At 46.0% G+C, this 226,956-nt stretch overlaps 1 protein-coding gene across 2 annotated transcripts; it reads left to right on the plus strand.

The window, feature by feature from the left end:
• The first annotated feature begins 13,181 nt into the window (after positions 1-13,181).
• On the plus strand, positions 13,182-183,150 carry ROR1 (receptor tyrosine kinase like orphan receptor 1). 2 transcript variants are annotated; one of them, XM_064720214.1, is made up of 9 exons: positions 13,182-13,350; positions 132,597-132,668; positions 144,835-145,122; positions 146,528-146,558; positions 169,259-169,386; positions 170,434-170,751; positions 172,242-172,487; positions 176,640-176,851; positions 180,150-183,150. In XM_064720214.1, exons 1-9 carry the CDS (start codon positions 13,248-13,250, stop codon positions 181,572-181,574), a joined length of 2,823 nt encoding a protein of 940 aa, XP_064576284.1. In that variant the 5' UTR covers positions 13,182-13,247; the 3' UTR covers positions 181,575-183,150. The 2 variants fall into 2 exon arrangements, with proteins under 2 accessions (XP_064576284.1, XP_064576285.1); XM_064720215.1 differs by lacking the exon at positions 13,182-13,350 and adding an exon at positions 128,314-128,367.
• The last annotated feature ends 43,806 nt before the right edge of the window (positions 183,151-226,956 follow it).

The raw sequence follows: 226,956 nt of genomic DNA on the forward strand, positions 1-226,956 counted from the left end.
CGATGGTCTGAGAGGTTTTCCAGCCTAAATGATTGTGTGGCTCTGTGGCTGCTGGGGAGGCCTGGCTGGGTTTGCCTGCTGGGTCACTGGGCAGGATGCAGCTCTTGGCAGTGCCCCAGTGCCAGCACAGCCTGAGGGCACAGCACACGCAGGGAAAGGGGCTCTGGCTCAGGGCAGTGGGGCAGCTCCAGCTGTGGGACACTCCTGAGGCTCAGCTAGTGCTGATTTTCTCAGGAAATCCACTTTTCCCCCTGGGCTGGATCCTGGTGGAGCCCTTCCAGGTCAGGGACAGAGCAGGAGCAGGGGAGCAGGGTCAGTCTGTGCAGCATTGCTGGTCTTTGCCAAAGCTGTGCCCATGGAGGGGTTTGCAGAGACCCAGCCCCTGTGCAGATGGAGATTTGCATGAAAAATGACTCCTGCTCTTTCTCTGCCTCTCTCCAGGCCAGAGCTCAGGACTCCTGTCCCAGAGGAGCCCGATGGGATCCAGATGTGTCAGCTGTAACCTTTATGTAAGGCAGGATCTCATTTCTGGGCGCAGTTTGTGCTGCACAGAGATGGAAACACAACCCAAGAACTTCCTGGGAAGAGCAGAGCCCAGCCCAGAGCAGAGCTCAGCCCAGCCCCAAACTGTGCTCAGCAATTCCCTGTCCCAGCCTGGCTGCTCGAGCAGAGGTGCCATGGCCAGGAGCTGGCAGGAACCAGTGTCCAGGGTGATCCCCAGTGTCCAGGGTGATCCCCAGTGTCCAGGGTGGTCCCCAGTGTCCAGGGTGGTCCAAAGTGTCCAGGGTGGTCCCCAGTGTCCAGGGTGATCCAAAGTGTCCAGGGTGGTCCCCAGTGTCCAGGGTGGTCCCCCAGTGTCCAGGGTGGTCCCCCAGTGTCCAGGGTGATCCCCCAGTGTCCAGGGTGGTCCCCAGTGTCCAGGGTGGTCCCCCAGTGTCCAGGGTGGTCCCCAGTGTCCAGGTGGTCCAAGTGTCCAGGGTGATCCCAGTGTCCAGGGGGATCCCCCAGTGTCCAGGGTGGTCCCCAGTGTCCAGGGTGATCCCCCAGTGTCCAGGATGATCCCCCAGTGTCCAGGGTGGTCCCCCAGTGTCCAGGGTGATCCAAAGTGTCCAGGGTGATCCCCAGTGTCCAGGATGGTCCCCAGTGTCCAGGGTGATCCCCAGTGTCCAGGGTGATCCAAAGTGTCCAGGGTGGTCCCCAGTGTCCAGGGTGATCCCCAGTGTCCAGGGTGGTCCCCAGTGTCCAGGGTGGTCCCCAGTGTCCAGAGTGGTCCCCCAGTGTCCAGAGTGGTCCCCAGTGTCCAGGGTGATCCCCAGTGTCCAGGGTGGTCCCCAGTGTCCAGGGTGGTCCCCCAGTGTCCAGGGTGATCCAAAGTGTCCAGGGTGGTCCCCAGTGTCCAGGGTGGTCCCATGTCCAGGGTGGTCAAAGTGTCCAGGGTGGTCCCCAGTGTCCAGGGGTCCCCAGTGTCCAGGGTGATCCCCCAGTGTCCAGAGTGGTCCCCAGTGTCCAGGGTGGTCCCAGTGTCCAGGGTGATCCCCAGTGTCCAGGGTGGTCCCCAGTGTCCAGGGTGGTCCCAAGTGTCCAGGGTGTCCCCAGTGTCCAGGGTGGTCCCCAGTGTCCAGGGTGATCCAAAGTGTCAGGTGTCCCCAGTGTCCAGGGTGGTCCCCAGTGTCCAGGGTGATCCCCAGTGTCCAGGGTGATCCAAAATGTCCAGGGTGATCCCCAGTGTCCTGAGTGGTCCCCAGTGTCCAGAGTGGTCCCAAGTGTCCAGAGTGGTCCCCAGTGTCCAGGGTGGTCCCCAGTGTCCAGAGTGGTCCCCCAGTGTCCAGGGTGGTCCCCAGTGTCCAGGGTGGTCCCCCAGTGTCCAGGGTGGTCCCCAGTGTCCAGGGTGACTCCCAGCACAAAGGAGATGGTTGAATCCCTGTGCTTGAGGCACAAAAGCCCTGAAATCCTGGTTTTCTGGAGGATTTTCCACTCTGGAGATGGAGTGTCTCTCTCTAGGTGGCAGCATTGGTAAAGAGTCTCTGGGCCGCCTCCATCCGAGGCAGGGTCTTGCCACACCTCACCCTGTTGGGACTTTATCAATAATCCTGGGATTCAGCCCCAGTTCCTGTGTTTCTGCAGCCTTGGTGAGTGCACAGGCTGCCCAGCTGGCCCCTAAGGATGGGCTCCCACTCAGAAATATTGGCACAAACCACAGGTTGGGCACTACCTAAAACAGTTCAGGAAAACACTGCAAGTGCTGCTATTGATGGGGTAATTCCATGTGATAAATCCAAAATCTGATCCCCAGATCTTCAGCATGTAGAGTTTTGGGCAAAATTTCCAGGTACCACTGAAAATAATGTGTTCTTTGTCATGTTCCCATCACAGCACTGACAGCTGTGCCCAGGCTCGGGTGGAGAAAGTGGCAGCAGATGAACTAAAACAATTATTAAATGAAATCAAATCCCATTTGTTCCCTCAGTTTTCAGACACTGGCCAGGGATGTGGGACCAGAAGAGCTTTTCTCATCCCTTCCCTTGGTATTCCCTCACATTTACCCCTGTGGAGGCTCTGGGAAGATCCCAGAAATGCTGAACTGGGAGCAGAAAAGAGCAGGGCCAGGCTGGGGCCAAAGAGGTGAAGGACCAGGTGAGGGAGGGATGGCAAGGATGGGACAGGATCAGGATGCAGTGCTGGGGTGGAATATAGGCAGAGTAGAAGGGATAAAACAGAGAAGGATTTGGTTTTACTGCCTTTATTTTCACAGGCTGTGATTATGAGCCAGAATCCACAGGGATAAGAGCCCTATTCCCCATTTTGGGAAAAGGCTTCCTCAGAGCCCCCAGCACCCCAGTGCCCCTCAGCTCTGAACTCCCCCTCTCCTGTGGGCCCAACGCTCAGCTCCACACCTACAGCTTGATTGCAGGCAACAAAGGAAGTTTTAATTAGCATGAGGAATCCTGGTGAGGAGCAGCAGCCCAGGTTTGAAATGCATCCAGGCCCCTCGTGTGAGAGCAGCCAAGGGCACAGCTGCTGGGATGGATCTGAGAGATGATGGGGATCCGATGCTCCAGGGCTGCTCTGAGATTTAAAGAAGATTCCATCTGGTGGAATCATGCAGGTGGATGATTCCTGGGGGTGCTCACCTGGAGAGGAGAAGGATCCAGGGAGAGCTCAGAGCCCTGGCAGGGCCCAAAGGGGCTCCAGGAGAGCTGAGAGGGGCTGGGGACAGGGATGGAGGGACAGCACACAGGGAATGGCTTCCAGAGGGATGGATGGGAGATTGGGAATTGGGAATTGTTCCCTGTGAGGGTGGGCAGGCCCTGGCACAGGTGCCCAGAGCAGCTGTGGCTGCCCCTGCATCCCTGGCAGTGCCCAAGGCCAGGCTGGACAGGGCTTGGAGCACCTGGGACAGTGGAAAGTATCCCTGCCCATGGAACTCAGTGAGCTTTAAGGTCCTTTTTATCACAGCAAGGCAAAAGTCCTGCCTGTGGCACAGATAATTTGCCATAATTTTGACCTTTCTAGAAGAAACCAGGATGAGCTGAACACTGGGGGAGTTTGGCTGCACTTCATGGCTACATTTGATATCATGACATGGCTCAGAAAGACTTTGGATGAACTCAGATGGATCCAGCTCCCTCCCCTGCTCTGTGACAGCCACCTGGAAGGACCCTCCATGCCCTGCTCCCTCCAGGTGCCCGTTTGGGTGCCCAGGGTGATGCTCAGATGCAGCTCCCATGCTGGGGAATCCCCACAGTCCCTCCCCTGCTGTTTCCAGTCCCTGCTTGCATCCAGAGCACAAGGAAGGGGAAAAAGGTGAGTTTTGGAAGGCCAAGCAAGCCCTGTGAGCGTGCAAAGCTTTGAGTCAGCTGTGTCTGCCCAGCACTCCTGGGAGAGAGGAGGGAGCTGCAGGCAAGGGGAGCACTGAGGGAGTTCACAAGCAGAGTGTGCTGGTGTTGTTCTGGCTCAGAACTGCCAGTCCTGAGTGTCCCTCCAGTGTGCCATGAACCTCCTGTGGTGGGGCTGGGAGACCCTCAGGGATCCCCAGGGAGCACTGGGGGACACTCAGGGATCCCCAGGGAGCACTGGGAGACCCTCAGGGATCCCAAGGGAGCACTGGGAGACCCTCAGGGATCCCCAGGGAGCACTGGGGGACACTCAGGGATCCCCAGGGAGCACTGGGGGACCCTCAGGTGTCCCCAGGGAGCACTGGGAGACCCTCAGGGATCCCCAGGGAGCACTGGGGGACACTCAGGGATCCCCAGGGAGCACTGGGGGACCCTCAGGGATCCCCAGGGAGCACTGGGGGACACTCAGGAATCCCCTCAGGGGTCCCCAGGGAGCACTGGGGGACACTCAGGGATCCCCAGAGAGCACTGGGAGACTCTCCGGGATCCCCAGGGAGCACTGGGGGACACTCAGGGATCCCCAGGGAGCACTGGGGGACACTCAGGTGTCCCCAGGGAGCACTGGGAGACCCTCAGGGATCCCCAGCTCCTGCAGGGAGCACTGGGGGACACTCAGGGATCCCCAGAGAGCACTGGGGGACACTCAGGAATCCCCTCAGGGATCCCCAGCTCCAGGAGGGAGCACTGGGAGACCCTCAGGGATCCCCAGGGAGCACTGGGGTGGCTGTTCCTGGCAGCAGCACTGGGGGCTTTGCCTTCTCCTCCAGGGTCACCTGTCTGCAAAGAGGGTAAAGAACCAGAGACAGACACTACAAATCCATCCTGTGCCAGCGCAGCCCGAAGAGAGAAGTGTTGTAATGCTCTGTAATTACAGTCAGCCTCAAAGAAGATGCTTTGTGAGGGCATTAATCAGCTGCTCAGCTCCTACAAAACGAAATAATGGGATTTTTAAACAGTGCTGGGGTTTAATTTGACTCAGCAGCAGTTTAGAGGTGTTGCTCCCTTTGCAAGAAGTTCCAGCTGTTTGAGAGTTTGACCACTTGGATGACAAAGGAAAAAATACATAAATATGAATTTAAACGAGGTCCTGCCTAGTTTCAGATACCTACAGCTTTTCCAAAGCCAAATGACAGCCTCAGTAATGTGCAGCTTAGGCTGGAGAAGTTAATTAGTGTGTAGGTGTTATTTAAATAGCTACATGGACTTTATTGGAATGCTAAAATGCATTTGGCCCAGTTCAGGAGTACCTGAGCTCCCTCTGCTTTCAAAAGATCAGAGCTTCCCCCACACTTACTGGCTTTTAGCTTTCAGTGACCTCCTGCTTAAACTGTTGCTATTGTGAAAGTTGAATATTTAGGTTGTATGGAGAGTAGAGAAATTGAATGCAAAATGAAGCAATTTGTTTTTTAATTTCTTGCCAAGCAAAAACGTGCAACATGTGCAGGGCTGTTAATTAGTGTCTCACTCCCAGCAGCAGGTGAGACAGGGCAGCTCCTGGCAGCATTTCAGGCGTTCACTGTTGATAATATTTATGGCAGAATGAGCAAGGTAAGACATTTTATTTTGCTGCTTTCTTAAATTAAAAAAAAAGAAAAAGAAAAAGAGGAAGATGGGATAGATCAATTCAAATTAACCAGCAGCAAAAGTGAAATGAGACATTTGTGCTTTCAGCTCCCTGGCTGCACTGGTGAGCTCTCTATCAAGGGAATCCCAGGAAGTTTTTAAGCAGCTCTTGTATGTTCTGCTTTGAAGTGACTGCTGTAGATGTCTTATAAAAAGCAGCTGAGCTGCGTTTCTCAATTTCAGATAGAGGGACTGAAAAGCCACCAAGTAACTGAATGTCCTGATGTGTGTGTGTGAAGTTTGTGTGTGTAGAAGGAGGTACAGAACACACCTCAGCTCCTCCTGACTTCTGCTGTGCCAGCTGGGCTGATGTAAACAGCAAATACATCTGGGCCTTCCCAGGAATTGGCTTTTACATCCAGGGAAGTGCAACAGGTTCCTGTCTCTGTGCACTAATTCCTCACAAACTGGATTTCATCTTACATTTACAAGTTTCTTCTCCTCTCCTTCTCCCCTTCTTTGTTTCCAGCTTTTCCTCCTTTTTGGCCTCCTTCACCCTTTTCCACACTCCCACCTCTCCATGCACAGTATTTCTCCCCTCTAGGTTTAATTTCTTCTCTGCAGTTCTGTGTGGGAACACAAGACTTCACAAGCTCCAGCACGGATGTCTGAGGAGTTACTGAATGATCAGGTGAAAAAGAAACCACATCAACCCCTATTTTCAGAGCTGGTAAAGACAATTTATAAATTAATTGCATTGGGAAATACAGGAAAAGAAGCTCCATCCTGAGTTTAATGATTAAACCTCAGCTTGTCCAGTTGCAAGGCATGGCCATCACCCCATGCACACCCCAAAGATCTTCTTAAAAGTTACTCCTGTGGGACTGAACTCCCTCAAAACAATATTTAAAATGTTTTTCAAAACCAAGTTGTCTTTGTTTAGGCACCATTTTTTCCCCTTTTAATAATAACTCCTGTTTGTTCCTTTGGCACTGCAAAACCACCCCAAAACAGAGGCCAACTGTTAACAGAGGCAAAGCCAACTTCATCTTTTGCAGGCTGACAAATGGTCATGTAAGTTACCAAATAACCCAAGACCTCGGGATTAAACTTCTCCAATTGTTTTCACATGATGCAACTTTAAATCTTTCTTTTGAACAGTATTAAATTTCCTTTCATTCCCATAAACTTCAGAAAAAGTTGACTGCTCTCACATTTCAGACTGTGACCCAGCTAACTTGCACTTTTCCCCTCTGCTAGTCTGGAGAATGGAATAATGAAATTCAGACAACAGTGACCAAATGTTGTTCTGTAGAACTTTCCTTTTACAAAACAGATGAATACTCCTGGGCTCCAAAACACTGCAGGGAACAAAACTTTCAAACCTTATGGAAATAAAATAGTAAGGCTGTGCAGTGACTTCATCTCCTTTATCAGATCAGCGCCATTTTCACTGGAATTGAAATGGATTTAAAAAAATAATCAACTCTATTTAGAGGAAAAGAATTAAAGAATCCCACTGAAGCCATTATTGAAATACTACTTCATTTAAAACCTCCACACCACCATGAGAGAGAGCTAAATTTCACAGAGCTTTAGAGGGAGATATCTTCATCATAATGAAGATATAATTGACATGATTCTTTGTTGCAGATAGAAGTGAGCTTTCATAAGACAGGAAAATAAACATTTTAGTGTTTGTGATTCACGAGGAGATAAGCAGCTGCATTGTGAGCTGGGACAAAGGGCCACAGAGAGGCACCACAGACACTCTTGGGGCTGGAATTTCTCCCTGGAGGTGCTGAGCCCTCCGGGATCTCACTGCAACCCCAGCAGGGCCGGTGCCCTCAGCATCCTGCCAGACAAACCCTGTATTTACACAAGGAGAAATCCCCACTGTGCTGCAGCTCTGCTGCTGCTGCCACTGCGACTGCAGTCACTTAAACCCAGCCCAAATTCAGCCACCAGAGTCACAAGAAAAGGAGCCAAAAGATATAAATCCAGCAGATGAGGTTTATGGGGGAGCTAAACCAAACATCCACCACAAAGATTTAGTGCAGCCAAATTGTTCTGAGTGAATGGGGCACCTCAGCTCACGTTGGGGCACATCTCTGGGTTAGCTCTGTGCTAAACTCATGCTGATAGCAATAAAAGTTTTACATGCAAAATGAGTGGAAAATACGAGATGTTAGATAGGACAATACAAGTCTATAAAGCTGATACCTAAACCCTGCTATCAGGGCTTTGCCAACCCCCTGCTAACTTCCATGCAAATTCCAGCCCTGGATCCCCCGTGTTTGTCTTAATTGGAAGTCTTAAAGGTGAATTGAAATGTTGTTGGAGTAAAAACCTGTTTAAGATGCCAAATCCCTGCGTAGACTTGCAAGTAAATAAATTATAAAGGCTGACTAGGGGCCTTCCTATTAACCTGTCAAACCACCAGCCCTGGAATCTCTTTTTCTCCTGCAAAAATGGTGATGTTCTCCTTCCTCTTGCCATTGAAGTGTTTTACTGCCTCACGTGCCTGGCCACAGAGATGAGGATGTTTGGGAAGGTGATGAAATCTCCTCGTTCATCCTGAAGATTCCGTGGCCCTTCCTGGCAGGGAGGGCTGGGGCTCCCTGCAAGTGGTGGGAAGTGATGGATTATGACTGTTGGGTGTAATATTGGTTCAGTTTTTCCAAACTACTGCCCTAATAATCTTCTCTCTGAATCAGATTTTGGTTGATTCCTTTTAGAAGCAAACAAACTCTGCATGAGGAACTTGGAAGCTATGGAGCAATTTCACCTGAAACTACCTGAGGTGTTTTGCAAAAGGACAACTTGGTCATGTCCAAACTGAGCTGTAAATCCATGTCCTTCTTTTCCTGGCTCCTTTCTGGAGCTAATGAGAATGCCATCAAATAATTGTAGTTTCCTTTAAGGATAATTACAAAGCTCAGCACCTGAGGTGTGAATGCCCAGCCTGGGTGTTTGGAATTGCTGCTGTCACACACTTCTCCCACTGACTGCACCATGTCCTTAAATGAACCACTCCAAAGTGCCCAGCACAATGGATGCCAGCTGCCCTGAAAGGCTGGGGTGCCAGTTCAGAAAATAAAGCCACAATAACAACAAAACTAATGTGTAATAAGTGTGCCAATATTTGCATGTGTTATTAAATAGTTGCTGGTGTTTGTGTCCCATTGTCACCCTCCTTTTCCCAGAAGGGTGACACTTCATGTTATGGAGTTATGGAATTCAGGGATGTAAAGAACAGAGTCCTCCTGAGACATAAATATATGTATATTTATTTATATATATAAAATTCCAGTGTAATCCACACATGAAAGAATTGTGGTCTATTTCAAGGCTTTTCCTTTCATCTTTTCTGCAGTTTTCTGCCAATTCTCAAAGTGCTCCCAGACCACAGACTGAACGAAATGATCTGAACAGGGCTGACCTGCTGCTCCTGATGTCCCTGTGCCATTCCCCAGGGCCACCCCTGTCCCCACAGTCCCCCTGTGCCACCTTCCCTGTGGCTGCTGAGCCTTTGCTTTCCTCTCCCAGCAAAGGAAACATCCCACCTGAGGAGATGGAGCTGTTGCAAAGACTGGCACAAATGCACTTCCTCCTCCTGCTGCCTTCAGGACAGAAGAACAGAATAGAAAAAGATAAAATAAAATATAACAAATAGAAAACCATTTATTCTCATATCTCCCATCCCTTTTAAAGAAACACATTATTTATGCTGTACTTGCTCCTGAAACTCCACTGGAAAATAAAGCTGGCACTAAGTGGGCAATGATTTCACCTGAGTTAGAATTCCTTTCCTAAAGAACTCAGTGTAAGTTATATCTAAATCTTGCACCTTTAAACATAACAGAAACTGGTTTTTTCCACCTTATAATTGAAAAATCCATGGTGAAATCAGATTTACACTGGGTCTTTCCATGGATGCACAGATTCTGGGAATCCAGGGAAGTTCTGCCCTCCCTTCCAGCTTCCACTCTGGAGGCCTGAACATGCTGGTGTAATTCCAGTTGAATTTCAAGGGGAAAAGGATGATTGATATGGCCTCAAATGGTGGAATCAAAAAATCTGGTACAGATTAATAGGAATATTAGTGAAAGCTGGAAAGGAAAACAAGGATTCTTTTCTAATGTGACATGATACTTAAGAACACACATTGTCAGTAACTACAAATGTGTAATGTTTCTCTTTTCTTTTGCTGTACTTCTGACACGATTCTCTTACAATGCTTTGCTTATCATCCTCTTGTGAGGTTTATTGTACTTACAAATCATTCCCAGACAGCTTCTTTGCTATCTTTTCATTAAAAAAAAAAAAAAAAAAAAAGAAGAAGAATAAGAAAGTTTTGTGGATAATACATTTTCCCTGCGGGAACTAATTCCACAAAGATATTGACTACAAGCCTGTCGTTGTTTTAAAATATGTGGCCATGTATCAAATGGTTGATTCTTTCCCCAGAGTCACCTTCTGAAGCTTTATGTGTGCACTTCATCACCCAAGCATCCTGAGACCATGAGGAGAAACTCCAATCTGTCCTCCCAAGCCAGGGCTGACCCCTACCTGGAATTCTTTTTGCCACCAGATCACTGTGGACACTCCCTGCTATCCATTTTGGGTCTTTAGGGCTGTGTCCACTCCAGTCCCTTTGTTTCATATATTTTTAGCCCTTGCACTGTGGGATGACAGACTGCAGCATGTTAAAGCAGGGAGAATATTTGTATTGATTTCCAAATGCTGCAGATTGAGAGCAGATGTACCACGTATTCCCCAAACGTATGTTTTAACTTTCATTTATGTGCTGTGCTGAGCAGCCTGCGAGCCAGGAAATGATTTATATCTGCTAATTGCATACACTTTGGTAGATTTGCAGCTAAAAATAAGTGGTTTGTTTTTTAATTATAAATGATTTATCCTCTCACGCTGCATGGAGCTAAAACTTCGAAGCTAAAAGAGAACTTGGAGAATCTGCATTTAGTTTCTGCAGCTGCCACGGACTTTTTTTTGTGTCTTTAGTGGGTTATCCATGTGCCCAGCTCAGAGGAATCTGGATCTCATGGACATCTTACTTCAGAGGGATGAAGGAAACACTCCTGTGTTGGAGCTGAGGAGGTGGAGCAGCAGTTGCTGCCAAGAGCAGCGGCTCAGTGGAGACCCTGCAGAAGGGTCCCCCTCACCTCTGCTGGATCCAACACTCCTGCAGCTGTGAGGAATCAGACCCAGCTGCTGATCCCGGGGAACACAGCTCCCATTCCCTCTCACCACAGGCTTCATGGAATGGCCTGGCCTGGGGGAACGCAAGGAAACACACGAGGGGTTTTCTTGCTGTTAGATCAGTCAGAAGTAACCTGAAATGTCACCTCAGGGGGGCAGGCAAGCCTGGGCTGGTGGGCAGCACTGCAATCCCAGCTGCACGGCCTGACCTTCCTGCTGGCACAGCTCTGCTATTCCCGCTACTCCCTGTCTCCAGGACAAGTGTCAGAGCCCTGAGGGCACGCAGAGCTCTTCATGAGTCCCACCCCACCTTGATGGGGCTCTCTTTAAGCTCAGCCCTGGTCCCCTCAGAGTCTGTCCCTGCAGCATCCCTGTGCTGGGCTATGGACCCTCCTGATGCACGGACTGACCTCAGACCTGGCTCATTCTGAGCTTCACCTCAGACCTGTCACATTCCCTGCTCCATTTCAGACCGGTCTCATTCCCTGCTCCACCTCAGATCTGTCTCATTCCCTGTTCTCTCTCAGACCTGTCTCATTCCCAGCTTCACCTCAGACCTGTCTCACTCTGAGCTTCACCTCAGATCTGTCTCATTCCCTGTTCTCTCTCAGATCTGTCTCATTCCCTGTTCTCTCTCAGATCTGTCTCATTCCCTGTTCTCTCTCAGACCTGTCTCATTCCCAGCTTCACCTCAGACCTGTCTCATCCCTACAGACCTGTCAGCAGCCCCAGTGTCTAGAATGTCCCATGTTGCTGGAATGGCCCTTGAGGAATGGCTCTGAGGAACGGTCCCTGAGGAACGGCCCTGGAGCTGCTGTTGGTTCTCAGCCTGATCTCAGACCCGCCACCATGAGCCAGCCTGATGGTCTTGCCTGGAGCTGGGCCTGCCTTGTTCACCTGGATTGGACGTGGAACTTCAAGGACCTAAAGCAGCAGAAACTCCACTCAGGTGCCAGCAGCTGACAGTCCCTTCCATGTGTCACACCAGATCCTAAAACACATCAACCTTAGCTCACATCGTCCGTTTCACCCATGTTTGTTTATTGGCCAGTTTTCCTGAGAAAGTGGATAATCTCTTGTCCTTTTCCTGGCTGCTGAGAGGAGGTACATGGGCATGTTAGTATCTGTGAGAAGAAGGAGGTTCCAGACCTCAATCTCCTTCCCTAACACGCTGCCAGATGTTTATCTGGGTTTCTTCCTCCTCTTGAAACTCTGTTAGTGTCTGACAAGAAATACAAGATTCATATGGCAGAAGAAAAGCCTAAGGGATCTGATCTAGCAGGAAGCGAGGGGGAAATTCCTTTAATCTTGTCCTTGTTTCCACTCTGCTTATGAGCTTTTTATTAAACAGTTGCTGACTTTTGAAACCCTAAACCTAATCTAAGCATCCCAGAAATGTGATCATTCTCCTGGATGGAAAGTAGTTATCACTCCTAGGAGCTTCAACCAGCTTTGGCAACGTCCTCCAACTCCAGCAAAAATGTTATCCACTGTTGGCAGGAGGGAACTCCAACCCTCCTGCCCAAAATCTTGCTTTCCAGTCACCAGAGAGAGGGAAAAGCATATTTAAGGTCTGGGTTGGTTGAAAAGGCGGGGATGGATCACAGGTTGGACTTGATGGTCTTGAAGGGCTTTTCTAACTTCAACACTTGTGTGATTCTGTGAAAAGCGTGTCCTTCAGAGCGCAGTAATCCCACAGACTGCAGTTACAGGATGCAGGGCAGACCCTGGGGAAGGGATTGAAACCATTCCAGTGTGGATGACCACGCACTGGAACGGAATGTCCGGAGAAGAGTGTGGAGTCTCCCTCACTAGAGACATTCTGGAACCTTCTGGACACAACCCCATGCCATGGGCTCCGGGCCATTGGAGAAGGTAGGCTGGACCACATCACCCCCACTCCTCCATTCTGTGGTTGTGTCTGCTCGCAGGCTGGACTCGATAATCCCGCAGGCGATTCTGTGGAAAGCGACAATCTGGACTCGACAATCTGCAGGGACTGTCCCTCAGAAGGGAACGCGACATCCCCGCAGGGACCGACCCTGAGGAAGGGAACGCGACCATCCCGCAGGGACGGTCCCTCAGAAGGGAACGTGACATCTCCGCAGGGATTGTCCCTCAGAAGGGAACGCGACATCTCGGCAGGGACGGTCCCTCAGAAGGGAACGCGACATCTCGGCAGGGACTGTCCTTCAGAAGGAAACGCGACCATCCCGCAGGGACGGTCCCTCAGAAGGGAACGCGACATCTCGGCAGGGACTGTCCCTCAGAAGGGAACGCGACATCCCCACACCACCGCCTCCCTCACAGCTCTGAGGGGCGGCTCTGAGGGCTCTGAGGGCGGGCGGCTCCTCCGCGCGGGGACAAAATGGCGGCGGCGCGAGCAGCCGCGCGGGGGCGCTGCGGGGCCGGGCAGCGCTGACAGCGGGCCGGGCTGAGGGCGGCGGGCCCGGCCCCGCTCCCTCCCCGCCCGCGCCGCCTTCCCCGCCCGCCCGCCCGCCGGCACAGCGCGGGACGGAGCAGCGGCGGCCCCGCGGTGGATGCGGGAGCAGCGCCGGCTCAGGAATGCAGCAGCCGGGCGGCGCGGACGGGAGCCTCCCGCTGCTGCTGCCGCTGCTGCTGCTGCTGCGAGCGGGGAGCCGCGCCGAGCCCGGGGACGCCACGCAAGGTAAGGGGGACGGGACAGGGCGGGCGGCGGTCCCGGCCGGGATGAGGGAAAGCAGCCGGGCCGGCACCGAGGGGAGCCCCGCTGGCCCCGCGCCGCCTCCCGTTAACCAGCGCGGGGTTTTATGCTCGGTCCGTGTTTAATTGCTTCGTAAAAAAGCTCTTTCCAAGTGTTGGGGCCGGTGAGCGTTCCCAGCGTAAGCACTGCCAGGCGGTCCCGCTTTGCGGTCCGTGATTGATGGTGCCCGAGGTGTGTTACCGCACTGGGGACTCGGCCCTTGGATCCGCTCTCAGTGCCTGTTTCGCCATCCCACCCCCCTTGCACCCCTCAAAAATGTTTGTTTATTTATTTATGTGTTTATTTATTTGCAACCAGAAGAAAGCGTCTCCGTTTTGCTTTTAGCGAGTGATACTTATCCCGCGATCGTTCTGCTCTGTCAGGGTTCTGACTCCAGCCTTTTTGCGAGGGATTTCTGTGTAAAACATAGCGTAGCCCAGGCATAAAGGGACCTTGGAGCTGGGAAAGCTGGAGTTGGAAAAAGACTGATTCCTTCAGGCCAAGTCAGTAAAAAGTGAGCAGTGTTTTTGGACGCCTGCATGAGAATTTCACTGCGAGTTGGATGTACGTGAGCTCCGGCTCCTCCAAAGCGGTTTGTGGTGGGTGCTTCAATCACAACCCACCTCGGAGCAGTGCTGCTTGATAATATGCCTGCATTTAATAGCTAAAGAAGTGAAAAAAGTGAACGCTAAAGAGCGAAAGTTGGTGGAAAAAGCTAAAATGATAAATGAAGTGGGATAACTGCCTTTAAAATGTGCTTGTAGCTAGCAGATAAAAGTCTTGTGGTGTCGCTGAGCCGGGGTTGGTGCCGCTGTCCCTGAGGATGCTGTTCCCGGCACTGAGAGGGGGAGTGGAGCTCTTGGAATGACTTCCCCACATTCAATGGCTGGATGAGCTCTAGCTAGGGGTGGGAATTCTTCATGACATCTCAATGGGAAAATTTTCAAAAGTCGTTTTCTAGTGTCTCCAGGGAGTGCTGTCTATGCTTAACAAATGGATGTATTTTTTAAAGGGGCAAAAAAGGCTACTTCCCCCCTGGTTTTTCAGATAGTTTCAAATCTTTAGGGCAATGCAAGTTGTTGGTTTTTTTTGGTTTTTTTTTTCATGTTTCAAAGAGCCTGGAAGGAAAAAATAAAACCTCATTAGCATAAAGCAATTGATCACATTGAGTCTGAAATGAATAATTTCTTATTTTCTGTGCATTCTGCTGGGAAGTACCTAACAAAGAATGAATTTACCTGTATGTGAATATATTAATATTGTTATTATTAGTCCTTATATATTAATGTAGTCATTACAGCACAGCTCATGTAGTACTTACACCAAGAAGGGTTTCAGCTCAATATAAGAAAGTGTTTTTTTATAGTGAGAACAATAATTTACTGGAATTAGCACCCCAGGGATGTGGTGGAATCCTCGTGGCTGGAGGTTTCCAAGATGGGAGTGGATAATCTCCCTTTCCCACAAAAGGCTGGACCAGGTGATCCTTCCAGTTCCCTTCCAGCCTGGACTGTGATCTGTGATTATGTACAGTTACTCTCCACAGAGAAGTATTTCCTGTATTTTGAATAATATCTTTGGCAAATGCTTACAGCGTGGATTCATGGGCAGATCAAGTGATTTATTTATTTTTTTATAGATAGACATCTATTACATGTTCAACCACATACTAGGTTTTGTGGAAGAATAAGGGAACCTGAACGTCCAACACCAATTAAAAAAGCCAAACAAAGAAAAAGCCTGTTCTAAAAAGTTTTACAGGTTTCTTTAAGGTGGCTGTAGTGGTTGGGTAAATAGAATTTGCTCTATCAGAAGCCCAGCCCAGATGGAATCTTCAGTCCCCACCCTTTAACCCTGACACGTTCAGAAAGAGAATGTGGACCACTGTCTCCTGCTGCTGCCTTTTTGTCCATGACCTTTCCTTGCAGGGAGCAAAAAAACCCCAAAATCTTTGTCCATTCACTGCCTTTTGGGTGCTCAGGGGCTGGCCCGAGCGTTCCAAATAAAACCACCAAGTTAATGTCAATTTAAGGAACAGCACCTCTCCAGCCTGGACGTTTTCTGCAGCATGTGGCTCTGGATATTCCCAGTTCAGCTCCATTATTGTTCTTCCAGATCGTGGAACTTTGTGAGGAGTCACAATGAAAAGACGTGTGAGTAATAGAAAAACATTTTAAAAGCTTGGAGTAAACCCACAGATCTCCAGATTGTGTTTTAGATTGTGGGGGTGCTGCTGATTCCCTTGAAAGTTGTGAGATAAAGTTGCACAGCTCTTGATTAGTCCCTGTGGTTAATTGTTCCATCCCTGGGTCACAGGCTGCTGCTTCAGCCCATCCAGGAATGAGTTTAAAAACAAACAAAATGCTTTTGTTGCCTTAAGCCTCTAAGAGGATGAGGGTAGATGTCACTGTTTGAGGTTGCAGCCTTGTATTTCTTGACAAAAGTGGCTTGAAGTAGCAGCAAATTATCTTCAGGACATCGTTCCTTTGTTTCCATAATTAACTTCTGCCGAAACTGCTGTGTTAATTATGTCCTCGCCGGGATTTAAAGTGTTGCAAATGAGTGTTAGGAGGGGAGTATTTTAAAGCTTGTGCATGGATTTAAGTAGGCAAAGAGAGGAGGAAAAAAGAGTTTCCCTGAGGTGTGACACTGGATCCTGCTCTTTAGAAACAGATGTAGAAATCCAGCGGTCTGCTGGGACTCCAAAGAGCACCTCAGAGCTGAAAACTCTTTTAAAAAATCTCTAACTAAATGCAGCTGCTTTACACACAGCGATTGTCTTGCGAGCCAGGAGCATGTAGAAAGCTAACTCAGACAAAAGAAAAAGTGTAAACCTTTCCTTCCCCAAGCCCTGGAAACAAAAACCCAAAAACCCCCTCAGTCATCCTCAGCTGCAGATTGGATGTGTGCAATGTTGTGTCTCCAGAAGCAGGAATTGTTTGTCCGAGGTGTTTTCTGCTGCCTGGTGTGCTCTCACCTTGGGTGGGTATCCCGGGAAAAATCACAGCTGGCACAGCTGGAGCAGAGGTGGGGCTCTCACACCCAGCCTGCATCTGACACACTCCTCCCTGTCCAGCTACTTAAACCAGTACAAATCCAGTTGTTTTGCTGTTAAGGTGCTGCCTTTGATCCAGGTTCCTGCTTTAAAAATCAGCAAACCCCTGTGCTGTGTCTTGAAATCAGCTCCCCAAAGCTGAGCTCAAAGCAATTCTGGGTTTGCCCCCAAAGAGTTGAATAATGAAGTGAATTTGCAGGGCTTTTCTTGTTTCTTTTTCATTGACTTTCAACATCTCCTTGATGACAACGAATCTGCACATGTATAATTGGAACAGCAGTGCAATGAGTAAATGACAGCAGTTGTCAATGATTCTTTGTAAATAAAAACAAAATGCTGGTGTTAGCTGAGGGATGCTTCTGTGGGGGTGGTGATTGCACTTTTACATCCTTTATGATGAAGTGCTTTAAAATTCCTGGAATTCTACATTTGGTGTAAAGTTTCATTTGGTCAGGTGCTGCAGAGGAAATTCCAGATTTTTGGTTGTTTTTTTTTTTTCCTGTCTGTTTACAAGCAGAGTCACTGCTGTCCTTGCCAGGAGTGTGGCATGTGAGAGGCTTGGACATGTTTAATGTCATTTAATTGGGCTGGAACAACAGGAGAGCCAGGGGGGGCTACACTGTGAAGTTTGCCAAGGTGGAAAAACTGAATAATTTCAGCTTAAATATATATCTATATTATACTAGTGTGTGATGTGATGATAAAGCTCTAAATATTGCTATTATTTAATAGTAAAGTTCTTTGAAGTCCTCCAAGGAATATAATGTTAAAGAAAAGAATTTGCCTATATTTGGACTCTGATGCAGTGCAATATTGAAAATGGTGCTCTGCCAAAGTCAGGCACCTTGGGGAAAAGAAGAAGCTTGAGAAAGGAACCCTTTGGTGAGGAAAGCAATAAGCTCAGCCTGTTCCCTGCCAGCATCCCAGCGTGAGGGAGATTGCTTTCCAGGACCCCCTCCTCAAGTGCAGACACTCAGTGCCACTGTTCCAAGGAAATCTGCAGGGCAGCAGATGAAAGGAAGAGCTTGTGGGAAGAATGCCATGGTTCGTGTAGGTGGGATGGATGCAGATTTGGAGGATGATTGCCAGGTAGGATTCCTGAAAAAATGATGGTGCAGAGTGGTCAGCAAGAGGAGCAGAGGGCATGGAGGAGGGAGTGGCAGGGATAAATGGGCTGTGGGGCCAGGGCTGTGTGTGCAGAGCTGCCCTTTCCCTGCTGGTTCACCCCGTGGAGCTCACACACACCCAGGGCAGGAGCAGGACAAGGCTCAGCTCGGGGCTGCTTTGCTGCTTCACCGAGTTCTGTGGGGTTTTTGGCCTTGATATCCTGTTCTAACAAACCCCTCTGGAGAGCTGAGTGGGTCAGGTTGATCAGAGAGGGTAAAGAACAGCACAGAATGGTCCTGCAGGACATGTCCTGGGTCGTGGTGCTGGTGGGGCTGGCTGCTGTGTCCCTCCTGGCTGGAATGTGCCAGTCTGGGGGTGCTGGTCCAGGCCTGGCTTAACCCAGCTGAGATTTTCTGACCTCTTTGCTCTTGTTACCAGCGGCTCTGGGAAATGGCTGAGGCTGTCAGGGGAGGTTTGGGCTGGCTCTCAGGAAAAAGGCTCTTCCCCCAGAGGGTATTTAGGCACCAGCCAGGCTCCCAGGGAATGGGCACAGCCCCAGAGCTCCAGGAGCGTTTGGGCAATGCTCCCAGGGACAGGGTGGGGTTGTTGGGGTGTCTGTGCAGGGCCAGCAGCTGGACTGGATGAACCTTTGGGGTCCCTTCCAGCTCAGGATTCTGTGATGTCACACTGGAGACAGGAATCCTGGGTGTTTTTATCATGCCCTGGGAATGTTGAAGGCAAAGAAAATCTGTCTGCTTTTTGTGTCAGAGAAAGCTAAAAAAAACAACAAACAAGGCAAGTCCCTGTGTGTACAGGCAGCCACTGTCCCCAGGAGCTGGAGGAGAAGTGCTGGGGACTTTGTGCAGATGTTCATGGTCTCTGTAAGCCCTGAGCTGTGCAGAGATGTGCTTTCACTCACTCTCAGATGTTTGGGACTAGCTTTAAGTTAGGACTTTGCCATCCCAATATGCACTGGGAAAGTTTCATAACTGGGTGAGTTCTTGAGAAAAGTTCCTGCAGGCTCTGGGGGAAGCCTGCATTTTATTAAAAGCTCTCTTTCAAGCTGCTCAGGTCATATGCTGAAACTGATAGGGCACAAGGGCTTCCTGTGACCTTCTGCTCCTTCCCTCCCAGGGCTGTCCCCCTGTCCCGTTCCCAGATGCTCTGTCTGTCTGCAGCACAGCCCTGAACATCTGCTCCAGGCAGATCCAGGAAGGAGCTGGAGTGGTGGGGCTGGGAGCTGGAGCAGCAGCAGCCATGGGAAGTGCAGAGATCAGAGATAAGCCAGGGAAAAATGCTTTGTAACCTCCTCACACGTTCCCTCCAGAGGCTGGGAATGGAGCAGGGGATGCTTCTGCTACCCTGGGAACTCCAGGCTGCCTCTGGAAGGATGTGCTCTTCCACAGCCACAGTGTGGATGCTCCTCTGCAGAGCTGCTCTGGTGGCTCCGTCCCTCCTGAAGATGCTGAAGCATCTTAAAGCATGGAGGGTGTGAATGTAATGAGGCTGTCCATGCTGTGGCTGGTCCATACAGAACACCATGGCTGGTCCATACAGAGCTGGTCCATACAGAGCACCGTGGCTGGTCCATACAGAACACCATGGCTGGTCCATACAGAACACCGTGGCTGCTCCTGCAGAGCAGGAACACGTGCTGGACAAGGAGGGAATGGGATCTGGGTGACCTTAAATTCAAAATTCTTGAGGGCCTTTAGCTCTGACCATGTTGCCATCCGCTCCTGAGGAACATTTAAGGTGTAGAGGGGGTTTGTTCTCTCTCTGAATTCAGCTCCAGTCATTCTGTCCTCAGAGATAAATGTGGCTGTGAGCACACAGAGGTCTCAGGAAGACACAGGCTTGGTCAGAGAATAAAACCACAAAATCAGTGTTAGAACTGAGACTAGACCTGGTTTTCCTCAAGTGAGGTGCTCTTTGCAGAACCTCTGCCAAGCTTTCTGCTCATGGAGAGGGATGATGCTGCTGCACAGGGAACATCTCACCTGGGGCACTCTGTGCAGTCAGTGTGCATCTGAGCCCTGTGCAGTCTGCACTGGATTTACAACAGCTCTTGCCTCTCCCAGTTTTTCCTGTAAGGGGTCAGTTATCATGGGTGAGCATCTCCTCTCCAAAATGAACTTGGCTGCCAATGAAAGGAAGTGTCTTTATAATTGTTTTGTTTACTCTGAAGTCCTTGATGTGCTGTATAAGTAACAAGCGTTCTGCGCGTTTTCATTTTCAATTCTTTTTTGTGTATGCTAATTATTCATTCCATATGTTTGGGTTTTTCTTTATAAAACACATTATCTCTCTGTGCATTTAATGAAAATCTGGAGCACGATGGAGACATCTCTTTTTCTCCAGAACGTGCTGAGTGGAGAGAGCACCACGTTGAGCTCTGCTTTCAGTGAGTTTCACCTCCAGTGACAAGAGGTCATTTAATTCCCAGCTGATTGTCAGGAAGATGGATTTATATCATTAAATGCTTTCAGGAGGCCAGGGAAGAGCTCGTGGTGCACCTTTGCTTCTGCCTGCTGGCATCTCTGAGGCTGAGACACTTCATGCTCACCAGAGGATGTTTCTGAACCGAGGGCCCCTGACTTTTACATTCACTTTTCTTGGCAGCCTGACAGAGCCCAAGTCTGGCAACCTTTGCAAGTGAGATGCAACAAGCCTCGCTCATTTCTGCTATTGCTCTGTCACTGTGTTTTTAATTTACTGTAATTCAATAACTGACACAATGCTGCAGTAAATAAATGGGCTGTGAACGTTCTCATAGACCTTGGGCGTCCAGCTCAGGGCAAGATTTAGCTTTTAATTAACACTGTCCATGAGATTTATTGTTAAAATTGCATCCTTTTAAAGAAGTCAATCTGAAGTTGATTAAGAGATGAATAATTGAAACCTGCTGTGGGATAACAGAATGCATTCTAGTGGATGCAGCAGTGGAGCACCATTGGAGCTCCAGACCCCTTTTCTCCCAAGTTTTGGGTCATTCCCATAAGCTGGATGTTGTCATTATCTTCTCAGTGCAGGATTTGTTGCTCTGTGTTGGGGGAAAAAAAAGTATTTTTCAATATATTAAGAACAGCAGCATTTTACCTGTGTATAAACTGCATTTTTAGCACAGCAATGAGCTTTAGGAAGGCCTTGGGACACCCTGGTAAAAACCCTTATAGAGTTTTTGCTCCTTTCACTCCCCTCTGCTACACAAATTCTCCAAAAAAGAGGCCCAGGCAAGGGAAGAAGCTGCAAAGGCATCCTCTCACTGTAGGGGAATCTTGTTAGCAAAATTATATTTCATCAGGGATTAAAAGAAAATGCTGACCTGATTTTCTTGTGTTCTATTGGGAGAGTTGCTATCTGATTTGCTCTTTTGCTTTGGAGAGCCTGTTTGTAGGATGTGATTTATGTTCTTGCATTCTGTTTGTGATTGATCTTTCTTTAAATCCTAATGAGTATTTCTGACTCCTAAGCAGCAGTAGAATATTCGCAAACTTGAGAGTATTTTATGTGCAGAACTTAGACAATTTTCTCTTAAAAATCTGTTGTCTCTTACTTTTCCCAGCAGCAAATGTGGTCCTGATGTGAGGAGTGTGTGCCCAACCCCTCTCATTTCAAGCTGAAAGCCTCCAGGGAATGTCAACATCAATATTTTGTTGGTTGAGCTGTTCAGGGTGAGACAAATTAGGTTGGGCATTGGGTGAACTGGGCCATTCCTTCCTTCCTGAACTGGTTTCACTGGGGAGCCACATTTGGCACTGATCACACTTTGAACATTTCTGTAGGTCCCAATGGTTCTGGGGAGGTTCTTTGATCTGTCTTGAAAACTTCAGAAGTTGAGAGTTGGTACTGGGGGAGAGAGGAAAAGGTGGTCTTGGTGTCGATAGCAGGGACATTGAATTTTCAGGGAATTCATGCAATAAAGAAGGAGAGACCACCTGCAAACTGACAGCTTTTCCTTTGGTAGGGTAACAATATCTCATGGTATAACTGCTGTAAGCAGGGCACCTTTACAAGGATTTTTGGGAATCTGAACATTTAAGGTTGCTCTGTTGAGTTTATGGTTGTGTTTGGTTCCCTCACCCAAGAGAGGAGACTCAGTCCTGTTCAGTTCTCTCACCCAAGGTCATTCTGAAGGCTCTGGGCTTGGAGCTCTGAAGCACTGGGGGAAGTTTTTTGTCTCATATTTATTGTGGAGCGCCTCTGGTACATCCAACTTTAAAAATCCATGGTTAGCTCTAAGAGCAATCCTGCTTTTCAGAAAGTTTGGACAGAATGCAGCAGCAAAGTCTAAACTGGAGTTTTCTGTGTCAGTAAATGAGTGAAGCTGTGGCCTCAGGCAGCACAGCCCATGCAGCAGGGTCACAGCAGGGACACTTTGGGACAGTCAGAGTTCAGGCTCCTGCACAGGTCTGTACATCAGATGCTGTTTATTTTGTTGTCAGCTCTGCAGAAATCCCCTACCCAAAGCCTGTAATTGTCGGATGTTCTGTTATCCTATTCCTGCTGCCAGGTATTATCTCCTGAGATTATCAAGGGTAACTTCAGCTGGACTAATTGTAATAACTGCCAGGGCCCGAGGGCAGGAGTTGTGTCTCAGCAGGGCAAGGGGGATTAGGTGTGTGTATATCCCATGTCATTTGCTGAGAGGTGTCTATGTACAGAGCTGTCAGGAGAACTGTAAAATCATTTGAAATGTTGCAAGGGATGGATGTGTGGTGATGAGAGGCTCAACTTTCTTCAGCTTTTGTTGCATTATCCCACTGAAGTGAATTTTATTGGCTTTTTTCTGCCCTTCCTGTATAAGCTGGTGTCAGGCTCCTTGAGGAGGCACTTATGTTCTTGAAGGATTATTGTGCTAATTTAGCTTTCATTTCATCAAGTATCAAGGCTTGATTTTATCCTGCTGTTTGTTGCTCTGTTCTTGCTGGGAATTACTGACACCAGAGATGTTGGGGATTACACTGAAGATGACTGAGGTGCAGCAGGGAAATAGTTTTTGATCTCTACCTGCTTTGTTATCCTAAAGATCCTGGTTATGGCTGAGTCACTGAGCAGTGCTGATTATTCAGTCAATCCGAGCAGCAGAGCCTGACAGATTTTCTGCCAGGATCCTTTAGAGGATGCATGTCATGAATCTTTTAATAACTTCAGTGGGCAGTTGCTTTCAGCCAGCTGAAATATTTCCTGTGTAAAGGAAGACAGACAGAATTTCCACGTGAGAGTCACGATGTGCCCACCCCTGGTGTGGGATATTATTGCCTTAAAAGAGCTCCAGAGAATGAACTCAGGCCTGCTAATGATGGCACTTGTCACCAGTACACAAACAAAGTACACTCAACATTTATTTTGATATATTTCTCTTATTTTTAGACTGAAATCCACTTTTTTTTCTCCTTTGCTGCTTTGTTTCCAGACACTTCAAACGTAGAGTGTCCTGGAATATTTTATCCTGTAAAACAGAGAAGTGCAGTTCCTCTCAGGGACTTTGTTGGACTCAAAATACACGTGGTGCTTAAAGGAATGGGAGAAATATTTTGTACTGCTACAACTCCTGAATGTTCCCAGCATCTCTGGTATCTAAATGGACCATCCTAAACTGGGATGGTTTTTGCCCTGTGGGATTTTTGCCCTGTGGGGTTTTGTCCACTGGGATGGTTTTTGTCCTGTGGATTTTTGTCCTGTAGGTTTTTGCCCACTGGGATGGTTTTATCCTGTGGGTTTTTGCCCACTGGGATGGTTTTTGTCCACTGGGATGATTTTTATTCTGTGGGGTTTTACCCACTGGGATGCTTTTTGTCCTGTGGGTTTTTGTCATTGGGTTTTTGTCCACTGGGATGGTTTTTGTCCACTGGGATGGTTTTTATCCTGGGGTTTGCATGGTGTTTTGTCCAATTGGATGGTTTTTGTCTTATGGGTATTTCCCCACTGGGATGGTTTTTATCCTATGGGTTTTTCCCCACTGGGATGGTTTTTGTCCTGTGGGTTTTTCCCCACTGGGATGGTTTTTATCCTGTGGGGTTTTTGCCCACTGGGATGTTTTTTGTCCAATGGGATGGTTTTTGTCCATGGGTTGTTATGGTTTTTGTCCTACTGGATGGTTTTGCCCAATGGGATGGTTTTTGTCCTGTAGAGTTTTTGTCCACTGGGATGGTTTTTATCCTGTGGGTTTTTGCCCACTGGGATGGTTTTTGTCCAATGGGATGGTTTTTGTCCTATGGGTTTTTGCCCACTGGGATGGTTTTTATCCTGTGGGTTTTTGCCCACTGGGATGGTTTTTGTCCTGTGGGTTTTTGCCCACTGGGATGGTTTTTATCCTGTGGAGTTTTTGCCCACTGGGATGGTTTTTGCCCACTGGGATGGTTTTATCCTGTGGATTTTTATCCTGTGGGTTTTTGCCCACTGGGATGGTTTTTGTCTTGGGTTTTTGTCCTGGGATGGTTTTTATCCTGTGAGTTTTTGCCCACTGGGATGTTTTAGTCCATTTGATGGTTTTTGTCCTTGGATTTCCCCTGGATTTTTTGTCCAATGGGATGGTTTTTGTCCTGTGGATTTCTGTCCTATGGGTTTTTGCCCACTGGGATGGTTTTATCCTGTGGGTTTTTATCCTGTGGTTTTTTGCCCACTGAGGTGGTTTTTGCCCACTGGGATTGCTCTTGCCTACTGGGATGGTTTTTATCCTGTGGGTTTTTGCCCACTGGGATGGTTTTTGCCCACTGGGATGGTTTTGTCCAATGGGATGGTTTTTGCCCACTGGGATGGTTTTTGTCCTGTGGGTCTTTGCCCACTGGGATGGTTTTATCCTGTGGGTTTTTATCCTGTGGGTTTTTATCCTGTGGGTTTTTGCCCACTGGGATGGTTTTTGTCCTGTAGGGTTTTTGCCCACTGGGATGGTTCTTGCCATGGGATGGTTTTTGCCCACTGGGATGGTTTTTATCCTGTGGGGTTTTTGCCCACTGGGATGGTTTTTGCCCACTGGGATGGTTTTATCCTGGGGTTGTGGCCCTTCCCAGGGCTGGGCAATGTGCAGAGGTGTGAAGCTGGAATCCTGGGATCAGTCCTGGGGCAGGATGCAGCGCTCCCTTTGCTCCTGCTCCTCGTGCAGGGCAGCAGGGATGGCTGGATGTGGGTGAGATGTGCTGGGAGATTCGTGTCCCCTCAGCCCTGGGGACACACAGGGCTGCCCCACAGGGACACACCAGGGCTCTCTCTGCAGACAGGAAAACCCTGCTCAGGGGGGGATTGGATTTCTCCAAACAAAATATTATCCAAAAAGGTTCAAATGAGCAGCCAAATGCAAATGGTTGCACTTTTTGTTCCATAGATGTTCTCATGCTCTCCAGCAACCCTAAGGATAATATCCCAGTTTTTCCTCCAAAAATGTGCACAAAAGGTATCTCATTTGGCTGCTGATAAATCAGTTAAATCCTAATGAAAACACACCTCTTCTGTGAGGAATATTTCTCAGACTGAACGTGGAACTTGAAATAATTTCCAAATTTTAACTCCATTTGTGTGTCAGGAAAATATTTGCAGTACTTGGTGAAAGCTGCTGCAACTTGAGACAGAATTTGTTCTTGGAACCTATATTTAATAATTTCTTGTGCAGTTCAAGGAGAGCAATACCTCTCTGAGAAGGAACTTTTCGCATTTTGGAGGAATATAAAGATAAAAAAGGAAATGTTTAATGCTGTGCTTTTAAATTTTGACTGGGAAGCAACTCCCATTTCAGTCTCTCACGTGGCTTTTTTGGCTTTTATTACTTTTTCATCACTGCATAGAGTTATGAAATGAGTGATTTTTGTATATGTAGAGAAAGGATTTTATAATCTTCAGGATTTTTCCGTTTTGCTGAATTTATCAAACATTTGTTAGATGAAGTGAAAGGGGAGGCAGCTTCAAGTGTCTCTTTCCTGTTGCACAGAGCTTGATCCTTTCTGAGCTCTGCAGAATTTCCCACTCTGAGCCAAACTAGGAAACATTTCAGATACTTTGTGCTCGTTCATCTTTGATGTTTGGGATTTGGGACTTGGGTGGTTTATTTTGGCCCCCAGCCCAGGTGGAAATGTGCTGGAAAAGGGGGGCACCTGGCAGGGCAGGCTCTGGCAGCCCTTTCCTGGCCTGCACCAGCACTTTCTGCCCTGGGCCACTGTTAATCCAAGTTATTGCTGGGGCTCCCAGCTCATTCCTGGGTCCTGGGATGTCTGAAGATGCAGGAGGATCACCTCTGCACTAAACATTTGGAAATTCACTTTTACTGCCTGCTTGGCAGGGTGGATTTTTAAATTTTTGTTATTTTCTTGTGTTTTAATGACAAGCTTGCCCTCTGTGGGAGCGAGCTGGTGGAGCTTTGGAGGGGGAACGTTGTGCACTGAATTTGGGATGTGCTGTGCCTGTGGGGAAAGGCTGCCTCAGGAATGCTGGGGTTTGAGGGCACATGCAGAGGGGGGCATATGTGGCCCGAAGTTTGGAGTCCGGCTAGCTGAGGGCGAAAGGCCGACGCCCCTCTGCAATTCCTGGCCAGCGCCCTTCGGCGTCTGAGGGCCTCGGGCTGTGCTGGCTGCGGACTGGCTCACACCGCTGGTATAGGGGAGGAACGGAGCTGACCATTTCCCGGGGGTTAAACATCGGTTTATTGAAGGTGTTGCGGGATCAAAGCGGGAAACCAACCGGGAAAAGTTTTCCATAGGGGGTGAAACAGGATTATAAAGGAGGGTGCAGAGGGGGCATATGTGGCCCGAAGTTTAGAGTCTGGCTAGCTGAGGGCGAAAGGCCGACGCCCCTCTGCAATTCCTGGCCAGCGCCTTCGGCGTCTGAGGGCCTCGGGCTGTGCTGGCTGCGGGCTGGCTCACACCGCTGGTATAGGGGAGAAACGGAGCTGACCATTTCCCGGGGGTTAAACATCGGTTTATTGAAGGTGTTGCGGGATCCAAACGCGGGGAAACCAACCAGGAAAAGTTTTCCAATAGGGAGTGCAACAGGATTATAAAGGAGGGGGGTGGGTACAGGCGGAACCAATCGGGAAAGGTGAGGGGATGAACTTCACAGAACTGACACTCCATGGAGACCAATAATCAAAAGGTAAAGGAGGTGTCCTGGGACCCCAGCCAGCCACCATCTCCAGAGAGGAGAAGGTTCTCGAAACCTGGGAGGAGAAAGGGAGTGATTGACTGGACCCAGGGAGGAAACAACTTTCACTGATAAGGGAAACCAGGGGAGGAGCAATTACATATCGGCAACTATGAATAGCGGTTACCATAGCAACTTAGCTGACAGGGTAGCAGTGGCGGGAAAAACTGGGGGAACGAAACCATTTTACACCTAATAGGGGAGAACAATACATAAATTGGGGGAATAACACAAGAAACTTAACAACACACTACAACAGGCACATCCCACAGAGCAGCTGCTGTTCCACTCCCACTCCTGGGGAGCAGCAGGGCCCACTCGGGACTGCGCCTCTGAGCTGCCCTGCTGGATCATTTCCATTGGCAATTCAGGGTCCTGGGGGTTCTTTGGGTTTCTGAGGATTCTTGTGTCAGCCAAGAACTGCTTCCATGCTTTCTATTAGCATCTCTTTCATTTGGGGAATGTGCTTTGCTTAATTGGATCTTTAAAGCCACAGGAAGATATTTTGACCAAACCTGTTCCTCTTTACACTCCAGTAAATTCAGAATAAATGCATCCTGTACCCATTGCTGGTAATGAATTGTTAGTGAGTCCATGATAAATGCTCCATCACATACTTTGCTTGGATTTTATTTTTAAGAAAATCACTTTAAATGGATTTTTTGAACAGATGGAGCAGTTAGAGGTTTACCTGAAGGCCCTGATGTGGTGTCAGAGATGTGCTGCAGCTCACATGGTGAAGAGCAGAGAACACAAGCCATGAAGTGCTGCAGCAGTGCCAGCTCCTCAGTTGGTTTGTGTTTATAAGCAGATGCTTCTTCTTTAATCTGGGCAGAGAGAGATTGGTGCATTCTCCACAGAGGGGCTGATTTACCAAGAGATGCAATCAATTTGTTTCCAGGCACAGACATGTCTGGGCTAATACAACACAGGCACACCAATAACAATGCAGTTTTTAATGCTTTCTACTTATTTTCCATTTTTTACTGACTAGGGTTATTAAAAAAATCCTCTGTACCACTTTAATTTTCAGGGGAGAAGGTACTGGGGAGCAGGGTTACAGATGTTCACATGCCTAGACCTTGTAGGGGTATTAAGAAATAAAAAATCTGTAATATTATTCGCCATGGCAGCTGCAATGATTGACCAGTTTTTTCTTTCAGAAACTTTGTTTATATTAGAAGCTTTATATCTCAAATAAAATTAGTTTTATGTGAAGGGGAACTACACTGGTGATGATTTTGTTTAGGAAATAATGTCAACACCCCAAAGGATTTCTGGTCTTTGATTTTTCCAGTGTCCAATGGAAGCCTTGGGTAGGGGCTGAATAATGTCTGCTTCTGACTCCTGTTGCAGCACACAGAGAATGTCCTGACAGCTTCCAAACCAATAATATCTTACTTATGTTTCAATATATGAATAACAGCCCAGGCTTTGCAGAGATTACCTTGCTGTTGGGCAGTTCTGTAACATGCTGCAGCCAGATGAATGGAAGAGCAGGAATATTTCCCTTCAATAAATGTGTGCTGTAGCAGGGATGTGCAGGCACATTGTTCCACTGAGCCACACTTGTGTTCTTTTAATTAGGAGGTGCAGTTAGCAGAGCACATGATACCCCTTCCTCCTCATGCTGTTTCTTTCCTCTTTTCTAATCTCTGCTCTCCAGTGTGGTTTTTCTTCTTCACGGTCCTTGGGAGTCTTGTTTTTCCAAAGGGATCCCCTGCTGACTGTGCTGAGGTCTGTTAAAGCAGTTTCTTCTGCTCTGCTTTGAAGAAAGCTGTTCCTTTGATTGCTGGAACGATTCCTGTGCTGGCTGTGGGTGCCTTTGTGGGGCAGGGATGGGGAGGAGGCCCGGGAGCTGCTGCTGCTTCCCTGTCCCTCTGCCCTGGGGATGTCCTTGGGGCTGGGACAGTGACAGCAAGGGGAGGCTGCTCTGGGCCAGCCTGGGAAAGGGCCCTGCTGCAAATCCTGTGGCAGGGCCTGGTGTTTGATCAGCCACGGCCAGAAGGGAGAACTGCTCCTGCTGATCTTCCTCCCCAGGCAGGGGCTGTGGGGAGGGAAAACACCTCATGTGTCACCTCCTCTGGAGCTGCTCACTGCAGAGGGGGGCATATGTGGCCCGAAGTTTGGAGTCCGACTAGCTGAGGGCGAAAGGCCGACGCCCCTCTGCAATTCCTGGCCAGCGCCCTTCGGCGTCTGAGGGCCTCGGGCTGTGCTGGCTGCGGACTGGCTCACACCGCTGGTATAGGGGAGGAACGGAGCTGACCATTTCCCGGGGGTTAAACATCGGTTTATTGAAGGTGTTGTGGGATCCAAACGCGGGGAAACCAACCGGGAAGAAGTTTTTCCATAGGGGGTGAAACAGGATTATAAAGGAGGGGGGTGGGTACAGGCGGAACCAATCGGGAAAGGTGAGGGGATGAACTTCACAGAACTGACACTCCATGGAGACCAATAATCAAAAGGTAAAGGAGGTGTCCTGGGACCCCAGCCAGCCACCATCTCCAGAGAGGAGAAGGTTCTCGAAACCTGGGAGGAGAAAGGGAGTGATTGACTGGGCCCAGGGAGGAAACAACTTTCACTGATAAGGGAAACCAGGGGAGGAGCAATTACATATCGGCAACTATGAATAGCGGTTACTATGGCAACTTAGCTGACAGGCTAGCAGTGGCGGGAAAAACTGGGGGAACGAAACCATTTTACACATAATAGGGGAGAACAATACATAAATTGGGGGAATAACACAAGAAACTTAACAACACACTACAACAGCTCACTTACTCATTTGTTGAGAGTATTTAAATTTTTTAAGAGGTTATTGGTTTATTGAAATGGGTTGATTGGTTTTCTATGATAACTTTAGAGTGGTAGGTGATGTTGTGGTTTCTATCAAAAACTTACTCCTATCTTTGTTCCCCTCTGAGACAACACATCTCTCTTATACTGGGATGGGCTTTTTTACTATGAAGGGATGGATGTTGTTGTTTAGTTGATTTCCCCTTTCCTGTGTTGTTTTGTTGATTTCCCATTTATTATGTTGTTTCATTGATTTCCCCTTTCCTACGTTGTTCCATTGATTTCCCCCTTCCTATCATCTCCCTTTGCCCCACTTTGCCTTTTTTCACTTTGCCAGTGAATGGTGCTGATTTTACTCCTGTCTAGAGGAAATCTCTGAAAACAGCAGGTCCCCTTTGCATGTAGTATCTGCCGGTTCCTACATGGCTGTGGTGGCAGAATGTCAGTGCTCAAACTGGGGACATCTGTGTTTGTTCAAGGAGCACCAGGGGATGCAGCGGATGGGAAAGAGATGGAGTTTGCTGAGGCACCAGGAACTGGCAGGATAACTCAAAGAAAGTGTTCAATAACAATCCCTGCTCAAGGCCCCAGTCCAGCAGAGCACTTACCCCTAGGCTGGGGCTGTAAACAGAGCAGGGATTTAGGCGGGCCCAGCTCTGTGTTTAAAGTTAGATCCCGCCTGAGTGCCTTGCTGGAGCAGCGCCTGAGACTTGGCCTTGTTTTCATTTACACCACTGAGGCTTGAGAGTGAGACCTGGCTGCTGCTTGGTGCTGTGCTGGGCACCCAGGAGCTCACGGAGCCTTTTTAGGGCTCTGCTCCTGTCCGGTTTTCGGCTGTTTGGATGGCCTGGAAAGGCCCGGGGTGGCCTTGGGGCAGCCCGCGTTTCAAAGGATGAGAAGAGGCTTCAGTTCTTTTCTCGGTCTCGGTGTTTATTAATTGTTTATCTAAAAGATTTTCTCTCGGCCCGACAGAGCTCTGCTCAGCAGCCAGCCATGAGCACACTGTGCTGCCCTCCGGGCGGTCACCTATCTTTATACCCATGGTTACGTGTACAATATTTATCATTTTTCCCCAATACCTTTCACCTTTATTGCCCAGTGCACTTTTAGTAATGACCAATCCCAAAGTGCCACCATCACCACAGAAGATGGAGGAGAAGAAGAAGAAGAAGAAGGACAGGACACGCCCCAATTCCTCCATCTTACTTCTCTAAACCCCCCTGTACAGAAATCCTAAACCCTGTGTTTCACTCTCTAATTAACCAATCCCTTCACCATTCACCCCGGTGAAACCCTCCTGTCCTCATACAGGTGTCGTCTCCTGTGTAGGATCAAAGTGCAGCCACCAGACACTTCTGGAACATTCCAGGACTCCCGAGCCCCCCAAGGGTGCTCTCGGTGACACCTCAGTCCTGAGGTGCTGAGATCCCACATGCTCCTGCTGCTTTTTCCTGGCCTGTGTTCCTGCTCCAAGCCCAATGGCTTCTGCAGAATGGCAGTCTGAAAGATGCAAATCACTGCATGCCAGGGCAGTGCTGTCACTGGTCATGTTTTCCAAGGGCCTCAACCCAGCCTGAGTGGTGGAAGAGCAGAAGGAGAAGGAGCAAAAAAAGCAGTGATGCAGAGGTGTCTTTCTATTTCACTGGCATTAAATGCATGCACAACTTTATGGACATACACACAAAACTCGAGGTGAGGCTTGAAAACACAAACATAGCTAATCTCTTCTTGTGACTCTTCCATCCATTTTTGAAGAGTTTCTTAAGGAAATAGGATTTTTTTCAAGCAATTCTTTGCATATGACTTTGATTAGTGGGAGGAACTTTCTTAGTGGGTTGGTCCCACAAACTCTTTCTTTTGCAAGTTGTCTTTACTGCAGAGGGCTGGGTGCTGGCTCCAGGGAAATCAATCTGCCCTGCAGGGAATGACTCTGCTGCAGCTTTGCCATGGACTCTCAACAATCCAACTGAAGCTGGATAATCATGTTCACCCACCTGTGTAATGCAGGTTCAGATCCTTGAATGAAAGGCCCTGCTGTGCAGAAATACAAGGTGGCACTATGGGGCACAGGGGGCATTCTGTACCTGCAACTTCAGACTATTTACAGTGAATGTGGGGAAATTTCATTAATAAAAAGGTGTAGCTGGTTTGCATTTGTGGGGTGCAAAGGATTCATATTAAAGAACAACAAAGAAAGAACAACACTACAGTCATCACTATCTTAGTGCTTGCAAAAATGTGAAGGATGGTTTTTTAATCCTTTAAGTGTGGAAATTCTATTGCTGCTGTTCCTGCAGTATTATATTCAATATAGATATTAAATATTCTGCCTGCCTCTACTCTCCTGGACTGTGTCTAAGTGTCAGCAGCAGGGAGATGAAGGGGAGGTAGCAGAGGAAAAAGTTTCAACAGTTGGATGATGAAGAGGAGCGAAGATGAGAGTCAAATTTGCTAATCAGTAATGCTTCCAGAATATAATATTTATTGTGGGCTGTACCTGTGGGGCCTGGACAAGGTTTATGGCACAGCCCAGGCTGTTCAAACTGCTGGGAAGGAGCTGGAAATCCTTTCCCTGGGACTTTCACAGTGTAGATCCCAGTGGTGGTGATGGCAGTGGTGAAACTCCAGTGGCTAAAAAGGAGTTTGCCTCTCCCTTCAATAAATATTCAATAAAGATGAAGAGGAACTTTTTTACAAGGATGTTTAGTGACAGGGGAAGGGAGAATGGCTTCAAACTGAAGACAGGAGGTTTGGGTTGGATATTAGGAATAAATTGCTGGCTGGGAGGGTGGGCAGGCCCTGGCACAGGTGCCCAGAGCAGCTGTGGCCGCCCATGGATCCCTGGCAGTGCCAAGGCCGGGCTGGAGCAGCCTGGGACAGTGGGAGGTGGCAGGGTTGAAACAGGATGAGCCTCAAGGTTCCTCCCAACCCAAACCATTCCAGGATTCCATGAATCTGAGAGGAGGAAGGGTAGCCTGCAGCAGAGATTTGACCAAAAGTCACCAAAGAGGTTAAAAATCAAGCCCAGGCTCTCCCAAGCCTGCAGCAGCACTTTATGTACGCTCCCCAAAACAATTCTTGAGGAGTAAATGAAAGAATACAGCAAATGATGGAATAAGCAGGAGCTCTGTTACTCTCCAGCCATGGGGGGCTGTGTGTGTGCAGCACTCACTGAAGGGCCCAGAATTGTTCCTCCAGAAGCCTCAGGGCAGGAAATACACCTGACAAAGCTCTGACTTGGAGACCTGGTGAAACACCTTTCCATCAGGCTTTGTTTCATATTCGCTTGGCTGAATCTTCTGACAAATTTTCCTCGAGCTTTACGTGCACAAACTGTGTCGTTGTTTTGGAAAATGCAAGCCTGACCACTGTAAATGGGTTTATATTTCCAACAGGGCAGTTATTTAATTTCCTGTTGGAAGTCTGCAAATGTTGGCACTGTTCACTCTCTGGCAGGGAGCCAGAGGAGAGCACGGTATCATTAACAGCCTGCAGCCCAGTGGAGGTTTCTTTTGGTTTCATCCAAACTTTTAAGACTGGGCTATAACAAAATATAATTTTTGATTGAATGTCATAAAGGCAGGCAGGGAGATCAGGGAAAAGGGGGTGACAGGATGTTTTCTGGGATAGAAACAGCTTTTGTCCTTCCTTACCTCCTCTTGGGCAGAACTAATCCTGGTTTTGCTGCAGATTTAATCTTGATGTGCAGCTCAGAATGAAGGCTGAGGGCAAATTTGCTCTTTGGGTACAAAGCCATTCCTGGTGCTGTTATCTTCCTTGGGATCCGTGGCACAGCCCCTGAGGAAGGGCTGGGGCTCTGACAGTGACACAACTCCAAGTCCTGGAGCCACCCAGGTGCATTCCCAAAGGATCCCTCACAGCATCCAGAGGCCTGAGCTGGCTGGAAAATGCCATCTTCAGAGACAACCACTTGGAGAGCAGAGTCTTGTAAACAAAAAAGGTATTTTTGTTCAGAGTTTGTTTTAAATACCCCGCCTTCAGTCAGCAGAGATGAATCAGGCTGGTTGGCTGTGAAGACACATCATTTATTTTGAGTATTTTGGATCTGGCACAGGCTCTCTGTAGCTGATGATGCTCCAGGCAAGGCCCTTTCCCCACGTGGATCTTCTGGTGCCCCAGTTCTGCATCCCAGCTTTGCTCCTGCAATTCCCCATCTCAGTGTGGTTTGCAGTGGGGACAAACTCTGAAATCTCCAGCTTGAACTCAAGGGAGCCAACTTCATTTTCTTCTGTGAGTTTTCCACTTTGAAAGGAGCTATTTGTGGAAAACAAGCAGTCAAATGATGTGGGAGGCTCCTCATCACTTGGGAGCCTTTAAATCAGGCCTGGCTTGGGGAACAGTGTGCTCCCAGCAGCACTGGGATGTGTGCAGAACCACTGGAAATAGGGAATTGTGGCGTGTGTCATGCAGGGGATCAGATTTAGGATTATTGTGGTCTCTCCTAAATCTCCCATAAAGCAGCACTTGAGTGTAATCTGTTTGGATTTCCCCTGCTCTGGGCTGCAGCAGCTGCTTTTTCTCAGGGATCCAGGGATGGAAGAGGAGCTGCTCGTGCAGAAATGTGCACAATTTCTGTATTAGAGTCAATATTTGCACTCACTTTGCCTGGATTAGGGGGAAGAGCTGGATGATGGAAAGCAGAAAAAGGATAAAAAGCAGGTTTTGACCACCTGTCATCCTTTGGTGCTGTTTCTTGAATGGTTTTCTTGAGGCTGATAATATGTAGCTTAGGCCATTGATATGTGTGGGATCAGAATGGGAAATACCCAAATAAATTTTGTGTGTCAGATATATTCAGTTGTTTTTTCCCCTGAGTCCTGAGAAACATGAAGTGCAGCTAAAGGAAAAGGCACATAAACCCCAAACATATAAAACATGTGAAAAATGATGTGCCTGGACTGATGCACTGCAAAGATGTACTTTCATATTTTTGTGATAACTTATTTAATAAAATCTGGAGGTTTTCTTTTCTTTTGACTCATTTTTAAACAGATGAATGCACTTATCTGTATTTACATCATCTCCAGGCAACCCAGAGTGTTCTTTCCATATGCTCATGGAGCTCACAGCAGTAATAAGTGTAGAGGGACAGGAGACCCTCTGCTCCTTTACAGTTTCTTCTGGGTGTTAAATTTCATGCAGAAAATATGGTTCTTATTGCAGCTTGGCAAGCGTCAGAAAAAAGCAAATCTTCTCAATGTTCCATCGAAAAGAAATACTGAGCACTCAGTTTTTATTTCTCTGGTGATAGTATCCAGAAGTTACTGATTTTTTTAGCAGCAGTTTTGATCAAGGATGTTCAGAACTGTTTACAAACAATTTTGATTTTTTTTTTTTTTTTGCTGTGCGTTATGTATTTTTTTTTCCTTTTGTTGAGGAGTATAAGTTAAATCTTGTATGAGCTTCCAAAAAAACCCCATATAAGGTCTAGGAATAAAAGCTGGGGATCTGCTCTTCCACATGTCTCTTTTACTGAAATTCCAAGATCAAAGCATTTTGATTTATTTCTTTATTTGGAAGTAGTGTGGGACCTATCTAGGTGTGCCATATGGAGCCATCTCACGTACATAAATCCTTGTTCCTGAGCCCAAATTCTCAACCACTGCCTCCTGGGCAGGTCCTTCCCAATCCTGCAAAAGCCATTCCCAGCTTGGTGGGTTTGGGGAGGGGAGTGGGATGTTGTCAGGAAAAAATCATTATCAGTTTGCTTTTGGAAGTGGTAATTATTTCGAAATAATTCTCACCTTCATAAAATAAATGCATTTTGTGGTATTTCTTGAAATTGCCCAGTGTGGGGTTGAAATGCTCTTGTCTCAATTATAAAATAAGAAAAATGCTTATAAATTTGCTGTTGTGGCTTTGGGAAGTATTTTAATGAACAATTTTGAATTATAGAGTTCAAAGTTTTTAAGAAATAGAGATGATATAAAAATATCATGTGGTAATATGAGATTTTTATATCATCCCTAATATGATAAATCCCTAATATGATAAATATGTGATTTGTTAGACTAAAGTTCATTTCTTATGGGAAGTAAATCTAAGCAAAGTATTGAAGGGACTCTATAGTTACTTATGGAGAACACTTTTATACTTTTGATTTGGGAATTCTGAGGGTGAATAAAAGAGAGAGAGAGGCCCTGGATAGGAGAGGAAGGTATTTTAAAGAGAGATCAGAATAAAAATTTAGGATAAACACAGCAACAAAGTCAGGAAAGCTGAGGCACAGAACGGGATTGAAGCTCCAAGTGATGATGAGGGGAGCAGGAGAAGAGAAAGCCAGGAGAAAATGCTGACTTGTGACTCAGAGCACAGGAAATGTTCTGGAGAGTGAAACCAAAGGCTGAAATCTTTAATGCTCTTTTTTTTTTGCACTGCTTTTGACCCTGCCCTGAAAAACCCAGCAGACACCAGGAATGCAGAGACATCAGCGCTGCAATCTCAGCCTAGAATGAGAAAAAACTGCTAGGGAATGCTTGGATAAATTAGATGTTTTGGGATTTCTCCCGTCAGCTCCTCAAGCTCTGAGGAAGTTGCTCAGCCCAGGTCAGACTGAGGAGTGAGAGACCCTAAAAAATTGGGAAGGAAGCAAAAAATGAGTGTGAGGATTTCAACATCAATCTGCTTAACAGCAGATAAAGCATTTGCAAGCAGCTGGGAGATAACAAGGAGATAAATAGCGAGCTCAGATGGTTTTGTCAGGGCCGAATGCTGTCCCGGCAGCCTCGTTTCCCCTGAGGGCAGCTTGTCAGGCCCTGTGGGGGACACGGGACGAGTCTGGAGCTGCTGTGAATTGTGATGGCGGGGACACACACAGGGGCTGAGTGAAGCTCTGTGAGGGCAGCACTGGAGTGGTTTCCATGCAGGGAAAACAGAGAACTTCCAAATATCTGGGAAGGCTTGGGCTTGGTTTGGTTCTGGTGGGCAAACTGGGAATGGGAGCAGCAGCGGTGCTGGAGGACGCTGGGCGGGAGGGATGGGAGGCAGCTCAAAATGATCTTGCTGTGAAAGCACATTCGCTGTCCGGTGAAAATGTAAACAGTTTAATAAAGGACAATGAGGAGACAAAGTAAAGCAAAGATTACAGCTCACACTGTCACCTTCGGGGATACCCCTGAAATTCCTTTTAATGGCATCAGCCTGCTGTATATTCATAGAGGAGGCAGCTCAAAATGATCTTGCTGTGAAAGCACATTCGCTGTCCAGTGAAAATGTAAACAGTTTAATAAAGGACAATGAGGAGACAAAGTAAAGCAAAGATTACAGCTCACACTGTCACCTTCGGGGATACCCCTTAAATTCCTTTTAATGGCATCAGCCTGCTGCATATTCATAGAGGAGGCAGCTCAAAATGATCTTGCTGTGAAAGCACATTCACTGTTCTGTGAAAATGTAAACAGTTTAATAAAGGACAATGAGGAGACAAAGTAAAGCAAAGATTACAGCTCACACTGTCACCTTCGGGGATACCCCTTAAATTGCTTTTAATAGCATCAGCCTGCTGCATATTCATAGCCCCTCATGCATATCCATAAAGTAGTTTACATTTTCCATCACTATTTTACATGGCCCCTCCTTGGCCTGCCTTTTCAGAGCACGCGTGTTTCCTGGCTGTGGTTTTGGCTCCTCCTTATCACTTCCACTTTTTGGGCCTTGGTTTACTCTGCCTACAGAGGGTGAGTGCTGATAGCTGGGATATCTGTCCAGGTGTCCTCATCCTGTGTGCACTGGGTGTTATCCCATCCAAACAGGCACTTTAACACAAACACACTGATATCAGCTATTGCACTACTATGGCTAAGCTTAAATAACAGCAGAAATACAAACTATATCTTTATAACAAAGTTAACTTTAACATCACGCATATAAAATCCATTTTAATATTTGCAAAAAGCCAATATTATGATATATGTATCTATTACATTGCTAAACTAGAGAAATAGAATAAAGATGGACTAAGTGCAATGTGTAAAACTCCTGAAGGAGAAGCCAGCTGTGTAAATGAAAAAAAGGAAAAAAAGGATATTGATTGCATCACCAAAAAGGAAAAAAAAAGGATATTGATTGCATCACCAAAAAGGAGGAAAAAGGAAAAAAAAAGGATATTGATTGCATCACCAAAAAGGAGGAAAAAGGAAGAAAAGGGATATTGATTTCATCACCAAAAAGGAAAAAAAAAGATATTGTTTACATCATCAAAAAGGAGGAAAAAGGAAAAAAAAGGATATTGATTGCATCACCACAAAGGAAACAAAAAAAGGATATTGTTTACATCACCAAAAAGGAGGAAAAAGGAAAAAAAAAGTATATTGATTGCATCACCAAAAAGAGAAAAAAGCAAAAGGACATATGCATCACCACAAGGAAAAAAAAGGATATTGATTGCATCACCAAAAAGGGAAAGGAAAAAAAGGATATTGATACATCACCACAAAGGAAAAAAGCTATTGATTACATCACCAAGAAGGAGGAAAAAGGAAGAAAACTATATTCATTGCAGCACCACAAGAGGAAAAGGAAAAAAAGGACATTGATTGCATCACCACAAAGGAGGAAAAAAAGGATATTGATTGCATCACCAAAAAGGAGGAAAAAGGAAAAAAAGGATATTGACTGCATCACCAAAAAGGAAAAAAAAGGATATTGATTGCATCACCACAAAGGAAACAAAAAAAGGATATTGTTTACATCACCAAAAAGGAGGAAAAAGGAAAAAAAAAGTATATTGATTGCATCACCAAAAAGGAGAAAAAAGAAAAAAAAGGATATTGATTGCATCACCAAAAAAAAGGAAAAAGAAAATTAAAAAGGATATTGATTGCATCACCAAAAAGGAGCGAAAGTGGAAAAAACAGGATATATTGTGAGTTGTTACTGCATCAGCTCTTACAAGGAAGGACAGAACAGCTTATTCCCAATGGCAGTGATTGCTAAGACAAAAGATATTTGACTTAATTTAAAGCAGAATGGGCTTAATTTAGATATGAGAGAGAAAACTTGCCAGGGTGAGGAGAATAAAGCCTTTCATGGTCCTGGGAGGCTGTGAGGGCTGTGTTTTAACAAGAAATTAGATTTACATCTGTTAGGACACAGTCTGGGAGGAGCACGGCCCCATCTCTTTCACCCTGGATATCTTGGTGACTCTGAAGGGATCCCGGAGAAACCAAAGCTTCCATTTAGTCTTTGTCAATATTTCCCTCACCTGTTTATGCAGACCTTTACAAATACACTCCTTAATTAAAGCAATAACGGTATCATAGCTAAGTTTTTCTCCTGCTGGAGTATGAAATGCTTTTTGATATGAACATTCACAAACAAGCATGATTCAGACCTAAACTGTGTTCCATGATGCTGAGAGCTCCTGCTGTCCTTGCTCCTGGGAATTCCCATAAAAAAGGGAGTTCCTGCACATCCCTGCTGCTGTGGGTGGGATTCGCTCACCTGAGCTGTTTCTCTCAAAGCCTGTTTGGTTTTGCTCCGAGCAAAGTACATCTCTAGCTCTGTCCAAGGAGATGACAAATATATCTCCTTTATTAATCACATGAGTCACTGGAGAACAGCAGAAGATCAAACATTCTGAAGGGATTGAGCATGTCAGAATCTCTCTCATGTTTTTGCTCTATCTGTGTAATAGTCTTTGATTCACTTCTGCCTTCCCAAGTAGTTCAGGTCTGCCAAGAAGCCTCATCACTCCACACCAGCCCACAGAACTGAACAGACTTGGGTTCACTGTCGTTTTGAGTTAATGCACCAGTGATGAGCCCAGTCCAAGAGCAGAAAAAAATCTGTTTTTCAGGGTTGTGTGAGCCATTAAGAGGGGTAGCTCTGCTGGGACTAGTTTACATCTAAGTTAAATACCAGATAGGAGGGGTTGTCTGTACTGAAAAATAAGTAGTCTGTTGTTCTACAGAAAACAGAGGCCTGTTTCTCTCTGGACATGTGTCTAACTCACAATTCAGGCCCCAAAGGATGTGTCTGTTGAAAAGAGAAGGCAGAGATTGCCAAGAAAAAAGGCATGGCCTGCTCAAATAACCAGTGCTGCTTTCCCCTTTCCCCTTCCTCCTTCCCCCCAAAATACATGGAGACACACACAGCCCACCCCTTCTTTAATACTCAATTTTTTATTCAAATGGGCTGACCTGTAATCTCAGGAGTCTTGGGCTGTGTTTAGTTTTTCTTCCTTCCATTGCAGTTTTTTTTTTTTTGCCCCAGTAATCTCCATCTGACATCACCCTGTTTATGAAGTCTGCTGCTGTTCTGGAGAGATCAAACTCAGCCTTTTAATATTTACTAATCAGACTTTAGGTAAGGAGGTTTGTGTGCTGTGCAATGGTGTCAGTCAGTTGTGCCAGGGTCCTGCTGTTTTCCACGATGCAGAATGCCTGAATTTTATAAATTGTGGAATCCTTGTAATGCTGCCCCAGGGAACCTGGGGTCACCTATTCCAACCTCTGCCTTGCAACCCAACCCCTGCCTGTTTTCCCTTCTCTGTCACAGAGGAAGGAAGAGGGATTTAGGCAGCAATAAATAGATAGTTGTTCCTAAAAACATCCCCCAAACCTGATTTCTGCTGAAAGGAACGTGAAGAGGAGGGGACACAGGAGCAGCAAAGTCAGGGGCTGGCACTGCACTGCCCTGGGAGCACATCTCTAATATCCAAGAAAAGATTTCAACCAACTGGGCTGAAGCCTGGAGGAAAAAGTTCAAAATCAATTCTGTGTTTTTATTTTGGGGAAATGAAGCCCTGTTGCAGTGAAGGGATGATGTTTTGTGCACATCTTTGTGCTACCAGCAGGGACAGGGCTGTTATTTAGAGCAAGGCATGGCTGTAAATAGGGGGGAGCCAATGCAGACAAGGAAACCTCAGCTAAATTCCAGAGTTTCCTACGAGTGAAATCCCTGGGAGTGAATAATCCTGCAAGGGAGGTTATTGAAGCTGCAGTGCTGGAGATGTTTAAATTGGACAGGGCAGAGCTGGGGGATCACATTCCTGGCACTGGGCTGGGGGCACAGGTTGCTGCAGCCCTTGGGAAGTCAATGGGAGCTTTGAGCTCGCCCTGAGCAGCCTTGGCTGGCTGGAGATGGCTCTGCTGTTGCTGGGATCCCTGTCAGCTTTAAATGGCACTGCAGATTGCCAGGTTTCCTCAGCTGGAGGGGGGGTGAGTGATAGGAGCACATTTGCTGTCACTATAATGATCTGAGTCTGCTGCATGGGTATTTTATTGTGGGATCTCAGCCCCTCAGGACTGAGGTGTCACCGAGAGCACCCTTGGGGGGCTCGGGAGTCCTGGAACGTTCCAGAAGTGTCTGGTGGCTGGACTTTGATCCTACACAGGAGACGACACCTGTATGAGGACAGGAGGGTTTCACCGGGGTGAATGGTGAAGGGATTGGTTAATTAGAGAGTGAGACACAGGGTTTAGGATTTCTGTACAGGGGGGTTTAGAGAAGTAAGATGGAGGAATTGGGGCGTGTCCTGTCCTTCTTCTTCTTCTTCTTCTCCTCCATCTTCTGTGATGATGGTGGCACTTTGGGATTGGTCATTACTGAAAGTACACCGGACTATAAGAATAAAAAGGACTGGGGAGAAATGATAAATATTGTACACGTAACCATGGGTATAAAGAGAGGTGACCGCCCGGAGGGCAGCACAGTGTGCTCATGGCTGGCTGCTGAGCAGAGCTCTGTCGGGCCGAGAGAAAATCTTTTAGATAAACAATTAATAAACACCGAGACCGAGAAAAGAACTGAAGCCTCTTCTCGTCCTTTGATACGCGGGCTGCCCCAAGGCCACCCCGGGCCTTTCCAGGCCATCCAAACAGCCGAAAACTGGACATTTTATAATATATGGATAATAGACATTCCCCTTTGGAGATGGTAATGTGTGTTTCCCACCCCTGGATTTTCATAAACATATTCTTACCCTGCATCTATTTCATTCTGAAATGACAAGATTTTTCTGTTTTTTTGTTTCTCTGCTCAGTGCAAAGTCCCTGTAACGAGAGCCTTGGTGGTCTGGAAAGAACCCCAAATATAGATTTGCTCGATAATGTGTAATGTAAATAAAATTAGTAGCATGTGCTTGCCTGTTTGTTTGTTTGTTTTACCGAGGGGAAAAGGTCTGCAGTAACATAATGCACACCAAACCCAGGGCACAGGGAGGAACTGTGGCACATCCTCAGCTTTGTTACCTCACATTGTGGAACTGCTCTTGGCCTTCACATTCCAGAGCAATAAAGAGCTGTATTTTTAGTCTCCCAGATTTAAATAACCCAGTGTGATCCCCTGATATTGCTCAGTCTCTGTGGGAAAGAGCTGTGGCATATTGTGTTTTTCCTCCCTCATTTCCCTGCCATCTGTAGTTAATCGAGTAGGAGTGGGTGGGATGCCTGGGCCTGGATGCAGCCACCACCACTGCAGGGAAGTTTCAGGCCCTTTGGCTTTTCCAGTGCCCATATCTTAGCAAATCAGTTCTCAAACAATGGAGCAAGTTCCTCCTGGATCCATGAATTCCTCCTGCTGGCATGTGGCAGCCGCCTGCCACTTGGCTTCTTGGCAAAAATTCTGGTCCTTAGGTGGTTAAAGCTTTCCTCTTAATAACCAGCTTTTGTTGGAGCTTATATAACTTTTTGGGTATTACAGCTCTCTTTTATTTTTTGTTTCCATTAAGAAAAAATTTACTTAAATCTATAAAACCATATTTGTGTTCCTAGAATTGTTCGGGAAAATAGCAATTGGTTTTTTTTTTCTTTTGGTTTTGTTGGGTTTTGTTGGTTTCTTTGTCATCCTCTGAGCTTTGGCACCGCTGACACTTTCCTAGTTCTTTCTGTGGTAAGTGGGAAGAGATTTTTCAGTCCTTGCACAGCACGGGGCAGCTGCAGAGAAAAGGAGACAGCCTGGACCCTTCTTTCTGCCTTGCCCAAAATCCACAGGGCACATTTGTGGCCACCCTTTTGGATCCTCTCCTGAACATGAATTCTTTCCCACAGCCACTTAAGCATTTCTAAATGTGTTTTTTTTTTCCATTGGAAAGACACATTTGGATATTTATTAAACATGTGCTTGGAGTGTCATCCTCACTGAGGAGAGGAGGGATTTGAGCTGGGCACAGCAGACTCATTTCAGATTTTCCTGAGGTTCTGGAGCTTGGGATGCCAAAAGCTCTGCACCTCTGAGCACTGGGCTGCCAGAATTTCACTCAGATGGGCCCAGTGAGGGCTTGTTCAGAGTCTCAGCCCAGAAAGGGAGCATTGCTCAGGGCAGCTCTCTCTCTGTGCAGGTATTTGGCTGCTGACACCACCAGGAGGGATGGACTTGGTTTATTATCCATCCATTTTATTCAATATTGCTGCTGAGCTGAACTTCAAAGCACTGTGGAGTGGTTTCCATCCTGATTTTTGGCTAACCCTCCATTTTCTCCTGTTTTCTGGCCCTCACAGTTCTCATCACTGTAAATACCCCAAAACCTCATCACACTGAAATAATTTTCCTTGTTCTGTTTCTCCTTAGGCAGGCAAAAAGTGCTATTCCCCTTGCACAGCTGGGAATGGATCCCTGCACAGGTGAAATAACTCTGTTAAAAATATATAAAAATATATAAAAATAACGGAGTTCAAGGCTGGCACCTGGAACTCAGCAATGAGCAGAGCTTTTCCAGCCTGGCCAGTGGTGGATGCAGGGCAGGAGGATGAAGGAATGGTTTTGCCTCCTCCTGCTCTCCCCTTATTCCAAACTCTGCAAGGCACAAAGAGCTCAAACCCTCTCCCTTCCAGAGTGGCTTCAAACTCCAGTTAGGAAATCTTCTTTCACTTGTTTAGTTATTGCCTTTTTTTCCCCATAAAATAAATCTGATTTTAGTTGCAAACCTTGAATTTACAGCAATATATTTTTTTCAGTACTTTCAGCAGGTACCTGCCCTGATGCTGTTGTTAAAATGCCAGGTTTGTGATTCAGCTTTTAAATCTGACATGGCAAAAAATGTTATGTTAGATCTGAGTTGGTGTTTATCAAATAATTTTCCATGGAGTGTGCTTGAGGCAGGTTTTTTTCACGTATTTTGTGTTAAATGTCTCTGTTTTGAGCACTTTGCAGAAAAGGCATGTAAAGCACAATGAATTTTTCCAGGGAGCTTTCAGCTGCTGCCACTCTGGAAATCCAGGTTGTGTTTGATGCCAAAACTGCCACACTTTGTCCCTGTAAGTGCCCTGATAATGGGCAGATCTCAGCCTGAGAAGCTGCAGATTATCCCAGAATTTAGAATAACTGGCCAGTCCATGCTGCAGATTTGGAGCTGAGCTTTGGAAAGCCATGCAGATTATCCCAGAATTTAGAATAACTGGCCAGTCCATGCTGCAGAGTTTGGAGCTGAGCTTTGGAAAGCCATGCAGATTATCCCAGAATTTAGAATAACTGGCCAGTCCATGCTGCAGAGTTTGTATCCCAGAATTTAGAATAACTGGCCAGTCCATGCTGCAGATTTGGAGCTGAGCTTTGGAAGGCCATGCAGATTATCCCAGAATTTAGAATAACTGGCCAGTCCATGCTGCAGATTTGGAGCTGAGCTTTGGAAGGCCATGCAGATTATCCCAGAATTTAGAATAACTGGCCAGTCCATGTTGCAGATTTGGAGCTGAGCTTTGGAAAGCCACTCAGATTATCCCAGAATTTAGAATAACTGGCCAGTCCACTCTGCTGAGCTTTGGAAAGCCATGCAGATTATGCCAGAATTTAGAATAACTGGCCAGTCCATGCTGCAGAGTTTGGAGCTGAGCTTTGGAAAGCCACACAGATTATCCCAGAATTTAGAATAACTGGCCAGTCCATGCTGCAGATTTGGAGCTGAGCTTTGGAAAGCCACACAGATTATGCCAGAATTTAGAATAACTGGCCAGTCCATGTTGCAGATTTGGAGCTGAGCTTTGGAAGGCACGCAGATTATCCCAGAATTTAGAATAACTGGCCAGTCCATGTTGCAGATTTGGAGCTGAGCTTTGGAAAGGCACACAGATTATCCCAGAATTTAGAATAACTGGCCAGTCCACATTGCAGAGTTTGGAGCTGAGCTTTGGAAAGCCACTCAGATTATCCCAGAATTTAGAATAACTGGCCAGTCCATGCTGCAGATTTGGAGCTGAGCTTTGGAAAGCCACACAGATTATCCCAGAATTTAGAATAACTGGCCAGTCCATGCTGCAGATTTAGAGCTGAGCTTTGGAAAGCCACACAAATTATCCCAGAATTTAGAATAACTGGCCAGTCTGTGCTGCAGATTTGGAGCTGAGCTTTGGAAAGCCATGCAGATTATCCCAGAATTTAGAATAACTGGCCAGTCCATGCTGCAGATTTGGAGCTGAGCTTTGGAAAGCCACACAGATTATCCCAGAATTTAGAATAACTGGCCAGTCCATGCTGCAGATTTGGAGCTGAGCTTTGGAAAGCCATGCAGATTATCCCAGAATTTAGAATAACTGGCCAGTCCATGTTGCAGATTTGGAGCTGAGCTTTGGAAAGCCACACAGATTATCCCAGAATTTAGAATAACTGGCCAGTCCATGCTGCAGATTTGGAGCTGAGCTTTGGAAAGCCATGCAGATTATCCCAGAATTTAGAATAACTGGCCAGTCCATGCTGCAGAGTTTGGAGCTGAGCTTTGGAAAGGCACACAGATTATGCCAGAATTTAGAATAACTGGCCAGTCCATGCTGCAGATTTGGAGCTGAGCTTTGGAAAGCCATGCAGATTATCCCAGAATTTAGAATAACTGGCCAGTCCATGCTGCAGAGTTTGTATCCCAGAATTTAGAATAACTGGCCAGTCCATGCTGCAGAGTTTGTATCCCAGAATTTAGAATAACTGGCCAGTCTGTGCTGCAGAGTTTGGAGCTGAGCTTTGGAAAGCCATGCAGATTATCCCAGAATTTAGAATAACTGGCCAGTCCATGTTGCAGAGTTTGTATCCCAGAATTTAGAATAACTGGCCAGTCCATGCTGCAGATTTGGAGCTGAGCTTTGGAAAGCCATGCAGATTATCCCAGAATTTAGAATAACTGGCCAGTCCATGCTGCAGATTTGGAGCTGAGCTTTGGAAAGGCACGCAGATTATCCCAGAATTTAGAATAACTGGCCAGTCCATGTTGCAGATTTGGAGCTGAGCTTTGGAAAGCCACGCTGCTGCCTGGATCAGCACGAACAGGGTTAATCCAGCCCTGCTGGAAAAGTCTCCAGGCTGGGGCTGAGGGAATTGACCTGCCCTGCCTGGAACAGCAGGGAATTAATGGAAGTTTTCTGCTCTATTCAGAGCAGGGTAGTGAAGCAGCTGAACTTCCCACCAAACTCTATTTTCTATTGTACTTTTGATGGCAGATTTCTGTAGCGCTCAGCTCCACAAGACAAATATCCTTCCAATTCCAACTACCCTGCATTTAGGCTTAAAAAATTAAAATAATCTGTAACAATACCAGTTTTATTTAAATTAGGCTGAGGGAAAGGAGCTTTGCTGCTTGCAACTAGGAGCATTCAATATGGTTCAGAATAAAGTGTGTAAATAAATAGGGCACACTTACAATTGTGTGCTGAGATAATCTTATCTCACTTTTCTTGAGAAGGGAAGTTTGGAGTGGGGTGAATGTCATTTTTATCTCTTTAAAGCACCTCTGTGGTGTTCTGTGCAAACAGCAAAGGCACAGGACCTGATTTCTGCTGTCAGCTTCTTGCTGCTGCTGTTCACTGAATTCAAGTATTTTACATGAACCTCCCAATAAAACACAAAATATTTGACTTTCATAGTAATGGAGCCCCACACTCATTTTCCTTTGTGGTGTTTCCCCTGTTTTTTTTCTCAGTAAGCTCACTGCTTTTGAACATTTTTTAAAAACATAAGTGCCCAAAGAAATCTGCTGTAAATTTTACATACACACAGAGATGAGGATGAATTGTATGAATATTGGTAATACACTTGCAAAACTTTATATATTGCAAGAATTTTGCACATTTGTGCCTGGATCCAGAGCAGTGTGTGGAGCATGGAGGCTCAGGAGACAGAGACTGCAAAACCCTGGATTGCATCTGGAGCTGGGAATAACTCTTGACCCAGCCCAGACAAGTGATTGACACAATGAACGGGGGGATCTGAGCTCAAATCCTTGGCAGCAACAAAACTGCCTTGTCCTGACTTTCTGTGATCCCTCAGCTGGAGTCTTTTGGAAAGCCATAAGGATGGAGACCCTGCGTTGAAAGAGTGTCTGGTAAGATATTGTTGAAAAGAGGCAGGGGGAAGACAAGTTTGTGAAGAATTTAGAGCCTTGTTGATCTACTCACCCCATTGAAGAAAGCAGCTGAAGCAGAAAGTCCCCAAAGGGTTAAGTGGAGGCAGGTGTTCGGTGGACATGATAAACTCTCTGCAGAAATATCCCGTTTCTGCTGGGGAAGGGGAGAGCACTCACTCTGTGCACCTCTTTATCCCTAAATGCTTTCCAAGGGCTGATTAAGTTTCCCTATTACCTGTTGTAAATATTCTCATTTAAAAAGGAAAAAAAAAAAGAAAGAAAAGGAAAAGCTTTCTTCTGAGGGCTAAGTGCTCACTGATGAGAGGGTGGGGAATATTGTTTTTAGTGTAAGGAGAAGTGGATTTGTTGGATAGCAGTGACCTTACATCCAGGACAAGCCTGTGTCCCTTCCACATGACACTATCAGACTGATTTGAATGTACTACAACAGGAGGGCTTATTTTAGGCTACAGAAAGTTTATCTTGAAGTGAGCATGATAAAAAATATCCTTTTTTCCCCTTTCCCCTCTAGACAAGCTCAGAGTCCTGATCTTTTCTCCTGGATCAACCTGCAGGGTCTGTGCTGCCTCACCCATCTGGGCTGCATTCGCTCTTTTTGTGTCTTTATTTTACATCCAGCCTGGTTTTCTTTGGCTCCTTGTTCTCCTGCCTCTCTTCAGGCATGGAAAGCTGATGGAGCTGAATTCAGCTTCTCCCTTGTCCCCCTCTGCCCACGTGTGCCTGAGTTTTATGACAACTCTGCCACATGGCACGGGAGGAAATCTTGGTGAGCTTAATGGCACGTCAGGAGCAATATTAAAAATCCTGATTTATATTGGGACATCTGGCAAATCTTATTTCCACAACTTCTTTTGGTCTGTAGGTGAACCCTGAAAAGGCTTTAAACTTCCTAGGCCTGCTCTGTTCCCCTGCTCACAGCAGGTATTTGGTGCTGGGTACTTGGATTTTGGACAGGTTTGTTTGGACTTTGTCTGGCAAGTCACATTATTTCTGTTGTTTTCCTCTCCAGCATTTTTAGGGCTGGTTGCATTTAGTTTTCCTTTCTTATAAAAAAGAAATAGAACATTTTAAACTTAAAAAAAAAAAAAAAGAGAGGGAAGGACTGACTCATTTTTTTAAAAGCTGTTTTTAGTGTAATTTATATAAACTTGAAATATGACTGCACATGTTAACATGAAGGAAAGATCCCAGGAATTTTTCATTTACCAGAATGAATTAGAATTTATCAAAAGCTCCTGACATCTCGAGGCAAGCACGATGCCTCCTTTGTGTCTCAGCCTCCTGCTGGCTCCGGGCCACGGGGCTGTGAAGGATCGTTTTCACCCGAGGCCTCTTGTACTTGGAGGAAATCAATCTTGTGTGATACAGAATTTCTCAGTGTCGGGGGCTTGTCCATCCTCAAAACTTCCAACTCATTCTCTTCCTTTCAGGGCTTTGGCTTGGAGGCAAAGGCTGAGCTCTGCTCTTATCCAAGAAAAATGAAGGAGCCTTGTAAAGATGCTTTCCCCTCTGCCCGGCTGTCTATTGAGCTGGAAGATGCTGACTTCTCCCTGGAGTGGGGAAGATGTGGGTGGCCCTGGGCAGAGATGAGGCCGCAGAACAATGGGCCCATTGTTGGGGCTGCTCCGGGAGGGAGCTCAGTGGGGCTGTACCGGGGTGGTTCTGCTGCTGGTGGGCTTTTTGTCTTGTAATTAGAGCGCTCGGAGCTGCGGCTCTGCCCCTGCCTGCTGCTGATCAGCGACGGCCGTGGCGCTGTGAGGGACAGTGCAGCAATGGGGCGGCCGTGGCGCTGTGAGGGACAGTGCAGCAATGGGGCGGCCGTGGCGCTGTGAGGGACAGTGCAGCAATGGGGCGGCCGTGGCGCTGTGAGGGACAGTGCAGCAATGGGGCGGCCGTGGCGCTGTGAGGGACAGAGCAGCAATGGGGCGGCCGTGGCGCTGTGAGGGACAGTGCAGCAATGGGGCGGCCGTGGCGCTGTGAGGGACAGTGCAGCAATGGGGAATGGCTTGGAGGCGGCGGCTTCTGAACCCAGCTCTCTGGGTTATGACTGGAAAGGAGCAAGAAGAACAAAAATCCAGCAGATTCCTTGAGGCTGGCACGGTGTGAGTGCTCCTCAGGGCACCCACCCACCTCAGGGACTGCAGCTGATCCCAGTGCCCTCTGCAGGGTGGATGGGCTCAGGCCTTATTCCTCTGGGCCTATTCCTCTGGGCTTATTCCCTTTCCTCCTTTTTTAATAATTATACGTTTCATTTGGGCTTATTCCCTTTCCTCCTTTCCTAATAATTATACATGTTTCATTTGGGCTTATTCCCTTTCCTCCTTTTTTAATAATTATACATGTTTCATTTGGGAAATGCTTTAATGCAGACTTGTGATTTCTAGTCGTGATTCCTCTGTGCTGTTCTTTGCTGCGTTCTCTGCTCAGGGTGGGATTCTTGCAGTGTCCAGGGCAGGGACAGGAGCTGGACTCTGATCCTGATGGGTTCCTTCCAGCTCAGCCTGTTCTCTGATAAGACACCCCCATGGTGGAAGCCTTTGGGGTTTTTTGTGAGAAAATCTGCACTTTGTTCTATTTCCCCACAGCTGCTTTTGGTAAAAACTGCAATTCCTTCGAGTTGCTGTTAAAAAGAGCAAATAAGAAGCTGTTTTCTTCTTGCTGGCTTACATGGCATTTTACCTTCTAAATCTGTTTGAAACATGTGGAATCTGGACTGGTACCCACACACTGCACAGCTGTAAATCCATGAGAGGGCAGATCTAGATGCCACTGAATGTGGACAGCACCCAGGAATCCAGCAGCTCTGAGATTTCACACATCCTCTCCCAAAATCTGCTGGATGAACTGCTCAGTGCTGAGTTTTTGGGGTGTTGGGGTGAGCTGCTTTTGGATTAAATTAAATATTTTAAAATAATTGCAATTTGATCAAGAAAAACACAAGTGATTTGATTCAGGTAGGCAGCAGAAAGATAAGGATTCTCTTCTCCACGTTTGTCCTGCTCATTTTTTGTTGGATGTGCTGTTGGACACCATATCTGCAGGACAACTGGGGCTTTTCCCAATCACTCAGCTGCCACACTCATTTCTCTGCCTGCCCACTGAAGCGATCTCTGAATTGTGCAGCAGAGTTTGTGTTGTAATATCTGCTCACCACAGCGTTTTCCTCTGCTGTTTATTTTCCAAAGAAAGCAGTGGATATTGACCCAACAAGAGCATGAACATCAGCACTGAGATTCTTTTTCTTTGCTGTGCTTGTGTCAGGGAAGTTGGGCAAAATGTCACAGCCCTGGAATCTGTTCTTTTCTTCTGCTCATTTCATTGCCTGAGTGCAGTGCTGGTGTCAGAGCAATAAATCCAAGGCTTGCCTGATGAGTTGCAGTTTCTAAAGCCTGTTGCACACAGAAATTGAAGCCCACACGACCTCTGAATGGTGGCTGAGTGTTGGCCTTCTCTCCACAGCAGAAGCCGAGCAAGGACTTGGCCAAACAACAAAATCTGGGCAACAAAAGAAATGATTGTGAGCGGCAGCTCCAGCCACTGGAGCTCCTGGTGCAGGGCAGTGCCAGAGCCAGGCACAGGGCAGGATTCCCAAGCACTTCCAGTGGCAGCCATAGATCATCATCAGTCTCACCCCAGCAGCCTATGGAGCTGCTTCCCTTTATTTGCTGCCTGAAAGCTGCAAGGGGCTGCAGTAATTGCTGAGAATAAATCTGATTTTATCCAAGTGAGTGCCTGGGCAGCCCTGCCTGGGCTTTAACCCTTGCAGGGAGCCAGGAGGGGCCGATCTGTGCTCCCTGCCCAGCTGGGATGAGCCACTCTTGGAGCTCTGGGTTCAAACTTAAAAGTTTGGGGTTTTAGAAAATAAAGCAATATCTATCAGGCTAGAATACAGGGGCAAGATGGAGGTTTTAGCGTGGAGGCTGGTTGTTCTTCTTTATCTTCTTTATCTTCTTCTTTATCTTCTTTATCTCCTCCTTCTCCTCCTTCTCCTCCACCTTCTTCTTCACCTTCTTCTTCTTCTTCACTTTTTTTTTCTTCTTCTTCTTCTTCTTCTTCTTCTTCTTCTTCTTCTTCTTCTTCTTCTTCACCTTCTTCACCTCCTTCTTCACCTCCTTCTTCACCTTCTTCTTCACCTTCTTCACCTTCTTCTTCTTCACCTTCTTCTTCACCTTCTTCACCTCCTCCTTCTTCTTCTTCTTCTTCTTCTTCTTCTTCTTCTTCACCTTCTTCTTCTTCTTCTTCTTCTTCTTCACCTTCTTCAACTTCTTCACCTCCTTCTTCTTCTTCTTCTTCTTCTTCTTCTTCTTCTTCGCCTTCTTCACCTCCTTCTTCACCTTCTTCACCTTCTTCTTCTTCTTCTTCTTCTTCTTCTTCACCTTCTCTTCTTCTTCTTCTTCTTCTTCTTCTTCTTCTTCACCTTCTTCTTCTTCTTCTTCTTCACCTTCTTCTTCACCTTCTTCTTCTCCTTCTTCTTCTTTCTTCTTCTTCTTCTTCTTTCTTTTTCTTCACCTTCTTCTTCTTCACCTTCTTCACCTTCTTCTTCTTCTTCTTCTTCTTTCTTCTTCTTCTTCTTTCTTCTTCTTCACCTTCTTCTTTCTTCTTCTTCTTCTTCTTCTTCTTCTTCTTCTTCTTCTTCTTCTTCTTCACCTTCTTCACCTTCTTCTTCTTTCTTCTTCACCTTCTTCTTCACCTTCTTCTTCTTCTTCTTCTTCTTCACCTTCTTCACCTTCTTCTCCATAGGTTTGGGATGATGTTTTGTAATTGGACAGAAAAGTCCACACTGCAGGCTGCAAGTGATCAGTTATTGGGTTAAAAGTGAAAATAATTTAGGTGTCTTTCCTTAATTGGATATTTTAGCCTTAAAAAGCTTTGTAACAAAAGATAGTTGGTCATTTTGTGCCTTGTTGGTGAAGAACTGCAGAGCTCACTGCTGTGAGACTGCAACATAGGTAAGAAATAATGAACACCTGAGTCTGACCTGACCCATCCTGCAGAGTGACAGAAAAAGGAGGCTGCAGAGCAGCAAGCCACATTCCAGGCGTGATTTCCCAGTGATAAGATCTGTGAAGCTGCTGGGCCAGTGGCTGTTTGTGGCTTGGTTCATAACTCCATTCATTGCCAGCAGCTCACTGAGCTGATCTGGCCTGCCAGGAGCTGTGGAAGGAACTCGTGGAATGGAGTTTTTTGGTTTTTTTTTTTTTTTTTTTTTTTAAATTTTTTTTTAAATTCTCAAAACCTGAGAAGAAAAAAAAAATGATTAACTGAACCCAAAGAAAAAACACTTTCACTTTATAAGAGAAACCAGGGGAGGAGCAGTTTCATTTCCATAGCAACCTAACTGACAGGGTCCTGGGAAAGGAAGAAACCATTTAATACAGAAAATGAAGAAAACAAACTAACAAACTTAAAAACACACCACAACAGGAGTTCACATGGAATTCAAGTGGCTTTCCAGAAAAATCCAACCATGTGCCTCCTCAGGGATTCTCCCCGTGCTTTTTCCAAAGCTGAACTGGGAATTTCTAAGGGATAGAAAAGCTGTAGTGCCCTGCTCGTCTATATGAATTTGTAGATAAATGATATTAAATTAAATTATATTAAATGTCACACACTGTGGCTTTTGCTGAGGTTGTGTCAATGGGAAAAAATAATCTTAAAGTTTTCAAAGACAGCATTTTAAAATGATACTTCCAATTAAAGTAATAACATGGTTCAGAACCTTTCACCCTAATATTGCTACAAATAGTGCTGAATTTGGTAGTACACTTATTACCTGTGCTTTCCCTAATTCTTTTCAATTAGGTAAATTTAAGAATGATGAAGTCCACAGAATGATTTGGACATGCCTCTCTTTCTTAGCATAAATTAATTTGATGTTTTCAGACAGAGAAATTTTCCTTACATTATTCAGATGGAGTTTTCAATTTATAATGATGTGATTTTGTTCTATCAATTTGTTGTTCCAGATGCTTGTAATTAATTATTAACCATTACCTCTGGTTTGCTTGGAGGCTGTTTGTGTCAATAAGCATAACCCAATCCAGGGCTGATATTAATTACAGATAAGGGCTGAGTAACACACAGAGCTTTGTGTGAGCCTGCAGTCCCCAAATCTGAATTTGTAATTCAGCTGCATGGGGTTTTCCTCACTCAGAGGCTGTTTCCTTTCATTTATTTACAGAGAAAGGAAGATGGCTAAAGTCAGTTAATGCCCAGCTTTTATGTTCAGGTTGAGTGACTTGCTGGAGGTATTTTAAAGGGAATGTTAAATTCTGAGGGGTTTTTGATGCCAGGAAAGTACCTCTTTATTGGAAAATAAGACACAATGGGAAGGAATGCTGCTGGACTTTTTTATCATTTGCACAATGGTGCAGAAATCGTTGTTTAGGTTTCCTTTGAGGTCAGACAGTGGCGAGATCTTATTACTGATGGCAAAGAAATATTTTCCTAAAAATAAAGATAAACTAAATGAATCCCTGCTTTTGTGTTGCCTTTTAAAAGAGCACAGCAATGGAAATGTCAAGGTCATGGTTTCCATTAGTGTCATTTAGAGAGGATAAACTGAAATGTTGTGTTGCTTGGGTGCTTGTCTTTGCCATCAGGAGACATCCCAGCTCAGCTGGAGGTTTCTGTCTAGAAATTTCTTTTTCCTTCTCTCTGCTGTTTTGAAATAGTGATGATGTTCATTGTCCTGATCCTGCTCTCAGAGCCAGCAATCTCACAGTCATCAACTTGGCAGAATTTATTTAAGGTACAAGAGAGAAAAATTTGGAGGTGGTGGAGGATCTTTAAAAAATATTTCTGCATTTCATTGTTGGATTTTTTTTCATTGTCTCTTAAGTATTTCTGGGTTTAAAACCGGAGTTAATAATCTCCCATGACTCGCAGTGCACAGCTGGCAGCTCTGGGCCTTGCAGCACAAATTCCCTTCAGGAAGGATTGGCAGAATTCACCTTTTCACCATGAGCAGCAGAGTGGCTGGAATAAAACTCCAGCTGAGCTCCTGGATGGGCTCATCCCGAATTTCCCTGCTGCTGAATCCCAGCAGGAGCCTCTCAGGAATGTGCAATCCTGAGCTCAGGCTGAGTGAAACAGTTAAATGCTTTTTCCTGAGTTTGTGGGAGTCTCTTGGGCACAACAATGGAATAAATATTTGACCTACCCTGGGGGGGTTTATTGTAGCTTAGACTGTCTTAACTCTGGGGCTCAGGAGAGGCCAATCCAACAAGCTGCTGATATTTTTAATTTAACCTTTCGAATTTCTATGGACGTGCTGAATGAAGCCAGCCCGAGTGCTGCCTGCCTCCTCCCTGGGCAGAGCCCTTAATTGGGGTCAGTTCTGGATAGTTACAATTTATGATCTGCTGCTTGTGTTCATGAATGCTTTGGGAATGTGCTCTTTCTTTGCGCTGAGTTTGTCCAGATGTGTCAATATTTTGGTTTGGATGATATAAAATAAATGGTGGAGATTAACTGCCTGCGACATTGTCTTTTAACAATGAAGTAGAGCCATTTTTCACCTCGGGAGATGTCTGTAAAACAAATATTGAGCTTTGCAGAATGGCTACAGCGGCTCGTGCACCAGGGGATTCCAGTAGCCTTTGCCACATCCCTTTGGGACTGAGAATCCCCGAGGGAATCTGCTCTGATGAAGGCTTCAGTGTGTCAGGTGTGCTGATAGCTCAGGTTTGGCTTTTGTATTTTCACATTCTGCTTTAGTGTGTGGGGCTGGGCTCACATCAGGGATGCTGAGCTCTGTGCACAGAGCAGGAGACAAAACAATTCCTGCTCCAGCTGGGCACCAAGGACAAATGACCCAAATCTCAGCCCAGAGCACAAACCCCGTGGGCTGGAGAGAGAAAAACAAGCAGGGTGGGACTGCCTGGGCTAAAGCTGGGATGGGACAATGAACTGCAAGGTGCAAATGGAGCAGAGCTGATCCCAGGGACAGAGCCCGTGCCCCTCGTGCATTTTGGGGCCATTTTGGTTCATCTTGGGTGCAGCCCTGGCTGGGCTCTGCTGCTGCCCAAGGTGGATCCATGGAGGAGATCCTGTGAATAAATCCCTGCTTTATTCTGGAACTCTGCACAAGGCATCAGTGGAAAGATGGGAAGGATCTCCCCAGCAGGGAATTGTGCACAGGAGATGAGCTGGGAGCCAGCTTGGGGAACTTCTGCTGAAATCAGGAAAGCCATAATGTCACTTTAATTCCTTAGCTGTGATCCAGGGAGCAGGTGAGGTCTGCAAAGGCCCCTGGAGCCCCTCACAGGCTCCTCTGTTGTGTTCTGTGAATCCCCAGGTGTTCCATGACAAAGGCAGGAGGTGTTAATGGCAATGAAGAGCCCATTTCCCCTCAGTGCCTTGGTCCTTCCCAGAGGTGTGAGCGGCACAAAGGGGCCTCCAGCTGCTCGGAAAAGAGGTGAAAACCCCTCTGGGACAATGGCAGACACCCAGATCCACATCAGGGAATGCCAAAGGCCATTCCCTGCTAAAGACCTGCTCTTCCCTGGGCTTGGGTGGAATGGAGAGCCCCAGAGTGTCCCTTGGCTCAGGTCACCCCAGCTGGGACACAGGCACTGAGCTCCTGGAGCTGGAGCCAGGTTATTAATTCCAGGATTTGATGGAAGAGATCCCACAATGAGCCCATTGTAGCAGAGTTGGGGTGAAGGGGGGAATGGCTGCACTGGGGACTGCAGGAGCCGCTGGCTGCCCCATCCATTAATTCAAAACGATCCAAGCAGGTAGGAAGGATTTTGCAGAAGGCATTCCATGGCTGGGGCTGGGTTCCAGAGAGAGCCTGGCTGGGGATGCTGGGAATGAGGTGATGTGAGTGTGAGTCAGCCTGACCCAGCGGGGCCTTACCAATGTACCCGAAATCGGCTCCTCGAGGGCTGGAAACACTTGGATTTCTCAAAGACAGAGCTGTTTCCACAGGATTAAGCCTTTGATATTTCTCAGTTGTTCTGTTTTTCTAAGCTGGAGAGCTTTGAGCGTGTAATACCTGCAGAGCTGTGTTCTTGCAGAGCCATAAACCAGAAATGCTGCACGGGGAACGCTTCAGATCCGTGGGCAAGCAATATGAAATATCCTACTATTTTAATTTCTATCATTAATACTTCTATTATTTTAATTTCTATTAGTAATACAATAATATTCTATTATTTCTATCGTATTGTGCACCTCCAGTAGGATGGAGGGAGTTCTGGATCAAACTCTCACCCTCCCTCTTCCCTATTAATCAACAGTGATAAATAAACTCCTAAATTGGAGGGCAAAAAGGAGTTTTTGGTGAGAAATATCCATATCTTGCTCTGAACTCTGAGCTAGAGAAGGAATTTCCTTCTAAAGTTCAGATTTATCTCTTTTATTACCCACACCCTTGGTGTTTTGCAATCTCTTGGTGGCAATGTCGTGTCTAAATCAGGAATATTTTATGGCTTATTTAAAAAAAGTGTTGCTTGAGTTACTAAAGGTATGGCTGCAGTGAGAAGTCGTGTATTTCATTTGAAACTGGTTACTTTAACTTGAAAAATATTTGTGTAAGCTTTCATTTGGCTTCTCGCTTATTCTATAGAAGTGACAGTAGTTTAATTGGAAACCCCAGTTTGTATTTATGGAAAGTTTTCACATGCTGTCTTTTCTGAAAGCTGAAGAATCCAAGAAGGAACACAATGTTTCCCACAAACTATACATCTCCACAATTCCACAGGCTCTCAGCAGCTGCATTAAAAAGGTTTTTAATCCCAGTTATGTGTTTAATTAGGGAAGGGAGCCTTGGCACATCTTCTGACTTACAGTTCATTTTAAAGTCTTCCAAAAAAAAAAAAAAAAAAAAAGGAGAAAAAGAAGAAATCAATCCAATTTGGTTTAATTGTCATATATAAATTAAGAACTCGTTTTTTTCCACTTCACAAAGCTGTGTGCTGTGGGCCCTCCTGATGGATGGCAGGGGGCAATTGCTTCCAAATGAGGAGCTGGAATTTGGGGCTGGAATCTGCGTGGTTCTCACCAGCTCCAGCCCAAACCTCTCCCACAGCACTGCCCAGCCCTCACAGGGGGAATTTCTTCCCAAATCTCCATCCCTCTGCAGAGTGGGGAAGGAAGAGCCCATGGGGAGATTCCTGCCTGGAATATCCTCCAGACAAACCTCCCCAAGTCCTGGGAATTCTTCTATTTGAATTTAAAAAAATAGGAATCAGACAGAAGATTTGAGTTGTTACATGGCAAACTGGACTTTAAAAATCTGTATTTCTGTATTTATCTGCCAGCAGCCTGCATTGCCAGGATATAGGGTTGGAAGCAGTGGGGTCTCACCTTCAGCAAGGCCCGGCTCCCTCTGGGGATCTCCCACCACCCTCTCTGCCCTTCCCTGATCATTTTGGGGCACAGAAATCATTCCCTTTGTGTGTGTGGGACAGGATCAGTGTGACAAGATCCCACTGAGTGGCTTTAAACCACAACAATTTAATGCAAGAATACAAATTGCCTACCAGCTCCTTTTGGGGACTTTGAGTAACAAATCTGAGGCAAACGGGGAGGAGAGGAATTGCTTCAAGCTGCCTGAAATGTTTTGGTGTCTTCATCAGGAAACACAGAGAGTTTGAGCTCCAGTCCATGGCAAACTGGACTGAAAAATATCTGTATTTCTGTCCTAGCAGCCTGCATTCCCAGAATATAGGGTTGGAAACACAGAGGGTTTGAGCTCCAGCATTGTTACATGGCAAACTGGAATCTGATACTAATAATTCTAATACTGAAAAATATCTGTATTTCTGTATCTATCTCCTAGCAGCCTGCATTCCCAGGATATAGGGTAGGAAACACACAGGGTTTGAGCTCCAGGGCTGTTACATGGCAAATTGGACTGAAAAATATCTGTATTTCTGTATCTCTGTCCTAGCAGCCTGCATTCCCAGGATATAGGGTTGGAAACACAGAGGGTCTCCAGGATTGTTACATGGCAAACTGGATTGAAAAATATCTGTATTTCTGTATTTATCCCCTAGCAGCCTGCATTCCCAGGATATGGGGTAGGAAACACAGAGGGTTTGAGCTGTTACATGGCAAACTGGACTGAAAAATATCTGTATTTCTGTATCTCTGTCCTAGCAGCCTGCATTCCCAGGATATAGGGTTGGAAACACAGAGGGTCTCCAGGGTTGTTACATGGCAAACTGGACTGAAAAATATCTGTATTTCTGTATCTCTGTCCTAGCAGCCTGCATTCCCAGGATATAGGGTTGGAAACACAGAGGGTTTGAGCTCCAGGGTTGTTACATGGCAAACTGGACTGAAAAATATCTGTATTTCTGTATTTATGTCCTAGCAGCCTGCATTCCCAGGATATAGGGTAGGAAACACAGAGGGTTTGAGCTGTTACATGGCAAACTGGACTTTAAAAATCTGTATTTCTGTATTTATCTGCCAGCAGCCTGCATTCCCAGGATATAGGGTAGGAAACACAGAGGGTTTGAGCTCCAGGGTTGTTACATGGCAAACTGGACTGAAAAATATCTGTATTTCTGTATTTATCCCCTAGCAGCCTGCATTCCCAGGATATAGGGTTGGAAACACAGAGGGTTTGAGCTGTTACATGGCAAACTGGATTGAAAAATATCTGTATTTCTGTATTTATCTGCTAGCAGCCTGCATTCCCAGGATATAGGGTAGGAAACACAGAGGGTTTGAGCTTTAGGGTTGTTACATGGCAAACTGGACTGAAAAATATCTGTATTTCTGTATTTATCTCCTAGCAGCCTGCATTCCCAGGATATAGGGTAGGAAACACAGAGGGTTTGAGCTGTTACATGGCAAACTGGACTGAAAAATATCTGTATTTCTGTATCTCTGTCCTAGCAGCCTGCATTCCCAGGATATAGGGTAGGAAACACAGAGGGTTTGAGCTGTTACATGGCAAACTGGACTGAAAAATATCTGTATTTCTGTATTTATCTCCTAGCAGCCTGCATTCCCAGGATATAGGGTAGGAAACAAAGATGGATGATTATTTTTTTTGAATTAAAACAGGAATTTCCCAGGACTTGAGGAGGTTTGTAGCCATAATTATGAACTTTTAAGCAGCCTCACCGTCCCCTCCTCCCCCTCCAGAAACCAAATTGTTCAGCTGGTGGAATTGAGTGGATCTGCAGAGAAATCCTCCACGTCTGCCTGAATTCGGTGCGGATCCTGTGGGCTGGGGCAAGTGCTGGAAGCGATTAAAGGGCTGAACAAAAAGCTCCATTCAGGGCCCATCGCCTTCCTGCTGGGGTAATCCAAGTCCCCAAAATTCAAAAATATGGGCTGCCACACAGCACAGCTTCTGAAGGTGTCCACAACATCCACTCACTTGAAAATGTTCCTTCAGTGGTGGAGGATTGGTTTGAAAAACCCAATAGAAAATATCCATATATATCCAATTAAATCAAATTGAGCACTTTTAATAAAGCGGAGTTTCAAGCTGGGAAAAATTTTCTCCTGTCACTCAAAGTTAGGCCAGGAAAGCATTTTTCTTTTGCCTTGAAATAGCTGTATTTATTATATCTGACCTGCTCAACATTGCTGGTTTTACTTAAGAACTAGAAAGAAACAAATGCTTTTCATTGCTCGCTGCCTTTTTTTGTAGCGTGAAATTGTTTTCCCAAGAAAAACAAGGTAGAAATGATTTCCAAAACACAGCCCAGAATAACCAAACAGTCCTTTTTACAGAAAGAATCAAAACCAAGCTGCTTAATCCTAATTGTTTGAATCTATTCTAAATTATTTACTTTCTGCCCGGCAGCTTGTTCTCATTTTTAAGCTTTCAAACAGCTCTATTGGGTATTTAGTTTTCAGTAGTTCCTTCCTCAAAGGTGAAAATGCAGAGGGGATTCTTGAGGGCTCAGAAAAACCCAGAAAATATAAACTGATTCAACTTCCAATGGGAGTTATTCTGGATTTTAGTTGCTTCCTAATGGAAAATGTCTGGACAGCAGGTGAGCCCTGGAAGTCCAGCCCAGGCTGGGTTTACTTTTAGCAGATATTTTGGCCATAGTTTTGTTAAATACAGAATTTTTAGAACATATTTTAGTTAAATACAGATTTTTTTTAGAATATATTTTCGTTAAATACAGAATTTTTTGGGGGGTTGTGCTGTAATGGATTTGCAGATCTGCTCCACTCACACTGGGCTGAACATCTCCAGCCATTCCCTAGGTTTATTGATATTACTAATTATTTATTTATATTATTTATATCATTTAAATGATATTATTCATATGATCTAAATTATATTATTTACATTCTTTTGTTATTGATTATATTAATATTATTTATCTTTCATTTGGCTTTAACCATCTCACATTGGGGTGTGCACTGTGCAGGTGGGGTGGGTGGAAAGCAGATTTTTCTCTCCTGCCTAAATGTGGAAAAATATTTTTGGTTTTCTTGTACTTTTTAGCTCCCAGGTGGTCACTGTGAGAGGTTGTTGAGCTTCAGAGGTGATTCCCATATTATTAAATCTGTGCTGGCAAACTTCCATTTTGTCAAAACTTTTATTTCCTGCTTCTGTGACAGCAGTGGAAGTGGGAAGATTCAAATTCTGATTTGATCCCAGGAATTTTTAAGTTGGAAATTGTAAGGAATTTACTTTTTAAGTTGAAAATTGTAAGGATTCATTTGCAAACTATAGGCTAAAAAGCAGAATGCTTTAATTGAAAATTACAATAAATGAGCAACCATTATAATAAATGAGCAGTATGTTAAAAATGGTGAAAATTAAAATGAAAATTATATGAAATTAATTATTTTATTAAGATTTTTCAATGAACATTATAATAAATGAGCAACCATTATAATAAATGAGCAGTATGTTAAAAATGGTGAAAATTAAAGTGAAAATTATATGAAATTAATTATTTTATTAAGATTTTTCAATGAACATTATAATAAATGAGCAGTAATCATGATAATTCAGTGTGAATGATTTTCCCCCATGGGATGAGCAGCATGATTTCCAGGAATGTGACCCAGTCACTGGCTCCTTTGTATGTGAACAATGGTAATTGATTTAAATTGATTTTCTTCTTGTAATTCTTGTTTTTGCCAGTGATTGCTTTGATAGGCCACGTTTGCTGTAGGTGTTAATTAGTGAATCTTTATGGCCTCCAGTAATCAGCACCTGCCTCCTGTGTTTCTGTACAACACACAGAACATTCTGGCAATTTTCCTTATTTCAGTGTAGTGCTGAGGCAGCACTGGGGTTTGTGTTGTGTTACTTTTTGTTACTTTTCACTGCCATCTTTTGCAGAAATAATGAAAAAATAGGCTGTCCTGCTCAAGAGAGAGGCGATTTTAATTTCTCAGCCAGTTAATCATTGATTGCTTTGTTTGGCTGCAGCGCTGGGAGTGCAATGTGCAGTGAGGATGCACCTGAGTGCCCAGCGAGAGCTGAGCTCTGAAACCCTGCCTGCCCCTAAACTGCAGCCCAGGCACTCAAAAATGGGCTTAAAGTGCAGCTCTGGGGGCTGCTGATCACCCAGAGCTCCAGCAAATGTCAGATTCTGCTTCTCGTGGCAAAATGAAAACGGCATCCTTTGTCCATTTGGAAAGAAATGTGTTTTCCTTGCTGGTTCCGGTCTCAGCTTTGATAATTTATAAATTTGAAATCTGTAATGTGACTGGAAATCACAGAATCATGGAATGGTTGATCCAGTGCCACCCTGTCATGGCAGGGACCTTCCCCTGTCCCAGGGTGTCCAACCTGGCCTGGGGCACTGCAGGGATCCAGGGGCAGCCACAGCAAATCTGGGAATTCTATTCCTGGGCCTGCCCACCCTCCCAGCCAGGAATTCCTTCCCAATATCCATCTAAATCTCCCCATTTTCATCTTAAATCCATTCCCTGTGTGCTGTCCCTCCATCCCTGTCCCCAGCCCCTCTCAGCTCTCCTGGAGCCCCTGCAGGCCCTGAGCTCTCCCTGGATCCTTCTCCTCTCCAGGTGAACATTCCTCAGCCAAACAGAGATGCCAGCAAACATCAGAAATTTGGTTATTTTCCTATTGAAATGCAGGCACTCCAAATGCCAGCACTGAAATTAAGTGTGGGTTTATAATCTTTGACCCAAAGTCTGTTGGGTGAGCACGAGGCTGGCATTGATTGCAGAGGGTTTTGATCAGTAACACTCAATTTATCAAGTGATTTCCCTGCTGTTCTCCTTCTCTCCTGTAAAGTTCCCAGAGGAACTCCCAGACTGGAATCCCCTGCCAAAGTCATGGGCAGGTTGTGGCATAAATGAGAATATTCCAGTGGAAATGTGGCTGCACCCTGAGCAAAACCAGGGGAAAGAGCTCCTGTCCTTGATCTGCCTGTGCTTTCATGGAGACACCATTCCTGTGCTGCTCCTTCAGAACTTGCCTCCTAAAAATGTCTTGCTGCAAAAAAAATATAAAAGAAAATCTTGGTTGGGAAGTGTGGAAAGTCTTATTAATGCCTGGTAAAGTCACATGGATTATGTGTCATGTTTCAGAGTAACTTCCTGTAACTCTATTGAAACTGAAAATAATTAAATCCCTTAAAATCTATTTGCTCCTGGAAGTAATAATAATAATAATAATAATAATAATAATAATAATAATAATAATAGCATTATCATCTTTTGGGGTGTTCAGGGAAGAGCTGCAATGTGGGGGTGTCATACAGGGCAGGTGTGAGCTGGATGTCCATTTACACAGGGATCAATTAATATGTACATGAGTTATAGATTTACATATATATAAAACATTAAAATATAAGCACCTCTGCCTGCAGAGTTCCTCATGGGAAGGATCCACAGGAGCTGTGCTGGCACACAAGGCAAAGGTGTTTTGTGTTTTTCCTCTTTCCAGGCTGGCAGCCTTTAGTCACTCACTTCAAAGGGAAAAGCAGCTCTTTATTCCTGTATCCCAGTGCCTGCTAATCCATAGGTTTGGGAGACTTATCCCATGGCTAAACCACAGGAACTGGGAAATCACAGAAAAATGTAAAGGGTGGGGTGGTGAGAAACCCAACAAAAGAAGAGCTTGAAGGGCACAGTGCTTTAGGAGGATTTGATTTTATTTCTGCCCTGCCAAAGCTTTTCCTCGTTTTGATTGAAGAGTGGAGATGGAAACCATCAGGGAAACTTCCTCAGTGCAGACAGCAGAGCCTTTGATCCAGGCTGTGCCTGGAGCTCACCCCAGAGGGATGAGGCACAGGGAAGGAATTCCTCATCATCTGGGCATCAGGATATGGGCAGGTGTCGCAGACATTTTTTCATAGAAATCCTTTCTTTCACATTTGTTCATCTTCTAAGAAGCAGAGCCCCAGAAGAAGAATGTAAACAATTGTTATCAGCTGCTGTGAAATGTAGCAGTGTCTCTGTGATTAACTCATCTTCCTTGTGTACCATTGAAGGCCAATCACAGGAGCAGCTCAGGGACAGATTCCCTGCACACAGAACTTTGTTATTCATTCTTTCTATTCTATTCTTAGTTTAGCAGCTCTCTGCAACTTCTCTTCTTATTCTTTTTAGTATAGTTATAATGTATTATATATCATATATCAATAAATCCAGCCTTCTGATTAAGAAACAAGATTCTCGTCCTTCTCTCACCACAGTGACCGTCTAAGGTCGCTGTAATAGCTCCATGGAAAAAGCAAATCCACGGAGAGTGAGGGACTTGGGTGCCTCTGCAGCCAGGGCTCAACCACCTGTGGCTATTCCAGAAGCCAGGAGGGAGCTCTGAACTCAGGGAAATGGAGCCTTTCCCTCACCAAACAAACCCAAGGCAAAACAAACATATTAGAAGGTGCTAAACATAATTGATATACCTAAATAACCAACTAATATAAAGCAAAGGAGGGACCCCAGGATGGCAGCCAACCATAACTCCCAGAGAAAAGAATGTTCTGGAAACCTGGGAGGAGAAGGGGGTGATTGACTGGGCCCAGGGAGGAGACAACTTTCACTGATAAGGGAAACCAGGGGAGGAGCAATTACATATCTGGAACTACAAAATAGCAAGGTTTCCATAGCAACTTAACTGACAGGGTAGCAGTGGCGGGAAGTACTGGGAAAGGAAGGAACCATTTATAGAAAACAGGGGGATACAATACAGAAAATGGGGGAGCAAGCTAAAAACTTTTAGAACACACTACAGCAGGGGTCTCCATCAGCATTTCCTGGGGCATCCTGAGCTCTGCTGTGCCCTGGCCTGACCCCATCACTCCTCTGAGCCCACCCAGCCCCAGGTGGTGTCGAAGGAAGGGGACCAGGACACCAGTTGGTTCATCACAGGCCCTCAGGTCCGGTCCGCTCCCGGTCCCTCAGGTCCTTCTGGTCCAGTTTATTGAAGAAAGTATCAAACACTTATACAGCAAATAATAAGCTTATGAATATTCTGTAAGCCAAGCAATCTATTGGTTAAACTATAGCATGAACTCATCCACATTCCTTTGAGACTACGTTCTCTATCTCTCCTGCCTCACTGTCCATTTCTTTATCATGTTTTGAGAGAATCAAGGACACATTATCTCACACCTGCAAGATTTGGACCTAACCATGGTCTTGTACTTTTCCATTCTCTATCCTGCTACAGACACAAAAAGGCCTCTGCCTGTCTCTGCCCTAGTTAGGACATCTTTCCCAAATTAATTCGGCTGTGTCCCCTCTCCTCAAGCCACTCTTTGACAAAACTCTCCACAGTGGTGCTGTTGCAGGAACACCTGGGCCATGATTTTGCTTTTCCTACTGGCAAAAAACACCCACTTGGCTTCTTTTTCCACACTAATTCCATCTAAGCACCAGAATTTCATCATTTCACAGGCAATAATCGGAAATTCATTTTGCTTCCAAGGGTAGCAATCAGGATTTAATAAAGATTCACTTGACAGAATTTGCTGCCTCATCTCCCAGGATTTTTGGGATATTTTTGTAAGTCCCTGGGTACTCAGAGAGGCACAAGACTTGTACCTGGGTAAGGTCATGGCATGTTTTATCCTTGTTCCAGCTTGTTAGGGAACTCAGGATTTTAATGCCTCCTTGGAAGTTGTTCTTATTGTTCTTGCCTCTGATGTTTGCTGGCCAGTGGGAGATCATTATACTTAATAGAATATATTTTATATACATATATATGGATGCAAGGCATAATTGCAAGGCATTATTAATTTTGACACCTTATTTATAGCTCCACTACTTTTTTCCTGTATGAAACCAAGCCAAACTGATGAGCAATATTTGGAAAGTTTATTATTAAAGGCCTGTGTTTTGCCTGTATTGAATATCTCATATATTTAATGCCTTTAAAGGTTTCTGATGAATAAACATAAAATCACAGTGCAGCTGAGGCTGAATCCCTGAATGATTTGGGTTGGAAGGGACCTGAAATTCATCCAGTTCCACCTTCCAGTGTCCCAGGCTGCTCCAGGCCCTGTCCAACCCAGCCCTGGACACTTCCAGGGGTGAGGATCCACTTTGGGATGCTCATAAATGGAACATTTTCAGTCTCTGAGCTGAAATCCATTCGATAGGTGCCAACACTCGAGGTTAATAATATTTCCTGACCCCTTGGCAGCCTGGAGCAAACCTTGTGGATGTGCCCCCATGTTCCACTTGGGCTCCATATTGTGCCTAATCAGCTTTCCATAATGCAGCTTTTGCTGCTGACAATGGATCAGGCAGAAAAGGCAGCTCCCCAGTGATTAAATGTCACTTTTGCTGTGCTCTGTATTCAGCCCTTCCCCAGCTGCTGACAAAAGGAGCTTTCTCTGAGTGCAGAGCTGAGCTGAACTACTGTACATTCCTCATGGCTGGCAGATAAACTTGCCTGGAGCATTGCATTCAGGGAAAGCATCTACTTCTTCATTAAAAAGCAGAGTTTTGTAGGAAATTATACATTTTAAAGTGGTTTTTTGGCCATTTTTCCTTTCAAGTTTGTAATTTTGATTCTGAATTTTAACAGAGCAAAGAAAACTACTTGGAAATATTTCCATTTTTTGTATATTTTACATGGGAAGGAAAGCATTTCCTGCCTAGTTATGATTTAAACCTGCACTTCCCCAATTCCCAAAGCTTGTGTTCCCTGTTCCCTGAGGATTTCCCCAAAGGACTGATGGATTTAATGAGGCATTTGCAAGCACAGGGGTTTCTGCAGCAGGGAATGCATTTATCCAGTGCACCTTGGAGCAGGAATTTTGGTGTATTTCAGGTACATTTGCTGTGATTTCCTTAGGGAGCACTGGGACAGTGTGGTTGGAGATAATATCAATATCTTGAATTAAAGACTGGCTGGAGAGCAGAGTGGCCAGAAATTCCATCTGAGAATTCCATCACGGCTGGGCTGTGCCTGCCCACCCCCTGCTCCCAGGTATGGATTTATCTCCTCGGGGCTCACAAAGGATGGGGCAGCTCCTCCTTTCTCTTCAGCCCTCATGTGGTTTTCATTCCTCTGCTCCCATTGTGTCCCGGCATTTTTAGCAGGAGAATTGGTGTTTTTTATTTCCAATGCTCTGTCAGCTTTGTGACCATAAATTATCCACAGTGGAGCAGGGAATTGCATTTTCCTGGGAGCTCTGGCTGCCTTTGCACTGGACATCCACCCACAGCATTGCCTTTGGCATTTGAGTGATTCCTATTTCCAGTTTATTTTAAGAAGTTGCAAAGGGACAACTTTTTCAATGGTTTGTTATTGTTAGTGAAGTTGACTCAGTATTTAGACTTTTGCATTTGTGCTTTCAAGGGACTGCAAATTAAAACCAGTCTGAGTCAGGAATGTGTGTTCAGTGCAGCTTTGGAACATGTATGGAATCCCAAGTTTATGGCTTTGAAAGCACTTGCCCTCTTTCAAATGTTTCTAATAAGATAGAGGGTGGTGATTTACACCTCTGGAGATATTGAGCTGCTCTTCAAGAATGTTGTTTGGCTCCTAAAGAAAGCAAGCATTGGTGGGCCTGATCTTGGGGAAGGCAAAAAAAAAAAATAAAAGCTGCTGTGGTTTCATTGAGATTTGAGCATTAAGAGAATTCTTTATTTAACACTTTCCCTGCACACCACGGTGCACTGGGGATCTGGGAGTGTCTGCAGAGGACACAGGAGGCAGAGCCCTCGCAGGACCCCTTCTCCTGCTGATCCAAGGGTTCTCCTGCTGATCCGAGGGTTCTCCTGCTGATCCGAGGGTTCTCCTGCTGATCCAAGGGTTCTCCTGCTGATCCGAGGGTTCTCCTGCTGATCCGAGGGTTCTCCTGCTGATCCAAGGGTTCTCCTGCTGATCCGAGGGTTCTCCTGTCCCAAAGCTTCCCCTCCTGTCCCAAAGCTTCTCCTCCTGGTCCAAAGCTTCTCCTGCTCCAAAGCTTCTCCTCCTGTCCCGAAGCTCCTCCTCCTCCAAATCTTCTCCTCCTGCTCCAAAGCTTCTCCTCCTGTCCCAAAGCTTCTCCTCCTCCTCCAAAGCTTCTCCTCCTGCTCCAAAGCTTCTCCTCCTCCAAAGCTTCTCCTCCTCCTCCAAAGCTTCTCCTGTCCAAAGCTTCTCCTCCTGCTCCAAAGCTTCTCCTCCTCTCCAAAGCTTCTCCTCCTCCTCCAAATCTTCTCCTCCTCCTCCAAATCTTCTCCTCCTGCTCCAAAGCTTCCCCCCCTGTCCCAAAGCTTCTCCTCCTGTCCCAAAGCTTCTCCTTGTACTCCAAAGCTTCCCCCGCTGGTCCAAATCTTCTCCTCCTGCCCCAAAGCTTCTCCTCTCCAAAGCTTCTCCTCCTCCTCCAAAGCTTCTCCTCCTCCTCCAAAGCTTCTCCTCCTCTCTAAATCTTCTCCTCCTCCAATCTTCTCCTCCTCTTCAAAGCTTCTCCTCCTCCTCCAAATCTTCTCCTCCTATCCAAAGCTTCTCCTCCTCCTGCTCCAAAGCTTCTCCTGCTCCAAAGCTTCTCCTTGTACTCCAAATCTTCTCCTCCTCTCCAAATCTTCTCCTCCTCCTCCAAATCTCCTCCTCCTGCTCCAAAGCTTCTCCTCCTCCTCCAAAGCTTCTCCTCCTCCTCCAAAGCTTCTCCTCCTCCTCCAAATCTTCTCCTCCTCCTCCAAAGCTTCTCCTCCTCCTCCAAAGCTTCTCCTCCTTCTCCAAAGCTTCTCCTCCTGTTGCTCCAAAGCTTCTCCTCCTCCTCCAAATCTTCTCCTCCTCCTCCAAATCTTCTCCTCCTCCTCCAAATCTTCTCCTCCTCCTCCAAAGCTTCTCCTCCTCCTCCAAATCTTCTCCTCCTATCCAAAGCTTCTCCTCCTCCTCCAAATCTTCTCCTCCTCCTCCAAAGTTTCTCTTGCTGCTCCAAAGCTTCTTCTCCTCCAAATCTTCTCCTCCTCCTCCAAAGTTTCTCCTCCTCCTCCAAAGCTTCTCCTCCTACTCCAAAGCTTCTCCGTGTGCTCTAAAGCTTCTTCTCCTATCCAAATCTTCTCTTTCAACTCCAAATCTTCTCCTCCTATCCAAAGCTTCTCCTCCTCCTGCCCCAAAGGCTCTCCTGCTGCTCCACAGCGTTGCTGCAGCAGGAGCAGCAGGTCTGGCTCAGCTCCAGAGGCTGCTCGCTGTCTCTCCGCTGTCTCTCCGTGCCTTTCCCAGCAGGTCAGGGCTCCCAGCCTGGGGGCTGAGGCACTGCCTGGCTCTCCCAGCCTGGAGCCATCCCCAGTCAGGAGGGAAATCTTTGGAAACAGTGAGCTGGGATTTTTTAAAGTCGTTTCTCTCTTTTAATACAAGCCAGGGTGTGGAGCTCTGAAGGGCTCAAGGGTGTGTTTCAGCCTTGCTGCTAAAAATGAAGCCTGGGAAGGGAAAGGGAAGGGAGAGAGGGAGCAGGATGAAATCTCACTCACTGGAGAGAAAGGACTTTGAAAATGGTTTTTTGGAAGAGCTTCTAAGGATCAGAAACAGTGTCTTGGGCATCTGGGTGATGTTTTAAGCACATGGTGGTGTTTTAATGTTGTAATTAAGGTTTTTTTTCTAACATGAAGTGGGGAATTGTGATTTCTGTAGATGCCCTACTCTGAGCCCACCCCTCTGGGCCAGCCCTGCTCGTGCCCAGCCCTCCCTGGCTCTCATTAGAGGTGATTGAATTACAGTGCAGATCCTGAGCTGGCTGCACACGATGTGTTCCCATTTTCCTGAGCACCAGACTGGAAGAACTGGGGAGGGAGGGAGGGCAGGAGGAGGCTCAGGTCTGTCCTGGAGTGTGGTTCAACTTTTAATCAGTGTGGTATTTCCTCTTCCTGGGGCCACAGGAACACCTGTGTTTTTCTTGCAGTATTCCAAGGGACACTTGATGGGTCCTGTCCTGTTGAAGGGAATCTTGTCAAAGCCCATCTGCATCCCCTGGCTTCAAAGGATGTGCACAGGGCTCTGGCTGATAATTGAAAACAAAATCAGGGTGAGATCTCTTGATGGAGCTGTAGGGCTCCAGTTAAAGTGCTTTAACAGAGCATCCATCTGGAGAGGAGACCTCAGGGCTACTCTGAAAGCTTTGGGGGACGAAATTTTAAAGCTACTTCAGGGCTACTTTCTTGATTTGAAGGACAAACAATTCCTAATTTCATTCTTTGTTTCATACAAACCTGTGTTAGCTGTAAAACTCCATCTGCCATTTCCTCTCCTGGATCTTTTCCCACTTCTGGGAGCTCCTGTGGGAATTGTTGCTCCCAGGGCAGCACAGCATTGCTCAAAGACCCTTTGGGCAGGGGTTCAGCAGGGCAGCAGTGATGATATCCACATCCTGGTGATGCCTCAGCTTTGGCTTTTCTATTTTCACATTCTGTGCTCCACATTCAGGGATGCTGAGCTCTGTGCACAGAGCAGGAGACAAAACAATTCCTGCTCCAGCTGGGCACCAAGGACAAATGACCCAAATCTCAGCCCAGAGCACAAACCCCGTGGGCTGGAGAGAGAAAAACAAGCAGGGTGGGACTGCCTGGGTGGGATTTAAGGCTCCAACCCAAACCATTCCAGGATTCTGGGATTCTCCTTCCTGACAGGAGCCACACTGGATTATCTCATCCCACCTGGATCAGCCCCCTGGATCTCCTTCCTCAATTCCACCTGAGAGCACTCCAGAACAGCCCTGAATCCAGAACATTTCTTTAGCAGGATTTTCTTATGGAAAGGAGGAAAACTAAAGATTTTCCCTTTGCTGGCCCCCACCACAAACGTGGCAAATCCCACAGGATTCATCTCCTCAGGGACAGCTCTGCCCTGGCTCCTCCTCATCACTCTGCCTCCATAAAAATCCTGGGCTGGGGTGATACCTCAGGTTTGGCTTCTCTATTTTCACACTCTGTGCTGCTTTAGTGTGTGGGGCTGGGCTCACATCAGGGATGCTGAGCTCTGTGCACAGAGCAGGAGACAAAACAATTCCTGCTCCAGCTGGGCACCAAGGACAAATGACCCAAATCTCAGCCCAGAGCACAAACCCCGTGGGCTGGAGAGAGAAAAACAAGCAGGGTGGGACTGCCTGGGCTAAAGCTGGGATGGGACAATGAACTGCAAGGTGCAAATGGAGCAGAACTTATAAAAATGTGAGATCTTGTGGCCAAGCTTCCGTCTTGGAGCCATCCCTGCAGAGCCAGGACTGTGGCTCTGGTCCTGCCAGGGTGGTGCCTTTGAAGGCACTTCAATAAATATCCTCTGTATTCCTCTTAACTCCATCTGGCCTCTGTTCCAGCTCCTAAAACATCCCTGGAGCAGCTCCATGAAATCTGCAGGGGCACCAAGGCAAGCAGGGAATCTCTGTAACCCCCAAAAGTGGGAACTGCCGCCTCCTGCTCTCCCCTGTGGATTAACTCATTTGTGTTTTTAAAGGATTAAAAGTGAGTTGTGCAGGGAACCATGATTTCCACGGAGGGAGGGCTCGAGCCCTGCAGAGCTGTGGGGTTGCAGGGGGAGCCAGACCTGTGAGATTCCCTGTAAAGGGAGCGGGGCCCTCACTGATGGAGCTGGGGCTCCCTCTGACACCCACAGCCCTGGGCTGCCCTGTAATGTGCCAGGTGGGCTGAGGGGAGCCCGCAAAGGGAATCTCAGAGCCCCGGCCCCAGAGCGTCTGCCTGAGCCAGCCCTGCCCCAGCACCCTGCAACCAGTCTGGGACCTGCAGCCTCTGAGGGACAGGGGGGCAAATCCCACTTACCCCAAATCCCACTTACCCCAAATCCCAGTTATCCCAAATCCCAGGTGCCCCAAATCCACCTTGCCCCAAATCCCAGTTACCCCAAATCCCAGTTATCCCAAATCCCAGTTATCCCAAATCCCAGTTAACCCCAAATTCCAGTTACCCCAAATCCCAGTTGCGCCAAGTCCCAGTTATCATAAATTCCAGCTACCCCAAATTCCAGTTATCTCAAATCCCAATTATTCCAAATCCCAGGTACCCCAAATGCCATTTACCCCAAATCCCAGTTATCCTAAATCTCAGTTATCCCAAATCTCAGTTATCCCAAATCCCAGTTACCCCAAATCCCAGTTACCCCAAATCCCAGTTACCCCAAATCCCAGTTATCCCAAATCCCAGGTACCCCAATTCCCAGTTACCCTGAATCCCAGTTACCCCAAATGCCAGTTATCTCAAATCTCAGCTACCCCAAATCCCAGTTACTTCAAATCCCAGCTGCCTTAAATCCCAGCTACCCCAAATCCCAGTTATCCCAAATCCCAGTTACCCCAAATCCCAGTTATCCTAAATCTCAGTTACCCCAAATCCCACTTACCCAAATGCCACTTACCCCAAATCCCAGTTATCCCAAATCCCAGTTACTTCAAATCCCAGTTACCCCAAATCCCAGTTATTCCAAATCCCAGTTATCCCAAATTCCAGCTACCCCAAATCCCAGTTATTCCAAATCCCAGTTATCCCAAATCCCAGTTATCCCAAATTCCAGGTACCCCAAATCCCCGTTATCCTAAATTTCAGTTATCCCAAATCTCAGTCATCCCAAATCCCAGTTATCGCAAATCCCAGTTACTTCAAATCCCAGTTATCCCAAATCCCAGTTACCCCAAATCCCAGTTATCCTAAATCTCATTTATCCCAAATCCCAGTTATCCCACATCCCAGTTACCCCAAATCCCAGTTACCCCAAATCCCAGCTGCCCCAAATCCCAGTTACCCCAAATCCCAGGTACCCCAAATCCCAGTTATCCCAAATCCCAGTTATCCTAAATCTCAGTTACCCCAAATCCCAGTTACCCCGAATCCCAGTTATCCCAAATCCCAGTTATCCCAAATCCCAGTTATCCCAAATCCCAGTTACCCCAAATCCCAGTTATCCCAAATCCCAATTATCCCAAATCCCAGTTATCCCAAATTCCAGGTACCCCAAATCCCAGTTATCCTAAATCTCAGTTATCCCAAATCCCAGTTATCCCAAATCCCAGTTATCCCAAATCCCAGTTGCCCCAAGTCCTAGTTATCCCAAATTCCAGGTACCCCAAATCTCAGTTACCCCAAATCCCAGTTACCCCGAATCCCAGTTACCCTGAATCCCAGTTATCCCAAATCCCAGTTATTCCACATCCCAGTTACCCCAAATCCCAGTTGCCCCAAGTCCCAATTATCCCAAATCCCAGCTGCCTTAAATCCCAGCTGCCCCAAATCTCAGTTGCCCCAAGTCCTAGTTATCCCAAATCCCAGCTACCCCAAATCCCAGTTATCCTAAATCCCAGTTACCCCAAATCCCAGTTACCCCAAATCCCAGTTATTCCACATCCCAGTTACCCCAAATCCCAGTTACCCCGAATCCCAGTTGCCCCACACTGTGCCCGCAGGGAAGCTCTGCAGTGGCAGTGGCAGTGCTGACCCCTCTCCAGGTGATGTTTGGATTGTGCAGCTTTGGCATTCTCCACTGGAAACTCGCTCTCTGAAAGAATTTCTGGTCAGCGTTTCTAAAATCCAAGGACTTTTTTCCTTTTCAAACAAATTAATTCTGTTGATTAAATCCTTGCTTTGGTAGCAGTTCAATCACCTGGGGTTTTTTTTCCCTTCCTTTGTGCAGTTGTTGCTGTTTGTTTTTCAGGATTTCTGGTTTAGTTTTCCATAGCAAATCTCCAGGAGGGTGTTAAATGCAAACTCAGTCACCTACAACGTGGGGAAAAACCTGCTTCCCACAACAGTCTGGACAAATTTCAGGGAAATTAACTTTACTGCAGCACACCAGGAATAGAAATTAGGCCCTAATCACGTCATCAAATTCCATGTAATGGAATTTATTCCTTTAAAATGTGATAGAGGAGATGCACCCTCACTTGGAGGGTGTGCTGGCAGCACTGCTTGTCCCCACCTGTCATTAGATCAAGAAATTGCACCTGAATGGGGAGAACAAAACAAAATCAACCCCAAAACCAAAAAACCCCAAGGATCCAGGGCAAACCAACCACTACCTTTGCAAACCTCTGTAAACTCCCCTTCCAAGAGCTGCTGGTTGTTCACAGTTGTTGGATAAACACATTGCACAACAGCTGCACTGTTAGCAAAACACCCAGACACGTCCTTGCAGTATTTCCTGGAGCAGCTCATCCCACAGGGATGCTCACTTCTTCCCAGGGACTCTGCTGCCTCTCCAGCCAGAGCAGGAGTTGGGAAACTCTCACATGGAATGGTTTTGGGATGGACAGACTTCCCAAGGCCAGCATTATGATCCTGGCTGTTTTTTCTTCATGTGTGGCCCTGGTTCTCCTTTAGCAATGGGATCCCTCTCTCCCTTTCCTGCTCTTCTAGGCCCCATCCTGATTTTTCTCTCCTCATAACCAAGCTCTAATTCCCACTCGTGCCCACCATGGAAGTTGGTGATTCTTGATGGAAATTGCTGGTCCAGTCTCAGTAAGAAGCTTTTTATTCCTCACAGTTCCTAAGAACACTTTCCTTTGCCTGCTTTTTGCCCCTAGGAATGTTTGCTGGATTTCTCTAAGGTAAGATCCTGTCCTCTGTGCTTTTTCCATTTTGGCACTCATGGAGAACATGGAAAATTAAGGGAAATGGAAAAAGGAAGGGAAATGGGAAAAAGGAAGGGAAATGGGAAAAAGGAATAGAAATGGGAAAAAGGAAGGAAGACTGGGAATCATCCCTGTGGGCAGGCAGATGAGCAGGAAAATGATGTCTGGGGTGCAGCAGGGAACTGATATTAAAACAGTGGAGCAAGGGAAGTGAAAGGTTCTGGAAAGAGCTGTGGAATTCTGTGCACAGCTGTGCTCTGTGGTTCTGGAGAGCAGCAGGGATGTGGCCAGGCTGCCTGGAGAGGCTGCAGGTTGGGCTTGTTCAGTCAGGCCAGGGAATGTTCCTGCTCTGAGCACGGCGTTTGTCCTCAGGAACCCCGGCAAGGCAGGGAGCACAAGCCAGGCACGCAGTAATGCTGATGCAAAGTTAAATTTGTCTAAACTGGCCATCAGTAGCTTTGAGTTGATGTTTTCCAAGTGGAAGAGCTGTGAGGCACTGGGATAGCTTTCCAGCAGGAGAAGTTTGGGCAGGAACCGTAATTAGCTCAGCGATGGCGCTCGTTCAGTTCATCAGCAACAGAGGAGCCTGTGCTGAGCCATCCTGCAGCCTCCCCTCCTGCAGAGGTTATCCTGGCACATTCCAGGCACCCACAGCATCCTGTCCATCCCTGCTGCCAGCAGCCCACCCGCTCCCTGTGCTGCTCAGTGAGAGGACATTCTGTGGGCTGATTCACAGCCCTGTTTTCCCTCGCTGCTCCTTTGTGTAATCCCCGCTCATCCCAGCCAGCAGCTTCCCGTCAGAAGGTTTGCCAGCAGCAATTGTGATCTTAATATTTCATGCCAGCTTCATCTCGCTGTCCTTGCAGGGTAAATGAGGCTTATGTGCACTCCAGAGTGCAGCTTGCCTTTTGTGAGGCCACAGTTAATTGCAATTAAACAGTCAGCCTTTGTAAAATTAATATTATTGTTGCTCTGCCCTGCGTGTGCTGACACTTGGGGAATGGCTGACAAATGTCAGGCAAATGCAAGTGTGGCCCTTTGCTCGCTGGGATTTTTCATGTATTTTAATCACCTGTTTGCCTTGGCAAAAAATGTATATTTTAGATATTCAAATCAGTGGGAAAATAAACTGGTAACTTTGTTTAAGGATAATCTGACATCTGTTCCTTTCTTCTGCTCTGTTCAGCTTCCTTCATTATGCTTCTCCAGAGCTTTCTTTGTTCTCAAATATGGTAATTCTTGGGTTCTTTATACAATTCACCTAAAATGTGGATGGAAAAGAGTTTTTGTAGAATTTGAAGTTTCTGTTATTATTCCCAGTCTCAATTCTCCCATGACTTGTACATGTGCAGAGTTTTTGGGCCCATCTGATGTGACAGGGGACCAATCTGAGGGCACTGCCAGCAGCAGCTGCTTCTCCCAGGCGCCTTTCCCAGCATCTGTTGTTGCTGCTGTGTGGAGCCAACTGATCCTGATATTGGGGTAAAATCACAGAACCCCGGAATGGTTTGGGTTGGAAGGGACCTTAAAACCCATCCAGGGCCACCTCTCACTATCCCAGATGTGGGATCTCAGGATCTGAGTCCTGAGATGCCGAGTCACCGAGAGCACCCTTGGGGGGCTCGGGAGTCCTGGAATGTTCCAGAAGTGTCTGGTGGCTGGACTTTGATCCTACACAGGAGACGACACCTGTATGAGGACAGGAGGGTTTCACCGGGGTGAATGGTGAAGGGATTGGTTAATTAGAGAGTGAAACACAGGGTTTAGGATTTCTGTACAGGGGGGTTTAGAGAAGTAAGATGGAGGAATTGGGGCGTGTCCTGTCCTTCTTCTTCTTCTTCTTCTCCTCCATCTTCTGTGGTGATGGTGGCACTTTTGGATTGGTCATTACTGAAAGTGCACCGGGTAATAAGAATAAATGGTATTGGGGAAAAATGATAAATATTGTACACGTAACAATGGGTATAAAGATAGGTGGCTGTCCGGAGGGCAGCACAGTGTGCTCATGGCTGGCTGCTGAGCAGAGCTCTGTCGGGCTGAAAGAAAATCTTTTAGATAAACAATTAATAAACATAAAAACCGAAAGAAGAACTGAAGCCTCTTCTCGTCCTTTGATACGCGGGCTGCCCCAAGGCCACTCCGGGCCTTTCCAGGCCCTTCAAACAGCCGAAAACCGGACAATTGGCGTCCCTGGGTGGGCTCGAACCACCAACCTTTCGGTTAACAGCCGAAAACCCGACATCCAGATTGCTCCAAGCCCTGTCCAGCCTGGCCTTGGACGCTTCCAGGGATGAGGGAATCCACAAGTCTTGATCCCAAGAGGGCTTTCATATCCCTCTGAATTCCCTTCATATCATTCCCAGAAGCGGCCCTGTTGGGAACCAGCATTCCTTAGGAAGAAAAGCCCAGGAAAAACTCCAGGACAAATCCCAGGAACCCCAGGAAAAGCCCCAGGAACCCCAGGAAAAGCTGCAGGAACCCCAGGAAAAGCCGCAGGAACCCCGTTCTGAGCGCAGCCCTCCCACCCGGGCCGGGGCTCACGGACGCGGTGCCGAAGGAGCAGGGAGGGCTCTCTGCCCAGGCTGGAGGTAGAAAGCATTTCAGTTCCTACTGGTTCACAAGCACACGTTTCTTTCAGGATTTCAGAGAAGAAAATCTGTGTTTGGAGTAAGGAATGCAATTCCCTCTCCCCGCAAAGAGATATTTATTCAGAAGCTGGAGCGGCTCCAGTTCAAATGCTGAGCACTGAGCCAGCACAGAGCAGTCCAGCACATGTTCCTCACCCTGCAGGTGCAGGGGGAGAGGGACTTTGGGCCTGAGCCCTTGTGAAATATGACTTTTACCTCCATGTTTGACATTTTCTTGCTCTTTTATTGGGAGCGATGGAAATGTGCGTTTTTCCTCCTTGCTCGTTAAAGGCTCTGGATTGACAAGCAGAGACTGCAGTCCTGTGTTCACCCCGGGTTAAACACGGCCTGGGAAAGCTCCAGAGCAGCCTGGAAAGGCTTCCAGGGGTGCTGCCTAAGCTCAGCCTTGCCCTGGGCAGGAATTCATCCATCCCACTCCAGCTTTTGCCTCCCGGTCCTGGTGCTGCCGTTGCTCCTTTAAGAAATTTCTTGGATCTAAACAGACCACCCCAAAGCTGCCTCCGGAGCAGGAGGCACAGCAACCTCATCATCTTCCCTCTCCCTTTGTACACACAAAACTGAGCACGGCTTTGATGGACCCCAGGTGAAAATTCCGAGCTTGCCATGAAAAATAAGGAGCAGGAAAAGATGACTAAATGAGCACATCCAGGGAGAAAACCTCAAACTGACGCCTCGTTTTCCTCCTCTGCTCTTAATCACTGGTGGATTTGTCCTCCACAATTAGGGAATGGCTGAATTTTAGGGTAATCCTAAATAGGGGCTTTGCATGAAGTGAGCTCTGGGCTGCACATCCCAGTCAAAGTGAAGGGTTAATACAAAGATTTTCGCACTTCTCTCATTTTTCCAGCTAGGGAAAAAAATCAGACAATTTAACTTTGGAGAAATATATGACATAAAACCTACGAGGCTGTCTCCAAATCCTGTTTGTAATGATTGTCCAGCTTCCAAGAGGAGAGGTAGACAAACACTCCAATCCAACAAATCACTGAAGGATATAAATTCATGTGTAACAGTGATACTGCTGACCTCAAAAATGGAACTTGCCAGCTAATCTTGCTGTAGACAACATTTTCATTACTGCCCTGTCCTCTATCCCGTTTTTTAAAAAAATATTCCTATTTTCTGTGGAGAAATAAACTTCAGCAAAGTCTCTTGTGATGAAACTGGCAGCAGTGAGATCATAGCATGATAAATAGCAGATTCCTTGAGCACAGATTTAGATAAAGTAATGCTAGAAATGATTAATTCTGGAGCTGTGGAATAAACAGAGCACTCATTCTTTTTGGGATCACACTCCCACCGTGCTGTGGGTCTGTGATTCCCTCAGTACAGCACAATCCTACAATCCTCCTGGGAAATCCAACTGGAAAAACAGCTTTTTCCCTCTTTATCTTCTATTAAATGCTCTTGGGGAATAGATTTGTGCCAATGGGATCCTGAAGGACAACAGCCCAGTTGAAGAGGAATCAAGAAGGATAATTTGCTTTTGGGAAAGGGTTAAAACATCAAAACTTCTACTTGGGGATGTAGAAAATGGTGAAATGTGTAGATAGCTTTCAGAATGTTTAGCTCAGGCTTTTAATGCTGGGGCAGGAATTCTCAGATAAAACTTCCAGACGTGAGTTCTGCTTTAAGGCTTGGCCAGAACCAACATTAAACAGCCTTAAGTACATTTCTATTTTTTTAAAAAATCATCTTGATAGGTGGTGTTATTAATGTAGCTTTTAATTTCATGTCAGAGCAGAGATAAAGCCCCTTTGGATAAGGATCACCATGGAAGTGCTGAGCTGGTGGATTTTAGCTGTGTCACACTGGGCAAGGGGAAAAGCAATCCACTGGGAGAGGGCTGCAACACTTCAGGCTTGTTACAGGCCCCAGCTGGTGAGAAATCACTTTTTTGGGCAATTTTCAAGAGATAACGCTCTGATTTCCCTCCTGCATGTCTGTCACCACATCATCCAGCGAGGAGAGCAGCACAGAGGAACGTGAGATGTGAATTTAAGTGCTGGATTCAGCAGGCTTGGATAAATTACCTTTCATATCCTTCCATTGAAATGGGGTTTTTTTTGGTTTGAGGGTAAATATTACTCACTTCCAAGAGACTTTTTGGTGACTACATAGGGAAAATGTATTTCTTTGTGTGGTTTTTGTAAGTTTGGCTTTCATGGCTGGTTCATGCCCATCAGAGCTCCCATGGAATCGTGACACAGTTTCTTTTCTGTCACACCTGCTTGGTTTGGCTTTTCCATCCACAAATCTCTCAAATTCACCAAAACATTCACCACAGAAACTGTTCATCTTGAGGAGGAAGAAGGAGAGGTGTCCTTTTAATTAGAAACCTTAATAATTTCTGCTCTAAAATCCCCAGATGTATATATTCTAAAATCCCCATATTTGTAATATCCCAGCTTGTGACGTGAGGAAGGAGGGTGTTCAAACCTCCTCATACTTGTCTGGTAGCTTCATCCAGATTTGTTTTCTGGAGGTTTTTAACTCCACTTTTATGCTTTATTCTTTCTTGTTCCTTTCTATTCTTCCCAATGCATTTTTGGAGAGAATTCATGGGAATTCTGCACTTGGAACGAGCTCATTTGGGAGGAAAGGAGAACTCTGGAGCACTGAACAGTCTGGGCCTTTGCCTACTGATAATTCCTGCTCTGATTACACTTTTAGATACCCTTTCCTTCATTATTATTCAATGAAGAGATGTTGGAAACCAATGGCAAAATAAGAGTATTTGGCTGATTTTTCTGCTTGTAAAGCAGTTAGTGCCCAGTCCTTTGCTGGTAAATGAATAATTTTAATTTCTGTGGAGCTGGGCAGTCTTTGCTCCCTGGAGCAGCAGGGTCTGCAGGCCACGTTCAGGCACATTCTGCCTCCAGTGACCTTCCCAAGAATTCCACACAGCTCTGGCACAGCTTCCTCTGCAGCTTTGCCCTGAAGTGCAAATCCATATGTTTGAGGTGAGGGAAAGCAATCAGCAGGTTGTACCCTTAACCCTTAAATCCCATATCTGGGCCCAGACATTTTTATTGCATTGCTTCACTCTGTGTGTTCCTCTCCTACCAAGTGAGAATTTAAAAGCTTGATACAAATGCCTCTTGAGTAACTTTTTTTTTTTTTTTGTAAAGCTTGTTGATTGATATTTATTCCAGATGTAGGTTGGGCTTTATTTATTTATTTCATATATCTTTCATAACTGAGAATTGGGAGCCAGTTGGGGAAGGTGGGGCTCAGACATTTCAGGCTGTAAATGACAGGTGAGGTGGCATTTCATGGCACAGATGCTTTTATTTGAAAAACATCCCAAAATTGCCCTTACTTTTTTATTTTACCAAAATTGTCCTGCTCTGCTGCTTACTTTCCACAGCTGCAGCATTGGAGGAGCTCTTTAATGTGTAAAGCAAACACAGCATTTTCTCCAGGCAGTGATTTCCCTGTCTCTGAGGGAGAAGTGCCCTCTCTGTCCCTACTCAGAGTATTAGATCTTACAACTGATGGAAAGCAGTGGCATAAGCTGATTAATGGCAGGGCTCACCAGAGTTGACATTTGGGGTTACATTTTTTGAAAGACACTTCTGAAATTGAGCCTCTCATGTTATTTTACAGCCCTTTTTTTAATGCTTTGAAATTCCTCTAGCAATACAGAATGTTATTTTTCCTTTTTATCAAATTTTAAGGGTATTTCAGCAATTAAACTCGGTGTGCTTCAGCCAAAAAACATTAAGTGCAGTCAGCTTCTTTGGCTTGTTGGATAACAATGCTTCCTGTGTTAGCAACAGAGGAAACATTGCTTTGTTTGGCACCTTGTGAAAAGAAAATTTCAGACGAAGATGGGAAAAATCTGCAAGACTGGGACAGCATTTGACATGGAAAGCTGGTGGTGAACATAAATTGTCGTGGTGCTGCTAAATTTAGCAGAGCAGTTGGTGAGGATCCTTCATGTGCTTCCAAATGCATCCTGGAAGAGAAGTCCCACTGCTCCCAGAATAATTGTTAACCCTGGGCTCGCAGATTTGTTGTTTATGGTCAGAAAAAAAGGAAAGATGGGAATGGAAAATGCACATCCAGCAAGGCAGAAATATTCCTCTACCTGTTTCTTTTCCAGCATTCTTCCCCATGAGCAGGTTTGGAATCCCATCCACTTCACCAAGCTTTCAAATTTCAAGGTGCGAGAAAGGCTGAGCTTGTTTGAGCTCTACAAAAACCACTGGAAAGTGGACCTGGATTTTTTCATAGCTTGTTCACAGGGCTGCAAAATCAATCCCAGCTGCACGGGAGCTCTGCAGTTGCAGGGTTTTCAGGAGATGCCCTGGGCTGCATCCTGGCGGGGATGCAGGGAGAGCTTTGGGATGAGGGCGAGGTCAGGGAGCAAAGGAAAAGCACATTCCTGGGCAATTCATGGCCCAGTTTGAGCTCTGGAATTCTCTGGCTGCTGCAGTTCCTGCAGCACTGCTCTAACCCTGTGTTTAATGTGCACTCAGGGCTGAATTTCCAGGTCTTTGGCGTGTGCTCGTTATCATGGTGCTGAGCTATAAATTCTGATCTCGTTTCAAAGCCTCCATTTTATGTGCAGTTCTTAAAAAGCCCCTAAATTGTATTTAAAAAGCTGGTTTTACTTATTATTTTTAATAATCATGTTTCCATGCTATGCTCTGTAGGAATTATTGAGGGATTCCAACAAGGTGAGGATTTCCCTCAGTGTTTACACCTGTGTTTAAAAGTGTTGTAAAGGGAAGTGTCCAGGTGAGGAATAACACCTTGGAGAGGTCGCCATGGGATTTTGGGATTTTGGGATTTTTGGGATTTTTGGGATTTTTGGAAGGGGGCTTTTGGGTCCAGCCCAGAGCTGTCAGTGAATCCCAGACTGATGCCACATCTCAAGTGACTTTTGGCTTCTCTTAATTCCATATTTTCCTGAAGCAGCTCCACGTGGCACCGAGCATTTCTTTGGGAAAAGGCCTGGAAATGGAGCTCCCTTTCATCTTCCAGCCTTCCCGGGGAAAGCTGAGCACGTTAATGGAGCAGAGCTTAACAAAGTGAGCTGCTGCAACTTGTGCTTTTAATCTGTCGTGGATAAAAATGGACTGAACAGCTTCCCAGAACCAAACTTCATAAAAAAAAAAGGAGTTTAGCTGTCTAGAAAACAACATGTGTACGTTGTTATAGAAATATATATAGACTGTTATATAGAACATAAAAACATGGGACTTCAGTGCTTCACTGAATGCATGAACATTTAGAAGGAATCATGAGTTTTACCTAAAAATCCCACAAACAGAAGGTTTTAAGGGTGAATTTTACATTTCCTGATATATTTGGTGCTATAATGTCCAATTAAAAGATGTTGCATGTAGCATTTCAGGTAGAAATTCTGATTTTTTGCCAGCGAGTCACCAGAGAATGGTTTCCAGTGTTGTCCCCAAATGAAACAGTTTACTCTTGTGAGTTTGTTTTAGTTATTTATTTTTAATGTTGGTGTTATTTGCAAGGTCAGGGCACAGCGAGAGCTTCCCTGAGGTTCTGTCCCCAGCACTGTGAGGGTAGGCAGGGCTCTGCAGAGCTCTCCATAAACAAACTGTCAGGATTGTTTGGATAAGAGCTGGGGAAGGACAATAATGAACCAAATGTACAAGACAGTTTGAAAAGCCAAGTTTTCCCAGACTGTTTATTTTTAACGGGATTCCACCACTAGAAGGTGCTTTTATTTGTGATGCAAATAAACACCATGAGTGTGCAGGTCTTCAGCCACTGCAGAGCCTTGGCAGTTGAGTTATTGGCAAAATAAAATGAAATATTGGATATTCCTTCAGAAAAAAAATCCTGTCTGGCACAGGAGAAAATGATTTGTCCGGTCTCTGATTTAAAAGGTAAATAAAGCCTGGAATTCCTGTGATTTCTTTGGAAGGTGCAGGGTTGTGCAGGTGGAAAGGGGATGTGGCATCACAAGGACATTGGCAGGGGCTGCAGCTGCCCCTTTTCCAAGGAGGTAAAATCCCCTCCTGGATCAGAGGTTGCCAGGTCTGGTTTGTATCATTTTCCTGCCCAGACTAAATAGAAAGAAATCCCAGATTAATGCCAGGTTCACAAAGGAAGCAGGGAGGAGTTTGCTGGGGTGTTGAACCGGGCTTTCCCTGTGCCAAATCCCCAAATCTGCTGCTCTCAGGAGCCTCTGGGGGCAGATCCCAGTGGGGCTGGGAATGCCCAGGGTGCCCTTGGGCACTGCCCTGGGGACATCTCCAGCAGATCTGCTTGTGCCATGTGGGGTTTGGGGTGAGGGCTGGTCCTGGAGCTGCTTCTGCATTCCTTCAATCCCTCTTCTCTTTCCTCAGTTTAATTTTAAATAATATATATATATATATATTAAAGTAAAATAGTAATAATACATGTCATCACAGAATTGATAAAATTGGAAAATACCTTTAAGATCATCAAGTCCAGCCATGAACCAGCAGCTCCACCATGGTGAACATTGAACTGTGGCCCCAAGTGCCACATCCACAGGGCTCATAAATCCTCACAGGGATGTGACTGCACCACTGCCCTGGGCAGCTGTGCCAGGGCTGGACAGTCCTTTCTATGGGGAAATATTGCCAAATATCCAATCCAAACCTCCCTGGCCCAGCCTGGGGCCGTTCCCTCTGCTCCTGTCCCTGTTCCCTGGAGCAGATCCCAAACCCCTCCTGGCAGGAGCTGTGCAGAGCCAAAGGGGCCCTGAGCCTCCTTTGCTCCAGGTGAGCCCCTGCCCGGCTCCTCAGGGATTCTGCAGCCCCTGCCCGGCTCCCTCAGGGATTCTGCAGCCCCTTCAGCTCCTCAGATCTGCAGCCCTGCCAGCTCCTCAGGATTCTGCAGCCCCTGCCCGGCTCCCTCAGGGATTCTGCAGCCCCTGCCCGGCTCCCTCAGGGATTCTGCAGCCCCTGCCCGGCTCCTCAGGGATTCTGCAGCCCCTGCCCAGCTCCCTCAGGGATTCTGCAGCCCCTGCCAGCTCCAGGATTCTGCAACCTGCCAGCTCCTCAGGGATTCTGCAGCCCCTTCCAGCTCCCTCAGGGATTCTGCAGCCCCTGCCCAGCTCCCTCAGGGATTCTGCAGCCCCTGCCCAGCTCCTCAGGGATTCTGCAGCCCCTTCCAGCTCCTCAGGGATTCTGCAGCCCCTGCCCGGCTCCTCAGGGATTCTGCAGCCCCTTCCAGCTCCTCAGGGATTCTGCAGCCCCTCCAGCTCCTCAGGTCTGCAGCCCTTCAGCTCCAGGGATTCTGCAGGCCCTGCCCGGCTCCTGAGGGATTCTGCAGCCCCTGCCCGGCTCCTCAGGGATTCTGCAGCCCCTTCCAGCTCCTCAGGGATTCTGCAGCCCCTGCCCAGCTCCTCAGGGATTCTGCAGCCCCTGCCCGGCTCCCTCAGCCTCTCCTGGTTCTCCAGCCCCTTCCCAGCCCTTTTCCCTTCCCTGGACATGCTCCAGAATGAGCACCAGGAGAAAGCCCAGGGATCCTTTGGTGGATGTGGCTCGGGTATCACCACACAAAACCATCTGGTGGATCTGAGTTCCCCTCAAGTGCTGAAGTTTCTGTCCCCAGCCCACCCCAGCACGGGGCATTTTTATATGGGCAGAGTGTGCCAGGACAGGGGGCAGTGGAAGAGAATGGGATATTGGGGAGGAATTCCTGGCTGGGATGAATTCCCAGATTTGCTGTGGCTGCCCCTGGGTCCCTGCAGTGCCAAGGCCAGGCTGGACACCCTGGGACAGTGGGAGGTGTCCCTGCCATGGCAGGGTGGGATGGAGGAGCTTTGAGGTCCTTTCTAACCCATCCTGTGATTCCAGGACTCTCTCCAGGCTGTTCCCTTTCCCTCCATCCCTGTTTGCTCCCTGCCATGGCTCAGCTGAAGGATGCTGTGCTGGGATCAGCTACAATAACAAATCACTGGTGGAGTTTGAGGTTTGGATCTCGACTTGGATCCCTCATCTTGTTCTTTGAGCAAAGCACACAGCTGAGAGCTGGCAGCTGGCAGCTTTTTTTGAGATGTAAAGCTTTGAGCGTGGAACCAATGGAAAATGTAAAAAATAATTGTTAAAACGCTGGAAAAAAAGATTCACTTTGACTCAGAGTATTTTATTAGAGCAAACCAAACCATCTTGCTGGGCTCTGACTGTTTTAAGTTTTCAATTGTATTCAACAATTTGAAATGAAAAGTCATTTCAGCTGAAATAATGACTCTTCCCCTGAAGCCATCTAAAAAGGATTCACAATGGTATGAAGCTTTTGTTTTTACATAAACAATTCATTAAGATCAACATGAACCTGCAAAAAAAAAAAAAGTGCCATCAATCAACATGTGTTTTTGCTTTAAAAAAAAAAAAGGAAAAAAATCCTGTTCAAACCAAACCAAGAGATGTGGGTTGATTATTTTGCACCAGCCCAGATTTATGGGTGGCTGTAAATCAGCTTCCCCCTCCCAAGCTGTAAAGGAGTGATAATGCTGCTCTTGTTCAGAGGCTGCGTTTGGAGGGGCCAGGCTGGATCCTGCTCAGCCTTGTGTCTCCCATGGACAGGAGCAGGAAATCTTGGCCTGCCCTTCCCACACTGCCTGCCACATCCCAGAGAGGCTTTCTGTGCCTCTTAGATTTATTTAATAAACCAGCACACACGGTGAGAGACGTGGGCTCCATCCCTCGCCTGCGCTGCCTTCAGCTGGGAATGAATTAATAACTCTTGGAGTTATTTTTGTGGCCTTAAGGAGCAGGATATTATCTGTCCCTCCTGCAGCAGCAGCCAGGATGTCTGAGAGGGCTCGCAGGGCTTTTCCCCCCTGGATGAGCTGCTCTGGCAGTGGGCTGCTCTTTGAAGTTTGTTTGGAGTCCTGTCTAGACTCCCAAAAAATTCCTTCCTCCCCAGCTTTGCTCCTCTATTAAGCAAAACGAAAAAGTTTTTAAAAGTTTTGCCTTTGAGAAAGGTCATTTCTCATGCCAGTCCCGACTAAACTTTCTGGGAAAGACAAAAGCTTTTGGAATCCTGAGCTGCTTTTTCCCCTCCTGGTTTAATAAACTCACCCTGAACGACTTTCTCTGCAGGCAGAATTGAAATCCCTCTGCCTGCTCTGTTTGGGTTGCACGTCCAGGTCAAAGAAACTCCAAATTTGAGAGTTTGCCTTGGTTTTGTTTCAGATGATGCTCGTGGTTGATCTCACCCACAGATACTGGAGGAAGAGAAGTTTTATTGCTTTAAAATGGGCATGGAAACATTCTCTGTGTTATTTCTCATTGTTCAATTTATTAATATTTGTTCATAGCCAAAAATACTTGGGGTTTTTTAAATCCTAATGAACTGGAGAATTCAGAGTGAACTCCAGTATGTTTTTATAGACGTCTCCCGTTGATTTTCCTTGGAATGTTTTTTAGCTTTTATGTGCAGTCATTATTTCCTGGAGGTTGATGCTTCTGGTGTTTACTGGAGATTTATGTTTAATCTTCATTTCAAAGAATCCTAAAAATTATAAATACCTTTCTTTCAACCCAGTGTTCATTCCTAGGAAAAACCCGTGTTCTCCAACCCACAATCATGGCAGTGCCCCTCTTCTTTTAAAAGAGGTTTTGTTAACAAGCCCTGCAGGTTCTGCTCTGAGAGAATCTCAGGAACCATGGGAACTGTGCTGTAGCTTTTTATCAGCCTGATCCAGATATTCCCAGAAGCTTTTCTTTGGAGCAGAAATCCTAGTAAAATTTTGAAGTTAATTCTGTTTTATATCTATGTTAAAAAAATTGTGAACTTTTCCTGACCCTTCACACTCTTCATTTGTGCTTAAAGCTGGCACAGATTTCATCTCATAACTCTCAGAAGGGACTAAAATATCTTTACTTTTTTCCCCCTTCCCTTCTTCTCCCCAGTCAAAACTTGTCCCAGGTCCAAGGACAATGTTGCTCCAGTGGAACAGAGGTTTAGGATGGAGGGTCCTGGAAACCTAAAGCATGAGCAAAATTGGGGGAGTTTTTAGGTCTAAAAGGCAGCAAAGGAACTGATTTTCATCAGATTGTGTGGTCACCTCTGGGCCTGAATTATTTGGAGACAACAAGTGGGGCTGTGGAAATGTGAGCACAGAACCCCAGAATTATTTAAAGTTGGAAAAGCCCTCCAAGGTCACCTTGTCCCCAGCCCAGAGCACTGAGTGCCCCCTCCAGGGGCTCCCTGGGCACCTCCAGGATGGGGAATCCACCCTGGCTGCTCCTGAAGGGGCAGGAGAGCCGAGCTCACACAGCACAGAGCGGGGAACCTCTCCCTGACCCATCTCCCCTTCCTGGGAATGTCATCCTGCCAGTAAATCCCTATCCAGCCTTTCCCAAACCTCAACTAAACTCATTTTATTTCCCCCACTTGACTTCTTATCTTTGCTCCAGCTCACACAGGCTTCCCAGGTGGCCAAATCCCACTTTCCACTGGATTGTGAGGTCAGAACTAAACCAAGACTGAAGTAAACTCCAGAAGGTGACTTTTCCTTCTGGAGGCTGAGTCAGCAGTGGGGAGTTACTGAGCTGGGGCAGGGTTTGTTAAATTTGGGAAGGAGTTTCCAGGGCTGGGTGGGGCCCACGGGGTGCTGGCCAAGTGAGGAAGGAGTTTGGCTGCAGGGAAATAATTGGGAAATTGGGATGTGCTCCCAAACTGGGCTCCCAGCAGAGCTCAGGCAGCTCAGTGAGGGGCAGAGCTGTCACCCCGTAATTCCCATTCCTGCCTCCCCGATTTCCAGGATTTCCTCTGCTGGACACTCTGTGTGTGCAGGGGAAAGGCACCTGGAGTCACCCTCTGGGGCAGAAACCTGGGAGTCCTCACTCCAGCTTAGGAAACTCCTTCTAGTGCTGAAAGATGTGTGGGAAAAGGGAACCTGGCAAAACCAGAGCAGTCCGAGGGGAAAGAAAGGGTAGGATAAATCCCCACACCTAAGGATAAATAATCAAACTTTATTTTTGAGCATTTAAATGAGTGTGTTTCCATTCCAAAATGTGAATTTATGAGGGGAAAAAAGGATGTATTTTAGGTTATTTTTGTAAATAAGTGATATAGGTTTGCAGTCTGGCTTTTTAAACCAGTCTGGCTGGTTTTAACTTGTAAAAAAATAAATGTACCACTAGGACAGGTTTGTAGTTAAAACAACTGACTTCTGGCTTGCTTTTGGGTGAAATATTTTATTTTAATAATAATAATTATTTTATAATATTTTGTTGGATGTGTTGTATTCCTGCTTGTTTGCTGTTTGAAAGGTAGAGGCAGGGAATTGTACTTTGGGGTGCACATACAGCTGAGTGCTCTCCCCTGGCCTGGGCTGTACAAACTGCAAAGGTGGAGCTGCTCCAGCCTCCCTGGGCCCCAATTCCAGCTCAGCTGAGGAAAAATGGCCTTTGGGGTGAAATGCTGGCCACAGGGACTGCTGGCATTCCCCATGCAAACCCTGGGGAGCTGGGGAAGGCTCTGCTGTTCCCGGGCCTCCCTGGTGCCTCTGCAAACCTGCTAATGACCCCTCATTCCTTTTTTTGTACCCTCCGCTCCTATTTTGTACCCTCCATTGAGCTGCAGGCTCGGGAATTGTCTGGTAATGTGTTCAGCCAGTGAGGGCCTCAGCAGCCATCCTCAGGTACAGGCTGATCCGAAGTGACAGCCACAAAGACAGAAAAGTTGTGCAAATATTTCAGAGATGAGCTGAAAATGCCCTGAGTTGTTCCGTGTCAAATTCTTTAACTGCATGTTCTAAACATCGAAATACTTTCCTTTTTTTTTTTTTTTGTTTTGTTTTTAATATGGCAGATTTACGAAGCTCCATCTCATCAGCGGTGATTAGGAGTGTTAATCCTCCTTATTTCCCTTTTCTAAGGAAAATGCTTTGGGAGCTGGTGAGGCAAAAGATGCAGTGAGCCTGAGGTTATTGGGAATACAATGGTATGGAAGTGGTTTTCCTTTATATAGGGAACTGCTAATTGGGAGTTAGGGGCTGCTAACTTTATAGTCTTGTAAAACGGCACCGACTGGGGCTGACACTTGTGTAAAGTCTCCAGGGGGAAAAGCCAACTTTTCCTGTCACTCCACAGAAAAGGTTAGCAAACCAAGGCAAAGAGCAGTTTGTGCTTCAGGAATTCACAGCTCTGGCATTTAAAAGCAAGATTTCAGACATCCTCGTGGTGTTTGCAAACAAATTGTAAAAAGTTCTTCCTGAAAACAGCAGAATTAATTTGAAAATGGCCCGAACTTCATTTGCACGTGGCCAGACCCAACTCAAATTCCCATTCCCGAGGTTTTCAGAGAGCCAGCAAGTGGAAATGCATCTCCCGTGGGTTGGTGCCAGCAGAAGCCAGGCAGGGGAGCAGCCCAGGATTTGTATTTTGGGCACAAAAACGGCTAAATACAGTTTTGTCAGTATTCACACACAGGTGGAAAGAGTCTCTTGTTTTAAGCACAGACCACTCTTGTAACGTTTTTCTTGCCTAAATAACAGGAATGACAGTAAACAGGTCTTGAGGATTTTTAGAAATCAATCTTTCTGAGGAAAAAAAAGATAAAAGCATCATTTCCTTACCTTTTCAGATGTGTTAAGAGTGTATAAATCTGAGTTTGGGGCCTTGAGGGAGTGCAGTGCTGGGCTTGTGTGGGTGCACACAGTAGTAAATGCAATTAAACACCCAAAGTGCTCAGTGCTCTTGGTTTATTCAGATCAATTACTGAGTTCTGAATGGAAACAGAGATGTCCCCTCCCTGGACATGATGGGACGGCACATGGTGCTCCTGAGGGCTGCATGCACAAAACATGGTGGTGAGGGTTAGGGTTTTTGTGTTTTCTGAGCTAGACTATGAAAATGTCGGTTTTGTAAATAAAATGTTGCTGTAGAGGTGTGGAGTGCTTCCCTCCTGCTCTGCTCCCTGGGACACCATGGAAGGGGCACGGCCTGCAGAGGTTTGGGATGGTGATTTATGGCCTGGGGCTGCCACAGCCGAGTGTCTGCACTCAGAGAGAGAGAAACTGCCAGCACAAAGTGGGTGAGAGGTGACAAGTGTCCTCCAGGTGACAAATATCTGCCTGTCCCTTTGCATTTGAGAAATTGGTAACGACTAAAGGATGGTAGAAAAAATATTTTGTACATTTGGGGGAAAACCCCAAAGCTGTGATGCTTCTGGGCACTGCAAATCCTTGGTTGTGGGTCAGGGATAACCCCACTCTGGAGCTGTGGGGAAATGATGATATTATGTTGAATATCATCACCAGCAGATGTGATATTTATCAGGATGAGTCCTTGCAGCAGCTCACATCTGTCTGGCACAGCAGCTGGCCAGATGTGCATCCCTGCCTGGGAGAGAGCAGGAGAGCCAGGGCCAGCCTGGGCTCCAAGACACGGCCCCGACATCCCTGTTCCCAGAAAATCCCCTCTGGAAAGAGGGGTGAGGCTTCCCAGCCAGGCTGGAGGTGAAAATCTGCATTTCCTCTGATTATGCAGGCTCTGCAAGGACTCAGATGGGGCTGAGAATGAGGCCCTGCATGGCTTGGATGAGCAGAGCCTTGGCCTTGGCTGGCTCTGCAGATCAGCCCTGGGCATGCAGAGTTCCTGAGCCTCCCCTGCTCCAAAATCCCACTGGAGCTGGGGAAGTTTTCCCTCTGATGCCTTGTGCAGGCTGACCCAGAGCAGGGGCTGGGGACAGTCCCAGAATAAAGCAGGGATTTATTCACAGGATCTCCTCCATGGATCCACCTTGGGCAGCCCCAGAGCCCAGCCAGGGCTGCACCCAAGATGAACCAAAATGGCCCCAAAATGCACGAGGGGCACGGGCTCTGTCCCTGGGATCAGCTCTGCTCCATTTGCACCTTGCAGTTCATTGTCCCATCCCAGCTTTAGCCCAGGCAGTCCCACCCTGCTTGTTTTTCTCTCTCCAGCCCACGGGGTTTGTGCTCTGGGCTGAGATTTGGGTCATTTGTCCTTGGTGCCCAGCTGGAGCAGGAATTGTTTTGTCTCCTGCTCTGTGCACAGAGCTCAGCATCCCTGATGTGAGCCCAGCCCCACACACTAAAGCAGCACAGAGTGTGAAAATAGAAAAGCCAAACCTGAGGTATCACCCCAGCCCAGGATTTTTATGGAGGCAGAGTGATGAGGAGGAGCCAGGGCAGAGCTGTCCCTGAGGAGATGAATCCTGTGGGATTTGCCACGTTTGTGGTGGGGGCCAGCAAAGGGAAAATCTTTAATTTTCCTCCTTCCCATAAGAAAATCCTGCTAAAGAAATGTTCTGGATTCAGGGCTGTTCGGGGGTGTTCTCAGGTGGGACTGAGGAAGGAGATCCAGGGGGCTGATCCAGGTGGGATGAGATAATCCAGTGTGGCTCCTGTCAGGAAGGAGAATCCCAGAATCCTGGAATGGTTTGGGTTGGAGCCTTAAATCCCACCCAGGCAGTCCCACCCTGCTTGTTTTTCTCTCTCCAGCCCACGGGGTTTGTGCTCTGGGCTGAGATTTGGGTCATTTGTCCTTGGTGCCCAGCTGGAGCAGGAATTGTTTTGTCTCCTGCTCTGTGCACAGAGCTCAGCATCCCTGATGTGAGCCCAGCCCCACACACTAAAGCAGCACAGAGTGTGAAAATAGAAAAGCCAGACCTGAGGTATCATGTCCATCAGCTGTGCAGTGATGTTCCCATCATCTCCAGCGTTCCCCACCCTCTGAGGTCCTGCAGCAGTGGCACTCCCTGGCTGTGTGCCCGAGGCTGCAGGAAGGACGGGTAAATCCCAGCATTATTCTTAGGCAGGGAAGGAAATGAGTGATTAAGTGTACATGGGACTCACGAGTGTCCAGCTTATTATCAGTGCTGGCATTCCAGCTATGCACAGCACATGGATCAGGGAGAGGGAAAGTATTTCCTGATAGCTGCCTCTGCCTTTCTTCTTGCCTGATGCAGAGATAAGGGCCTGCCCTGATGGATCTGTGGTGGGAGATACCGAGATTGATTAGGTCTGGTACTGAGGGAATAGGTCAGATCCCCACAGTGCAAAGCTCAGCCTCAACTTTGATAGCTCTCAGGCTGTGCTTTTATGTTTTTTTCCTCCCCTCAAAAAAGGGCTTTTATATCTACAAAGAGATGTTGAACTCCTTGAGAAAAATCTATTTGCAGAATCAAGATGGAGAAAATAAAACAGTGCTGGTGCTTTACCTACAAATCTTGGTGACATTTAGTCTGTGCTTGAAGCCCAGCTAAACCAAGGTGATGAGCATCTCACACACACATCCTGTTAATGAAGCTCAGCTAAACCAAGGTGATGAGCATCTAACAGACACATCCTCTTAATGCTGGAGTGACATCTTCCCTCTCTGTTTTTATTTACTTCAGACATTAAACAGCGTTTACATTATTTAAATATACTTACACTTGTAGTTTAAAGGTTGTTTCTTAGAGGGCTGTTCACTTTTTAAACTGATTTCAGTAAAGTTTGTGCCACACACCAGCTGAATTCACAGCTCCAAGCATAGGTTTGAAGAAGTTGTTAAAAATTATCAGTTTTGCAGCGCAAAACCCCTCCCAGCCCTGTCCAGGTGTTTGGCCTTGCTTTGATGGGTTTTCCAATCCAGAATCCAAGTGTTCAAGTGGTTTGTGGTTCCTCAGGGCTTCATCTTCTAGAGCCTGAAACCACTGTCAGGATTGACAGGAACCTTTACCTGGATTTTTAAATGGATCATTTTTAACAATTCATCAGCAAACCCTGCCTGTAGTACAGAGGGAGGCTGTGGGGAATCAGGAATTCAGGAATCCCATTGTTCTCGTGGCCCACATAAAAGTTTGGTGGAGAGGGTCCAAGGAAGTAGCAACAAGGTTTGGAATCCACAGCTTTAAAAGCATGAGCTGAGTGATGGGAAATGTTCTCTGTCACCAGCATGGGTGGAAACAAGGAAAATGACTTTTCCACTGAGAATAATTTACTGCTATGCTCTTCTTACAATATTGTGGAATATGAGGGAGAGGCCTCTGCTGTCCCTGAAAACTCCCAGCTGATTTGGGACATTTGGGACATGTCATTCCAAGGAGTTTCTCAGAGCTTCCAGACAGATTTGGGAAGTCTTTAAAGTGATTTTAAGGAAAAAGAAGAAAAATGTGGTTTCTGCAGCAAATTTCAGGATATTTTACATGCAGAATCAGGGAATAGCCTGAGTTAGAAGGGATCCACAAGGATCCTTGTGAGCTCTAAGCTGGAGTTCCCTGTGGAATACCTGTTCTGGCAGCCCTGGGAATGCCTTCAGAGCTCCCTTTGGCATCCTTTGGTCTTTTGTGGTTTTGTTTGCTTTGCATCTCACGTGCCTGTTTGTTTCCCAGAGATGTGGAGCTGTTTATCTGGATCATCAGGGAATATCCAATCTGTTGACATGTAAATACAGCAGCTGTTATTTGTAGAGCGTTTGTGGTCGCTGATCTACAAATTATTCCCAAGTTGTTATCTTTGCTATTGTATTGCACTGCTGGCTCTTGTAAAGTACATTTCTGTGGGTTTAATGTGTCCTGGATATGTAAAAAAGGCAGGAGTGAATTGTAGTCAGATAATTGCTGGGATGGTGGAAGGTGTCCCTGCCTGTGGAAGGAGATTCCAACCCAAAGCATTCTGGAATTCTGTGATGGAAATGGAATCACATCTGTGCTCTAATGCTGTCAGAGCTCCCCTCACACACGGTGCTGCCTGGGAAGGGGATTTTGGGGTACATGTTCATCCTTCTGCTGTGCAGGAGTCCTTGGCGTGGAAGTGTTTGGGCAGCTGAACCCAAATCCTCAGCCCCAACTCATGGAATCTTCTGGAATCTTCGTGGCTCCACCTGGCTTCTGCAGGGAGATGTTTGGAAAGAGGAAATCGCTCTGGCAGAATTTATCAACAGCACAGTCACTTTTTGGTGTCGTGCAGCCACCTCTGACAACATGGAAGGATGTGGAGGCCTGGAGTGCAGCTGAGGCCGGGCCCGGCTGCAGAGCAAGGCCCGAGTGCTGAATTGCACTGCTGGAACCAAGTTTTGCAAGCAGCCTCTCAGTTTTTCCTTTCCATCCATTATCTTCACCTCGGGGAGATGACTCACGGGGGTGAAGGTTGCTGATGTGGGTCGGGTTCGGTGTTTCCAGGATCCCGGGGTGGCGCCGCGGAGCAGGGCTGAGCACCGCGTTGTTGCAACATGTTAAATTGCTTTAAACACAGGCAAGCTCCCATCACGCTTGGGGTTGATCATTGCCACATTTGTAAAAGGAGAGCCGAAGACATTTTCTTGGCAGGGTCCAAGCTGCACCACACAACCCCGTAACGTGATCCGGGGCTGGAGGAGCTGTAGGCCTTGTAGGGAAATGAACCCTGGAGCCTCAGCATGGGGATGCTGAGACCCTCAAGGATGTACAGACTTTTAAAGCAATAATTTCACTTTAGAACTCATTTCACCTTGGACTTTTAAAGCAATAATTTCACTTTAGAACTCATTTCACCTTGGACTTTTAAAGCAGTAATTTCACTCTGTTGAATTAGGTTTAGGCAGTTTTACTTCTAAGGCCTCCCAGGTTCATTCTGGTTATCTCAGAGCCCCCCAGATAACAGAAGTGGCTGCAGTTTACTTTTGCTCTTAAACTCTGCATTTAAAGAGAGCCTGGAGGTGTGCATTTGTTTTTATTAACACTTGGCATAGCCCAAAATGCACAGTCCTGATAAAGACAGGGTGGCTGAGGTGGCTCTGAACTCCAGAGGTCTCTGCATTTGTTTTCCATCCATCCCTCACAGATCCTGCAAAGGGAGAGCTCCAGCTGCCTCAGGAAGCTGTAAAAGAAAAGCTGTGAGGTGAATACACCAGATTATTGTACTCAAAAACCTCAAATCTCATTTGCCAGCTAAACATAGCATTAGAATTAAAATGCAAAAAATAGTGAAAGATAAATATTTCGACAATATCACTCCACTGAGGAGACTTTTCTGCATTACTGAGCACCACCAGCACGTTTTTATAATAAAATGTCCTGTGGATTTCAACAATGCATGCAGTCATTTGCTGAGGAGCTCCTGGAATACCATTGTTCCCAGCCAGGACTTTATTTAGTAGGTAACTCTCAGGTTTCAAAGCTATTAAATGTTATTATTCAGGCAGCTCCCGTCCCCCTGCCATTCTCAGCAAGCCTGTGCCACTCAGCAGCCCCTCTTGATTAGACCCTGTTGAGAAACGAGCAGGTGAAAGAGCTTTTTGTGCTCCTGGCCACTGGGATTTGGGGAGCCAGGAATGAAGGTTTCTCTTGCCCCAGTGGGTTTTTAACTCCCTGAATTCCTGGCTTAGGACAAGGTGGGCTCAGCACATCCTTTGTGTTTGCTTCTCGTTGTGGTGGAGCCTCTTCTGGTCCTGGGGGTTCTGTAGGAATCCTTCTGGCCACTCGAGCAGGAGAGGTTTGGATTCCAACCTTGTAATATTTTTTCCCCTCCTGAAACACTTTACATTTCACATCCTGTAGTTCTGCTGCCTTTTGGTCAGGTGCCAAAAGGCCTTGATTTGGGAATTGGATTAACAGCTAGGTGGTCAGCAGGGAAGAACACCAGAATTTCCAAGCTAAATCCTGGAGGAAGGAAGGGAAAAGGAGATTATGCTGCTCTCTAACTAATGCCTTTAGACGTGCTCTAAAGTGAGACACATGAGCTATAAATAAACATGAGCCAACAGATTCCTATCATGCTTTGGGGTGATGCTGCACTATAAATAAAGTGATAGATATAAACAATAAACAAACACAAGGAGTGGCTGGAGCTGTGCCAGGGGAGGCTCAGGGTGGATTTTGGGAAAGGTTCATCCCCAGAGGGTGCTGGCACTGCCCAGATCCCCAGGGAATGGGCACAGCCCTGAGGCTGCCACAGCAGCTCCAGGGATGCTCAGGGTGGGATTTTGGGGCCAGAAATTGGACTGGATGATCCTTGTAGATCCCTTCTAACTCAGGATATTCCCTGATTCTGCATAAAATTTCAGGGTATTCTGTAAAATATCCTGAAATTTGCTGCAAAAACCCCATATTTTTATTTTTTTTTCCTTAAAATCTCTTAAAATACTTCCCAGATCCATGAGGAAGCTTTGAGAAACTCCTCTGAATTAAAGAAATGAATAAAATAACCCCCCCAAATCAACACCTGTCCCTCAGCCTCAAGGCCACACAGTTTTCCAGCACTCCAAGGACTTGGAGAGCAGGAAAGGATGTACAGGAATGTGTTATCTCAAAGTATATTTGTAACTATTATGTATTATATGTAATTATGTATTTTGTATATAATATTATATATATAATTGTATGTACTATGTATTATGCATATATGATATTATATATAATGTATATATAATATTTTATGTATAATTTATGCATATTACATATAATAATTATATTGTTATATATAATTATTATAGTTATATGTATATTATATATAATGTAAATATAATATAATATGAATAATATATAATTGTATTATGTATATATAATATATATAATATATAATATATAATATATAATACATAATATATAATATATAATATATAATATATAATATATAATATATAATATATAATATATAATATTATATATATAATACATAATACATAATACATAATATATAATAAATATATACTATATACTATATACTATATACTATATACTATATAATATATAATATATAATATATAATATATAATATATAATATATAATTGTAATATAATTGTATATAATATTATAATATACTATATATAATTGTAAGTATTATATATTATGATTCAGCTTTTGCTAATGGTTACCACAGGGTGTCATTTGAGATTTGTCCCCTCCAAGCTCAGCTCTGTGGGAAGTGCTGATTCCCTTGAAGTGGGTGGTGTTGGACAGGAAAGGGAAAAACCAAGGGGGGAGAGGAGATGTTTTAATGCAGTCCAAGGGTGGAATTGAGAAATGGAAAACACAGAGCAAGTGTCAGGAATGAAAAATTCTCATTGCAGGATTTGGTGGCCTCAGTTATTAACCATAAAAGTGGGTGGTGGGAATTCTGTGCTTGGTTTAGCTGTAGCAACATGAAATAAACTTTTCAGAGTGCAGAGGGAATAATTTTGCATAGGGAAGAGGCAGGAGTGGATGGAAATGTTGCTGATTTCCCAACAGAAGAGGGGAAAGTGAGACACTCAGGCTGGTTCATGGAAGTTTCAACATGATTTCACTGCATGCTTGTTGCCAGGTTAACCAGCAATTGTTGAGTAAACAAACTGAAAAGCATTCTTCTGGCCAGGTCTGGCCATGGCACCGTTTTGGGGCTGTTTATAAGGTGTTAAATGAGATTCTGACATCCTTGGATGTGTAGATGGGCTGATGTGAGCTCAGAGAGCCCGAGGACAGCAAGCTCATGCATTTTGGAAGCTTTCTGACAATTTAGAAAGCACTCAGCCCAAACAGTTAATCTGCCTCTCTCTCTCTTCCCCCTCCCCAAGACTCAAAGAAAAGGGAGCCAAGGAAAAATTTATTAGAGCACAGCATGCCCATTCCTTTTTCTGATGTTAACTGGGAGTGTTGGAGTCAGTTAAAATGGAGAGGGCTTTAACCTCTCACTGCCCAGCAATGAAATATATATATATTTATAAATAATATATTTATAAATAATATATTTATAAATAATAAATAATAGGAACAGAAGAGCTGGCACGTGGAGGTTTGTGCTCCTCCTGCTCTGCACAGGCTGACAGGTGTGGTGGTATTCACAGGAGGAGGGAAGAGATGAGGATCTGACTCCGTGTTTCAGAAGGCTGGTTTATTATTTTATGATATATATTATATTAAAAGGAAATTATATATTCAAACTATACTTATATATATATAAGTATAGTTTATATATATACTATATATATATACTATATATATATATATATATACTATAGTATATATATATAAACTATATATATATATAGTATATATATACTATAGTGTGTATATATATATATAGTATATATATTGTGTGTATATATATATATATAGTATATATAGTATATATATAAACTATACTTATATATATATAAGTATAGTTTGAATATATAATTTCCTTTTAATATAGTATATATTAAATATTTAATATAGTATATATTAAATCCTTTTAATATAATATATATATATATATATATATATATACATATATAACCACCCCGACACTCTGGGGTGGTTGTCAGGGCTGAGCTCACAGTTTGTCACAGCACTTGGAGGATTTCTCTCCTTCATCCACCCATTTAGATCAGCAGGCAGGAATTTCCTCAGGAATCCCCTCTGCTCCTTGGGCAGTACAGAGCCAGCCCAGAAGGGGTTAAATTGGGCTGGGATGCTGCAGTAGGGCAAAAATTAATTAATTAATTAATTAATTGTTCAGCCTGTTTTGCCCAGCTCCATCCTCTCCATGTGCTTTTCCTCAGCTGCATCCAAGTCAAGTTTTTCTCTTCTCTTTCCTTCCCTTCCCTTCCCTTCCCTTCCCTTCCCTTCCCTTCCCTTCCCTTCCCTTCCCTTCCCTTCCCTTCCCTTCCCTTCCCTTCCCTTCCCTTCCCTTCCCTTCCCTTCCCTTCCCTTCCCTTCCCTTCCCTTCCCTTCCCTTCCCATTATAATTTATTATAAAAATATATTATTTTATAATATATATTATTTATAACGTATTATATTGTTAATATAATAATATATTATAAAATAAAATATATTATTAACATATTACTGTGTATATGTTAATATTGTGTATACCATAATATTACTGTGTACACAATATTATTGTGTACATTAACATACATTGTGTCTATATTAATATACACAATAATATATTAAAATAGATGGATTTTATATTTATATATAAATATATTTTTAAAACTATCCAGAAGTATGAACATACAGCAAGACAAGTGGCATTTAATCCCAGCTTCTCAAAACCCAAATGAAAACTTTTCGTGATGCAAAAGGGGTGAATTGTTACCAATTATTCTGCTTTGTCCTTCTTGCCTTGACTCTCTCAGCACTGCATCCATGCTCCCTAAAATGCAGCGTTTTGGAGCAGCTGCAGGGTAATTCTCACAATCCAGGAAACAAGTTCAAATAGTCCCAATATTTATCAGTCAATGTCAGGATAAATTTATTGGTGAGTCGAGCTGAAATTATGATAGATCCATTCCATACCCGTTGTTTCTCTTCCTGTACTGTGTGCTTTTTCTTTCCTGGAGGTATTAAATAGCTACATAAATCCTGGTAATCCTTCATTCATGGGATTTAAGGGAAAAAATCCAGGAAGAAGGCTGTCAGGAGAGTGGACAGTGATTCCAGAGGGTGTGCTGCCAAAAATCTCATTTTTGGAGTGTGAGAATGGCTCCTGTCACAGAAAGGAGTCACCTCGAGGAGGTGATTTCTTGTAACAACTTTTGCTAAACCATTTCACTTGATTCAGTCTCATAGCAATTTTTTTTTTCAGATGGAAAAATAAGCATCCTCCTCAATTCAGGAGATTTTTTATCCTCTAAAGATGAATTATTGTGGCGGCCTGGAAAGCTCTTTTAGGGTGGGGATGGATTGCCTCACAAATTTTAGTGATTGTTGGCCAATAGGAAAAAGGTGCAGGTGGGGTTAATGCTGGGGCTCAGTGCAAACCTGGAATAATGAGCAGTCCCTGTGAGAGTGGGATTCCTAAGGATGCCCTGAATCAATTAAATCTGAGTAATTACAGAAAGCCATGGGGAAGGGGCCATTACTGAATCAATTAAATCTGAGTAATTACAGCAAGCCCATCGTGCACTGTATGAGCTGTGTGAAAATCCCAAACTGGTTTGGGTTGGGGGGATTTCAAGCCCATCCAGGGACACCTTGTGCTGTCCAGGCTGCTCCAGCCTGGCCTTGGGCACTGCCTTGGCCACCTCTGGAATTCCATCCATTCCTTGGCTCCTCTGGGAATTCCATCCCAGCCCCTTCCCAATGTCCCCTTTAACCCCCTTACTCAGCACTCTCACATTGCAGCCCAATCCAAGCCTCATTCAAAATGGCATTTTTACTTTAATCAGAATTAGTTCTGCTTTTACAGTTATTCCCCAGGTTTCTATCAGTGATTTAATAACAAGTCCTTTATTTCTGTAATTATTCTTAAAGAGTGGAGAGGGCCAGATTGGTGCCTGGTATTTCATTTTATTTCAGAAATTCTCAGTGCTTGGAAAGCCTGACCTATTATCTAAAGCTGCAGCTGAGCTGTCCTTTTCCCTCTCTGGGACAATCTCAGTTCAAATAATGCAATAAATAACATTATAGCTCAGAGCACTCTAAAGTATAAAATAATTCTTCTCATCTCCATCCTCTGCTCTGCACATTTAAGGAGGAGATTTATTATTACACAGATTTTTCTAGGAATAAATCTTCATTTCCTAGGATGCAATTCTTTAAAGCTCACATATGAAATGTGAAAGAAGATGAATATAATCCCCAAACCAGTTTAGTGGAGGAGCTGTGAGCTGGAGCAATCCTGATCCATGGAAAAGCCCCAATGCCTTCAATGGATTTTGGATCTTGGCCCACGGTTCTGGCTTCCCACCTTGTTCCCAGCTGCTGAAGTGCCTTAAAAGAGGCTAAAAATACATCAAATAGTTCTGGAAGGTTATTTTGTGTGTGTAGAAGCTGTTTGAGTTGCTTTGTTGGGCTGTGGGTGGTCCTTCGTGGGCTGTGCTGAGGGAAACCGGAGCCTCTGGATGGACAATTCCCGGTCAGCCAGCAGAGCCTGGAGACAGGAACTGCAGAAAAAACATTAATTGTGAGTCTGGTCTGGAAAAGAAACAAAAAAAAAGTTTCATTCTGAAAAAGGAAATGTTCATTTTTGAGGAGAGAATGCACCTTGAGGAGGGGAATGATGGGTTGGACACATTTGGGTGTGAGCTCTCTCATCCCCATCCTTTCCTCCAGGGCATTTCTCTTTCTGAATGGTGAGACAGGGAGACACACAAATGGATTTCAATTTCAAGGAATCTATTTAAACTGTTGTCCTCAGGTGTGTGGAGTTTTAAATTTTTTTTGTTAGGGTTGGGATTAAATGTGATGGCTTTTTGATTTGACTTAGTTGTTTATTAGTTTGTATTTATATCATATTCTTATAAACTGTGAGTTCTACAGTATTTTACACTAATAAATTTAAAAAGGAGTTGTATCTCTCTAGAAGGTTTTTTAAGGATAAACTTTAATTAAGAAATGACACAAATTATTTTTATTTTATATTATTTATATTCATAACTAACTACTTGTGGTTTGTAATGTGGACTTTTTATCTAATTATATAACACTACCTAAATTCATGAAGAAGAAGGACTAGTTTCTGTCTTATAATTTCCCTCTTACTTTATATATATATTATTATATTTTAAAACTTTAAACTCTAAGTGTTTTACCATGTGATATTACACACTCCTATTTAAACTACGCACTCGTAATCTTAGTTCTAATATTTAATTGTGGAAGTTTTCTTTACGGCTGTAGATCCAATGCAGTGTTCTCTTGGGGGTCAGTGCCTGTCAGCACAGAAAGTCTGAAATTCCCAGCACCAGGGTTCCAACAAGGAGCAGCTGTGGCTGCCCCTGATCCCTCTCCCAGCCCAAATCAGTCTGGGATTCTCTAATTCTGTGAAATCAGTAAAGAATTCTCTGAATTCAGCAGAACTTGGGTAAGATTTCAAATTCTTGGGAATTTGTTGGGACAGATGTGGTGGTTTTTGGGAAGTGCTCTTGGAGGGCTCAGCTCAGGAGGACTAAAAGGTGGGCATTGCTTTTGAGTCCAACATTTTGCCCAACCACTGCTCCATCCATCCCTCATCCATCCATCCATCCATCCATCCATCCATCCATCCATCCATCATCCATCCACCATCCATCCATCCATCCATCCATCCATCCATCCATCCATCCCCATCCATCACCATCACATCCATCCATCCAATCCATCCATCCATCATCCATCCATCCCTCATCCCTCCATCCATCCATCCATACCACCATCCATCCATCCACATCATCCATCCTCATCATCCATCATCCATCCATCATCCATCCATCCATCCATCCATATCATCCATCCATCCATCCATCATCACCATCCATCCATCCATCCATCCATCCACCATCCATCCATCATCATCCATCCATCCATATCCATCCATCATCATCCATCCAATCCATCATCACCATCCATCCATCCATCCATCATCCATCCATCCATCCCATCTCATCATCCATCCATCCATCAATCCATCACCATCCATCATCCATCACCACCATCCATCCATCCATCCATCCATCATCCATCCATCCATCACACATCCATCATCCAATCACATCCATCCATCATCCATCACACCATCCATCCACAATCATCCATCCTCCAATCCATCCATCCATCCATCCATCCATCATCCATCCATATCCATCCATCCTATCATCCATCCATCCATCATCATACTTCCATCATCTCATCCACATCCATCCATCCAATCCATCCATATCCATCCATTCCATCCATCATCATCCATCATCCTCATCCATCCATCCATCCATCACATCCATCCATCTCTCAATCCATCCATCCATCCATCATCCATCCATCCATCCATCCATCCATCCATCCATCCATCATCCATCCATCATCCATCCATCATCATCATCATCATCCATCCACCATCCATCCATTCCAACTCATCATCCATCCACTCCATCCATCCATCCATCATCCATCACATCTCATCACATCAATCCATCACATCCATCATCATCATCCATCATCCATCCATCCATCATCATCCCCATCTCCATCATCCATCCATCATCATCCATCCATCCATCCATCCATCCATCACATCACATCCATACCATCCATCATCCATCCAATCCATCATCCATCCATATCCCTCCATTCCATCCATCATCCATCCATCCATCATACCATCCATCCATCCATCCATTCCATCATCCATCCATCCATCCTCATCCATCTCATCCATCCATCATCCATCCATCCATCCATCCATCCACTCATCACATCATCCATCCATCCATCCATCATCCATCCATCCATCCATCATCATCCATCCATCCATCATCCATCCCTCATCCATCACCATCCATCATCCATCCATCATCCATCCATCCATCCATCCATCATCATCCATCCATCCATCATCCATCATCCATCATCATCCATCCATCATCCATCATCATCCATCATCATCATCCATCCATACATCCATCCATCCATCATCCATCCATCATCCATCATCATCATCATCATCCATCCATCCATCACATATCCATCCATCCATCCATCATCATCCATCCCATCCATCATCCATCATCCATCACATCCATCCATCCATATCCATCATCCATCCATCCATCATCCATCATCCATCCATCCATCCATCACATCCATCCATCCATCCATCCATCCATCATCCATCATCCATCCATCATCCATATCCATCCATCCATCATCCATCCATCCATCATCATCATCCTCATCCATCCTCTCATATCCATACCATATCCATCCATCCATCCATCATCCCCTCCATCATCATCCATCCATCATCATCCATCCATCATCCATCCATCATCCATCCATCCATCATATCCTCATCCATCCATCATCATCCATCCATCCATCCATCATCCATCATCCATATCATCCATCATCCATCATCCATCCATCCATCCATCCATCCATCCATCCCATCATCCATCCACATCATCATCATCATCCATCCATCCATCCATCACCATCATCCTCATCATCATATCCATCCATCATCCATCCATCCATCCATCATCCATCCATCCATCATCATCATCATCCATCACATCCATCATCCATCCATCTATCATCCATCCATCACATCATCATCCATCATCATCCATCCTCATCATCCATCATCCATCCATCCATCCATCCATCATCCATCATCCATCATCATCCATCATCCATCATCCATCCATCATCCATCCAATCCATCCATCCATCATCACATCATCCATCCATCCATCATCATCACATCACATCCATCATCCATCATCCATCCATCATACCATCATCCATCTCATCCATCATCCATCCATCATCATCATCCATCATAATCCATCCATCCTATCATCATCATCCATCCATATCATCATCCATCCATCATCATCCATCCTATCTCATCCATCCATCCATCATCCATCATCCATCCATATCCATCATCCATCATCATCTCATATCCATCTCCATCATCCATCCATCATCATCATCCTCCATCATCATCCATCCATCCATCCATCCATCCATCATCCATCCATCCATCCATCCATCCATCCATCCATCATCCATCCATCCATCCATCCATCCCCTTCCCGTGGTTTATCCATTCAGATCCTGGGTGCTTTCAGGCAGGGATGGATCCCATTTTCTCTCAGCCTGCTCTCAGTTCTGGTGGCAGCAGCGCCAGGGATATTTTCTCCAGCCTTGTCTCAGGAAATGCTTGACAAAAGGCAGCTGCAGCAGTTCCCAGCTCACAGCATTTCTGAATCACTGCAGCCACGTATCAGAACAAAACCCAAGGATTTGGGATAACTCTGAGCTTTGGGAAAGGCTTGGTTCTGCTCTAAATTGAGCACTGGTGCTTTACTCTCTGGAATAAAAGCCATGTCCCTGAGCATCTGTGAACTCTGCACAAGTTCAAAAACCAGAACCAGACCCACACTTTGTGGCTTCAGCCCATCTTTCATTCATTAATTTCTAAAGTATTTTATGGCCTTGGTTATCTGGCTGCTTCCTGATGCCTTTAACAGCTTCCTCAGAGCAAGTGAAGGTAATAAATTTACAATCCCCATTCTTAGGGAAGTTTTAAGCAGAGTCACTTTCTTTAAAATAAAATAAAAAAAGGACGGGGGGGTTTCATCGTTTGATCTCTGGATTTCTGGCGGCTGGTAGGGAAACAATGCAAATAATGGCTGGGACTGATGAAACAGAGGGGAGGAAAATCTGATAATTGGGCATGCAGGGAAATGTATGGAGTGGAAGATGCTGGATCAGTCACTGGAGCTGGGCTTAGGGAGGGTATTCCCAGCAGCATTCCCAGCTCAGGCCCTGGTGGCAGCACAACTTGTTAATCATCACACCATCAGCCTGGCCAGAGTGCAGCTCCATAACTCAGCCTTTTGTGCTGCCCTGGATGCTATCGAAGCATTCCTGGAACACTCATTTCCTTCTCGACCTCCATGGAAACAGCCATAAAACAATCCTGAAAATGTCAGGAGAAACTGCATCTAATGGGGCAGCTTTGGCCAAAGAAAACATACTTCAGTTTTGAAGCCTTCCCACCAAAACACTGAAATCTTAAAGCTACTAATAGGCTGTGCATCAGTGCCTGAGCACTTTAGCGTGACATTTAATAAAATGTAATTCATATCCCAGCCCTGCTGAAGTCACAGCAGTCACCAAGGGACACTGGGATCTTTCCAGAAGGGATCACCCAAGGAGGGAATGGCACTGGTGACAGAGAGGGACCAGCTGGCTGGAGTGTGCCACCCAGATGCCAGCAGGAAGGGTGGCAAAGGCTCCAAAGCCCGTCACTCTGTGCATGGAAGGAGCTGTTGGGAAATGTGGCACACTGCAGATGTCACAGCAAGGAAAATGTGACACCTTGCAATCAGCCCATGCTGACAGCAGCAGGGCCTGCCCGTGTGTTCCATTCCTAGAATTTGGATTTTTTCTGATGCTGCTCCTTGGCAGCAGGGAAAAGGAGAAGGTTGTTCATGATTTAAGTTGCCTCTGGGAAAAGCAGGTCTCTGGATGGCACCTCTGAGATTTATCCCACAAATTCTGCAATTCTCTTACTTTTCCTGCTCCTATCCCTTCATCAAGATGTTCAAATTCACAGGCTCATCAGTTTTCCAGTATGATTCCATCAGTTCCATTTCTGCCACCCCAGGCAAGGCTCAGTGAAGTCCTTGGATGGGACAACCCAAGGTGAACAAGAGAAGCTCGTGATTGCTTTTTGGCACAGGACAGTTCTGTGCCATGGGGAAGGGCTTGGCAACCACTGGGAATGCTCTGTGTGCCACAGAAACCCCAATGAGAGTAAAATCATGGAATCATGGAATGGTTTGGGTTGGAAGGGACCTTAAACATCATCCCATCCCACCCTGCAATGTTCAGGGACACCTTCCACAGTCCCAGGGTGCTCCAAGCCCTGTCCTTGGGCACTTCCAGGGATGGAATAACTTCCCTGAGGCACAGATGAGGCAGAAGATCTTCCAGACTTCTTTCCCTCCTCCACTGGAAGGCACCCACAATAATGAACATTCCCAGGGCCTTTTTTCCATCACCAAAGTCCCTTTTGATGCTGTTTCTCCCCAAAATCAAACCCTGAGGGACACCCAGATCAATAAAACACATTTCACTGTGGAAGGAGCAGCTTGGGATGGTTTCAGTGTGTCCGTCCCTGTAACTCCTTAGAATCCTCTGGAGGGTCAAAGGTTGAAGGCAGCCCTTTGAAGAATCCCACATTGCTGAACTTCTCAGGGAATCCCAGCAGGAATGTTAATTGAGTGGAGTCACACATGGAACACGCTTCATGTGTTGTGCACCCAGTAAAACTTTAACAAAAACCCTCAAACTCATTTTTTCTGAATGTATTCCAGAGCCCAGTCCAGCAGAGATTTTAAGTAACTTTAGGAAAGTTTAGTTGAGTTGAGTTGAGGCTTAAGTTTGTGCTTAAATACTCAGCTGTAAGAGGGTCCATGTCCAAAAGGGACTAGAACCACAAAAACCCAGCCCAAAATGCCAAGGACACCAAATAATCCCAAGTTCCTGAGCTTGGAGGGAGAATTATTGTGAATCCCTGTCCATATTTATCTGGTTTAGGAGCATCTCACAGTGAATTTGTTAGGTAAATGGACCGTGTCAATTGAAAATCCATGACACTCACAGTCCATGCCTCTCTTCCAAAATGCTTCATATTTATAAATATGAGTTATTTCTAGGTTCTTGTTTATGTAAAAAAATATTGATTATAGGAGAACTTCAGACAGTTTGTCCCAGAAGTTCCTGTTTAAATTCCTTTTCCATTAACAACACAAATACTGCTTTTTTCTTTTTTTCTTTCTTTTTTTTTTTTGTGAGAAATAAACCATGAATAACTAAAGTTTTTCACCCTGTAATTAATACATCACCACCTTGAAAGGGCTCGAACTTTCCTCAAGGTGTATCAGCAGGAGCAGACAAAACATCCTGGAGTTATTTTTCCAGAGATGGTCGGAACTGGCGTTGCAGTAAATCCCAAATAAATCCCAAATGCCAGGGCAGCCGTGCTTCTCCTCCTTTTCAACTGGAAACTTGGAAGCCTTTTGGAGGACAGCCCTTGCTGCAGCCACTCCTTGCCAGGCTTTGCAGGGAGGGATGATCAGAGCACGGCCAGTGAATTCACGGGACGATGGCACCAGCAAAAACTGCGTCCTCGGCTGAAAAACAGCTCGGAAAAACGGAACTTTTCACATCCAAATGCTTTCCCTTGGTGTCCGGTTTTCGGCTGTTTGGATGGCCTGGAAAGGCCCGGGGTGGCCTTGGGGCAGCCCGCGTTTCAAAGGACGAGAAGAGGCTTCAGTTCTTTTCTCGGTCTCGGTGTTTATTAATTGTTTATCTAAAAGATTTTCTCTCGGCCTGACAGAGCTCTGCTCAGCAGCCAGCCATGAGCACACTGTGCTGCCCTCCGGACGGTCACCTATCTTTATACCCAAAGTTACGTGTACAATATTTATCATTTTTCCCCAATACCTTTCACCCTTATTGCCCAGTGCACTTTTAGTAATGACCAATCCCAAAGTGCCACCATCACCACAGAAGATGGAGGAGAAGAAGAAGAAGAAGAAGGACAGGACACGCCCCAATTCCTCCATCTTACTTCTCTAAACCCCCCTGTACAGAAATCCTAAACCCTGTGTTTCACTCTCTAATTAACCAATCCCTTCACCATTCACCCCGGTGAAACCCTCCTGTCCTCATACAGGTGTCGTCTCCTGTGTAGGATCAAAGTCCAGCCACCAGACACTTCTGGAACATTCCAGGACTCCCGAGCCCCCCAAGGGTGCTCTCGGTGACGCCTCAGTCCTGAGGTGCTGAGATCCCACACCTTGGTGTGGGCTGGGAGGAAGATTCCCTCTCTGTTCCAAAGCTTTTGGTGGCCAGTGCTGCTGGAGGGGTGTTGGTTCCCTGGGAGCACAGGGTGAGGGTGGAAAATTGGGATTTCCTGCCGGATGCCAAGGCAGAGCCCCATGCAGGAGCACAGAGCAGAAACCTTTCTTGCACTAAAAAGAGGCTCCAAATAAAACCACAATTCTTAAAATGGCAAAAAGTGGGAGAAGCTTGATGTGGGGCCCCTCACAATATTGCTTTGGCTCATCCTTAGTAATTCTCCACGGGCCCTCTGGGATTTATTCCACAAGTTCTGCATTTCTCTTACTTTCTCTTCATCAAGATGTTCAAATTCACAGGCCCATCAATTTTCCAATATGATTCCATCAGCTCTATTTCTGCCACCCCAGCCAACAATCACTGAAGTCCTTGGAGTTGCACCACTCTCAAATTTATAATTAGAAATATTTTAATTGCTGTCTCTCATGGAGAAGAAGATAACTTATCTCTCCCAGAAATAAACAAATCCAAATGGAAAGAATTCATTCGTCATTAAATCATTCTCTGCAGAAAACCTACAAGCAAGATGGATGATCCAGGGAGAGATAAGAGGATTAGAAATATAATTTTAAAATTGTCTTAAGGGGGAAAGTTTACACCCACAGGAGTTAAGTGATACCCAGATCAGTTACAGAGAATTAGCTCAGCTCAGCCCCAGTTAAACAAAGATATTGGCAAAATAAAGCTAGAAAAATAAAATGATAGGCAGCTTCTTTCAAAGCTGTGGTGTCTTTCAAAGAGCAGAAATGCTCAAGAAAGGAGAAGTGAAATATTTGAGAAATTCAGAAGGTTTTTAAGAGGAGTTTAAATATTGTCTGAATGGGTTCACGTAGAATTTTTTAATCCTTTCCACACATTGTGGAACAGGGTATGAAACTGTATATTAAATAAAATACTCCAATGACAAGTTGAAGACAACCTGGAGCAGCCAGGATCTGCAGGAACCTGGGATAAATGCAGGAATCCACAGGACAACCGAGAAACTGGGATGTGGGAGCTGCTTCTAATGAAGAGCCCGCTTTGGCTTTCATCAAAACTCACCCAAGTCATGCCCAAACTGGTGAAATTGAGTTCAGGGCTCTTATCTCTCAGCACAGCTTGATTTCAGGCAATAATCTTTGGGATGGCCACTCCAACCTTGTTAGATGCCAGAGGTGAGCACTTCCAGTCCCATTCTTCCCAAAGCAACAGGGTGAAACTTTGCTCTTTGGATAATCCTCCAGCCCTGGTACAATACAATATTTTGTTTCAGATGGCTGGATTTGATTTTTTTCCCCCGTTTTCTCCAGGGCTTTTCTGAAATATTGACATTAATCTGCTCACTTGGAAGCCACCCAAGCTCCCGTATTTCTTATCCTCCCCTCTCGTCTGCACTTCAGATCTGTTTACCAAAGGGCCTGCGTTGCATCCCCATAAATCCCGGGACTCAGCTTTGCTGTGATATTAATTTATTGGTGCATTTTCAACATCAATTACTCTCTATCTCAACAGCCATAATTCTCTCTTCAAAGCACGGAGGGAACTCTGCAGCCCTTGGCTTCCCTCATCCCCTGCCCTCCCTCTGCTCTGGGAATGGGGATCTGAGAGCAGCAGAGGCATCAGTGGGAAGGCTCCCTGCTCCAGGGGGATTTTGGGTTTCCTGGTGTTCTGCTGGAATGCTGCTCCAGAGTTTGACAGCAAACCCACGTTTGTGCTGGTAGGAAGGAGCTGGGGTTGTGGTGGAAGCTCAAACATCCAAATGGGAGAGCAGGAGAGGGCAAAGGCTTTCCAAAATGGCAAGATTTTAAATCAGTTTTAAGAGTTTCAGTTGAAGGGAGGCCATCAGCTCTTTATTTTCTTAAACCTGCACAGCGGGAATAAATACCTGCAGATGTGCACATCTGCATTTTTCCAACCCAGAGCTCCCCACCCCACCAGGCACTGCCCATTAGGGATAAACCATTCCAAGGCTTGGCTCCTTCCAATGAAAAACGGCAGCAGACAATTCTTTGGAAAAGATTTTCATGCCAGATCTGTTCCCCGTGCCCTAATAGTGCAGGGAAAAGAGATGGGAGGGAAAAAAAACTGCTTTGGTGAAAAAGAGTTAAGTGCCTTCATTTTCTTCCTTCCGTTGGAATGTAAGCGAGGCCTTGGAAATGAAAAATAACTTCTCTTGTGGTGACCTGGTGCAGCCTGGAAGTGCTGGGGCAGTTTAAGAAATGCCTGTCAGCCCATCCCTGATGCAGAGGGGGAAAATGAGAAGCACATGGGGCTTTTTGATCCCAAATGTGACACAGTTTTCCTTCCCTCATCCCCTGCCCTTGGAGGTTCCAGGGTGGGGGAGCCTTGCAGGCTGTGCCTTCCCAAAAGTGGGAGCATTTCCCTGCTACTTGTGGCCAGAATTAATTATCCTTGGATAAGAATTGTAATTATTGCCCCTTGTTTTTTCACTCAACAGCTCAGAAGTTTTCGGTTCTGGGTAGTGCAATGAGAAAGTCCCAATTTTCCATTTTTTTTCTCCTAAAAACCCAAATCCCTTCCTCACAGGGAGTGGACCTGCAAGTCCCAATTTTCCATTTTTTTTTTCCTAAAAACCCAAATCCCTTCCTCACAAGGAGAGTGAAACCTGCAGGTGCTGTGAGGGGATTCCAGAGGCAGAAAACCCCTAAAATTTTTCTCACTTTTTTTATCCCAGTTGCCCAATCAGCCCAACCAGAGCTGGCCCCCATGAAATGATGGAAAATTCTTATTTTCAGCCCAATACCCCTTTGAGATTTATTCCTGTGCAGCTGCCACAGCAATTCCAGCTTCCCTTTTAGTCTAATTTTTCCCTAATTTCTCCCCTATTCCTATATATATTTTCTCCCTAATTCCATATATTCTATTCATACATCTATTTCTCTATCATTCATTTAAATTCCCCTATTTTGTCCAGCAGTTATTCTTTAGTAGGTTATTAATTCCAGTGGAAAGGGAGTGATTTTTCTGCAGTCCCTTTCCATTGGGATACCTTTCCATCTTGCCCCACTAAACTGCAGCACAGATGTTAAGCACATTTCACTGTGCACTCAGCGTGTGCATATTTTTAACATAACTTGTCTTGAAAATATTTATTCAAGCCAAGACAACAGAAAATTAGAGTAATTTGATTGCTCAGGCTTAAGGAATAGATTACTACTGTTCCAGATGTAAGGAACAACAGACTACTTGCTCTCTCCAGGCTGAAAAAAAAAAACCTCCTTTGGCTCCTGATTCCGACCATATTTGCTATTATGTTCCCAGTAAATCTTTTAAAAATTGAACATTTTTAAAGATTTTCACTTCCAACTTGTGCCAGGAGAATTCCAGCCCCCGATCAGCTCGTTAGCAAGGGGTTCAAAACGGGCCCTGCTCCAAGGGGGCAATTCCAGAGTGGGTTATAAATCATCCCTGCTGGGGAATCGGGGTGCCAGATATCTCTGGGGCTCACTGGGGGCTGGGACCGTGCAGGGTTTTCAGCAGTCAGGGCTGATTTCATTCCAAAATGAGGCGTTTGGCACAAAAGTTGCATAATCTGGTTTGCAGGTTGGCTTTTTTCTCTTCTCATCTTCAATTAAATATTATCACTCCAATTTTGGACCTGTTTTTTTGGGTTTCCCCCCTCTCTTTGCGTGACAATTCCCATTTTTGTGCTGATTCTTTGTGTCTCTCACTGTGTTTCTGAGTGTGTGGAAATGTGCAGTAGCAAAGCAAGATGGAAACACTGATTTGCCTTCCCAGGATTTAAAATGAATATTCCCAAAAGCTTGTGTTAGCAAGGGGTTGTGCAATCAGACATCAGGAGATCGTGGGGCTGTGGGAGGATATTCTAAGGTGAGAGCTGCTGACACAGAACCGGGCTCACAGCTCCTCAACACAGATGATGGGCAGATATTTTGCTAAAATTACCACTTTGCTCTGGCTCTCATCTCCGTTTTCCTTTATTTCTGGGGGTATTTGCCACTTTTATCACTCTCAAAGACAGAAAGTCAATGATTAATAAAGAAAGAATTAAGGTGGAAGGTCACAAGCTGTTAAAGAAAGGATCATTCTCAGTCTATCTCTGGTGTTCCCTCCAAACTCTCTGCTGATCCCTTCTCCATAGGCTGCTCTGTTTATTTGGAAGATTATTTTTCAAGGATTAGCTTTCTCTTTTTTTTTTTTTTTTTTTTCCCCTGACCTTTTTCAACAAAAAAATGTCTGTGTAGGGTTTTCCAGAGCCTGCACTCAAAGCATTCTTCATTACAGATCCCCCTCTCTGTGCCACCAGCTGACTCTGCTCCAGCAGGGCATGGAAAAGAGACAGAAAACCTTTGCTCCATGTCTGCTTCTACTTCAGGAATTTTCTCATTTAGGGTGAAGATGAGCACGAGGAAATGGCTTTGTACAACAGTAATTGTTCTTGTACAGCAAAAATTCCCCCAAAAATACCCAAAAAATTCATAAAAATCAGCAAAAATTCCCCCCAAAATTCCCCAAAAACCTCATAAAAATCAGCAAAAATTCCCCCAAAAATTCTCAAAAAATTTCGTAAAAATCACCAAAAATTCCCCCAAAAATTCGTAAAAATCAGCAAAAATTCCCAAAATTTCTAAAAATCCCTTTTTTCCCCCCAAACCAGCGTCGCCGTCACGCCCTCCAAGGACGTCCCCCCGGGAGCTGGGAATCCCAAAAAATCCCCCCAAAATTGCCAAAAATTCCCCAAAAAATCCCCCCAAAACTTGCAAAATATTTATAAAAATTTCCCAAAAAAATTCCCCAAAATTCCCCAAAAAATTCGTAAAAATCAGCAAAAATTCCCCCAAAATTCCCCCAAAAATTCGTAAAAATCAGCAAAAAATCCCCCAGCTCCCTGGGTTTAAAATTATTTCCTGAAATCCATTCTTCTGTATTTTGGACAGCAAAGAATGCCAGATATTTCTGCAGTCATGGCAGATTTTTCTCCTGTCAGAGCTGAGTGAAGGAGTCACACTCAGTGAAGTAAAGCACCAATTCTGCTCCTTTTTGGGCAAACCTTGGGCCTCCCTTGACCTGGGTATGACCATGCTGAGGGTCCTTCCTTAAGGCCAGGTTTAGTGAGGAACAGCTCTGGGAGTCACAGCTCCTCAGTGTGAGGCAGTGAAAGCAGAATCTGTAAATGGATAAATATTATATATATATATATATATATATATATATATATATATATATATATAATATATTATTATATATAATAAATATAAAATAAATATTATTATTATTATTATTATTATTATATATAAATGAATTTGGGCTGCTGTGGTGGTGGGGAGCTCTGTGTGGGAGAGCTCCTTCCTTGCTGTCCTTGCTGTCCTTGCCTTTGGGGCAATACAGATGTTTGTGTACAGAAGGTTGTTAGGGCTGGGTTGCTGCTGGAATCCCAGCACCTCGTGGCATTTTTCACATAACAACCAGGATGGAGCAGCACCCTGGGCAAGGGAACCCGAGCCCCGCTGCTGAATGGGAACTGACAGCCCAGTGAAAACAAAAGGCTTCATTTTCCTCATTTGTCTGCTTTGCACCCAGCCAGAAACTGCTCGTATTGGATCTGCAGGAGGAATCCTGGGATTCTGAAACTGCTGAGTACACACGAGCGGTGCCACGGCGTCCTCGCCCCGTGCCAAAGCAAATCCTGCCCTTGAGCAATTCTGCTCCGTGTTTGCCTGGGCTGGAGCCTTTGCTGGGGCTCAGCTGCTGGCAGGAGCAGCTCACAGTCTCTGCAGGTTATCAGGGTGACACCAGCAAACTCTGTGGCCTTGGATTTTATTTAATTTAATTTTATTTCATTTCATTTCATGCTACATCATGTCACGTCATGTGTCACATCCTTCCATTCCATTCTATCCCATTCCATTCCATTCCATTCCATTCCATTCCATTCCATTCCATTCCATTCCATTCCATTTCACTCCATCCCATCCCAATTCATTCCATTTCATCCCATTCCATTCCATTCCATTCCATTCCATTCCATTCCATTCCATTCCATTCCATTCCATTCCACTCCATCCCATCCCATCCCATCCCATCCCATCCCAATTCATTCCATTTCATCCCATTCCATTCCATTCCATTCCATTCCATTCCATTCCATTCCATTCCACTCCATCCCATCCCATCCCAATTCATCCCATCCCATCCCATCCCATCCCATCCCATCCCATCCCATCCCATCCCATCCCATCCCATTCCCATCCCATCCCATCCCATCCATCCCATCCATCCCATCCCATCCATCCCCCCATCCCATCCCATCCCATCCCATCCCATCCATCCTCCATCCATCCCATCCCATCCCATCCCATCCCATCCCATCCCATCCCATCCCCCCATCCCATCCCATCCATCCCATCCCATCCCATCCATCCCATCCCATCCCACCCCATCCCATCCCCCATCCATCCCACCCCATCCCATCCCATTCCATCCCATCCATCCCATCCCATCCCATCCCATCCATCCCATCCCATCCCATCCCATCCCATCCCTCCCATCCCTCCATCCCATCCCATCCCATCCCATCCCATCCCATCCCATCCCATCCCATCCCATCCCATCCCATCCCATCCCATCCATCCCATCCCATCCCATCCCATCCCATCCCATCCCATCCCATCCCATCCCATCCCATCCATCCCATCCCATCCCATCCCATCCCATCCCATCCCATCCCATCCCATCCCATCCCATCCCATCCCATCCCATCCCATCCCATCCCATCCCATCCCATCCCATCCCATCCCATCCATCCCATCCAACCCATCCCATCCCATCCCACCCATCCCATCCCTCCCATCCCACCCATCCCATCCCATCCCATCCATCCCATCCCATCCCATCCCATCCCATCCCATTCCCCCAAGCTCCACAGTGGGATCAGCACCAGCCCCTCTGGCTCTGTGGGTGCTGCAGGGTTTTGCTCTCTGCTCCTTTTGTGTCTCTCAGGCCACAGCAGGAGGTTCTTGAGTCCCAGAATATTCCCAACCAGGAGTCAGTCAAAGCTGTGGCTCCTGCCCACACCCCCAGCCCAGCCCAGGCAGAATTCCATCAGTGCTGCCCTTATTTTATGTCCCAGGCTGCCAAAATCCCTCCTCTTTCAGTCCATGGAGCTCAGTGAGGTGGCTCTGGTGGCTGCCCAGCCCCTCTCCTGAGCTGTGTAAATAAACATTCCACTTAATTAAATCCTGGAGCCTGCTGAAGTGGCCTGCAGCAGATGAAAGGGGCTGCAGGCTGTCAGCCTGTGATGGCTTGGAAGGGCTTTCAAACATTTCTGTGCCTTTCTTTGCTTTTACTTTGCTGCCTTTATTTTCCTTGCTTGTAGCTTTAGAGCCGTTTGAGCTAATGGCTTTGTAAGGCTCTTGTGCAGCTCTCAGGAGTGCTCAGCATTTCCCAGCTCAGTGGCAGCTCCTGGAGGCCTCAATGGCAGCAGCAGCAGCCAGCCCAAGTGCCTCTTGAGAAACCACACTGCTCTCCTGGAGTCCTGTTTGACTCTTCCTTCACACAAAAAAGGCAGCAGCACTGGGGATAGCTGAGCCAGTCTCAATTGCAGCCCATTCCTGGGTGTCTGTGTGACCCCAGTGCCACCAGCACTCCTTTCCACAGGGCTGCACTCAGGGCAGGCGCACACAAATCTTAATTTGTTGTTCAGAGTTAATTGCTGAGGAGGAATCCCTGCTCGAATCAAACTTGTCCCTGGGAAAATTCCTCTTTTCTCTCGCTGTCTGTTGGGTTTGCTCCAAGTTTAATCACTCAGGGCAGGGAATCTCCTGGCCTCTCTCCAGCCTGGCTCTTTCCCATCCCAGTGACACTGGGGACCGCTGGGATGTGACCATGTTCACAGGGGTCTTGTGTTGAGGGAAGGGACGAGGATCTGACTCCAGGTTTCAGAAGGCTGATTTATTATTTTATGATATATATTACACTTAAACTGTACTATAAGAATAGAAGAAAAGGTTTCATCAGTAGGCTGGCTAAGCTAAGAATAGAAAAGATGATAACAAAGGTTTGTGGTTCGGACAGAGAGTCTGAGCCAGCTGACTGTGATTGGCCATTAATTAGAAGCAACCCCATGAGCCCAATCACAGATGCACCTGTTGCATTCCACAGCAGCAGATAATCAATGTTTGCATTTTGTTCCTGAGGCCTCCCAGCTTCTCAGGAAGAAAAATCCTAAGGAAAGGATTTTTCATAAAAAGATGTCTGTGACACTGGGACTTCCTTCTGAGCCCAGCCCATGAGAAGCCAGTCCCACCACGCTGCTCTCGCTGACTTCCAAGGGCTCTGAAGTATTTTTGTATTTATTTATTTGAAATGTAAACCCACCTGCACTGCTTTCCATAAACACAAGCCGAGGTGGCCGGGACTGCTGTGTCTGCAGCTCAGTGTTTGTCCAGTGGAGCTGAGAGCAGCTCTCTGGGCCTGAGGGCACAAAGTCAGGGATGGTGGCACTCAGGGATGGTGGCACTCAGGGATGGTGGCACTCGGGGATGGTGGCACTCGGGGATGGGGGCACTCAGGGATGGGGGCACTCGGGGATGGTGGCACTCGGGGATGGGGGCACTCGGGGATGGTGGCACTCAGGGATGGTGGCACTCTCAGGGATGGTGGCACTCGGGGATGGTGGCACTCAGGGATGGTGGCACTCTCAGGGATGGTGGCACCCGGGGATGGTGGCACTCAGGGATGGGGGCACTCGGGGATGGGGGCACTCATCACCAGGTTGGGGGCTCTCGGGAATGTGTGCAGCCCAAACTCAAGGAGGTGCCCAGGATGGTGGCACTCAGTGCGATGGGGGCACTCTCAGGGCTGAGGGCACGCAGGGATGGTGGCACTCGGGGATGGGGCACTCAGGGATGGGGGCACTCAGGGATGGGGGCACTCAAGGATGGGGCACTCGGGGTGGTGGCACTCGGGAATGGGGGCACTCGGGGATGGTGGCACTCAGGGATGGTGGCACTCGGGATGGGGGCACTCAGAGGGATATGGTGGCACTCGGGGATGGGGCACTCGGGATGGGGGCACTCAGGGATGGTGGCACTCAGGGATGGGGGCACTCGGGATGGGGCACTCGGGGATGGTGGCACTCAGGGATGGTGGCACTCAGGGATGGGGGCACTCAGGGATGGTGGCACTCAGGGATGGTGGCACTCAGGGATGGGGCACTCAGGGATGGTGGCACTCAGGGATGGGGGCACTCAGGGATGGGGGCACTCAGGGATGGTGGCACTCAGGGATGGTGGCACTCGGGGATGGGGGCACTCGGGGATGGTGGCACTCGGGGATGGTGGCACTCAGGGATGGTGGCACTCAGGGAGCCAAATCTGAAAGCTGCTGGCACTCCTGGATCCGTGCCTGCTGGTCAGAGCTCCCTCAAGCACAGTGGGAACTCTCCCAGAACTGGGAAGCAGCACATGGATCTGGGCAGGAGCTCCATGGGGAGAGCTGGAGAGGTGGCCCTGGCCCCTGGAGGTCACTGTGCTCCTGTCTGGAGGTTGGCCAGGAGAAAAAAACTCAAAAAAAAACTCAAAAAAACCCCCAAAAAACAAAACAAACAAACAAACAAACAAACCTCAAAAAATAATTTAAAAAATCACCCAGCAGCTTTTTGTTCTGAGGAGCCAGCAGTGTGTTTAAAGTGCTGCTGTTTGTGCTCCACAGTGTGGAAATGCAAGGAGTAGAGAGAGTTCCTTTTCCTCTGCCACACTTAAAGGCCTTCAGATACACAGGGAGAGCCTTGCAAGGGCAGAGGGAGGCTGGAAAATTGCCAGGTGCCTCTTCCCATTCCCCACTTCCATCCCCTCCCATTCCTGGGAGTAGGAGTTCATCTTTGGGCTGATACAGAGTGGGCAGGATATCTCTGACTCCATTTCTCAAAGTCTGTTTAAACACTGTAAACTGTTCAGAGGATTTGGGTTCTCTCTTGGAAGGTAAAACGGGGAAGGGCAATGTCCAGGGGTCACAGGGCACTGGATTTGCTGACAGCTCAGGTCACTTATTTCCAGATTGGTCTCTTGGATTCACACACCCCACTCCAAAAATTGCCCCTCTTACACCCCTGTGCTCAGCTTTGCATTAGAATAAAAGTGCCCAAATATATTTAATAATTAATTTCATGCTGAAAGGGTATAACAGAGGTTCTGCTCATTGCTGACAATAAATAACAATTACATTTATTGTTTTGGATATGGCACTGCAGGTGACTAAAACTCCATGTCTTTGGAGGGCTCTGGTAGATCTGGACAAAGTTGGTGCAATAATTCCTTTTTTTTCTAATGAATTTTAGCTTGAAGAAGCAGCAGCAAAGCTGTGATGGCAAAAATCTCCATGCTCTCTGCATCAGTCACATAATTAAAAGGCACTTTATGCCAGTCAGAGCTTCTGGGCGCAGGAAATGCTTCTCAGTGAACAGTGGTGAGCAGTTTGGGATGTGACAGCATCCCAGGCTCTGCACCCCAGCCCCAGAGCTGGCTCTGTCAGCTTTGTGAGCACTGTGTCTGTGGGCGTGTGTTTGGGTAGGCATCAAATGCTCCCAAAGCTCCAAGGCAGGAATGCCAGGAAACCAAAATCACAGGGCACCGTTTGCTCGTGGTTTGGAGGGAACCACATCTCCCAAGAATTCCCACCTTCAGCAGGCCCAGCCCAGCATCCCAAACAAGAGCCAATGTGCTGAGAAACCTTTGGAAAAAGGCACTTTTGCATGATTGGGATGTGCAGTTTGTGTTTGCATTGAGAGATGGGATGTGCTTTGCACCATCCCAGTGGCCCTGGATGTGGCAGGAATCATTTGATCCCTTTCCCTTTACCCAGGATATTCCTCCCTGTGGAATCCAGTCCATCTTTTTGTGAATATGGCTCCTACTGCAGGTATTTTGCACTCTGCCTTTGGCATAAATTGAGAATATTTCTGACTCCTCATCCCTGGAAGTGCCCAAGGCCAGGTTGGGCACTGGGGCTTGGAGCAACCTGGGATAGTGGAAAGTTCCCTGCCCATAGCAGATGAACTTAAAGGCTTCTTCCAACCCAAATCTGTTTGGGAATCTCTGATTTTTTTGCTATTCCACTATCCCAGGGTGCTCCAGCCTGGCCTTGGGCACTTCCAGGGATCCAAGGGCAGCAACAGCTTCTCTGGGAAAACCATGCCAGGGCCTCACCACCCTTATAGATGACAATTTCTCCCTCATTTTTAATCTAAACCTGCTCTCCTTCAGTTTAAATCTCTTCTCTCATGCCCCTCCTGAGTCTTTAATAACTAGTTTTTTAAAAGATTATTGTAATGCTCTAATCTGCTGTCCCTGGCCTTCTATAAACACCATGGGTAACAGCAGCACACAAACCCCCTGTCAGAGGTAATTAATTTGGGAATTTGGGTGAGAAAACACACAGCTTGGCAGTGCTGTGCTTCAGGAGGATTAAAGACATGCACAAACCTGAACCAGCATCCAAAATCATTAACTGATGCTGGATTTTCTAAGTATCTCAGTAAAATCTGGATTAGGTTCAAATATTCCTCGAACATCCATGTGTTAAACAGTGGAAAGATTTTAGTCTTTTAATGCCACGGGGGAAGGAGTTTGGTTACTTCAGCACTTTAATTTAAATTAAACAGGTGTTAGATTGTGATATTTGACCAGAATCCTGAGCATGATAAGGGAATTGCCAGAATAAAAAAATGCATATTTCCAACATATTTCTCCTATCACTGATGGAGTGTTTAGACTTTGTGCAATCAGCACTCTGTATCTCTCAGGCTGGAATACTCCCAGAAATCCTCCCTCAAGAGATCAGAATTGCACTTGGGAAAGGTCTGTCTCCATCCTTTATCCATCAGGATTTTCTGTTTTGCTAAAATGGGGTCTTGAATATATATATATGGTGAGTGGGGCAAAGCAGAGGCCGAAGCTCCTGGGGAAAGGACCTGGGAATGAACTTTGGGAAACCTGAAAAGCCAAACAGCACAAAAATCTGCCTTGACCACAAGGAGTGCTTTGGGAACTCGTTACAGATGAGTGGAGAAAGGCTGGAGGAGCAGGCTGTAAATATTCCCTACGAAATGAGGGAGAATTCCACCGATTCCCGGTGTCGTGTTTGCCCCGCAGCCTCCGAGGAGAAGCTGTGTTTTCCTTGCCCTGTAAATAGTGCACACAAAATCCCGCTGGATGCTCCCAGGGCTGAGGGAAGGCAATGAAGCAGCAGTGAAATGGAGCCCTGGAATGAGTGTGAGAGCATTTGAGCTCAGCACCATCCACTGGCTCTGATCTCCTGCTCAGCTTGGGATTGCTGCTCTGCTTTTCCTGGAGAGCAAGGGTGGGAAATCCTGGCACTGCTCTGGGCTCTGCTCCTCAGGGAGAGAGAACAGGGGCTACCCTGGGATTTCCTAAACCCCAGAACTGCTGTGGGCTTTGCTCCTGTGGAAGAAATGAAATTCTGGAATTTCCTGAACCCTGACATTGCTCCTGGGAGAGAGAAGAGGGAGTCCCCTAGAACTTCATAACCCTGGAACTGCTCTGGGATTTTTTCCTCAGGGAGAAAAGAGGGGGTCCCCTTGAATTTCCTAAACCCTGGCACTGCTCTGGGCTTTGCTCCTGGGGAAGGAAAAGGGGATCCTCTGGAATTTTATAACTCTGGCACTGCTGTGGGCTTTGCTCCTCAGAGAGAGAACAGGGGGTCCCCTGGAATTTCCTAAACCCTGGAACTGCTCTGGGATTTTCTCCTGGGGAAAGAACAGGGAATTTCCTAAACCTTGGCACTGCTCTGGGATTTTCTCCTCAGGGAGAAAACAGGGGGTCCCCTGGAACCTTACAAACCCTGGCACTGCTCTAGGATTTTCTTCTGTGGAAGGAACAGGAGGTCTCCTGGAACTTCATAACCCTGGAACTGCTCTGGGATTTTCTCCTCAGGTGGAAAACAGGGGATCCCCTGGAACCTCACAAACGCTGGCACTACTCTGGGATTTTCTCCTCAGAGAGAGAACAGGGGGTCCCTGGAATTTCCTAAACCCTGACACTGCTCTAGACTTGCTCCTGGGAGAGAGAAGGGAGTCCTCTGGAATTTCCTAAACCTGGTACCACTGTGGGATTTTCTCCTCAGGGAGAGTTACAGGATTCCCCGGAATTCTCAAACCCTGGAACTGCTCTGACATTTTCTCCTCAGGGAGAAAACAGGGGATCCCCTGGAACCTCACAAACGCTGGCACTACTCTGGGATTTTCTCCTCAGAGAGAGAACAGGGGGTCCCCTGGAATTTCCTAAACCCTGACACTGCTCTAGACTTTGCTCCTGGGAGAGAGAAGGGGAGTCCTCTGGAATTTCCTAAACCCTGGTACCACTGTGGGATTTTCTCCTCAGGGAGAGTTACAGGGATTCCCCCGGAATTTCTCAAACCCTGGAACTGCTCTGGGCTTTGCTCCTGGGAGAGAGAACAGGAGGTCTCCTGGAACCTCACAAACCGTGGCACTGCTCTGAGATTTACTCCTGAGGGAGAGTTACAGGGGATCCCCTGGAATTTCCCAAACCCTGGCACTGCTCTGGGATTTTCTCCTCAGGGAGAAAACAGGGGGTCCCCTGGAACCTTACAAACCCTGGCACTGCTCTAGGATTTTCTTCTGTGGAAGGAACAGGAGGTCTCCTGGAACTTCATAACCCTGGAACTGCTCTGGGATTTTCTCCTCAGGTGGAAAACAGGGGATCCCCTGGAACCTCACAAACGCTGGCACTACTCTGGGATTTTCTCCTCAGAGAGAGAACAGGGGGTGCCCTGGAATTTCCTAAACCCTGACACTGCTCTAGACTTTGCTCCTGGGAGAGAGAACAGGAGGTCTCCTGGAACCTCACAAACCGTGGCACTGCTCTGAGATTTACTCCTGAGGGAGAGTTACAGGGGATCCCCTGGAATTTCCCAAACCCTGGCACTGCTCTGGGATTTACTCCTCAGGGAGAGAAACAGGGGATCCCCTGGAATTTCCCAAACCCTGGCACTGCTCTGGGATTTTCTCCTCAGGGAGAGAACAGGGGGTGCCCTGGGACCCCACAAACCCTGTCAGTGCTGTGGGCTTTGCTCCTGGGGGAGGAGCAGGGGCTCCCCTGGAAGTTCATCTGGACGTGCTGCTGTGCTGTGTGTTTATTTGGATTGCCTTGCCTTCCAGAGGGAGCCCATATCCATTTCCAGCCTAACGAGTTCCTTAAAGCATGGCAGTTGCCACGGCTTTGAAACCTAATCCCCGTGGCTCTGCAGTAGCACCGCACCAAATGCTGAGCTCCTTGTTTGTGGAGCTAATAAAAAAATCATCAGTGGTTTATCCTTCCGTGAGGCTTCCGCGCCTGCCGGAGCAGTCAGGGCCGAGCCAGCCGGCTCTGCCCTGCTCCCGGTGGTTTTCCATTGTACAGGCTGTTAACTTTTAGACACTGCGGCCTGGGATTTTGTGGCAGAGCCACTCTGGGGTCACGAATCCCACAGACGTTTGTGCTGCTGGGTGCAATTAAGGTGAAGGCTCGTGACGTCTTAATTGTGTTTTTTACAAGTGGCTCTTCTGCACCGACAAAAGCAGCCCCGGCTGAGCTTTGGGAGTGCAGAAGGATTGCTGCATAATGTAAGGATTCAGGAGATTGATTTGGTCAGACCTTTGGATTTGGTGGCTGTTGTTAGGCTGCCAGTGCTGAGCTCTGCGTGCCCAGGATGGGATGGGATTCCCTGGAATATCCTTGGAAATCCTTGGGAATGCAGTGCAGGATGCTTCAGCCACTGATGAGACTCAAGATCCCCCCCAAAACGGCAGTGAAAATAAATTTGGTTAAGTTTGGATTTAATTATTCTTGATGTTAGTGAGTACCTGGATCCAGAAGATGCCGCTGAACCTTGCATTTAGGAAACCTTCTTACAGTAAATAAGTTGTAACTGTGGCTAAATCAATTCACTCCTTCCATCAATGAAGGGATTAAAAAGAAACCTCTGGAGCATTGATGTAAACCTTTTGTGCAGACTAATTACCTGCATAATTGCCTTTGTTGGCTGTGTGAGGACAGCCTGGATCAGCAGTGCCATGAGGGCAGGACAAGGGGCAGGACGAGGACAGCCTGTGCTGTGATTGAAACCCAACCCAGAGCCATGAGCAGGCAGTTCAATCCTCACCTCCCAGAGCCCCTGCCCTCTCTGGAGGCTGCTAATAAACACTAATTAGCTGGAGGGCCTTGGTTTGCCGTTGTCTCTGGGGGATGTGGGTCAAGCTCCCACCGAGCCCTGAGCTGGGCCCAGCTCTCCACAGAGCAGCTCTTGCAAGTGGCATCTGCTCCACTCGAACCAAAATTTAAGAAAACAGCCTTTTAGCAGAAGAAATGAAGTTTTAAATCCACCTTCAGTGCCTGTCTGAGATCAGGCCTGTGAGGGTTTTAGGGTGTAAGCTCCTCCTGAACAATCAATGTAGCTCAGTCCCAGCTTGGCCAAAGCATCCAGCTCTGGCATCAGTTAAATATTTACATTCCCCCCTTTTTATATAAATTGTGCTCTATTAGCATAGGTTTCACAGTGTGGCCTTGTCTTTCAGCCTCTGGCTGCAGTTGGCAGTTTGTGCATTAATCACCACCGAGCCATGTAAAACCTGAGGCAGGAGCTGCAGCCATCAAACAGGCCCGAGCATTTACTGCTCCATCATGGGCAGCCAATAAGTCACGGGGCAACGTCTGCCCCGTAGCACGAGGATCTGCAAGAAAAGGCAGCGTGTTTACACGGGGGAGGCTGCTGTGGATTGAAGCAGTAATTGTTTCAGGCCCTCCCATTAATTCATCAGCTGACACGGGCCCCGTTTTTCGTCGCCGCAACAAAAATAATTATCGGGCTCGAAAAAGTCATCGTGGGTTTGCACATGGCAGCCTTCTGCTGTAATTTTCTGCCCAGGTTATAAGGGTTTAATTGTGGCTCGCTGCTCTCCTCGTCCTCGGCAGTCGGCGCGAGGAGTTACGGCGTGCCGCGATTTATGGGGGATGTAAATGATTTCTTGTTTGCCCTCCCTGGGCTTGGCTGCCTCTGCCTTCTTTCAGGCCTTTGTGGGTGGATTTAGTGCAGTGGCACTGATGGAAGCCAGGGACAAGGCAGCAGGTGCAGCCCTGTCCAGCCACTTCATCCTCGTCTCCAAACACGTCTGTCCCGAGCGCGTTCTGCTGGTGGGGAGGGAAATGCACGGGAACCTGTGCCAGGAGAGGGGCAGGCCCCCAGGGTGCCTGTGCATGGCTTTGGGGCCTTCAGGAGAGCAAATTCCATGAGTAAATGTGGGCTGTGGATCACTTGGAGTCACAAGGATGTGTAGGTGTGAGAAACTGTACTCAATTTCAAAAAATTTAAAAGGTTTTTAACCCTTATCAAAAATACAACATAAGACTGAATAGAGAAAATATTACAGCGCTGGGAGCAGAGGAGTTTTCCCACCATGTGCTCACCTACATGATGTAGGTTTTGCCTTTTAACCCTTTAGCCCTTCCCAAAGTTTTGTCCATCCACTCCTTCTTCACTGCCCAGTGGTGGAGATCATGGCCTGACATCTTGATTGGAGGTCAGATGTCACCATAGTGACAAGCAGACCCTCCCAAATGTCCCAGACCCAGGCCATCCCATGATAACAACACAAGGGGGGCAAAACAACAATAAATCTATAAAATCCCATATGTATAAAGTCTATAAAAGTTCTCCACATATACATGATATTTGCCTTTTAATTATGACATCGCGTTACTCATTGATCACAGCAGGCTTTGCAAGGGAGGCTCTGGAGAGATCTCAACACTTTTCAGGCTCCAGAACGTTTGGGAGGGAAATGTTCTTCATCTCAGACAGCCACAGTGCTGCCTCCCAATGCTCCTTCCATCCCTCCCTGGACTCTTCCTCACCATTCCTGGCACTGAAGAATCTTCATTTAATGGTGCCCCAGGACATCCTTCTCCTTCTCCATTCGCTTGTGATATTCTGGTGGGGTTTTGTCACTCCTCTGTTTTTGTCCCATCCACCTCTGGATGAGCCCCATCCAATTTCTTCCTGCCTTTGTCAGCTTTTTACTTCCTTCTCTTGCACTTTTCTTTCGGTGCTTCCCATTTCCATTTTTCTCTTCTCTTCTCTTCTCTTCTCTTCTCTTCTCTTCTCTTCTCTTCTCTTCTCTTCTCTTCTCTTCTCTTCTCTTCTCTTCTCTTCTCTTCTCTTCTCTTCTCTTCTCTTCTCTTCTCTCTAGAAAAGCTCAGGGCATGGAAAAAAATCCAGGTAGGTTTGGAGAGATTAAATTTCCATTTAATATGCAAATTCCCAGCCTTTGTAAATTTGCCTGACGAGCAGCTCTGCTGTGCCCTCTTCCAGTGTTACAACTCCAACTAGATCCATATCCACTAAAACCTCTTTTTTATGGGCAGGAAAACACAGTGTTCCTCCAACATCTTCCTTCCACATCCCTCATATTTCAGACTAAGCAGAGTACAAATAATAATTCCTAGAAAGCCCCTGTGAAAATCCTGTGAGTTGGTGCAGTGTGGGCTATCTCCAGCTCCACCTGAGCGGTGCCATCCCAGCAATGTGGTGCCCAAGTGCCCTGCAGAGCCACCCTGGGCACATTTCTGCAGCTCGGAGGCACAAAGGCTCCGCTGTGAGCTGGAAATGCTGGCCCTCGGCCAAGTGGCCATTTCTGTTCTTCACTCCCTGTCATTAAAGCTGTGGCTTGCTCCGGGGCGCAGCGTTTGGCTCTTCTTAAGTGGAACTGTTAACGACCCAATTTGGAGTAATGTAAAGTGCACCCGGATTCCACAGTGACTTCTAAATCCATCTAACATTAATGATAATCTGTAATTAATAGCTGCAATCAAAAGGAATTGTAGGGCGGTAATTAGAAATTTAGGATTAAGGTATTAGCATATAAAACGGGCCTCTTAAAAACCTCTTCTTCCAAGAGATGGCTCCAACCCCGCGGAAGAAAACAATTTTTAACTGATATGACCTTAGCCAAAGATCAAGCTACTAAAAATACTGACTTGAGGAAGGCACCAGGCTGCTGCCAGAACATCTGAAGGTACTTGAAGAGTTTGCAGGGACTCAGATGTAGCAATCAAATAATTTTCTGATGACTTTGAGATTCAAGAATTATGTTTTTGAGAAGGAGTTTTCATCTCCTCAGCAGCCTTCTGGGGTGGGTTTTATAAACTTCATTTATATCCCATCCCTTCCATCTATCAGAGCACCTCAGCACCAGCAGCAGTGCTGAGGTGCTCTGACAGATGGAAGGGGTGGGATATAAATGAAATTCCTAACAATTTCCAGTCCTGCACTAAATGAAATCATCCCGCTGCACGTCTCCCTTTTGATGCTGGAAATGAATGTCTGGTGGATTTGAAATCCACCGAGCCTGAATTGTTCACTGATGTTGAAAATTTCCCTATCTAATGCCAATTATTAACCTGCCCAGGGCTATCAATAATGATAACGCTGCAGATAAAGAACAGGTAGATGTGCAGGAGTTTCACACTTTAAGAGCTGGAACAAAATTAACCATTTGAAAGTTGTTGGCACCCCACAAATTCATCTGTGCATGGAGAGCTCCAGAGGGTCCTTCACCAAAAAATGTATTTTGGACACGGTGATGACAGTTTGGAGCTCTGGGGGAATCATTTCAATCCGGTGAGGAGCAGCTGAGGGAGCTGGGCAGGGGCTCAGCCTGCAGAAAAGGAGGCTCAGGAGGGACTTCAGGCTCTGCACAGCCCCTGACAGGAGGGGACAGGGACAGGGACAGGGACAGGGACAGGGACAGGGACAGGATGGGGAACGGCCTCAGGCTGTGCCAGGGGAGGCTCAGGTTGCATATTGGGAAGAATTTCTCCATGGAAAGGGTGCTCAGGACTGGAAGGGGCTGTGGTGGTGTTCACAGGGGTCCCAGAATGAGGGAAGAGATGGGAATGTTGACTCCATGTTGCAGAAGGCTGATTTATTATTATATATATTATTTTAAAAGAAAATTATATACTAAAACTATACTAAAAGAATAGAAGAAAGGATTTCATAGAAAGGAATAGAAAGGATAATAAAATCTTGTGGCTGACCAGAGAGTCTGAGCCAGCTGACTGTGATTGGCCATTAATTAGAAACAACCACATGAGACCAATCCCAGATGCACCTGTTGCATCCCACAGCAGCAGATAACCATTGTTTGCATTTTGTTCCTGAGGCCTCTCAGCTTCTCAGGAGGAGAAATCCTAAGGAAAGGATTTTTCATTAAAAAAGTCCATAACAACTGCCCAGGGAGGTTTGGAGTGCCCATCCCTGGAGGTGCCCAAGGAATTCCTGGCGCTCTGGCATCGGCACAAGGTGGGCATGGGGCACTCAGAGCATCCTCCAGGTCTTTTCCAACCTCTGGGATTCAGTGATCTGATAAACTCTTACCCTCTGGGTCTGCCCAGGCACGGTTCTGGCAGAAGCAGCTTTCCCTTTGCTGTCTCAGCCATGGAATCAGAGGGCTCAAGGAGCAATGGGGAAATGCCATCGTGCAGAATTCCACCCTCCTCATCAGGGACAGCTTCATGCTCTGGGGCAGATTTTATTGTCTATAATTGTAGGCTCTTGTCGTCCAAAATATTCAGAATAGCAGCTTCACCTGAGCATAGATGGGTGGAGGCATCTTGTCAGAGTATATTTTAACATGGACTGGTTTTTTAAATAATCCATGGAAGGTTTGTGCTGTGGGATGAGGATTAGTATCTATAGGTTTGACCTGTGCTATCACAGACCATTAAAGGCAGCAGATTCTCCTTGAGAGAACACCTGCCTTACCCAAAGAGCAGAAATGCTCAATAATTCCCCATCTCCTTTCACTTTTCCCTCACTCAACTGATTGAAGTATTCACAATTCCCATCTCTTTTGGAAAGAGAGGAATTCTAATGCAGACAGAGAATTGCACTTATGTCCTGAAAATCCTTCCACATATTAAAGGTATAAGCAAAATTTGAGATATATGATAGAAATTTCAGGATGGTGCCAGCTTTTAAACAGACAAGAAAATTAGTAACTAATGGGTTGTACCCATTGCAGTCTGTCCAAATTTCCTTCAGCAGCTCCGGGGTGGGCTGTGAAAATGCTGGAAAGTGGCTGATTGCAAAATGGAATATCTGGGAGATCAGATGGAAACTGTGGGGAGCTCACAAAGGATCAGGGGAGCAGAGAATGCAAAAGGCAGCAAAGGAAGATGAGGGAGATAGAACTGAGAGGAAAAACAGCCAGGAGGCAGATCTGTGGGAAGATCCTGGAAGGGATCAGTCAGGTAGGAACCAGACAGAGGCAGAGATGAAGTGTTGGTCTGGAATGTGCAGAAAAGCAAAAAATACCGAGCACTTAGGATAATTAGCTTTTCTCTAAGTCTGTATAGCTTTATCTGCCATTCCTGTTTCCCTGGAGTTCTATCCAAGTGGGAGAGCCGAGGGAGTTTGTTTGCTGGAGATTTTATTCCCTGTTTAAGGGGGATGTTGATGTTTCTGGTACATCTGCAGCTATGAAACGTTCATGGGTGATTTGGCCAAAAAGAGCTGTGCCTCCATCCCCGTGTGAAGCTGTCCTGCCCTGACCCTGCTGCCAGCGTGGGATAACTCCCCGTGTGTGTCTGCAGCCCTGGCTTGCCCAATCTTGTTTTTAATGTCTCGGGAAATTGGGCTTTTATCACTTCCTTAGGCAAATTCCTTCACGGGATAACAAAGCTCACTTGGGGAAGGCTTTCTGCTCAGAGTCAGCGAGAGGCTTGCAAATGGAAAACTTTCTTATGGTAAACATGAATTCTGAACTGTTTATCTTATTATTCTGACTTCTAACTCCTTCTCCAAACACCTCCTTGTTCTTTTTGCTGGTTTGGTATCCTGCAGTGAGACCTGAATTGCAATCACATTCATTTTTCTATCAGAACAAAGAAATTGCTCCTGATTATAGAAATAATTGTATCCATTTGGTATAGCATTGGTGTGTACCTGTGAAGGATGCACTTTGAATGTTTTGTTTGCATGTTTTAACAGGACTTATTTTGCACCTTGAAAAGGGTGGGATTTCCATCTCTGCCCCACAAGAAGGCCCATTCAGGCCCTGCTCCCACTGGATGTGCCCATTCCTCCTCCTAGCATCCATCATTCCTGGTGCCCTGGAGCCTGACAAGCAGGATATCCTCATTCCCAGACTTACTTTGCTCTCTCCTTTTTCTGCACAACAGATTTATTCCCCATTCAAATTTCCAATTATTTCTGGGCTTGATGTCATCTCAGTTATCTTTCTTTGAGTTATTGTCTCATCCTACAAATGCAGGTGCAGCTTTTTGTAAACCTAACTGAAGTTTATTTAATCACAAAGGCTTTACAAGGCCTGACGTGTGAGATTCACTCCACACTTGTGCAATAGGGTGATAAAATCACATCTTGGCCAACTCCTCTGTGGGAAGTGAGTTTGAATACACTTTACTTGGCTTTTCACAGCCTGTTGTGACTTCTCATTAACTTAAACCCAATGTTTCTTCATGGGTTGGAACAGATAATTATCTTGCCAGTGTTAAGAAGAGTCATCATTCATCTGGAATTATTCCACGGATAAATAAAACCTTAACAGGATAATGGCTCTGTTTGCTGATCACATTTCTCAGGCTGACTCTTCTTCCAAACAAATCTCATTGTTCAAGGTGAAGCTGGGCATTGGGGAAGTTTTAAGAAGGAAGAATGAGTTTTTAATTAACTGAACTCAAAATTCAGTTGGAATATTGAAGGGACAAGAAGAAGCAGCCTCAGGCTGTGCCAGGGAAGGTTCAGGTTGGACACCAGGAGGAATTTCCTCATGGAAAGGGTGGTCAGGCCTTGGAGGGGCTGGAGTCCCCATCCCTGGAGGTGTCCAAGGAACAAGGATGTCAGGGTTGGTGACAAGGTGGGGACTTGGAACTGATGGCCTTGGAGGGCTTTTCCAGCCTCAGTAACCCCGTGGTTCTGTGATCTGATATTTGGCAGATTTTCCCCCTATTTTGAGGAGGTGGCAGGCAATGGGCAAGTCTGTGCCAGTGCCCCAAATGCTGTGAGCAAATCCCTGACTCATCCCTTCCCAGGGCTGGCTGGAACTCACCTGGAATTATCCCAGAGCCTGTCCAAGGGGAGGTGGCACCACTCTCACTTTCATGCCCAGCAATCCTGAGTCATCACAGGCAGAAATGGAATCCAGGGATGTCTCCTGCTCCTTTTTCTGGGATGTTTTCTGCTCCTGCATTGGGGTGGTTTGTTCCTACATGGTGGAGCTGCTCTGTGAGTTCCCTTCAATCAGATAAAGTGGTTATTATGGGCACAGTGATGCTTTGCTCTTCTTTGGAACTTTAATTGAGGAATGTCAGAAAATCAGCAGTCACCAGCCTGCAGAACTGCCACAAATGGGAAACTTTGGTCATCTAATGTGTTTTAGCTGAGCTGAGGGGTGTCTGCTCTATGAGATTTGTTTTCAAAGCCTGGTTAAGAAAACATCAATATGAACACTCCAGAGTTTTAAAAACCAAAATACTGCATGTGGTCATTGTGTTGTCAGTTCTGGAGTTTTAAATAACAAATGCTGCATGTGGTCACAGTGTTGGTAGTACTTTCTGTTGATTTTGGTTAGTGTGTGGTACCTGTTGGCAGAATTCAGTTGTTTTGTGGGCTCTTCACACTAAAATATTTCCAGGTGAGCCAAAGTAGCCACAGAAAATCCATTGTGGAGTGCCAGACGTGAGTGTGTGACTGAGGAAAGCATTGTCTGTGGGTTTGAGCTGTGAACACAGGGAGGAACCACTTTGGTCCCAGTGATGCCCCCTCAGATCCCACTCTTGGAGGGGTTTTTGTCCCATTTCTTGGCCAGGAGAGCTGGGAGGGTGAGGATGGACAGGGAACCAAGCATCCCAACCTCTGGCACAGCCTGACACCCACCAGCTCCTGGGCAGTGTCTGCTCACTGGTTATTTGTCACCTACCCCCATGACAGCAATACTGCCACTGGATCTGCTTTTTTTGTCCCTAAACCCTGCAAGTTTAAGCCAAGTGGTCCCAAAATATGGGTTAGAGAAGGGGGATGTGGGTTAGACAGGCTCAGCTGTTAATTGAAAGCAGAGAATGAGAAGGGATGGGCCCAGTGGGCCAAAACCTCAGCTGGTGCCACCGGGTGCCACCGCTGGCTGTGGCACTGCCCAGGGCTGTCCCCAGCAGTGGTTCTGCCCTGGGCTCTGCTCCTGGGGGAGTTCTGATGCCTCCAAACCCCGTGTTTACACTGGGAATACTTGGCAGAGCACTGGATAACAGAGCTGCCAGGTGGGCTTTTCAGCCAGGCTTTATTTATAAAGAGGGCACGGGCTGTGGGTTTGTGTGACCCGGTGTTTACAATTCCCTGTGATTTTTTAATGAAACAGAAGAGTTGCCAGCACATCAAATAAAGGCAGGACATCTTTGCATATCCTTGCATGCCATGTTTTATGAGGGAAATCTGGGAATAAGCTAAAGGATGGTGTCAAAGCAAAATGGATGCACTTCAGAGCATTCCTGTTCTCTAACTCAGATCCCAGCTCTGCCTTCCCTGGGCACCTCTGAGCCCACCCAGCACTGGGGTCCCTCCACGGTGCAGGGCTGGGCTGTGGGATGCTCATTTTCAGTGCATTTTCCATGGCTGGCACCCTGAGCCCTGCTTGGTTTGGTTTCACCTTCCCTGTCCCACACTCAGCTGTCCAACATCGCTCTCCTCCTTCTCCAGGTCAGGTTCCTCAGGGCTGGCTGGCACAGGGAATCAGGGGGTGCTCTGCTTTCCCATGCCCTGGAATGTGTGTGCACACCCCTTCTTCCCACCCTCCCACAAAGCTCATATCAAATCTGGTTCTCCCTGGGGGATGAGCCCCAAAGCCTCACAGGCTGCAGGTGGATCTGCTGGCAGAGGGAGACACTAAATCCTGGATGAATTTGGATACAGGGAATGTTCTGCTTGACCTAGAGCTAGGCAGGACATGCTGGCTTAACACTACCCTCCCTCTGATTTGCTGTTTCAAATAAAAGTACCGACTTAAATCTCCATTCAGCTTTTTCCTGAAGAGTAAAGAATTGTCCCAGCAAGGAGCAGGTGCTGCTGGAGCTCAGGTTCAGATCAGTTCTTCCAGCCCTGTTAACTTCAGTGTATAAACCACATCCCTTCTCATGCACTTGGGTTTGTAGGATTCAGATAATTGTAAATATGAACAGATAACACCTTCAGCAGTCTCTCAGCACCGTGTTTCCCTTGGCTCTACCACTGCAGAGTTGTTCTGCCTCTCTAAAGCCTCTGGGGAGATTTTAGGGTGGGTCAAGGCCATCCCAAAGACTGGCTGTGATGCCTCAGGTTTTAGCTTTTCTATTTTCACACTCTGTGCTGCTTTAGTGTGTGGGCTGGGCTCACATCAGGGATGCTGAGCTCTGTGCACAGAGCAGGAGACAAAACAATTCCTGCTCCAGCTGGGCACCAAGGACAAATGACCCAAATCTCAGCCCAGAGCACAAACCCCGTGGGCTGGAGAGAGAAAAACAAGCAGGGTGGGACTGCCTGGGCTAAAGCTGGGATGGGACAATGAACTGCAAGGTGCAAATGGAGCAGAACTGATCCCAGGGACAGAGCCCGTGCCCCTCGTGCATTTTGGGGCCATTTTGGTTCATCTTGGGTGCAGCCCTGGCTGGGCTCTGGTGCTGCCCAAGGTGGATCCATGGAGGAGATGCTGTGAATAAATCCCTGCTTTATTCTGGAACTCTGTCCAGCCTGCACAAGGCATCAGCTGTTTAATTAGCACGAGGCCTCACAGTGATCAGCATTGCCAAACGAACCCCAGCCCTGGCCCGCTGCCTTCTCCCCCTTGGCTGCTCCTGCTGCCCAGATGGCTCAGCCTGCCAGCACACAGCATCAAATCATTTTATTCCTATGACAGCAGCTTGATTCCTGATGATATAGGATCCATATATTAACAGCATCTCATGGTTTTTCTCTTTTCCCCTTCCAGGAGTGAATTCCTCGCTTGTTGCTGATTTCATGCCCACGTCCTCATGGAACATCTCAAGTGAATTAGATAAAGGTAAGCAGGCAAAAAAAAAACCCCAAACCACCTGAATTCAGATTTAAAAAATCTCCATTTTTCTTGACTTGACCAAATCAGCAAACAAAGAGGGTTGGGGGTATTCAAGGTAAACCTCATTTGACTCGCAATCCTTTGACATTTTATTCCATGTGGTTCTGTGATTTCTGAAGTTTGCTGTGTTCATTCCTTGTACCAGGAAAATGTTCCACAGGGCAAAAATATTTCAAGATGCTCTGTCACACACTTTTTCTGGTGGATCTTTGGATTTGAACTCAAAATTCACAGGCATCAGGCACTGAGTTTGCTCTGATGTGTTCTATTACAAAATTTTGAGGCTTTAATAATACAAAATACATTTGCAGGTGGTAATTAAGTGTAATTTGGAGCTCTCCAAGGGGTATATATTGTAAAAAAAATGAGAGGCTTATAATTCTCCTTAATTTTGTAAATTAAGCACTGCTAATTTAAGGCAAATTGATGAGATTCCCTCATTGCTGAGATTTCCTCATTCCCTCAGTGGCTGCAGCTCCTGAGTCAAACCTGTGCATCTTTGAGGATGCTCTTAGCCACCCTCACTGCAATTTGTCAACCACTTTTCATTTGCCAACCATTTACTGCTGAGATGGAAATTTCCCACAGTGGAATTCTGCCCCAGATGGTTTTCCCAACTGTTTTTGTCTGTTTTGTTACTGTTTATTTGAACATGTGCTCATAATGTTTGATGTTTATGCATAAATGTGTTTTCTGTGCTTAAGGATGAGGAGAATATGTAATTCTGGGTGCTTTGGGTTGATCCTTTCACATCTGCCTTCCCAGCAGGGAAGGAGCAGGACTTTGTGGTGATCCAGTGGGGAAGATGAAAGTCAAAGGTGGTAAAGGGAGGAAGGCTTGTGGTCATCAGCAGAGAATTCCCAAATCCCAGTGAATTTCTGAGGGAAGGAGTTGACACCTCCCACTGTCCCTGGTGCTCCAAGCCCCATCCAGCCTGGCCTGGGACATTTCCAGGGATCCATGGGCAGCCACAGCTGCTCTGGGCACCAGTGCCAGGGCCTGCCCACCCTCCCAGGAAAGGATTTCTTCCTGATATCCCATCTCAACCTCCTCTCTTTCCATGTTTCTTCCCTGTTTGGCAGCTTTCTTTGGTGTTTCAGAAAGCAGGAAATAATGGCCTAGAGAATGAACTCAAAAGTTTGGAAAAGCCAGAGAAGGCAAAGCTTTGACTTTGGGGAGTCCAAGCACTGTGTGATTGAAGCATGTCTCAGTTACCTCCACGGCACCTGTTGCTGAGCTGCAGATATTGTCAGGAACAGGTAAAATGAATTTCCCGGCTTCTAATCCACCTGGAATGTGGCAATTAGCAGGGTTTGGGCTGAGTGCCGCATTCCTGGGGGATTACCGGCCCTTTGCTGCGCCTCATTAGCATTTACAGCGCTGGCAGCTGCCACGCCCCGGCTCGGATTTACATACGGGATTAAAACAAAGCCCTGGTGCCCGAAAAGCTTCGTCAGAGGGGCGGCTTCTGCCGGCAGAGGCACGCAGGCTTTGTCTTGTCTCACCCGGGCTTTCATGTGGGAGCCGCTGCTGCTGCTTCCCTCAAAGCCTGAAACTGCAGCTCGGACCAAGGCAAGCCCTGGGCAGCGCTGGAAACCTCCGAGGGGAAAATGAGGCTCGGTTCCCATTTGTTTTGCATCTCAAAGAGTGTCTTGGTTTGAACAGACAGGTGTCTGCTAAGGAGGGCAGGAGCATCCTGTGAAATGGAGAATGGAAACGCCCTCCCTCCTAATTGTTATAATTTTGAAATTAAGGGGCTCTCAGACAAAGATAGGCGAATAGGAATAACATTTTCTTTTATTAGGAAAATGAAAATACAAATGCAATAGTACAAACAAACAAAAAAAAAAAACCACTGAGAGGGTCAGAATTCATCCTCACCCTCTGTGTGTCAGGGTGGTGTCCCAGCCCCATCCCATGGGGGCTCAGCCCTCCTGCAGTGCCAGCTGTGGCTCTGCTGCAGCAGGGATCCTGCACAAGGGGGGAGTTTTCCTCTGCAGCTCCAGGGCTGCTGCAAATGGGCCTGGGCTCCTCTGGGAATGCAGGGGGCAAAGGCTGCTGGGGTGTCCCAAAGCTCAGATTGGATTCAGGTAGGAATGCTTGAAATCTCAGATTGTACCCAGGTAGGAATGCTTAAACCTCGATTGTACCCAGGTAGAATGTTTGAAATCTCGATTGTACCGGAGAATCTGAAACTCAGATTGTACCCAGGTGAATTTTGAATTCGATTGTACGGCAGGAAGTTTGAAATCTCAGATTATATCCAAGTAGGAATGCTTGGCTCCTCCCCTGGGCGGAGCCTCTCCCCATGGGATGCTGGGATTGGATCAGCCCTGCAGGGGCACTCCCTGGCCATGGACAGAAGGTAATTAATAATTAATGGCCCATGAACAGCAGAGATCTGGAGGGAAAATTGGTTGGAAGAGATAACGAAAACTGCCCAGTGAACAGAGATAACTGCCCCACCTCTGACAGATGGGGGCAGAACACACAGCCCCAGCCACACCTTGCATTTCCAACCCAAGGAAAGGAGTCAAAATCCACTTGTCTTCCAGGAGGTTGCAGTACTCCAGCGTCACGGTAAAACTCGTTTTAAAGCCTGTTAAGTTCACCACATGAAAGTGGTTTCCAAGCAGATTTCCCAATTAAATCCCTGCCTACTCTAAGTGGCTCCAACTCTACCTGCTGCCTTTTCGAAATGAGCATCTCCTCCTCCAGCCTGTGCCCCGTGTTGGGGAAGGAGGAGCAGCTTGATAATAATATTCTGCATTTTGAAATAATGACTTAATTTGGTGCTTTCCCTCGCTGGGTGAGTTCTGCAGTGATTATCTTACAACTGAGCCCTATTCAGGTTTCAGTTTCTATTAAATAAGCTAAATCGACAGCATTAAACAGTTGCCCGTTTATTCTTTTTAGCAGGAAATGAATTTAAAAGAGACGCAGCCACCCGTGAAGAGCTGTTGAAAGCAACGATTGATGGGAGGGAGGAGGTGGTTTCTCACCAAAACCTTAAAAAAACAAACAAACTGGGCATAAAAAATGAAAAATAATCACTTTTTAAACGGGGGAGATTTAGCTATGAGCATTTCTCTCTCTTTCCCTACTGGTAAACCATGGTGAGCAGAGGGAATGCCATGAGGGAGAAAGAGAAATGAAAATATGATCCTATAAATATTTAATTCTATAAGGAGAAATAAGTTAAGTTTGGGGGGAAAAGGGGGCTGTGGTGGTAGGAAAAGCCCCATTCCAGGGTGGTATGCATGGTGGAGCTTTTCGCTCACAGGTTTTTGGTTGAGATTCCCTTTGGTGGGGGGAGCCTGGAGCAGCCCCAGGTGGGAGATCTCCCATGGGACCGTGGTTCAAGAGGCTGGAAAAGCCTCATCCATGTGCTCCTGCACAGGGATTTCTCCTTGGATTTCTCCTTCCTGCACATTCCTTCCCTTCTGTCTCCTCTCACCACCAGCTCCTGCTCCAGCTCCCAGTTTCCCATCTTCTCTTCCTTCTTTACAAAGGTGAAGATTTCTGCATTCAGCTGCTCCTATCCCACAAAACAGATCATGGGAGGAGAGGCTTTTCCTTCTTCCTTCCATCCCACGTCAGTTTATTTACAAAGCAATAGGCCTGAATTGGAATGGGAGCCTATTTCCATCTGCCACACAGGAGGAATTGTCTGGGATCTCTTCATCCTTAGGCAAGGATAATATTGGAGCCCTTGCCAGGAAAGGGTCAGCTTTGGAATATTATTGGGACTGTGAGTAGGATCCAGCTCCAGTGGCTGTTCATTCTGCAGGGCTGATAATGATGCAGATGCCCTGGAATGGTCCCCCAGTGCCCCATTCCCACCTGCAGCCTCCTCCAGAGCACAGGGATGTGTCCTGCCTGTGCCTGAGCTGCTGCTCATTTCTTCTGTTGGTTCCTCCTCCTCCTCCTGAGATCTCTTCCCTTGGTCCTTCAGCTTCCAAAGAAAAACATTGCTGTGAGTTTTTTGCCTGTTTCCCTTTTCCTTTCATGGCCTATCTGCTCTGGCAAACAAATATTTTGGAACCATTTCCATTTCCAGACATCCACCATCCCAAGCCCAGACTCACAGCCCTTCCCAGTGCCTGGAACCAACATTCCCTGGAGAGCTTGGCAGAAGATCCAGCTGGGATTTATCCTGAACATTCAAAGGCATATCAAGGATCACTTGATATCAGTGATCTGGGGATGCACAGCCCAAAACGAGTGTGGAGGGTCCAAAGAAGGGCTGGGAGAGGTGCAGTGTTTGGGACTGCACGTCCAGGGCATTCCCTGGAAGGGCTGTGTCGGGTTTTCGGCTGTTTGGATGGCCTGGAAAGGCCCGAAGTGGCCTTGGGGCAGCCCGCGTATCGAAGGACGAGAAGAGGCTTCAGTTCTTCTTTCGGTTTTTATGTTTATTAATTGTTTATCTAAAAGATTTTCTTTCAGCCCGACAGAGCTCTGCTCAGCAGCCAGCCATGAGCACACTGTGCCGCTCTCCGTAAAGCCACCTATCTTTATACCCATTGTTACGTGTACAATATTTATCATTTTTCCCCAATACCATTTATTCTTATTACTCGGTGCACTTTCAGTAATAACCAATCCAAAGGTGCCACCATCACCAAAGAAGATGGAGGAGAAGAAGAAGAAGAAGAAGGACAGGACACGCCCCAATTCCTCCATCTTACTTCTCTAAACCCCCCTGTACAGAAATCCTAAACCCTGTGTTTCACTCTCTAATTAACCAATCCCTTCACCATTCACCCCGGTGAAACCCTCCCATCCTCATACAGGTGTCGTCTCCTGTGTGGGATCAAAGTCCAGCCACCAGACACTTCTGGAACATTCCAGGACTCCCGAGCCCCCCAAGGGTGCTCTCGGTGGCTCCTCAGTCCTGAGGTGCTGAGATCCCACAATCTCCCAGGGAGGATCTGGCTTTTAGGCAAACTGCATCCCAAACAAGCATAAACACACCCAAACGTGGGGAAAACCAGGTGGGTCGAGGCCTCCTCTCCTGCCTTTGGCCCCAGTCCTTCAGAGATTCCAGATTCTCCTTTGAAATCACTGGATGCGAATTTGATCCCTGTGCTGAAAGGGGAAGAATTACAGCTTTCACATTCATGCACAATTTACCTTTCTATTTTCCTTTATTATCTGGGGGATATGGGGTAAATCAGGCTCCCCTGGTGGGGCTCAGGGTTCTGATTCGATTTGTGGGGTCCCGTTAGCAGCAGGGCAGTAAATTACTGCTACTTTGTTTGAAAATTTTTTTAGCCACAGTACATTAGCTCCTTTTGTTTGCTTTTCCACTGACGGAGTGCACGTTTTTATTTGAGAATTTGTGTTTCTTGAATGTCTCATTTATAAATAATACAGGGTGTGAAATTCGAAGGTCACAGAACACAGCCTGAAAATGAAACCGCCCTGAGTAACTTTGGGCTTTCATGGCAAAAATCCTCCACAAAAAGCTGCACTTACATCAAATTCTTTGTATAATCTGAGTGTGTGCAGTGAATATTGACCATTATACATAAGGTAACTATATATAATAACCTTTTCCTGGCTCATCCAGCTATCTTTGTTTATTTGAAAGATTGATAGATCAGAGGGTCAAGGGACGTGTTTTATTGTACGTTTCTGTTCCAAATTTCCTGACATTTTTGGTTGGAAAAAAAAAATAGACCTTTAAAAGGCACAGAAAGGGCTAATAAGAACCAGATCCTAAAGTGATGCTATGTCAAAATGTCAGAAATAACAGCTTTTCTTTGACTCCACAGCATTAATCTTGAGGCACATACCTTTCCATACACCCTCCCTTTAATGCTTGGGTTTTTCTTTGTGGCTCTTTACTGCAGAGCAGCTTCTAAAGTGACAACAAAATCCCTTGATGGTTTTCAGTAGTTGGCTTTATAGCTGGATGTGGACATTTGTTTACCTATTCCAAATCACTTTTTTTTTTTGGTGATAAAGTTTAGAGGTTTCCTACTTGGGCTATAAAACTGGTTCCTGAGTAAAGAAAAGCTTCATTTCCCCTCAAAGTGACCTCTGAGACATCTGTCCTTAAAGCTCAGAGCTGTCTGATGAAAGGAGGGACAGAGGCAACTCTCAAATGCATCCAAGAGTTCATGGAGGGCAGGGAGTTGCCCAGTTCCCACCCAAAAGCAGTGGGATTCAGGTTCCAGATAATTTTTTGGAAGTCTGGCTTCCCTCCACAAACCCAGCGCCGTCTCTGAGCTGCCAATTAGCAGAATATCAAAATTAAATCACAGTGACAGTCACAGGTGGAGATCTGGAAAGCCATCAGGCCTCGAGCTGTGCCCTGCCTGGTTGGGGTCAGGGAGTTGGAGTTGTCCTGGCTGGCCCTGAACCCTCTGGATGGAGTTTGGGAAGGGAAAGCCAGGACAGAACTTCATGTGCATCCCAAACTGACTCCTGCGCATCTCTGGGAAAGCCACTGGAATAAAGCTGAGGCAGCAGAAGGTTTCCTTTGTCCCCAGACTGCAGACATTGGATATTTCCATGTGATTATCTGGATTTCTTCAACCCTGATATTCTTCAAGAGTTGCCAGATCATGACTTGAGTGCATCTCTTCCCTCCCACCGTCATTCCTCTTGTTTATTCATTCAAAATAAGTGAAAGAGAAGAAACAAGAGCCCAGCCAGGGCTCTTGGCAGGGTTTGGGATGAGCTGATGGCTGAGGTCCCTCCCAGCCCAGACCATTCCAGGATTCCATAAATGCAAGAAGCGCTGGAATGTTGGTGTCCCAGTGCCTTGCTCCAGCCAGGACAGGATCTGCTTTCTGTGCTGCACTGCAGGTTTGAATCTTCAAATCCAGAATTAAGCAACTTCTCCAGGCCAGCAGGTGGAAAAGGTGTCCCCAAGCTGCCTGAGGAAAGGTCTGGAGATGTTTGCAGAGAAATGTGTTGTTCCCCATCTGCAGTGGAAGGAACTTGGCTCACCGGCCTTTCTTGTGCACTGGGATTAAAGCTGATGTAAGCTTGAGCAGAGATTTTCATTTTAGCTTTTCTTTGAATATTCCGAAAGATCAGAAGGGCAGAAAGAGAAGGATAAATGAAACAACAACTCTTCTCATAAAATGACCCTTCCAGGCTCTAATCCTGCATCCCCATCGTGCTTTAAACACCTTGTGAAATCAGAAACATGCAGCACAGGGGGAAAGGTCTCCCTGTGGCCAGCAAAACCCTCCTGCAAGCCAAGAGGGTGTTACTGCTCTGAGCTGCGTCCTTGGTAATTTAAGATAGAGCAACCATGTGGTCACAGAGCAGATTAACATTCCTTGGCCGGCCAGGACGAGCTTTTATTTTGAAAGCCACCTGGGTTCCACTTAAAAGCAGTAGAATAGTGGAGGATTTATTAGGGCCGGGCAGGCTCCTATTTAACAATGTCAGGGCAGAGCTGTGGAAATACAGACACTTTTCTTCTTTGGAGACACGCAACGCTCCACATTTCGTCCTTGCACAGCTGTTGCTGTTCTGTAACATCAAACCAGCCCAAAGTTTGGCCATGAAGGATACCTAATATTTGGGTTTTATATGCAGTGTCTCCAATTTATGCGCTCAGAATCATGAGGATGACTTATGATGTGTTGTGTTTGCCTTGGCAATGGCTCAAACCCAGAAATATATTTCAGGCTTGGCTTTCCAGATATTATCTCAAGTCATTTAAAAGTTCATTATAGGGCACCCGCTAGTGCTGCTCTAGTAAAGGGGCTGTCAGCATTTTTCAAGGGTTTATAACTCAGCCATTAAAAAAAACCCTCTCTGTGGGCTGAAACTTGGCATTCAGGGTCTAGGCCCAGCAGTAAATTGTTTTTACAAATTAAAAAAAAATCAGTTTGACTATTATTAAATTATAGGTGGGCTAAATTTTATTTAGAACTCTTTCAGGCTATTCTCCCGTACTTCTGGAAATTAAAACGTTTCCCAAATGTTTTTATAGAGTGCTACTCTAAAATATGGACAGGCTTTTGTTCTGTGCTCGAAACCCTGAGATTTAACTTAAAATATAATAACAGTGTTTATCCCAGCATAGCACTTTTCACCTTCAAAGTGCTTTATGAGCATTATCTCATTAATGCACATAGCAGCCTCCCCATGATGTAAGAGGGATTATTATCCTCACTTTATGGCTGGAGACATCGAGCCAAAAGGTTTAAGGCTGTTTTTAAAAGGCCTTAGTTGCACAAATCCCATGTGAGCTTTGATTGGCTTTGGGTGTCTACTTCCCTTTGGCTCTTCTGAAAATCACAACTGGGCTGATTCACCCGGGGCTGCTCCGAGCCAGGATTAAACTCAGACTTTCCAAAGGCCAGTGCCACCAGGCTGGATCATTCCCAGTGCACAAAACCCATCCTTTCTGCTAAGAAATTGTCCTTTAGGTCAGAGGGAGTCAATCCATCTGGGGAGCTCCTGGATGGAAGGAGAGGGGCAGAGGAATTATTCATTGGAAGGGACCTTAAATCCCATCCCATCCCATCCCATCCCATCCCATCCCATCCCATCCCATCCCATCCCATCCCATCCCATCCCATCCCATCCATCCCATCCCATCCCATCCCATCCCATCCCATCCCATCCCATCCCATCCCATCCCATCCCATCCCATCCCATCCCATCCCATCCCATCCCATCCCATCCCATCCCATCCCATCCCATCCCACCCCTGCCATGGGACACCTTCCCCTGTCCCAGGGGGCTCCAGCCTGGCCTTGGGCACTGCCAGGGATCCAGGGGCAGCCACAGCTGCTCTGGGAAAACCATGCCAGGGCCTCACCCCTGTCACAGGGAAGAATTTCTCCTTGTGATGGGTTTTGGAAGGTGAGAGAGACAATAAAAGTACAGCTGGGCTTCTCTCCAACCCCTCCACACCAGGCAAGGGCAGCAGTGGAGGAGTTTGGTGCATGCCAGGGAAGGGATGCTCATCATTTTGTGTGCCTCAGCAGCAATCCAAGGTTTTGGGGAGTTTATTTTCAGTTCCAAAACTGCTTTATCTGTGAGAAACATCTCCCAGAGCTCCCAATGGCTTCAAACCCTCCCTGTTTAAATCTCATCTCAGGTGAGCTGCTTGTTCTGGTTTGTGATTCAGATGCTCAATGTACAGATTTGAGGACTAATCTAGGGTGAATTTAGGAGATGAATTTGTTTTAGTGTTTCTGCAGTAGCTCCTGGAGGAAGGTGGAGAACAATCACAGGAGTCAGCAGCTCCTGAGGCCACTTGTGTTGGTACTTACAGAGAAGTTCAGCCACACTTTTTCACTGATTAAAAATTTCTGTTGATACCTCAAAATCCTTTTCCAGCCTTTGGAAACGTGCCTTCATCCTCACTCCTTTATTTGCCTCTCCTGTGTTGCTCAGGAGCTTTAACCCATCCTGTTCACTGTGCTGCTTGTCAGGCAGCCCATCCAGGGCTGCTTCCCTCCCTGTTGGGCTGGAGATGGCTGAAGGAGCATTATCAGGGATTAAATAAATGGCTGTGGTTCAGAAATGCCACACTGGGTAATTAACTGTGGTTCTCTGGTCCCAGGCCATTAGTGGGGCTTTATTAAACCCAGATTGTGCAGAGAGCCCAGGAATCCATGGGCTGGCTGGAGCTCTGCTTCCCAGAGAGGGTGTCAGCATGGCAGGGCAGAAATGTGCCTTGGATGGAGCTTGGAGAAATGGCCCTGGGGAGCTGAGGAGCCATGGGACACCCCTGAGAGAGACTTGGACCCTGCAGGGCTGGCATCTCTGCCCTTTTAACCCATCCACAGGTTTCCTAAATCACTGGATCCATGAGAGTGCCAGAACAGCTGTATTTTCATAGAATCATGGAATGTTCAGGTTGGAAAAGCCCTTTGAGATCACCAAGTCCAACCAACACCATATTCACTAGACCACGTCCCCAAGTGCCACTCCACATGTTTTTTGAACATTTCCAGGGATGGTGACTCCACCACTGCCTTGGCACCCTGTTTAAACACTTTACAGCTCTTCCCAGCACATTTTTTCCCTGATTCCCAATCTAAACCTCCCCTGGTACAAACTTGAGGCCGTTCCCTCTCATCCTGTCCCTGAGAGAAGCACAGTTTCACACCTGCACATTAGGACTTAATTGAAAAAATACACGTGGAAAAAAAAATATCTGTGGGCAGGGCCTGGGTGCCAAACGTTTGTCCCAAATGGCTGCTGGGACCAGGTGAGGACAGGGAGGCTTTGTTCAAAGTGCTGTGCAAACACGGGGTAAGCTGTGTGCTAAACAGATTAAAAACAAAGGCAGGAGATACTGCTCTCCACAAACCATAATGAAGGGAGGAGCTGGGCAAGCCAAGATTACAGGAATAATTAGGGAAGTGGCTTACTTAGGCAGGCTGGGTGGCTGAGCTGGTTTGGAACGTGCTGGAGGGGTTTTTCACACTTTCAGGAAGGTTTCTTGCTGCAGGTGGACTTGAGAGCAATGGAGCACAAGCAGCACAGCACCAGTTTGGGGATGGAAGTGTCCAAGGCCAGGTTGGACAGGGCTGGAGCAACCTGGGATACTGGAAGTTGTCCCTGCCATGCCAGGGGGTGGAAATGGGTTAACTCCAAGGTCCCTTCCAACCCAGATAATTCTGTGATTCCAAGTTCTCTGCCTGATTCTGGCTTTTCTTGACCTCCTGGTCTGGCTCTGAGAGTTCAGGAGCCAGATGCAGTTGGGATTTCTCATTCCTTGGCCACCCTGCTGATGGGACAGCCAGCAGCTGATGGTGGCCACCGTTAAGTTTTGAACCTCTGACATGGAGATGAGAGCCTGAGGATTCCATTCCCCATCCCCAACCCATCTTTAAAGGATTTAATGAAGTGGTGAATACAGGGAATGAGGAATGGCCTCTTCCTGAGGGATGCCCAGTGAAGTAGCCCTGGACAGAAGGCAGTGCTCAGGAATGGGTTTAGGAGAGATTCATCTTCGTAATTTTAATGTCATTTGATTTTTCAATCATGAGCCCTATTTCAGAGTGGAGGTAACATTCACTACTCTTAGCCATGGAAATACTGAGTGAGAATAAAGTCTCCTTTCCCAGGTATGATCCTTATTCCTCATCTCTGCAGCTGGTGCTTACAAAATCATGGATAACACTCCATCTGCTCAGCCTGGGGGTCACTAAGAATGGCTTGGAGACAGGATCACAGAATCCTGGAATGGTTTGGGTTGGAAGAGACCTTAAATCTCATCCAGTGCCACCCCTGCCATGGCAGGGACACCTCCCACTGTCCCAGGCTGCTCCAAGCCCTGTCCAGCCTGGCCTTGGGCACTGCCAGGGATCCAGGGGCAGCCACAGCTGCTCTGGGTCACAGGATTTGCACTTCTGAATGATTCCTTTCATATGTTCCTACATTTGGTGGGTTCTGGAATGAGCAGAGACAGGTCAGCATCAAAATGAGCAACTGGAGTGCTGAGATGTTTTTCCTGTGTTTTGGTTAGGAAAAAGAAAAGAGAAAAGAGCAGCAGTGTTTTTTCTGTGCTAAATGAAGCCAAATAGGAGATGTTGAAACAGCAGAGGGAACCCTGCTACCCACTGTGATGGTGTTCACAGGGGTCCCAGGATGAGGGAAGAGACGAGGATCTGACTCCATGTTTCAGAAGGCTGGTTTATTATTTTATGATATATATTATATTAAAACCATGCTAAAAGAATAGAAGAAAGGATTTTATCAGAAGGCTGGCTAAGAATAGAAAAAGAAAGAATGATAACAAAGGTTTGTGGCTCGGACAGAGAGTCTGAGACAGCTGGGCTGATTGGCCATTAATTAGAAACAACCACATGAGCCCAATCACAGATGCACCTGCTGCATTCCACAGCAGCAGATAATCAATGTTTACATTGTGTTCCTGAGGTTTCTCAGCTTCTCAGGAGGAAAAATCCTAAGGAAAGGATTTTCCATAAAAGATGTCAGTGACAATCCACCTCCTCTGTGTCACTTCCAAAGACCAGCAGGAGGAAAGGATTTTCCATAAAAGATGTCAGTGACAATCCACCTCCTCTGTGTCACTTCCAAAGACCAGCAGGAGCTTTCTCCACAACGCCATCCCTGCTCTGCATCCCTTCATCCCCCTTCCTTTTCTCCCCAACCCCAGATTACTTCCTGACGCTGGACGAGCCCATGAACAACATCACCACCACGCTGGGGCAGACGGCGGAGCTGCACTGCAAGGTGTCGGGGAACCCCCCTCCCACGGTGCGGTGGCTGAAGAACGACGCGCCCGTGGTGCAGGAGCCGCGCAGGATCTCCTTCCGCGCCACCCCGTACGGCTCCCGCCTGCGCATCCGCAACCTGGACACCACCGACACCGGCTACTTCCAGTGCGTGGCCACCAACGGCAGGAGGAGCGTGTCCACCACCGGCGTGCTCTTCGTCAAGTTCGGTGGGTGCTCCTCGTAAACCCACCCGGCTCCTGCTTAGGGGAAGGGGTTTGGCCAGGGGAAGGCAGCGCGCTGGTGTGGAGTTGTTGAGGTTGGAAAAGACAAGTTTGTTAAACTTGTTAAATTTGGGTTATGCAGAGAGGCCAGGAATCCATGAGCTGACTCAAAATGGGAGAACATTTAACATTTAACCAGAGAAGGTGTTAGGATGGTAGGGCAGAAATGTGCCTTGGATGGAGCTCCTGGAGAGCTGAGGAGCCACGGGACACCCCTGAGGAGAGAGACTTGGACCCTGCTGTCGGTCCTACAGGGCTGGCATCTCTGCCCTTTTAACCCCATCCACAGGTTTACTAAATAATTGGATCCATGGGAGTGCCAGAACAGCTGTATTTTCATAGAATCATGGAAAGTTCAGGTTGGAAAAAGGCCTTTAAGATCACCAAGTCCAACCAACACACAGCACTGGCACCTCGTTCACCACTAAACCATGTCCCAGGTGCCACATCCAGTTTTTGGAACAGTTGTAGAGATGGTGACTGCCTTGAGCAGAGACTGTTCCAACACTTTTGGAGGAGAGATTTTCCCAATATCCAATCCAAACCTCCTCCCTTGGAACAGCTTGAAGCTGTTTCCTCTTGTCCTGCTCCTGTTCCCTCCCTGTCTGTCCTCTCCTGGCAGGATTTGTGTAGAGCCCCCCTGAGCCTCCTTTGCTCCAGGCTGAGCCCCCATTAATGGGGTACCTGGGTAGATTCAGACCAGAGGGGAAAAACTCCTTTATTCTGAGCGACCTCTGTGTCTGGTGAGTGAGAAACCTCAGCTGGCACTGCAGGCTGAGGGCCTGAGATGAGCCCCATATATACCTGTCAGGGAAAATAAGCACTCATTCTCCCAAGTTTATATTGAGATAACTGCCTTCAAAGCTGGTCTCAGCACTCAGAAGATTCCAAACAAGAAACAGGTTTTGTGTGTCTTCTCCCCCTCCTGCTCCACGGTCAGGGGGAAATAATTCACTGAGATGAAGATATTTGCACACAGTCCTGGTTAATCCTCTTTGGAGCTGGACAAATAACACACAAGGAATGATGGATGTGATGAGTTTCATCGTCTTTTTTTTCATAAATCTCCCATGTTTTCTGATTTCTGATAAGAAATTAATCATTAGGTGTTCTCCCAAGGCAGTTTCAAGGGGAGGGTGAGCTGCTCACCTGTTTATTGTCCTGTGTCATGTTCTGCAGCCAATACAGCCTTGCCTTTGGTGCTGAGGGGCTGCCACTCCTCTGTTCAACTCCATAAACCACAGGCAGCACCACAGACTGGTGCTTTTATCTTTTAAAAGGTTTTCAAAAGCTTCCTGCTTGCTACCTCGCCGTAACTCATCCTGCTGTTTTTCTTCTGTCACTTTTCCAGGTCCCCCGCCAACAGCGAGCCCGGGATCCTCGTAAGTCCTTTCATGTCTCTTCTGTGCCTTCATTAATCTTGCATTTCAGCAGGCAGAAGTTCATTTGTCATGTGGTGTGACAGGAGCACTTTTCCATTCTGCTTTTTAAGTCCGATAGGATGGTAATTTATTGTGACTGAGTTATCTGTCTGGCAGTGATGTTTTCATGTTATCGTGTCAACTCCTGTTTCTTAGCCCAGACTTCTTAATTTGCAATATTATTACCTTTGGATCCTCTGGTGCCTTCAGTCTGTGCAGTGATTTCAGGGCACCTACAGGTACTTCATCCATGTCACAGCCCAGTCAGGGAAATATTTATCACTACAAGCAGATTTTACTGCCCTGGGGCTTCTTGCTGATTTTCAGGGTCGTAAACTGCGCCTGTCTCTCTGTACCTGTATTAATAAACTGCCTGGAAAGATTTTTTGAAGATTTTTTAAAAGATGGAGTAGGTGGGTGGGAGCAGTGGCTGTTGGCACCGTATCTCCCTGTGTCCTGGAGCTCAGGTTTGGCTCCTGCTGCAGGCTCTGAGCACTCCCCACGTTGTATTTTGGCAGTGGAGCTTCTGTCTTGGGCAGTTTTTGAGAATATTCACTTCTATCTCTAATTTCAAAATACCTGGTCAAACCTGCTCACCTTTTCAGTGCCTTGCTGTTCTCAAGTGTGATGTCTGGCTGTCCTGAGGTTTTGAAGTTTTGTGGCGCTTATTCACATCTCACATTGTGGAAAAATATTGAAAATCTCCCTCTCCTGATAAGGGAAGGGAAACAGACACCCAACTGAACCAGAAAATTCATCTATTAATGCAATTAATGCAATTACAAGGGATGAAAACCCTGGGAGTGTGAATGTTCCTGGCTCTTATGGAAAACCTTCCATGAATTATTGCCGAGGATATGAATGAGGAGAAGCCTCTGACCACAAAAGGATGTTGTAGGATGCCCTCTAATGGAACAGCCTAAAATGTGGTTTTTTATCTCCCCTTGTGACGGTGCTGCTGTGGAATCCTGGGGTTTGCTTTGGAAGGGCAGCTCTGTGCTGGGGTTTCGGGGGGTTCTGAGGGGCTCTGGGGAGGGAAATTTCCTGCTGCTCTGGGGTTTGGGGGCTCTTGGGCTCTCCAGCAGTTTGGAGAATTAATGAATGAGGTGAGAAAATGGGGATTTTGTGCTGCTCCCACCTAGTTTGGGGTTTCTGAAATTTGTGGGGTTAAACAACACCTCCTTGGTGGTCAGAGCCCACAGAGAGCAGAGCTGGGCTGGAGTTTCACTGTCTGGGCCACTCAGGATTGCCTCACTTTTTAAAACAAAATACATCTTTTTTCCTCATATTTTCTTTCTGGCAAGGAGTTTGGTGGTTTTCTTGCCCCCCTTCCAAAAAAAAAGCCCCACAACTTAACCAGCTGAAATACACACGAAGGATGTGAAAAGGTGAAAAGAAAGGGAGATGTTCTCATTAAAAGTTGATTTTGTAGCTGTAATAATTATGATTTTGTAACCAAAAAATACATTTAATCACACTTCAGTTGCATGTTGTGAAATGCAGGAGGGAAATTACCTCAAATTCTGGTTCTTTGTGTTTGCTGCTCCTTCATGCAGGGAATGTCCTGAGGATTGGATTGTGTGACTCTGTGTCGCCTTCTCCCTGTACAAGCTGAAAAATGAATTTGTAGCTATGAAATTCATTTTTCTGCTCTTTTATACCATGCAAACCAAGCCCATCTGTGGCAGTTTTCAAGCTGCAGGGTGAGAGATGAAGTACCTGGCTGTCCTCCCTCATCATCCTCCCTCTGGGGAAACACTTCCATTGGGAACAGTTTGGAAGCTGGGCCATAAAATCAGGAAAAAACCTGATGGCAAATTCCTGGGCCTGCTGTTGCCGTGTCTTTATCAGCCACACATGAGTGCAAGGTGCTCTTCATTTACAGATTTCATTTGAGGATCCTGTTTTTAAAAATATCCACACACTCAGCCCTTTTCCCTCCATAATTTATAGAAAACCAGATGGGAATGCCAGATGATGATTTCTGTGAAAGGGGTAGATAACACAATAATTCTTGTGTGTTAATTTTGCTGCTTGCCCTAAGAGAAATGGGCAAAAGTCAGATTTGGAAATCAGTGTGAAGCAAAGTGCTGCATCCTTCCTTTAACTCTGCCCTGGGATCACATTCCATGCTCCTGCTCTGCTGCTCTCACTTTGCTTTTTTATTTAAACAAAAAGCCCAACAAGCCCTAATTGTGCTTTAGAAAGAAATAATTATTTATATTATATAATAATATAAATATAATATAAATATATAAATATTTAGAATAAACATAATATTAAAATAAATATAATTAAAATAATAGAAAATATTTAATATAAAATATAATAAAAAATAGAAATTCTAAAATAATGTAAAATATAGCAAAGATTATATAAATACATACTAGTATATTTCTATATTACATAAATAATATATATAATATAGAAATATAGAAATATAAGATAAACATATATAATTTCTATTGTATTAACATATAATATTGTATATATAATATAGAAATATTATATATACACACATAATTTTAATATAAAATTGAAAATATTTTAAAATAGAATAGAAATGTATAATATATTATATATATTATATTATATTATATTATATTGTATTATATTATATTATATTATATTATAATTTATTTATTATATTAGTAATTTTAATATAAAATATTATATGTCTGGGTGTAATATAAAATATTATATTAATATAAAATAATAAATTAAATTAATTTATTTTATTAAATTTAAATTTAATAAATTTATTAATTAATTAATAATTAATATAAAATAATTAATATAAAATATTGTATGCAGGGCCAGCTCCAGGCAGCTCAGGGGGTGTGGGGAGGGTGTGGATGCCCATGTCCCACAGCTGGATGTGTCCCCAGGGGCAGCTCAGGCTCTCCAGTGCTGGAATCCTTTCCCCAACGTGGATGGAGCCAAGAGCAGCCTGGGATGGGCAGGGAGGTCAGGGAGCTGGAAAAGCTGGATTCATCACCCTCAGCTGATGTATTTCCTTCTTTTCTCCATGAACGTCTGAATTCCAACACAAATTGGGTTGATTTAATATTTTTAGTTTATCTTTAGGGAGATCAAAGGCAGCATTTTGGTGGTTCGCTGGTGTATTTGTGCATTGCTCTGTGTCTGTGCATTGCACACAAATTTATCCCACAATCCCAGGAGGGTTTGGGTGTGAAGGGACCCCAGAGATCCCCAAATTCCCACTCCCTGCCATGGACACCTTCCTCTAAACCAGGAATTTGCACTGTAGCCATTGCTTCTCAAAATTTCCCCCAAAACCCAGATTTTTAACGTTATTTTTGAAGTTCCTGTGCTGCACATCCCTTTGAAATCCACTTTTATCCATCACGCATGGCAAGGTTGGTCCCTGCAGGACACAGCAATGCGTTTTCACCTCAGGGATCAGAACCAGAGATCAGAACCAGAGCAGAGCGAGGTCAGGGCACAGCAGAGTCCTGGGATGAGAGGGTTTCGTGTCACCACAGAGATCCTTGGCCTGGGAATGTTCTGTGCCCAATCTTTGTGTTCTCTTTGTCTCATTCCCCATTGTTCCCCTTCCCCTGAGCCTTGGCTTCCTGCTTGTCCCAAGCTTTGACACTGCAGGAGAGATCCTGGGCACAAATCACTGGAATTTGGGGCAAGAACTTCCACAAGAGCTGCAGTGAGGGAGAAAAGGAAAATGCCAGCTTGCATGGGCTGGTGTAAAAATGAGCTGGAAAAACCCTGCTGGAGTGGAATCCAGTGGGAAGAGTGCAGGACAATGCTCTGTATTTATTATTTATTATTTATTATTTATTATTTATTATTTATTATTTATTATTTATTATTTATTATTTATTTTTTATTATTTATTATTTATTAATTTTTATTTATTTATTTTTTTTTTATTTTTTATTTATTGTGTTGTGAGCATGTTCTGAAGAGGTTTAACCTGGATGTGTAAGGCAGGGATATATTCCCAAGTGGAATATGTGCATGCTGGTGCCAATATTCCTCTGGAACAGTCCTTTTGTTCTTCATGGAGCCTCTTCTATATATAAATACCCTAAATATGGCATTGTTTTGTTCTTTATTTAACCACTGGGAACAAGGAGAGGGGAAAAGAGGAGACAAGAGGGCTGTAACTTTAAGGAGCATCTGATTCATAAAGTGAAATGAGGTTTGTGATTCCCAGAAATAAATAGTTTGCAAGGCTTGAGAAACCACAAACCCCCCCTGGATTTTCCCATCTTTTTTCAGTCATTGAGATTTATTTTTTTTTTATAATTTTTCTTTTTTTAACTTTCAGCTAAACACATCTGGGTTTTTTAGTAAAACAGATCTTTTTGTACAGTGGCTCTGTGTGCCAGCAACAAGAAAATGTGTAAGCACTGGCCAGCATCCAGGTGAGGCTTGGCCAACTGTGTGTGTGATTGTGGATTTCAAAGAGGAGCACAGACACTTTCCTCTTTGGGCCACAGAAGGTAAAATTTAGAGAAGAAAAAATGCCAATTTTTTTTTCCCAGAACAGATTCACTGCTCAGCAGCATCCTGGGAGTGATGTCCCTGCTCTCTGGTGCCAGGTTTGGCTCAAGGAATCCTGGAATTCCAGCCTGTCCCACTTTTTGTGGCTGGCACAGAAACTCCCTCCTGCTGTTCTGTGATGGAAATTTTGAGTGAGGGCTGGACACAATTCCCAGGTGTTTTTCTGTGGGATCTTTTACAGTCCCACTGTGTGCTGGTTCCTAGAGCCCTGTGGGATGTGAGACACAGCCCTGAGGTGGGATATTCCGTGTACAGGCCAACATAAATACATTTTGGGGGGAAAAAAGCCCCACGTGGAGCGAGGCTGGAGCCTGAGGGGCTGGTGCTGACACAAACCATGTTCATCCTGCTGCATGACTTCATCCCAGGGCAAATAATCCCCCCTCAGTTTGCCAGGGGCTCAGGCAGGTTATCTGCCAGGGCTGCAGGGAATGTTCCCAGGGAGAGCTGCCTTGTCCCCTCCATGGGCTCTTTGATCTGCTGCACACTTATCTCTCTCTGCTGCCTCAGGTTTGGCTTCTCTATTTTCACACTCTGTGCTGCTTTAGTGTGTGGGGCTGGGCTCACATCAGGGATGCTGAGCTCTGTGCACAGAGCAGGAGACAAAACAATTCCTGCTCCAGCTGGGCACCAAGGACAAATGACCCAAATCTCAGCCCAGAGCACAAACCCCGTGGGCTGGAGAGAGAAAAACAAGCAGGGTGGGACTGCCTGGGCTGAAGCTGGGATGGGACAATGAACTGCAAGGTGCAAATGGAGCAGAGCTGATCCCAGGGACAGAGCCCGTGCCCCTCGTGCATTTTGGGGCCATTTTGGTTCATCTTGGGTGCAGCCCTGGCTGGGCTCTTGCAGGGGGATAGAATAGAAGAAAATAAAGGTAGTATAGAAAGTAATCTTACCCCTAAGGAGTTGCAGCTGAGCCAATTATTAGAGATTAGGAACAGGCCTGACTTTACCAGGCCACACTGTAGCCAGTGAGAGGAGTGTTATAAAATAGTGAATTACCTGGTTGAGAGGGGAACTGGAGTCAATTGGCTGCTGGGAGAAGGAAGAAGAATCAGTGCTCTGAGGAGCTGCCCACGAGAAACATCAAGCAGGTATGAAATTCTTGCAATAAGGAGACAAAAATATGTGATATTTGCAATATAATGACAACAGGTTCTTGTGCTGCCCAAGGTGGATCCATGGAGGAGATCCTTTGAATAAATCCCTGCTTTATTCTGGAACTCTGCCCAGCCTCTGCTCTAGGGCAGCCTGCACAAGGCATCACCACTGTCTTTCCCTGGATTGTTCTGCTTAGCACTGGGGACAATGGAGTGGCTGCTGAGGGTGCTCAGGCTTTTGGGATTTGTGCTCTTGGATTTTCCTGAGCAAGCAAAAAGAACTGAAAACCTCTGGGTAAATGTAACACAGAATTTGGGAAGCCACAGTCAGGCCTTGTATTGAGTGAATTGGCTGCAGAGCCTATTCCAGCGTGTTTTATCACCTCAGGGTACTTAGGTAGCTAAATATACACCTTATCTGGGAATCCCAGGCTCCTTTGCCTCTCCACCTCCCCTTATCTCCCAGGCTTGTGGGGAGCTGAGCCAAAATCAGGTTTAAGGTGTGTTAGAGGGGCCTGTGTGAGGGATCAGCTTAAACTATTGCAGGAGTGGCCTGGGACAGGAAGGGGAGTGGAATCACAGGGTGGGCTGGGCTGGAGAGGGCCTTAAATCCCACCCAGTGCCACCCTGCCATGGCAGGGACCCCTCCCACTGTCCCAGCCTGGCCTTGGGCACTGCAGGGATCCAGGGGCAGCCACAGCTGCTCTGGGAATTCCATCCCAGCCCTCGCCACCTTCCCAGGCAGGAATTCCTTCCCAAAATCCAGCTGCTCCTCCCTGCCGTGGCCCTGCATCACCCACTGATGTTCCTGTCAGCAGTGCTGCAAACAAAGGCAATAAAGACAGAATGACAGCACAAATGCCTCTTTCAGTGTTATCCTCACCCTCAGCTCCCCCAGTCCCCAGGATCTGGCCACAAATCCCACATGCCAGCCCAGGGAATCCTTTCCTGAGGGAAATGGAAACCCCAAACCCTGACTGGAGCATCCCACAGGGGCCACCTCCACCCCTTTATTCCCATTTATTCCCATCTGCGGGAACCTGCACAGAAGGAAAACCAAACATTACTGGCACATTGTCTGCCCTTTGTGCTCCCCGTGCCCGGGTCCTCATGCACTTCACTCCCTGCTTAAAAAAATATGTGCTGCAAGCAGTTCTTGGCCAGGAAAAGCCTTAAATTGTGTTTTGTTACTCTGTGGTAAACCTACAGAAAAGAAACTGGCCTGGAGTTTGGTGAAAGACTGACCTCAGAAAGTGCTTTTGGCTTTGGAAGGGTGTCAGATAAGCGTTCCTGCGGATGCCAGCTGGAGCGCTCCCTTATCTGTGGGCAGCGCAAACAAAATCCCCTCCCGCCCACACGCGGCACAGGGAGACAGAGCTGCGCTATCTGAAAACAAATTAATTGCAGAGGTGTCAATATTTTTTTAGGCAGGGAGTGAAGTGCATTAGGACCTGGGCACGGGGAGCACAAAGGGCAGACAATGTGCCAGTAATGTTTGGTTTTCCTTCTGTGCAGGTTCCCGCAGATGGGAATAAATGGGAATAAAGGGGTGGAGGTGGCCCCTGTGGGATGCTCCAGTCAGGGCTTGGGGTTTCCATTTCCCTCAGGAAAGGATTCCCTGGGCTGGCATGTGGGATTTGTGGCCAGATCCTGGGGACTGGGGGAGCTGAGAGTGAGGATAACACTGAAAGAGGCATTTGTGCTGTCATTCTGTCTTTATTGCCCTTATTTATATAGCAGACTTTATTTATATTCATATTTATATATATATATATATATATCAAGACCTTATTGCCTTTTTTAACCCTGGATCCAGGAAACTCTCAAATCCCTCCCAGGGTTCTGGTTATTTATTGGACTCAGTGATTTTTCCCAACCTTTATAAATCTCTGATTCCAAGGGGACTGATAAGTAAAGTACAGATACAGGATAAACTTGCCTTTCTCTAATTGGATATCTCAGTTATCAGTCTTTCCACAGCACTAAAGAAATCCTGTGATGACATAATTTGACCCTGAAATACAGACTCTCTGCCTGTTTCCCTGATTTATTTAAAAAGGAGAAAAGTGAGGATCATTTTGAAGTTTTTGACAACAGAAAGGCAAAAAAGTAAATCAGGAAAGGCTGGAAAGGTGCATTATTTCTGCTGATCATTTCCTGCAGGGCGTTGTGTTCATGGAGATATTCTTCAAATGTTGTAAAAAATAATAAATATCATTAAGCACAGTTGGCAGTCTGGGTCTGACCAATAATAAACCCAAACCAAACAGCCCAATCTACAAATATTGTTCCTATTTGTTGGAACCCTGGTTACTGAGAATTTTAGACTTTCTATACTGACAAATATTAACCCTACATTTAACCTAAAACTCTAAAGAAAGCTTCCAAAACTAAGTAATAAAACTAAAATGAAAACTGTTGCATAAATAGAAGTGTATAATATCACATAGTAGAAAACTTAGTTTTAAAATATAATAATGTATAAAAAACAAAATGAAAACTTTATAACAGAAGCTAATCCTTCTTCATAAGTTTAAGTAATATTGTGTAATTAAATTAGAAAGTCCACATTACAAACCACAAGTAATTAGTCATTAAGTTAAAAATAAAAATAATTCATCATTTCTTAATTAAACAGTTTATCCTTAAAAAAGCCTTATAAAAAAATACAACTCAATTTTTAGTTTATTAATGTCAAATACTATAAAACTCACAGTTTATAAAACTGTAATATAAATAAAAACTAATAAACATCTAAGTCCAAACAAAAAATACCATCTCACACATTTAATCATAACAAAAAAGGTTCCAACACAATAACCATTAATGCCTTTTTCCTGGATGTGACCCTTTTTGTCTGGGTTGGATTTCATCCCCCAGGACAGGGAATGTGTTCCTAAACTCCACATTAAGGCTGATCCTAAAACCTGCTTGGAAATAAAACTATTGGATTTGATTAAACATTCTGAGCTTCCAAACTTTGCTTTTGTTAGTAATTAATAATATTTTATTATTTTATTTAACAAATATTTTATTTATTAATAAATATTTTTTAATTTTTTAACTTTAAGAAGTCTTTTGTTATTTATTAATAAAAGCAGATTTTGATTTTATTTTTGCTGGGGCCATCAAGCATTTGTGTCAGAAAATGAAAACTGCAGAGCCCCTGAGCCAGCAGAGAGGAGGGGAGATGCTGGCAGTGCTTCAGAGCAGTCTGAAATCTGCTTTTCCCATATTTCATGTGGTCATTCCAGGTAACAGCTCCTTTGAAGGCAGCCCCAAAATCCCTGGTGGAGCTGCTGAAAGCTTGCAGCAGCACTTGGGGCCAAACCGCTGCGTTTTGGTGAAGCATTCCAGTGCTCAGGAGCTGGGCTTTGCTCTGTAGGACAGGTTTAATCAAAGAATTCCCATTTAGCTCTAATGAGAAGGACATTTGAGGGATTAGAGGGATTTCTTTGAGCCCGAGGGCTGTGAGGAAGGAGCTGACAATGTTTTTGTGACAATGGATTTGTGCCATCCCTCAGGGGTCAGCCCTGGCTCAGCAGAGCCTGGTTTGGAAAGACTTGGCCTGAATGTGTGCTCAGAGAGGACAGATAAAAAATGATGTTTTAGAGAGTTTCTAATTCATGTGAGATTAAACCTGGTTTTTGTTATGCTTGGGGCAGCACAGGAAAATCACAGCTCTGTTTGATTTGTGAACCCAACCCAGCTCCTTTTTCAGTGTCCTGTCACTGCAGAGCTGCCTAAACAGAGGTGGGAAGTGTTGTTTTGGGGACAAAGATTGTATTTTACCTCAGTCCCAGGCTTTGGGAGCTTTCTCTTCTGTTTTGGGGGTTTGCTGGTCTACCACATGCAGTTAAAAAATAAAATACAACAAAAAGTTAAATTGTTTGAAAACTAAGGTCCTTGATTTCCCTCCCCACCAGCCTGTGGTGGGTTCAGAGCCATTCCAAGGATTCAGTGCTGCAGGAGAACAGATAATTTGAGTTTTTCTGGTCCCCAGTGCCTCTGTTGCCCAATGTTTTACTCCTGGGGAAGAGTGGGAAGGGCTGCAGGTGGAGGAGGGAAGAAGGGAAATAATTCTATAACCTGGGTGTAAAATGGTGTAAAATGCTGTCATCAGTTCAGTGTAACTGAGTCAGGAAACTGACAGATGAAATTGTGACTTAATTAGGATTTTCTGGAGGAGCAAATGGAACATCTCTCAGGTGGAACAAGTGGCTTTCCAAGTCCTTGCTTTGCTTCAATCCCTGCAGTGTCTGGTGGCCAAAAGCTGCTCTAGAACTTTCCTGGGAGTGGCTGGGTGGAATAAAGAACTGCTGACACATTTCAGAGCTCACTTTTAATATCTGAGGTCATCCCTGAGGTTCCCCTGGGCCACAAGGCCTTTAATTAGGAGGGAAATCCTATTTAAAGGCCTATAATGTTTCTGTGGTCGCAGTAAAACCTCTCGCACAAGCCAGCAGTCAAACCTCAGTGGGCAAATCTCAATCTCTGTCTCATTTTTTGTGCTTTTACCTCAGTGCCCAGCTGTTGCTGATATTCCTTAGCAAATCCTCTCCTGCTCCTTTGGTTTTGTGCTGATTGGAGCCAAGGAAGGAACACTGAGGGATGTGCTGTACTCAGCCTGGTAAAAACATTCAAGTGGGAGTAACTCTGTGGTGACCCAAGGGGCTTTCATGACTTCAGCAGGGTGTCAAACCTTGGGAATGAGTTTTCCTACAAGGATAACATCACTGCTTACCCCCAGTGTGTGCAGCTCCATCACAAAGTCCTGCAGCGCAAGGGGGAAGATTATAAGGTGTTACATTATTTATCCTGATAATTAAAACCACTCCTGACGTTCCAGCTCTGGCTGTTCAAAGCAATAACCCCAGGCCACCTCAAATACTGTAAAAGGAGTTAATCATCCATTTCTGAGTGTGTCAAGTTTATTGATCTTGTTAACAGGAAAACATGTGTGGTTACCTGGGTGAGGAAGGAAAGCACTTATCAGCTGAGCTGGTGTTTGGATGCTGTTGTTGGTGCCTGAGCCTGCCAAGATCAGTGCTCAGCAAAAATGAATCACAAATGTTACCCTGCCGTGGTTCCCCAGCCAAATTTCTTGTCTGGGTGAGTTTACTTTAAACAAATAAATTTTCTCTCCCTCCTGATTTTGCTCCAGATGAATGGACGCATTATTTTGCCCAGCAATTAGCACCAAGAGCACTTTGCAAGGCAGTTCCATTTCAAGGGTCACAGCTGGTTTAGAGATTGGGGGGACTTAAAATGGGAAGGGACTGATGCCTTGTGCAGGCTGGACAGTCACAGAATCCCAGAATAAAGCAGGGATTTATTCACAGGATCTCCTCCATGGATGCACCCTGGGCAGCACCAGAGCCCAGCCAGGGCTGCACCCAAGATGAACCAAAATGGCCCCAAAATGCACGAGGGGCACGGGCTCTGTCCCTGGGATCAGCTCTGCTCCATTTGCACCTTGCAGTTCATTGTCCCATCCCAGCTTTAGCCCAGGCAGTCCCACCCTGCTTGTTTTTCTCTCTCCAGCCCACGGGGTTTGTGCTCTGGGCTGAGATTTGGGTCATTTGTCCTTGGTGCCCAGCTGGAGCAGGAATTGTTTTGTCTCCTGCTCTGTGCACAGAGCTCAGCATCCCTGATGTGAGCCCAGCCCCACACACTAAAGCAGCACAGAGTGTGAAAATAGAAAAGCCAAACCTGAGGCATCAGGACCATTGTAGTCCCCATTGCTGTCGAACTTCTCTCTTCAGGTATGGCTGAGTTCTGGTGATTTCCAATTTACTGGGGCACATCTGTGGGGAGAAAAAGTTGATTTGATCTGTCTTTAACTTCTGAACATGCTCATGCCTGGAGTCAAACGCCCCTTTAGGATCCTAAATGTACAACCACTCCTCCCTTTACAGCCCAGCTCCTGACTCTGCCAACGTGGCCCTGAGAGGTCACTTTTCCACAAGCTCCTGGGAATTGTCCCTGCCTGAAATCCTGAGTTGTTTGGGCTTCATTCCAGCCATTCCCTGGTTTGCCTTGGGTGCTGTAAGCCAGCAGATGTGGAGTGATTTGGGTTTTCCATGGATGGACAGCCCAGGATCTCCTGCAGAGATCATGGAGGGGTTTCTTCCGCAGCTCTGGGATGGGAACTGCCTCAACCTGGCTGTGTTTAAATTCCTTTAGCAATTCCCATGTCATCTCTTCTTAACTACTTTTGGAACAGAAACAATTTCATTGCATTTCAATGATAAATTTAACTCTTTTAACACCTTTAACTCTGGTGGCAGTTCCACCACTTCCATCTTGTGAGAAATAAATATGAATTACAGCAGAAACTCTTCATCTTGGACTTGAAAGCATCACAAAACCTCTATTGCACTGTTGGCAGCTCTGACAGCTTTGGAAATCTCCTTGTCTGGCTTTTGCTCCTCGTGGCAATTTTTCAGCATTCATTTAAAATTGGGTGGTGTCAGTTTTTCCTCCCCAACAGGCACCAATTAGCTCAGGAGCATCAGAGGAGGATTTGCCCTTCCAGGAGTGTTCCCATCTTTTGGAGAATGGGAAGGAGCAAGAGATAATGAGAGAAAAATCTTATTCCAGCAATGATAAATGTGAGGGAATGCTCTGGGGAGTGTTTTGGGGTCCAGTCTCAGCCCTGTGGGGATAAACCTGAGGAGCTCAGGGCTCCAACTCTGTATTTTCCATGAATAACATGGATTGTTACTCCATCCTTGGCACTGCAGACAAAACAGGCAATCGTGGCCCTGCCAAAACCAAGTTCCTGGGCTGGATCAAAGGAGCAGCAGGGGAGGAATATCAGGGTTTCCTTTGATTTCCAGCTCTAAATGCATGCATGAGGGGTGCCTGCCTTTTCAGTGATGTTTGGCTAAATCCTCCAGGTTTTTATGCAGTTGCAAAATCCATGTTTCATGTTACAGGAGCACCATAAGGGTGAGTATTGATCTGAGCATTTCACCCACTCTGAGATAAAACCCAGCTTTAAAATCTGATCCAGTGCAAGTGCCAAGTGTGCCAGAACAGATGTTGCTAAAACAAGGTTCTAGAAACAAGCCTGGGGTTTTAAATAACATTTTTCCACGGGGAGAATGCATTAATATCAGCCATATCATGCATTTGAGCTTATCAATACCAATTAATTCCAGATTTGCGGCTGAAATGGTGGTGGTGCAGGTAGGAAGTCCGGCAGACATGCTTTAATTTGCATCAAAACACCCCAATAATCAGGTGTAAAATGCCTTAAAAAGTGTGATCCGTTCCCAGTGGCACATTAACATAATTCCTCCTAATGCAAACCTCCAGGGGATTCCTATTCTGAATTGCTGGCACATAGGAATAATAAAATAAAACTAAATAAAGCAATTGGGATCGTTTTATGTGTTGGGAAATATCAGTAAATTCCATATCCTAAAACTTTGGTTCAGAAAAACTTTGTGCACGTGAATTTTAAAATGTGCTCGTTGTGGGGGATGAAAAGTGGCTTTTTTCACCTTGAAAACCAATTATTGGCTGTAAAAAGGCTGTGAAGGGACAGCATTTTAGATATTTTCCACAGACTCAGACAAACAATTTAAACTTGTAGAGTTTCAAACTTGCTGGCCTTGAAAAATTAGGTTTTTCCAACCAAGAAAAAAGGGGTTAGAATGTACTTAATTTTTTTAATGCTGCTGCCAGAAAACAGGCAGGAAGGTGTGTTGGAACATATTCACTTTTTTGGGATGACATGAGGAAGAAGCAGTGACTGGCTGGGGGTTTTTCCTAGAAACTGAAGTTTTGGGAGGGATTTGTCCCATTTTGGAGTAGAAAACTGCCATTTTTTAACAATTCTCTCCTCAAAGCAGGATCTTCAGGATTTAGGCTGGGCATCCTTCTCAAGGCTAACCAAAATGTGAATAATTGGGCCCTAAATTCCGAATATTCAATCTTCTGAATATGAAATGTGAGAGGTTTGGTGCCAGGCTGGTTCCTGGAGTGTGGGTGCTTCACTCAGGCCTGAGCAGCCCCTGGAGAGAGGGAAAATGTTTTTAAGGAAAACAAACAGGTTTTTTTGTTATGCTTATCCCATTTCCATGGGGGGGCACAGAGGGACAGCTCCTCCTTCCCACTGGAGCCAATTTCCCCTGGTGTTTGTGGTTTTAACAAGGAGTTTCTTATCTCCAAAGGGATCTTTGCAGAGTTTCCTAGTTTGGGATCATCTGTGGGATCCCTGTAGAGCTCTGGCCATTCCCACATGAGGAATTTGTGGGGTTTTTGGGGCAGATTTATGATGGAGCTGCAGCTTTTGTGAGCCTCCACCAAATCATTCAGTGAGCCCAGCTGCTTAAAATGGGTTTGGGTTTAGCCCCAGCTCGAGTCTGTGATGCTCCCAAACCCAACAATCCCCACTGCTGAGGAAAGCTCTGTGCTCCCAGCAAGGTTCTTGAGGAAATTCCATTTTCTTAAAGCAGCCTGGGATTCCACAGAGCCATGGGGTTGTCCAGCTTGGAAAAGCCCTCTGAGATGGGCACAGCCACCCCCAAGTGCCACATCCATGGGGATTTTGAATCCCTGCAGGGATGGGGACTCCACCATCCCCAGTCCCATCCCTGATCACCTTTTCCATGAAAAAAAAAATCCCAATATCCATCCTAAACATCTCTGTGTAGGATGGATATTGGGATTTTGAGTCCCATCCCCAGTCCCATCCCTGATCACCTTTTCCATGAAAAGAAATCCCAATATCCATCCTAAACATCTCTGTGTAGGATGGATATTGGGATTTTGAGTCCCATCCCTGAGCACCTTTTCCATGAAAAAAAATCCCAATATCCATCCTAAACATCTCTGTGTAGGATGGATATTGGGATTTTGAGTCCCATCCCCAGTCCCATCCCTGATCACCTTTTCCATGAAAAAAAATCTCAATATCCATCCTAAACATCTCTGTTTAGAATGGATATTGGGATTTTGAGTCCCATCCCCAGTCCCATCCCTGATCACCTTTTCCATGAAAAAAAAAATCCCAATATCCATCCTAAACATCTCTGTGTAGGATGGATATTGGGATTTTGAGTCCCATCCCTGATCACCTTTTCCATGAAAAGAAATCCCAATATCCATCCTAAACATCTCTGTGTAGGATGGATATTGGGATTTTGAGTCCCATCCCCGGTCCCATCCCTGATCACCTTTTCCATGAAAAAAAAAAATCCCAATATCCATCCTAAACATCTCTGTGTAGGATGGATATTGGGATTTTGAGTCCCATCCCTGATCACCTTTTCCATGAAAAAAAAAATCCCAATATCCATCCTAAACATCTCTGTGTAGGATGGATATTGGGATTTTGAGTCCCATCCCCAGTCCCATCCCTGATCACCTTTTCCATGAAAAAAAAAATCCCAATATCCAACCCAAACATCTCCTGGCATAACCTGAAGCTGTTTCCTCTCATCCTGTTCTCTGGGGGCCCAGCCTGCCCCCTCTGGCTGCCCTCTCCTATCAGGGAGATCTTTTTATCTGTGAAATAAAAAGAGAATTAAACCAGCTCATTTTGGAGCTTGCTGTTATTTTTGCAGCAATTGTGGGCTCCATTTGTTGATGGGTGCAAATTTCTGGTCAAATGATGGCTTAAACAAGCTAACATTATAGGTATTATTTTTAATTAACTTGTGCTGAGGCATGTGTTTCACTTTTAATTCAAGTGTCAGCTTTGTGAAGTCTGTTTCTCATCATGCTTAAGGTTAAAATATTAGGTCACCAGAAGAAAGAACTATTTGAGGCACGGAAGACAAATTAAATGTTAGGAGGGAGGAGCAGAAATAAAGCTGTGACTCCAGAAAATAAGGGAAAGCAGGAAAGAGTTAGGGAGAGATAAAATGGGCCGAAACTCATTTTGTGGGGTTCAATATTGCAGGTTTTCTATCAGTTTGAAGAGTTCAAAGCTGCATTTGCAGTGTCCTGATAGCCAGGAAGGGTTGGGATGTTGCTTTCTAGAGCATCAGAATCTGGATTTTCAGAATTTAGGGCTGGGCAAGCTTCTCAAGTCTAACCAAAATGTGCATAATTGGGCCTTAAATTCTGAATATTTAGCTAGGAGGGATTTGGACAAAAAAAACTCTAAAGGATGTGGCCTTAAAGGAATTCTCTTCCCTTGGCCTTGGTGTCCATTTCCCAGCATTGTAGGACGTGGATGAGGATGGGATGGGCTCCAGCCCCATCCATCCCCTCCCAAGGCCCCTCAGATCCTGAGGCTGATTTATGGATTTTTGGTCAATATTTAGCTCTAATTTGTGGCCCTGATGTGGCCCCAGTGCTGGCCTGGGCTCGCTGCTGCCATCCCACTGCAAATCCATTCAGCCAGCATCCCAAACCCACAGGAATTCTGGATTATTTATCCATACCTGGATTGGAGGCATCATTCAAAGCAGCCATCAGCCTGAACAGTGAGGTAACAACTAAGTAAAGCCATTCCTTAGGCAGATCTTATTGAATTATTAATTATTTAATTATTATTTTTAAATCACTGAGTCCTAGAATGGTTTGGGTTGAGAGGGACATTAAACATCATCTTATTCCAACCTCTGCCAGAAGCAGGGACACCTTCCACTATCCCAGGCTATTATTTTATTTTATTTTATTTTATTTTATTTTATTTTATTTTATTTTATTATTATTACTATTCAGAGGTGCTATGGGACTCTATAATGATGCCAAAGCACAGGATAATGAATTTTTTACTCTCTGCCTCTGCTTTCCCAGTGACCCATTTCAGTCCTGGCTGCCCCGTGCCTTTCAAGGGGTATCAAACAGCAACAGCTTCTATTCCCCAGAATTTTTCCCTAAATTACACAATGACGTGCAGGTCTGGGCAGTTCTCTTCTCTTTGCAAAGTGAAACGCAGAAATTTGCTGAAATATTATCATGAAACAGAGCCAAGGTGTTCCCATTTTCCAAGTGAGGCGCAGGGAACTGGGTTTTGCTCTTTGGAAAGTATGAGGGAATTTTATTCATCTGTTTGCTTTAAGGGAGATCTGCCAAGTCAAAACCCTTTCATTTCATCCTGTGTGAAGCTGGAACACAAGGAGGGAACAAAATATAAATTATTTAACAATGTACAAATAATTTATACAGAGAGGGGGCACTGGGTGTACGTAACCATAAAAATAATTTATTGCTACACCTTGTAATTAATGGCAAGACAAAATGTCTTTCACTTTGTCAGTGAAGAAAATGTCTGCAGCCTTCACCCAGAGCCAAAACTTTTCCATCTCCACTTGGTAGATCTGGGAGATAATTCAGCATTGATTTGCTTTTGCTCTTCAGGTTGGTTAATTCTCATAAATCGACTTTCTCTGCATTCACACCTCAATTCATGCTGGCTTTGGGGACACTCAGAGCATTTGGGACTTTGTTTTGCCTTGCTCTGTTCTCTCCTTTGGCCACTTTTGCTCAAGATATCCAAATTAATTCTTTCTTGCAGGGTACTCATTTAAATCCTTCTTAAAGGAAAGGAAGGAAGGGAAAAGGGAAAGGAAAGGAAAGGAAAGGGAAAGGGAAAGGGAAAGGAAAGGAAAGGAAAGGAAAGGAAAGGAAAGGAAAGGAAAGGAAAGGAAATCCATGGGGTGTGGTAGGAGTGACCACACAATTACAGCATCTCTGGAATATGTTTTTTTAATATATTGGATTGTAAAATTAAATACAACATGATCTCACAGGTTCAGTTTTTCTATCAATATATGAAATTCTTCTAAATGAACTCACATTAAAGCCTGGCTGCAAAGCTTTTGCTGAACTGAGTTCCTGGACTTGTTGTTGGCATTTGCTGGAAATGTTGGTTAAATCTGGGCAATTTCTGGTAATTTAGAAAAAGGCTGGCAAAGGAAATTCAGGATGTTGGGAAGTGGAGTTTGCCAGAGAACTTTGGTTTGTGATCAGGAACCGGTTGCAGAGGAGGTGGTGCCACAAACTAAGAAAATCAATATTGCAATCTGATTGTTGGTGTTTCTCTGCATGGGGGTGCCCAAAAAGCTGCAGAAATTCTGCCCCGTTTCAGAGGATGGGCTGGGCTGGAGGGGATCCTGACGAGGTTCTGGCTGTGGATGAATTTCACAGCTCCTCCTTGGCTTTCTGTGAGCTGGAGCAATCAGACACCTGAGCACGGTGTGAATTCACCCTCGGTGCTGCCACAGGGGGAGTGCAGCAGCATCCAAAAGCAACGGGCAGCTCCAAAATAAACACCCAGGCTGGGAATACTGACAGAGTGAAACAGAAAACAGAGAGGAAACCAAATCTGACAGGAAATAATCTTAACAGTGCTGTGTCATCGGGGGGTCATTAAAATCCAGCTCTTTGTCCTTCACCCGGTGCTCAGAGGGGCTCAGGGTGCAGGCAGGGCGAGAGAGAATTTCAGAACCCTGCACTGACCTGAGGCTGTGGAGAAAACTTCCAAAATTAAATGACAGAACTGGGATTGTGGGTGTGCAGTTTGAATAGAAGTGTGTGACATCACATGGTGGGAAACGTAAGAGTTTAAGTTTTATATGTTTATTAAATTTATTTTATTTAAAATTTAACGTTATATTTAAAATGTACTTATTTATTTAAAGTGAGAGTTTTACATTTTATATATTAATAGAATAATAGAGTTTAACGTTACATTTAAAATGTACTTATTTATTTAAAGTGAGAGTTTTACATTTTATATATTAATAGAATAATAGAGTTTAAAGTTTTATATATTACTAGAATACTAGGTATATATAGTAATATATATCTATTATATATAATAGAAATATTATATATATATCTATTATATATTTATTAACATATAAGATGGAGGTTTTGGAGCAGAGGCTGGTCCTTCTTCACCTTCATCTTCATTTTCTTCTTCTTCTTGTCTTTCACCTTCTTCTCCAAGGGTTTGGGTGGTTTTGTGTAATCAGGTAAAAAGTCCCCACTGGGGGCATGTGTGGTTGGTTATTGGGTTAAAAGTAAAAATAATTGAGGTGTCATTTCTTAATTGGGCAGTTTATCCTTAAAAGGCCTTGCAGAGAGAGATGGGGCTCCATTTTCAGTTTGCCAGAGGGAAGTGCTGCAGAACTCAGGGTTTGTGAGACTGTGACAGAGATGAGAACTAACAAACATCTGAGTCCCAACAAGAAATTCCATCCTGTGCATTTAATCCCTGGCAAAAAGAAGCACAGACTCCTCAAGAGTCAGGTGTGGGGCATCTCCAAATCCCAAATCCCGGCTGTGCCGGGGCTGGGATCGTTCCTGCCCTCCCCAATCTGCACAAGGATTCGAGCCCATCCTCAGCCAGGAACGCCTCCAGGCTTGCTCTGACTTCCAGTTAATTTGGGCTTAACAGGAGGATTTAAACTGGGCTGTGTTAACACGTTAATTGCTGGGTCGGGCCTAATTTCCATCCTGCTGGAGCCAGAGGGGCCTTTCCTTGTGCGGGATCAGGATGGAGGAGCAGGAACACATCGGAGCAGGGATGCGGTGACTCCTCAGGTGAGGGATGCAGGCACGGGCTGCGGGAAAGGATGCGGGCTCAGCCTTGATCCCAGGGAACGGAGAGCTGTGCTTAAAGCCAAAAACTGATAATAGCTGTGTTTAAAAACAAAAATTGATAATAGCTGTGTTTAAAAACAAAAATTGATAATAGCTGTGTTTAAAAACAAAAATTGGTAATAGCTGTGCTTAAAAACAAAAATTGATATAGCTGTGTTTAAAAACAAAAATTGGTAATAGCTGTGCTTAAAAACAAAAATTGATATAGCTGTGTTTAAAGCCAAAAACTGATTGATAGGTGTGTCTAAAGCCAAAAACCGATTGCTGTGTTTAAAACCAAAAACCTATTGCTGTGTTTAAAGCCAAAAACCTCTGTGTTTAAAACAAAAAAAATGATAGGTGTGTTTAAAGCTAAAACTTGATAATAGCTGCGTTTAAAGCCAAAAACTGATGGGAGTGTTTAAAACCAAAAACCAGTCGCTGGGTTTGAAACCAAAAGCGGATAGGTGTGTTTAAAGCTTAAAACTGATACCTGTGTTTAAAGCCAAAAAGTGATCGCTGTGTTCAAAACCAAAACCCGATTTTCTGTGTTTAAACCCAAAACCTGATAGGTGCGTTTCAAGCCAAACCCGATAATAGCTGCGTTTAAAGCCAAAGCCCGATGTCTGTGTTTCAGGCCAAAGCTAAAACAGCCGTGTTTAAAGGCAGAGCGCTGCCAGGGGGCAGCAGGAGGTGGGGAATGTGTTGGAGCTGCAGGATCCTTCGTGCTCCTCTGGGTTTGGATGGGGTCGGATGGAATGTCTGGGAAGCTCGCTGGGAAAGGGTTTCCTCTCTACCCTAATCTTCCCCTCCTGGGATTTTCTGCCAAATCCCGTTCCACAGGGCATCTCCAGCCAGGTGAGCCGGTGTCCCTGCTCACTGCCCGTCCTTGGGGGAGCCTTTGTGCAGTTCCTGAGTGAAATTCCATGTTAAATTTATCCTGGAGCAAAGGAGGCTCAGGGGGCCCTTGTGGATCTGCACAGCTCCTGCCAGGAGGGGTTTGGGATCTGCTCCCAGGAACAGGGACAGGAGCAGAGGGAACGGCACCCAGGGCAGCTCAGGGTGGATATTTTGGGAATTTCCTGTACAGAAAGGGTGGTCAGACATGGGCACAGTGGTGGAGTCCCCATCCCTGGAGGAATTTAAGATCCCTGTGGATGTAGCACTTGGGGACGTGGTCATTGCTGGCCCTGGCAGTGCTGGGGAATGGTTGGACTGAATCTGAGCGGCCTTTTCCAACCTTAAGGATTTTATGATGCCGTAATTCCATAAAAATAATAAATAGCTAATTATTTATATCCAATCTGGGCATTTAATGATGAGAGGTTGAACTCAACTCCAGAGCAAGAGATTGTCACCAGAGTGGCCCCGTGCAGGAGCCAAGGCTGTGGTTGTGGATCCCTGCTTGCAGCTCAGGTGTCTCTGTTACCTGAATCCCTGAGGCACCTCAGCCTGACCTGGGGCTGTTAATGAAGAGTTTAATTGGCAGTTAAAGGTTGTGCTTTCAAGCCAGCTTCCAAGGTGCTTGGGAATGCCTTGGGACCATCATCCAGGGGAACCTGGAGCCTTTCCCATCACTTTCCCAGTGGAGGAGGTTTCACAGAATCACAGAATGACTGGGTTGGAAGAGACCTGAGAGATCATGGAGTCCAGCCCAGCCCCAACACCCCAACTCAACCCTGGCCCCCAGTGCCACATCCAGGCTTTGTTAAACACCCCCAGGGATGGGGACTGCACCACCTCCCTGGGCAGCCATTCCAGAACTTTATCACCTTGCTGGAAAAAGCTTTTCCCTGTATCCAGCCTGTATTTCCCCTGAGGCTGTGTGCTCTGGCTGTGTCAGTGCTGCTGCAGAGCCCAGCCCCAGCTGAGCACAGGCCCCTTTCAGGAGCTGTGAGAGTGATGGGGACACCCCTGAGTCTCCTTTTCTCCCTCAGGGCTTCCTCACAGGGTTTGCGTTCCCAGCCCGCGTTTCCATCTCTCCCATCCCTCTTTCCCACCCCTCTCCTTCACACTCATAAATTACTGCGCTTAATCCGCGGGCTTTGGCTTCTCCCTGAGGCTCTGCGGGGATGCCGGGACGCTGCTGGGGAGCCGGGGGGTGTTTGGGATGCCCGGGCCGGCGATCCCATCGCTTTTCCCCGCTAATCCCATTAGCAGCGCCGGCCGCGGAGCCGGGAGCGGAGCGGCCGCGGGCGCCTTCAAAGAGCCCCCCGCGATTTGCATGCCAAGGTCTTCGGCACGGCATGAAAGTGGCTTTTGTTAAACTTAATGGCGGAGTTGATTAATAAAAAGCTCTGATTTTTCCCTTATTAAGGCGTGGTGCGATTCCGCTGTTGGGTTTTTGGCATCTGGGGGAGGGAGAGTTCTGCGCACAAAGGGAGTAACCTGTTCCCTGCCCGGCTGTCATCATCCCTAGGGATATTCCACTGTCATTTCTCCCACTTTGAGAGCCATGGCTGGGCTGGGCAGGATAACAAAGAAAATATCACCAAATTTTCATTCAGCTCCTCGTTTTTTGCTGGGAGCTCAAGCAGAGCCGAGGTGTCTGTCCAGAAAGTTCATCCCAAAAATCTCAGTGCAAAATATCTGCCAGTGGATCCTAAAGGAAGGAATTGAAAGGGCTGATTCATGCAGTTGGGATTTCAGGGATCATGTACTCAAAACCTCACTAAAACTCTCTGTTCAGTGCTGAATATTCAAAATACCCAGTGTCTGCCTGGGTCTTCAGCAATTTCCTTTCTTTGCTTTGTTTGAAGAGCATCGGCAAATAATTTCCCATCTGGATTTCTGGATTAAATGTCTCCTATATTGCCTAAAAGAAAGCACCAGATGAATGAAATGTGTCTGTAGAACTCCTGTCTCAGTTTTGGTTCTGTTTTAGCACTAAATGTTGCCACACATGGAAGGCTGAGCAAACATTTCATATTTCCAGGGTATCAGTGCTGGCAGAGGTTGGATTTTCTATATACGCTTTAAATTCTGCCTGCAGAATTTCAATATCCAACCTGGCAGAGGTTGGATTTTCTATATACACTTTAAATTCTGCCTGCAGAATTTAAATATCCAACCTGGCAGAGGTTGAGTTTTCTATATAAACTTTAAATTCTGCCTGCATGACTCTTCCTGCTGTGTTTATCGATATTAAGCACAAGCTTGGTTCAAAAATAGAAAACTATGTGTTAGCTGCTTTAAATAAACATCAATCCTATTTTTCCAGGCAGTTTATATTTCTCTTCTAATCAAGGCTGGGTGTATTTCTGAGCAGAGCCTTAAAAGCACTCATTTCATGCAACATTAATGTGTATTTTGGCTAAGCTGAAATGCCACTTTTTGCCAGGCAGATGAAAGGGGTTTATTTAAACAAACAAATATACAAGGTCTTGTTGAAGAGAAGGAAATAATCCTAATTGTTTTCAACATTTTGCAGTCACCTTTTTGTGTTTCTGGCTGTTTCAGGGATGAGTATGAGGAGGATGGGTTTTGCCAGCCCTACAGGGGCATCGCCTGCGCCCGCTTCATTGGCAACAGGACCATCTACATGGAGTCCCTGCACATGCAGGGGGAGATAGAAAATCAGATTACAGGTGGGTAAAAACACCTTGGCTGCTTCCCCACCCAGCCCTCTGCTCCCAGAAAGCTGCTGGAGTTTTACAAACAGCAATGTTGTTTTGCTTTGCTTCATTCCCTCCTGCCCTCAGCTCATCTGGGGCTCTCTGCTCCTCCAGCTCCTCCCAAAACACCTGAAAAAAAAAAGATATTTCAGGGAGAAGGGGCTGTGTGTTTACAGCTTCTGGGAGACTCAGTGCTGCTGTTACCCCAGCAGGTTTTGGAAGCAAAGGGGGAGAAACTTTAGTTGATTTTACGTGGCTGGAATAATTTAGGTGCTGGGAAAGGCTGCATAAATAATCCAGCAAGCAGTATTATTCCTTTGGATTTAGGGGAGAACCAGTTGCCATTATTTTTGTGGGATGCTGATGGGGTTGCTGAATTCACAGATATCATAGATACCATGATATTCTCTATTTTTTAATATAAATTAACTTGGTCTGATCCTAGCCCTGGTAATCAGCTCTGTATTCAGATTTTTTTCCTTGCTGTCAGAATATCCCAAATTTCTCTTCTCCCTTTGTCTCCAAACACTGTCAGCATTGCAAAAAAGGGCTTCATTTCCCCAAGAAAGGCAATGTGGAGCCACCAGTTCATAATTTTCCAGCATTTTGTTTGAAAAGTTATTTGGGATTGTATTGGGATTGTCACCTTCCATGAAGGAACCAGTGCAAGAATTTGGGGGGTTACCTGTTGGGCTGACAAATATTACATGAATTTGTAAGTTATTCTCAGTTATTTGGGAGGAAAGAAGGAATAATTAAAGGAATATTTAATTAAAGGAATATTTAATTAAAGGAATATTATGTTTGGGGGTTGGGTAATGAGCTTAGCATTAATCCCTGATGAAAACCTGATGTATTTTCCTTGTCAGTGAAGTCATCATGGTTAATAACTTCCAGTGTAATTAGCGCCGTGCATTCCTGCTCATCACCTGCCCAGCTGCAGTGGGGAGTGAGGGTTTTTCTGTGAGGACACAGCCCAGGGAAAAGGTTCCCAAGCCAAACCCTTGTGGTTTTTTCCAGCTGCCTTCACCATGATCGGCACCTCCAGCCACCTGTCGGACAAGTGCTCCCAGTTTGCCATCCCCTCCCTGTGCCACTACGCCTTCCCCTACTGCGACGAGACCTCCTCGGTGCCCAAGCCGCGGGACCTGTGCCGGGACGAGTGCGAGATCCTGGAGAACGTGCTGTGCCAGACCGAGTACATCTTCGCCAGGTCCAACCCCATGATCCTGATGAGGCTCAAGCTGCCCAACTGCGAGGATCTGCCCCAGCCCGACAGCCCCGAGGCCGTCAGCTGCATCCGCATCGGCATCCCCATGGCCGACCCCATCAACAAGAGTGAGTGCTGACTTGTGACCGTGCTCGCGGGGGTCCCGGGGTGAGGGGAGAGATGAGGATCTCACTCCATGTTTCAGAAGGCTGATTTATTGTTTTATGATATATATATTATATTAAAACTGTACTAAACGAATAGAAGAAAGGATTTCATCAGAAGGCTGGCTAAGAATAGAATAGCAAAGAATGATAACAAAGGTTTGTGGCTCGGGCTCTCTGTCCAAGCCAGCTGGCTGTGATTGGCCATTAATTAGAAACAACCACATGAGACCAATCACAGATGCACCTGTTGCATTCCACAGCAGCAGATAACCATTGTTTGCATTTTGTTCCTGAGGCCTCTCAGCTTCTCAGGAGAAAAAATCCTAAGGAAAGGATTTTTCAGAAAATATCATGGCTACACTGAATGCCATGGTGCCTTGGTTTGGAATGACAGGAGTCTGCTAGGAAAGGCAGGAGCCTCCCCTGAAATGGAGAATGTGAACCTCCTTCCCCCTCTGAATTGCTATAAATTTTAAATTAAGGGGCTCTCAGGCAAAAATTATGGGAGCAGGAAATAACAGTTCTGTAATAGGGAAGGAAATAAAAGGATAAAATAAACAATGCAGTAAACTAAACAACACTGCCAGAGTCAGAACCCAACCTGACCCCCTGTTTGTCAGGCTGTTGGCAGCAGTGCCATTGGAATTGTGGCTGCAGAGCTCCTGCAGTGTCAGGGGTGGTTCCCTGTAGAAAGGTGCAGTCTCTTCCTCTGAAGATCCAGGGGCAGAGGCAGCTGCTGTTCCTCTGGGGAATCCAGTGGAGAAGCCGTGCTGGTGTTCCAGAATCTCCAGATTATATCCAGGCAGGAATGCTTGGCTGGTGCTCCAGAATCCCCAGATTATATCCAGGTAGGAATGCTTGGCTGGTGTTCCAGAATCTCCAGGTTATATCCAGGTAGGAATGTTTAGTTGGTGTTCCAGAATCTCCAGATTATATCCAGGCAGGAATGCTTGGCTGGTGTTCCAGAATCTCCAGATTATATCCAGGTAGGAATGTTTAGTTGGTGTTCCAGAATCTCCAGATGCTTGGCTGGTGTTCCAGAATCTCCAGATTATATCCAGGTAGGAATGTTTAGTTGGTGTTCCAGAATCTCCAGATTATATCCAGGCAGGAATGCTTGGCTGGTGTTCCAGAATCTCCAGATTATATCCAGGTAGGAATGCTTGGCTGGTGTTCCAGAATCTCCAGATTCTATCCAGGCAGGAATGCTTGGCTCCTCCCTCTGGGCTCACATCTCCCAGTGGGATGCTGTAGCTCTTATCAGCCATGCAGGGACATTCAATAGCTGTTATCAGCAGATATCTCCCCTGAGAGAGGATTGGGTATGGAAAAGATAAGGAACACTGCCCACTTAATAGAAGACAACTGCCTTACAGATGGCAATAGAATACATCTTGCCTTGTGTGTCCTTCAGAAATGAAGAGTGGCCTTGTGCTGTGCTGTGTTTGCAGATCACAGGTGCTACAACAGCACGGGCGTGGATTACCGGGGCACGGTGAGCGTGACGCGCTCGGGGCGGCAGTGCCAGCCCTGGAACTCGCAGTACCCCCACACGCACACCTTCACTGCTGCCCGGTACCCCGAGCTCAACGGGGGCCACTCCTACTGCAGGAACCCTGGCAACCAGAAGGACGCCCCGTGGTGCTTCACCTTGGATGAGAACCTCAAGTCAGAGCTCTGCGATGTCCCGGCCTGCGGTAATGCCTGACCCGGGTGGGCTGGAGCTGGGGAAAGGGGAAGGGTTTGGTGCCTTGTGAAAACTGCCCTGGAGCAGAGGCTGGGCAGAGTCCCAGAATAAAGCAGGGATTGATTCAAAGGAATGGATCCCCTCAATGGATCCGCCTTGAGCTGCACCCAAGATGAACCAAAATGGCCCCAAAATGCACGAGGGGCACGGGCTCTGTCCCTGGGATCAGCTCTGCTCCATTTGCACCTTGCAGTTCATTGTCCCATCCCAGCTTTAGCCCAGGCAGTCCCACCCTGCTTGTTTTTCTCTCTCCAGCCCACGGGGTTTGTGCTCTGGGCTGAGATTTGGGTCATTTGTCCTTGGTGCCCAGCTGGAGCAGGAATTGTTTTGTCTCCTGCTCTGTGCACAGAGCTCAGCATCCCTGATGTGAGCCCAGCCCCACACACTAAAGCAGCACAGAGTGTGAAAATAGAAAAGCCAAACCTGAGGCATCAGTTTGGTGCACAAAATGTTTGTAGGAAAGGCTGGCTGGCTCTGCTCCCTGGACACCTTTGAGCAGTTGCTGCCCCTGCAGTGACAAAGTAGTGGCATGAAAATAATTTCCTGGGGAATGGCTGTGCACTGCCAGCTCAGGTGTTTCTGACTTTCCAGGTTGGTGTTCCAATCAATACAACTCCTTAGGCCAAATTAAATCATAGAAACATGGAACTGTTTAGATTGGAAAAGCCCTCCAAGGTCATCAAGTCCAACCACCCCCAGCACTGCCAAGGCCACCACTGCAACATGTCCCCAAGTGCCACATCCACACATTTAAATGCCTTTTAAAGTCCCTTTTAGGACCCCACCACTGCCGTGGGCAGCTGTGCCAGGGCTGGAGAACCTTCTTCATGAAGAAATTTTCCCAAATATCCAATCTAAGTCTCCTCTGGTGTAACTTGAGTCTGTTCCCTCTGCTCCTGTCCCTCAGATCCCAAACCCCTCCTGGCAGGAGCTGTGCAGAGCCAAAGGGCCCCTGAGCCTCCTTTGCTCCAGGCTGAGCCCCTGCCCAGCTCCTCAGGGATTCTGCAGCCCCTTCCAGCTCCTCAGGGATTCTGCAGCCCCTGCCCGGCTCCCTCAGGGATTCTGCAGCCCCTGCCCAGCTCCCTCAGGGATTCTGCAGCCCCTGCCCGGCTCCCTCAGGGATTCTGCAGCCCCTGCCCGGCTCCCTCAGGGATTCTCCAGCCTCTTCCAGCTCCCTTCCCTTCCCTGGACCCGCTCCAGCCCCTCCATGGATTTCTTCTTGTGGGGGCCCCAAAAACAGGGAGAGGGTTTGAGATGCACATGATAGAGCCCAGACTATTTGCCTTCCCCCTGATCTACCCTTTCAGTAAGAACATGATTTAGATCCTATTTTGGCATCGATTTCCATCTTTCCATTAATTGAAAAAGGCTTTGGAGCAGACTCAGAACATGTCTCCCTGCAGGAATGTTCATAACCATAACCAGAAAAAATGTGATTTGGTTCTGGCTCCGGAGCAGGAACATCAAAGGTATCTCATTTCTGAGGGGAAAGGTAAATGTTACTGTGACAACTTGTAGGCAGCATCAAATTTGGTGTGAAACTTTGAATTTCCACAACATTTCTGGGTGGATTTCTGGCATGTCCATGCAAATAGCTGTGGTTTTTTCTTGGCCTGTTATTAATATTGTTATTTCTACACGCAGATAGAACAATTAGGACCCATTTGTTCAGGTCTTCCATTCACTTCCCCCCAGCTCTATGAAAAGCAGAATCCAATGAGAGCTGAATCTCCTTTTTTGTTCATTTTGCAAACCCAAAACGCAGCCAGGGCAGTTCTAGAAACACAAATTTCAAATCCATTTTAGAGGACCTGGCAATGCCACCTCTGTTTTTGAAACAAGGCCTGAGCTGTGTTGGCAGTGCTGGTTTAGGAGTTGGACTTGCTGATCTCTGAGGGCTTTTCCCTCCTCAACAGTTCTGTGATTTTCCCCACACTTTTTGAGTCCTGCACCTCTTCTGCTGTTATTCCAACAGAAATAACAAAAATCTATCCTGAAGATTCCTGTGCCAGTCCCCTCTGGATGGGCTCTGAGGTTCCAGGCCTGGCCCAGGCTTTTGATCTGGGACACCAGGACTCTTTTGGAGCCAAATTCTGATTTTCAAGCTTTGTTTCATAATAACTGAGATAGGCTGGAGAATTCCTGACAAAGTTTTTAATTGCCAAAACCTCTCACTGCTGCCTTACTTAAATGGTTCTTCTGTGGCTTTATTATTCTAAATACAAGCAGGGCTGGATCAGGTGAGCAGTAATTGAATTGTTAAGTGCTAATCTGCATATTAAAACCAGAACACTGTGTGGGACTTGCATTCTGCTGGTTTTGCACTGGCTGAAAGAGCCATTTCAGGCCTGTTTTAATCAGCATTGTGCATTCTGCCCCACCAGGACATGCCTAGATGGGAAATGGATTTAATTAGGGTGGCTCCCAAGAAGCTCATTAACCTAATGAGGCTTCACAGTGGGGGCTGCTACTTAATAAGAATAATAATTGCCTTTGACTGGAATAGCTCAGGTGATGAACTGGTGCCCAGGTCTCCCTCTGCCTCGTGCTGCTGCTTTCTTTTCCTTTCTTCAACTGTATCTCACAAGCTGTGAGAGATTTGTTTCATCCAAGTTTGTCAGCCTGCTTGCAGGGAGAGGTGAAACACGGGCTAATTCGAGCACGAGGCTCAGCAAAGCCCAGCCTGAGAAGGTTGGGAAGGGCACTGTGTGAATCCCTGCCTCTCTGGGAACAGGGAAAACGCAATGGGGGTGGTGCTTTAGGCCTCTCCCCTTTCCCAAAGGCTGGAGGAATATTTGGGCTCCCTCTCCTCTCAATTAAAAACCAGATGGCACAACTTAATCTGGAAGGAATGATCAGAGAGGACGTGGGGGGAGCAGAGACAGCGTGAGCTGAAAGAGGAGAGGGGTTATGCAAAGTGACATCCAGAACCATTTGAACTTTGCCTCTGTCACAATTTGAGTCGAGCCCAAGCTTCAGATCAAGTTCATGTTTAATGAAGTGCATAAAAGAGATCTGTGTGGGCCGCTAAGCACTTGTACAAATCCAGCCTGGAAAACAGAGACAAACAAACTGGAGTGACCCTGCAGGGATAATAAAACATTCCCTGTTCTCCCAGGGTCCCCAAGGCAGCCCCAGGCATTCCCAAGTCCCTTGGAAACAGCCGGGGCTCTGGGGATCCTCCAGTCCCCTGGAGCGAGCGCGTTAATCCGGGTGTAATTCCACCCTAAACCCTGGGAATGCTCCTGGGGAATGGCAGAGCAGGGAGGGCTCTGTGTGCCCTGCCTGGGCCACTCGGGAGGGGGATCTGTCCTTGTCCCTGTGCCTGTGACACTCGGGATCTGTCCCTGTGCCTGAGACACTCTGGAGGGGGATCTGTCCTTGTCCCTGTGCCTGAGACACTCGGGATTTGGGATCTGTCCCTGTCCCTGTGCCTGAGACACTCGGGATTTGGGATCTGTCCCTGTGCCTGAGACACTCGGGATTTGGGATCTGTCCCTGTCCCTGTGCCTGAGACACTCGGGATTTGGGATCTGTCCTTGTGCCTGAGACACTCAGGATTTGGGATCTGTCCCTGTCCCTGTCCCTGTCCCTGTCCCTGTCCCTGTCCCTGTCCCTGTCCCTGTCCCTGTGACACTCGGGATCTGGGATCTGTCCCTGTCCCTGTGTCTGAGACACTCGGGATTTGGGATCTGTCCCTGTCCCTGTGCCTGAGACACTCGGGGTTTGGGATCTGTCCCTGCCATGGGAAGGGGCACCTCCCATAAGCTTCTTCCATCAGGTGTTTTAGAAATTCCCTTTCCTGTGGATCCGTGTTGGGCCATGGCTTCATTTCAGCCCAAGCCAAGGCCACATCAGAGCATTTCACTCTCTCCTGCCCATCAGCAGGTTTGACCTGGCAGGGACTGCTCCTGTGTGTCCTCACAGAACTGTTTCTCCACAAAATAAAATTTTCTTTAATATTAATTAAATAAAACAGCATTCAAGGTGGATTTCAGCAAGATAAAAAAGGATGTTTTATTCTTTTTAACACTTTTAGTTAACCCAGGGATGTGTTTGACTCCGTGGGATGTTCATGGGTTTTTTTTCCTTTCTGAACCAGATTACAAGGATTCCAAGGAAAAGAACAAAATGGAAATCCTGTACATCCTGGTGCCCAGTGTCACCATTCCCCTGGCCATAGCCTTGCTGTTCTTCTTCATCTGCATCTGTCGCAACAACCAGAAATCCTCGTCCCCTCCGGTGCAGAGGCAGCCCAAGCACGTCCGGGGGCAGAACGTGGAGATGTCCATGCTCAACGCCTACAAACCAAAGGTAAACCCTCAGTTCTGCTCCCACACCTGCAGCAGGGAGGGAAATGCTTCAAACAGCCCAGCACTGGGGCGTTCAGGGGTTTCCAGCCTGGGATTTGGGTGATTTCTGTGAGGGTTTTCTCAGCAGCAGCAGCAGCAGCGTGTGCTGGACCAAGGGGGGATTCCTGTGTGTCAGTGTCTCTGGAGAAATAATGGAGTTTTTGTGGGATAAAGCAAGAAAGCCCTTCCTGAAGCATCTCCAAAACACCTCATTGAAGTGAGAGGCAATGCAGGTAAAGATGTGATTCAGCATTTCCTCAGGAGAGCTCTTCATGGCTGTGCTCAGTTCATCTGTCGCCTTTCACTCAGCTCAAATCACCCTGGGAAAGATTTGTTCCTTGGGTTTCCAGGCTTCCCCATTCCCTCAGCTCAAAGCAGAAATGTCCAAAACAGCCTCAAAGCTCTGCCTGCAGCACAGCTCCTGCTGCTGCTGTTTGGCTTCAGCACAGCCCCACGGCCAGGTAGAATTTCAGAATTTTAAAAATCATTTTGATGGAAGTGTGACCAACCTCGTGTTCCTGTTTCCCAGTGGGATGTGCCTGAGGTGCCTCCTGCCATCCACAGGCACAGGAATGCCCTGGAAAAGCATTTCCTTTGTGTTCCACACCATGCCAATGCTCCCGGTCCTCAGAAGTCCCTTCCAACTCAGGATATTTTATGGTTCTTCAAGAACTTGATGGGCTTTGCTCATTTGGAACTTGATGGGCTTTGCTCTTTTAGAGTGAAAACCTGTATCTCAATCCCACACACACTTGGCTGGTGAATTTATCCTCATTTGCCTTGGAAGTTCCCAATTCCAGCTTTCCTGTACAGCTTGGAGTGGGGTAGCAGTAAAAAAAAATTAATAAAGTCAGTGTCCAAACTGCATCTTGCATCCAATCTCCTGGAATATTTTATTAAATTTGGGATTGCCTCTTGTCCCTGTTCTGCTGGGAATTTGGGGCTCAATCCTGAAGATAATGGGAATGCCAGCATCCTTTTATTGAGGATGCAATTCCCACCTTTCCACAGCACAGGAAAGCAGATATTCCTGGAAATATTTGCAAATATCGACCATTCACTTTCCTTTCAATTTGCAAGTGATGTGCTGCAGGAATATTTTCATTTTATTTATGCTAATTTCAATTTTTCCCACTGGGAAAGCCAGCTCTCCCTGTCTCCAGTGTTTTGATTGCCTTTCAAACAATATTTGCAAGGAAAGGAAATGGAATCTTATTTTGAAAATTGATGTCAGCTTTGGGGGGAAACACATTTAAGCTTTGAGCTCCCACTGAGGCAGTTGTTTGCTTGGATAAATAGGAATGTTAGCATTTCGTCCAGTTTTAAGGGGGTTTAATTGCCTTCAAAACCATAATAAATTAGGGACATCTTGTCCTGGAGCTGAAGGAGAGGTGGAAGGGGTGGTTTCTCTCTCCCTTTCCCCTGACCTGCTGCCTCTTGTGTATTTTACACTTCCCTACACTTTGGACACCCGTGTGTGACAAATACTTGTCAAACAAAAGCCGAGCAGATTTACAACTGCTCCACTCCAAATGAGCCCTTCCTGCCAAAACTTTATGACTTCATTTTCTTCCCCCAGTTTTCCACTCTGTTGGTTCAAACAGACGGACCCAGGCTCGGGTCAGACAGAGGTCATTTCACTTTCATTACTAAAATATAATTTACAATATGCCAGACCTAAACAAGTTTTAGCCTAAAGGATTTGGGTAATATAAACCATCTGTTCCTCAACAATATAGCTAATTTCCTGCCATCACTGTGCAGTCTACTGGGCTGCCTGCTTAAATGGCTTTATTATTATTATTATCATCATTATTATGATTATTAATGCAGTGTTTGTATAAAGTCATAAGTGATCAATGCAATTAGAATTAATTCATGCAAAAACTGTTTTTTTCTATGATTATTTGAAATGTCAGGTTTTTTTCCCACATTGCCACTGGAAAGCTGGCCTTGCATGATTTCAGGAATGCAAATGCCAATGTTTACACTAATTTACAGAACCTAGATCCCAAACTCATTAACCTTAAATTACTACCTGTGGATTTACTGAGGGCCCTAAATGAGTGGGTTTGGGTGTTACAAGCACAAGTGGAAGTTGGGAATAATACAGGTTCTTTATGGGCCAGGAGTGAATATCTGCACACCAAAGGGCAGTAAATGTTTAAAAGGTTTGCCTTTCTCTTTTGAGAAACTCGCTGTCAGAGTTTCAGGATGGAACAGAAACAGACTCTGCTGTGCCTGGAAGGGTTAACAGCAAAGTCAAGGGAAAATTGGCTACAAGGACATGGTTTTTAAAACAAATTCATTTTTTTCCTGCTAAAACTCCAGGCCCTGGCCCAGAAAACACTTCAGCATGGACCTCTTAGAGCATGGGAATTGCCTCAATTCCTGAAATTAGTCACATTCAATTGGAAGTACAGAAATGCCCAAGGCCAAATGCTGAGATGCTGATGGTTCCTGGGTGTATTTGGATCCAATTCTTGTTGTAGCTGACCTTGTGGAGAGGATGGAAAGGAATTCTTTTTGTTACCTTTGGGAGCATGGTGATCCCGTTTGGATCCTGGTGATCGATTTGGAGCATGGTGATCCCGTTTGATCCCCTTGTCCGTTAGATCCCGTTTGGATCCTGGTGATCGATTTGGAGCATGGTGATCCTGTTTGGATCCCAGTGATCCTGTTTAGATCCTGTTTGGATCCTAGTGATCTCATTTGGATCCTGATGATCCCGTTCGGATCCTGGTGGTCTGTTTGGAACCTGGTGATCCCGTTTGGATCCTGGTGATCTCATTTGGATACTGGGGATCCATTTGGATCCTGGCGATCTCATTTGGATCCTGGTGATCCCTTTTTGGCTCCTGATGATCCTGTTTGATCCTGGTGATCCCGTTTGGATCCTGTTTAGATTCTGTTTGGATCCTGGTGATCTCATTTGGATACTGGTAATCCATTTGGATCCTGGTGATCCCTTTTTGCATCCTGGTGATCCATTTGGATCTTAGCGATCCCATTTGGATCCTGATGATCCTGTTCGGATCCTGGTGATCTGTTTGGATCCTGGTGATCCCATTTGGATCCTGGTGATCCCATTTGGAACCTGGTGATCCCATTTGGATCCCGGTGTCCCTCAAGCTGTGCCTGCCACCAGTGGGATCACTGCTCCCGTCCACCTCCTTGGCTCCCACACATCCTGCACCGGGAGATTTCACTTTAAAAACGCCACTTTCAGCCCTGACCCGTTGTTGGTGTTTCTCTCACAGAGCAAAGCCAAGGAGCTGCCCCTCTCCGCCGTGCGCTTCATGGAGGAGCTGGGCGAGTGCGCCTTTGGCAAGATCTACAAGGGCCACCTGTACCTGCCGGGCATGGACCACGCCCAGCTGGTGGCCATCAAGACCCTCAAGGACTTCAACAACCCCCAGCAGTGGGCGGAATTCCAGCAGGAGGCGTCGCTGATGGCCGAGCTGCACCACCCCAACATCGTGTGCCTGCTGGGCTGCGTGACGCAGGAGCAGCCCGTGTGCCTGCTCTTCGAGTACACCAACCAGGGCGACCTGCACGAGTTCCTGGTGATGCGCTCGCCCCACTCGGACGTGGGCTGCAGCAGCGACGAGGACGGCACGGTCAAGTCCAGCCTGGACCACGGGGACTTCCTGCACATCGCCGTGCAGATCGCCGCCGGCATGGAGTACCTGGCCGGGCACTTCTTCGTGCACAAGGACCTGGCCGCCCGCAACATCCTGATCGGGGAGCAGCTCCACGTGAAGATCTCCGACCTGGGGCTCTCCAGGGAGATCTACTCGGCCGATTACTACAGGGTGCAGAACAAGTCGCTGCTGCCCATCCGCTGGATGCCCCCCGAGGCCATCATGTACGGCAAGTTCTCCTCCGACTCCGACATCTGGTCCTTCGGGGTGGTTTTGTGGGAAATATTCAGCTTCGGCCTCCAGCCCTACTACGGGTTCAGCAACCAGGAGGTGATCGAGATGATCCGGAAGCGGCAGCTGCTGCCGTGCTCCGAGGACTGTCCCCCCAGGATGTACAGCCTGATGACGGAGTGCTGGCACGACCTGCCCTCGCGCAGGCCGCGCTTCAAGGAGATCCACGCGCGCCTGCGCTCCTGGGAGGGCCTCTCCAGCCACACCAGCTCCACCACCCCGTCGGGCGGCAACGCCACCACGCAGACCACCTCGCTGAGCGCCAGCCCCGTCAGCAACCTCAGCAACCCGCGCTACCCCAACTACATGTTCCCGGCGCAGGGCATCCCGCAGGGGCAGCTGGCGGGGTTCATGGCGCCGCCGCTGGCGCAGAACCAGCGCTACATCCCCATCAACGGCTTCCCCATCCCGCCGGGCTACGCCGCCTTCCCCGCGCCCCACTTCGCCCCGCCGGCCGCGCCCAGGGTGATCCAGCACTGCCCCCCGCCCAAGAGCCGCTCGCCCAGCAGCGCCAGCGGCTCCACCAGCACGGGCCACGTCACCAGCCTGCCCTCGTCGGGCTCCAACCAGGAGGCCAACATCCCCCTGCTGTCCCACATGGCCATCCCCAGCCACCCCGCGGGCATGGGCATGGCCGTGTTTGGCAGCAAGACTCAGAAACCCTACAAAATGGACTCCAAGCAGTCCTCCCTGCTGGGGGACTCGAGCGTGCACGGACCCAACGAGTCGGTGATCTCGGCCGAGTTGTAAATACGCCAGGCCTTTGTACAGAGAACCCTTCGGACGCGGGCTCGGCGGGGGCAGCAGAGATGGGTTTGTTTTTGTATTCAGATGTTTTATTGAAGGTCCTTTTCTGGCTGTTGGACAGACGTCGCAGCAAAGTGTCTTCTGTGAAGTTTCACTGCTCGCCAGCGTGGGCAGGCACAGCCAGACGGATCCTCCTGGTGGGAATCCCCAGCCTTGGCCACGATTCCCCAAGTGCCACCAGCAGCTCAAAGAGGGGCAGGGGGAATCTGAGGGTTTTTTTAAAGATAAAAACGTTTTATCAATGCTTTTTCACGGCTTTTTGAAGCGTGGTTTGAATCACGGGGACTTTTTTTTAATACTGAAAACCATATTTTAATATTTGTCTCTTTTTTTAGGAGATGCAAAGATTCGGAGATCTGGGTGTGCAATTTCAGTGCCAATAGGGAAAATATTTGTAAATGTTGCGGTCGAGGATTGTGTTTCAAATGTGTGATCTGAGAGCTGAATCAGTTACTTCAGGTGGGATTTTGGTCTTTGGTTTGGTTGGGAGTCTGAGCTCAGATTCGTACCAAAAAATGTCATTTATGTGACAGCACAAGTGCTGGAGTTACCAGCTTGCAGTCTACAAACCTCATCTGCTGCTGGCTGCTGAGGGCAGCTGGAGCTCTTAAGGAATTGCCTTAAAGGAAATGAAATTAAAGGGCTTTAATTTCAGAACCTGAATCAACTTCTTCAAAGATAACGTTTCATGATCTAGTCGCTCAAGCAGGAATTTTTTATCCTTTTGTTGCTATGCAACTGTGTAATGGAAAAGCGCCAAACCACAAGTTTAGAGATGACAATCAGCTTTCCCAGGAATATTTATTGTGTCATTTCAGTGACTCTGACTCCAGTAACCCTGGAAGAAGGGAGGCTCACATTCCATCAGGCAGCAAATCCATCGATAGCAATTGTGTCTAATAATGTGAATTAGTGCTGATTTTCCACTTAGAAATGCACCATTTGTGTCATTAAAAAACCCATTCAGGTAGAACCAATCGAGATTCTTCATTTGAAACCACTTTAATGAGTTACACACGTGCTGTGTACGGTACATTTTCCACAGACTCTTTTTTTGTACTGAATAATATTTTTATTGTCCACAAAAGCCAATCTTTTTGCTCAGTTGACAATGTTGTATAATAGGACTTTATTTTTATCTTTTTTGCACAAAAGTGTGATGATGTTTTTGTACAGCAGAAGTGAAAATACATCTCTGCATTTTATATCTTGGGGCTGTTTCTTTTGATTTTTACCCTGATGTAGATGTTCCTGAAATATATTATGGTGATACTCAGCCACTACCTTATACAAATATCTTTCTTTGTTTTCACTGCATGCGTTTAATCACTGTATTACTTGATGATTGAGTTATTAATTATGGGCATTTCAATTAGGCAAGCATGAGAAAAAAAAAATGTAATAACAAAGGCTATTTTATAACTGAGATATGTGCATTTTTGTATTTCACGTGCCAGAGATGATATTAAACACTGATTATTTTATGCTGCTGTTTATTAAAACATTGTTTTGCCACAAACACGTCGGCATTTCCTCCATCCTGAAGGATCCCTGGCTCCCAGTTTCCAGGGAGGCTGAGCTGCTATCAGCCAAGCATCCTTGGCTTTAATCAGCAAATAGGAATAACCAAATCCTTCAGGAGCAGCAGTGGGATCATAAAATGATCCCTCACACACTTTGTGGTTTTGTGTTCAAACAGCTCGGGCTCAGTTTGAGGTTTCTCCTTTATTTCAAAGCTGGGTCCTTGAGGTCAGGGTATTTTTAGGTATTTTTGGGAGCAGCACACCTGGAAAGCCTTGGGAAGACCTCTCAGCTGGGAAATGTGGGAATTGTGAGGTGAAGTCACAGTCTGGCTCACACCTGGTGCACAGGGAGGCAGAACCGGTGAGGTCATGAGGAAAATGCATGCTGCCAGAAATGAGGAGCCGCTGCTCAGGTGGGGATGCAGACGTGGGATCAGAGCTGGCTTTGTGGCAAACAAAGGGAGAGGGAATATTCCAGGTGCTAAATCATCATCCTTCCTTCCTCAAGGAGAGAGCAGAGCCAGGGCTGCGGGAAATGCAGCAGCCTTGGCTGGGTGGGAGCTCTGGAGCAGTGGGAATAAAACTCTGGATAAACTGGTGTTCACTGAGCCTTCAGCCTGGACAGGCTCAGCCCCCCAGGCTGCTGGTGTTGCTGTGAAAGAGAATAAATATTTGCTGAGGTAAAGACCACTGAGCAGAGCCTGAAATGGGGATTGGGATCCTTTGTTCCCACAGAGGAGAGGCTGGGCTGGAATTCTGCATCCTCTGGATGGAGAGCAAAGGGCCAGAGCTGCCTGTGCAGAAATGAGGGCTGGGAAGCTCAGAACTCAGCAGGGTTTGTGTTTATTCAGGGATCAGGTCAGGAGGGAATCTGTGCCTTGCTTTGCAGGAACAAGGATTTCCAGGAAGGTTTGGGAATCCCGATCCCATTTCCTTGTCCTGTGGTCTGCGTTCACCAGGAGAGCCCTGACACAGCCCCAGCCCCAGGCTGCCAGGAGAACACTCCAAGCACAAATTCCTGCTGGATCCAAGGCTCTGCACTGCGGGCTCACCTCCCACATCCATTGGCTCCCACCCCTGCACACTCAGCAGGAGGAATTTGGCTTTGGGGCAGGATTCAGCCTCTTTGGGGTGCCTGAGCTTTGGCTTTGCCTCCTCCAAACGGGGTCAGGGATTCAAGGGAGAGGCTTTGGCTCGGGAGGGACCTTCAATCCCATCCCATGGCAGGGACACCTCCCACTGTCCCAGGGTGTCCAGCCTGGCCTGGGACACTGCAGGGATCCAGGGGCAGCCACAGCAAATCTGGGAATCCCATCCCAGCCCCTCCCAGGGAACAATTCCTTCCCATTATCCCGTTTGATTTCAGGGATTTGATGGTGCAGCCCAAGCTCCCAGGGGGTTCTGCTGTGAGCTCAGGGGTTACAAAGCAGAGTCCTGAGACATTTGGACAGAGTTGCTCTAAAGAACATTTTTTGCACAAACAACACAATATTTTTTTCAGAACCGCTAGACAAAAAAAAGAGTCAATTTTTCATTTGCAGAAAAATTTGACAGCATCTTTCTTGTGTGCTACAATATTTTAACCAGTGTTTCTTTATGAATTCAGGGTTCTGTGGTCAGGGGTGGAATGAGCAGCTGGTTCTGCTGCAGAACATCATGGACAAAATGGGAAAATTCCCTTTCCGTGGGCCCGGAGCCTCTCAGAGATGTGATGTCCGTGCAATCCAAAAAGCAATTTTTTATCTTGCTGTGGGCTGTCTTTTATAGGAGGAGAGAGAATATTGCCCCCCAGCTGGTCACTCTCCAGCCCATGGTATTTCTGCCTGTTTCATCTCCCCCAGATTAAAGTTCAGCCCATTGCAGGACAGTTTATATTGCTGAGGTAATAGAAAATTATTAAAAACAGAGAGAGACACAATATTGGGGCTGCACATCAAAAGCTCTTTAAGACAAAGGAGGGAAAATTGACTCGGAACTGGAATTATTGGAAGCATCTGTGGTGTCCTTTATTTCCCATGTAACAGTGCAACACATTTGGGAATGGTGTTGGGCTGGTTCTGGGCCCTAATTTGCTGAGTTTTACCCTAAACCCTGTGGTTTATCTGCTCCTGCAGAGGGAACAGCAGCTCTTGTAAATTAATTTTGACCTTGAGACACAAAGGAAGATTCTGCAGTGCCGGAACCTTCAGCTGTGTGGAGGATTTGGGTTCTTTTAATGGAATTTAAAAGCAGAAACCTTTGTTAGATTTAGGAGGAACACGTGGGTTTATGAGCCACGAGTGGTGCTGGGAGCAGGATCTGTTGGGGAATATCTCTGTAAATCCAATGGGGTTGTTGGGCATTTCCAGAGTTTATCCAAAACCCAGTGACATTTTGGAGCAGCAGGGCCAACAAGGATTCCCAATCCCCCTCAGTGAGTGCTGGCTCCATCCCGAGCTGTGCAAGGCAGAGCCACGGGAGGGGCTCCCATGGAAGGGGCAGTGCTGGAGTCTGGGATTGGGAATTTGGGGTGGCTCCAGGTGGTTGGAGCCATGGGGGAATGGGCAAAACATCCCATCCATGGAAAAAAACCCCTTTAATGGGAGCTCAGCTGCCTGTGCTCTGCAATTCCTGCACCTGGGATGGGGCAGCCCCAGCACAAAGAGGTGGAGAGAGCCCTGGGAGGAAGATGAGGGTGGGGTGGGTAAAATCCTCCAGGGTCATCGAGTCCAGCTGTCCCACCTGCACTGCCAGGGCCAGCACTGCCCCATGTCCCCAAATGCCACATCCACAGGGATTTAAAATCCCTCCAGAGATGGGGACTCCAGTGATGCCTCAGGGTTTGGCTTTTCTATTTTCACACTCTGTGCTGCTTTAGTGTGTGGGGCTGGGCTCACATCAGGGATGCTGAGCTCTGTGCACAGAGCAGGAGACAAAACAATTCCTGCTCCAGCTGGGCACCAAGGACAAATGACCCAAATCTCAGCCCAGAGCACAAACCCCGTGGGCTGGAGAGAGAAAAACAAGCAGGGTGGGAGTGCCTGGGCTAAAGCTGGGATGGGACAATGAACTGCAAGGTGCAAATGGAGCAGAGCTGATCCCAGGGACAGAGCCCGTGCCCCTCGTGCATTTTGGGGCCATTTTGGTTCATCTTGGGTGCAGCCCTGGCTGGGCTCTGGGGCTGCCCAAGGTGGATCCATGGAGGAGATCCTGTGAATCAATCCCTGCTTTATTCTGGGACTGTGCCCAGCCTGCACAAGGCATCAGCACCACTGTGCCCATGTCTGCCCACCCTTCCTGTAAAGCAAATTTCCAAAATCTCCACCCAGACTCTCCTCTGGCCCAAATTTATTTCTTTATTATATAAAGAAATAAATTCCTCCTGTCCCTGTTCCCTGGAGCAGATCCCAAACCCCTCCTGGCAGGAGCTGTGCAGAACCACAAGGGCCCCCTGAGCCTCCTTTGCTCCAGGCTGAGCTGGAACCTTGGAGAGGAATTTGTGAGTTCCTGAAGAGCCAGAGCAGAGAAGAGGGTAGGAAAGAGCCATGGGAATGAGAATTCCTGGGAATAACAAACCCTGGCGGTGCTGCTGTGTGTCCCTCCAGGATAAGGGCCCAGGGGCACCTTCCAGGTAGGATTTGTTCCATGTTTCTGTTTGTTTTATCAGGGAATTTGTCATCAGCATTTGCTGAAATACAGCAGGGACCTGCAGAGCCATTAAATGCCCGAAAGGCTTGGATAAAGGGAGACATTTTAACAGCTCCTGCCAGGAGAGATTTATTCTGCACAGAAAAACTGGGATTTATCTGGGAAACCAGGCAGACACCCCAGAGACAGAAGGTTTGAGTTGTTTAAAAATACAAGATATGCACAGCAGACAACCTCTGGTCCCTCTGGTGCCTGGTGACAAAGCTGCTCCATCTGGGAGTCACACAGGGCTGGATGTTCCCCCTCACACCATGGATAGTTTGGGAAGCCATGGATTGGCTTCCTCAGCAGCTCTGGGAAGCAGGAAGAAAATCAGTATTTCACTCGTGAGGTGAGGAAACAGATGGAGATTTGTGTCTTCTCTGGTGGAAAATATTGAGATTTGTTTTCTGTGCTGGCTGTGGATGTAAAAACCACTGCTGTAAAAACAATTGCTGTACAACATTGATGTAAAAACCCACTTTGCTGAGCTGGGGTGAGCAAGGTCTGGGATGATTCCTGTCTGCAGACTTTTACCTTTCACTTTTACCTTTTCTGCCTCTCCTATTGCCAGCCCTGATCAGGAGCGTGGGGATGAGATTTAAGGTGGGTGATAAAGTGTTTTCATTTGTCTCTGTTATTCCCTGCCCTCTGGTTTTGATGGGTTTGGGGGTTTTCAGGACAAAATAATTCAGATTTGTTACTCTGAACACTCCTGGCCTTTCTTCCTGCCCTCATTCCCACCACATGAAATGATCCTCTCCCCTCCATGTCTTCAGGATTTTTCCAAACAACTTCATTTTAATGATGAGTAAAAGAAACTGTGGAGTTTTCTGCCATTCCTGGCTCAATCAGAACAGGGTGAGGGGGAAATTAAAGCAGTGAGAAGATGCAGATCCAAATGAGGAGCTCACTGTGATTATTGTGGGCAGAAAGCAGCCAGTGCAGCACACCAGGGCTGTGTAATTGTGCTAATTAAGAATGAAATCAGGGCTTTGAGGGTTTGTAGAGCCTTGGGTGTTCTGGTTCCTCCGGGGGGTGATTTCAAACACATTGGCAGAAAATACAGCAAACAGGCAGAGCAGAAAGAGGGGAAAAAACCCAATATGATTTAATTTAGGGAAACAGCTTTGCAGTGTGTTGGAAAGAGTCTGCTCCCAGTGTCTGGGTCCCTGCAGTGCCCAAGGGACAGGGAAGGTGTCCCTGCCATGGCAGGGGTGGCACTGGGGGGATTTAAAGGATTTTATGATTTTTCTGTGAAAATCCAGCAGCTCACCCAAGTGACTCTGCCTCGGCCTGCAGAGGATATTTTTTTATGTTGTGGTGTTTCCTGCAGCTTTTATTTTTGCACTGGGGGAAAGCAGTCCCTGAATTTTGCAGCATCCTCTGAGAGGGAAGGAGGGAGCTCCTCCTGTGTGACAAAATCAGCACAGCTCCATTGAGCAGGATAATTCATGCCTGTGGGATCTGGATGAGAAATCCTTTAAAAGAAAATCCTTTAAAAGACCCATTTTCCACTGCAGGACTCCCTGGGATGGGGAAGGGCTCTGTCTCTTCACTGAACCATCTCCAGCCACTCAAAAGGTCAAATCCCAACAGAATTTCTGCTCCCACTGGCACCATTCCAGAAAACCCTGCTTAAATCCAGGAGGTTTGGGTCTGTGGGCCAGAGAGAGCAATGATTTTCTTTGCCCTGCTAGTGAATATTCCCAATTACTTCATTTCCCATGGAGACATTTGGCAGGCAGTTCCCTCCCCAGCCCCTGCCAGCAGCTCTTGCTCCTAAATGAAACAAATTCTTGGCCTGGCAGGAGCAGCAGATTTGTCATTGTTGGGCCCAGTGATATTTTCATTTTCCCTCATCAATGACATTTATTTCAGGCCATACATATTCCAAGGGCAGTTGTAATATTAATAACCAGCACGGGGAAAGCAGGGAATTCTCTCAAAGGAAAACAAACCCCTGGCTCATTTTTAAGGTGCATTTCTTTTGGTGTGTGGGGCATCACTGATGAAATATTCTTGAAATTAACTTTCAAATGAGCAAATGGGGTCAGATCCCTCATCCTGGCTCAGCTGCCTTTGGTTCCCTCTGGAATTTGGCATCCTTGGCCTGCTGACAGTTTTTAAGGACAAGAAGTTCTCAGCCCTGGTAACCCAAGAGCAGTGGATTCCTACCCCAGTCTATTTCCAGACCCAGAAAAGGAGATGTGGCTGGGACATTGAGGAGAAAAACCCGGCCCTGCTGGAGTTAAATTCCAATTCCCACTGGTGGAATTGGGATTTCAGTGCAGCATTTTTGCTCAGGTAGGGAATCAGACTGATTGCAAACCCCAAATGTCTCCAGTTTGTCCTCAAAGCCTGCTTGGCCTCGTGTGGTTTTGATGCTCAGGAACAACTTCCAGGGTTTCATCACAAATTCCAAGCGTGGGAAGGAAGGAAATTGAAGCTCTCTGATGGAATTGTTTCCTGTCATGGACACAGCTTCCAATTTTGCTGAAAGCAAAAGGCCTCTGGCAAGCAGCTCTTGACATTTTACAGGGCAGGGATGACAAGGCAGGTTGGAGGGATATCAAAGAGACCAAAATGTGATCGGGGGCTCAGAACTGGAGTCTTCCCTTCCTTCTGTCTTCCTGAAGGATGAGACAGCACTGGGATCACAGGGATTCCAGAGCTCACCAGGGCTTATGGAAGGCTTTGATAGAATTGGCCCAAAATGTTTTGTTTTCACTTCAATCTGCCCCCCCTGCCCTGGAGCAGAGGCTGGGCAGAGTCCCAGAATAAAGCAGGGATTGATTCACAGGATCTCCTCCATGGATCCCCCTTGGGCAGCCCCAGAGCCCAGCCAGGGCTGCACCCAAGATGAACCAAAATGGCCCCAAAATGCACGAGGGGCACAGGCTCTGTCCCTGGGATCAGTTCTGCTCCATTTGCACCTTGCAGTTCATTGTCCCATCCCAGCTTTAGCCCAGGCAGTCCCACCCTGCTTGTTTTTCTCTCTCCAGCCCACGGGGTTTGTGCTCTGGGCTGAGATTTGGGTCATTTGTCCTTGGTGCCCAGCTGGAGCAGGAATTGTTTTGTCTCCCTGCTCTGTGCACAGAGCTCACCAACACTTAACATGAAGCCCAGAATTACACACTAAAGCAGCTCACAGTCTGGAAATAGAAAAGCCAAACCTGAGGTATCACCCCAGCCCAGGATTTTTATGGAGGCAGAGTGATGAGGAGGAGCCAGGGCAGAGCTGTCCCTGAGGAGATGAATCCTGTGGGATTTGCCACGTTTGTGGTGGGGGCCAGCAAAGGGAAAATCTTTAATTTTCCTCCTTTCCATAAGAAAATCCTGCTAAAGAAATGTTCTGGATTCAGGGCTGTTCTGGAGCGTTCTCAGGTGGGACTGAGAAAGGTTTGAGCTCCCAGGGGGCTGATCCAGGTGGATGAGATAATCCAGTGTGGCTCCTGTCAGGAAGGAGAATCCCAGAATCCTGGAATGGTTTGGGTTGGGAGTGACCTTAAATCCCTCCCAGTGCCACCCCTGCCATGGCAGGGACACCTTCACTGTCCCAGGCTGGCCACAGCTGCTCTGGGAATTCCATCCCAGCCCTCCCCACCTTCCCAGGGAACAATTCCTTCCCCAAATCCCATCTCAATCCCACCTCTTTCAGCTTAAAGCCATTCCCCCTTTCCCTGTCACTCCCTGCCTGTGTAAAACCATCTCCTCCCTTTTTAAATTCCCTTTCAAAGACTGGAAGGGGCTCTGAGGTCTCCCTGAACTTTCTCTTCCCCAGGGTTTTCCAGCCTGGAGAAAGCAGGACTCCCTAATTTAATTTTTTTTTCTTTTTTGGTTTTTCTGATGGCTGATCCCTCAGTCCCAGCAGGATCAGGTGGAGCTGGGGAGGGATTGCAATGTGAGGATAAAATCAGCTGAGCCCTTCAGGCTCCCATGCAGCTGGGAATGTCTTTACCTCAGGCTCTGCTTCCTCTTTTTTTGCTCAGTAAAAGGTAACACAGGAATGGAGCAAACCCAAGGCAGGATCCAGGTGGGATGGGATGAACCACACAGGAATCAAGGTGAAACAGAAGCTTTTCTTCATTTATTTCCAATGTTTGTGCAGTCGCTTCCAAACCCAGGCAAAAAGCTCCTGGAAAAACACCAAATGGGTCTCACAAAACTCGACCTCATGGCAAAAATATTCTTGCCTTGGCTCTGCTTGGCTTCATGAATGATTTTAAACAGAATTTTATTTTCCTTGGAGGAGGAGGGAAGGGCAGAATATTAAAATAATCTTTGCTTGTGCTTTTCACAGCAGTAATGAACAGACAGAGCGAGTCCTTGTGGAAGTCCTTCCCCTTCTTTGGAGACCTTTTTCTTTCTGCCACTTTCCACCTCTTAATATTATTAATATTTCAATTATTCAGGGGGTTCAGGTCACCTTCATTGGTTGTTATCTTTAGTGGAAGTTACACAAGAGCCTGTGAGAACCAAGAAATTCTGCAGTGGCCAGAAACTCCTCCCTCCAGCTGAGGAGCTGATAAAGGCTCTTGAATTTCACTCCTGGATCCTCCCGTGGCTTAAAAAGTGGGGAAAAATCAGGGAATTTGCAAAGCCAGGATGCTCCTGGTGTCTCAGAGGGGGCTGGAGTTTCCCTCATCCTTTTTTCGTATGTGGCCACTCTGGAACTGTTAAAAAATTCGCTTTCCCTTCAGATCCTGTTTGTTTCCAACACCCACTGGGAATGAAGGAACCATTCCACTGAAGGACAGCAAGCCCTGAGCTGAAATTCAGGGTTGGATTTTCCCTCTCCCAAGCATTCCCCAGAGCACAGAGACAATTTTCCTTTGCTGTGGTGTCCTCTAGCAGCTCCCCTTTGGAATTGTTTCACCCTGCATCCTCCGGGATGTCCCCTTTTGTCCCCAAAATCCCGGACCTGCCTCTCGTGAGGGGAGAACGGATTATTTTCTCTTCCCCTCACTCAATTCCCAAGAATCCGAGAGGAAATTGCAATTTCTGGGTTTGGGGAGGGCGAGGCGAGGCCGATGTGGAGCGGGAACAGCTCGGAGCCACCTGGCGGCGGCAGATCCCGGGATTTGGGAGATTTTTTGGGATTTTCCTCGCCTTTGAACCGCGGGGGGATCAGAGGCGGGTCGGGCACTGCTGCAGGCTCAGACACGGGGCTGCCCCGCATTTTTGGGTTATTTTTGGGTTATTTTTTTGCAATCAGGTCCCGAAATCGGCCGGGATGTTCAGAGCTCCTGGCAGGGCCTGAGAGAGCGGAGAGGCCAAAAATCCGCTGAGGGCAGAGCGGCAAAATCTTCATTTCGGGCATGCAGGGCCGAGTGTTTGTACTCAGAGGCGTTTTCATCGGGAAATGAGGGCTCGGAATTCCAGAGGCTGGAAATCCAGCTGGGTTTAGGGTAAAACATTCAGGTTCCTGTGGGATTTTCACTTCTTTGTTAATTACAGCGGCACCGGCTCGGGTTTTAATTAGTGGCGGCCTCGGGGAGCAGGGGTTGGTGCTGAGAATGTGCTGCAGGCCTCCCTCAGGGTTTGTGAGGGGAATTGGGGTGAAAGACACGGAAATGGGGGTGAAACGAAAGGGATGGACACAGGAAATGAGTGAACAGGGAAATGGTGAAACAGAAGGGGGAAACAGGAATGGCTGAGATACAGGAAATGGGGCTGGAACAGGGAAATGGTGAGACAGGGAAATAAATGGGGGTGAGACATGGGGAAATGGAGCTGGAGCACAGGGAAATGGGAGTGAAGCACATGGAAATGGGGGTGAATCACAGGGAAATGGGGATGTGCTGGGAATTCTCACCTGAGCAGAGTGCGGGATCACAGGGTGGGAGCAGGATGGGTCCGGAGTCAGCACAGGCCGGGAATTTGGGGTTGGAGGGGAGGGACAGAAATGGGGCTGAAAAGCACATTTCAGAGATTGCCCTGAACCCAGGGAAATGGGGCCTGGAGGGGCAGGATGGGGGGAATGATTCCCACAGCCAGAGGGAAGGGTTGGATTGGATTTGGGGAAGGAATTCCTGGCTGGGAGTGAGGGCAGGCCCTGGCACAGAATTCCCGGAGCAGCTGAGGCTGCCCTGGAAGGGCCTGGAGGGACAGGATAAGGGGAATGATTCCCACTGCCAGAGGGAAGGGTTGGATGGGATTTTGGGAAGGAATTCCTGGCCCTGGCACAGAATTCCCAGAGCCGCTGAGGCTGCCCTGGATCCCTCAGCGCTCAAGGCCAGGCTGGATTTCCCTTTCCCTCTGGGATATCCCAGAATCAGCCGGATTGCCTCCCTGAGTTTGAGAAGCCCAGCCACGGGGGTTTGAGGTGGGTTTTGGTGAAAAACCCCAGAATTGCGGGGTTTTCTCCCATGCTCGAAGCTCTTTTGCCATCTCGTGGCTGCCGAGGGAAGCAGGGAGGGATCGGCTGCTCCATCCCGAGCATTCCCGGGCTTCCCGTGGGAGGTGTTAATTAAACATCTGATTAACCTTCAGGAACTGCTTCCCTCCGCTGGAAAAATTAATATTCCAGGAAGCGGGAATATAAAAAAATACCCTCCGAAAGCCCAGGCTCCTGAATTCCAGAATGGTTTGGGTTGGGAGGGACCTTGAACCCATCCAGGGCCTCGGCAGGGACACTTCCCGCTGTCCCAGGTTGTTCCCAACCCCGTCCAACCTGGATTTGGAATTTCCAGCAGCAGCTGGAAATTATAAAATTAAAATTGCTTTAATATAAATAATATAAATAATGCAAATAATATAAAAATACAAATAATGTAAGTAATATAAAGAATATAAAGAATACAAATAAATAGCTAATACATAATCAAATTATAATAAATACAATAATACAAGATAATAATAAATAAATTCAATAATAATATATATTTAATATTAATAATAATATAATTAAATATATATAATATTATATATATTTAAATATTATAAATATATTTTAAAATATATAACTGAAATTGAATATATATAAAATATAAAATGGCCTGAGAAAGGGGTCTGCTAAATGGATTTTATCCATCAAGCCGTGTTTTTTTTTTTTTATACAGCTTCTCCCATTTTCCTGGAAAAGCAGAACTGCCAGGGCTGGGAAATGAGGAGAACAGGGCAGGAGAAGCCCCATCCCTGGGCAGAGAATAGGTGACAATGAAGGTGATTCTGTCAATACCTTAAGGAGGAGGAGGTTGGAACTAAATGATTTTTGAGGTCCCTTCCACGCAAAACCTACAGAGCTCTCCCTAACCCCTTGGGCTGGTGTTTCATAACCTGAAGCTTTTCAGCCAGCGGTGAAAAATATAAATTTCCTAAGCCCTTTCTTTTCCCTTTTCACTTCAGTGCACAAAGCAGGAGTTTAGTGGTTTGGAGCATTGTGATTTTCTGGCATTCAAGGCCCCTGACATCACTGCAAATTAGTCAGAAACCCCATTTAAAAATAACCCCCTTTTCTCAATAGAGCTGGGCCTTGTTTGGGTTGGAGCATCTGGGCTGGATTACCCAACAAAAAACAAATTTTAGCCCTGCTCACTGGAAAAGCACAGCCCTGCAGCCAGAAAACAGCTAAAGGGGGCTGCTGACAGAATTGCTAATATTGATAATGCTGGCAGGGCAGGGAGATTTCATCCTCAAGTGTCAGAGCTCTGGGAAGGAGCTTGGTTTGGGACAGGTTAAAAAGGAGGAATTTGGGAAAAGGGTTCAGATTACCGGGCAGATTTGAGGCAGAGCTGTCGGGCAGATGAAAAATGTGCTTTATTGCATAATTCTGCAACTTGTTACACAAATATTTATAGCCCATGTCAAGCTGTGTGCTCCCACAGATGCAGTTTCATGGGTCAGGACAAATTTGAGGCTGCATTTAAAATGAAAAAGATAATTTGGCTTGGTTTAGGATGGTCCTCTCTCCTTTTTCCTGGTTTCCTTCATCACTGCTGATGTTCCTGGTTTCAAACCACCAGAGGGATGTGCCTGAGATCCTTTTGGGAAGGCACAGACACGATGAGGATCACGCTGTGGGAATGTGTCTGGAGCAGGGCAGGAGCCTCAGAATTTACCAACAAATTCACTTTTCTGAGGAAATTCCCACATGAGCCTTTGGAAGCCTGGAGGAGCTGTTGGGGTATTTTGTGTTTTCTGTCTCTGCCGGGCTGTGACAGCCTGGAGTGGGTGAGGAGCAGGGATGAGCTGTGCCCGAGCACCTGGGACAAGGAAGGGACAGCAGGAGCCAGACTGAGCAGTCAGGGCTCTGCAGGGAGGGGATCTCCAGGAGCAGATCCCGGTGGGACACCTTGGATGGGATCTCCAGGAGCAGATCCCAGCAGGACACCTTGGATGGGATCTCCAGGAGCAGATCCCGGTGGGACACCTTGGATGGGATCTCCAGTGGGACATGATGATCCCAGCAATGGACACCTTGGATGGGATCTCCAGGAGCAGATCCCAGCAGGACACCTTGGATGGGATCTCCAGGAGCAGATCCTGGTGGAACACCTTGGATGGGATCTCCAGGAGCAGATCCCAGCAGGACACCTTGGATGGGATCTCCAGGAGCAGATCCCGGTGGGACACCTTGGATGGGATCTCCAGGAGCAGATCCTGGTGGGACACCTTGGATGGGATCTCCAGGAGCAGATCCTGGTGGGAATGTGAGCAATCCATGCCCGAGGGCAGCTGGGCTCAGCCCGGAGCAGGTGAGAGCCCTTTAATCCTTCCTGTGGAAATCAGCCCCTGAGCCTTTTCCAGGGAAAATCCAGCTCCGGGATTTTCACCCCCACAGGGAGATGGTTCATGGAATTGAACTTTAAATTCCACAGCTCTTTGTGAGCCCTTATCTGTGCCCTTTGTCCCGGCACAGCTGCTCCCAGCCCTGGGGTGGCATTCAGGAACATCCCCATCGCCCGTGGAGAAACCTCCCAGCTGCAGGTTCCCTCTGGATTGGGCTCTGGCATTCCAGGAGAGCTGGAACCTCTCCAGGTCCTGCGGGTGCCACCAGGGCTGCCCCAGAAGGAGAGAATTCCAAATCCAGCTGCTTCGTTCTCCTCCTCTTTCCTCCTCATCCTCCCTCTCCTCTAGATGGCCCCGTGACCCTGCCTGGGACACACTGCTGATCCTGGATGGATGGATGGATGGATGGATGGATGGATGGATGGATGGATGGATGGATGGATGGATGGATGGATGGATGGGCGGATGGATGGGCGGATGGATGGATGGATGGGTGGATGGATGGATGGATGGGTGGATGGATGGGTGGATGGATGGATGGATGGATGGGCGGATGGATGGATGGATGGATGGATGGACGGGCGGATGGATGGATGGATGGATGGATGGACGGCGGATGGATGGATGGATGGATGGATGGATGGGCGGGCGATGGATGGATGGATGGATGGATGGACGGGCGGATGGATGGATGGATGGATGGACGGGCGATGGATGGATGGATGGATGGATGGATGGATGGATGGATGGACGGGTGGATGGACGGGCGGATGGATGGACGGGGATGGATGGATGGATGGATGGAGGATGATGGAGGATGGATGGATGATGGATGATGGATGGATATGGATGGATGGATGGACGGCGGATGGATGGATGGATGGATGGATGGATGGATGGGCGGATGGGTGGATGGATGGGCGGATGGATGGATGGATGGATGGATGGATGGATGGATGGGTGGATGGATGGGCGGATGGATGGGTGGATGGATGGATGGGTGGATGGATGGGCGGATGGATGGGCGGATGGATGGGCGGATGGATGGATGGATGGATGGATGGATGGATGGATGGATGGATGGATGGATGCTCCCCATCTCAGGAGCTCCTTCTTGACTTGTCAGCCACCAAAATGGTTCAGTTCTGCTTTTAACAGTTTGTGGAATGACAGAACCACGAAATTGTTTAGGTGGGAAAAGACCTTTAGGACCATTGACTCCATCAGCACTGCCAAGGCCAGCACTGCCCCATGTCCCTAAGTGCCACATCCACAGGGATTTTAAACCCCTCCAGCAATGGGGGCTCCAGCCCTGCCCTGGGCAGCTGTGCTAGGGCTGGACAGCCTTTTCCATGATGAAATTTTCCCTAAAATCCAGTTTAAACCTCCCCCTAAGAAATCTCCTAGCTTTCCACCAGGTGAGCTGAGAAGAAGCCAAATCAAAAGACAGTGACACTTCCTATTAAATACAGGTTTGGGATAGTTTAGAGGAGTTCATGGGGACATTTCCCATTAAAGGCAGGTTTGGGATAGTTTAGAGGAGTTCATGGGGACATTTCCCATTAAAGGCAGGTTTGGGATGGTTTAGAGGAGTTCATGGGGACACTTCCCATTAAAGACAGGTTTGGGATGGTTTAGAGGAGTTCATGGGGACATTTCCCATTACAGACAGGTTTAGAGGAGTTCATGGGGACATTTCCCATTGAAGGCAGGTTTGGGAGAGTTTAGAGGAGTTCATGGAGACATTTCCCATTAAAGGCAGGTTTAGAGGAGTTCATGGGACATTTCCATTAAAGTGGTTTGGGATGGTTTAGAGGAGTTCATGGGGACATTTCCCATTAAAGGCAGGTTTGGGATAGTTTAGAGGAGTTGATGGGGACATTTCCCATTAAAGGCAGGTTTGGGATTGTTTAGAGGAGTTCATGGGGACATTTCCCATTAAAGGCAGGTTTGGGATAGTTTAGAGGAGTTCATGGGGACATTTCCCATTAAAGGCAGGTTTAGAGGAGTTAATGAAGCAGAGGAGAGCTCGTTCCTGGAGAAACAAGGCAATAAAGGTTTGTTACTCCTGGGAGCATCTTCCACCTGGGAGTATCTGTTACACAGGAGTTACACTGCCTGTGTCACTCCTTCATCAGATATTTGCTCCTTTTCACATCCCTGTTTTCCCAGGTTTGGGGGTCACCTCTCCCAGAGCCTGGCCACAGCTCAGGTGCCTTCAAAGCGCTGCTGAAGATCAGGGGTGGCTGCAGGGCTCCTTCTCCTGCTCCTGTTCCCACAGGTGTCCCGTGGCTCCACATCCGACAGGGAGGGTGATCAAAGGTACAGCAACCTCCACCAGGCTGGGAGAGCTCTTTTATCTCGGGCACGCTGTAAAATATGTTAATAATTGCGGGCATCCAAGGACAAAGAGATGGCACTTGAAAGGGAGGTGAGAGAATGGCACGAGTTTTATGAGGGCTGTTTGCAGAGCAAGGAAATCAAACAAATCTTTCGTTTGACTCCGAGCATAAGAAAGAGGTGTGAAGCAATTCTTAATGAGATTGAGGCCCGAGGCAAAGTGCTTTCTCTGGCTCTTTTTTTTTTAGTTTTAACTTAAATAAAAAATAAAATAAGGGATGATTTGCAAGGAAGGTGTGCCTTGAAGAGGAGTCCGGGCTGGGGGGCTCTCCCTCAGTTTGGAATCTCCTCTGGCTCTGGAATAACCAGGAATTCTCCTTGGATGCTCCACAGGGCATCTCAGAAAGCCCCAGAATTTGGGGCATGGCAGAGAAGCAGTTTGATGCTTTATTTTTGTTTTCCTGAGAATAATTCCTCGTTCTCCTGACAGCACCAATTTACTGACACCCTGAATTAGCATTTTAGCCCCCACCCACCCCAAACCCCTTCCTCAGGTGTGTTCCTTCTGCAGGAGATGCCCTGAGCCTTTAAATCTGGCCAGGTTAGCAGCTTTGAGCACAGCATGTACAAGCACTTTCCTCTGCTGAGCTTGCTGCTCATGAAAATACCATTTTATGGTGAGTTCAGAGAATTTTTACAACTTCTTTAGCTTTTAATCTGTATTTAACCAGCCCTTGGGTGGAAATAATGTTGGTTTTCTTGGGTGCGGTGTTTGAACAACCACACGCTTCTCATGGATAACAAAAAAGAATATTCCACAGATATTTTGTGCTGAAGCCAGGACAGTCCTGAGTAACCTGGGGAGAGGAACAGACCCAGGCTGGGCAGAGGAATGTTCCAGATCCCTGGAGACGTTCCCAGCTCCTGGATGCTCCCATGGTTTCCGTGTGCCTGCAGAGCCAGGGCGGCTGTGGGCTGGAACCCCGGAGCAGGAATTGCTCAGTGACAATTTTCCTGCCAGGAAATGTGTGTGAGTGCCACATGAAAGCCCTGCTCACTCCCCACGATTAATTGCAGCAGGAATATCAAATGAATTATTGATTGGGCTCTCATTAGCGCAACAGCTGGCTGTCATTACCCTCTGGTGGTTTGGGAGAGCTCTTCCCCTTGTCATTCCCGGGCTGGAACTCCCTGATGGATCACAGCCACGTTCCCACAAGGAGCAGGGGCCAATTTTCCTGCTTGCAGGGGTGAGGAGGGATCAAGGTTTGGAGGAGATGCTGAATGAATAACTGAGTGATTTTTTAATGTGATTAACCAGAACCTGCTCCTTCTCCCTTTGCTGTTGTCCTGCTGGCTTTTCCATTAAAATAACATTTAATGTGGTGTTGAGGACTGGAGAATGGAATTGTCCTGGAAGTACAGCCAGGGGTGGGAGTGGATCCAACCACAGGGTCCTGGCATGGTTTGGGTGGAAGGGAACCCAAAAATCATCCAGTGCCAACCCTGCCATGGCAGGGACACCTTCCACTGTCCCAGGGCGCTCCAGTCAAAAACCAGTGACATTTCCCATTAAAGGCAGATTTGGGATAATTTAGAGGAGTTCATGGGGACATTTCCCATTACAGACAGGTTTAGAGGAGTTCATGAAGCAGAGGAGAGCTCGTTCCTGGAGAAACAAGGCAATAAAGGTTTGTTACTCCTGGGAGCAGCTTCCACCTGGGAGTATCTGTTACACAGGGGTTGCACTGCCTGTGTAACTCCTTCATCAGATTTTTTAATTAAATAATATTAAATTTAAAGTAATTAAATGAATATATAAAATTATATTATTATACTAGTATAACATTTTATTAAATAATATTTAATTTAAAGTATTTAAATTAATATATAAAATAAATTAAGAAAAATAATTCTGAATTATCAGTTCTGGCAGTGAAGTAGTTCTTTGTAGTTGTATCTTAGGTATTACTGATTATACAGAGCATTCCTTTAAAGCAAACTGGCTTCTGTAGGTTTTCTTACTTGTAAATCAAAGTTTGTTCTGGTTAATAACAAAATGTGTTTGTATATATATATATAATATATTAATATATTTTATGTGTTAATAGTAAAAAATGTGATAGCAACTAATGTAAAGGTAGCTTAGGCATAATAGTTGGATCAGCTCAGAGTTATCAGTTTTAGCTCTCTGTTTTTAGCCTTTACCAAGAGCAGCTATTCCAAATTTCATTATCAATTTCCCAAGCTTCCCTCTCTGATCCATTGCTGTTCCTGAGTGGATCTGTGTGCTTGGGAAATGAAGGATATTTTGGCTTTTTTTGCCAAAGAAATGCAGAAATGACCCTTCAGTGAAGTCCCTCCTGTGCCTGGGCATGAGTTCAGATGCAGAGATACCAAAACACATCAGGAATATCTGAGGGCAGCTGGAGGCTCCAGGAGCTTTGTCCATGGATTCCTGCTGCCATTGTCTGTGTGAGGGATATTAGGGGGAAAAATGTCTGAAATGAAAAACTCTGATTATGGGAAGGAGTTTAAATAGTATCATTCCAGGCTGAATATGTAATTTGGCATTAAAATCTCATAACAGGATTAGCCCATCACTCAGAGAGCCTGCAAGAATAATTTCCAAGGAAGTTATTAATGTGGAGAAGCCAAGACACTTGTGCTTTTTACAGGCAGATAATGGGGGCTGGAGAATGATTTATGCCAAATGGAAACAATTCCTCATAATTGCATGAAGTGCTTAATATTCCATCTCCTCCCTGCGAACAGGAAACTGTCTGGCTCTCAATTTATGGTTAATTTGTAATAATCACACACTAAATCTATCATTGCTCCTTTGCGCTGGGGATCAAATGGAGCCTCTTCCCCTGGGAGTCTCCTTGCCAAGCCTTGCTCACCCCTTGCTGTCAGCACTGTGATCTCCTTCCCTCACCTCCTGTGCCTCTAATCAGCCAGGAATTCTGCATTTCATTCAAGTAATTTAGGAAATAAACCCCATGAATTCCCATTTCCAGCAGATGAGGAATTCCTGGATATTCTGCTTGAATCTCAGAAGGGGAAAATGCTTTGTGCTGGGAATAGCAGCAGGGTAAATAACTAAAGTAATTAAATATATATATAAATACATATAGTATATTATAATCTATATCAAATATATAATATAATCTAGGTAATAAAAATATTATAATTAAATATTAAATATATTTATCTAATATATATGTAAATTATAATCAGCCAGGAATTATGCATTAATTCAGCTAATTTAGGAAATAAACCCCATGAATTCCCATTTCCAGCAGATGAGGAATTCCTGGATATTCTGCTTGAATCTCAGAAGGGGAAAATGCTTTGTGCTGGGAATAGCAGCAGGGTAAATAATTAAATAAATTAAATTTATATAGATATATAAATAGATATAAAAATAATATATAATCTAATCTAGAATATAATCGATATAATATAAATATATTTTAATACATATATATATGTATTATATATAATACACATATATAATATATATGTATTATATTTATATAATATGTATTATATATATAATACATAATATAGATGTATTATATATAATACATAAATAGAAATATATTATATATAAATATATAATATATATGTAAATATGTAATCAACCAGGAATTCTGCATTCAATTCAGCTAATTTAGGAAATAAACCCAATGCATTCCCATTTCCAGCAGATCAAGAATTCCTGGATATTCCGCTTGAATCTCTAGAAGGGGAAAACGCTTTGTGCTGGGAATAGCACAGAGTAACATTATAAAGTAATTAAATATATATATAAAATACATATATAATATATATAATCTATATCAAATATATAATATAATCTATGTAATAAAAATAAAAATATATATAATAAATATAAATATATTATATCTAATATATATGTAAATTTATAATCAGCCAGGAATCCTGCATTTAATTCAGCTAATTTAGGAAATAAACCCCATGCATTCTTATTTCCAGCAGATCAAGAATTCCTGGATATTCTGGTGCATCCAAGGAGGGGAAAACACTTTGTACTGGGAACAGCAGCAGGGTAAAGAATTAAATAAATTAAATTTATATAGATATATAAATAGATATAAAAATAATATATAATCTAATCTATATCTAATCTAGAATATAATCGATATAATATAAATATACTATATATATTAATATATAAATGTATTATATATAATACACATATATAATATATATATGTATTATATGTATATAATATATATTATATATATAATACATAATATAGATGTATTATACATAATACATAAATAGAAATATATTATATATAAATATATAATATATATGTAAATATGTAATCAGTCAGAAATTCTGCATTTAATTCAGCTAATTTAGGAAATAAACCCCATGCATTCCCATTTCCAGCAGATGAGGAATTCCTGGATATTCTGCTTGAATCTCAGAAGGGGAAAATGCTTTGTGCTGGGAATAGCAGCAGGGTAAATAACTAAAGTTATTAAATATATATATAAAATACATATATAATATATATAATCTATATCGAATATATAATATAATCTATATAATAAAAATATAAATATATATACTATATATTATATATAATAATATATAAAAATACTATATAATAAATAAATATTATATCTAATATATATGTAAATTTATATCAGCCAGGAATTCTGCATTTAATTCAGCTAATTTAGGAAATAAACCCCATGCATTCCCATTTCTAGTGGATCAAGGATTCCTGGGTATTCTGCTGCTCAGAATATTAAAAAAAAAAAAAAAAATTGAATCTCAGAAGGGGAAAACGCTTTGTGCTGGGAACAGCAGCAGGGCAGACTCCCAGGACCCTCTGCCAGTGGGATTTTGTGGGATTTTGGGAGCAGCAGGGGCTGGGTGAGGAGCAGACTGCTCTGGAGAGGTGCAACCTGCCCAAAATCAGCTGGGCTGACGATGACCCATGGACAGGAGTTGCATTTTTCTGTTTTTCTGGTTTTCCCCCTTTCAGAACTGCTGGGATTTCTGCACCCAGCATCGTTGGCAGAGGGATTTCCCCAGCAATTGGTTTGGGTTACAGTGGCATGTTCATTTTGTGAAGCTTAAGGATCTTGGCTTGGGCTCTGACTAAAATCCCACAAACTTTAATTTAGTGGGATGGCCTGAAGTGGGGCCTGTGCCCTGGAGCAGCCCCTGACATTACCCAGCCTCCCCAACATTGTAATTTCAGCCTGAAATGCTGCCAGCCAGGGCAAGGAGCTGATTTTGGAGGCTGTAGGAATGTAAATAGCTGGGAATATCAGAGCTGGAAATGCCCAGGTTGGGTTCATCCTGAGGGGAATAAAACCCCACAGGCTGGCAGCACTTCAGGTCTGTGAATTCATCTTCATTTTCACCAGTGGGGGAAGAAAGCCAAAAGCCAAGTTTCTTTCGATGAGAAGTGGAAACAAAGCTGCTCTGACCCCCAGGACACTGTGGGATATCCCTGCAGCCTCCAAATCAGCCCCTGGATGTTTATTCCAAGCAGAATGGAATTTTTGGGCTTTTTTTCCCAAGTGTGGAAAAGCCCAGCAGGGATGTTTTGTGAGAACCCAAACCCCTCCCTGCCCCTGCAGGGCTGGCTGCCTGCACCAGGGGGATGAAAGGGTTAAAGGAGAGGAGCAGGGCTGCTCTGGGGAGGAAAAGTTCAGGGCAAGGTCTGGCCAAACAAGGAATCCTTTGTTCCCCGCAGGAAAACCCAAAGCTGGGCAGGGCAGGCTGCTCCCCCAGCACCTGGGTTATCCTGATGGGCTGAGGATGATCCGTGGACACCAGCTGGATTTTTCTATTCTTGTTTCCCCCACCTTTCACAGCTGCTGATAACATCCTGATCATTGCACTAAAGTCGAATAAACCATCCACAGAGACTGAGGGATTTTTAATTTTTTTTTTTTTTCTGTGAAGTTTGGGAAGAAAAAAGGGCAGTTCTCACTAAATATTTATTTATGGATGACTCTGGGAGAACCTAGCAGGAAACAACCAGAGTGTTCTGCTGCAGAGAGCAAATATGTCAAGCCTCTGCTATACCTTGATTTTTCTAGGTCACAGAAACACAGCCTGAAACCTTAAAGGTCATTCCTGAATATCCATAGGAAAAGCCAGACAGAGGAAATCTACTTGGCCACAGTCAGAGGAGTGATTTGGCTTTATCAGTGAGTTCTCTGAGCCTAGAGATACCAAAAATGTCTGTATTATTTATAATCCCCGTGGAATCTAAGTAGGCTGAGGAATATTCTCCTGTCACCCTTTGATTCCTCCCCAGAAAGACACTTCCCAGGCCTTTAAGCAGATTTGGAGGATGGCAGCCAGCTGCAATCCAGGAGTCACTGCTCATTTTGTAGCACTGCTTCATTTTAGAGAATATCTGAAGGAACTGTTTAAAATCCAGTACATCTCCTTGCCTTCTCTTGGATTAATGAAATTCTGGGGAAACCAGCACTGCATCCATCTGCCCTGTGGCTTCCTGGAGCTTTTTCCAGGCTGTTCCATCAGCCCAGCAGGGCAGCAGGATATATTTTATATTGGATTGCACTGGAATTAGCAAAGGCAGCTGTGTCAGGGAAGGAGTTGCAGCTGAAATATCTCCATTATTGGATAGGTACACCTTGTGGTTCCATCATGCCAGGAACCTGGGGGAATCTTCCCCTCCAAGCCCAGAAATGCTGGGAGAGGATGCTTTGAGGAACAAACCCATGGGGAGCCTTGCAGCTTCCTTCTATCCCTGAATCATCTCCTCTCCCCTGCCCAGGGCCAGGCCAGTGGTGGCTCTGCAGGATGGATTACCTGGGGCACAGGAGCTCATTTGTAAGGCCTGGATCCAGCAGGAATCCATCAGGATCAGGCAGAACCTCCTCCTTCTCCCTTGGCTGCTCTCCTGGTGGCTTTTCCAGCTCCATCTGCCAGCACCATTTCCAAAGGCAGCCCTGGGAGGCTGTCCCTGAGCACCAGGCAGGATTCCAGCTGTTGTCAGCAGGCCCCAGATGCGATGAATGAAAATTTAACTCCTCCCAGATGTTCTGCCCTTCTGCCCCATCTCCTGCCCTTCCCACCCCTCAGCTCTTTCATCCTCCTCCTGCTGCTGGAGGTGGTGCCATGGCCAGGAGGGTGCTGGGCTCCCCCATAATGGATGTTGACAGGGAAGGGAACAGCAAAGGGAGAGATCCAGGCCTGAGCCACGGCCAGAGCTGGAATTTTAATGGATCAAAGGCATCCAGACAGCCCCTGCACAAGGGGAGCATCTGGAAGAAATAATAATAATAACAATCAGAGGTTTAGAGGGATGCTTGGCATCTTCTGAGCAGGTTGGAGCAGTGGTGGGATGGGGGAATTGTCCTGTTATTTTAGGCTGTTCTTAGAGGTTTTATGGTGGAACCTTGCTGGCCAAAGGGCCTCCCAAGCCACCTGTGGGGCTCAGCTCCTCGTGAGGGGGGAACAGGACAGCTTGGAGTGGGAGTCAATCCCATCATTTTGTTGATTTATGTTTTTCCATAACATGTGCAGGAGCAGTTGCTACAACAAAGGGCTGTATTTATAAATTATGAAAATTGAATTATACAGGCATGCACATGTAGCTGCTCGTGTAATACATCGGGTTTGGATGAATGGATTATGGATATTACAGGCCAGCATGTCTGGGTGTATTTCTAGGAAGAAATTCCTGGCTGGGAGGGTGGGGAGGCCCTGGCAGAGGTGCCCAGAGCAGCTGTGGATCCCTGGAAGTGCCCCAGGCCAGGCTGGGCACTGGGGCTTGGAGCAGCCTGGTCTGTGTGACCAGTGACAGGAGTGGGGAGGGAACGGCTGGAGCTGTGCCAGGGGAGGATCAGGGGGCATTTTTGGCAAGAGGGTGCTGGCACTGCCCAGATCCCCAGGGAATGGGCACAGCCCTGAGGCTGCCAGAGATCCAGGAGGGTTTGGGCAGCACTGCCAGGGATGCCCAGGGTGGGAATGTTGGGGTCTGTGCAGGGCAGGGATCGATGATCCTGGTGGATCCTTTCCCACTCCATTTATCCTGTGATCCTTAAGGTGTTCTCTGAACCCTCCTGGTGTTTCCAGGCACTGCCCCAGCAGAGTCTGGGTGCTCACAGCTCAGTCCCTGGGGGTGGTTTGGTCTCTGCACAGGCACTGCCTCACCTGAGAGCTGGGATCTGGGCTGGGGCCATCCTGGTTCCCATCTCCTGGAGCAATCCCACGTCCTTGAGCCATGCCCATCTCCTGGGGCCATCCTCCTTCCTATCTCCTGGAGCCATCCTGTTCCCATCTCCTGGAGCCATCCCATTCCCACCTCCAGGAGCCATCCTGTTCCCATCTCCTGGAGCAATCCCATCTCCTGGAGCCATCCAGTTCCCATCTCCTGGAGCTGTCCCCATTCCCACCTCCAGGAGCCATTCCAGCTCCCATCTCCTGGAACCATCCTGTCCCCATCTCCTGGAGCATCCCCATCTCCTGGAGCCATCCTGTTCCCATCTCCTGGAGCAATCCCATTCCCACCTCCAGGAGCAATCCTGTTCCCACAGATCCCTGGCTGTTCCCTGCCCTGCCCCTCTCTCTGAGCACACCCCAACCTCCAAGGGAGCTGGGCGTGTTCCTCCCTCACAGCTTTTGTGCAGATGCACCCAGGCCCAAATGTGAGCTCCATGATTTCTGTCATCAGTCCCTGACAGTTGTGATCCATCATCCCGTGGTGTTTCCCTGCACACCAGAACTCCTCTGGAGCAGGAAAGCTTTCAGCTGCACATCTGTCAGCCAAGCAGAGCTCCCCAGCCCAGCAGAGCTTCATCTCCTCCCCTAACAGAGACATTTGCTGTAAATGTCCAGGGCTGTGTGAGCTCCCAAATATTCCTGTTGTCATGATCTGTGCTATGGATTGTCAATGGATTGACATTCCAGCTCCAAGTGCCATTGAAGTGTCACACCAGGGTTATGAAAGGGGTCAGTAGGGGCTCCCAAACCCTTTGTGGGTGTAGAGGGTGATTTTTCCTAGCACAGTTTAAAATCCCAACAATTGTAGCTCGGCTCTGACAGCTGTGTATCTACTTGGATAAATAATCATAATTTAATGGGTGAAAAATGACCTAAAAGTTCCCAGTGTGCTGCCTGGGCTGTTTGACAGGAGCTGGAGTTTGGGAAGCTCTGCCTGGCCAAGCTCAGGCTGTTCCCAGGATCTCCACATCCCTTTCCTGCCCGTTCTGAGGTCCTGGGATGGGCTCAGAGCCACTTTTCCCTCCTTCAGCACATCCTTGGGACAGGACATGTGGCCCTCACCCACGTGAGAACTGGGGAAAAAAACCCCAAAGGTAATTTGATATAAATAGGGGGAGGAAACCCCAAAAGGTAATAGGATTTAAATAGGGGGGAAAAACCATGAATATTCAAAACATGGGGAAGAAACAGGTTGGGAGTTTGTTTTTAAGGTGTTTTGGTTGGGATGATTTGGAGCAAAGCCAAGAAGAAGCCAGCAGTGAGGAAACGCTGGGTCTGGGGTGGAGTGGGGACAGTGGGGTCCCGTGTGGGTGACACCCCAGGGACAGCAGTTTGGGCAAATGAGATGTGGGGAGCAGAGTGGAATTTAATTTGGGTCACATTTACAGGATTTTTGGGATTTAGGGTTTTTTTCCTTCACTTGGCAAAGCCAATTGATAAATATATCTTCCAGTGGAAATTACATTTTCTACTTCTACTAGGTCACCAGTACAAGCAATTCAGCAAAACCTGGTTTTAATTTCATTTGTACCCATTTTTAACTCTTAATCTTAGAAAGCAAAATTAAAAACGTGGCTTTGAATTTCAATTAAAATGGTGAGGTTTTGTTGGGGAAACACTGCCCTGAACGAACTGCTCTCTTTTCCATGTCCATTCTGGTTTTTCCCCACCCCACACTGGTGGCTTTTAGGAGGAGCCTGAGCTATGTGAGAGCCTGAGTATCATTACCTGTTTTTTCTAATTATCTAAGAAATATCTAGATATTAAATATAATAGATATTAATATCTAGATATTAATATCTAAATATCTAAGAAATCCCTCTTGCTGGGAATGGAACTGATTTCTACTTTTGTTCTTCGTGGACATGGAAAACAGGAGAAAATAGGTTTATGCAGAATAACCTATGGGATTTTTACTGCCTTTAATCTTTCCATTTTTGTACCCAGCCAAGCCAGCCCTTCCCAGTTTTCCTCATCCATCTGATTTTAGGGATGTGCCCAAGCTCTCCTGGAAATCCACCTTTGGCTGAGGGTTTGCACATCAGGAGCAGCCCAGCAGAGGGGGTGCAGATCATTTGCAAATCGGGTTAAGGCAGGAAATCCAAATTTCATTCCCATTAATGCCTTTTTTTTTTTTTTTTTACCTCCAAATTTTCACTTTCTAAACCAAGTTTTAATTATTATTAATTTTAAAATTATTTTTAATTTTTTAATAATTTTTAATAATTTTTTAATAATTAATGAATTTAATTTTAATTAACTATTAATTTAAAAATTATTTTAATTTTTTATTATTTGTATGATTTTATTTTATTTCTGAGTGTGACTTTTTCTGTCTACGATTTTATTTCTACATATAATTTTATCTGTGTACATATAATTTTATCTGTTTTTACTATTTGTATGATTTTGCTTCAGTTCTGCATATATATTTTTTATGTGTGTTTTTTGAGTGTATGATTCTATTGCATTTGTACATATAATTTTATCTGTGTGTATTTTTTATTATTATTTGTATAATTTTACCTTATTTCTGTGTATAATTTTGTTATCTGTGTGTATGATTTTATTTGCAAATAAATTTTAATATCTGTGTGAGTTTTTTGTGTATATGATTTTATTTTATTTGTATGTATAATTTTAATATTTTTACTAATTTTTAATTATTGCTAATTTAAAATTATTTTAAATTTTTAATAATTCTAATGAATTTAATTTTAATTAACTATTAATTTAAAAATTATTTTAATTTTTTATTATTTGTATGATTTTATTTCTGACTGTGACTTTTTCTGTCTATGATTTTATTTCTACATATAATTTTATCTGTGTGATTTTTTTATTATTTGTATGATTTTGCTTCAGTTCTGCATATATATTTTTTATGTGTGATTTTTAGAGTGTATTATTCTATTGCATTTGTACATATAATTTTATCTGTCTGTATTTTTTATTATTATTTCTATAATTTTACTTTATTTCTGTGTATAATTTTGTTATTTGTGTGTTTTTTTGTGTGTATGATTTTATTTTATTTGTATGTATCATTTTAATATTTTTACTAATTTTTAATTATTACTAATTTAAAATTAATTTTAATTTTTAATCATTCTAATGAATTTAATTTTAATTAATTATTTTAAAAATTAATTTAAATTCTTTTTTATTATTTGTATGATTTAATTTTATTTCTGAATGTGACTTTTTGTGTGTATGATTTTTTTATTTCTAGCTATAATTTTATCTGTGTGATTTTTTTATTATTTGTATGATTTTGCTTCAGTTCTGCATATATTTTTTTAATGTGTGATTTTTAGAGTGTATTATTCTATTGCATTTGTACATATAATTTTATCTGTCTGTATTTTTTATTATTATTTCTATAATTTTACTTTATTTCTGTGTATAATTTAGTTATCTGTGTGCTTTTGGGTGTGTATGATTTTATTTGCACATAAATTTTTTATCTGTGTAAGTTTTTTGTGTATATGATTTTATTTTATTTGTATGTATCATTTTAATATTTTTAATTTTTAATTATTACAAATTTTAAATTATTTTTAATTTTTAATAATTCTAATTAATTTAATTTTAATTAATTATTTTAAAAATTATTTTAAATTATTTTTGTTATATGTATGATTTAATTTTATTTCTGAGTGTGACTTTTTGTGTGTATGATTTTTTTATTTCTAGCTATAATTCTATCTGTGTGATTTTTTAAAATTATTTGTATGATTTTGCTTTAGTTCTGCGTATAATTGTTTTTTATCTGTGTGATTTTTTTGGGTGCATGATTCTATTGCATTTGTACATATAATTTCATCTGTGTGTATTTTTATTATTATTTGTATAATTTTACTTTATTTCTGTGTATAAGTTTGTTATCTGTGTGTTTTTTGGTGTGTATGATTTTATTTTATTTGCATGTAAATTTTAACTGTGTGATTTTTTAAATTATTTGTATGATTTTATTTCTCTGTATGTATTGTGTATATGATTTTATTTATCTGTATGTATAATTTATCTGTGTGATTTTTTTATTATTTGTATGATTTTATTTTATTTCTGTCTGACTTTTTGTGCGCATGATTTTATTTTATTCATATGTACAATTTTTTCTTGTGATTTTAAAAATCATTTGTATGATTTTACTTTCTTTACGTTTATAATTATTTTATGTGGGCATGATTTTATTTTATTTGTGATAATGAATTTATTTGTGTATTTTTTTATTTCTGTGTAAATTTTTAAAAATTATTTATTAATTATTTATTAATTATTTATTTGTTCATTGCCAGCACCCTGGAAACCCAAGGATGGACCATGAGGGTTGAGGTTCCCCCATGGCTCAGGAAGGCCAAGCCCCACCTTTTGTAAGTACCAGCACCTCCAGCTTTTCTCCAAAATTATAAATATTCCCAACCTCCCTGTCCCAGATGGTTTTGCCCAAATTTTGGCCATTTTGTTCCAGCCTCTGGGAAAAAAATCACACAAACTCTTATTTTCTTTAAGACTGGAAAAAAGCCTCTTCTTTATTGGAGCTGTCTCGTGCATTTAATCCCATTCCTAGCAAAAAAACCCCAAAACTCCACAACTCTTCATTCACATCATTCTTTTTACACAGTTTTACAGACCTCATGTGTGACTCCAATTAGTTAGCAGCTTTCTTGCCAATTACTTTTATTGGTTAGTCATAAGTTGTTATTTTTTATTAATTGGTCACTCAAACTCTTGGTGTGCACATGCAAGAAAGTTGTTAGTGAGAGACAGAAAAATGAAAATTATCTAATGATGTAAAAACAGTTTGTACAGGTTTGTTTCATGCGGGCATTTGGCCTTGTGCCAATGTCAAACCAGAACATTTATTTATTATTTTTTATTTCTAAGTTGTGAGTTTTATGGTATTTTACTAATAAGTTACAAAGTTTTTATATATTAAATATGTATCTATATAATTTTATTTATTTATATAGCTATTTATATTTATATAATATATATTTTTATATAACACTTTTTAAGGTTAAAATAATTAAGAAATTATATTTAAATTATTTTTACTTAATAATTTATTACTTAAAGTCTGCAATGTGGACTTTTTTGTTTAATTATAAAATACTACTTAAGGTCATGAAGAAAAAAGTAGAAAAATTAGTTATTGTCTTTCAACTTTTATCTTAGTTTTGTATATACTTACATTGTAAAACTTTAAACTCTAAGGTTTCTATTTAGTGATATTGCACACTTTTAATTAAGCTACACACTTAAAATTTCAGTGTTATTAATTAATTTTAGAAGTTTTTCCTACAGTTTTAAGTTAAATGTAGTGGGTTTTTTAGAGGTTAAAAGGTTAAAATTTGTTAGCATAGAAAGTTTAAAGCTTTTAGTATGTAGAATTCTGCCAGGCTGGATTTTATGGAGCCTTTTCTTTTTGATTTTTCTGCCTTAGGGCACCACCAGCCTTGTTCCCAAACACAAACCCCTGTTCCCTCCTGGGCTGTCGCCTTCTGGATGCTCTCCCTGTTTTTGCCTGTTCACTTCACCCCAGTTAGAGCTGAGTGTTTTCAATTTTGGGAATTTCCAGGTTTTTTTGGACAGGGCCTGAGCCGATCCTGATGGGAGCACATCTGCAGCTTTGCTGCCTTCCCATGCTTGAATCAGATTGTTTCCATCATCTAAAGCTTGTGGGAGTTATTTTTCCATTTGAAAATGGAACCAATTTGTCTGAATGTTGGACAGATGAATTTATAAGTGACAATTCTCGCTGTCACCTCATGATCTGGGTCAGGAGATGTCCCAAGGGTGACCCTGGCACTTTTTTTGGTGGTGCTCGTTTCCAGTGTCTCTGCAGGATGGATTTTGCCATATCCATGGAGGAGATGGGGAGGAGCTGGGCAGGGCCTGCAGAATCCCTGAGGGAGCTGGAAGGGGCTGCAGAATCCCTGAGGAGCTGGGCAGGGCCTGCAGAATCCCTGAGGAGCTGGAAGGGGCTGCAGAATCCCTGAGGGAGCCGGGCAGGGGCTGCAGAATCCCTGAGGAGCTGGAAGGGGCTGCAGAATCCCTGAGGGAGCCGGGCAGGGCCTGCAGAATCCCTGAGGGAGCCGGGCAGGGCCTGCAGAATCCCTGAGGAGCTGGAAGGGGCTGCAGAATCCCTGAGGAGCTGGAAGGGGCTGCAGAATCCCTGAGGGAGCTGGGCAGGGGCTGCAGAATCCCTGAGGAGCCGGGCAGGGGCTGCAGAATCCCTGAGGAGCCGGGCAGGGGCTGCAGAATCCCTGAGGAGCTGGAAGGGGCTGCAGAATCCCTGAGGGAGCCGGGCAGGGGCTGCAGAATCCCTGAGGAGCTGGGCAGGGGCTGCAGAATCCCTGAGGAGCGGCAGGGCTGAGAATCCCTGAGGGAGCAGGGAAGGAGCTGCAGAATCCCTGAGGAGCCGGGCAGGGGCTGCAGAATCCCTGAGGGAGCAGGGAAGGAGCTGCAGAATCCCTGAGGAGCCGGCAGGGGCTGCAGAATCCCTGAGGGAGCAGGGAAGGAGCTGCAGAATCCCTGAGGAGCCGGGCAGGGCTGCAGAATCCTGAGGAGCTGGGCAGGGGCTGCAGAATCCCTGAGGGAGCTGGACGGGGCCTGCAGAATCCCTGAGGAGCTGGAAGGGGCTGCAGAATCCCTGAGGAGCTGGAAGGGGCTGCAGAATCCCTGAGGGAGCTGGGCAGGGGCTCACCTGGAGCAAAGGAGGCTCAGGGGCCCTTTGGCTCTGCACAGCTCCTGCCAGGAGGGGTTTGGGATCTGCTCCAGGGAACAGGGACAGGAGCAGAGGGAACGGCCCCAGGCTGGGCCAGGGCAGGTTTAGATTGGATATTTGGGCCAATTTCTTCACAAAAACCATTGTCCAGCCCTGGCACAGCTGCCCAGGAGTCCCCATCCCTGGAGAGATTTAAAATCCCTGTGGATGTGGCACTTGAGGACACAAGATGGCCTTGGCAGTGCTGGGACTGGTCTTAAAGGTCTTTCCCAACCTGAAAGTTCCTTACAATCCCATCTGAACCAACTCTGCTTTGACTTTAAAAGAATTAAAGACTGGAAATGTCCCCATGTTGGGCTCTGGACAGGAGGAGAGGGAGCAGCCCCAGACTGGGCCAGGGGAGGTTTGGGTTGGAAAGGACCTTAAATCCCATCCCATTCATCCCATTCCACCCCTGCCATGGCAGGGACACCTCCAGCTGTCCCAGGCTGCTCCCAACCCATCCAACCCAGCCTGGGACACCCCCAGGGATCCAGGGCAGCCACAGCTGCTGCTCTGGGCAGCCATCCCCACCCAGCTCCTGCCCAGGTGGTGGCCTTTGGCCAGCTCAGTGCCACAGCTGTTTGTCCAGGACTCAGAACCCTCCCAGTCCATCCCAGTCCATCCCAGTGCCAGCAGAGGAGCCAGGAACCCGTGGGAGCCTCTGGCACCTGCAGCACTGCAGCCCTGGCCAACCTGACCACAGCACAGAGGTGACCCCAGGGGGGCTTTTCCTCCCCAAAACAGAGCAGGGCCAGGCCTTTGAAGCTCCAAATGCAGCCTTCATTTCAATTTTCGTTTTAATGAAATTATGTCATCTTCTGTGCTACGTCCCTTTAAATGTTGGGGCTTTATTTGAGTATTTTTAAATGAAATTTTTCCCCCCCTGTGTGGGGCCACTGACCTCCCCTCCCATATTGCCTCCAGATGTCCAGGAGGGAGCAGGGAGGGGAATCCTGCTGGATCCTGCTCCTCTGGAAAAGTGCAGGTCCCGCTGGCTGCACTGTGTTTCCAGTGGGGTTAAAGGAGCTCCATCCACAGCCCCACAGAAATGTGGCCCCAACACCTCCACCCTCGGCTGCTCCTTCCCTTTCCCACCTCCTTTGAGCCATCCTGGGGGGTTCAGCAGGATTTAAATCACTTTGTTTTTAAAGTTTAACCCAGAGGGGTTGTTTTAAGCTGGATCTGGGTCACTGGGGTGGCCTCAGAGCAGGGAGGAGGAGGAGGAGAGGCTGATGTCCTTGGGCTGGTGGCCTCTAGAGCTGCAGAGAGCAGGAGAGATGTTGGCTGTAAGTCATAAACATTTCAAAAAGCTTCAAAAATGCAGGAATAAGTGGAATGCAGCAGGCAGGGGAGCCCTGTGCCTGATGCACCATCCAGCACAGCCCAGGCAGCAGAGCTTTGCCACCAGGAGCCTTTTCCATCTGCATCAATATTCCTGGCTGCTTCCCGAGCTCCTCCAGATGGGCTACAATAGTTTCCTATCTTCCTTCTTTTGGTCTTTTTTATCTTTTATTTCAATCCAAACAATTTCTCCCTGCCTTGCCAAGCCCTATATTGTATTGCATTCCTGGCTCCTTCAGACACAATATCCTCCTTGACCCATCCTGGCACGTTTCCACCTGCCCTGTTGTGTCTGTTCCTCCTGCAAATTCTTCTTGTTCCAGCTCCAAGAGCAGCCCCAGAGGGATGTGATTTCCTGCTGTCCATCCTCCCAGTTTGTTGGGAAGGATGGAAGCTTGGCAAGAAAATTTTGCAGATATCTGTGCTTGGCAGAAAGCTCTCTGGAGGTGGAACCTGGGAGCAGGATAGAGATGGAAGCAAGTTTTGATACAGAAGGATAATGGATGTGTAAATTGAGAATTGCTGAGCCAGTCTTGCTGGACAACTGAAAAAGCAAAGGTTAAGTCGAGTTGGAAGGAGGGTTTATGACTTAGAGCAAAGGATATGTTGACCAAAAACAAAAAGATGTTTTTATCAGGCAGAAATAGGTCTTAGGAAATGCAGAAAGATACCACAGGCAAACAGACATGCTGATGTGGCAAGCAGGAAAAAGGTCCGAGGATTTTCCACTGCAAGAAAACTGAAAAACAACTTTAAGCTTAAAGTGTACCACACTAACTCAGGTGATTGGATGGTATTGACCATAATATGGTAATGAGAGTAGTTGTGGTAGGTTGTAGATAATAGTAAAGGTATTGATTGGCACATTATGTATTAATCATCATTATATATATTTTTATATATGTGTGTATATATATATACAATATATATTACATATATATTATATAATATATTATATATAATATAATATAATATATATATTATATATATATTCTACATATATATATAGTATATTACATATATACATATATATATGTAATCTTTTATGAGTAAAGAAAAGTATATAATCCATTTTTACCAAAATTCAAGTGTCTTCAGGCTTGTCCATAGCTGGAGCTGGCAGTTTTAGGTATGGCTCTGTTACCCACAACCTGAGAATGCTGTAAGATCTTCTACACAAGAAATTGCATTTTGTATACAATATATGGCATTTTGTGTACAATGAGCTGCATTTTGTGTACAATAAGCTGCATTTTGTATATACAATATACAGCATTTTGTGTATAAAACATACAGCATTTTGTATACAATATACAGCATTTTGTATACAATAAATGGCATTTTGTATACAATATATGGCATTTTGTATACAATAAATGGCATTTTCTATACAATAAATGGCATTTTCTATAGAATAAGCAGCATTTTGAGGAGCTGCCTGGAGTCCCACATCTCATCCCAGGTTCTTACACCAGTTACACAAAGTTTCCCTCACACACCACAGGGATAAATTCCCGTTCCCAAATCCTCTCCAGCTGCCCAGAAGGGCTGGATTTGGGAATGTCACTCCACTTTGGGGACACTTTTTTGGGAAGCATCCCTTTTAAGTGACTCATCTGTTTGCATGTGCACCCGAGGTTGATTCCTGTGCCAAAAAAGCACATTTTCAATTTCTGAATTGTTGCTGCTGGGCAAGTCAGGGCAAGGTTTAATTGTGAGGCTCCACCTCTGTCTCCCCAACTAGACCAAAAATTACTTAAATTTTTCTCATCTTTAATTTTCTCATCTTTAATGGCTAGGAAAAAAAAAATTTGAAGGCCCTTTTGAGCATTTCTATGCATTTCTTCATTTTTTTCCAATGTCTTCTCTGCATAATTTAATCTTTTGGGATAAAACTAAGGATAACCTGCTTGTTTAAGTGTGAAAAAGTTCTTCTGTGGAAAAAAAAAAATTAGTTTGTGCAAAGTAAATATATTTTAAATAATTGTATGAAAAAGATTAGTTTAAGTGTTTATCTCTGTCTTAAGGATTTGCCACAGAGATATCAAATTTATTTTATGTTGGCTAAATTATAACACTGATATTTTAATAAATCCACCAAAAAAGTAAAAAAAAAAAGTGTTCTACTGCTAAGTTCAAGCTAATTTGACTCATAAGTCAGGGCTGATGGAAGCAGATCCCAGCTCTGGGGTAATTTAATCTAATTTAGGATAATTTCAAACTGAGTGCAAAGGTGCCTTGGAATATTTAATGTAATTGAGGGTTTTTTTGAGATCAGTGATGTGCAATGAGGAAGACCCTGGTTCTACTCTTGATAGATATGAATATTAATGAGTTTGCACTGGTACAATTTGGCCAACATAAAGTAAATTTTATATCTCTGTGGCAAATCCTTAAGAGAGAAATAAGGACTTAAATGATTCTTTTTAATACTATTATTTAAGATATATTTACTTTGCACAAGCTAAATTGTTTATCCCATTTAGTACTTCTTTTTTGCCTGACAGAATTGGTTCTGTTCAGAACTAAGAAAAATATTTTCATTTGCTACCTTTGGCTCCAGGTTCTGTTTTGCCAGCCGCTCTTCCCACAAGAGAAATGCAATCACAACTTGCTTAATTGCTGAATAACAGATAAGAAAAACGAAAGGATAAATGCCTTCATGGGCCCAGGCCCAAAGCAGAGCCTGAATATTATAATAATAATAATAATAATTTCACAGCTGAAATACAGGCTGTGACCAGCGGCACCGCTCTGATGGATCTGAGGCTGTCTGTCTGTCTGTCTGTGCCTCATCCTCATTTGTCATTGTCATTGCCACTGGAAGGCTCTGCTGGGAGATCTTCCCATTGCTGCTGCTCCAAAAGGGCATTTTCCCATTGCAAGGAATGCATGAATTCAGGACTGGTAATAACACCTGGCAATTACATAGTCCTTTACACATTCAGTGGATTATACCAACTCTGACATTAATTCAGCTGGACTGCCTCTTCTCCTCTGCTCTTTGCCTTAAAATTCTCTTTAGCAAAAAACTTGGTTTGGCACGCGCAGATCTGTGTGCGACCAGCAAAATCTTCATCTTTATGGGCAAAAAGAAACGAGGCTGAAGTCTGAGCTATAAAACACAAGGCTGGCTTGTAAATTTACAGTCCAGCATAAATTAGGAGTGGTGCACAGGTGTGACAAGCCAAAGATGGACTTGAGATTGCAGAGATATTCAAAACAGTCTCCTTTTTTTTGGTTAATATGAATTTTCTTTAGTTTTCTTTACTTCTGCAGGTCCTAATGAGTGGTGAAATTGCCGACCATCGAGCTGGGTATACTGTGTGTGCCTTGTCCCTGCCGGCAGGAGGGAGGGCTGGCACACCGGAGAGGAACGCTGCTGATAAAATGATCAAAGAAAAGCAGAATCCTCGAGCCCAACGAGCTGTACCCACCCAGGAGAGCAAACAGAGCGCTCTGCTTTTCCCTTTTTTCAGATGCCGTGTGGTTCCTGACCGGCTGCTGGGGACGGACAGACTCTGCCGTGCCTGGCTGTTTCCCTGATAAGCTATCAGGAATTAGCCACCGCAGTATTGCTCCTTGCTCTGATGAATCATTAGCAGCCAATTTGCAGAGGCTTTGGGGCAAGTCCCCACCGGCCCTCTCGCTGCAGGAACATTAATTTGCTGTTTGCTGTGGGAGGGCAGGCCCTGGACACTGCCCAATCCCACTGCAGCAATCCCTGTTTTCTGTTTGGATTGGGATAAAAATCACCCCCAGGAAGGGATGGACAGCTCACAGCATGAAATCAGGTAATCCTCAAGAGGGGACTGAGACAAACCCAATGCCACCCTGGGTTTCACGGTTGCCACAAGGCCACTCCACACCTGTGGTGGCCACGCTCTGCAGATCTTCCCTCTGGGCTCCACGTGTGGGATTAATCCTGGATTGATGGATCCTCCCATGGCTGCAGGACATCTGAGCCTGCACAGAGCTGGGGCATGCTTTGGGTTGGAAAGGACCTTTAAAAATCCATGGCAGGGACACCTTCCCCTGTCCCAGGCTGCTCCAAACCCCAGTGTCCAGGTGGCCTTGGGCACTGCAGGGATCCAGGGGCAGCCACAGCAAATCTGGGAATTCCTTCCAATATCCCATCTCAATCTGCCTTATTTCATCTCCCAGCCATTCCCTGTGTGCTGTCCCTCCATCCCTGTCCCCAGTCCCTCTGCAGCTCTCCTGGAGCTCCTTTAGCCACTGGAAGCTCTCCCTGGATGCTTCCCTTCTCCAGGTGAGCATTCCCAGCTCTCCCAGCCTGGCTCCTGGAGCAGCTCCACGTCCTCCCTGTGCTGAGGATCCCAGAACTTGAATATTCCTGTGAATATTCCCAGGGAATCCTTCCCAGGAGTGCACCAAAGGGCTCCCTGTGGATTTTGACCTCATTATTCCAAACTTATCCTTGTACAACTTTCCTTCAAACCTCCTCTTGCTCCAACAAAGACATGGAAAACCTTCAGATGAGTTCAGTCACTTATTAACTAAGGATTCCTCAGAAAGGCTCAGTTTTCTCCTTAATGCCATGGAGGATCTTTGCATTTTCATCACTTTTTTTTTTTTCAACTTCCATGATGAATAACTGGGGAAAAAAGTTCTATTTCTTTACCACATCCAGCTGTTTGTTAGGTGGTGGAGCAGAAATCTGTGATAAGAATCAGGAGGCAGAGCCAAACTGATAAATTTCCATCTTGATGATGGAAAAAGAAAAGCAGCTGGGATTTTTCTCTTTGTTTTTTTTTAATATTAAGTCTAGACTCTACGTGTTGTGCTGCTGGGAAATGATCTGGAAATATTTACCAAATTGCATTCTGATTATGATGTCAATAATCAAGTGAAAAGAATGAGCAGAGGTTTGATTTAGGAAGGAAAAGAAATCCCTGATTTGCAGCTCCATGTTGCTCAAGAGAGCAGCTCTGAGCTTCCAGGACAGAACTTTTTGTTCTTTCCTCCCATTTGGTAAAATCCATTCTCAGCAGCCCTTGTGAGTGCCATGAAACCAGAATTTCACATCCCAAACTCCAGAGAAGGGATTGGGGTGAGGAGATTTCACTTTTTGGCTTCCTGTTTAAAATCCAGAGCGCCCATTCCAGCCTACCTTATTTATCTTGTAACATGACAGAAATCCCAGATTCAGGTGCATTCCAGCCTTTCCAGTGGCAGATCTTGCTGTTACTGGTAGTTAAATTCATCATTTTCCTTGGAAGTGGACCTGATTCCATGGAGTTTGCAGTCCTGCCCACAGGATAGTTTAGAGGGTTAAATATCTGGAGGAATAATTCCAGTTGAGAAAAGCAGGTGTCCCATATAGTCACAACAGAGTGGTGATGTTATAGGGGATAGTTTTTGGAGGGTTTAAAGGAAAGGGATACAAAAAATGCAGCAAAAGCTGTCACAAAACAAAAGAGCTCTGTGGTCTTAAAATAATGACAAAAAAAGGACAAATATATTGATTTCTTTATAAATTTGGGTACTTTTTATAGCCTGTAACTGGTTCACTCTGATAGCATCCCCCAGAATAAGGCAAATCCTACATTTACGCTCAGATCTTGCAAGATAGAGATATTCAAAACAGTATTTTCTTGGGGTTAATATGCATTTTCTTTACTTTTCTTTAATTCTAGGTCCTAATGAGTGGTGAAATTCCAAACCATCGAGCTGGATACATTGAAAAGGTAACTACCTGCAGATTGTGTCATTGAAGCATTTATTTAGGTGCACATTAGCTATGCCTAAAAAGGTCATAAAAGAAAATTCCCCTTATTGGCTGCCTAATTTCAGAGGCCATAACCAGCTCAAGGTGTTCCCCAGCTCTGGTGTGGATCCTGTTGCAGCCTGGCTGCTAAAGGAATTCCAGATGTGCTGGGGCAGAGGAGGAGGAGGATGGGGAGGCTGTGATGCCAGCACAGAGCAGGGTGTTTGTGAGGTGGGAAAAAACCCCAGATTTTGGCCCTTTTTGAGAAAAATTAATATATTATATTATTTTATTAATATATAATATTTATTAATTAGTTTTATTTATTTAATAAATATATTTATTATAAAATTATGTAATCCCTTACAATAATAATGTAATCCTATTTTGGGATTATATCTGAAGTGATGCAGAGGAGGGAAGCAGAGCTTGGTGTCCAGGTGTGGAAATTTGGCTGCTGAGGGATGCAGCCAGTGGGCAAAGGGAAAATGGTGATGGGAGCTCCACCCTGCCCCTGGAACAGATCCAGAATAAAGCAGGGATTGATTCCAAGGATCTCCTCCATGGATCCCCCTTGGGCAGCCCCAGAGCCCAGCCAGGGCTGCACCCAAGATGAACCAAAATGGCCCCAAAATGCACGAGGGGCACGGGCTCTGTCCCTGGGATCAGCTCTGCTCCATTTGCACCTTGCAGTTCATTGTCCCATCCCAGCTTTAGCCCAGGCAGTCCCACCCTGCTTGTTTTTCTCTCTCCAGCCCCCGGGGTTTGTGCTCTGGGCTGAGATTTGGGTCATTTGTCCTTGGTGCCCAGCTGGAGCAGGAATTGTTTTGTCTCCTGCTCTGTGCACAGAGCTCAGCATCCCTGATGTGAGCCCAGACCCACACACTAAAGCAGCACAGAGTGTGAAAATAGAGAAGCCAAACCTGAGGCATCACCCCAGCCCAGGATTTTTAGGAGGCAGAGTGATGAGGAGGAGCCAGGGCAGAGCTGTCCCTGAGGAGATGAATCCTGTGGGATTTGCCACGTTTGTGGTGGGGGCCAGCAAAGGGAAAATCTTTAATTTTCCTCCTTCCCATAAGAAAATCCTGCTAAAGAAATGTTCTGGATTCAGGGCTGTTCTCAAGTGGAATTGAGGAAGGAGATCCAGGGGGCTGATCCAGGTGGGATGAGATAATCCAGTGTGGCTCCTGTCAGGAAGGAGAATCCCAGAATCCTGGAATGGTTTGGGTTGGAGCCTTAAATCCCACCCAGGCAGTCCCACCCTGCTTGTTTTTCTCTCTCCAGCCCACGGGGTTTGTGCTCTGGGCTGAGATTTGGGTCATTTGTCCTTGGTGCCCAGCTGGAGCAGGAATTGTTTTGTCTCCTGCTCTGTGCACAGAGCTCAGCATCCCTGATGTGAGCCCAGACCCTCACACTAAAGCAGCACAGAGTGTGAAAATAGAAAAGCAGAACCTGAGCCATCACCACAGCTTCAGGAAGGACTTCCCAGGACAGCAGGAGATGGGGACAGGGAGACCCAGGTGGTGCTGAAGGCCTCAGAACTCTCCTCACCATCCTCCTCCATGCCTGCTCATCCCTCAGCCCGCCAGGCTGGTGGAACCTGTCAGACCACACGCTCTCCCTGCTTGCTGACAGCTCTTCCCAAGCTTTGTTTGTGTGCTGGAGCTGGGAGATTTGAATTCCAAGTGCGTGGGGATGGCTCCCAGGGAACGCTGCCTCCTCCCCTGCCTAATTAGAGAGCGTGCTCTGGGAGACAAGGATCTGCCAGCCTCCTTCCCCAGTGCCCCACAAGCCATATCAGGAGGTCTAGCAGGAGTTATTCCCTGTCCCCAGGAGCCAGGCTCGGGGTGACAGGGGTATTTATAGCAGCAATATCGTGACTCAAGTGTCTGCTCAGCAAAGGCAGGGACATTCAGATGAGGGACCTCAAGGAATTCCCGTGCCAGGACAGCTGGGCTAGATCCAGTTTCCCAGGAGCCAGGAGGGATGGGTGGCTCTCACGTCCTCCCTGTCACCACAAATGCCTCCATCCGCCCCATCTGGGGGTGGCAGGGACACTCCTGGTCCCCCCGTGCCCTTAGAAGGTTCTCAGTGCTCCGTGCTCCATCAGGACCTGGTCCCCCAGCCAGGGATGGGATATTTACCCCTCATCCCAAGCCCTGAGCCCAGGACAGCGTGGAAGGCACACCGTGCTTTACCCAAATCACAAAAATGAAGCCATTCCAATTTCCAGCATGAAGCAAAAGGAAAAAAAAAAACCAAATAAAAATGATGCCACGAATTCCACGGCATCAACACGGAGATGAAAGCAGAGATGCAGCAGGAAGATAAAGAGATTAGAGTATCAGAATTATGACAAATCTTGCCCGTAGCAGTGCCTGTTCCCAAGGCTGCCTGCCATTTCCCAGTGATAAGATCCAGGTTTGCAGGCTGGGTAGTGTTTCTTTTTCCCCTATTTGTGCTGGAAAGCTCCGAGCTATTTTTCACTTCAGGCTCCAAGATATTTGTGCTGAAAGGTTCAGCCATTTCTCCAGCTGAGGTTATAGACAACAAAAAAACAAAGCTGTTTTGTTGAGAAGAGAGAGAAGCTGAGATTGGTTAAGTTTTGCCCCACTGGCCAAGAATGTGTCCTTTGAAACACCTGTGAAAATCCAAATTTAGCCAAATTATGAGTCTCTGGAAAACTGTTGCTCATATATAATCAGAGTTCATGTGTGGCTCCTGAGCATCTGCAGCTGAGGGAAATGTGCCCTTAGTCCAGTGCAGGGTACAAAATGACACTGAAATGGAAAGCAAGTCTTTTAAAATAAAGACGAGAAGGCATTTAATGCTATTTTTAGAAACATTTTCCAAATTATCCTAAAATTAAAGAAGTGCAAGTAAGCAGTGTTTTGATTTGAGCAATAATCTCACTGACAGCACCTTCCTAATCATGTTTGCTCTTTCCAGTACCTGTTTTTAGGTCTGTACTTTTTATAAGTACCCATTAGTAGCTAAGATATGTCTCTGAATGAGAAAAACTGTGGAACAATGAAGGGATCAAGAAGTGGGAATTGAAAATTTGTATTCTTTGTTTCACAGCATGGGCCTGTTTTTCACCCATAACCACGAAAAAATGCTTAATAATCCACGTGGTCTTGATTCAGGACAGAACCAGAGGGACTCAAAGAACGCCTTCAGGTTGTGGAGTTTGCTTCTCCTTCACAATTTTTGGGGTCATTCCTGGTGAACCTCGCCTGTGTGTACAGAATTCCCACTGAGCTGGGGGCTGTGCTGCTCCAAGGGTTATCCCAGGTAATTTATGGACACGGGAGGTGTGCTGAGCTAAGGAAAGTCCCCACGTGGAGCTGGGGTGGGATGGAACCCCAGTGTGGGGCAGAGGCTGCAGCAGCCCCTCCTGAGCCTGGCAAAGGAAAAAGGAAAGCAGGGCCAGAGCTCAGGGTGGTGCAGCCAGAACTGGATGAACGCTCTGACGGGTGCCAGGTGAGCTGTTCACGGCCAAACAGGCTCTCTCCCAGGTAATTATGGCATTATAGAAGGGTCATGACTTAGAAATTGCCAGGACTGCTGGACAAGAGGTTAAAAAATGCCATCTGGCCACAATGATCCCAAACTGCAGGGCTGCAGCTTTCCCACACTGGGATAAATGGTATCTGTTGTGTGATTCTATCATTGTGCCACTCTCTGATTCTTCTTCCTGTATCGTGAATTTTTGCTTTAACACCATGGTTAAACCACACACTGATTTTTTTTTTCCAGGACAAAGAGATGTTCCTGTGCCCAGACCCCAAATAACCGCCAGGTAAGAAAATACCTGTAAATTCCTTATGGGAATACCACAAAGCTCCAAAGTTTCTGGCTTTGTCTTCCACTTTCTCTTTGGGACCTGCAGAAGCAGCAAACCACAACCCTCAGGCCCTTCCATCAACTTCCATCATCCACCCCAAGCCCTTCATCTGCCTCCCTCTTCCTCATGGGCTGTGCTTCTCCCTGTGTTTAACATTTGCTTAAACATTTCAGCCCTGCAACACTGAGGGTTTGAAGCCTCTGAGTTTGTTTTCTCCCTTCCATCATCCCTGGGATATTTAGGATAAAATTCAGGGTAAAATCAGAGCCCACAGCAGCGATTCTGTGCTGCAGCCCTGCTGCTCACATCAGGTTTTCCCAGTCCTGAGCTGTGCAGCTGGGCACAATGCTCACTTTGAAATCCCACACCACACACGTGATGGCTTTCATTAAATATATTAAATATATTATCTGGTGATGATGGTGCTGTGGAAAGAATGCTCTCACAGGCAGACTTGCTGCACAGGGAGGGGACCAAGGCATTTTTTCCATTTTCATTGCTGGTTGTAATCTGCAGGGCAATGACTGATTAAGTGGGCAGATGTTGCTCTAGGAGATAAAACTTGGAGCTGATGCCTTGTGCAGGCTGGACAGAGTTCCAGAATAAAGCAGGGATTGATTCACAGGATCTCCTCCATGGATCCACCTTGGGCAGCCCCAGAGCCCAGCCAGGGCTGCACCCAAGATGAACCAAAATGGCCCCAAAATGCACGAGGGGCACGGGCTCTGTCCCTGGGATCAGCTCTGCTCCATTTGCACCTTGCAGTTCATTGTCCCATCCCAGCTTTAGCCCAGGCAGTCCCACCCTGCTTGTTTTTCTCTCTCCAGCCCACGGGGTTTGTGCTCTGGGCTGAGATTTGGGTCATTTGTCCTTGGTGCCCAGCTGGAGCAGGAATTGTTTTGTCTCCTGCTCTGTGCACAGAGCTCAGCATCCCTGATGTGAGCCCAGCCCCACACACTAAAGCAGCACAGAGTGTGAAAATAGAAAACCCAAACTTAAGGCATCAGAGTTTTGAGTCTGATAGGTCCTAGCACGTGTTACTTGTGAAAATGGGTGCTTGTAAAAGTATACCCCTGAAAACAATTATACAGGCACCTTCCCAATTAATGAAATATTTTCAAGGAACTGTTAGTTCTGATGTATAACATGGTTTCTCAACCACACAGAAGGAAACAAGGTTTAGTGGAGCAGTTTCCAGATGCATGAATCAGTTGCTACTTGAAAAATTCCACCCTAAATCCAAGAATTCCACCCTAAATCCACGAATTAGAGTTGCTAGCCTTGGCTTAATCCAGTGTGCAACTTGTAACTCTCAGGAGTGAGCAAAGATCAAACTTACTGGGGAAACAGCAACTGCAGCCAAAACTAACACAGAACTGTAACTTCCAGAGGAAATATTTAGAGGCATAATGAGAGGGATGGGAAACTAAACATGAAAATCAACATGGGGAAACGAAGCCCTCAGACTTGGCCCGCGTGCTGATGGCCACAATCAAATTAAGGCAATTTGAAAAGGGGTCAGATCAGAAAATAAAATAAAGCACATGAACTGGGAGAGGATGCAGGGCAAGAATTGCAGCAAAGCAAGAAGCGGTAGCCTCATGCAAACTTTCATTTTCTCTATTTTTGTTCTGGATTTATACCAAAGGAGTAAATTTAGCCTTTGCTTGGAGGTCAGAGAGCCACAAAGAGTTCCTCAGCTCCTTTCTTGGTGAGAGCCTGGGAGTTGCTCCATCCCTGTGAGGGTTTCTGGATGTGCAGTTTGCACATGACCAGTTAGGGACAGGCTACGGACTGGGAGGAGGATTGGGCAGGAACTGTGAGGCTTCCAAATTATTTTATTATTCCAAACTATTTTAATATTCCAAATTATCTCATAATTACCTAATAACCTGCTGGAGTGTATATTGTGTTGCTCGCAGGCCTGAAGGTCAGTATCACAAAAGAAATGCCCTTTTTAAAGGGATTTTCCAATGGTCTGACCACATTTTTTTTTAACATGTGGTGCTCCCAGTTTGCTGGGAGAGTACAGGGATGTGCCAGGGAGTGAAGGAAGCAGCCTGGGGAGAGGAGACCTCTGCATCCATGTGGATCTGTATTTACAGTTAAATTTCACAGTAGAAATGAAATATTTATCTGGAGAGGACACATCAGCAATATCCTGATCCCTGCAGAGGGGATACACCATTAATAAGCCACGTTGAGTCATTCCCTGCAGGAATAGGGTTTTCCTCCAGGGCCATTGCGTGCTCCAGCTATTCCAGAGCCATCCCACTTGTTCTGTCTCCTGACTGACCCGCTTGGCATCTGCCTGTGCTGCTGTCAGAGCGAGCTTACTCCCACCACAGGGCCGGGATTTATTTCTGACACGTGTTCCTCCTCTTCCCAACACTCCAGCACTGACACTCCAGCTCTCTTTCTGTGTTCTCTACCAGAAAAAGGGATGTTTTTCAAGGCTGGCCCCAGTTTTGCAGTCTGAGTTTTTGATGCTTTTAGCAGAGCAGAGCCTTCAGCTCTTTGTCCTTTGGGTCCTTTCCCTCTCCAGCCCGCAGCAGCACACACTCCAATTTTGGGATGCCACAAGCCAAGCTCGGGGGATCCTCCTCTTCTCCAGGGTTCATTCCAAAGCAAAATAACAGGATGGGAGGAAACAGCTTCGTGTTGCACCCAGGGGAGGTTAGATTAGGTAGCAGGAGGAATTTCTTCATGGATAAGGCTTGGCCAGGGCAGTGGTGGAGTCACCACCCCTAGAAGTGTCCAAAAAATGTGTGGATGTGGCACTGGAGGATGTGGTTTAATGGTGGACATGGAGCTGGGGCTGGGCTTGATGATCTTAGAGGTTTTTCCAACCTTAACCATTCCATGATTCTGTGATAGGAGGAGACAGCCTTGAAAGACCAGGTTTGAGAAGGTGACAAACATCAGATTGTCTGAATTGGCAGCTTTAACTCACATCCAAAGCTCACAGAATCTGAATTTTGGGGTCCTTTCTTCATCTCTTTCCCCCTTGGCATTTTGGAAGGAGATTTTTTTCCCTCAGCATTTTGTTGAGTGGCACTGAGTGAGCGTGAGCCCAGCGGTTCAGAAACTCCCACTGGTGATCCCTGGGCTGCAGC

Source organism: Zonotrichia leucophrys, chromosome 8 (assembly GCF_028769735.1).
Source record: "Zonotrichia leucophrys gambelii isolate GWCS_2022_RI chromosome 8, RI_Zleu_2.0, whole genome shotgun sequence".
NCBI lineage: Eukaryota > Metazoa > Chordata > Aves > Passeriformes > Passerellidae > Zonotrichia > Zonotrichia leucophrys.

Excerpts from the sequence above, each read along its gene's own strand:
- ROR1 (XM_064720214.1), top strand. The coding sequence starts at position 13,248 with ATGCAGCAGCCGGGCGGCGCGGACGGGAGCCTCCCGCTGCTGCTGCCG. Across the intron at positions 145,123-146,527 it reads CGTGCTCTTCGTCAAGTTCG|GTCCCCCGCCAACAGCGAGC; the intron begins GTGGGTGCTCCT and ends TCACTTTTCCAG. Across the intron at positions 146,559-169,258 it reads ACAGCGAGCCCGGGATCCTC|GGATGAGTATGAGGAGGATG; the intron begins GTAAGTCCTTTC and ends TGGCTGTTTCAG.